Genomic DNA, 265,633 nt, shown 5'->3' with positions numbered 1-265,633 from the left:
GAACTTAAATAGGTTAAAGGTTAAATAGTAAATTACTGTTGATTAGGGATGATTCACCTTACTCACGATTCGATACGATTTACAATGCTAATCTCACGATTTAGTCACGATTGTTTACCAAAATTATTTAAAACAAATTTAAGGTGAAGAGTCCTTTCATTTTTTTCCTAAATGCTGCACATTTTTGCAAAATATAATATATTTTCTGCCATAACTAAATTGCTATTTTAACAATTTACAAAAAAAGGACAATACAAACTACAATACAGAATATCTCTGTTTTCTGGCATAGGCTGAGAACTTTGCACATTTACAATGTCCCCTGCTGAAAAAAAAAAAAAAACTCTTTCACTGAGGACTGAGATAGCTGGTGTGGAGAGGTAAGCCTTTCCTAAACCGGAGAACAATATGTACAGAGGTGGTCAATAGTCCCTCTGATCAAGGGGACTGGCCGCAGGCATAAAAAACTAATTTTAAGACTAGAGGTGACACAGTGACGCAGTAGGTAGTGCTGTCACCTCACAGCAAGAAGGTCGCTGGTTCGAGCCTCGGCTGGGTCAGTTGGTATTTCTGTGTGGAGTTTGCATGTTCTCCCTGTGTTGTCATGGGTTTTCCTTCGGGTGCTCCGGTTTCCCCCTGAGTCTAAAGACATGTGGTACAGGTGAATTGGGTAGGCTAAATTGTCTGTAGAGTATGTGTGTGAATGAGTGTGTATGGGTGTTTCCCAGAGATGGGTTGCAGCTGGAAGGGCATCCGCTGCATAAAACATATGCTGGATAAGTTGGTGGTTCAATCTGCGGTGGCGATACCTGATTAATAATGGGACTAAGCCGAAAAGAAAATGAGTAGAATAGAGACAGGAGTTGAACATGATTATGAAGGTGAATAATTAATATTACTTTTATAATTAATTATATAAATATCAGTGTGATACACTTAAGAAAAGATCATCTTGAACTTTTTTAATATAATAAGCTAATTATTAAAATATGCATAAACTAATTTGAAAAGGAGACAGTAAAAATATTCTAATACCTGCTTCTGTAACAGAACACATTTCTCTTTCAGTCTGAAAAATATCTTCACACATTCGCTATGAAAACACTGATGCACCATGTGATCTCTGTAGCACTTGTTAGAGCAAGCGAGGCTGCAAATCATCCGGTCCACATGGTTTATTGATATTTATTTGCATATAGACATCTGTGACAGTAGTTTTTCACTGCGCTGATGGTTTATGTGCATCATATTCATTGTTCAGTGTAAGTAAACGTCTTTTTGCAGTATTTGCACAAAGTTTGTCAGACGCACAATCGTTACATCCCTACTGTTGATATTGTATGTAAATAATTATACTCTATACTACCCCCCCCCTCTTTTTTTGATGATTTTTTTTCAATGTTGTTATTAATTTTAAGTTTTGATTGTTGTCCTGGAGTTGTTTTGTTTTAATGTGATGTTCAGATGTATAGATGTCTTGTTTTAATGTTGAGAAAAAAACAATAAAAAAATTCATCAAATAGTACCGTAGATTTCAATTGCCAGAGTGCTTAAATTGATAATTCACCCAAAAATGAAAAAAATAATTTACTCATCCTCCACTAGTTTCAAACCCAAACAAGTTTCTTTCTTTGTGTTCAACAGAAGAAAGAAATTCATAAAAGTTTAAATCCATTGAGTGTGAGTAAATGATAAGTAAATGGTTAATTTTGATGTTGAACTCACCCTTTAAATAAATATTTTTTTCTCAACTCATAGATATCGGAGGGCATGGCTTACATCGAGAGAAAAAACTACATTCACAGAGACCTGCGTGCCGCTAATATTCTCGTCTCAGAGACCCTGCACTGTAAAATAGCTGACTTCGGTCTTGCCAGGATCATAGAAACAGAATACACTGCACAAGAGGGTAAGTACACCAATGTATACATGCAATTTTTTACACTACCACAAATTGACAAACACAAGTCAGTTCTGGCATTTGGTTTCTAATATGATGCACAGACATACAGTATCTGATTTTTAAAGTTTGATATGAGCTGCTGATATTCAAAAACGCCACCTTCTTACTGTGTTGAACTTTCCGTGGTGACTTTTTTCCACTTTACAGCATGATCGCATGATCACTGTGGCTTTATTTATAGTAATTTCAATTTATGGTTCAAATAAAATATGAATTTGTTTTCCATGCATGCTTACAGTATCTGTTCCACACCACCATTCGTGACCTATCATTGCGTCTTGTTTTATTGATCAGGTGCAAAGTTCCCTATTAAGTGGACAGCTCCTGAAGCCATCAACTACGGTACTTTCACCATTAAGTCAGACGTGTGGTCCTTCGGAATTCTTTTAACAGAGATTGTCACATATGGCCGGGTACCGTATCCAGGTAATGAGTTTTTCTCCCTTGGGTTTTGATTTCCACTCAGAGCTGTGCTGCGTGGGAGAGATGAGAAGATCTTGAACAACCATGTTGCCATTTTTTTTTTTCACAATTTCAGGCATGACGAATCCAGAGGTGATCCGTAACCTTGACAGGAACTACAGGATGCCGTGTCCAGACGCATGTCCGGGAGAGCTCTATGACATCATGGCAAAGTGTTGGATGGAAAGGCCAGAGGACAGGCCTACTTTTGAATACCTGCAGGACACTCTCAATGACTTCTTCATTGCTACTGAAGGCCAGTATGAGATGCAGCCATAACCTCCATGTGGAATCTGCATGAACTGTAATGAGGATGTACAAAAGACACAATGGACTAAATCCACATCGAAATGGATTATGGGGAATATACTGTAGCAAGAAAACTGCCTCGTTGTATATTAGTAAATATTTTATTTGACACATTTTCACTGTTTTCCATCTATTTCTTTGATTTTCGTTTTACATATTAGGATGTTTCATTATTCTTTCAAGCTGAAGTCTGTATTGTTTTCAATAAAATATTTAACTTAGTCCAGACTGTAATTTAGTCTTGTTTGGCCAGACATTCAGATTGATGGCAGAAGGTTTGTACTCATTCAAGGCTTTCAGTAGCTACGTTTCCATCAACCTATTTCGATGCATATTTTGGAGATGCGCATAAAAAACATATGCATAACTGAGTAGGATAAACTTTTTATTCGATGAGAAAAGATGCGCTTAAACTACAATGGAAATACTTTTACTGAACAAATTCCAGTATGCGTATTAAAAAAGGTCATGTGATTTTGTAATGAGATATCATGTGATGATAAAAATGTGTGTGAATGGACAAACCAGCAGGCTCAGCACACTGTAAAACATCTGAAATGTTGTTTTGGTCATTCTAAAATGCCATAACCATTTCAGTATTAGTGTTATTATATTATTAATGACCTCGAGAATCAAGAGTATCTGTGCTCTGTGTCTCACGCCTTCAAACACAACCGCACATTCACTGCATGTCAGGATTGCCTTCTGAGGTGCAAGTCATTGATTAAATGAAGAAAAGATTAAAGCAGATTCTCCTACCACAGCAAATTCAGTTTTTACTGTTGATATTTGGCACCAGTTAATCAGGATGTGACGATTTTGTTCTCTTTGACTCATTGGATGAAAATGCTGCTTAATTCGCACAAATTTTATGCAATATTCAAGTTTTGTGGATAAAGTTAATTCACATTTTTGGATGGAAACATTGTTTTTGGCTAAGGAACATCCAAACTACACATAGTTTTGAAAATCCAGAGTTTAGTCCATTATGATAAGCATCAGTTAATCACAGTGGTAAACACAACCGATTTCTTCTCCGATGAAAAAGTTTGACATTTTGATGATTTATTAGCTGGATTGTTAGCTAATGACATAAATACATTTGGATTTTATATGGGGATTCATCCAATTGGATGATGACTTTTCAATTTTCTGAACCTTATGCATCAGATATTCAGCCAGCGGTCAGTGGGTGTGATGTTTGAGACTAACTAATAGGCCATTTGTTTAATTCCTTCAAAAAAAATGTAAACACTGTTTGCCTCTGATGATGTCAGATCTCTGGTATTGCTTTGTGTGTTTGTTTTTTTTAGTTTTTTTGAGCAGGCCAACTGTGGCTACAGACTACCTTTTTAATTTGCATTAACTGCAGCACTTGTAGCCCCTTACTGAAAACTTCAACATGGGCTCAATGGAAAAACGTGCTCAAGCCTGGAAATTTGTAAAACTACAAAAACTGAATTAATCATAAGTTTGACTGCAGTTAAGGTAAAATGAACATTTAAGATTTACAAAAGTGTAGGCAGCACCACCGCTCTCTAGTGGACTTTTTAATCTGACATGTGTAATACACTTTTTACATTTCGCAAAAAATGTAGGTTGAGGCGTGTAGGCTATTTCCAATGAGCCTTAACTGGAAAATTTCATGAACGCAAGCAGAAAAGTTGGGACACACCTTGAATCGACTTGCAATCGACCTTTTTATTGCATTTCTGGCAATTACTTTGGCAATAAACAACTTAAATGAAATTTATGTTTAAATTAAATTTAAATTGTGTCAGTTTATTCACAAGGACATGGTCCAGGGCACCCGACTAACATCTGAAAGCAGTCTGCTTATAAGTTCTACAACACAACTGGTAACAAGGTGCATGTTATATTCATAATATTACAAGTTTAGTTATAAAAAATGAAAGTACCTTGGGATTTTGTTATTGTTGCATACAGTGCTCAGCACATATGAGTACACCCCTCACAAATCTATCTTTTAAATTCATATTTTTAATAGGAAGCTATACAATATTATATATGTGCATACACATTAGATTAGTCACTATACTGAAGCCAAATCTGGAGCTTATCTAACAAAATAACTTATGATAACGGTCCAAAAACTAGTACACTCACATTTATATGTTATAGAAAAATTATAAATACAAATTTTAAAAAGAGGAAAAATCAAAAGAAGCAAAAAATTGAAGAATTTTGTAGGTTGTAATTTCTTTTGCAATATTTTACTTTAATTGAATTTAATTGAATTATCTTTTAATTTCTAAATAGGTTCTGTGACTAAAATAGTATTTTAATAAAAATATCTGTTTAATAAATCTGTTGTATGTTAATGCACCAAAATACATTGCCTATATTCACTGAGAAATGGATACAAATATTCATTTTCAAAATGGGGTGTACTCAGTTATGCTAAGCACTCTACATTAAGTTGCATTTATTAAAGGTGCTGTAAAAATGGTAGCATCCTTATCTTTAATATGGGTGTAGAGGTACAGCACCTCGCTACTTTGGTAAAATGTAGCCCAATTGTAAGATAATGGAAATTGTTAGAAACAAATTATTTTGTTCAATGTGAGCTGTATAAGAAAGTAAATCATCAGTCAATTGGCAGTAGTCCGTGCTGAGATTTCTAGTGTGATGAACCAACACAATCTCACAGCAATTCGTAACTTTTTGATTTGGTGGCTATTTCGTATGAATTCGTACGATCTAATTCGTACAATTTAGTACGATTTGCTCATCCCCCAATGACGGTTGGGTTCAGGGGTGGGGTTAGGTGCCATGCCTCCTTTTTAAAATCGTACAATTTCGTACGACTGAACTCGTACGAATTCGTACAAATTAGCCACTAAACTGACAAAATGTAAAATACTTACGTTTTCTCGTGAGATCAGGCTGGATGAACTGACATTTCTTTTTTTTTAATAATTATGTTTTCGGGGTTTTCACCTTTAATGTATAGGACAGTAGAGATTATTGACAGGAAAGCATGGGGAGCAGAGAGAGAGAGGAAGGATCGGCATAGGACCACGAGGCGGGAATTGAACTTGGGTCACCATGATCACTAGAGTGCCTGTGTCGACGCACTAACCACTACACCACTGGCGCTGACATGAACAGATATATCTGCCCTTTAATGTTAGACAAGCTGCTAATATACAGAAGTTTCTTTCTGTTTTGAATTTTCTCTGTCGTCTTGTTTAGAATAAAGCGAATAAAGAAGTATTATAAAAAAAATCTCATTATAATGAGTTTAAATACAGTTGTGTGGCATCAGTGTGTGAATATTTATCTAATGGTAAAAAAATTAAGCAATATTATATATATATTTTTTAATCACACTCGATGTGAAGAAACACTTTGTTTGACATTCTCCCTTAGGGGGAAAACCCAGCCCATTAGTGACAATCTCGCTCTCATTAGCACAAACAGTCCTGAGTGAGGAAAGAATTTAAATGTGGAGTTTTAGGATGCACAAACGAACATCATAGTCTACATTGCACCCTTCTTCTGAGACACTTCTTTTCACATTTTCAGGTTTTTTTTCCCACAGAGATAACATTACCTGTTTGAATTCCCCACCATGATAAGGCACAGCCGTTTGAAGCTCTGCTCTCTTTTAAAAAAATCTCATTTGAATTTAAAGCGACAGTCACCAAAATAGCATCATTTGGATCAAAGCCTAAAAGAGTCAGTTTCAAAGAGTTATAAAAATTTATAGCTGTGTAGTATTTTAAGCTGAAACTTCACATACACACTGTAGAACAGAGATCACCAATCTTGGTCCTGAAGGGCCGGTGTCCCTGCAGGGTTTAGTTCCAACTTGCCTCACCACACCTTCCTGGTTGTTTCAAATATACCTAGTAAGACCTTGATTAGCTTGTTCAGGTGTGTTTGTTTGCTAAAATCTGCAGTACACCGGCCCTCCAGGAACAAGTTTGGTGACCCCTGCTGTATCAGAGACTTATTTTACGTCTTGTAAAAGGGTCATAATAGGTCCCTTTTAAAGGAACTGACTACAGCATCAGAGGCAGTTTCATGCAGGAAATCTTAAAGCGAACATAGTCATTAGTTGGCTTCCTCCTGAGATAACAGACCGTGAAGCTTCCGTTCATCAGGAATTGATTGAAGAATTAGATAATGGTGCCTTGGTAATTAGTGCTTATATACACTACATCAGACGTTTGGGGTTAATGAAAGTTTTAAAATGTTTTTATGCTCAAATATCTGATCAAATATACACTGAAAAAAAAAGATTCAAAGATGATTCATTGGATTTACAAATGTTTTGGTATTTATTGTATTTTTTGCAATAAATTGTAAACAATTCATAGAAATAAATTAACTGTAGTGCTGCAATTCCAATATTTATTTATTTATTTTATAATTATAATCAATCATATTTAGAATTGTTTTTGTTATTCCTGTGATGCAAAGCTGTATTTTCAGAGTCATTACTCCAGTCTTAAGGTCATGGGATCCTTAAGAAGTCTTTCTAATATGATGATTTGCTACTCAGGAAGTATTATAAATCTTTTAAACCCACTGCCTAAAATCATAGTCCTTTTATGTAACATTATTATTATACTACCTGTGATTTGTTCTTAATTTAATACATCCAAACGAATTTTGAGTATAAATATGATTTTTTAAAATTAAAACATGACTGAAAAGTTGTAGCTGAAAGTGTATTGCATTAGTATGATTATTGTGTTAAGAAATGTATTAATTTATCTTTGACAAAATATTACAATTTCACTTTTGCACTTTTTATGAAATTATTATCCAAACGGAGCAGTAAATCTGTTAAAAAAACAAACATCTTTTTACAAGGTTCGTTTTTAAATGTTAATTATCAACTTTTTATAGCTCACTAATTAAAATACTCATTGCAAAAGCCTTGGAGTGTTATTGGGGGTTACAAAAACTTTCTATATACTATTTATTCATAAATCTTAACATTATTTTGTAATCAATGTCAGTGAACTTACCATGGTTACTTACCCGATAAAGGATTAAATCTGGATTAAAGGATGTCTGCCATCTTTAAATATTCATTCATTCATTTTCTTTTTGGCTTAGTCCCTTTATTAATCCAGGGTCGCCACAGTGGAATGAATTGCCAACTTATCCAGCACGCTTTATGCTGCAGATGCCCTTCTAGCCGCAACCCATCTCTGGGAAACATCCAAACACACTCATTCACACACATACACTAAGGACAATTTAGCTTACCCAATTCACCTGTACCGCATGTTTTTGGACTGTGGGGGAAACCGGAGCACCCGGAGGAAACCCACACAAACGCTGGGAGAACATGCAAACTCCACACAGAAACGCCAACTGACCCAGCCGAGGCTCGAACCAGTGAACTTCTTACTGTGAGGCGACAGCACTACCTATCTTATCTTACCTTATCTTTAAATATGAAACACAGATTTTAGAATAAACAAATGAAGATTTCAGATGGAAAAACCTTTAAGCACAACTGAAATTTTCTTCTAAAATGGCCATTTTCTTCCTGAGACTCATGTGTAGGTTTTGCAAATTCACTTTTAAGGCAATGAATAGGTTCCTTTCTTTACCTTTAAAGTGAAATAACTGAACATAAACATAATAGCAGACAGAGAAAAATACTAATTTTAGAAGACCTCCAATGCAAAAACCAATAATATATATATGTTTACTTAAAATGTTCGTTTTTTTATTGTATTGTAGCCTATTTAAGAAAATAGATTCATGTTTATGAAAATATTGAAACTTTGGTTCAGCATAATTCAAGATTTTGAAAATGTTAACTTAAATGAATGTGTAACTGCAAAGTTTGCTGCAGTAGCACATTCCTAAAGTCAGATCCCTTGCTGAACATCTCTCCTGTTTCCCATCGTAAAGCTCTGGATGTTGTTGCTCATGAATATAAGAATTGCCCTGCACTGCACCCTGCCTTAAACTCACCCCTGGGGACCTTAAATGTTTAGAGAATAGAGATAAGTGAGCAACAACACAACCAACACCCAGACCTCGGCTGCTGTGGTTTCCTGCTGCCGCTTTCAGCTCAAACAGGAAGGCGTGAGTCAGCAATTCCTCCTCTCGCGATAAAATTCCAAGCACACTTTTCTCAGCATTCAGGACAAATCAAAAGGGGCCAGTGCAGCGAAGTGTTTAAGGCAAGCCTTTTTATTGAGGCATGATGACTCATGAGATCCAGTAAAATATGTCTAAAACATCTTTATATTTACAGTCAAAGGGACTTATATATACATACTGACCTGAGAAGCATTTTCTCTAATAGCAGGGGTTTTCTATCATTTCTTTGACTCAGATGTAGCAACAGATTTGCAAAAAGGGAAGGGCAAAAGTCTTTAAATGAAATGTGTGAAACCACAATCACAACAGCCAATGGAATTGCTGCATTAGAGAATGTATTTGTAAATATAATAGGATGGTAAGTTATATCAGTGTTTCCCAACCCTGTTCCTGGAGGCACACCAACAGTACACATTTTGGATGTCTCCCTTTTCTGACCCATTAACTTCAGGTGTTGGAGTCTCTTCTGATGTTATGATAAGTTGATTCAGGTGTGTTTGATTAGGGAGAGGTTGAAAATGTGTACTGTTGGTGTGCCTTCAGGAACAGGGTTGGGAAACACTGAGTTATATGACACTGTAAAAAAAACAATTAGTTGACTTTACTTAAAAAAGTGAATAAACCTATTGCCTTAAAATGACTAAGTAAATGAACTATGAATTGCTTTTACATTCATCTATGTAAGTCAATGACTAGTTTCCAACATCCTGCATATTAATTTGTGTTTAACAGAAGAAAGTATCTCACAACAGTTGGGATAGTTTGATAGTTTTCATGTGTTTTCACACCATTAGGGAAACATATAGGGGGAAAAACTCTCCTGCCGACTGCCATGTCAAAGTTTAAGTGATTTTTCTTTATTAGCCAAAAAGCCAGAAAATTGTTGTGCAATAACATACAGTATTACTAAAAAACGAAGAGACATGCCTGGGCTGTGCTTCTACAGAAATTCCCCATAGAAAGAACAGTCATAAAAGAAGTTTCATGGATTTGTGCCGAATGGTAGCATCATTGACCCATAACAATCTACGGTACCTACAGTATAACTAGGTCAGTAGGTTTGTATAATTTTTGTTCAGTTTCTATTCTAATTCTATTCTGCAGGTCAACTGCAATTACAGTATAAGGGCAATTCTTCAACGACGGGCACTTTTAGCCTTGTGAAGTTGAGTAAAAAAACTTGTTCAAAATTAACGTAGCATAGCCTCATAAGTTTAAACAATTTGTCTAGTTTTAAGATCTGTTAGAGGACAAACTTAGAAATAAAGAGAAATTGTTCATATTAAACATTTTTTCCCCCCATGAACTGAACAAATGTCATTTCCACCACATCTCAATATGCAGCTTTAATTTCAAAATGAAATAAATTATGGCAGTCAAACATTGTCTAAGATCATTTTTGTATTTAGTTTAACCAATATTTCCACAATATTTACAATAATTATACATTTGTCATTAAAATAAATTAGTCCATTAGGACCAAATCCTGAATTGTACTCCTGTCACACTCTAAAATTTAATATTAATTTGGTGAAGAGCTTATTAGAAAATAAATAAATTGAATTTGTATATTGAATAGAGCATAACCTCATAAATTGTGAATACACTTTTAATGTGTGATGAGTACTTTTTAAATATTTTTTTTTTTTAAATATGTGTAATGATGGAAATGACAGGGTGTGGTGGAAATGACACTGAATTAATGCTAATGTAGAGAAACATGAGATATTTATTAGAAAAATTATTAAACACTTAAACTCAATCTACAAATTTACTAAGCATAACCGCACATTTTTTTTGCAGTTTTCACAGTGTTCACGTGGGTTTCCTCTGGGTGCTCCGGTTTCCCCCACAGTCCAAACACATGCGCATGAAATGGTGAATTGTGAAAGTTAAATTGTCCATAGAGTGTGAGTGAGAGTGTATGGGTGTTTCCCTGTGATGGGTTGCAGCTGGAAGGGCATCCGCTGCGTAAAACATATGCTGGATAAGTTGGCGCTTCATTCTGCTGAGGTGACCCGAGATAAATAAATGGACTACGATGAAAAAAAAATTAACGAATAAATAATTCATTAGTACGGTGTCAGACCTCCTTTTGTAGACAGTATACCATCAGTTCATCTCAGGAATCACAGATGCAGGTCCTTCACAGTGGCCAGAGGGATTTTGAGCCATCCTTCTCGCAGAATAGTGTTCAGGGTCACTATGTGATGCTGCTGGAGAAAAATTGTTTCCTGACTCATTTCCCCAAAATGATCAATAATATTTAGTTCTGGTGACTGTGCAGGCCATGGGAGATGTTCAACTTCCCTTTCATGTTCATCAAACCACTCTGTCACCAGTCTTGCTGTGTCTATTGGTGCATTATTATCCTGATACATGCCACTGCCCTCATGATGCAATGTTTGAACCACTGGGTACATATGGTACTTCAGAACGCTTCGGTGGTCTTTGGCAGTGATGCTCTATCTAACACCAGTATTGGGTCTAGGGAATGGTATGATATTGCAGCCCAAACCATCACTGATTCCCCCATGCTTCACTTTGGGCATTAACGGTCTCCGGGTGGGACGCTTCTTTGGGGCTTCTCCACACCGTAACTCTCCCAGATGTGGGAAAGACAGTAAAGGTGGACTCATCGGAGAACAATGCATGTATCCACAGCCCAAGATTTTTGCTGCTGGCACCATTGAAACTGGCATTTAGCATTGGCACGAGTGAGCAAAGGTTTGGCTATAGCAGTCAGCCATGTATATTGACCCTGTGGAGGTCCTGATGAACAGTTTTGGTGGAAACAGGAGATCTAAAGTGCACATTCAATTCTGCTGTGAGTTGGGCAGCTTTGGTTTTATGTTTTTTGGATACAATCGGTGTTGGCAACCTGACATCCCTTTCAAACATCTTTCTCTTGCATCCATAATTACTTCTGTTGGATGTGGTTCTTCTTCTTGGTGGTATGCTGACAGTACTCTGGATACTGTGGCTCTTGATGCATTACAAAGACTTGCTATCTTACACTGTAAATAAAAGCAGGTTTCCACATAATTCAGTCCCAACACAAATCGATTAAGTTAACTTAACACTTTTAACAAATGTTTTTGGATTGAACACAAAAAATTAAGTTGTGCCAATGAAATCTCAAGAATTGGGTTGATTCAGCTTATTTTAAATAAGTAGTTTAAACAAGCAAAAAATATATATTTTTGAGTGTAGTCACAGATGTGCCATCGAGACGCACACCAACAATTTATTCTCTTTTGAACTCTGATCTGCCACCATATGGCATAATGTTGTGTGCACAGCAATATTTTAAGCAAAACTGTGCAATTGCTCTGCTAATTAAACCTTCACACTCCGCTCTTACTGGTGGTATGTAAAATCAATGAAGACTGGCCACCAGCTGCTCAAATTTAACCATGAAACCTCCAACACTACATGTTTCAGTGTTTCAGTGTCATTGTCTAACCCCTGTTCTTTCGCAATCCATATTAATTGTGTTTTGAAACCATGTCATTTCTACCACATGCTTCCGCCACGTTGCCCACTTTGGTGGAAATGACAGTGGTGGAAATGAAAGTTCTACAGTTTATTGTTAAAAAGTTAGAGATAGCTTCACTGAGTAGCTTTAAAATGATACTAGCATTTCATGTATACAAAATACACTTATTTACCTTAACTTTGTTTGTTTTTAAAAACACATTTGAAGGTACAGCATGTTTGGAAATGACATAGAATAAATGTATTTCCTTATCAAGTAGTGCATGACACATGATGCCACTAATGTCAGTGAGTGACACCTGATGCCACTAATGTCAGTAGGCCAACATGTCAGTGATCTTGTGACATGTGCCAGTAGGTGTTAGTATAAGCACATGTTATAAGCACAATAATGTTATAAGTTTCTCTTTGCTTTATTATTTAAAAATGATTAGGCAAATGACACCTATTATCTTATATGCATATATGTAATGTATTTACAACATGCACTTTATTATAACTTTATTCTAACATAACTTTAATAAATCATATTAAATAAACTATTAAATAATAAAATGAATTAATGAATTAACAAGTCCATATTGTAGCCAACAAAGGAACTGCCACAATGCAATAATATATGGCACAACAGATCAGCTTGTCACAATAAGTTTGATATCCACTGACATGTACTGTCAAATGACTAAATATTATGTATAGTAGCAATAAATACCAGAGGTATAACTATGAATTCATAAAATAAATGCTTTTAAATTAAAACATCATGGAGTAGTCAAACATATAAACTAACTTGCGACACAATAAATCATGTTAAAAGTCGCTTAATGATTAAATATGGTTTTGCTCTTTGATTAGTGTCATTAAGCTTCGCCGGGTGTTGATGTCACTGCAGTGACATGCAGTGCGACACTCTGAGTGACACAGGTCACTACACATGCCACTACCGAGTGACACATGACAGTGAAAACCGGACGTGTCACCGGAAGTTTCACTACACTCAGTGGCATGTGCCAGTTGCATCTGTACGTCAGATGTCGTGTCACTTTATGCTAAAACTGCTGCTGCCCAGGTAGCAAAGAATTTGGCTCAGATTTGGCATAAAGCTGGCACAGCAGGCATTCTTCTGGCACTGGCATACAGCATGTGGGCTGAACATGGCCCTGGTTTGGCAGAGGTGGCAACGTCTTTAAGGCGGCACAAGATATCAAATGTAGTATTTGGCATAGATGTTAAAAATTTATATGTGGGCCACATACGTTTGGCCTGTCTTGACCCACTTTTAAAATACATTTAAATTATTTTTGAGTAAAGAAAGAATTCTACCAATCAGGTCACTTCAAGATAAAAGCGAGTCCATAAAGTGAAATCCTTCATGGGTTTATCAAATTCATTGCAGTCGTGACACACCAACATCTGGCCAAGTTCAGGCTCAGTTAAGGGTTATTAATTTGGCTGAGACTTTGCCAAGATTTGGTCCATGTTTGGCCCTTGTTTGGAAGCTAGACTTGGTCCGGTCATGAACTGTAATTTACTGCATGTGGGCCAAGCAAAAGCTGATTGTGTGGGCTAGATCTGGGCCAGAGAATTTTTGTTATGTGGGAACATTTCCATGAACAGACTTTTATATTTATCTATCTGCCTGCTTGCCTGCCAGCCAGCCATATGTACATACATGTGTGTTTTTTAATCTTTGATCAAATTCACTTCCTCTACTGCTTACAGTTTCTCTTATCTGATGACATAAAATCAACTAATAGTAAACCACAACCATCCGATCAGTTCCTGTCTCCTGATAGACAAAATCAATTCCAAATTCCAATTCTACTTTTTTCTTAAATATATGTCACAATAAGAGAAAAAAGCTGACTGAAAGTAACGTTGTGTTGATGGAATGATGATGTTAAACATTGGCTGATAATTAATCGAATAGTTAAAAGGCGTTGGCAGTGGAAATGAGAGTGTTATTTGTTGTCATACTGTATAATGAGGTTGTTTTCTAGCTTTTCACAGCACGTTATATAGATGCATCATGGAATGCATATGATTGCATGAGTGTTTTTGTTTGAATAAAACAAATAGTAGGCTTAGACAAGGAGTCAGCAAGCTCTCTCAGCAAGGTTTTTGTCCAGCTTTCTAAACAGTGTGATTTATATGTACCGAAGACCAATTATCCTAATGCATCATCACTAATTGCTTATCTGCAAAACTTGAACCCATTATAAAGATTACAGAAGGAGGTTTTCTCTGAAAAAGTATGCAATGAGCACCTCTTAATTTAACATCCGGGTTGGCCATTTCCATCAGGCTGCAAAACCTCTTTATGGCTCCATTTACTCTACATTTTCTCCTGGCAAATGCAACAACTCTGATATCTGAATCTTCAAGTCCATAGAAATGTGCATGTGAGGCCAAAGTTTTTGTCAACTGTAAAACTGTTTTTTTCCCTTTTTTTTTGTATAAAACTGTAAAACAAATTACAAAAAATATTATGTTGGCAACACTGCTCAATGCTGGATTGTTCACTCAATGCTTTCAGTATGTTTTTGATAATGTAAAGTGTTTTACATAGTAAAAAAGGGGCAAAAGAACATATATTAAGACAAGCTACAGTTTATGTGAGTTGGCTAGACACGAAAAAATCTTTAAATAAAATATATTAGGCATATTTAAATAAATAAATAAATAAATAAATAAATAAATAAATAAATAAATATGTAATATGTACACATTTTGCACAGAGTTTAGTTAGAAAGCCTTAACTCAAATTATAATAATAAAAAGTCTGCAGTGTGAAACAATATTAGAAAAAATGTAAAACCTCAGCCAGAAAAGGTCTATTTTAATTTGTTTGTTTTGTTGGCTATAGCGTGAAATTATTAATATTAGATTCTGTTAATAAACTCATATAGGCTTCTTCCCTTTTCTGTCTCTCTCAGATATTTCCACTAGGTGGTAGTCAAGCACAATTAAGATTTTAGGTTTCTTTGAGCATCTGTTGCCTCTGATAATGTGCCAGAACACATCATCTGACATAATAAATTATATCTGGTCAAACACTGCACTTTTCTTCTTAATCATACCTGAGAAATCATCTGCCTCGCAGTGAGCATGAATAGGCTATCTCCTAATTAGATGTTAAAGCACACTGTATGAATCTCTACAAACCATTCAGCTCTTCAATATGCTCTTCTCCTCTGACATTTATTAACTTTTTAAACTGTTTTACACCGATAATCTTACAAATGAACCATAAACTGTAAAAAAAAAAAAAAAAAAAAAAAAAAAAAAGAAAAAAAAGGCGTTTCTTTTGAACTTCTGATTCGCCAATGAATCACTGTTTGTGAAGCGTAACAATCTATTCGTTAATAAGATTCAAGCATCGTTATTTCTCACATGAACAGTGAAGTGATGGAAATGGAGATCAATATTTCATTGTTTACTTCTCTGCTTAGAAGACTTCTAGAAGACAATTGGACTTGCTATAATGACTCATTTCCATTATATAGATATTTTGCATAATTTAAAGCTCAAGTTTCAGGCATCATTTTTTGTTTTAATAACAACAAAAGCAGCAGAAACGACCTGTTACCCTGGTATTAATAATAAAAGAGAGGAGAGAACATGCAAACTCCACACAGCAATGCCAGCTGACCCAGCCGAGGCTCGAACCAGCGACCTTCTTGCTGTAAGGCAACAGCACTACCTACTGCGCCACTGCATCACCCAACTCTCAGACACGTTTCAGTAATCAACCGATTCATTGAAAGATTCAAATGCTAATTGCCTCGTGATCGATAGTCTGTCATTGAACCGTAGTCCAAGTTGATGAACCCTTGGTATTTTAACACTTTGATTGAGCTTTTGAAATTGTTAGTCTTAACGTTTATCTAATAAATAATAATTCAATCAACAATAACAACTTCTAAGTAAACGTTGTGCGATTTTGAACCACAAAGGTAAGTATATTTCCCTCGTAGCCTAGGTGAAGTAATGCATTATTTTCATCAAATGTGTGCAGCTCAAGGCTGGTGGTGGCTTGTCAGTGAACTTGAGTTAACATTTTACTCCACTCCTGAACCATACACCAGTGTATAGCCTACACTCTGTATTTCAAACATAATGTTGCGTCTACTGTATATTACATTGTCCATATTTTTACTAACATACAAAGTGTTTAAATTAGTGTTATTCTTTTCAATAAATTAGTGTTATTCTTTTCACACAACACAAAATGTACTTGGCAGTCAGACAAGACCAAAAAACAAAAGGGTCTCTTGTTGGATGTGTTTAATGTAACCTCTGTCCTTGGGTTGACTTTGCTGTGCTTTGTTTCATTTACGCACCCCAGATGGAAGACCGAAATATTCTCCTCACAATCACTCCATCCCTCCCTCCTATACTCACCATCAGCGGACAGAGAGTGATATGAATACAAAACAGTAAGGAAATGTAGAAGAATAAAATGTTTTGTTGTCCCAGTCTAAAGATGCATCCAAGTGGGTATTCTTTTCTTAATTAGAAACTTCATTAAAATTACCAATTCCTCCCTTTGTTTGAAGACTAAATGGTGCCTTACAGAAGTATTCATTTTAAGAGTAGTCTGCCATTTAATCAATTGCCAATCTTGCACATTCACTTGCAGCAGTAATAAGCATAAACCTGACCAGAACAGTGTTTAGAACTGATCAAATTAAATGAAACTTTGAAGTTTGAAAGATTTCAAGGTGCTGCTATTTTACTGTTTTGCTGCATTATCTTTCATGCAGTCTGTAATGTCGCTCTTTGTAAATGTAAGAGGTTTGCAAAATTTCTGAGATTAAAGTGCAGATTACATAATTATTGTCTCCCAAACGAATAATACTGAAGCCAGTCATTTCAGCTTCACTTTCTGCACAAACTAACATAGCGTTGTAACAAATCTACTAGTCTCTGGTTTTTACTGGCTGCCCATGAACAGTTAAGTGTTCAGTTCATGAAATCAGTGTTTAAATGGACATCAGTAATCGAATTATTTGCCTTAATCTGAATAAGACAATAATATGTTGAAGGTGTTTACATGAATTGCATGTTCCTTTCATGATCCTGTTTTACATGTTATAGCACATAATTCGATTAATGTCATGGTTTCACCACACTATCCACATTTCCTCTGGAGTTACATGTAATTTTGGGTGTTTCATTTTTAATTTTTCAACTTTAACTGCAGTTTGGCACTTTCACTTTCATTTAGGAACATTTCATGCATGCCCCCTGAGACAAACGAGATATTGGATGTGAGTATGAACTGCTGGAAGAATGATGTTTTAATGGAATTTGATACCGCCTGTCATATGGGGAAAAACCTCCGCATTTTATGATGCAGGTGTCTGAGGTCCTTTACTGACTCGGTAGGTGCAGAGAATAGTGTCAAACAGCCGTATGTGTATAGACTATTGTTACGCTATCTAACTTTGCACGGCTCCTCAAAGAAAGCCAGACGTGTAATAATAAATTCAATTCAATTCAAATAAATAGAACACCTCTAAACGAATCAAGAGCCCGGAGTCTCATCTCCAACAACAATAACAACAAAGACGTTTTACCAAGAAATAACGTATAGTCAATTTAATTTGACATTTAACTTTAAAGGAGACATAAAAATCTTGCGGAGGTAAAGCCTAAATAACAAACAAAAAACTCAACAACTAAGTTTTTGTAACGCCACGCCAGCAGAGGGAGCCCTCGCCCGACTACTGACTCAGCTCCGCTCCCTCTGTGGTTACTTCCTGTTTGTGCAGTATATCAATGAGTGCTCAGGCCATGCTTCCTTGCGAAGTATTGCCAGTTAATCCTGCCTTACCAAGCGTTGTTCCTTATTGACTTTCATGACTGCTATCCTGTGTTTGACCCTGCCTGCCTTGATCACGTACGTTCTCTGTCTTTGCCCTTTTGATCTGTTTTGGACTGATTGCTGTGTTACTGAACTTCTGCCTGCATATTTACTACGTCTTCTGGATTTGCCCCTTTGCTTGTCGTTTGGATTGGACTGCTTTCCTGTTACCAACTATTTGCCTGTTTATACGTTGATGTCTTTGTCTCTCCCTGTTAATAAACTTCCGCATATGGATTCTAACAAAGCCTCAGCAGCCTCGTTACAGAATACTTCGCCTACCATGAATCCAGCGGAAGTTTCAAGATTGCAATCTACAATTGCATACCAAGGTGAAGTAATAAAGGGCTATAGAGAACAGTTGATGCAACTACAGTCGATCAACGAACACCTGACACATTATATCCGGTCCCTGCCTCCTACCACGCCAAGAACGGTAAGCTTTGCGCTTCCTGATAAATTTGATGGCACTGCTGAGCAATGCAAAGGCTTCCTACGTCAAGTTAAGATTTATATGGAGCACCAGGGTGAGAAATTTGATTCAGAAGAAAAGAAATGTGCATTTGTGATGACGTTATTGACTGGAAGAGCAATTGACTGGGCCGCAGCAGTGTGGGATTCTGACGCTCAAATCAGAACTTCATTGGAGTATTTCATTACACAGATCCGTGAAGTATTTGAATATCCAGATGGAGGAAAAGGAGTGTCTACCCAACTGATTAACCTAAAGCAAGGAAACAGATCCGCTGCTGATTATGCAATTGAGTTCAGAACTATAGCTGCTCAAAGTGGATGGAATGATGTGGCTTTGAAAGCTATGTTTCAACGCAGTCTAGATGTGGATCTTCAGACGGAGCTGGCGTGCAAGGGTGAAGAGTTATCTTTTTCTGAATTTGTCAAGTTGACCATCAAGCTTGATAACCTCATGAGACAAGCACCGCGATATAGAAAAGACACTACAGCCCAAAAAATCTACAATCCAACCATGGTAAATATCGAACATTTCTCCGTGTTGAGTAATAAATCCCTCACGTTACCAGTCACCCTTCAAACGAATGAAGTTTGTGTTGAGTTAACAGCAATGATTGACTCAGGAGCTGCACTTAATATTATCAATAAGCGTATCATTGATAAATATAACATCCCCATTCAAGCCTGCATACCCCCCATTAAGATCAAGTCCATTAATGATACACTTATTGGAAATGGAATCACACACCAAACACAAACACTCACCCTGAAGACTGGAACCCTGCATTATGAATCCATTTCATTCTATGTTGTTGATTCACCCAAGTATGAAGTCGTCTTGGGATACCCATGGCTGCATATTCACGATCCAGAAATATCATGGCATTCAGGAGAATTAACTCGCTGGTCTACCTTCTGTTTAGGAAGATGTATCCAGCAAAAACCACAACCATGTCTGACAACCAGCATAGAGAGTCCAGAGACCCACAAATCAGTAGTCATTCCAGAATGCTATCAAGATTTATCTGAAGTGTTTAGCAAAACCAAAGCAACTCAACTTCCCCCACATCGCCCGTGGGATTGTGCCATTGATTTGCTTCCTAACGCTATGCCACCCAAGAACCGGGTTTACCCGCTCTCACTCAAGGAAAGCCAGGCCATGGACGAGTATATCAATGAAGCTCTAGATTCAGGTTTGATTCGTCCATCCACATCACCAGCTGCAGCGGGGTTCTTCTTTGTAGAGAAAAAAGATGGTGGTCTTCGTCCATGTATTGATTACAGAGGTTTAAATAATGTCACAGTCAAATTTTGCTATCCCCTCCCATTAGTCCCCTCTGCCCTAGAACAACTACGTGAAGCCACCATATACACCAAATTTGACCTGAGGAGTGCCTACAACCTGATTAGAATTCGTGCAGGGGACGAATGGAAAACGGCGTTTATTACCACCAGGGGGCACTATGAATACCAAGCCATGGCCTATGGACTAGCAAACGCCCCAGCTGTCTTTCAGTCATTTATAAATGAGATCTTCAAAGATCTAATAAACAAGTACGTTGTCGCCTACATCGATGATATCTTGATTTATTCCAAGAACGAAGGAGATCATGTGAATCATGTCAGAGAAGTGCTTTCAAGATTGCTGAATAATCAACTATATGTCAAAGCGGAAAAATGTGAGTTTCATGTCAAGCAAACTTCTTTTTTGGGCTATCACATCAGTCATAATGGAGTGAGAATGGATGAACTTAAAGTTAAAGCAGTCACGGAATGGCCAGTACCCACCACGATTAAGGAACTTCAGCGATTTCTGGGGTTTGCAAATTTCTACCGAAGGTTCATACGTAGCTACAGTACATTAGCTTCACCCATGACGTCACTACTTAAAGGTAAACCGAAGAAACTGAAGTGGTCAGAGGAGGCAAACCAGGCATTTAAGGAATTGAAGGAAAGATTCACCACAGCCCCTATACTCAAACATCCCAACCCTAATTCACCGTTCATCCTGGAGGTAGATGCTTCAGATCTGGGCATCGGAGCAGTACTGTCACAACGACATGGAACCCCAGGCAAACTGTATCCATGTGCATTCTTCTCGAGAAAGCTAACATCAGCAGAGCGCAATTATGATGTGGGGAACAAAGAATTACTTTCCATGAAAGAGGCAATCGCTGAATGGAGACATTGGTTAGAGGGAGCCATACACCCATTCCAGGTCATCACAGATCACAAAAACCTTGAGTATATTAAAAGTGCGAAGAGACTTAACCCCAGACAAGTCCGATGGGCCCTATTCTTCACCAGGTTTCAATTCACAGTCACGTACAGACCAGGAAGCAAGAATAGTAAGGCAGATGCTCTATCGCGACGTCATGACTCTCCCACAGACAATATAAATACTCAAGAAACCATACTACCCCCTACAGTAGTCATTGCTCCTGTATCATGGGACATTATGGAAGAAATCCACCGTGAACAACAAAACGAGGTTCCGCCACCACAATGTCCACCCAACAAAAACTACGTCCCCACAACCTTACGTCCTAGAGTCATGCAATGGGTACATACATCCATATGTGCAGGTCATTCAGGTATATCTAGAACGATCCATCTTGTCCAAAACTCTTTCTGGTGGCCAATGATGAGTAAGGATATAACCAATTATGTCAAGTCATGCCAAGTCTGCGCCAAGTCAAAAACACCCAAGGAATTGCCATCAGGACTCCTCAAGCCATTACCTATACCTCAACGACCATGGTCCCATCTATCTATAGATTTTATAACCGACTTGCCTCCATCCAACACATTCACCACCATTCTGGTGATAATAGATCGTTTCTCCAAAGCATGTCGTCTGGTTCCATTACCAAGCCTACCCACAGCCATGGAAACTGCTCAAGCCTTGTTCCAGCATGTATTTCGTACATATGGACTACCGGAGGACATTGTGAGTGATCAGGGTGCACAGTTCACCTCACAGGTCTGGAGGGCTTTCTGTCGCCAGCTAGATATCAATGTAAGCCTCACATCTGGGTATCATCCACAAGCTAATGGCCAAGTTGAACGTCTCAACCAGGAAATAGGCCGGTATCTCAGAACATACTGCAGTAGAGAACAACATCGCTGGTCTGAGTTTCTCCCTTGGGCCGAATACGCACAGAACTCATTGACTCACTCATCAACGGGACTTACCCCCTTCCAATGCGTGCTGGGATTTCAGCCTCCATTGTTCCCGTGGTCTGGTGAGCCGTCTTCAGTTCCAGCGGTCGATGAATGGATTCAACGTAGTGAGAGGGTGTGGGACAGTGCCCATGTCCGGCTCCAGCGGGCTGTGAGAACACAGGAGTTCCAGGCCAATCGCCGACGTCGTCCACATCCTCCCTACCAACCAGGACAGCGGGTCTGGCTCTCTACACGGGACATCAAGCTACGGCTACCCAGCAGGAAGCTCAGTCCAAGGTACGTGGGTCCTTTCAAAATAATTAAACAAATCAATGAAGTGACTTACCAACTAGAGCTTCCTGCTAATTACCGCATATCTCCTTCCTTCCATGTGTCCCTGCTCAAACCGGTCCACCCGGAGACTGACCCCGGCCAGGAGGCCGCAGAACCACCCCCACCATTGGACATTGATGGGAATCCGGCATACAGGGTTAATGTGTTGCTGGACTCAAGGAGAAGAGGGGGTCAGCTCCAATATTTGGTGGACTGGGAAGGATACGGACCTGAGGAGAGATCATGGGTTGCTGCCAAGGACATTCTCGACCCTTCCCTCATCGAGGAATTTCATCGAGCCAGGCCCGACCGACCAGCTCCCAGACCGCGGGGGCGCCCACGTCGAGCTCCAGGAGTCGCTCCTAGAGGGGGGGGTTCTGTAACGCCACGCCAGCAGAGGGAGCCCTCGCCCGACTACTGACTCAGCTCCGCTCCCTCTGTGGTTACTTCCTGTTTGTGCAGTATATCAATGAGTGCTCAGGCCATGCTTCCTTGCGAAGTATTGCCAGTTAATCCTGCCTTACCAAGCGTTGTTCCTTATTGACTTTCATGACTGCTATCCTGTGTTTGACCCTGCCTGCCTTGATCACGTACGTTCTCTGTCTTTGCCCTTTTGATCTGTTTTGGACTGATTGCTGTGTTACTGAACTTCTGCCTGCATATTTACTACGTCTTCTGGATTTGCCCCTTTGCTTGTCGTTTGGATTGGACTGCTTTTCTGTTACCAACTATTTGCCTGTTTATACGTTGATGTCTTTGTCTCTCCCTGTTAATAAACTTCCGCATATGGATTCTAACAAAGCCTCAGCAGCCTCGTTACAGTTTTAAAACCTCTTACCTGCACATGAAATAAAACAAATTAAACAACATTCACGTACCTTCCTACTAACCACAATACATGAGAAAACTTAATAAAATATAAAGGCACCCTTCCTTTTCACATGCGTCTTCGTATTGATCTCAATAAGTCAACACTCAGCATTAAATTTTCACAATATCGCCAAGCAAATACAACACAAGTTTGTTTTTCACAAATAAACAAAACAAGCCAGGAAAGAGGAGACTCTACGAACGATGTTCCAGCCCAGTTTAAATGGACTTCACCAACATGCCGGCAAGCTTCCAAGCTTGGTAGGCTCTTAATCAGAGTATTGTCATAACCGCATTAAAATCTAATTATTGGTGTCCATGTAAACATACTGACTGTTTTACTCCCTGTGAATGTGAAGTTGCCTGCGTTTCCAAATGCTTCAGGCTCAAATTTATACTGTAAAACCAATGCTATCCTTACTCTTCATTTCATAATAAAACATAAAGAAGTAAATGAGTTTTCATGTTCACCAATAAGAATTATTTCCTATAATTGGAGTAAGTTTATTAAGGTTGTTGCTCATTACTGGTTGTTGAGATCTGTGAAGAGAGTTTTGTAATGTTCTGATTGTATGGTTTGCTGTTTGTATATTTGTAGCTCTAATATTATAGAGATAAGAGTCCAAATTAGGTATAAATCACCATTGCACATTTATGATCTTAATTTGGATCGTTCATTTGTTCACAGTTTTTTCCCTAATGTAAATAGAAAAAAGTAGCATGAAATTTGAAAATGAACAGCAGTTTAGATATCTGCAAAATATGCAGACATACAGGAGATGCTGCTCATGTTGATGTATGGTGTCACATCCCCCTCGCTTTTGTAGTTTGAATAATTTCCTGAATTATTACTAACAAATTCATTTTAGCCAAGTTTTTACAAAAGCTTCGGATATGTATTTCAATTTGGGACTTTTGAAGCTGCCCATCGATGGATTTACTCTTCAGTGTTTGGACTTTCAGCAGTGAAAAAATGCAAAATAGCACGCACATCACTTTAAATGGGTGTCATAAATCAGCCAAACAGCTAAAAGTGCAAAATTATTTATTCAAAAATGCGGCAACACCAAAGCTCCAAAAATGCCAATTTATTAAATTAAAAAGGCTGATGCAAGGCGTATACATATATTGGTTGTGTATTGTCCAAACATTCTCAGTTCAGTGAATATTAGCTGTTACCATCAGGAAAAAGACTGAGAATGCCAATGTTTTAAACCAATAGATTGAAGCTTTCGTTTGTTCCTACCTCGATAAAGCTGCTGAACTCCACCCAGAGCAATGTATCTGTAGTACATTAGCACCTGACTGTGTTCTGTGCTTTAAATATTTCATATTTATATTTTTATACATAGTCTGATTCTGTAAACAATGTATGTTCTTAATTGTTTGTCCGTAATTGTTTTGTTTGTTTTATTTATTTTATTGTCTGCCCTAGAGCAACATTGTAGCACCTTTTGCCCAAGACAAATTTCCTCTCGGGGACAAATAAAGTTTATCCTAATCCTAATTGGTGTTGCCGCCTTTTTAAATATATAATTTTGGACTTTCAGCAGTGAAAATAAACCACACTGTACTGAACTAAGCTGAACTTCAACTCTGAAAACTGGACTGACACAGTTTCAATTTACCAGAGCTTCTATGTTAAGCTGTTTGCCACAATCTACATTGTAAAAGCACTATAGAAATAAACATGAATGGAATTAAATTGAGAGAGTTTTAAAAATCCTTAGCAACAATGCAGATCCCTTAAGCACATAACTATTACAGTGTGAGGACATTGTAGGTGGATGATTATTATCAATCTATAGAAGTTACATTGTTGGCATACATATTAATGTTTTTTTGACCTAGAGTACTGTCCTTTCTGATTATGGAATTGTCCATCGCCTTCTGTCTTCCACTCCCAGAAACGATTAGAAAGCTCTAGAGAGCCTGTTGCAGGAAAAATCAATAGCCGTACGTGCTCATTCTTTTATTTTTATTAAACAAACAGAAAAGACACTTTGCTTTGGTGGGAATGTACTTCCTCAGATATTTCATTTACTATTCCATAGATTTTTTTTTGCCATAGTTTTTCTACAGCTGTTCTTTCTTCAGTTCTACATCCTGCAAACATACAAAACAATTCTTACTTTCTGATATCTTTTCGGAAATATTTAATCGTTCATTTACTTCTACCCCCCCTCCCCCCATTCCAACTTTAAATTATTTATGTCATTTTCGATATCTAAAGGCTCATTTGTGTAAGTAATATGCATTTTGGAAAGAGAAGGGCTTATAAATTTATGTTGAAGGAACATCTTATCCAAGCCAATATTTTTGTTGAGTCCTTTTCAAATGCAGCATGTCATCCTACTCTGCATTTACTAATTAATTTATTTTGAAGCAATGCCAGATGGAATGTGCTCATCCAAGTGTTACTGTTTTCAGGCAGCCATGAAGAAAAACTGATAAAAAAAGTTACAATACTGAGTGAAAATTAGTTACCTGTACAATTTTTATGCTTCTCTGTCTCTGATTTTGCTTACCTCTGCTATTACCTTAATAACTTCCAGAGTCATAGAAATCGTTCTGTACAGTTTTCTGGAACAAGTACAGCATATTTCTGAGAACCTGCAGAATATGTGTGTTAGAAAAAAAAGAACTACATGCTGTTTGAAATTTATTCCATTCTATGCCTTTGAAAAGAGACAAATTACTTACCATGGCCTGATTACAGTCCCTTTTTCTGCTCCACAGGTGTCTAAAAGACATTACACAACTTCAGCCCATTTAAGGACCTGCAGTCTGTCTTTTAATGCAAAGCAGAACATTTTGAAACATACTTAGAATAATCTCAAAGCAAGCCTTGAAAAATAAGATTTATTATGTGGTCTGTGCATTCAACTCTGTTCAGTTGTAATTGTAGCCTATTGAATCGCACCACCTTGTGATCAATTTTACAAAAACTGACCCTGGGCCACAAAACTAGTGTCAAAATGATCTATTTTTCAATCGTTAGAATGTTAAGTAAAGGTCATGTTCCATGAATACATTTTGGAAATGTTCTACTTTAAATATATCAAAAGGTTGTTTTTGATTAGTAATATGCATTGCTAAACTTAATTTGGACAACTTTAAAGCATATTTTGTAATTATAAAAAAAGTTTAAACCCTCAGATTCCAGATTTTTATTTATTTGTGTCATGGCCAAACATTGTCCTTTTCTATCCTATCAAATAATATAGGGTCACAAAATGATACACAAAATGTACAAAATTTGTCATATGGGTGGTACAGCTTTATGTTAAGGGTCCACATAGGCAATACCTAAAAGTAAGTACAAAAGAGTAGCTTTTGAAAATGTACCACACCACATTTTTGTATCTTTATTACTGACAGTGTTGGTGAAGATGAATAAATACAGAATGGAGCTGTTTATGACACAATATAATAAAACATTATGACTAGTCAAAGATGAAGTGAAGATTCAGTGACTAATTTGTACAATCTCATTCATACCACTTAGGATGATTTGCTTATTTCCCAATGACGGTTGGGTTTAGGGGCAAGGTTGGGTGCCACGCCTCATTTTTAAAATTGTACATTATCATACAACTAAACTTGTATGAATTCTTACGAATTAGCCGCTAAACTGACAAAATGTAAAATAGTTACGTTTCCTCATGAGATGAGGCTGGAAGATCTGTTATTAACATGCCCACACACAACACAGACACACGGAGTAAACAAAACACAACCAAGTGACAACAACAAAGATCACAGAAACAGCGCACGCATCCGCAACCGTGACACACATATTAAGGTCTGGGTAGATCAGACTATTAGCAAACAATAATTTCTTGTACTAGACACTCACGACTTTTTGGTTTTCTTCATTGCATCTTTGTAATTTGTTTTCTCTGTAGAGCTGCTTTTACCTCTCATTATTTATTAACTAAACAAGCAAATGAACCCAATGTAAATCCTGAATCTAGGGGTTCTGCCTTAAACCTTTAGTCCTCATAGAGTATTATATTTATTTAGCCGAAGCTGAGGAGAATGTCAGAGTATATTTCAAATAAAGGATTTATATTCCTCAGCATTTGTGAAGAACGTGTTCAGATTGATAGTTGTTTGTGGCCACCAGACAGTCAAGTTTCTGATAAAGTTATGGAGTGATGGTGACACCTAAATTGACTCTCAAAAGTCCACTTTAACAAATAAAACATGGTTTGGAAAGCAATTAAACAAATCTTTATTTTTACATAACAGCTGACACCCCAGATTATATTGCAACAGCTGAAATCACATAAAATAGTGTGAATTCCTTAGCAAATGTTTACAGTACATTTTTGAGCTGTAAATATTTATATTAAATATCATACAATAAGCATGTTTAATGCCTGAAAAATACATTTACTCTTAAAAATAAAGATTTCAAAAGATTTTGATGGCATACACACTTAGAAAAAAAGAATGTGCTGTCTTGGGAGAAGCATTTCTATGTATATAGAACTTTTTAATGATCCAAAGAATATTTTATACTTTAAACTACCTTTTGTGTAATAGAAAACATATTTACATGTTAAAGGTTCTACCAATAAAGGACCTTAATTTTTAAGATTCAAAAATAGGATTGGTCGATACTTGGTCCTTAAGTTCATAAAACCTTGGACTAAACTTTCTGCATGGTGAACATGAATTAAGATGACTTTTACAAGTCTGTCATGAATGTGATGATAGCAGCGTTTCCTGCTTGGGTTTGGAGCTCTGATATGTGGACTCTTGTTCACTGCTGATTGGCCATTGTGTTTATGTGCTCAACAGATATGGCTGTGATTAACTCTAATGATTACTGGTTTACAAAAGCGCTTGCGCAGACATCGAAGTATATGAGAGCTGTGTTTATGAACTGATCTATCAGAAAAGTTAAACAGCATTCAAATGTTGACAGACACGTCATTTAATGCTGACAGATTCAACTTTCAAACACAGACTTCTCTGTCTCGTCAAAGGAAATAAAATTATTATTTTTTTAAATTATGTAAATAAAGTAAATTTTAAAAATGCTTACTCCCAGGGCCGTTTTAAATCGAAGTTGATATTTAGCTGCACCATGTTGGTGTTTCGTAACATCTCATTTTTACGAGGTGGGTCATTAGCTTGACGCTCAACCCCAAACTGGAGGACCAGGACGTAAACACATACACTACGGACAATTTAGCTTAGCCAATTCACCTACAGTGCATGTCTTTGGACTGTGGAGGAAACCGAAGCACCCAGTGGAAAACCCACGTGAACACAGGGAGAACATGCAAATTCCACACAGAAATGCCAACTGACCTATAGTCAAACCAGCGACTTTCTTGATGTGAGGTGACAGTACTACCCACTGTGCCACTGTGCCACCCAAATTTTAAAATCAGCACTTTAAATATACAAATCTTGCATTTCCTCATGTGTTACCTTTATGTTTAGTCAGTCAGTATGGACCACAGAAAAGATTATAGGCTCTTGTTCTCTCTCTCCAACTCTGCACCATCACGTCCACCCATTTTAAAAAAAAGATAATGTCCTTTTAAGTAGGTAAATTAAATGTTTATTAATGTCTCACTGTCTTAAATACTGTCTTCTCTAAAATATTTGACTGTCAAGTGCAGTGACAAGGGGTTTTAATGGTTAACACATTAAAGTGTATTAAGGAAATTAGACAAAATGAAAATGATATTCAACACAAGCTAGTTTTATGATTGATGCATGGTGTCACTAATATGTAGGACTGTTTTAGAACTGTAAGTAGAAATAAATTTTTGAGCCACTGTGCTAAACTGACCTTTAAAACCCTTTCCAGTAAGGTCTGTGACAGTCTGGAAAGTTGAATTATGTCAGACAGATGCTCTGTGATTAACATATTTATGTTTCAACCTTCAAACTTACTGTAAAAAAAATCTTAATAAAGGTCAAAGCAGAGGCTTAACTTTGCATTTTCAAATTCTTTTCATATTTTCAATAAGATCACTTTGTATAAAATGTTAGAAACATTAGTAAATATAGGACCACCAGGAATTTTGTATTTGTGCGTTCAAATAGGCGTTATTTTCAGTGTGAAAAATGTAATGTCTGCTGTATAAACTTAATTAATTAACAAAAAACTATAAAGCTATACGTTTCTCATTTTATTGCAACAGCTTAAACATCGTGCTACGCTTAATTAAAATGACCCTTTTTCTCCAAAACTCACCTCAAAACAAAATGTTTCTTAAAGTGATAAAAAAAGAGCCTATACCTCGATATCAGTGTTTGGCTTTATAACGAATGAACAGAACTCACTAAGTCTTGGCATTGAGGACTGTAGGAACACTTGGATCTCGGCTTGTGCGCACATTTATAAATAAATATTTCCGCTGGCGTTCGCGCGCATCAGAAGCGCTGGCACTGGCCGTGGTGCTGATCGCCGCGCGCGCGCAAGATCGACACTGAAATGCACTGAGCGTCAGGATCTGAACACCTCCGACTCTGAGATTGAACCTGATGCTCTCTCACAACCCGCACTATCGGAGGAGAACCTGAAATATTTGATCATGAATCTGAAGTGAGACGGAAGCCCTTTGGAAGTCGAAGGAAAGTCAGTGTTAAACCTGCTGCTGACATGGACGTTCCGGCACGTGTTTTAACAGGCTTTGTGAACATGATGTCCATCGTGAGATTCTTATTATACTTTTCTTAATCTGATTTCGCTGGATGAATATAATAATGTCGCTTTAAAAATCCCACTAAAGAAGCAAAAGACGACAACGACATTTCTTTGGATTGTTTGACGTTTGAAGTGAAGAAATGGCTCGCGTTCTTGTCCTTGTGAACTCTGTCGGACTGTTGCTCTTCGGCAGTGAAATGTTTATTGTGGGAGCAAGTAAGTTTATTTGTTTTGTGTACTGTAGGTGTTGTGTCTTCTGTTGAATGGCTACACGTGAGCGTCTTCAAATGAGATTGACTGAATCTTTGCTGGTTTGCATGGGAGGATGAGTTCGAAGTCTTTGTGTCATGTAGATTACATAAAGATCATGACTGTTGAATTCAGAGAGGTAAACTGTTATTCTGAATGATTTTAACATGACCAAATATGTGCTTTGATGAGCTCAAACGTGTGGTTTAAGAGGTTCAAGGAGAGTTTAAACTGATCAACGAGTTTTTAAAATTATTGCTGAATGACATTTTAAGCTGATTTTTAAAATTAAATTCGGAGGATAATCAGAATTCCTGCATATTCATGGAAAGTGGTATGCTATTTATGGAAAAGAAAATGGCTGAATATAAAAGAATATAAGATAATATCAACATTTGACTAACAAACATCTGCAGTTCTGATTCATAATAACATTGCCCTAATAAGAGAAGCTCAATTAAAAATAAATATAAACAAAGTAGTTAATTGCTTTTAACTAAAGCTTGCATGGATTTCACAGTTAATTAAGCATTTTATTGTAAGAAATCTCTGTTAATATTTAAGCAGTTTCTAAATGCTTTTATCCAAGGCATTTAACATTGCAATTCTTTTTTTCTTCTTCTTTTTTTTTCTTCTTCTTTTTATTAATATTATTATTTAAATGAAAATGTCATTGGCTCCCTATAGGAATTGAACCGCTGACTTTGGAATTGCTGTAGAGACATGCTCTACTTTTAGAGCTAAATAATACATTTTAAAGGAATAGTTTACTTAATACTTACAATATTTATGTGACTTTTTTCATTAGTGAAACATTATTGAACATTTCAGCTTAAACTGTGGTCCTTGGTGAATCATGTAATGTAAGTCATTCATTCATTCATTCATTTTCTTTTCGGCTTAGTCTACAAAAACATACAAACAAAACAAAATTATCACCTGTGTCTCCTGATGATTCATTGGGGTCATATAAAATAAGACAAAAGTTTATTTCAAGAAACTTAAACATTTACATTATTATTACCTGAGTGTTTTTGTTGACCTTCTGTTTTACTTCATAAGACCTCAGTGTGTTGTCATGAACCACAGGTAATTATTTAGTTTAACCTGTAAATATTTATTGGACTCTCAAAGTGCCAGTAGCCTCCAGTTTGAATTTTGTGAATGCCAAGGACCACAAATTCACCAAAAAATCTCCTTTAATATTCTACTAAAGGAAAAAGTCACATAAGTAAATTAGTGTTAAATATTAATTTTTGGGTGTTACATTATCCAAATGAATCTTCTAAAATCATCGCAATATTTTACTAAAACACTTTTACCTATACTGTATCTTTCTTGACTTTTTTGTGTATTAGTGAGAATGGCATGACGGTGGGAAAGTGTCTCAGGAAAATACTTTCCTGGTGTATTGTTCGGATCCTTTTTCTTTTTTTCCTGATTGAGTCATCTGGGATTTTGTGCTTGCTTTGATAGGGCAGCTGCTGCTGCTTCTGTTCTCAGAGACAGTGTCTGAATTATGAACACTTCCAGTGCTGAAAGTTGCTCCTTAGAAACCAACATCCTTTTGCAAAATAGATACACCTGTCAGAGGAAACATAGCAGAATAGTGCAATATTCATTCTCAATGACTGCATTAAATGCAAGAACTCACTAGAGATTATAACACTAAATGACCTCTGCAGCTGGATTTTACTTAAGTACACAGTCACAACATAAATATTTAAACTGTTGGAAATGATGCACATGCATTGCAAAATACGCACATTTTATTCAATTTAACTAGAGGGATATGGGAGAAATTATGATCATGCAGCCTGAAATCTGCCCTAGTTTATGATCCAGAGCAGCTTCTTTTTCAGAGATTTAGAACTGGGGAATAATTTAAATTCATCTTGCTTTCTGTACCTTGACAACAGACACCTGAAATGAGCTAGTTAGTGCCACGGAGAGCTGAAAATACTTTAGCAAAACCACAAAATGACTGAACTCGTGTTAAATCAAGAACACATCTGATGCTGATGAAACAGATGCATGTCTGTAGTATGTCAAACATTCACCTACTGTAAAACACATTGAGAATGAACTGAAACCAGATTCTGAAGATAATATGTCTAAATGGTAAACAAAGCAAAGTCGAAGCTGTTAGATTTTTAAAAATGAAATTCTCAACGAGCACATATGGATATCTGTGTGTCTGGCCATGTAGTGGACATCCATAGTATTTGAGCTGAAATTGACTTCCTGTTAAATATGTTCAGACTTCCAACACCTCATCTGGCCCATAGTGAGGTGACAAGAGAATTGCATTGCCAGACCAGACCTGGTGGACTGTGGTCACCAATTAAATTGACCTTAAACTGCCACAATGTCCAATTCCATCTCCTGTGGACCCAGCGAGGGGAAGTGTTCACGGATCACTGATCGAGATGACACAAACCAATCCAATGAGTTTACTTAGCAGGGAACATCACTGTCTGTGACAAATGAAGGTTGCGTTTGTGCACAGGTGATATGTGTCATCCATTAAGTCTATTGTCATGTTTGGACATATTGGAGATGCAGTGTTAAATTACTGACATGTAAAATGTGCATTGAGAGAACATTTTATTATTTAGTTTCACTATATTTAGATTAAATATTTTATTCACACCATATAAAATTTAAAACATATGTTACCATCACTTCATATGCACACTAATGATATGAGGTCTGTAAATACTCATATTTTGTGTAAGAATGAGAAGCAAAGATTGTACTGTTTGCAGAAATTAGGATCATTCAATATAGATGAATCACTCATGTGCATGTTTTACAGTTCAAACATTCAGTAACTGTTATATTTTTCCTTGCTTTGTTGGTTCAATTCACTTGTGAAAAATAAGAGATGTTTGGAGAAACTTGTGAACCTAGGAGAAAAAATAACAGGGAGAAAACAGATGACTATGGTTCAGTTATACAGTACCACAGGCAAGTTTTGAGTTAAGCTCGGAGTATCATGTCAGAGGATTCCCATCCTATGCATCATGAGTTTTATCTTCTCCCTTCTGGTATTCGTCACAGAACTCTTATGAGTAAAACAAATTAGTTAAAACTTTCATTCATCCCCACAACTGTAAAGTTTTTACATTTGTGCAATGTGTATTTTTTTCACCACAGCCATGTAAACTTGCAGTTCAGGACCGGTTACTCACTGAGACTAAGCAAGGCTGAACCTGGTCAGTACCTGGATGGGAGACATAGGAAAACTAGGTTTTCTGTTGGCAGTGGTGTTAGTGAGGCCAGCAGGAGCGCTCAACCTGCACTCTGTTTGAGTCCTGATGGCCCGATAAATTGAAGGGGACATATACTGTCAGTGAGTGTTGTCTTTTGGATGAGACATTAAACAGAGGTCCTGACTCAACGTCAACATTAAAAATCCCATGGCAAAAGAGTAGTGGTGTAACACTGGTGTCCTGGCCTAATTCCTTCCATCAGCCCTTACCTATCATAGCCTCCCAATCATCCCCATCCATTGAATTGGCCCTATCACTGTCCCTCCACTCCACCAATAGCTAGTTTGTGGTGAGCGCACTGGCGCCGTTGGCCTGTGTCTTCTGTCACATCATCCAAGTGGATGCTGCACACTGTTGGTGGTGTGAAGAGATGCACTGCAAGATCAAAAGTAACATTTTAATTTAATATTAAATTCGGTACTGTCAAGCAAAAATGTACCCTTAACGTTACATGAATCTGTACTGCATTTGTCCCGTGGAATTATACAATCTTGTGATATTACCACATTCAGTTAAGAAATGTCATCATTGTGGAACATGCAGTATATCATTACTATACAAAATAGCTGTGAGAGCTTTTCTAATTCTCTTATGCCTGTACTGTAGGTACACGCTAGCTCAGAAAATATTTTAACAATGCAGAATCATATGAACTTTCTGAATCCTTCATTAAACTGATTATCTGAAAACCACTGATTGATTAAGGAATTCAGTCAAAGTAAAGCTAAACACATAATTCTGCATTCAAGACAAAGTAAGAGCTGAGAGGTTTTTCATTGAAATGTCTTGACTTCTGACCTCAGCACTTTCCAGTCATTTGTACTGCAATCACATTCACATGCGCAACATACAAGAACATGATAATTTTGCTTCTTGGTCAGATTATTTGGTTTAACTGAGCTAAAGCAACTTGATTCTTGAACATTTTTACAATTTAATTGTATTGTTTTCAATCCACTTTATTAAAAATTTATTTAGCAACTTAATAACAGGGCAGCACAGTGGCTCAGTGGTTAGCACTGTCATCTCACAGCAAGAAGGTTGCTGGTTTGATTCCTGGCTGGGCCAAGAGGCATTTCAGTGTGGAGTTTTCATGTTCTACCCATGTTCCTGTGGGTTTCCTCCGGGAGCTCCGGTTTTCCCGACAGTCCAGAAACATGCGCTAGGTGAATTTGATTAACTAAATTGACTGTAGTGTATGAGCGTGTGTGTGAATGAGAGTATGGATGTTTACTAGTACTGAGTTGCGTCTGAAAGGGCATCCGCTGCGTAAAACTTATGTTGGAATAGTTGGCAGTCTATTCTGCTGTGGTGACCCCTGATAATCAGAGACTAAGCAAAAGAGTTCTGTAGTCTCTTCTCACTTGAATTCTGTAATCTCTTCTCACTTGCCCATTACAAATGTTACAAAAACAATGTTATTTGTTCAATTGTTATTTCGACATGGCATATTTTGTATTGTTCAATAAAACAATAATTTTTTAAAATTAACTTGGGAAGAATTAATTACAATTAAACTATGCACTTTTTTAAAGTTGAATTAAATGTACTTTTCTAGTAATCTCTAATTCAGTCAAACTGACCAAAAATATTGGACCCTATACATAATTTGTTTCTATTTTCAGACCAGCGCCATCCCAAATTTTCATGTTTTGCGCCAGGTTGTTTAAATAGCGAATCCATTTGCCCCACTTTGTGGACTCATGGGTGTTCTGATGTACAGCAATGCACAAACATTTGTATAATGTTATTATTATCAGCAGTATTATTTATTAAATACAAATTTATATTTGTTTTAACTAGGCTAATGGATGTTTTCAGTGGTGTGTGTACAATACCGTTCCCTTATCTACGAAAATAAAGGAGTAAAGTAAAGAGTTAAAGTAAAATAAAGAGAAAGTAAAGAGGCCAAATGGAGAAGGCTCATTCTTTATCCTCGCACTGCAGATTGTTTGTTTAACTGTTTTCTCGCTAGTGAAGCGTTCAATTTTTCCAATTACAAAGTCCGCCGTGTAAAAAGCAAATGCTCCATGGCGTGATGCAACTGACTTTTAAAGAGAATGAGAGACTCTGATTGGTTTAATGCACATTATATAGAGCCCATTATGTTAAACTGTGTATAACTTAATAAAATAGTTGAAACCTGCTTAACTTATTAAAATAAGTTAAAGTAACATAAAACATTTGCTGTCATGTCTTTTTGTCTTTTCATTTTTACAGTGTTCTTGTGATAAGTCACTAAAAACATTTTATGATCTTAAAATAACAAAACCTTTATTTTAAAAATGCTTGCTTGGTCCACTATTCTTCCATTCTTTTCCACAGTTTGATAACTGTACTGTACCTTCATCGCCTAGTGTCATCCACACTGTAAAAAATACTAATCTTTTAGTTGAGTCTACTTAACTTTTTTAGTCATCTCAACGTATATCAATCAAACATTGTTAAACTTTGTATAACTAAAAAATGTAGTTGAAACCTCATTGAAATAAGTTGAAGTTACATAACATAATCTAATTCTCTTTTTTATAGTGCTAAGATTTTCAGGCAGGTTTTTCAGTGAAATTCTCATGTCTTTGTACACACTGAGACACTGTATGCACAGTGACAGATCTTCTTTATCCGCTTCAGTGCTGAACTGCAGAGCCATTCCAGCTGCAGTGTTGAACTGATTGTTTTTTTTTTTCTACAAACGTAGGAATTGTAGGGAGCTTGAGTTCTTCATCTTGTCCTCAAAGCACCCTGTTGAAGGGTAGTGTGGGGTGTTGTGGTGTTGAGGTGACACCTCGCTCTGCTGGGAAAGTGCTGTGCTCCCCTGAGGCTGAGATTTGCTCCCTCGATGGCTTTGTGTTGATAGAACACCCCGCAGCTCCATCTGTGAGTGCATTGTCTATCCAGAGAGGATCAGACAGCACAACATTTCACCAAATCTTTCATGAAGTACCAGAATCCATGCATGCCTGGAGGTCGATATAGAGCTCCAGATAACGTAGTGACGGACTGAGATGGCGTGAGAGAGATGCCACATTTAGGTTGTGAAGACAAATGGCTTTGTGTTATGTTCTCTTTATTGCATTCAGCAAATAGACCTCTGATGCAGTAATGGGATTCATTCAAAACCTAAATTTAGCAGTTGGAGGAATCAATATGCACATTTGCAATTTAGACAGAGGTTGAGCGGACTTGCATTATTTAACTTTTAATGGGGAAAAAAGGCTTTTTTCGGAGACTAAATGTGTGTTTTTAGCTTGCAGGATCAAAGCCGCACGGAATTCTCCATTTAAATTCCGCAGACTTTAAAAACACACATTTATTCTGCTTTCACACAGATGGTGGTTGAACTTGCATGTTGAAGGTCTCTTTGAAGGAGATTCTGGAGCGGACCCGTGTCTGCAAAACAGCTGAAGTGCTGTTATGTGCCTGTTTTCTGTGAATTACTCTGACAGAATCTGTCTGTGTCTCACGTGGCCTTTTCCTTTTTAACTGTATGCTCAGTGTTTTACCCAGAGTGACCTGCGCTCTTCTTCTGTCTGTTACGTAACAGATGTGAGTGCATTTGACTTGTGCTGGAGTGCTTGAGACGTGACAGAGGGAACGACAGACATTATATGTGATGCATGATCTTACTTCACATTAGGTGTAAATGGGTTTTATGTGAGTGAAGGTTTTATGATGCAATAAACATAAATCACTCTTCGTTAAATGCTAATGAAATAAGTAACACATACTGTACTATTGATATCTATTGATATTTGCAATGCATATTCAGATACTCAAGTGTAAAAATATTTGCTTATTAACTAATCTTTAATTTTAATTTAACCTTCAAATTGTATTATGCAAACTTCTCTTTAGCATAATTTGTTTTGTTATGCAAACTACTTATTTCCTCCAAACCCCCCCCCCCCCAAAAAAAAACAGTGTTGTCATTTAGATTCTAAAATGGCAATTGGTCAAAATAAAAATAAAAAGGCCATGTTTTCAGAGGTGTTTTCCAACAGGCAACTTGATGTCAAAACTAAATCCAAAAACACATGACAAATGCTAATCAGTTTGATGTCAATTGACTACCTTGATGTGAAAGTCTTACATTGGTGTCAAAAAGTGTTTACAGGACTGTCCTGTAATCAGGTTTTTGTGTGTTTTGTATGTTTTTTCCAATGTTGAATGTCAATTTGATGTCATTTTGACATCAAGGTAGTTTCCATGCATTGTAGGAATACCAAATCCAGTGTCAATTTTGAATTTTGAATTGAACTTTCATATGAACTAAACCTTTCTTATTTTGGCAGTCTAAAGACCAAGGTTTTGACATCAAATCGATTAGCATTTTTTGATGTCGTTGATGTCAAGCTTGATGTCAATTTGGTGATATTTTGACATTAAGATTCCCGCTGAAGCTGGGTTTTATCAAAGTCCCATTAAGGCCCCGTTTACACTAATACATTTTAGTTTTTAAACGCATACGTTTTGCAGCAGTTATGCCATACTTCCACACTACGCTGGAGTTATCGAGTGCCGAAAACTACGCTTTTTCAAAACGCTCATTTCACTGAGAGACAATCTTTAAAACGCTTCTCGGGCAGTATGCATGGGAAGTCTGTTAAAATGGGGAAACATCAAATTCTCCAAAACTGCTTGTCAAGCTTACGATTGAATTTCATATTTGGAATCACCAATAAAATTAAACAACAACTGTCTCATAAGTTTCATTTCTAAACGTTCGAATTTCACAAAATCTGCAATAACTCTTGTCTGGTCCGTGCCTCTCCCCTGGAGTATTGTCAGTCGATAGCGGTTAATGATTGGCTCTTGTTCTAGAAGGCGGGCGTTATTCGCCATATAGTGATCGATAATTATCTCATGTTCAAGATAAGACAGGCTTTATTCGCCATATAGTGATCGAGGAATGGCTCCTGTACTAGAAGGGAGGCTTTATTCGGCATATTGACCATTACACTTTGCCCCATTCAGAACAATACGAGTGACAAGTCTTGTGTATTCTATAGTCTTTGGTTTTATTAATCTTATAAACAATTCAATGTTAAGAAATCATTATTTAGTGAAACAATTCCAATCACAGCCAATTGAAACAATATATAATTTCAGAGAAGAATTCAAGGTCCCAAAAGGCAATACAAAAACATAAATAATAGAAAAACATCCATGAAACACACGCTAAGTTAAAAAAAGTACTATTTTCTTATTTTTGTTAATAATATAAGCTTATTTCTATAGATATGTTCTAGATAACCCCAGCATATAATTTTAGAGAGATGAAAGCAGCAAATAAATCACTTTATCATACGACCCTGTATTATTTTTCCTTTTAGTTTAGCACTGTAAATGTCAATACATGAAAAACAAAATGTGTAATGTACTGAACAATATTAATAATAGGCTAGAATTAAATGGAGTCAGTCAAGACTTTTTTTTTCTGAAACATTATGAAAATTTATTTTAACATTTTCATTTATTCAGGCATACAGTAAGTAAGAATTCAAATGCTGACAGGGCCATCATAACTCATGTCTTCCTCTACCTAAACAATTGTTTTCCACATCACTAAAGAGCTTATGCCTGCCCATGTATCTCAATTTATTTGAAGCTATACCATCAGACACTTGCAACCCCTATTACTTCAAGGACAATGAGCTCTTGTGGGGGAAGAGGGAGGTAAATGTCATGGCTAAAATGACAAAAACCTGATGAATGGTTTCATAAGAACCTTCTATTCCTGCTCAGTGAGTGCTCATTATGTTAGGTTAATGTATTTAGAATAAATTGGCAATTCATTATGCATCATTAGTATTTTCTGTACATTCATTTGGCACCAAACTGCGCTTCAATGGGACTTTGATGTGCCGTGACGGTGAAACATTTTGTTCAGTGTACAAACATTTGCTGCTTTCTGTGACAAATCGCCGGTTGTAATCATGAGTCATAATTTAACAGACTCTGAGGTGCAAATACATTTGCTGATGTGGCAGACGTGACCCCCGCAGATGTTCCCCCTTGATAGCAGTTTATGAAAATCTTTCATATTTTGCTTCAGTGAGCATCTGCTGGACAGACGGAATGAAACTGGCTTGCCATTTAGTTCAAAGCAATAACAACAATGATATGTTTTCTTTTCATGCTAATGTACAAATCGCTTTTGGTTATCTGACAAATGTGTCAGCATTTTTTTAAATGCTAAAAATATTATGGTTAGTTCTAGTGTTGGGCTAATATATTAACAGTAATGTAAAAATGACAAACTTTTTTTTCTTCAAATAATTAGTAATGCATTATGTTTTATTAAAAAAAATATATGAGTTACTTTTTCAAAAAAATTCCATTTATTGACTGACAGCGCTCCTGTTCTCATGTTAAGAGAAATCAGAAGTGCAGATGTGTCATCTTCAATGTGTAAATATAATATCTGCCAAAGTTCTCAACCACATTCCTGAGGGACCACCAACGCTGCATGTTTTGGATGTCTCCTTGGTCTGTCATACTCATTACAGGTCTTTCAGTCTCAGCTAACGAGTTGATCTGAATGATGTGTGTTTGGTTAAGGAGATATGGAAAATTTGCTGAGCTGGTGGTCCTCCAGGAACGTGGTTGAGAAACACTGCTGTAATAGATGAACATGTTTTTGAGGCCAATATTAGATGTCAATTTGAAGTCATTTTTGACATAAAGGTAGCTTACATGCATTGTAGGGATACAAAATGCAGTGTAAATTTGGAATTGATATATAATGGTTGGGTTTGTCCATATTTTATCCAAATTTGACTATTTTTTGAGAGTATATAACTTGTAATACTGTTTTATACTGTAGTTTATGCAGAAGTGGGCACTGTGGATTCTTTAAGAGTCTCTCACACCGACAGACTGCACAAGCATTGACTGATAATATAAAATCTGTTATTATTCAATCAAACATAATACAATCACAGCTGACTTAAATTATGTATTTTATTGTATTTACTTATATCAGAAAAAAAATGTTAATGATGAGCCATGGATAATGACAAATATTTACCTTAAATAATGAACGAATAAAGACTACTGTTTATCATCAAAATGTCTCAAGTTGATCAGTACTTACAGTATATGGGTGGTTTTTCCCAGCTCTTTTTATTGTCTGATTTGTTGTGTTAATACTCATTTATTGTACAATTGCTGGTGCACTTGCAGAGCTGAATCAGTTTTTTTTTTCAACATAGCATTCCATCATTCTTTTATTGCTCAGTGTATCATGTATTCTGGTTTCAATAGTGACACATGCACTACAATATGACTTCTAAAGTCAGCCCAAAATATCAGTGGATATTCTCTGACTGATGGAATCAAAGTCTGAAGCTAAAAATCTGTGGCCATCATACACTATATGGTTTTCTGTGAAATCTGTGAACTCAAGTCTGCTTACTGGCTCCTACTTTTATTAGCTGTCATAGGTTAGGCTGTAAATCCAAAGGACTATTGAGGCAATACTTGCTATTTGTAGTATTTAGAAGTAAAAAGACACACACTGAAAAAAAAAAACAGCGTACGAATGTTTTTCAATTTCGTAAACTTCGTAAATGTTTCAATTACAAAGAAACAACAAGTAAAGCATTTATTTAAACATGTAATATTTAAAATAGAAAAACTTCAAAAGAATTTGTTGTGCAATCATAATGTTGGTGTTTATTTATCGGTTTTGTTTACTTCCTATGTTTAGTTCCAGGTTGTTTGATTTCCTTAGTTGATTGTTATTGATTTTATGATTATGTAGCTGCCCTTTGGCATCAAAGAACGAGACAGAGAGTTTCTGACGAGTGCTTTTTCTTTATTTTGCTCAAGACGAGAGCCATTAAACTTTCGTTGCGTTGCACCGTGAAACTACACAAAGAAACAACAAAAATCAATAAATACAACTCGTATACAGAAAAACATGACAAATAAAGATACAATGTACAGAGTGATATATGAAAATGAAACGATGAAATATATGAAGACAGTTTGAAACAACTAATAAGAAGGCAGAGCTCACGATTAACATTTACATACAAACAAACTCATATGGCTTAAATAATCAGTTTCACATACCTCGCTCCGCTTTACCAAAGAGTTCTACGATATAAATTGAGCAGGATTAAGCCTCCTTTTTTCATAAATTGCTACTCCTCTCCATGAACTACACAGAAATGGGTATCCTCTTCGCTCTGCTAACCTGTTTAACCTATTTGTTACCCAGACTATGGAAAACACGTGACATGCTCTGATGCTCTGAACATATTTAAAGTGGTATAATCATTTAGTGGTCACTTACAGATTATGTTCACCTGTACCATGTTTAGTCCCTTAGTACCTTAGTTTATTTAAGGTCTTTAGTTTCAATTGTTCTTTGTCCATTCTTGTTGTTGTTATACCAAGTTGTTCAGGGGTGCGTTTCCCAAACAACAACATAATTCGCAACTGAACAATCATAGTACAATGCATTTGGAAAAGAACAATGTAGTGACGAGTGTTACCCAAAACCGTAGTGGCTTTGAAGCAGATCCATCATTTGAACTACATTAGTTATAACGCAAAACATTAATGATGACGCTCTACACACGGTGGAGTAACAACATCTTTAGAGAAAATTCCCATAATTGTTTGTGTGCAAATTATATGGTTTTTCATGCACATGCATTAAAAAAAATCCAATATTAGTTTTGATAAAAACATGCACTCATTTTTCATATTAATTGAAATATATGTAAACAGCACATAAAGCGCCTGTGTTTCCTTTATAAATATTATTGAGAATATTCCATATTAAATCCCTTAGCTAACACATATTCTAATTTCATATATAAATAATTTAAATCGTTAGCCTAATGGTTGTAACTTAAAGTAGGCCATTTATTAAGAAATGGAAAAAAAAAATCATACTTGATAATAAAAATAATAATTCTTCTTCTTATTTTTTAATTATAATAATAATAATAATAATAATAATAATAATAATTATTATTATTATTATTATTATTGTTATTATTATTATTATTATTATTAAAATGGCAAACATGTTTCAAAGTGACTGCAAAGGGAACGCAATTATCAATATGAAGATGGCTAAAACTGACCTGTAAAAATACTTTGAAAGCAAATTACAACTAAGAGAGATGACTTTAATGTTTTTTAAATCATTCCAAGTATAAATGTTGAAAGGTTTGAAAGGAATAGGGCATAGGGGGATAACTGGGAATAGAACATAACCAGGAACTATGCTTCTAACTACAGAGGAGTAGTTGGAGATGTACAAGTTTGCGAATGTTCGTCGGAGCGATGGATTTGGGAAACACCAAATCAACATACTATGTTTGATACGACGGAACATGCTAACTTAGTTGGCTAACGATGGTTTTCGGAAACGCACCCCTGTTCTGTTGTTTCTGTCTGTTTTGGTTTCTGTTGCTTAATTAATTTATTTAGTACTGCTTCAGATTTCCACTTCATTGCCTGCTCTGCCAAGACATTATTTTTATTAGGGAGTACCGATTAAATTACAAAACATATAAAAAAAGATGATTTATTTAAGTACTTTTTGTGAGTGATTGAATTATTCACTCAACTTATTTGCTGATTCATTCTGAAACATTTCCACTGTGTGAAATTTACTTTCTAGAAGAATAACAAAGTAGCTGGCAAAATTGTGCCTAAAATATATGTGTCTTTGTATGACCTTATTGTTCATTCACAAAATCATTCTGTGTGTTGCCTACAACCAACAACAACAAGTTTAGTTTCCACATTCTGCCCTAATTCCTGTTCTTTTCCACAAGAAATTGTGGAAATATCTCATATAACATAAAATATTCTCATATAGTGTAGATGCAGAGCTCATAATAACCCCTTGCACACAAAATTGCACAAAAACAACAATGGCTGTAAATGCGGGCACTCATTAAAATGGAAGGTTTGATGCATGTGACCCATAGACGCTTTGATGTCGCAGTCAGTCTTCACTGAGGTGGCCCTCTCCTTCCTCAAAATGATTATCCGTAGAGCAGAGCTGGAGTCAGACCTCTCTCCATCCAATTTACAACCATTGCTGAGGGCCATGAAGACTGGCATAATCAGCCCTGACCCCCATTGTGTATGATCATAGCTACTTGGAAAGGAACGCTGCCGTACTAGTGACCTCCTGGGGCATCAACACAGGACATTGATTATCAGTCTGATACTGCGTGAGATCATTCAGCATTGTGATGCATTATGAGTTTTGTTACCCATGATTATGCTGGAGAATAGCAGACAAATGACAGATGCAAATTCTAGCTTTTCTGGTTACCTTATACTCTGTGCCTCTTTTGCCACAAATACCTTGCAGTTTTGTGCTGCATTATATTTTTAAAAGCTCTTGTGGTACAACTGCTATGTTTTTTTATTAATATTACTATATACTATAGGGGAGAGCGGGGCACAAAGTAACACTCTTTGGTTGTGGCCAAATAATGAACAAAGTAATTGGGTTAGACAAACCATATTTTTTTACCAACAACACACAAGCCTCTCCTACAAATGAGCACTGGTTGTATGACAGCCAAACCTATGGTTTCTGTGCAGTATTGCCAAAAGTGCAGGGTGTAAAAATGTTACTAGTGACCCCACCTGCGGGGCATGTTGTAACCGACAGAGGGTTAGCTGTAACACATGCTTAAAGTCAGATTTCACACAATAAATTTAAATTCAGTTTACTTTAAATAGTACATTTCCTCAGTACTTAACTCATTTTTTATTCTACATTCACAGCATGTTTGTTTATTTATCCATTGGATAACCACATTTGGATTATTGCAATTATTTATTTACATTATTAGCAATTGTTTCTATTAAAAAATATTTTCTATTAAAAAACATTTTTTTCTTCAAAAAGTTCTCAACATTACACTCAAAATTTAAAAGTTATTTTGTTAGTTTAATTGGTTTCCAACAGTGTGTGGCTTATTTGTAACAACCTGTTAGCTAGCAGTCAACATAAAACTGGCTAGCGGTCACTGTGTTTTTTTTACATCTTTTAAAATGGTTCCATCTTTTAGCCTAGAAGACGGTAATCACAATGTAACAAACAGGACTGATAACCACTCATCCAGCCAGTAGAGGGAGCCCTCACCTGAATTCTAACTGCCAGTTCTTCATTGGTTACTTCCTGTTTGGTGACCATAATAACCTGGCCACACCAAACACTCGAAGTGTTGCCAGTATCTGCTGCCTTACCGAGCGTCTTCTCATTGTTTTGTTCTGCATTTTTGTTATGACCTTTGAGCCTGTTTTGTTGACCACTGATTTTTGGATAACTGTTTTTGCCTTGATTGCCTTGGAGGACTTACTGTTTGTTACTCTGAATTTGCATCGCTTACCGACTACGATTTAGCCTGGAGATTTGGATTTGTTTGCTGAGAACTAGTAAACTTTTTGCACTTGATCTAAAATGTCTCCATGGCGTCGCCATCGTCACACACAACACTATAAGAGTTTACTTACATACTTTCACTTTTTTTTTTAAATAAAAAATGATTTTCTCCTGTTTTCGACACTGTTTTCTCCTGTGCCGACACTGTGGTGAAAACCTTGAAAGCATGCCATATTTAACCCTGAGCAAATACCTTAAAACTTACATTTTACCCCGTGTTACTTTGTGCCCCACGCTCCCCTAAGTTCAGCTCACATTAGAATTTGGATTATGATCAGCGCAACCTTAAATTTGGCGATTATAAGTGAATCAATTTTAAACATTACAAACCTTAAAGGTACATAGTTCATTTTATTCCCCAAAATGTAAATTTGCTGTTAATCTGACAACAAACTACATGGCTTTTTTCCTTCAGTTAAACATTAAAGAACATTTTTATTTTATTTCAGTGAATCATCAAAAAACAGAGTTTAAGCAAATCTTTTTAAAGTTCCACTGAAGAAAACAAAAACATCTGCAATGTCCAAGAAGTAAATAAAGAGCAAATTTTATTGTTTTTTTTTTATTCTTTTTTTAGGGCAAGTACTATACCAAATGACCAAAATATAAATAATGCTTACTTAGCAATTGCTCGTATATTTTCAAATGACAAAGAAACAGCAGGTGAAACATTGAGTCTGCCTATATATATATATATATATATATATATATATATATATATATATATATATATATATATATATATATATAGGGACAAGTTTCAGGCTTTATTTTATACTATAAAAAATCCCTCATTGAGGTCTAGAGCAGAAATTGCTGTGCAACAAGTTACATCTTATTTCATAACTGCTGTTATGTAACTTAGCTAAGAGTCTCTATTTCTCATTGTTTATGTTATTGTATGGGCTTGGGTACAGGAACAAAAAAACACCCCTTCCCATTTTTACAATCACCCACACAAACACATAAAGTCCATTAGAGCACAGCTCACAGGAGATGCTAGAAAATGCTCTCACAGTTCAGTCTAGTTCACCGCCTTTCTATTTTCTCGACAGCGACAGAGGCATGTGCTCGACTATTGGATCTGTCACTGTTCTCCTCTGCTTTTTGCGAGACTAATTAGCTTGTCTATTGCCTCTTAAATCATGATCGAGCACCCTACAGCTGAGCTGAATTAAAAAAAGGACCCATATAACAGTCCCATATAGGAGATTGTGTGACAGTTCAATCCATTCCATAGAGCAAATTCATTACAGTCATGAGGAAAACACTTCTGCTCAACAGTATGTCCTTTTATTATATCTTTTTTATTATAAAGATATAATAAATAACTATAGTTTCATTCACAACTCAGCCAAGTTGTGAATGAAAATATCCCTTTGTAAATGTTTATGATGTTTAAAAGGGATGCTGTACCATGCAGGTGAGACTAATGTAATGTGTGTGACAGATCAAAGATGAGGGAGGAATCGGTTCTGAATTTAAGCATTTTACTCAATGGTTTAAACAAAAGATATAACAATAATAATGGAAAAAAGAAATAAACATTTACAATATTCTTTTTAAATGAAAACAATAAAGAGTGTAAGCAAAATCAAAAAATAAACAAAACAAAACAATCCTAAAGTCTAATGACTAAACTAGGTATTAAACTAGGTAATAAAACCTGATATCTTCAGTGCACACGACACCAGATCTAAAATAATTAAACTACAAAACTCAAAATTACACAGATGGCAAAATCTAATCCAACAAAAACAAGCTAAACTAAAACAAACCTAATGCTATAAGGCTCAGTTTAGAATCACACAACAACCATCAAAGCAGTTTCTTAAAGCCAACGAAGATTAATAAGTAAACGCTACGGTTACTAAAGTAACCCTTCGTTCCCCGAGGGGGGGAACGGAAATGCTATGTGGAAACTTCCACTATGGGGATTTCGTCAGAATCCAATCATCTGAAAGAGTATAAAAACGGGCCAATGAAATGCCAATGAGTTGGCAGCGTCAGCGTGCACAGCTGGCGTCAATGACAATCAGTCAGGCTATAAAGACGCAGCCAGTGCCATGCTCAACATCTATTTCTAGCTGAAGAGACTTTCACGCTCAACAGCTAAGGGACAATCGTTGTGGCGAAGGAACATAGCATTTCCGTTCCCCCCCTCGGGGAACGAAGGGTTACTTCAGTAACCGTAGCGTTCCCCTTCGGATGGGGAACTCCAATGCTATGTGGAAACTTCCACTATGGGGAAATCTATGGAAAACGCCACAACGAAAGAACCTTACTGCGTCCCTGGCGAAGGGTGTGCCACGCAGTAGAGCGAGCGCACCTACAACGCCCCGAGACACAGTCGTCCAACGTTCAAATCTTCACCCCTTCCCCTTAGCCCTACGCCTTCCAGCTAAAGAGAATTGGGACATCCCTACCCCTTCACGGGAATGCGCAAAACGAGGGGTAGGGGTAAGGGGAAGGGCTAAGGGGTAGAATTGGGATTGGTGCCTAAAACATAAACAAGCTGTCGTTTAATTATTGTCATCACCTTTTGGACTTATGAACTGGGAATGACAGAATTACTCTAACAGATGTTGCATGTGCTGTTGAAGATTAAAGATACAAATGAGAGGTTTGCACTGACTGGGCTATATTTCATGTTGTTTTTGAACCCAAATAAGGACTAAATGTTTGCTGTGTGTAGTTTTTGTGTAATTGGTAACATATCGGAGACTGTAAGGGTCTGTATGTGTTCATATATGTTGCTTTTATTTATTTATTTCATATAATTGCAGATGTTACAGTAGGCTATTTTGTCATTGATCTGCAGTTATAATCAAATTACGTTCATAGAAAAGTTAGTAATGGACATTTACACAAGTATTTATGTGTTTAAAGTATCTGTTTTATGAGAAGTGCTTCTCATGTGATATGTGAATGACCCGTACAGCTTTACTTTGACATTTTACTTTGACAAGTGAAAATGGCATTGATTAAAACTTTCTGTCTTACACCACGCCCACCAAAAGGGTACCATTGGTACCATTTGGGTACCCCAAATCTCAAAAATTGCAGATGCATGAAAATATTTAGTCTGTATAGCATCTTTCCTTAAATTGATAGTGATTTTTTTAGCACTGTGAATCATAATCTGATTTCATTCAGTCATAAGGGATGAACTCATAAAACAGCATCATGGTCCAAAACAAATTTTCGAGCTCCCAGTTAAAACATTTTGTCCTTTATCTGTTCTAAGATTAAGAGAAAAGCACTGTAGCTTTGCATAAAACATCTCTTAATAGCAAGCTTTGCTTTTAGAGAGATGTAAACCCTCAGAGAGCAAGCTGGTTTGAAAAGATCCAGCCACAGAGTGGATGTTTTACTTTCTAAATCTGATTGGTCAGATTGAAAAGCTTTCTTGGCAAGAAACTCAGTCTATAAAAGAACAGCAAATAAACAGAGCACTGCAACATATTTCAAACCTGTTGTGTTTCATAGAAAGATAATGGCTTGTTTATGCTTGACATGCTGCTGAAAAAATGTCTTCTGTATTGGTTTCTGTAAGTTAATGTCATAACAATTCATCAGCTGGCAGCAAATGACTTCATTCACCACCGCCCCTATAATTAGTAGCACAGAATGGGGGCAATGAGGTTATGAACTACATTAAGCTTCAAGGTTAACACAGTGTTTATCTTGTGTGTCCAGATCGGCCGCCTGCTCCGGTTAATGTGTCCGTAATGCACCTGAGAGCAGATTCAGCCACCGTGTCGTGGGAGGTGCCTGAGGGTGACATCATCATTGGCTTTTCCATCTCACAGCAGGTAAATCACTCTTCAGAGCAAAACATAACAAAAATAGAGCCTGTCAGTTGTAATATTTCTAAGTAGGTGGACTTCGACAGCTTGTGTTCTTTTTGTAAGCTAGCTGAAGAGAGATTTGCACCTTTGTTTTTGATTGCCTGATAAGCAAACAATTTGTCTGACCTTCGCTGTCTCATATTTGATTCTGCCAGTGTTACACACTCTTTTGGCCTAAAAGATTAGATTTTTTTGTTATAATGATACTCAAAACAACATCCTGGAGCTCTGGAATTATTACAAAGCCTGTTGTGGGACAAATACAGATTTAGATAGGATTACAATTACAAAGTAAATCTTTGTACAAACACACTGCCTATTAAATCACAGTAATATTTTGTTGGCATGCATTCACCATAGCAGCATGCTTCTATAGTGTCACATTAATACTTGTATTCAAGACCATGTAATGATGATTGTAGAGTCTGAATGCTGCACAAAGTTTTCTCCAGCACATACCAATTCTCAATAGGGTTAACGTCTGGACTCTGTGGTGGAAAATCATGTCTCATCTTTTTTTGAGCCCGAGATTGTCATCTTGTAAAATGTCCGTTCCATCAGGGAAGAAAAAATCCATTTATGGAATATCCTAAGACTGCAGAACCTGGACATGACCAAGTGCATGATCCCCAGATCATAGCATGATAAATCTGGACTCATCAGACCACATGACCTACTTCCTATTACTCCAGATTTCCATCTTTATGCTCCATAGCAAATTGAAGTCTTTTTTTTAAATTAACCTCACTGATTAGTTAAGGCTTCATAGCTGTTTAGTCCCAATCTCTTGACTTCCCTTCACATTGTGTGTGGAAATGCTCTTGCTTTCACTATTAAACACAATCGTGAGTGATCACCTATTTAAAGATTTTTTAAATCACATTTTACATGATGGATCCCCACTATCTTTCTAGTTTTTAATAATGCGTTTGACAGTTTTTAACCCAATATTAATAGTTTCAGCAATCTTCTTATGTATTTTCTTTGCTTGATGCATGTCAACATCTTAACCTTTCTGAAAGAGATAAATATCTTTTCTGTGACCACAGGTTGTGTGTGTTTTTTAAGAAATGAAAAGATACTCTTTGTACCATTTAGTGTTAAATAATTGCAATCCATGCAGTAATTATCTAATGTCAATGTCAATGTCATACCCCAAAGATAAATACAGTTAGATCCATAAATATTTGCACTATACACCAAAGCAATGAATTTTGAAATAAAATAAGCATGTGCTTTACCTACATACTGTCAGCTTTAATTTGGGGGTATTTACATACAAATCAGGTGAACGCTGTAGGAATTGCAACAGTTTGCATATGTGCCTCACATAGGCATGTGCCGGTATCACATTTTCATGCTGCGATTAATTGATTGAGCTTTTATCACGGTATACGATATTATCACGATATTGTAATTTTACTAGAGAAACAGGTAAAAAAACACAAAAAACTTCAGTTTCGTCAACTTAGTAACTTTAATACCTTTTTAATTAACTAAAAGTACTTCAAACATTTAAATACAAATAAATATAAATAAAACAATACACAATATAAAAGTAAACTTGAGCAATTTTATCAAAGTGAATGTGCAAAGGGAAACCGTCTTCGATCAGCAATCGTGGAATAAACTGCCAACTATTCCAGCATGTTTTATGCAGCAGATGCCTTTCCAGCCACAACCCAATATTGGAAATCACCCATACACACTCATTCACACACACTCATACACTACAGTCAATTTAGCTTATTCAATACACTATTCACTCAGCCTATATTCAATAATAAACATAACAAAAACTGCCTGCTAATGCATGGGTAAATCTTCAAAGGGAACACTGTTACATTTTAACCTTTCACCTCATCCTGCTTGCTGTTTCACTATCTAAACAATGAAAACATAATATAAGTCAAATTTGTTTCATTTTGATATTTGATTTACACTGTCTCTTTTGCAGAATATCAGTTTTAATAACCAATAATGGCCATTATAACAGTATAACGTACATTAAATTTAAACGATAAAGGTAAGCAATCAGTCAATGTGCAGAATCAGTGTATGTGGTTACATAAATTAAAATATTAGCTTATCTTTGCACTCAGCCAAAACAGTTAACTGAGAACAAGTGATTCAAAAGACATAAGAATTGTTAGATAGAGACAACAAGATGAATTCAATATCACGTTTAACAACTATAGTGAGATGAGACCATCTAGCAGATGAACTGTCTGACATGCACTATACTCAGTCTCACCTGGGGTTTATGCCGACCCGCTGAACTAGTGGCTGCAGCTCTGGGCAGAGAGTGTGTGGTCACGTGATTTGCGTTTTTAGCCGTGTACTAGAATGAACAGAGAACTTTTCAGAATCGCTAAATGAAACGCCGGTGTATTTCGCGCGATTTCTCTGCGCCTCCCTTGCGTTTCTTCTCTCTGACTCTCGACTATTTTGACAAATGCACACAGACGAGGCACGCTCACACGGAGTCCAAAATAGGCGTTTGTGATTGGGCCAGCCCAATGTCAATACCGAAAAGAGCCAATGGGCTGCGGAGTGTCACATGGACTGGCCCGGTCTGTCTGTCCGGGAAAAAAAGCATCTACTTTCAGAGAGTCACAGATCACAGCAGCGTCAATCAATAAGGCAGAAAAAAACGATAGGCTGCTAAGCCTTTTATGGGCCGATCAAATCATAAGACGTACGACGTAAGTATGTCGGCCCACCGGGAAAGTGCCCGGTCTGCCAGATGGCAAGTCCGCCCCTGCGTGTGAGGATTATAGTGCGGTGGCAGCGGCGGCGCGCACACAGGGCTTCTACATGTGGGGATTGTTTACATCAGAATGCGCATCAGTTCTGCGCAGCATATACACAGTGTTTCTTCAAGCGGTTGATGGAAAATAAGCTAAGGCGCGTTCTAAGAATATAAATTCGGATCTATTATTTTTCACGGTATTTTGAAGTGCCCGCGATAACAATATCGTGTATATTCATTACCGTGATTTATCGCATTACCGAATACCGGCACAAGCCTAGCCTCACACTTGTTAAGGGTCCAAAAAGTAATTGGACAATTGGCTTCTCAGCTGTTCCATGGCCAGGTGTGTGTTGTTCCCTTATTATCCCAATTACAATGAGCAGATAAAAGGTCCAGAGTTCATTTCAAGTGTGCTATTTGGATTTGGAATCTGATACTGTCAACTCTCAAGATGAGATCCAAACAGCTGTCACTATTAGTCAAGCGGGCCATCGTTAGGCTGAAAAAACAAAACAAACCCATTAGAGAGATAGCAAAAACATCAGCACGGCCAAAATAACTGTTTGGAACATTCTTAAATAGAAAGAATGCACCAGTGAATTCAGCAACACCAATAGTCAATAATCTTTCCCTGGTGAAGAAAACACCCCTCACAACAGTTGGGCAATATGTTCTGCTCATATTAAGCTAAATGCTTCAGAACTCATTGGAAGGTGCTTCACAGTGCAGATGGAGATTGACCCAAAGCATGCCTCAAAAGCAACCAAAGAGTTTTTGAAGTATAAGAAGTGGAATGTTATGTAATGGCCAAGTCAGTCACCTGATGTGGATCCGATTGAGCTTGTATTTCACTTGTTGAAGAGCAAAACTGAAGGATAAATGCCCCAAGAACAAGCAAGAACTGAAGTTGCAGTAGAGGCAGAGCACCACCAGGGATGAGACCCATCGTCTGGTGATGTCTATGTGTTCCAAACTTCATGCTGAAATTGACTGCAAAGGATTTGTAACCAAGTGTTAAAAAGTGAATCTTGTTCATTTCATTTCATATCCATTGTGTTGGTGTGTAGAGCCAAAAAATGTTAGAATTGTGTCGATGTGCAAATATTTATGGACCAAACTGTATGTATATGTGTAAGTAGACATGCTTTCAAAATATGTTTGAAATATTTCTTTGAAATATATACTTAAACACTGGAATTTTTGCACCAATAACACTAAATATATTTATCATTATAATTTATTTATCAAAGACGCGAACTTTTATATACTTTCCTTACCTTTTATTTCAAAACTGAGCAGTGTGTGAGCAGTGAATGTGAATTTGGTCAAATATAGATATAGATGTGATTCCTGTCACATCTTCATTGTAAAAGACTTCCATAGCTGTTTACTGAAATCCAGAGTCTATTTATTATCTAAGTGACTGATGGATTTCACATTCACCGAAATTACAAATATATCTGTCAGTCATGTTATGCAATAGGCTGTCTGCATGTCGGTAATGTTCACACATTAATGCATTATTCATTTAGCCAAGGATTTCCATTAGACTCCCCCACACCTAGAGGCTGTTTCGGAGCCCAAGGGCAGAGGAAAGTGCTTTGGACCTATTTGCAGACTTTAAAGACCAACCGAAGCACAGCTAAATGCAACGTTAAGTTGGAGGGCAGAATTATAGCTGAAATGAAAAGCTGGCATGTTTCGCTCTCACAGCTTTGTGGAGATCCTTTAGTGCCCTGACATGTGAATTATACTTATTAGGTGACCTCATAGAAAGCACTTACTGTTACTCTACTGCTGACCTCTAAACAGCAGGAGCTAAATATCAGCAAAAACCAGCCTAAAGATGGAGGTGATGTTTTAGAGTTTATGAATTCAACAGGAACCTTAAAAAGATTTAGCTGTTTGAAGAACAAGTACTTGAGACTTCATTTTAATTCAGCTTATCAAAGCATATAATTCAACAGCATGGAATTACATATTTAATTCAATGGAGACTTGCTTTTACCAGATTATTTGAATTATTGAGTTCCTAACTGGAGATTCAGTCTGAACAGTTCATTTTAACCAGTAAGTTGTAAACTGGAGACTTCCTCTGACTGGATCATTTAAAAATTTGATTCATTGATTAATTACTTGCAGATTTGCTCTGAATGCATTGCATTCCATGTTTTATCCCCTTCACTTGCTAACTTCCCTCCATCTTGTTCCCTCTGATGTTCATCATTTATTACGTTACACAAGTGTCCACTGCTGGCAGAATATCTGAATGGGTTTAAATGGAATCCCCTAATCCCTTGAGCATTTGAGAACTTATATTTGCATTGCATTCTGGGACATATACTGTATGTACTAGAGTGAACATATGAATGTGCTCCCAGGGTCAAAACGAGAAATTGAGGTCATCCATGTAGTATTAGTAGTAGTAGTAGTAGTAGTAGTAGTAGTAGTAGTAGTAGTAGTAGTAGTAGTAAAAATTCTTTGTCCTTGACAGGAAATTTGTTATGGGCATCACCATATTGCTGCAGACATTCCATAAAAAAAAAACAATAAAAAATCACAATAATAATTATAATGCTAATTAAGATAAACTCTTGTGAAATAAACCCACTGAAACAGGTACAAAGGATTTCTTATATTGGTTCAACGTACACTTAGAGACTCTATATCTCCTACCAGAAGGAAGTGGTTCATAATGTGGAAACAAAAAATGAGTTGGATCATTCAGAATCCTTTCCAACTGATTAAGGACACAATTCTCATATAAAACTTGAGGGTTAAAATATTCATCATGCTCAACAATTTTCCATCCTGTCTTCAGATTTGCACTGTACAGGTTGTCAAACCACACTGTGATACCATATCATGCTTTTAAGAACAGCTTTATGAAACAACATCATAAGCTTCTTGTTAACTCCAAAAAGACGTATCATCCGTAAAAAATACAATCCCTGGTGTAAATGAGAACAAACCTACTCTATGTGTGTTTTCCATGTAAAAGAACTGTCAATGTAAATGCCCAAGTTCTTATACAGTTGAAGTCAGAACTATTGGCCCCCCTGTTTATTTTCCCCCTCAATTTCTGTTTAATGGAGAGAAGATTTGTTCAACACATTTCTAAACATAATAGTTTTATTAACTCGTTTCTAATAACTGATTTATTTTTATCTTTGCCATGATGACAGTAAATAATATTTGACTAGATATTTTTCAAGACACTTCTATACAGCTTAACGTGACATTTAAAGGTTTAACTAGGTTAATTAGGATAACTAGGCAGGTTAAGCTAATTAGGCAAGTTATTGTATAATGATGGTACAGCTTAAAAATACAGCTTAAAGGGGCTAATAATTTTCACCTGTTTTTTTTTTTTAAATTAAAAACTGCTTTTATTCTAGCCAAAATAAAATAAATAAGACTTTCTCAAGAAGACAAAATATTATCAGGCATACTGTGATTTAAAAAAAAAATAACTTAAAGGGTGGCTAATTAATCTGAATTCAACTGCAGATCTTTGACTGAGTAATAGGATGGTTTGTTGTACTACTGTTCTTTTCATTCGAATAGATATTTTTAACCTTTACAACCTGGGTTCTATTTGTTAAAAATGAGAAACACCAATTTACATATGCATGGGTTTATATTCAGCTGTTCCACCTTTTTAATTAGCAAATGCGGATGAATGGTATTGAAAGCAGAACTAAAATCAATAAAAAGCAGCCAAGTTTAAGCTTTAGGATTATCTAAGTGCTTCAGAATCAAGTGCAAAATACTATTAACTGCATCTTCAGGCCCCGTTTACACTAATACGTTTTCGTTTTAAAACCCATAAGCTTTGCTACGGTTATGCCATCCGTCCACACTACGCCGGAGTTTTCGAGCAGTGAAAACTGAACTTTTTGAAATTGTTAAAGAGGCCGTTTTCATTCTAAAACGCTGCTACTCCGTCTCAGTGTGGATGGGGGAAAACAGAGACATCCGAAAACAGAAGCAGGGCTGCAGACATTCGCCTATCTGATTGAGGCTTTTTTCTTATTATTAAGTAGCCTACACACAGTTCCGACTTCGCAAGTTTGATTTGGAAAACAAGCTCCCGAGGACACGTTAGGTAAATCTTCAAAAGGAAACAGTGTAGTTTATAGCCTCATTTACATCATCCTGGCTACGTCATTTTACTTTCTTAACAATAAAATGAATGCATGATATGAGGAACTGCCTATTTTTATTTTGATATAAGCAACTTAACAGACACCAAAAATATTGAGGCGTCGTATAGCTACATATTTATATGACCGTCATCTTCATGCATATTTATAACAAAACGGAGCCTATAACATTACTGACTCCTTTAATTTTCATTGAAAATACGAAACATACCCTGTCTCTTTCACTGAATATCAGTTTTAATAATCAATAATGGCCATCATAAAAGTATAACGTACAATAAGCCTACACAATATAGGAAATAAAAGCAAGCAATCAGTCAATGTGCAGAATCAGTGTCCGTGGTTACATTCATCAATATATTAACCTAACTTATCTTTGCGCTCAGCCAAAACATGTTACCTGAGAACAAGTAATAAATTCAAAAGGCCAAAGTGGAAAGGGGAATATGTTGTTACATATAGACAACAAGATGAATTAAATATCACGTTTATCAAATATGGTGAGATTAGATCCAGTAGTGGATCCTTGATGATCAATCTGACGTGCATAGCTCTCATATGGGTAGATGTGCTCAAAGCACGCTGCAGTGCATGCCAGTGTGTGTGTGTGTGTGTGTGTGTGTGTGTGTGTGTGTGTGTGTGTGTGTGTGTGTGTGTGGTCATGTGATGTGAGTTTTCAGCGGTGTAATGTAGACGCAGAGTTGTTCAGAAGTGCTAGGTGAAATGCTAGTGTGGACGTGGATCGTTTTAATCCTAAAACGCCGTTTTAAAACTAAAACAAATTAGTGTAAATGGGGTCTCAGTTCCTCTACCTAGTAATCTAAATTACTAGCAAACTCAGATTTTAACATGGACACAACACATTTCTCAAAACATTTTATAATTACAGATGTTAATGCCACAGGTCTACAATCTTAATGTAATGATTTGAAATCAATAATGTAAACTTACTTCGTTGTATTCCCCCGAGAGAACAAGGGTAGGGAAGTTTGTGAGTTCTAATGGTAGACTGGAATGCAGAAGACTTACTCTGTATAAAGTATAAAATAGTTTAGTAATGTAACTTTGCTAACACTAGTTTGAGGACCAATTCACACTATTAACTATGAATATTAATTTAAATAAACACCTAACTTGCTGCTTATTAATTAGTACAGTGCTGTTAAGTTAAGTGAAATATCGTCATATGGAATAAATCATTAATCAGTACTTAGGACTGGGTCGATAAATGATATTATATCGAATCACGATACAATTTATGTCAATGATAAGCTTAGGAATTTTTTACTCTACATTGATCTAAGAGCCAATCACGCAGCAGAAATGTGCAACGATGGGAATCTAAAAGTGTGCTGATTTTAGAGATGTACCGAATTTTCGGCCACCGAAAATTTATCAGCCGAAAATATTATGCCATTTGTTATGCCATAATGTTATGCCATTTAATGGACCCTCTAATTTTTGTGGCTTCAGTCATTTTTGGGTACTCTTTTAAATCTGGAAACATTAACAACTTGTATCGAAATAAATGTATTGTATATATACCCATGTATATGCTCAGCCCTATCAGTACTAATAAACAGCCTGTATTTTAGTAATACTCTTCTAGTCCAAGTAGTTAATATTGAGAATTGTTCCCCCAAACTACAGTGTGTCTGTAAAAGATCAAAAAAAAAAATACTTGGAGCAAAGATCAAGGTGCCATAATGCAGTTAATGTTAATATATATTATTATACATGTAATAGATGTTTAATTCAAGAATACCCCATTCAGATATAATAAAAAAACAATTTAATAAAAAAACAATCACCAGACACAACATCACAAACATAGTGCCTAGGACCAAACACAATTTGTACCTCCAAAAATGTCATGTTGTAAAAGTCGTTTAAACGTATTGCCAGCTTTTATTGTACATGAAATAGACTTATTTCCAGTCACCTTCAGGGAACAATTACAATGACCTTTCTCCAAATAATGTCTTGCCGTTGGAAACAGATTCTTAGTTTAGTCACATATTTTTGTTCAGACACACAATCTCACTTCCTTTTTAGCTCTTTTCCTTTATAAACATTTTTCATTGAATTATAGACTTCATCTATTCCTATACCAATCAAGTGGTTGCACTCTTTCAGAGAATGGATGGCAAAATGCAGAGGTTTATCAGAGAGGTGAACACGACCAGCAGATCTTGTGTGCTGTGGGACCTGGAGGAGGAGACGGATTACATCATCCAGGTTCAGTCCATCGGTCTGTATGGAGAGAGTCAGGCCAGCAAACGTGTTCATTTCAGGACCCTGAAGAAAACTGACCGGTTCCCCTCAAATAGCTCAAATCAAGGTAACACTCACACTGCACTCTGTAGACCTTATCCTGCAATGCAGAAGTGAGATTTTATCTGCTATTTTGAACTTTTGATTCATTTGTCTATAGGGGAAATTACTAGGAATAATAAATGTTCAAACTACTTGTTTTGCATGCAAGTATGTTTGTGACAATGGCTAAAAATCAATGCAAGGGAATGAGACCAGAAGTCTCAAGAAAATAAGGTTCCAATGGCCACACCTGCTCGTAAGTTAAAGAACAAAGCTAATAAAAGAAGTTGTTTTGCACTCACTGTACCCTGTACTTACTGTAACTGTCAAAAAACTCATTACTAGTTATCTGCAAAACCAATACTGTCAACCCACATTCTTACTAATCATTCAAATGAAAAATGCCGTAAATGTTACAAACCCAATTACAATTTGAAAGTTAAAAGGTGTTGACATTTTAGGAAATAAATCATTTACCTGTTGAGATGTATAGTTTGATAGCTGAGCTCCAGAAAATCCAGTACTGTGGCACAGATTTGAAAAACTAAAGGCAGATGAATGCTAATAATGAACGCTAAACTTTAGAACAAAGACAGCATACAAAAACAACAACATTTTAAAATGTTTTCATAATTAGATTAGATGGTTCTAAAAAGAACTGCTACTAAGTGTAAAGAACCTTTTTACAGGATATGGGGATATGAAAGAATAAAAAATACTATAGACATTAGAGTCACAGTGTGTCTTTTCCATTTATACAAAGAAAATTGTATTTAAAAAGGACAAAAGTAGTGAAGGTAATGGCATAGCATCCATCAATTTATTTAACCAGCCAGCCATCCATCCGTCCTTCCGTCCATTCATATATCCATCCATCCATCCATCCATCCATCCATCCATCCATCCATCCATCCATCCATCCATCCAATCATCTGTGAATCCATCCATCCATCCATCCATCCATCCATCCATCCATCCATCCATCCATCAATCAATCAATCAATCAATCAATCAATCAATCAATCAATCAATCAATCAATCAATCAATCAATCAAACCATCAATCAAACCATCCATCTTTCTGTCAATCAATCAATCTGTCCATTAGTCCATCCATTCGTCCATCAGTCAATCAATAAATCAATCAATCATTCAGTCAATCAATCAATCAATCAGTCAGTCAGTCAGTCAGTCAGTCAGTCAGTCAGTTAGTCAATCCATCCATACATCCATTTTTATTCATCCATCCATCCGTCAATCAATTAATCAATCAATCCATTAATTTTTTATCCATCCATCGATCCACCCATCTCTCAATCCAATCCATCAATCCATTAATTCATCAGTCCGTCCATCCATCCATCCATCCATCCATCCATCCATCCATCCATCCATCCATCCATCCATCCAATCATCCGTCAATCAATCAATCAATCAATAAATCAATCAATCAATCAATCAATCAATCAATCAAGCCATCCATCCATCCATCCACCCAATCAACTGTCAATCAATCAATCAAACCATCCATCTATTTGTCAATCAATCCATCCATCAGTCCATCAGTCCATCCACCTATTCATCCATTCATTTATCTGTCCATCCATTCATCTATAAATCCATAAATTTTTGAGTAGGTATGTTAATTTTATATACATAAATAATATTCAAAAACTGTATAAGGATAAATTCATTATCTCTGAGAGGAGAGAAGCTGTAAAATGCATGTAAAAGGCAGAAAAAAATGCATGAATGTGAGAAAACTAGGTATAAAAACATTTAAGAAGGAAATCATGTAGGTATTAATTACTGTAGTATGTGTATTTGATGGTTGTGTGCCAAAAAAATCCATATTGAGGTTCTTTGACAGTTACAGATTTTAAAATTAAAAAGGTGAAAAAAAACTCTAAATTAAGAACAATTTCAACATAAATGGATTCTTGAGGATCACATGGTTCTAAATAGTTAATATGTAAAAAAAAAAATAATTAAATCATCTTAATTGTGTGTATTTTGACACAATCCATCACAGCTTGACATTTTGTATGGTAAAAAAATTTAAAATGTGAAGCATTCAGTGGCTGCGTTCAATCTCAGTGGATTCTTCCATTGTGTTCAGTGGTTCTCTTTTCTACAACCCAATTAATTATTGATGAACACTTCACGCATGGATGCAGGTAGACCTTGTTACTGCCTCTCATTTTCAGCTCCAATTTCTAATCAGCTCTCTGCCTCTCTGGGGAATGAGCTGTATATTGCCGCTGTGCAGATCGAGCGGGTGGTCCATAATAGCAGGCCAATTGAGTAGCTTATTAACACCCATTTCAATGTTGTGTTCATGCGAGATGTTTTTGAGAGATTTTTTTTTTTTTTTTACCTCTGTGCGATATCCAGCACAGCTCTGAAAAGCCACTTTTAACATAAGAGTAGCTATTTTTTGCCATACATGTTGAGAACAACAAAACATCCGGCGAATGCAGAGATGGAGTGCTCAGAATTAATCATCCGAGCATTCAAATATGCTCGGTTCAGAAACACAGCTCAATATGTCATCAGAGCAATCCTGCCTATTTTGAACCGAAATAACAGGTTCAAAGCATTACGAGTATATCGTTAGGTTTAAAACATCATTAAAACATTTGATTTGTGATGAAACAGGAAGAGCTTGACTTCAATCCAACTGCATTTAAAAGTATTTCTTAATGTCCTTGATGGCTCAAAAGATAATAATTAGTTCCTTTCATATCATTGGTTTTGTTGGGCGTTTGAATTCAGCTGTATCTAGGCTGCGTTTAATGCCCTTCACATTCATATCAAGCATATAAAATATACTTATAAAAGATTTTTAAAAGATATGCTTTTTTCTGACGTGTCCAACATCAATATGTTTTTCTTACGTTCTTCAGGGACTGAAATTCAAGGACCTTTAAAAAATATTTCTCTTTTTCTTCCTTGGTCCTTTTAGTTTCAAGTGAAGTACATATAATAAAAAGAAAGTTTCGCAGCTTATTAAAGTGTTTTTCAGAAGATTACAATTTATTTATCTCAGTGTGCATTTTATCCACATCCGTTTACCATGATTTTATATGTTTTGTGAAACCTTGCTTCACCAGACTTGAACTTGAGTGCTCTGCATGAAAAATACATTGTACAAGGTTAGCTACTGAGCACACTGACCACAGCCGAAAAGTTGTCCAAATAGAGATAGATAGGTGTGGCAAATATATTACATTACAAATCATTGACTTCAAGTTGTTTTGTGGTATTTATTTGGTTGATAATATATTCCTGTAAATATTATTACAGTGGACCTTCGTTAATCGCGGGAGTTACATTCTAAAAGTAGCCCACAATAGTTGAAATCTGCAAAGTAGTCAGCTTTATTTTTTACAATTATTTTAGACATTTTAAGGCTGTAAAACCCCTCACTACACTATTTTCTCAGATAGGTATTAATATTTTAACACTTTTCTCCCTTGTTTTAAACACTCGTGTAATTTCTACCCACCTTTAGCATGTCCAGAAGCTCCAATGGTTAGCATCTACCTCTGCTTTTTGGGTGGCACTGTGGTTGCCTTTGACGATGCAGAATGTTTTGTCAACATTATGGGGTTTGTTGGGGAGAAAACTTGCAAACATTACAGTACAGCACATCCAAGTCACTGCCAGCGATCAAAGATTTATGTAAATTTGGCAAGTTGAACACATTCTGTACTATATAGGAGACATGGAACGGAGGAGATTGATTGACAATGGTCAGGATGCAGAACACAATGTGCTGTAAAAAAAGCATGTCAAATTGCACTAAAAAAATATGCAAGACTGCGAAAGGCGAACTGCTATATCGCAAGGGACCACTGTAGTGTGAAAAGAACCAAAAGTTGCCTCTAGTATTAATTTTAGCAAGAAAGTTTCATGAAAAATTGTACGCTGAAGCACAAATTTTCACTGAGCCTGTGTTGTTTTTTTGTATGTTACCCTGCATGTTGTATAGCTAATTCGCCAAATGTTTTGAACATGGTTTTTGCAGTGAATAAGAAACAGGAATGTGAACCAAAAGATGGAGCACTTATGCTCACATCTCTTGATGGAGATGATCTACATTTTTAAAGGCAGCGCTCATTTACATCTTGCTCTTTTGAGAAAAAAAGAGTGATGCTTTTTATGATGTTAAGAAGAAATGTTAAATGTTTTATTGTTGGTAAAACCTGAGTTGTTGCATAATTTATAGATTTTAAATTTATAATATGTTGAATTATATATGTGTGAAACAACTTTGCTGAATCATTGTCTGTTTCTTGTATTTTTTAAAGTCTTAAATGTCTTACATTTTACAATATTAAGGTTTATTGTCAAATTTTCAAATATTGATGGGGAATTAATTTTATGTTAGCATGTTATTTCAGTAATGCTGCTCTTGAGAAAGGGAGCACAGTATTGCAGCAACCACATTCTGTGTTAACGGTTTTCCCAACACAATCTCACGGCAATTCGTAACTTTTTGATTTAGTGGCTAATTCATATGAATTCGTACAATTTTGTATGATTTGCTTATCCCCCAATGACGGTTGGGGTTAAGGTGGGGTTAGGTGAACTGAACTCATAAGAATTTGTATGAATTAGCCACTAAACTGACAAAACGTAAAATATGTACGTTTTCTCGTGAGACCAGGCTGGTTTTCCTAATAATATGTTTTATTACCCACCATATTCTCAAATAAAATTAACATCTGGACAAATTATTAAGCACTGCCTTTTGTGCTTAACAAGGAAAATAAATAAAAAATTCTAAAATATGAAGTTAAACAAAATGAGCTGTAGTGTTTAGAGACTTTTTTGCTACAGTATAAGATTGCAAAAACCTAAATATGTCTTATTTTTCCAGGAATGTCACATTGAGATTAAAGAAAAGAAATCTCTTTTTCTAGGGAGGCCAAGATGACCATACAAAAATGTTTCATGTATAGCCTGATTTAGGGTTGTGTTAATTAATAGCAATTGTAGTATGGGAATATTTTGGTTTCAGTCACCGACCCTGAACAAAAACAGGTCATTTTTAAGAGCTGTCGCAGAATTGTTGCCACAGTTTACAAATTATTGAGCTGAAGCTTAAGTACAAATTTAATTTGCTAATCAAATCGCAATATCTGTCAAAAAATTGCAACTAGATATTTTCCCCAAATCACACAGCCCTAACTTGATTTTCAGAACAAAACAAAAAATTATATATATAAATAAAAATATATAAATAAATTATAAATGAAAAATATATGAAAAAAACCTTCACAATAAACAACAGTTTTGTGAACTTCTCTATCTGGTTCACAGCACCAAAACTGTTGTGAAATTCCAAGACAAACCTAAACAGAGCATGCAAATGAAGTGTTGTTGTCTGCAGGGTAAATTGACCTTCCAGCCCCGATCTCATCAGCATAAAAGTACCCATTCACGATACATTTTAGCATGAAAACAAAGTGTGCAAATGATGTACTGAGTCAGAATGCGTCCGGCCAGTTGACCAGCCTGAAAGTGTTACTTTGCCATTTGTTAGACAATAGACACAGTTGTGCTTTGAAACTGACCATTTGCATTACTTTGGAGACAGTCAGTGCTCAGAAAACCAAGAGATTTTAAGGTCTGTCACACCCTAGTTAGAGTTTTGACTGACTTGAGCTAATTAAAAAACAAAGAATATAAGTTTTCAGTTTTATATGGATTATTCCTAATTTGCAACTAGATTATATGAATGTATATTCCCACAACAGCATATGTGATTTTCTTTTTTAGTACAATAATTATAATATACAGCAACCAATTATGGGCAAGTATTACATATAAAATGCAAGGCTGCATGATAAGCATTTGCCAACCTTTTTGGTAAATACAAGGAAGCATGACTGCAAATAATATTTTATTTTGCACATGCATATTTGTAGGAATAGCCAAAAATACATTGTGTGGGAAAAAATTACAGATTTTTTTTGTTTATGGCTAGAAAATTAAATAGGATGTTAATATAAAATGGCATTCCATGAAAATATTTAGTAAATTACTTACTGTAATACATTTTGTTTATTATTTTGAAGACATCAATTTGCACAACTTCAAATGTATTTTTTTTAACTCTCAGATATTCAAATAGTTGTATATTAGCCAAATATTGTCATTCATTCATTTTCTTTTCGGCTTAGTCCCTTTATTAATCTGCTTTAACTTATCCAGCACATGTTTCACGCAGCGGATGCGCTTCCAGCCGCAGCCCATCTTTACATACTCATTCACTACGGACAATTTAGCCTACCCAATTCACCTGTACCGCATGTGTTTGGAACGCATGGAGAACATGCAAACTCCAAACAGAAACACCAACTGACCCAGCCGAGGCTCGAACCAGCAAGCTTCTTGCTGTGAGGCGACAGCACTACCTACTGCGCCACTGCGTCGCCTCAAATATTGTCATATTATACCAAATATATACAAATGGAAAGCTTATTTATTCTTCTTTATGTACAGATTTTATGTATAAATCTACATTTTTAAAAAGAAATTACCCTGGTCATGTGGAACAATGTCACATACTGTATCACCATAATCTAACATAGGTAAAATCATTGACTGAATTAACTTTCTAGCTTCTGATGACTTTTTTTTTGTCAAAACAAAAAGCTTTATCTTGGTTTTTCATATATATATATATATATATATATATATATATATATATATATATATATATATATATATATATATATATATATATATAATATATAATATATATAATATTTTACTATATATTTTTCAAGACACTTCTATACCGCTTAAAATGACATTTAAAGGCTTAACTAGGTTAATTAGGTTAACTAGGCAGGTTAGTGTAACTAGGCAAGTTATTGTATAATTATGTTTTGTTCTGTAGACTATTGCAAAAAATATAGCTTAAAGGGGCTAATAATTTAGTCTCTAATTTTATTATTTTTTTTATTAAAAACTGCTTTTATTTTATCCGAAATAAAACAAATAAGACTTTCTCCAGAAGAAAAAATATTATCAGACATACTGTAAAAATTTCCTTGCTCTGTTTAACATCATTTGGGAAATATATATAAAAAAATATATATAATTCAAAGGGGGGCTAATAATTCTGACTTCAACTATATATATATATATATATATATATATATATATATATATATATATATATATATATATATATATATATATATATATATATATATATATATATATATATATATATATATATATATATATATATTACTGTAGGAAAGGTTCAAGTAGAGTAGCTAATAGCTTAGGTCACTACATTTTTCAAGTAGCTTGCCCAACGCTGTCAATGTTTTCTCGGAGAAAGATTTTAACAATGCCTCATTTAAAAACAACACTGGTATGTTACAACCAAGACCACATTTAATGACTCAGTGGTTAAGCACATGTTCAGAATCATTCCAATTAGTGTAGTCTCTCTCAATGCATCAGTGTATCATTTTTGTTTCCTATAATAATGAGTCTCATCATAATGCAAATACAGCTAAATATATTTTCCAGCCTTCTCTCCTGTGGTGCGTAGATTTGAAATTAGAACCAGCAGACTTAGCAGGGAGCATTTACCATCTGCCTACAAACAGGAAACACAATCCAATCCTAAGTGTTGTTTTTCAAAGTTACCCGAGGAATCTGACCAACATCCAAACAGATCTGGAAAGGAAAAAAAAGGCATCTTCATGGAAATTACAGAGGGAAATGGGAAAAGTGTGCCAAGTCATTGAGTAATGTGTCTTGTTTTGTAACTCCAGACAGTCTCACCCGCATCTCTGAGGTATTTTTGGGGCCAATGCTTCTCATGTGCTGTCAGACTCTGCTGAAGATGATTCCCATTGGACTCAATTACCGTGGTACTTCAAAGAACTGCGTCTGTAGAAGTTGAGTCAATATCAAAAGAACGGGCCCTGCAGGTCTAACAAACAAACCTACTGTATGCATCCTGATGAGGAAAGACCCATCACTATTATGACTAGAAAGACAACAACTCATAGCTAATGCACTGCTTTCTCTCTGACAATCCATACATGCATCCATTGTCGCTCCTTAAAGGGATAGTTTATCCAAAAAAACGCATTTTAACATAACTATTAAGACTAAATGTTCCTCTGTGCATCACTTTTTGTTGATAAACCAGAATCAGAAACGGAAAATTTCCTTGCTCTGTTAAACATAATTTGGGAAATATTTAAATAAGAAAAAAATTCAAAGGGGGGCTAATAATTCTGACTTTAACTGTATAACTAAAGGCTCTTTCAGATATCCAAGTCTTCTAAAGCCAAATAAGATTGGAAAAACAGAGTCAAATTAAAAGTTTAGAATTAAGATATTATGACCTTTTTACAAGATGTAGTTCGAGTCTTTGTTGCATTATGGATCATTTATTATGCTGTATCATATTGTAAATGGCTTTTTTTCTCTGTGTGGTGTCTTTTTAAATGTGAATGTGCTGCTGCTTCCTGCTCCCTTTTGCTATTTCTGCTGAGAATTTTGTAAAAAAAAAATCAGCAGATTTATGCAAGATGATTTTGGGAGTATCTTAATAAAAAACTTAAAATATGAAATAAAAATCAATACCTTTTTAAATTTTATGTAATGTATACAATGTAAATTCAATTAGATCCATGTATTTGGTAAACAAAGCAAGTCTCTCAAATAATATATCTACTAAAAGATAGAAAATATTACTTTACAAACTGTATTGTAAATAAATCATATGAACATTTTCATCAATAATATTACTGAAATTAATATAAAAACGGAGTAAATATGAATTTACACACATTTACACAAGTAAATCAATAGACTCAATGATGGGATAAACATCTGTGGATTTCTGCATGCACAGATTTCGTGTGGGCCTACTTATGGCCCATTTACACTAAGCAATTTGGTTCAGTACCAAAATAACAAACCTTTTTTTGGCATCCTTTCATAAAGGTACCTAGCACAACATTACAGCACCAAAAGGGTGGAGCTAGACTTGCTGCTGAACATTAGTGCTGTAGTGACAAATAGCGACATTCCAAGAAGGTAGTAGATCTTCTGTATGTCCTCCATTGTTGTTTACAAGGCTATTCATATGTTGCATCTAAATGTGTGAAAAGTGGCATTTTCTCTCTTTATTTGCGCATAATTGCCATGCTTTAACATTTGATATAATAAACTTAAGAGGTCAAAAGGTGCAATATGTGAATATCCTGTAGTGTTTTTTTTTCTTTAAGCAACACAAACAATTTATATGGGTTGAATTTAAACAAACTAATTAAATTTAGGAATGTTCAACTCAATTTGTTCGTTTAAATTCAGCCCAAATAAATTGTATGTAACCACTTAACTTATCATCCTTGAATATTTTTTTTCAGTGAAGAATGATGCCAATTACAATACTGCCTACTGCCTACTATAGTACTGCCTACCAAGTATGGGTATTGTTGGCAGTGGAAATGCATGCCTGATTTAGGTGAACAGACAGTTACAGCTCATCCAGAACGCTGCGGCCAGAATTCTGACCAGAACCAGGAAATCAGAGCACATCACACCTGTCCTCAGGTCTTTACACTGGCTCCCAGTTACATTCAGAATAGATTTTAAAGTATTATTACTGGTCTATAAATCACTAAATGGCCCAGGACCTCAATACATTACAGATATGCTCACTGAATACAAACCTAAGAGATCACTCAGATCTTTAAGATCAAATAAACTAGAAATTCCAAGAGTTCAATAAAAGCAGGGTGAATCAGCTTTCAGCTACTACGCCCCTCGTTGCTGGAATCAGCTTCCAGAAATGATCAGATGTGCTCCAACATTAGGCACATTCAAATCAAGACTGAAAACACATCTGTTTAGCTGTGCCTTTACTGTATGAGCACTGTGCTACGTCCGACAGATCGCACTATTATGTTTTTCTCTTCTTTTTCATTCTTTTATAACACATTTTATCTGTTTTTATGCTTATTTATTTTATTTTTTTTTAACCATTTTTATTATTTTTTGTTTTTATTTTTCTTATACTTGTTTCTTTTATTCCTGTTTGTGTAAAGCACTTTGAATTGCCACTGTGTATGAAATGTGCTATATAAATAAACTTGCCTTGCCTTGCCTTGAACTAAACTGTACTGTACCGCTCAGTAAAAAAAGGCATAAAATGTAATTTCCGTCCAAAATTCATGATGACGTGTGTTAGTTCCATAGGTTAACCTCTCTACCAGCCATACAGTTGAAGTCAGAATTATTAGCCCCCCTGAATTATTAGCCCCCCTGTTTTTTTTTCACCAATTTCTGTTTATCGAAGAGAAGATTTTATCAACAGACTTCTGAACATAACAGCTTTAATAACTCATCTCTAATAACTGATTTATTTTATCTTTGCCTTGATGACAGTAAATAATATTTTACTAGATGTTTTTCAAGACACTTCTATACAGCTTAAAGTGACATTTACAGGCTTATTTAGGTTAATTAGATTAACTCGGCAGGTTAGGGTAATTAGACAAGTTATTGTATAACGATGGTTTGTTCTGTAGACTATTGAAAAAATATATAGCTTAAAGGGGCTAATAATTTAGATCTTAAAATGGCTTTTAAAAAATTAAAAACTGCTTTTATTTTAGCCGAAATAAAACAAATAAGACTTCCTCCAGAAGAAAAAATATTATCAGACAAACTGTAAAAAATTCCTTGCTCTGGTAAACATAATTTAGGAAATATTTAAAAAAGAAAACTAAATTGAAAGAGGGGCTAATAATTCTGACTTCAACTGAATGTGTTTCTGAAAGGTTACAGTACTGTATGTCATTTCATAGAGAATCTTTGGATTCATGATTTCCAAATAAACAGATCAACCTTTTTTGAGCTGTGTGATGAAATAGAGCCTCTCTTGGCACCTGTGGCATTTTGCCTTAGAGAGGCAGTTTCTATAAATTAACACATAGCCATATCTTTAAAGAATGGTCTTGTGACTTTTACTGTGACCTGTAAAGGTGAAAATTATTAGCATTGCAGTTTAGTGAAATACTTGTTCTAATTGCCTAAAAAACCACCACTTCATATGAGCATCAAAATGTTTTTTGTGGTTAATGTTGTTGCAAAATCGATGTGCATCATTTAGGCTTATTTAAAAAAAATCAATTTGAAGGGCAATAGGAACACAGCGCCTGTCTTTGAACTGGTTTCAGGCTTGTGGAACTAATGAGCAGATGTCTTTGGATTCTTGGGCCAAAGATGAAGCAAAGAAGCATTATGTTGTCTGGCATATCGCAGCTCTCTTTTAAAGGACTCTAAAGAGCTCCCCTGTTGGGCTTTTGGAATTTAACCAGTTAAATAAACAGCTCTGCGTCCCACACGAGCCTCTTATCTCTGTTGAGAGACGTGGCAAGGGTATGTTGAACCTTTTTAATTTTGTGGAGAAAAGACAGCATTCATTTTCCACACATGAGTGAAAAACCTCCACACTTATCGCTATAAATATTCATGTGGCTGATGAGAGGAGCATTTCGCCTGTCTCCTGTCCTGACTCTTTAGCGCTCATTTCAATTCTGTGAGAAAGCAATTGGAAATCAGGATGGTGCATGTGATCCCTCCAGTAATTGGTGGGACAGAATTTTCCATCTTTTCTTTTTCAGTTTATGACAGCAGGTGTCTCGGTGGCAGCGGTGCTTTCATCCAGACAGGAATAGCAATTGGGAGGAGTGGTGCTCTGGACCAACTCCACACAGGTTAAAAGATATTTGGAGGAGGAAATGGGCCCCAATTCAATCCCTTTAACACAGAATTAATAATGAAGACAGATGGCTGGGTGGATCGAGATATGGTTTGGATGGTCGTGGAGATGGAGATGCTGGGAAATGACCAGCTTTGTGATCGACACATTGGGGGAAACAAAAGTTAAATTGATCACAAGAAGTGGCAGGCTGTAATCTGCTTTGATTTCATTCTTAAAGTGTAAATACAGCAGTTTTGAACTATTTTAATTTTAATTCAAAGTTCTTTTAGTCGGATTCACTATGATAATGTTTATAAATGAAGTATGTGATATCTCACATTTTACTGGTATGATGTTGTTTGTCTGAAATGCAGTGTTACTTTTACGTCCCACTCACCTTCCAAAAAAGTTTAACTTTTGTCTCATCAGTTTGTTTATCAGAGTGTTTTCCCAAAAGTCTTGGAGATTCATCAAGTTGTTTTCTGGCTAAACTGGGATGAATAAGATATTCTCAACACTGAGATGTTCTTTTTGCTTAGCAGTGGTTTTCATCTTGGAACACTGCCACTCTTTTATTGACCTTATTCTACAATGCGGAAATGTGCTCGTTTTTGCCATTTATTTTAAAACTTCCAATACAGTTGCCTATGAGAAAAATGACTGGGAATAGTGAACAAACTACTTGCTCTGCAAACAAGTGTGTTCATAACTGTACATAAAAACTACTATAATACTAAAGTGTCAGTTTGCACCATCAAGCAGCATAACGAGCTGTTTTCGTCTAAAAATCAATGGAAGCGAATGAAACCGAAAGTCTCGAGCCAGTCATTGCCAGTCCATATATGAAGAATAAGATCAATGCATTTGAGTACTGTTTACACATCCTCCAATGTTGCTTTGGTTTAGGGGTGGGGTTTGGGGGTTATGGCTCCTTAAGGCTTTTCACACTTGAAATTGTTTACTCTAGGTCAAAGGTCACCAAACTTGTTCCTGGAGGGCCGGAGTCCTACAGATTTTAGCTCCAACTCTAATAAAGCACACCTGAACAAGCTAATCAAGGTCTTACTAGGTATACTTGAAACACCCAGGCAGGTGTGTTGAGGGAAGTTGGAGCTAAAACCCACAGGGACACCGGCCCTCCAGGACCGAGATTGGTGACCCCTGCTCTAGGTCATCTTGAACCCCAGATAAATGGAATCTTGGGATATCTGTAATTGCATTTCACTCTGCTCATACTGTACCTTGGGTAACAAATAATACTGGGTATTCATGAAGTGACGTTTCACACTGTACATTCCTAAACCCCGGGTTACCATTCTAATTTAATGCATATTTAAATGTTTGTTGTTTCGCCATTTTGTTAATAATAAAAAATGTAACCGCTTTAGCTGATTCAGGCCTCAAAAGATGTACCAAGATTTTCTTATTGGATGTCTGTTGCCAAGCATCCAGCAGCAACAAGGAAACACTGCACCATTTCACACTGAACAAACTTAGCACTGCAATGAAGGGTAGTACCGCATTTGCATTTCCACAAATGCTTTACTAGCCCTGCTCCAGTGCCGGGTTTTATGATAATTGTAAAAAGCACTGCTAAAACCACTTTCAAAGTACTTTTTTTTTTTTACAAATCAAATTGTATGGATTTGTATAAATGAGTCACATTAGTACGTGAAATATTTACATTTCTTTGTAAGATTGATAGATTATGTAAATTAATCTGTAGTTCTTTTAATGCAATTCATTCATATAAATTTAAAATAAATTTTATCAACGAATTACTTTAATATTTAATAGTATTGAATACTGAGGTGTCACGGTGGCGCAGTGGGTAGCATGATTACCTCACAGCAAGAGGGTCACTGGTTCAAGCCTCGCTGGGTTAGTTGGCATTTCTTTGTGGAGTTTGCATGTTCCCCTCATGTTCGCGTGGGTTTCCCCCATGTGCTCCGGTTTCCCCCACAAGTCCAAAGACATGCGCTATAGGTGAATTGGGTAGGCTAAATTGTCCATAGTGTATGTGTGTGAATGGGAGTGTATGGATGAGTGTTTCCCAGTGATGGGTTGCAGCTTTAAAAGGGAATCCGCTGCGTAAAACATATGCTGGATAAGTTGGCGGTTCATTCCACTGTGGCGACCCCAGATTAATAAAAGAAAATGAATGAATGAATGAATTGAATACTGAATACTAATGAATCATTCTTTCTCCCAAATACAGCCTGCACAAGAGGGTGCATTAACGTTTTAAAACATTGTCACAGAAGATTTCTGCTTCAAAGTAATATCATTCTTTAGAGTTTTCTATTATTCAAAGAAATATAAAATATTAACATTTACACAAAAATACTCCTAACCCCAAAGTAGTGCATTATAAATGTCTTATAGTGTCTGACTCATGACCACAGGGAATACACCTTTTTTTTTTGGTTTGTTTCAGAGTTGGCTCAGAGCTGTAAATGAGCTTGAGTTGTCAGTGTGATCACTCACAGATATCCCTGTGTTTCATCTGACAGACGACCCGACCGTCCAGGGCCTGGATAAAGCCAGACACCTGCAGACCGGAGAGATGATCATCATTGTAGTGGTGCTTCTCATGTGGGCAGGTGAGACTCTTATGTCAGCTCAAAGCAAAAGTGCCAATCTATTAATAACATCCAAGTCCTGGAGCTCTGCTTTGCAGTGGATTTCCCAAATGTTGAAGTAACTCGCTGCTGAATTACAGTATCACAGTATGAGGTATTGTTGAAGAAACTACCTTCTGCTAATTAAAAGTTTGAGATCAAAATAATATGTAAGTGATGACCATGGCATCAAAGGACTGCTTCTGTTCTTTGTTATTTTGCTTTATTGTGTTGGCTTCCTTAATGTCAATCCAGGGTTCCGTTATAAGCTCTTAACAAACTAAAAGACACCAAAGAAATGTGTTTATACAGTATATGGAATAAAAGATATACTGCAGATTATACTGCTTGCTCGCTTACACATTTGATCATATTGATTATCTATATGTGACCTTGGATCACAAAACAGTTATAAGTTTAATTTTTTCAGAAATTGAGATTTATACATTACTTGAAAGTTGACAACAAATAAGCTTTCATTTAAGTTGTGGTTTGTTAGGATAGGACAGAGTTCGTCCAAGAAAATCAGGAATCTGAGGGTTCAAAGAAAATTGAAGTATTGAGAAAATCACCTATGAATAATTTAAATGAAGTGTTTAACCATGTATATAACTAATAAAAAAGAAGTTTTGAAAATTTATAATAGGAAAAAAATCCCTTAGGTCAGGGTTAGTGACATTCAGAACATTCTCTTTACATAATATTCTAATGATTTTTGACATAAACAAATTCAATCTGTGCAATGTATATTTGGCTATTGCCAAATAAAAATATACTCATGCTGCCTAAGGTTTTATTCATTTATTAATTTTTTCTGCTTAGTCCCTTTATTAATCCGGGGTCACAACAGCGGAATGAACCGCCAACTTATCCAGCATATGTTTTACGCAGCGGATGCCCTTCCAGCTGCAACCCAACACTGGGAAACATCCATACACACTCATACAGTATGGACAATTTAGCCTACCCAATTCACCTGTACCGCATGTCTTTGAACTGTGGGGGAAACCGGAGGACCCGGAGGAAACCCACGTGAACGCGAGAGAACACGCAAACTCCGAAGGCTCGAACCAGCGACCTTCTTGCTGTGAGGTGACAGCACTACCTACTGCACCACTGCGTCACTCTAAAGGTTTTTTATTCTAAGGTCTGCAGTTATTTACTGCATTACAGTTCAATATCATTACACCAACCAATTTAGGTTATAATTAAAAATACTTCACAGTCTACAACAGCCAAAATCTACAACCAAAAGATTTTGAATTAGATGTGTAATAAACTAGTCCCACACAGACTAGCAGTTTAAGGACAAAAACCTGGCAAATGTCTTTGGGTATGGTAAGTAACCATAGTACAGAATAATTGACTCCAGTCTATTAAATTATTCAAAATTAATGGACACCTAGGATCCATTTACAAAAGATGTGTATTTCCATTCCAAAGTGCTACTTTTTTATGAGTTACAATGCAAACACTTTTTTGATGAACATGTGTTGACTTTTGAAGCGCCGCTCATGCAAGCACTGCATTTCTTAGATGCCGAGTCAAGTTAAAATAACTTTCATATGCAGCTTTCACTGTCAGTTCCAAAGCAGTGGACCAGAAGAATTAGCTGGGCCAGTTGGTATTTCTGTGTGTGGAGTTTGCATGTTCTCCCCGGGTACTCCTGGAGACATGTGCTATAGTTTAATTGGGAAAACAAAATTGGCCATAGTGTATGAGTGTGTATGTGAGAGCGTATGGGTATTTCTCAGGACTGGGTTGCCGCTGGAAGTGGATCTGCTTCCTAAAACACATACCGGAATACTTGGCAGTTAATTCCGCTGTGGCAACCCCTAATAAATAAGGGACTAGGCCAAAGGAAAATGAATGGATGAACTCCATGGCCTCTTACCAGTTACTCCTTAAATATTTCCAACATAAGCTCATTCTGACAGCGTAGTCTTAAATATGTTTCTGGAGACTGCAAATTATGTAGCCAGGGGTACGTATGGCTGCATTAAATTTTTTAAACGAATGATTCGGGGTGGTATGAAGCCATTCCTTTTTGCGCTTGCCAGCTGACTGCTTACCTTCGTATGGACAGCTTTACCACTGTAACCAGTTTGTCCCGTTAATTCGCCATGTACATCGGCAGACTTGAGACACAGAGAGGAGTTGACCAAGACGACTGGGTTCGTGTCCGGTGAAGAACGGTACCAGAAAGCAGGAAAGACAAAAACAGAATTCAAAAAATAAAATAAACAAGTAAATAACTGGGTGAGAATGTGGTAAAATCTGAAAATGTGGTAAAAATCAGAGGAGGGCTTTTCTTTTTCTGGATTGCTTTTGAAAATTGTTGGTTGGGTTTAGGAAAATGGGTGGGCGGGTCAATCGATAAAATTGGTTGGGTTTAGGGAAGGAGAAGTGTGGGTCAGTCGATTGGTCAGTCATTCAGTCAGTTAATAGGTTTATTTGAGAACAGCAGGGGTGAATGGCACTCGCGAGAGAAATTTGAGATCTCAAAAAGTATACACAGCAGCCTCTTGTGGATTCGCAAAAACAAAAACTGCAAAAATAAACGTTTTCCGAATGAACCTGAATTGGATATGTCATATTAAAAGGAAACTATTTCCCAGACCGAAATTGTATTTCCAAGCACAAAAGTGTGTTCCTCTGTTTGTGAACGTTTATTTAAAAATTAAGCACTAAATCACAGTACTATGTTGGTAACTTCTGTCCATGGGAAACACACCCCTGACTGTTTATGCCAACTGAGAGAACCTATGCTTACAAACATTACCCTATGAATTATTAATCTCTGAGAGGGATGAAAAGCAAATGAGTTTGAGAATGAGAGAGAGAGAGAGAGAGAGAGAGAGAGCATATCATAAATTGCCTTGGATCTGCTAATGGTTATTAATTTTTCACCTGAATAATTTCAACATCGCTTGAATTAAATGGTGTTTAAATCTCCACCATACAAGCCAGCCCTAAAAAGCCTGGCAAAAACCATAATATGCATTAAAGTGATAAAATATGAACTGTTGAGAAGGGCACGGTGAAGAGGAGCACTTCTCTGCTTACGTAAGACACAGAGTCAGTCTGCCTCACTGTCACAAAATAATTCATGCGCTCAATTGCAACTGCCACTCCAGCAAACAAGGGATGTGTTCGCACCGCTGGGCTTGGACTACAGAGAGGGACTTCTGTCTGCTGCTCTCAGAGCAAGAGAGATGCTGGACGTGTCCCACATGAAGAGCAGGGCCAGACCGGCACTCCATCACCCCGCATTTTTAAAACATGATCTAACTCTCGTAATGCTTTCAAACTCTACATACAAGTTTCACAGTCTGGATTATTTTGGACCTGAGGAATCTATATTTTACAGCAGTCTTCAGTGTCATATGATCCTTTAGAAATCATTTTGATTTGTTGCTCAAGAAATATTTCAGTATTATTATGTATTTTTTTTTCAGATTTTTTTTTATTTCAAAACAGCAGCGTTAATTGAAGAAAAAAAAATAAACCTTTGTTACATGAATGTAGTTACTACAAAAATTGCTCAATTTTGTTTTGAAAAAGAAAAAAAAAATCGGACTGACCCCAAACTTGTTATTGTTAATCTGTTTTATTTTTAATCTCAAATGCTTTTTTAATTTATTATTTAGGAGGATGTTTTAAATACTTGAAGTTAGCAGTCCATGTTTTCTTCTGTAGGGTAACCAACCATTTTAACCCAAAAATGACCAGTCAGCAGTGGTGTAAAGCAAAAACTTACAAATTCTCAAATTACTGTAATTGAGTAGTCTTTCTCAGAAATTGTAATTTACTAAGTAGTTTTAAAAATGTGTACTTTTACTTTCCATTGAGTACATTTTTAGAGCAATATTGATTCTTTTACTCCACTACTTTCCTTCAAACTGCACTACTTCATTTTTTCTTGTCTGGGATAAGAAAAATTAGTCCTGTGATTCCTGTCCAGTTAAATCACACAAAGAAGATAAATTGCATCATATTGAACTACCTCAAGACATGGGTGATTTATAATTGCAGCAAACTGTTTGGAAGCAGGGTGTCACTGTGGCACAGTGGGTAGCAGGATCACCTCACAGCAAGACATTCGCTTGTTCGAGCCCAGGCTGGGTCATTTTCTGTGTGGAGTTTGTATGTTCTCCCCATGTTCGCGTGGGTTTCTCCTGGGAGCTCCGGTTTCCCCCACAGTCCAAAGACATGCACTATAAGTGAATTGAATAAGCTAAATTGTCCGTAGTGTATGTGTGTAAATGAGAGTGTATGGGTGTTCCCCAGTGATGGGTTGCAGCAGAAAGGGCATCCGCTGTGTAAAACATATGCTGGATAAGTTGGTTCATTCTGGTTCATTGCTGTGGCGACCCCAGATTAATAAATGGACTAAGCTGAAAAGAAAATGAATGAATTAATGTTTGGAAGCATTAAAAGTGTCCAAGACAATGTCCAAAATCTTTACATGTAATAACCCAGAGACTGTTTAGAGGCATGTCACTGATGAGAAGATGTTTACTATATGATGACCCAAATAGCCTCAAACACCCAGCAGGCACAAGACGTCAACATGACGTCAGATCAACGTTGTACCCCAATGCCGTGAAGATGTTGCATTTTGTTTGGAAATAAAAATTGGGATGACATCAGAACCCAATGTCAGGCCTACGTCAGTGTCCAACGTCCAACCTAAAATCAACCAAATATCAATGTCTAATCATGTTACAGCTTGACGTTGTGTGCACTATGATGTCTATCAGATGTTGGATTTTAATTGTCATACCTGACGAATAAATGTCACTATTTTGACATCAACATGATGTTGGTTTAAGATAAAGGGGGGCGTTGGATTTTGTTCACTTTCTAACACAACCTAAAATCAACCAAATATCAACATCATTTGACGTCGTTATTGGACATCAAAATAATATTGTCCTTAGATGCTTGCTAGACTTGAATTTTGGTTACCTGACATCACAACCTAAATCTAACCTAATATTAACGTCTTATGACGTTTTGTGTCTGCTGGACAATAACTAAATGCACTGGAGAATGTTACGTTAACACACATCCACAAATTACATATAAACGCATCAGCTTACTCTTGAGTACTTTTGAAAGGGCTACTTTTTACTCACACTTTGAGTAATATTTACAACAGATACTTTTACTCTACTTGCACTACATTTTTAGGTGTACTTTTACTTGAGTTTACTTGATTTTTCAGTACTCTTTCCACCACTGCCAGTCAGTCAAATGAAGAAGAGGCAGAGTCAGAGATTCAAGTAAAAAGAAAGTTTACGGAAGATTTAACACATAAAATGGCAAATAACTCAAGAAACAATTGTTTCCAATCTTTCAAGAGTCCAGTTCCACATAAGAGGTCTCCATGACCTCTAATCTGGTTGGTAGATCCTGTCATACAGAAAAAGCAATCACACACCTATTATTCCAGTTTTACTTTGAAGAGGGATGACACTGAGGTCATATAATCAACCCAGGCTCATTCTGAAAATGTACCTCCATATACATTTCTGGAGAGCACCAAATACGTCCCAGTTTGTTTGTTTTTTTGTAGTTTTTGTTTTCCACCAGAGGCCGCTGTGTACGCTTTTTGAGATCTCAAATTTCTCTCGTGAGTGCCTTTTGCGCCTGCTCTTCTCGTGTAAATCCACCAGAGGCTGCTGTTGACTGACTGACTGACTGACTGACTGACTGACTGACTGACCGATTGATTGATCCACCCTCCTCCTCCCCTAAACTCAACCAATAGTGTTTTCAAAAGCATCGATTGACACACCCACCCACTTCCCTAAACTCAGCTGACAGTTTTGAAAAGCAATCCAAAAAAAGAAAAGCCCTCACCTGATTTTTACCAAGTTTTATGATTTTACCACATTCTCACCCTGTTTTTTACTTGTTTATTTTATTGTTTGGATTCTGTTTTTGTCTTAGCCGCTTTCTGGAACCTTTCTTCACCAGACTCAAAAACCAAACAACAAACCCCGTCGTCATGGTCAACTCCTTTCTGCGTCTCAAGTCCATCGACATACATGTCGAGCTAACTGGACAAACTGGTAACACCTCTGGCTACATAATTTCTGATCTTCCGAAATGTATATAGGGCTACATTTTCAAAATGAACCTATGTCGCATATCATTTAGCTCTTAAACATTCAACTTTATTAATAATCATAATCATTCTGGAGCGGACATCTATCAGAAAATCCACCCCATTACTATAATCATTTTTTCATTGATACCTTTAATGATCATGTAACCTTGGTTTTGTTGCAGTTCAAGCTGGTCTAATGATTATCTACAGTAACACTAGTTTTTGTTTCAGTCCTAGCTGGTGTGTATACATGACTCTAAACCACATGCTTTGTGCTGAACTACTTCAGAAAATGAGCGTGCATACTTACAGTTAGAGACAGAGGAGAAATGGAGGAACAGTTGAAGACAAAATAGTTAGCCATCCTGTAAAATTGTTATAAATTTCCCAAGTGTTCCTACTAAACTTATAAATATTAATATATGTAATATATGTAATATATATATATATATATATATATATATATATATATATATATGTGTGTGTATAAAAATCGATTGACTACTGAACAAACCAATGACTTGCCTAATTAATAGGGGTGTAACGAAACCCCTAAAGTGCATGTTATGAGCCATGGTTAATGTTTGTGGCTGCAGTTGTAGCAGCCTCTGCTTTTGGACAAGGTATCCTTTGAACTTCGGTGAAGAAAAAAGTGGTTACGTCACACTCACCCGCCCAAGCAAACAAGTGCTGCGCAACTCTGAGGCCAGCTTGGTGTGTGCAAAGCACTTGGTGTGTAGTTCAAATCCAATCCTGCCTCCAATCTTTAGTGCTAAATTCACCCTCATGCTCCATCAGATCTCACGAGTCAACTTTTCACCTCGATGAGAAATCTCATTGAAATTTAGTCTTGCGGGAACTCGTAGCCCGAGATCTTGTCACATCCCTACTAATTAACCTACATTTACATCCCCTAGTTAACCTGATTAACCCTGTTAAGCCTTTAAATTGCACTTTAAGCCAAACCAGATAACTAGCAAAATATCATGGCAAAAGCAAAAGAAATCAGTTATTATAAATTTGTTAAAACTTGTATGTTTAAAAACATGTTGTAAAAACTTTGTCCATTAAACAGCACTTGGGAAATATTTAAAATAGAAGAAAACTTTCCCAGGAGGTCTAATAATTTTGTCTTCAGCGGTAAATAAAGCAGGTTCTGTTGTGTGTTTGTGATCAAAAATTAGCACATCGACTCTGTGTCGCAATGTCTTCTTTTTTTCTGCAGCTGTAATTGCCCTGTTTTGCCGGCAGTATGACATTATAAAGGACAATGATTCCAGCAACAGCAAAGAGAAAGTAAAACCGTCCTCAGAGAGAAGCACACCAGAGCACCACAGCGGAGGCCTTCTGCGGAGCAAGGTGAGAGACACATACTATACAGATCAAACTTCTCAATGTCCAATCTAAAACACTCTTTTGATCAATTATGCCACAACATTCTAAATCATTTTAAAGGTAGTGTTTTTATAGTGTTTTTAGTCTTCATTTGAAAAAAAAAATTAATTGCCACTTTTTTTAAAGTAGCATTATTATGTCACAATGAGCTATGCAGTCTGGGCTCTTGAGGGCCCTTTGCCCTATACCTCAAGGCTCTTTTGCCCTGTGACTTTTAATTTTAGTCAGCCAGCCCCAGAGCTTCCGGATAATTGTCATCCCATACAAAATCACCACCTTTAAGATCTGATTTCTTCAAAAAAAACAGCGATCTTCACTGCCTGGCTGAGGTACGATATAAAGTGGGTATCAGACCAAACAAGAAGCACTGCATTAAATTATATTTTTCCGTGCCATGTCTTTATAACATGGAAATTAATTTTACCCCAGTATTTTCAATGTAATTTCTGTGCTAGTTTGCTGCTAATGATGGCGCCTGCGTTTAAATGACCTTTCGTCTCTTATTACGGTTTAACAACCAAATGGATACTTCAGTCTATTTAACTGATTATTTTTTAATTACATTACAACATTGATGCTGTAAAAGAAGCCTTATGAAATTGAAAATAGTCACATAAAGCTGGAAGTTTATCACTGGCTTAAAAACACCAGCTGTGCATATAGCCCATTCACACTATTAACTACTGACTTATTACATACATATTATTAAGATAGTGGTTTATTACATCCTTGTTCCTACCCAAAACCTAAACCCAACTTTTATCTTACTAACTATTAATAAGCAGCTAATAGTTTGAGCTTTAATCTTAGTTAATGGTTTGTTTATTGTGTTAATTGTTACTAAAATATAGTGTTACTCTTTTTACCTTTGTTCTATGACTCAGTTTCCTTTCTCCAAAAACCAAAAATGGTTGTCTGTTGACTTCCTGATTATGTGAAGCTCTTTCCTCAGAAACACACAACGGCCCTGATTTGGCCCTGATACACTTACCACCTAGTGTACATTTTAAAGAAACGTCACACTTTGGGGTTTATATTAGGGCTGCTCAATATATCGTTTGAGGTTCGATATCGCAATGTGATTCTTCGCAATAGTCACATCGCAGGATATGCAATGTTACGTTTGTATTATAAATCATCGTTGCATGTGTTTTTGATGCCGTGATTGTTTAATTCCTTAAAAGCATTCAGGCATAAGAAATTGTACCATTTGTAACTTTAACAGCGATTAGGGCTGCCAAAATCACTCTGGACCCCTCACACCCAGCACACTGCCTCTTTGAACTTTTACCTTCTGGTCGACGCTACAGAGCACTGCGCACCAGAACAGCCCGACACAGAAACAGTTTCTTCCCTCAGGCAATCCATCTCATGAACACTTGATAATAATTGCGAAACCAACATCACTACTTGCTGTACATTTTTATGCACATATACACTTATTTAACCACACACTTTACATGCCAATTTGCACATAACAGCTGCACATATAACATTGTATATAGTAATAAACATGTACATACACTTGTCAATCTGTATATTTGCACTTACTACTTACTTCTATTTTTTTAAAAATATATTTATTATCTGTTTTTTTGTCCTGTCTCTGTTATCCTGTTGCACTGTAGAAGCTCTGTCACGAAAACAAATTCCTCGTATGTGTGAACACACCTGGCAATAAAGCTCTTTCTTTCTTTCTTTCTTTCTGATTAATTTTATTGAATTATTTGTATTTTTATCATTCAGTTACTGTACTTGAAAACTGTTCGACTCAGGAAATGATAAAACTCTTTTTCAATTGTATCTTTTTCTTGATTGTATTTATAGATTGTTATGCATGAATATACTCACAACACATGCAAATACTGAAATGCTCTGCAAATAGCACAGACCACAATGAAAATGTGTCGGAGGACTCCAAAAACTGTGTAGATTGTTTATTACATTTTATGGAGATGCACTCCCACTGCAAAATCATCCTAATCAATTCAACATTATAAATTATTTCCAAATAGAGATATTATTATTATTATTATTATTAATATTTTAACCTTTATTTTACCAGGAAAGACACATCAAGATTAAAAATCTCTTTTACAAGAGCGTCCTGGCAAAGATTAGGCAGTACACGTCACATGGGTCTAACAAACAAACAAAAAAAAAATTAACAGTTAGGGTTAACAGTTAACATAAATCACACTGACAAACTATTCAAAACATCTACCAGCCTGTGTTTCAACTTCTAAATCATTTATAGTCTTTTTAAAAGCATTTAGTCAAATCAATTCTTTAAACTTCAACTTTGTTTGTAGATTATTCCATGCAATAAGTGCTGCGTATTTAAAAGCCTTTTTTCCCATCCCAGTCTGCACTTTAGGAACAGACGGTAAATAAATATCCTGTGACCGAAGGCCATAGTTAGGAGCAGGCTTTTTACAGTAATTCTGTAGATATTATGGGAGTAAACCCAATATAAATTTGTAAACAAGGATATGCCAATGCTTGAGCCTACGAATGGACAAAGCAAACCAACCTACCCTAGTATACACCACACAATGATGAGTAAGGGATTTAAAATTAGTTATAAATCTTAGTGCACCATGATAAATAGCATCCGATGCATGCAGACTTTGAGACGAAGCATGCATATAGATAACATCATTGTAGTCTAATATCGACATAAATGTTGCATCAACCAGCTTCTTTTTAGCATAAAAAAAAGGCAGTTCTTAATTCTAAAATAAAAGCCTAAAACCACTTTTAACTTTTTAACCAACTGCTGAATGTGAGAACTAATAGAAAGTGTATAATCAATTAAAATTTAATTAAAATTTAATAAAAACAAGATATTTGCACTGGGGCACCAATTCAATCTCTGTACCATGAGCAGTAGTAATAGAACCTAGTTTTGCTTAGTTTGTTTTGAATTTGAAAATAGCATAAGTTTTGTTTTATCAGCATTTAAAACTAGTTTTAACTTAAAGTATATTAAAAGGAATCTGTAGATGAGAAAGGGCCAGATAGGGTGTAGATGCAGCTGTGTATATGATTGTATCATCAGCGTAATAATAAAAGTTTACATTTTTGATATTTCGATCAATATTATATATAGTAAAAAGAAGAGGCCCCAGTACTGAACCCTGTGGAACTCCTTTAGTTACATTCAAAGTACTAAAAACAAGGCCTTCCACTTGCACACATTGATTTGTAAGATCATTATTAAACCAACCAATATCATGATCAGATAAACCAATACTTTTGAGGAATTGTAACAGCAAGGTATGATCCACTGTATCAAAAGCTTTGGAGAGGTCGATGAACAGGGCTGCACAATGTTTTTGAGTGTCAATAAATCAATAAAATCATTTAATACCTTTAAAACCACTGTAATAGTGCTGTGTTGCTTTCTTGAAATTTAGACCTAATACTACTTACTTTAATTGATTCTTTACTATCCTTTAATTGATTGTTTACTAATGATTAAAGGACTTTAGCCAGGACAGACAGCTTAGAAATGGGACGGTAATTATTTGTTTGTGGGGTGTCTCCCCCTTTTAATAGGTAGAGAAGAAACGTTGATTTCCATATCTCTGGTACTTCATTTGTTAAAAGTGAAAGATTAAAAATTTGAGTCAAAGATGGAGTAATAAAATCAGCTATTAAGATATTAAGTTGTCTGGTGCAATTGTATTCATATCACACTGTACAGTGCTCAGCATAATTGAGTACACCGCATTTTAAAAATGAATATTTGTACACATTTCTCAGTGAATATAGGCAATGTATTTTGGTGCATTTAAACAAAACAGATGTATTAAACAGATATATTTATTAAAATAATATTTTAGTCACCAAACATATTTAGAAATTGAAAGATAATACAATTAAATTCAAGAAAAATATTTTTAAAAAATGCAACTTACAAAATTTCAACTAATTTCAACTAATTTTCTATAACATATACATTTGTATGTATAGTTTTTAGACTGTTATCGTGAGTTATTTGGTTAGATAAGCTCCAGATTTGGCTACATACAGTAGTGACTAATCTAATGTATATGCACACATATAATATTGTATAGCTTCCAATTAAAAATAGGAATTTAAAAGATTTGTGAGGCTTGCACTTATATATGCTGAACACTGTATGTATATATATATATATATATATATATATATAGATAGATAGATAGATAGATAGATAGATAGATAGATAGATAGATAGATAGATAGATAGATAGATAGATAGATAGATAGATAGATAGATAGATAGATAGATAGATAGATAGATAGATAGATAGATAGATAAAAAAAATAACGCAATGCTAGATTTTTCCAATATTGTGCAGTTCTAGATTATAAAAAAATTGCTGTTTGTAATATTATAAAAAGTGTGAGTTAAAAAATTGTATATGAAACAATTTGACCTCTTTTATATTAATTACACTATTGCCGGAGGACATAATATGGTTTGTCAGTGATGATTATCAAAACCACAAAGATTACTATATGTTGTAATTCTGTAAATCTGATAAACATGTTAATTATTTTGTGCAAGCAACACATGATAACAGACTTTCATAATCTCAACCCGAGGCTAATCAATTAGCAGTAAATGCATCTTCACACCAAGCTGTTTAAAATATAACATGTGCCAAATGTCTTCTCATGAAAGCAGTGACAATGATTTATTAATCTGTTGTCAGCAACAACAGATCGTTGTTGTTGTTTTGCCAAGTAAAAGCTCCACGCTTTAAAGGTTTCAAGCTTTTAAAAAAACAGAAAAGTCTCAGAAAAAAAATCAGTAGGCATGTGGCAAACAAATGACAAAGTTTTAATATCTTTAAAGTCTTCAGCTGGATTCATAAACCTTTTCATTTGAACACTTACAAAAAAATATATACATTGTGAAGGAAATCACTCTTGAAAACTACAATACTGAGTAAACGAATCTGCTGAAACACAATGCTTAAATTAAATGAAGTCATCACATTTAATCAGATGCCCAGTTTGCTAAATTGAAATATTATAATATTATATATTTATAATTTCAGTTATACGTGTTCTGGAATTCCCCCTCTTTTTCCCCTCAAAACCTCAGATTGAGCTAAAATAGAGAAATCTATTTCCCTGTAAATTCAGATACGATGCTTTCCATTAACTCTTAATGAAAAGCGTAGCATCAGCATCTCCAGCGTCGAGGACAGGAAAAACACCCCCATCACTTTTAACACCTGCGGAAAGACTAAGACAGAAAGCAGAAGAGCATTTCTATTGCTATCCATCTCACTTTAAGCCCGTCTGCCGATTGATAAAACCTCTGACTGATAAAAACCTTTTTGTTATTTGTCGGATGAACCTGCCAACAATGAAGGATGAGGCCGAACACTATAAAGGCCAGAGTGTCAGTCTGTCAAACACTCAACCGGTCCTGCATTCCTGACACAGCCTCTATACAAAGCTTTTCACAGAATGGCTTGTTTAGTTTTGTTTGGCTCTGATCAAGAATGCTAAATAGAGAAAGTATGTCAGTGTCCCAGAATCATTATTTGTGTTAATAAATAATGGAATACATTTGGCCTGGACTTACAGAATTCAAAACCTCCTGAATTGATTCAGTTCTTCATTTGGGTGTATTTCATTCATTAGGTATCATTAAATGTTGTTTTTTAGTAGTGTTCTGGAAGTTTCACCAAATACATTTTCACATATACAGCCGTCAAGACAATTTACACAAGAATCAGATGACACTTTTTTAAATTGCAAGACTTCCATAATAAAACTTAATAATAATAATAATAATAATAATAATAATCATTCTATTAGTGCTGTCATAAAATTTGGCCAATCATTTGTGGTGTAAATGATTGGCCGAATTTTATAACAACATTATTAGAATTAGAATTATTAAGCATTATTATTATTAATATATACAGTTGAGATTAGCCCTCCTGTAAAATTGTAATTCTTTTACATTTTCCCCCAAGTTCTGTTCAACAAAGAGATTTATTTCAACACATTTGTAAACATAATAGTTTGTTCTGTAGCCGATAAAAGAAAAAAAAAAAAGCTTAAGTTGGACTAATAATATTGTCTATAAAATAGTTTTAGAAAATTAAAAAACTGCTTTTATTGCAGCCTTAATAACACAAACAAGACTTACTCCATAAGCAAAAATATTATCGGAATTATTATGGTTTAAATATTTTAATTAAACAGAAGTTTATCAGACATTCACTTGTAAATACACTAAAAAAAATAGAAACATAATATTTACATTTTAACTATTAGACATTTAAAATAATTGTTGAGAAAATGAAAAAACAACCAGCAGTCATAAAAATTATAATTAAACAAAAATTAAACATACTTTCCCCCAACCAACCTAGAGCTGCACGATTAATCGATAAAAGATCTCGATTTGACTATGCGATCTTAATTCAGCTTTTCTACAATTCAGCTAATCACATTTTCCAGCTCAGGAGAGAAGCGTAAAGGCGGTCGCACAAGTCTTTACAGCAACATGGACAACTCCAAATCACGTTAAAAGTGTCACATACTGTATTTATAAGGTACAATTCACCCAAAAATGTAATTTCTGTCTTGTAGAATGTTACGATGTAGGCTAGTCCCGGCCGCAAAATCACTCGTGAGCTGACCGCGAGCTGTTTGTTTACTACCGAGAGGACGAGCGTGTGCACACCAATGATGTCTACTTTGGTGAACAGAACCTGCATAGGGTGTCAATAACAGGTAATAAAGTTGTAAATAACGTTCATTTTATTACACAGAGTGATCGTCTGAGAGCAGCGCGGCAAGTATGATTTCCATGGATGCTTTTCTCTCAAAGTGACAGCAGCCATGAGCCGCTCTCAGCAGTGAACGTGAACACAAAAAAGCAAAACACAAAAAGTGTTGTGTATAAAAAGAAATGTTTAACAGTGTCAGTATAACTACTCTAGCTTATATAATGTTGAATAAAATGCAAGAGGGAATCTCATAATGACAAATGTCTCCTTTTACCAGTGAAAAAAAGGCTAATAATGTTGTCAATGACAAATGTCTCAAACACATTAATTCAACTTCAGAATTATGAATAGTTGTATTCTGATGTCGTCATTTTACTGTGAATTAACAAACTGGACAGATTTAAAGTCTGTTCCAAGTCCACCGTTCCAAGTCTATACAAACCTTAGCATTTTAACCAACAGTAGAGATAGGCCTAATAATATTTATTCTGTTTTACCATATGTTTGAGAATTAACAATAATAAAAACCTCCTCATTTCAACCTTTATTTTACATCTACTAAATCATGAAAAAATTGTGATCTTGATTTTAAGCAAAAAAATTGTGATTCTCATTTTAGCTAGTATCGTGCAGCTCTAAACAAACCAACCACCAGTGCTATCCAATGGTAAATGTAGGTATAAAGGTATAGTAAACATATTAATCACAAGTTTGTAGAAAAAAGATAAAAGGGGACCAACATTTTTTTAAAATAACAAAATCTTGTCTATTAGCCCTTTAACCGCCTGCTCCACCAAACGGTTGACCATATTTTGCCTGTTTAAATAATGACTGCTAAAGTCATTTAAAGAATGACCAAAAAAAATTCAACATAATTCTGTTGCACTACGACACTTTATTTTGGCTTTATTTAAAAAAAAACAAGAAAACATGTTAAATCTGAAATATTTTATGGTATACTTCAAAAAATAGATGATTAAAATGTGTTATTTTGAATATGTCTTTAAATAAATTGGTCTTACACTTCATATTATCAGATTATCAGATATTATCATATTATTATTTTTCCTAGTATATGTATTAATTCCAGTATATCTACCATTTGGTAGAGGTTGATATTTTAGAAATTAGGGGATGTGTTGAAAGAAAATGCATTGACTGTGTTAACCAGTGACTTTAATAGGAGTTAAGAAATGCAATCCAATTATTTTTTTCTTGGTGGGAGAGTTAAAGGGTTAAGGTATACCTGATTTTTTTCCAGATGTAATGTACCCGTTAACTCTGTCAGCCATAATTTAAGAGTTGGAACTTCTTTTTTCTTCCAATACAAAAGGATACATTTTTTTAGCAGAGATCAACCCATATAAAAAACAAACTGTTGTTGAACCTGTGTAAGTCTCAAAAATTCTTCAGAAACTCCAAATATAATTAATATAGGATCCGGTTCAATTGGAATGTCTAATGCATCTAAAAAAAACGTGGAATATTTTGTTCTAGAAACTGCGTCTCAAACAGAAATTTGAGATGCATAGCTTACAGTAGGAGTGAGACAGGTTGAAATAAAAAAAGATAGACATTTTTCACACAATATTTAATTTAAATTACACTTGGAATAGTGAAGCCTATGAAGCACTCATCGGAAATATTCCTTGCTCCATTATGTTTTACTTGAAAAATATTTGAAAAAAAAAAATTTACAGGAGGCCTAAAAATTTTGCCCTCAACTGTAAATACCTATAAATGTGTGTGTAATAGACCTATAATACAGTTCAAAAGTAATTTAATAAAAAAATCTAATCAATATTTAAAAAAAAAACTTTTAAAACAGCACCTAAAACAATGCTAAACTAATACCAATTAGCCACTGGTAAAATTACAATGATCGTCAGAATATCCACTTATTTTTATTGTTTTATTTGTACAAACTAAAGAGAAAAGTGGAGAAAAAAATGCATGACTCTTAATTTTAGAATCAGAGGCATACATCAGCATAATAAATGCAGTGGATCAAACACCAAAGCTACTGACCTACTTCTAAAATAAACTGTCTCAGGAAAACCAGCATACTGTATGCCTTTGATCCTTCCCATATTCCTCAAGCCAGCTCTTCCCCTGCCATTTTCTCAGGACAGATGCTTCACTTTCCACCCGCTCCGCTGTGTGCCAGCATTAGTCCTTATAACACATCAAAAAACCAGGCCTTTTAGACGCATGATAAAATCAATATCAGAGCCTGTGATGATGTCATCTCTTGTACCAATGATCTTAATGGCCTTCAGTTCGACATATTACTCTGCTACAGAGCAAAATGATGAGCATTCATCTCTCTATGTGTATTACATCTTATTGCTCACAGCCAAATATACAATATTCTAAAGCTGCAGAAACATCCAGCGGCATTCAGGCATTGATGAAACTGGATTTGTCGTCCTGTCTGTTGCAGTTCCACCAGTCTGTGCCATCTATCAACATTATTGAGGTCTGATGGGATGTCATTCGAGCCCACCCGCAGTATCTGGATCACAGTATATCAACCTTTCCATCACCACAGTTCAGAGCTACACAGCTACACTACAATATCGGCCCATATACAGTATATATGATCATATATTTAAATTAAGGTTCCTCTGTTAATGGTTCCTAGTTCCGTTTTAAAGGTCTCATATGTACAGTGGTCAAAAACTTTTCTCAAATTTTCTAATACATTGCAGGATGAGTTCTTTTCTCTGTGTCTGAAATGGTTCAGTTAAAGATCTGCTCTCCAAACTCAGTCTTTCTGGGAGTCTACTCTGCTCTTATTGGTCAGATGGTCCAACCTGTTGTGATTAGTCTACTGCTTAGAGTGTGTATCAATTACCAAATGCTCATTACTATATTCAATGTTCAGCTTCTGTTGTTGTTCAAATTCCTTTACAATTGACGACAGACAGAATATTATATATGTTCCACACAACTGGAAAATCAGCACTCATTTAGCAGGGTCTTATTGCTTATTTATATAATATCCAGAAAAAAATACAAAATTGGGTGCAGGAAGACTGGAATTACTGAAATCAAGCAGTTCAGAATCATTTCTTTCTTTCGCTGTGATCTTTGCAGACCTTTCACTTTTAACATACAACATTACCTGTAGTATACTACATGAAGGGTAATAACTGAATAAGCATAGAGGCACTTTAAAGCAATCTACTGTAAAACGCATTGAAATGTGACTGGGTGGCTGTATTTTATGAAGGATGGAGGACACCCCCAAACATTTCCGCAGTTCATCAGACTAAATCAGAGATTTTTTTTCTTTCGTTCTTTTATATAGAAAAGTAAGGAAAGTGTATTTTTGATATGGTGCTGGTGAAATATGACTTTTACTCTTTATTAGCTGGTGTTTTGTTTGTGCATGCATCTCTCGCAGTGTAAGATGTGTACAGGAGCAGCTCATTGGATTAAGCTTGTGCTCTTATTTGCAACTGCCAGTAAAAGTAGAGGAAAACTTGCAGATAGTTTCATCTCTCGACCTTTCTAAGCATTTTGTGTATCCTAAATATAAGGCTTGTGTTTGTTTTTGCACTAAATGTTAATTTTAAAACCTGCCAGACTGAATAATGTACATGCTAAAATCACTGTGTAGTAAACAATGAAAAATAATTATATTCTGACTGAAATATTGATATTAAGAATATTAAGGTGCCATAAAACTCATGATGAAAGTGCATGCATAGTTTGCATTTTATGCTCTCATTTCATATGTATTATTTTACATTAGGTGTGTATGTTTCTCCTCATTATCAGTTTTAATAAAGATGAGGAATGACTTGATGCAAGTTTTCTTTTCTTGGTGCCTTCTTTATAATTAGCATATTTGGGGTATGACAGAATTTGCTACAAAGAAACCAAATCAAATTTGCTGATCATTTACCGTCCAAAAATTATGTCTTTGATGAGGTTGTGGATTAATGCTAATAATGTTTCATTTACAGGTTTTTGTACATACTGATCAGTTTTTATGTTTGATAAAACCTAAATGAATATCATTAGGAGCCTCAGATATTCATTTTTAAACCAATATACATATACACTACCTGACAAAAGTCTTGTCGCATATCTAAGTCTTAGAAACAACAAATAATAACTTGACTTCTAGTTGATCATTTGGTATCAGAAGTGGCTTATATGAAAAGCAAATCCCTCTACATTCTAGACAAAAGTCTTTTCACCTAACAGAAATAATGTACAGCATAGAATATAAAGTCATGGTGCAGTGGAAAAAGAATTAATATTGTGTATGACTCCCTTGAGCTTGGAGGACTGCATCCATACATCTCTACAATGACTCAAATAACTTCTGGAATAGTAAGTCTTCTGGAATGGCAAAGAATGCCTTCATCTTTAATGCCTCCTCCTTCATCCTACCCCTGACATGCTCAATAATGTTCATATCTGGTGACTGGGCTGGCCAATCCTGGAGCACTTTGACCTTCTTTGCTTTCAGGAACTTTGATGTGGAGGCTGAAGTATGAGGAGCGCTATCCTGCTGAAGAATTTGCCCTCTCCTGTGGTTCGTAATGGGCAGCACAAATGTCTTGATTCAGGCTGTTGATGTTGCCATCCACTCTGCAGCTCTCTCGCACACCCCCATACTAAATGTAACCCCAAACCATGATTTTCCTTCACCAAACTTGACTGATTTCTGTTAGAATCTTGGGTTCATGCGGGTTCCAATAGGTCTTCTGCAGTATTTGTGATGATTGGGATGCAGTTCAACAGATAATTCATCAGAAAAATCTACCTTCTGCCACATTTCCAAATGATCAACTAGAAGTCTTGTTATTTGTTACTCTTACAGCTTGGATCGACGACAAGACTTTTGTCAGGTAGTGTATAAAAGTGCTGATAATATTGACTGGCATTTTACGACTGCATTTTATAGGGTGACTAAATGAACAGCATATTGTCATTTTTGGGAGCACCATCCCTTCAGAGTTTGCTTTAACTAATGGAGTGGGAAGTAATTTATTGGTGCATTCAACCACAAAGCACAGTACATTAACACTGACAAAACATTAGGGAATTAATTAAATGAATAATATAATCAAAATGGACCCATTCATCACAAGATGACACTACTGTTGTTTTCGAACAGTTATTTTAATGTACATTATTAAATATCAACCAACGCTTTGTGTATATCAGCAAACAACCTCTTGAACTCTATTATGGTTTCAGGATGAGTAAATAATAAAAATGAGTATGTTTATAAAGCCAAACATAGATTGCATAGATTTTCTTAAAGCACCAACTTCAATTTCAAACAATAAACAAATCATCAAATGAAACCAATTATAAAAGCACACACACTAATAAGTAATAATGCTAACAATTTCAAATATGATGACAATTTATTTACTACAGTAAAGCAAAAAAAAATACTGCAAAATACATAGAAAGTATCCCAAATTCTTCCATGGAAATTGTGTAAATGCATAAGCAGTCAAATCAGAACAAACATTAATTATTAAACCACCGACAGATTCAAAATGATAAATCAAAATAAGCAGAACACCACTATCTGAACTAAGATTTTTGCTACTGCAATTATTGTATATATTAAATTATATGAATCTTATTCCACATTTAGGAGAATAGAAATTTGTCAAATATGAAATCATTACTGTTGAGAGGAAATGCACGTAAGAAAAAAAATGCAGAAAATAGCTGACAGAGCCACAGGCGTTTAATGATTTCAGAGCATGATGAAGAGATGTGTGAATTTTAATGTGTTAAAAAGGGCAGAATGGCAGTATATTTCACATACATTATAATTCTAGCTGCTAGAGACTGATTGGGACTCGTGGGAAAAGGATTATGTTTCATTTCTGAGAGGTGAAATGTAATACTCTTGAGTTCATATAGCCAAGAAATGACTGAACCCATAGAAGTAATGGAGATAGTTTAGTTTATTCTCTGTTTAGCAAAGTGAATGTGTGATGACTGTTTGCCCAAAGTTTACTAAAATTAATGGTTTTAACCTTGGTAAAATTTGATTTGCTCTGTGATGTGACATGGCCTGAATGGATCAATTCAATTCAATATATATATATATATATATATATATATATATATATATATATATATATATATATATATATATATATATATATATATATATATATATATATATATATAATAACTAAGTTTACATTAGACATATAGCCAAATGGTGAAATAGTTGTGCTCTAAATGTGTTCTAAACATAAATGATATGGTAATAATACTACAAAAAATCTAAAAATATGGTTTGAAGCAGATGTGCAGGAACAGACTATACTAGGTCATGAAGAAAGAACATGAGTGTTTTGAGGCCTTATTCAAATGTTTAAAAATTACGTGATTCACAGTAAATAGTTTCTGATTGCTAAAGCAAGTGTCCCATGACCCACAGTATAGTGCTTTTCTCACTAGTTAACCCTGGGTCATTTAACTCCCATTAAACTGAATCCTGAAATATTTGTTTCACAATGCTGGTTATTTACCCTGATTAATAATTTTTACTGGGTATTCATACACTGAGGTTTTACACTGTACAATCTTAAAACCGGGGTAATGTTCTTATTTGCACATTTGTTATGTGAGTCTTTGAAATGACTGATAACATATTGCTGATTGAATTTACTTTTCGGCCTATAAACATAAAAATCCCCCCTGCAGCTAAGGTGACATCAATTGAATTCATTTCATGGTTATTTATATAGCGCAAATCACAATGTAGAGTGTGTCAAAGCAGCTTAACATAGTTCTAGTAAAGTCTAGATTTCTGAGTTGAAGTTTAGTTCAGTGTGATTTAAGTTTCACGGCTGAAAGTTCAAACACTGAAGAGCAAATCCACCGTAGCACAGCTATCCCACATCAGACACTATCCCTCCATCTTAAACACTGTTTACTCAATGTTTCACTCCCTTTTTCTCTATATATATGGGATAATCAATGGATTGCTGTACATTAAGTAAAGGATAAATTATGCCCAGGTAGTTTTTAATCACAGAATAAAGCCTGACAGGCTTATCGACAGCCCAGTATGAAGCAAAGGACTGTTGTATAAGACTAAGGGCTTTGTTTTACAATAACAACCGCCTGGATGTACTTTATCCTGGTTTTTGCATGGCTACTTGCCAGACTTTGTTCTTAGCCATGATAGTTTATCAATACTTTAATTAAAGGTAAAGCTGAGAAGAAAAAAATGGCTGAATGGAGCATACACTAACCTAAATATTATTCAGTCACAAGATGGCGCCAAACAGTCAAAAGCAGTTGCAGAGTCAGACAATATTGATGTGAACGTATTTACTCACTGTCAAGATGACTCACAGTACCTAGATAAGCTAGCGTTATTAGTTTCAGTGGTTGCTATATATGGGAATAACATGCCTTGGAATGACTGACCAATCAGAATCAAGTTTTCCAGACAGACGTTTAAGATAGGATTTTTAAATACACAACATGGAGGCAAAGAGCCACTCAACGCAAAGTGAATTGCAAGCCATTGATTGTCCCCCTATTCTGTGATTATGTGCCAGGTTATAGACAAGTTTAAACTAATTTTGCTCTATACCGTGCAATATTTGACAGAGTTTTCATCAGTTATGATTTTAGATCTCCTAATACCCACTTTTAAATCCGATAAGGGTCCCATAATGCAATTAAAATTGCACAAATAATCAACAGCATATGCAGAGAATGCATTTTTTTTAGATTTGCTCTTTAAATCAAAGAGTCAGTGTGTATTTGTCGATTTCTAACTAAACTAACTTTTATATTAGTGTCATGTACAGTATAAAAACATGAATTTGATCTTAGTTTAAGGCTATAGGGGTGATTTTGGACACAGCTACTGTACAGTCCTACTATTTTGTACTCAAACAGGCTAATCAAGGTTCATTTAGAAGATTTGGTGAATATTAATTTGTGAAAATGTTCGTAAACAGATTTCACATACAAATGTGAATTCTTAGTGAATGTGCCAAGTTTAAAAGCAGTGTTTGAAGTGATGATAACCCAGGGTTAAGTGTGGTGTACAAATCCTAACATGTTTCTAAAAAATAATGTTAAAAATTGATGTCCTGAACAACAGTAGAGTCTGTAACTGCACATATTAAGTTCTTTAACACTTACAGTTCATCCTCTGATGTTTAAACACTCACCAGAGAGCTTTGCTGTGGCTTTTGTTCAGTGTAAAGCGCTCGACTGAGATGACCAAAGTGATCTGACATTAAAATGAATGTTGTGGGAGTCTTGAAGAATGCTGTGCTAAATGTTCTGTGTGCATTTCTGTGTACATTTGGTCTTCTTTTCAAGTATGTATTTCAATAACCCAAGTATCTACAATATAGCACCAATGTGTTGAAAAGATTTGCACTCTTTACATTATATTCAATTACACAAATGCTTGAGTATAATATATAACAACATGCAGTTTCTTACATGTTGTTTCATCATCTACCTACCCTGAATTTACAGTATTATATTGTAAAATCCATACAGTGTATCTGAATCATTCTCATCTGTGCTGCTGTTTTGTGGTGCTGTTTGCTGTTTTCAGTGGCAGTGCTGTGAATGATTCCATCACTGAGGCATTAGCTGCACGTAACAGTATGTGTTGTGTGTTCAGGACTCTTTCTGACAGGCTGGTGAAAGAGTGTGTGTGCGTGCGTGCGTGTGTGTGTGTATGTTCAGTCTGAGTCATCACTGCTGAAGGAGAGGAGATCTTCTTCTGCTGGACTCACAGCTGCATCTTCAGACAGGGTTCTGCTGCGGGATGTGGCCAGTCTGATGAAGAGAATATTGAGAGTAAATGAGAAATATTTCTTGATTTGTTTTTTTTTGTTTGTTTTTTGTCATTCTCTTCAGGAATTAATATCATACATTTCCTGTATTTTATTACATTATTTATTTATGTTTAAAGCCTAGTTTAAATGTGAAAGATGTACATGCAAATCTTTAAATAAACATGATTTTGTCAGGGTTCCCACTGTCAAAGAAATCCTAGAAATATCAAGGAATTGTTTTTTTTCCAGACATGGAAGGTCATACAAATACTTATTAATTTTAGTGAATGTGCAGTTTTATAGTTTTTAAAGTAAAATAACTTGTGGCTGTTTTTCAATTTCCGTTCTTCAGCATTCTCCTGTTCTCGTGTAATGTCATCATCAACCGTCGAAGTTCAGATCCAAAACTCAAGACCGGAGGATGCATGAAAGTTCCCGGATGTGTTCTTGATATCGTTATTGCAGACTTGAGTGCAAAACTAACTCTAGAAGTCAAGTAATTGTGGCTGAATAAAGTAGGTGGGACACGCAGTATTCTCTACCTGTTTTTTATTAAAGTTCAGAGATATACCTTGTTTATCTCAGGAGTTTCCCTAAATGAGACAGTGAAAGTAAACATTACCCTGAAAATCTTAATAAAAGCATAAACACATTCATTTATTTGCATTGTGCAAAGTATATTTGTAAGGTTTTGCTGTGTTGTGTAGAAAAGGGGAAAACAATAAATCGTTTTCTGTTAAAAATACACAAAGGCCATTATGTGACCATCAGAAAGAACTCAGAACGCATCTCACTTCACAGAGGACGCATTCTGTGTTCTCGCGGTCTCCCGAGTTCGTTCTTCTGAGGTAACTTGGCAAGACCGCTCTGCACAAGAATGCAAGTCCTTTCTCTACATTCCTGGAATTGATAAACAGCCATTGACTACACTGATTTGAAATAAGATTCTCAACTATGCTCATAAAGCTTAGTATAGTAAAACAATATTGTAAAATGTTATTACAGTTTAAAACAACTGTCTATATATTTTTAAAAAAAGTTATTTATTGCTATGAAAGCAAAGCCTAACTTTCACAAATCTTCACTCCAATGGTCAGTGTCACATGATCCTTGAGAGATCATTCTAATATTATGATTATGAAACATTTATTATTATCTTATTACCAATGTTAAAAACTCTTTTGCTTAACAGATTTGTGAAAACGAAAAATAACAAAAAAATAAATAATCAATTTAAGATGGAAATCTAAAAATCCATATACTTCTTTCCTGACACTATTGATCAAATTAATGCTTCTTCAGGATTGAACCAATTTTTTTTAATCAGTTCCACATCTAAGCCTTAAATTATTATTTTGTACAGTATTAAAGTATTTTTAGATAAATGTATTTCAAATCATTATAACTTCTAAAGTTAATGCACTGATTCAAATGATCCCATCAGAGTGAATCTTCAGTTTTTCAGAATGAGTCTCCAATAAATGACTCAATGATTCAGTCAAAGCAAGGCTGTGTCCGAAATGGCCTACTGCTCAGGTACTGCATTTAAATTAGAATTTACTACTCAACCATTAGAAAATGTTAGTATGAATGGAATTTGGACATACTACATCCGCCATTTTGTCATCATCCTGTGACCTACCCATGTCAGTTGTATCGCTTAACTACCATTCATGAATTATCTTACAGTGCATCATGGGATAGCATAGCATGCATCGGATGCACATCAGATGCATGCATGATCAGAATCTCGCAGGAAGTAGTAAGTCATCCGGATACTTCTCGAGTACATACTACTCAGCTCGCATACTGTTTTTAGCATACTACTTAGTATGGAAGCATGCTATTTCGGACGCAGCCCAAGTCTCCAGTTAATATCTCCAGTGATTCAACCGATGCACTGTTAGTCTCCAGGTAAATCTGTGTAAAGTTGCTGCAAACTTATGTATACAGTATTACAACTGAAACAAAATATTGAGTAGAGGCGAGGTTTTATTTTTGACACTCCTCTCATATTTCACTTGCAGCAAACTAATGATTTGAGGGGGCGTGGCTAAGCATACACTGAAAAAAATGATTCATTGGATTTACTTTTTTTAAGTTAACTGGTTGTAAACTATTTATTTGGTCTGAATTTAAACAAATTTAGTAACTTTCTAATTTTAACTTCTTAAAATTAACTTATTAACTTAATTTGTTTGTTTAAATTCAGCCCATATAAATTGTTTGTAAACAGTTAACTTAAAAAAAAAAAAAAAGGAAATCCAATGAATCATTTTTTTCAGTGTACTTTGCCCAAACTATTAACATGATGTCATCAGTGAAGGATTGCCATTCCAGAGTGGACGCCAATGGTTAGATCTTGATCAAAGGTTACCAAAACAAACAGTGGATTAATTTTCACAGATTAGTTGTTCATTTTAAGACTAACAAAAGTTACACTAGCAGAATAAAGATTGTGCATTTTCATTCCATGCAGTCTTTAACAACTGATTACAGTATTGTACGACAATACTGTATTGTACTGTATTGTTTTTTGTGAAAAAATTAAAACAATTTTTCTAAATAACATTAATCAAACAGCACTTTTAGTTTTAACACTTAAATACACCACATTGTACTTTTGATACTTAAGAACTGCTTAATACTTTTACCAGAGTTATATTTTATTATGCCATCTGAGTACTTGTAAACTTTATCCACCATGCGCTGTTCATTAATTATGAAAAAGTCATGGAAATTGACTGGGAACCCTGTTGTGCTGTATGCTATTATGCTAAAGTGAAACATTAAAATTGTCATGAAGGAAGCTTGGTGTGATGTACTGTAGGTAGCGTAATGACAGACGAGTGTTTCTGGCTGAGGTTTAGTGATGGCTGATGATCATCATTTGAAGCGAGCGGTGTGTTTGGTTTCTCTCACCTCACTTACCTGCGTCCATCTCCTCCACCTCCATACTGCTGCGTGAGAGGCAGGTGAGAGAGAGCAAGCTGAAAACAAGCTATGATTAAATCCTTCCCAGCATCAAACTATACCAGCCTTTGTCGGCGAGTGCAGATCTACATCCATTATTAGGGGTTTTATTGTGTTTTTTATCTACATGCTCAGTGAAAGGAAAGAGCTGACTATTTGGATCTGCCTCATCTGATTCACTTAGGAGAATCATAGTTCTTTTTGGCCCATTACGTTACTTATAATAATGGATTTCATTGGCAAGCTCTTTCTGGCCTGCTGTGTATGTGCCAGTGATGAAGAATCACAGTAAAATGCTGGCATCACATCCTGTTACAACTTTATGGTGGCAGAGCAAGCAATCATTCTAAAGGCTTGTAGTATGCATCAAGTTAAAAACATTGAAAGTTAAACAGTCTTATTAGAAAACACAGTCAGAATTCTTGCAACTGAATTATAAATCAGCTAATTAACATTGAGTAACTAAAATTATTAACCAGTTTTGAGTTTAAGTTGATTCTAAAGTTAGCCAGCCTGGTGAAAGTGGCAGTTATTTTTTCTTCAAAAATGGATGTTTTTGCAGTTATTAGCCTCGTTTTCTATTTTATTATTATGTTTAAATACTTTTCAAGCACTGTTTTCTGCTGGATTAGCTTGTCAGATGGTCATCAACAACACTTTTTGATGTACAAAAAACATTTCCTAAAGATTTAGAAGAAAAAAAAAAATTTTCAAATACAAATTTATTACATCATATATCATTAGAAAAAAGGATGCTGTTCAAGTTTTAAATTAAAAACTAGCCTGTTGTCATTTACCAGCACATTCAACTTTCCTGTTTGGTCTTAAAGCCTTCTTCGACAATTTATTATGGCATAGCAGTCAAAATAGGACTTATGAGCTTGTGTATGGGACAAATTCTAGACCTTTGTCATAGAGGGGTGTGTCTCTCTAACCCTAATAAACTAAATAAAATTACAATAGTAATAATATGAACAATAATAACAACAATGAAGCACTAATATAATATAATATAATATAATATAATATAATATAATATAATATAATATAATATAATATAATATAATATAATATAATATAATATAATAATAGCCAAGTGCCACTAACTGTTATCCTGCTAATCAGGATCAAAGGAACATATTTAATATTTTGCTACTTACTTTTTTTTTAATACATCCTTTCAACCATTCTCAGAAAAGCTTGAATGAAGATGCTATGAACTCTTTATGTGCCATCTGCTGCCTTTCAAGGATACTAGTGAATAACTCCAAACTATCACTGCACTCATTTTCAGAGCGCTGCTTGAATTGATATTAATAACTATGTATGGAGAGACACTCTGAATAAAATGATTCTCCATGTCCATTAATCTGAAGCAGAGCTGAGGCTGTTAATGCGTCTCGGCTCTCCTACTGTGTGCCCAATCTCCACTTTATGAGACCAAATGTCACACCTGAGGGAGCGCCAGCACATCAGCTCATTAAATGAGGCAAAATATTTGACAAATAATTCCACATCAGCATACAGATGGACTCCTTGGTAAACACACACACTAAAAATACTTCAGAATTAACATTTAGATTTTATGGGGTCTTTAAAAAAAGAAAAGTAGGCATAGACTCTTGCTATAAACAAAGAAAGCTTGACTGAATTTTTTTCCGTTTTTTTTTACATTTTTTACTAGATTTTTTAAGATATGCGTTATTATAGATATTAAAGATAGCTTTTTGTGTAAATACTTATTTTTGTGAACCCTGTTTTGCTTTTCAGGATTCTGTGGTTCAACTTTGTGTTTCACATCCTTCAAAGTTCACTAAACTGTCACTATCCCAATTATCTTTAGGAAAAAATACCAGATTACATAATGTAAATTTTTGTAATTTTTAAACTTTTCTATGGGCTGCCCAAGACTTCAAGAGTGAAAGAAAATGTAGTAAATTGATTAAACTTTAACACATATTCAAATAGAAAATAGTTATTTTAAATTCTAATAATATTTAAAATAATAATATTTAATTAAAGTTAAAGGTGCAGTAGGTAATCTGCCTAAATGCTAACCGGTTAGCATAATATATTTCAAATACAATCCCAATCCCCAATCACGTAGGAGAATTTTGCTTTCACAATCCAAAATAAATAGAGTAATTCAACAAAAGCGCCCGAAAGCTCTGCCCCTTCCACCATGTGAGCAAAGCAGCGACCGTTGAGTGTGTAAAGTGTCCAACATTCCACACTTCATGTTAACGGTTGAATGAGTGCATCATTTGGGTAATTAAAGTGCACTTATTGTTTTTAAAGTTTTCAGTGTGAATGCACTACTTACACTATTTATACTTCAAAATGGCGTAGAATAGTGCATAAGTATGCGATTTGGGACGTACCTTCACTATCTCACACGCTCTGTCCTAAAGCAACTACAGTATGCTTAGTGGTTGGCAGGCAGGCTGCAGGAGTTACACTTATTACTAAGCCACACCTACATGCTATTTCAGACCGAATATTAAAAGTAGCATGGCAAACAATATAGGGAGTGCGTCACAGGTTGTCATGTTCAGAACTGAACCACTGTGCAGGCTAGGCGGAATAGCACTATTTACTTATGTTTTGTTGTTAAACAAAATAAAAATCTACATTATCGATGCTGTAAAAGGTCCCTTATGAAACTGAAAATAGTCACATCAATCGTTCGCCGGGAGATTTCAGTGGCTGAAAAACACTTCTGTGCATATAGCCCATTCATAACAACAAAATCTACATAAGCTTTGCATGACTAAAATAGTTTTAAAACATACCATTACATGTCTAAAAGAAATACTTCAGCCATGGTGTCATCCTTCCTCCAGCGTGCAAAAGTCTGCAGTATTCATTCAGGATTTTAAAAAGTTTTGATTTGATTTGAGCATTTGTTTTTTTTTTGTGTCCACGTGACCGCAGCATGTGTGAGCGCGCATCGACGCATCTGCCGGAACGAGTGCGCAGTTGTTCAAATCTACATTTGCTGACAGACAGTTGGGCTACTTATCAGAATTATGTGAATTATCCATATACAATATTTAATTAGATGAACATTTTTTAGTCTTATGCCTTACCCAAAATATAAAAATACATATAAATACATTTAGATCATTTACTTTAATCATTACTATTGGAATGTGAAGAGACTTTCACAACCAGCACAACAAAAATGTTTCTGAAGACAATCACCTACTGCACCTTTAATCAAATAAATGCAGCACCGGTTAGCAGAAGAATCTTCATTCAAAAAACTTTAAAATCACCAACTCCAAACCTTTTCCCCACATTGAGATTTTTCTTTTCCCTTATATTTATGTGAGTGCATTTTAAAGTGTAAACGATCGATAAACACTGAAAACTATCCTAGAGGAGCAGTCTCTGATCTCATAGACAATCCTCTGCGAGGAAAACACATACCTTGAGAAGGCATCATCGAGGCCATCTTCTGCATCCTGAATAAAAGAGAACACAAGGATTAGCATATTAACAAAAACACAGTCACCTTCAGAATGAGAGAGTAACCTGATGTTACTAAACAACATGATGACCAGGTTTAATCTCTCTTGTGATAGTCATTATCTGACACCAGCAGCCTGGAGATCCTAATTGGGTTTCAGAACCTGCCTGAACGGTGAATGAAATTCAATCACAAAGGAAAAGTAATTAACAAAAGCACAGATGAGCAGGGTGTGCACACAGAGAGCCTGACGGATCCAATATTTCATAGCAGAGACCTTGACAACTCTTATAGAAACATGGGCAGCACTCCACCTAGTGGTTGTAAGTTTAACCAATGAATATGATTTTAAAGCAGAGAATGCCACTTAGCGGTGGCTATTTGCTATATCAACAATACAACCATGTCAACACCCTACTGACTGACAATACAATGTCAATACAATCAAAACAATGGACCTTTATTGGGGCACTACTAACAGCAGATTAATGTACAGCTGAAATCAGAATTATTAGCCCTCCTAAATTATTAGCCCCCTGTTTACCCCCCCCCCCCCATTTTTGTTAAACAAAAAAAAAAATTTAACACATTGAACATGTTAATAACTCATTTCTAATAACTGATTTATTTTATCTTTGCCATGGTGACAGTAAATCATATTTTACTAGATATTTTTCAAGACACTTCTATACAGCTTAAAGTGCCATTTAAAGGCTTAACTTTAATAAGGTTAACTAGGCAGGTTAGGGTAATTAGGCAAGTTATTCTATAATAATAGTTTGTTCTCTAGACCAGTGTTTCCCAACCCTTTTCCTGGAGGCACACCAACAGTACATATTTTGGATGTCTCCCTTTCCTGACTAATTAACTTCAGGTTTTGGAGTCTCTTCTTATGTTCTAATTAGGTGATTCAGGTGTGTTTGATTAGGGAGACATTGAAAATGTGTACTGTTGGTGTGCCTTCAGGAACAGGGTTGGGAAACACTGCTCTAGACAATCAAAAAAAAATGCTTAAAGGGGCTAATAATATTGACCTTTTATGGACAATAAAAACATTTAAACTGTTTTTATTTCAGCCGAAATAAAACAAATAAGACTTTCTCCTGAAGACAAAATATTATCAGACATACTGTGAAAATTTGAAATAAAATTGAAAAGGGGGCTAATAATTCTGACTTCAACCGTATGTCAGACAAGCTAGATGCAGTGAATGATTGGCGTTAATCGGATTTATGGAAATATATGCAAATTACATATATGACATAGAAGTTCATATTTGGATTTCACATACATAAAATATGTCATAGACTATATGCAACATATATTTTCAAAATATTGCAAAAAATGTCTGTTTACATTTTTTCAACGATTCAAATTACAAATATGTAAATAAATAAATATGTGTGTGTGCATGTGTGTGTTCATGCATAGCCATATAAAATGATATCTAATATATTTTTTAACATTTGAAAGTGAAAATCAAAGGTTGCTGCATGTAAGTGTCATTCTGAGAAATCAAGACAAATAAAATCATAACATGAGGCTTGTGAATCTCAATAGTACATGTGTATTTTCTGCTCGGAGGTAGGCCTGGTATATTTGTTGTGAGAGTGATTTTATGGGCTTTACCAAACAGCATATAGTATATTATAAAATAAAGTGTAAAACAAAGTGTGCTTCCCTTACAATCACTAAACATCTTCCATTCATTAATAGATGGCAGCCCCACAAAGTCTTCTATTAATAGTTTTGATGCTTGGAACTGGACAAAACTGCTTCAAGCAATCAGCAGATATTTTTGTTATCGGCTATAGTTAAAAATAAATTTTATTGGTCAAAACTGGTTTTTTTGGGCTTATACAAAACATAATTAGAATATAAAGATCGTGTTCTATTAAGATATTTTGTAAGTGTCCCACTGTAAATTTTTGTTAAAAACTTGTTTTTTCAATTATTTGGACAACTTGAAAGGCATCCAGATTGGGAAAAATATTCCAGATATTAGACCAAATACTGTCCTATCTTAACCAACTATATATATTCATTCAATTTTTTTTTCGCATGAACCACCAACTTATCCAGCACATGTTTTACACAGCGGATGCCCTTCCAGCCGCTACCCATCTCTGGGAAACATCCACACACACTCATTCCCACTCATACACTATGGACAATTTAGCCTACCCAATTCAGCTGTACCGCATGTCTTTGGACTGTGGGGGAAACTGGAGCACCCGTAGGAAACCCACACGAACGCAAGGAGAACATGCAAACTCCACAGAAACGCCAACTGACCCAGCCGACGCTTGAACCAGCAACCTTCTTGCTGTGAGGCGACAGCACTACCTACTTCGCCACTGCATCGCCCATATATATATGTATATTTGTGTGTGTGTGTGTGTGTGTGTGTGTGTGTGTGTGTGTGTGTGTGTGTGTGTGTGTGTGTGTGTGTGCGTGTGTGTGTGTGTGTGTGTGTGTGTGGGCTGTGTGCGTGCGTGTGTGTGTGTGGACCCTGGACCACAAAAGCACCACAATATATAAAGCAGCACAACTGTTTAAAATAGAAATTCATAATGTTTTTTGATTATCTGATCTACATAATACAATAACTTCTGAATGATTATGACACTATAAAGGCTCACATAATGATGCTGAAAATGCAATTTTGGCATTAAAGAAATAGGTTACATTTTAAATATATTAAACTGCAAAAAGGTTATTGTAAACTGCAATTACATTTTGCAACTTGTTTACTTTATATTAATAATATAAACACAATCTTATAAATTAGCATAAAAATTGGAATATATGTACAGTGTATTTTTTATACTACCAACTCCAAAACTTTTGCATGGCAGTGCATGATAAGAAGTGTAATGATATAATGACATACCCAGGAGTCATGTTTGATTGGCCGTCTCCTGTTGCTGCTGCGTGGAGATGGAGAAAGAAAGGAGGGGAAGAAGGGCTTCCTCGGTTTGTGCTCCATCAGAGCCTGAGTCTTCTCCTCTGACACAAGACCAAAAATAAAGAGGATTCATAGTCATTTCACAAAATTACAGAAATCAGGCTAATTGTTGCATTAAAATCAAATAAATGTACCTGAAACACTCTTTGGCTCTGATTCAGGTTGAGATTTGGGGTCTGAAAAGGAGAAGCATGTGCGGGCTTTCTTGCCTTTGTCTGCAATGGGACCAAAAGGATATAATTGTATTGTGCTTCTTAAAACATAAACTAATATTTAAACAAATATGGCTAAAAGCCTCACCTTCCTGTGCAATTTCCCAGAGATCCAGAGCTATTTTAAAAGCTTGAGCAACTGTCAGAGTCACAGCCTGAGCCTGAGGAGGACACAAAAAAACTCACCTAATCAAAAGACTTGGGTAATATTTTTAAAGAATTACTTCCTGTCCACAAGATGGCGCTAGTTAACAGCTACACAGTACCATCCGTTGATATTGACACCGTAGGTGAATATGAGACAAGAATGCTGTGAAGAAAGTGTCTTTATTGTTTAACTTTCGATCTTTTGCGTAAAATGTTAATAAAAAATTAAATACAAATAAACATAACTGAAGATGCCTGAGTTAGAAATTTTTGGATGAGATTAAAGACTTTCTTCTTGCAACCTATAAGCTACAATTTTTGAGATTTTCTGACTACACTTTCCCAGTGATTCTTGGAAATTTGTAGCCACTCAAACACCATCGCAACATTGTGTTTGGCACAAAATAGCACACGTCCTCTGTCAGGCTGATTCATTAGGCCACAGTACACGTAAACTGACAGCAATGTCTTCATTATTGCCCTAAACTGGTTGAACAGCGGTAGAAAATTTAGCCACTTCTATTATTAGCATATAAAGTTCAAAAACCCTTTTACAGCTCTATTTTCCCCATTGTGATGAAAGCCTGAACAAGTTTGACCTGTGTTTTCTCATATTTATAGGCTTTTGAAACAGAAATATGGTTGAACAATTTTCCATAGTCAACCTATTGTACTAAAAAATGTGAAGTATCAGTGTTTAAAACTTGTAAAGGCTTTAAAATATTTTTGGTGCGAATGAATGTAGGGGTTGCTAATGATTGTGTCAAGACAGACATTTGCTGTTTGTCCTCAAGGACCAAGGAAGAGCATTTGTCTTCATTTTTTACTATATTTTTCACAATATTTTTTACCAAGGGTGAGCCAGTATTAATGTGGGGCACTTTAGACTTACACAAAACACTGTTCGCTAATTATAAGCTAATCATTAAAGACAACATATTACAGTGATGACAGTGATAAAAGAATACGTCTTTGCAGACACTTACTATTTTCTTTTTTTGGCACAGGAAGGCATGACACTCCAGAGTTTCATTGAACTGGCTTTGAGAGACATAGGCGAAGACCTTATCCTGAGTTTTGTCAGTTGTGCAGTAAGATATTCTGCAGAGATGAGAAATATAAGCTTTTCACTGTGGGTGGACTGTTCAGCTCATATGATCAAATAACACTTACTGTACTGAACAATGTACTGGCAGGGAATTGGTTATGATGACTAAGCCTTTCAATATCGTCAGATTTACAGAGAAATCACATTTTGAACAAGCTGCTTGAAGTTCAGTTATAGAAAAAATTGCACTCTTCTGTAACATGTTGAGCTATTTCTAATTTTAACAGTGGTAATAACTGCAGTTAAGTCTGCAGACCAACCCAGAAAATTCCTGACAAGAACAAATTGTCACAGCATGGGTTTTAAAACTTTCTTCAGTGAAAACTTCTGATAAACCAGACGATGATGATGTCAGTTTATTCATTGGCATTTAAAACCATTATAATACACCAAGTGCAATATTCATCAATTTTATTTTTAAAATAATATTGCAGGGCAGGCCCACCATTTAAAAAAAAATCATTAAAATTTGTAATATAAATATTAAAGAGAGAGTTCGCCCTTCATTTCACTTGATCACAAAATTAGATATTTTGAAGAAAACTGGAAAACCATGGATGTCAATGATGGTTTTCAGCTTTCTTCAATGTATCTTCTTTTGTGTTCAAGCAAATAAAGGAACTTCTAAAGGGTTGAACCAACCTGAGGATGAGTAAATAGTGCCAAAATTTTAATTTTGAGTGAAATATTACATTTTGTATTAAAATTTGGGGTATTTTGGTTTATTGTAATTGGTAACATGGGTAATTTAGGTTACCATTTAGATATTTTTTAAAGATTCAGTAGGAGCTCTGCCACTTTACTGGCGTTTTGGTGGAATAAACAACAGTAACATTAACATCGAGATGTACAGCAGCAGTGAATGTTTGTTGATGATAAGTTCATGGACAGAACAAAATTGTAAGATTATTTACTACAATCTACTATGTGAAGTTGCTTTGACACAATCAAAGTTTTTTTTTGCAGATTTGTCAGCAAGAGCTTGATTATGATTTCACTTTTTAAGCTTTAGTTCGTGTGCAATACTATAATCTTTTATGTGAAGCTTCTTTGACACAATCTACATTATAAAAATGCTATAGAAATAAAGATGAATTGAATTGAACAAAAAAGAAATGCAACCCTTGCGACAAAACTAGACTTTTTATTATTGTGGAACACTTTTCCCCCTTACAAAAATAAATAAATGATAATGTAGACTATGCGTCCATGTTTTTGTATGCTTTTATCTGTTATTTCGTGATGTCTGGAAGATATCCGCATGGGGGGAAACTATAGTAATTTATAATAAACAAGTTTTTGAGTTTTTGTAAGGTCCATAATGTGTACAACTCTTTGTTAATGAATGTTACCGAATACTGTGGCATAGTAAACCGCTAAACTGTGATAAATACTGAAACGTTAACTGAGGTGCATTGATGAGTAAATAGAGACTAAATTTTCATTTTGGGTGAAATAGCATATTACGTATTAAACAGCTTAAAGTTTTTTGGTATTCAGATTTATTGCCATTACATACATGGGTATTTCTAGTTTAAAGTATTTGACATAAAATAACACAGATACAATTATTAAGATAAAAGCTTCCCTGGAAATAAATTCTAATAGCTAAAGTCTCTTAAATGCTATTTGTTGATCCTTTTTCGAAAGACATTTACAAAAATGACTGAGATTCTAAGATATGAAATCATAAAAACAAAAAATATACAATAAAATAAATATAAATCATTAGAGCCATCGTGCTGTAGGCCTAGAGTATGGATTTTGATTATCATTTTAGGAACAGAAATGTAGAGCAGCAAAACCGAAAGAGTTTGTGTGTGTGTAAAATAATGAGATCCATTAAACAAAGACTGGGAGGAGACGGATCAGATCTCACTTCGTCTACAATTGTTAGTGCTCTGCTTCTGATGCACGACCTAAATAGAAATGCCCAAGACTCTCTATTCCCTTTCTCCCTCCTCTTTCTCTCTGTGAACGCGGGGGGTGTGTGGAGAATTATCATTTATTGCAGTCTGTTCTGCACTGCACAGCTTCATTATTGAAGAGTGAGAAGCTGAGAGGGAAGGGAACTATAAATGCCTTAGTGTAGCTTGTTTGTTGCTCCTGAATGAATGGAGGATGTTTTAAACAATGTCATTTGTAACTCAGAGGATCTCCATGAAATTGAATGCACTGCAACTCATTTACATTCTATATGACTTGATTCACTGAGCAGCATTATATGAATAATAATATACAATATATACAGGCCTGGCCTGGTGAAAGGGGTGGTTCTTTTTTCTCAAAAAGTGTTTTTTTTTTTTTTTTTTGCAGTTATTCACCTCATTTTATATTTAATTATGCGGTTTAACCATACTCCATTTAGTGACATTTTAAGCAATATTTTTACCTGTATTAACTTGTCGGATGGTCAATTTTAATGTACCAAAAATATTTTCTAATGATTTAAAATAAAGAAATATGAAAAAACTATATATATATATATATTTAAAATACAAAGTTATTACATCATAAACCATTAGAAAAAAATGTAGCCTGTTGTCATTTATTAGAAAAATTACCAACTGGCCAACGCATTCAGCTTTCCTCAGTCAGAATTTTGCCATTTGAATAAAAACAATTAAAACATAATAATAATAATGCAGAGCTTTATGATTTTTGTCTAGCCTCTCTTGAAAATTTTGAAAATGTATGGATAACAACAACAGCCTAATTACCACAAAAAATAATTAAATAACTTTAATATGGACCGCTTTTGGTGCTTCGGACCATTTCATTGGTCATTTTTTTCTTTCATGAAAAAGATCTAAGAATTAATACATAAGTTAGGCTACTTGTAAAATGTTTTTGCTATTTAACAATAGGTCAATAGCGAAAGTTGACTTAATTTGTGATGGCATAGCACTAAAAAATAGGATAAATGAGAAAATAGTGCAAAAATTCTGGACCAAAAGCAAGTTTTGGACCTTTGTCATTGAGGGGTAGGTCTTTTGAACCAACCCAACCCCCCGGTTAACATCATGCCCAGGGATAGGTTAATGTAAATGTTAGGTTTGCATATGACGAAGCTCATTGCAGTCCCTACCAGCCAATTGTTAGGCTTTAATAAAAAAAATATCTCCATTTGCATTTGAGCATTATAACAGCACACGAACTGAAGTTTAAAAAGTGAAATCATAATCAAACTCTTGCTGACAAATCTGGTGGTGTGAATAAAGCACGCCAGCTGGCCCCAGGGGTTCCTTGGGCATCAGTTCTTGGACCTCATCTTTTCCCAAATTACAGCACATCACCCATCACCCATTCACACGGTTTTCTTATCACTGCTATGCCGACAACACAGAGATTTATTTTTCATTACAACCATATGATCCAAGAGTAGCTGCACAGATCTCATAATGCCTGGAGGACATCTCGGCATGGATGAAAGATCATCACCTACAACTTAATCAGGCAAAAACAGATCTTCTGGTCTTCCCTGCAGCTCCAGGTGTACATTATAATTTCCTCATATAGCTGGGTTAATCGACAAGTATCACTAATTCAGTCTTGGTGTGATCTTTGATGACCAGTTATTTGCACTATACAACATTAGAAAGATCAGATGTTTCCTGACTGACCACACTGGACAACTTTATGTCCAAGCACTTGTGGTTTGTAGACTGTGTCAACAATGTTCTAATGCTGACTTTCATCATGCACCATTAAACAAAATGAAAACATAACTTTTCTGTGAGCACTTGACTACATCTTAAAAAAAAAATAAGATGATCCCTCCCTAACCAAGTTTTTTTTCTAACGTCAGGACCACTTTATTGGTAGCATTTCTTTCTTTCTTTCTTTCTTTCTTTCTTTCTTTCTTTCTTTCTTTCTTTCTTTTTTTCTATTTATTTTACCAGGAAAACCTCTTGAGATTTATCATTTCAAGGCTGTCCTGGATGAACAAAAACAAACAAACAATAAACATCATAGACAACATATCAAAATAAATCAATACAAAATAAAATTAAAGGTAACTCTTTATTTTGATGGTCAATTTGAGTATTAGTAGACTGTCTGCTTAATAGCTGTTGATACTGCTCCTTCAACAGACATTTAACTGACTGTAAGAAAATTTGCAAGTACATGTCAACTTACACTAACCCTAACCCTAATCCCAACCCTAACCTCAACCTAACAGTCTACTTATAATCTAATGAGAATTAGTTGGCATGTAGATGTAATGTAACATAATTCATGAAAACGGACCTTCAAAATAAAGTGTGACCCAATTAAATGAATCCACCATATAATTGTAAAACTTATCAGCTCAAAATAAAATGTGTAGTAATATTGTCAATTGTTTTAAGATATAATAAATGTGTATCCAATAAAAATCATAAAGATAAACATAAAATATACTAAAATTCATAGAGCAAGTACCTTAGCATTGGCAGCTAAAATATGGTACATTGTAAATGTAAATTATGCAACTAAGATCATGTGACTTTAACTGAGTATTGCCTTTTTATGATAAGTTGCTTGATACCCCCATTAGTAAGTTGATTTTGTAAGTCGCTATAAAATAAAAAAGTCTGCTAAATGACTTAATGTATGTGTAAAAGATAGATGGTGGAAAAGTTTAAAGATTTGAAATGACAGATACTGTTTTGCTGCTGCATTGTGATCCCTTTAACATGGTCATTTTCTTTTAATATGATTCTTGTTCTAAATTTACCTTACAAGATTTCAGAAAATAAAATAAAAAGACACATTTTAATGCATAAAAACTAGGGATGTCCATATCCGATAACGTAATCAGAAATCGGTCCAATCACGTGGTTTTAGACTGGATTGGCAATCGGAAGTTACCTGCCGATCAGGACTCGAATATATATTCTCATTATGTTTTTAACACATCTATAATTATGCGGTGCCCAGAGTTACACTCCAAAAAAAATTTTTTTTTACCTGTCCAAACTACTTATTTAAAATGAGCTAAAACAACACAATTCTTGAGATTTCATTGGGCCAACTTAATTTTTTAATATTCAATCCACATAAATTTGTTAAAAGTGTTAATTTAATCGATTTGTGGTGGAACAACATGAATGAATTGTGTGGAACCCTGCATTATTACGGTGTAGAACTCTTTCTTGACTTCACACAGAAACAGCAACACGTGCGGCATGACATCAGTTTGTTGCAGAAACGCTGTTGGTTAAATGCTGGCAAAGTAGAACATGGAAGCAGCTTAAAGCAGAAAGCATGAGTATGTCTGCAGTCTGGAGGTATTATAAAGTTGATGATGATAACATTGCCGTAGCAAACTGTGAGATATGTAATCTTGGGATTGCCTGCAGGGTATCTTAATTTAAGGTGCTATTTGTTTTTATATTAGATTTTGTATATTTACTGTTGCACTAAAGTCCAAAAGTGAAGAATTTATGTTATTTAATACTTGATTGTTCAAGCTACCCCACAGAAGTGCTCTGTTTGTTACCAGAGTAGTTGAATGTTAAAATAAGGTGAATTAAATAAAAAATAAGGAAGATCCTAGATCCGTTTCTTCACACTTGTTTATTCTTTTTTTATGTATTAAGTATTGAACTGGGTTTCGATATCGGTAGATACTCACAATCAAATGACTGAGTATTTGTCATTTTATTTATTTTTATTTTATTTTTTGTTGTATGTATTAAACATTTATAAACACATACACATAAGTATAATCATATTTATTTTATTAAATGTAAAAAAATTAATTTATTAGAAATATTCACATTAATGAAAGCAGTCTGTTACAACTAACAATGAAAGGAAGGCTTTGCTTATTTTAGCCTTGGCAGTGTTTTCATGGCCAATGCCCTGCTGATTCTCCACTCTTGCTGAACACATTACAGTGAATATGACATTCCCCGAATGGGAAAAAAGCCAAAGTGGGGTTTAATCTTTTCATGAACCCCCATCCTGTTATTGCAGGAGCGTAGTGAATCTAATTACACAAATCACTGTGCAGGATTTGAGGCTCAGGAAAATAAAGTCATGCACACAAATACAGATGTTTGCTTTTCAAGAGACAAAAAGTGAAACTGACAAAAATGAAACAAAAATGCCTTTCAAAACACACAACTTATGATTTAATAAAGCTGACAGCTCCTATTGAGCCAAGACAAACAACATCATCTCCTATTATTCACTAAAAATAGAACGGCTGTGGTTTTTTCTTCATTATTTGTATAGTCAGTTATGGAAAGAGGGATGGGACTCAAAGCAGTAAATAAAGATGAGCAAAAGTATTCATATAATCTGAGCTCATATGCTTTCTTCTGCTGAAGGTGACGTATACTGGCAAAAACAGAAAAAAAATGTTCAGTCTAATGTAAAAACAACAAAAATTGAACTTAAAGTGTTTTTATCACACTATCAATTTGCTTCTGTAGATTAATACTACAATACATATTTTAATGGTCTTTTTCCACATAATGAGCCACAAATCTTCAGTTCATGAGCACAACACACACACATTAATGTTGTATTTTATTCATTTATAAAGCTTTTTACAAAGGGATTTGTTCATGCATAATAATCATAATATGCCTGATTATATACAACATATTCTACAAAAAAATCTGACAATTGTGTTTTTGTTTGTTTTGTCTGTTGGCATTTTTTTATGATCTATGGTGTGAAAAAAAGAGATCCCCAGCATCCCCTCTATAAAAACCTTTAGCTGTAATGTGTCAAAAAAATCCATTTATTGCGCTAGAAATAGTCAAATTAGTTCATATTTAATTAAATAATGCCTGATTTGTATATATAAATATTCAAATTTAGTAAAGGGTGTAATTCTAAAAAATGTTTGATATTCTTAAAGGTGTTTTTTTTTAAGCTAATTTTACAATTTCCATAGAGCTACCATTTTTTAATCAATTCAGACGATCTAATGGCCCGTTTCCACTGAGTGGTACGGTATGGTACAGTTCGATTCGTTATGCTTTTATGGTCGTTTCCACTGTCAAAAGGTACCTAAAAGCGAGCCGTACTGTAGCACTTTTTGAGAACCCTTTGCAAAGGGTACCTAGCACAACAAAGTGGTACCAAAAGGTGGAGCTATAGACACAGCTGAACGACATTGGTTTACAGACATATGTCACTTGCCTGTGCAACAAGAATGAAAACAAAGGAACTGCCATGTTTTAAATGCACAGCCAAGACATTACACTGTAATAATATATACATATAATAACGAGCTATGGACAACCCGAGCTTAAACAAACCTTGTTGTCGTCTTGATGAACACCCACAAAGCCAAGAAGAAAAGCAGAATCTGCCCTGTGCCCATAGTTTTTTACAAGGCTGTCTAAAGCGCGAGCAGTTTAGCTTTCTCGCTTGTGTTTGCAGTGTGTCTATATTTGAAATAATAAACTTTTTGAGCTCATGATAATTACTTGCGTATGATTACTGAAGTGCTTCTGACATCTGATCTAAGAAGCCGGAAAAAAACAAAGGAGAAGACGCAAAAAAACAAAGGGGCAGCCTAAAACATGAACAAACTACCATGTTTAACTATTATCATCATCATCTTTTGGACTATTTTGAACTGGGAATGACAGAATTACTCTCTAACAGAGGTTACATATGCTGCTGAAGATTAAAGATTCAGATGAGAGGTTTGCACTGACTGTGGGTTATATGTTGCGTGTAGTTTTTGAACCCAAATAAGGACTAAATGTATGTTGTGTGTAGTTTTTCTGTAATTGGTAACATATCGGAGACTGTAAGGGGCTGTATGTGGTCATATATGTTACATTTATTTATTTATTGTATGTATGTAATTGCAGACATTACAGTAGGCTATTTCGCACATCACCTCGAACCAGCGACCTTCTTGCTGTGAAGTGACAGCACTACCTACTGCACGCCTGCGTCGCCCTTTCACCCATCATTTAAAAAATAGTTATAATAATTGTTTTAAATTAAACACTGAAGCCTAAAGTGAATAACAAACTGGAAAGCTCATTTCCTCAGTCCGAAATTGTCCATTTGATTAATTTAATATTAAATTTGTCTTAAAGCCTTCTTCTAATGGTTTATTCATCCATTTTCTTTTCCTTTATTAATCTGGGGTCGCCACAGTGGAATGAACCGCCAATTTATCCAGCAAATGTTTTTACACAGCAGATGCCCTTCCAGCCACAACCCATCACTGGGAAACATCCATACACACTCTTTCACACGCACACAATCATACACTATGGTCAATTTTAGCATACCCAATTCACCTGTACCATGTCTTTGGACTTGTGGGGGAAACCGGAGCACCCGGAGGAAACCCCCGCGAACACGGGGAGAACATGCAAGCTCCACACAGAAACACCAACTGACCCAGCCGAGGCTCGAACCAGCGACCTTCTTGCTGTGAGGCAAATGTGCTATCCACTACGCCACCGTGTCACCCCCTTCTATTGGTTATTTTCACAATTTATGAAGGCATACTGTCAAAAATAGGACAAATGAGTTCTTATGGGTGTCTTATAGGTGTATTTCGAATTACCTGAACCCCCCAGGCTATGGGCCTGTAAGTGTACAGGACTGTTAAAATTTACAGTAAAAAAACTATTTCATTAATTGCTACAATGTTCATTTACAAACATTTAGGTTAACTCAAAAACTGACTGCACTTATTTTGGCCATTTGTTCATAAACCAATATCTATATCGTCTAAGTAACGTGATCATATCGGTATCAAGAACTATTTTACTTGTGTCCACAAAGAAAATTTGAGTGCGTTATGCTAAAACATTATTTAAAGTCCAGTTTCTTGCCAATTACCAAAGTGACATCAGCAGCTATTATCTTTAAATTAAGCACAATCCAGCATATGGTGATGACTATCAGTTAATAATTTACCCTATTCACCTGCAGTGGCTTTTCATTCAAGGCTCTCTCTTTCTCCTCACTGTCAGGCTCTGAATACCCATGATTCAGTTCTTCATCCTCCAAACTCTTGTTCGAACTCCCCTGCGGCATCGGGTTAAAAAAGCATTTCTTACAGCGCTATGATCTGAAGCTCTCCTGACACCCGTGTTTATTCTCCAGCCGCCTTTGAAAGTCAAACTGAGGCTGTTTGATCAAAGTCTGCACTGCTGATTATATTCTCCCCATTAGAGCTTCAGGGTGTTTTCTTTTATCTGGAGGTGTAACTGTTCCTGGATCAGGCTCATGATGGGGATGTACTGTAATAATTGCAGAGCGGTTTGTCCTGCATCGTGAGTCTAACACAGGAATCCATATGCCCTCACAGTGAAGAGCCAGAGCCCCACTGAGCCTCAGGACGTCCTGCCCATGGATGAGCTCCAAGTGAAGGACGGAGCGTTTGGTGCTAGACCTGATGCTCTGTTGTCATGTGTTGCTAAAAATCATTTTAAAATAAATTATTTTGACTTTCAATGCTATTAAAATATCTAAATATACATTAAACCATTAATTTATATTAGGACTACAGTATGTTGGTTTCTAATACAGGGTCATGAATCAATGTATATTTATTTCACCTTTGGAAAATATATATTTAAGTTGTAAGCATAAACCTTAATAAATACTGCTTAGCAAACTAATAAAGAAGAAAATGTCAAAGATTTAATTTGCTTTAAAGGTGGTGTATGTAAGCTTTTGACTCTTCTATAGCATAAAATACCATAATATGTTAACAGATATTTAAGAAACATGTCAAGAACATTCTTGTTTATCTGAAAAACAATGCTGAAGTAAGATATTCTTCTTTGAGAATGTCTGTATGGAATGCTGTCTTTGTTTTGGTCCATTTAACCTGCCCAATGCCAGTTTAGCTAATTATATTTCAGTACCTGGGTTGCCCTGTTGGAAAACAGTGTATTTCATTCATTAATTCATTCATTCATTCATTCAGAATGGTTCTCAAAACATGCACCTGTGACTGAAATGCGACCTCTGGTGGTCAGCAAAAGCCTCCAAAATGAGATGTAGATTCAGAGTTCCACATGAGGTTATTAATTAGCAAATAATATAAATATTACTTATGTAGACATTAGGCATGGGCCGGTATAAGAATCTGACCGTATGATAACCTTGGATAAAAATATTACAGTATCACAGTATTGTGCTCACTGCTCTAAAATATTTTTTTTGTAAATGTCTGAGAAAAAAACAAAAACATTTTTCCTCTTTGAACACAATATATTTAATTTTTTGAATGATTTATAATAGTTTTGAACAGTAAACATGTCAGGCTAAATAATTCAATAGATTAATTGACTTCTGCTGTCTTCATTTGTTTAAAAAAAAAAATACAGATTTCTTTACAATTTAAAACAGCATCTTTGGATATCTTTTCTGCTGGAGATACTGTTGACCTAAAAAAATATAAATCTTACACATAACTTAGAAACGGTATTACAGAAAATTTTGGCGGTTTTAAACCTTGACTTTTGCAAACCGCAGTATACCTTGAAAGCGGTTATCGTCCCATGCCTAGTAGACATTAGGTGAGCAGGTTACATTGTAACCTGTCCTAACAACACGCTACATGATGAGATTTGCAGTGATTAGCAATTTGGCTGTTTGCACCAGACAGAAATTTAAATATAGCCATTCAGAAGCAGAGAATATGCACTCACTCACGAAATGGTAGGGTTTATAATCTAATTAATGCATATTAACATACTTTAACATACTTTAACATTACTAAAAGTAGATGCTGAATCACTGATATGGGATGGTTTGCATTATTTTACAGTTCTAAACTTCAATTTCAAGTAGTTTCTGAAGGTCATCTGGCAACCTGCGTTTGCATTTGTTTTAATTCAGGAATGCAATTCCTAGTTCAACCACTGGGTGTCAAACTTACATACTCCACCTTTAAGTAGCATTTTAGTTTGAATATCAAATTATATAAAAACTACAGTATATTGTGCATTTTGTGCACAGCAAAACACAAGATTTGATAATGCCATACATTTTAAGAGAGCTTTAAAAAAAAATTATAAGTAATCACAAAATCAGTAATTGTAGGCTGATTTCAGGTTTAAATGTCCCTGAAATATAATGTAGGGACTAATTAAATATCTTGATTTTATTTTTGTATCCAGGGCGGCGATGTGGCTCGGTGGTTAGCACTGTCGCCTCACAGCAAGAAAGTCGCTGGTTTGAGCCCCAGCTAAGTCAGTTGCCGTTTCTGTGTAGAGTTTGCATGTTCTCGCTGTATTCGCATGAGTTTCCTCCTTGTGCTTCGGTTTCCCCCACAATCCAAAGACATGCAGTACAGGTGAATTGAATAAGCTAGATTGGCTGTAGTGTATGTGTGTGAATATAAGAGAGTGTGGGTGTTTCCCTTTACTGGGTTGCAGCTGGAAGGGCATCTGCTGCGAAAAAAATAAAACAAATTCTGGATAAGTTGGCGGTTCATTCCGCTGTGTTGACCCCTGATAAATAAAGAGACTAAGCCGAAAGAAATGAATGTCCTCTTTGGAATCTTTTTCCTCCCTGCTGTAAGTGTAAACCACAAAAATAGTGCTTAGAACAAGATTAATAATAAAAAGAACAACAAATAAACCAATTAAGAATCAAGAAATGTATTTAATTATATATCGTCTATATATTTGTTTCTCAAATAAATATATTTAATTTTAATCTTATTTAATTAATCACTTTGTATTAAAGAGTAAAGAATATACAGTACACAAACCTGCTATTTGTTTAAATGCAAACCTCAATAAGCAGTGTTTAACAACGCATCTACAAAGCCTGTTTTCCAGAACATTTCAATTTTACTGGAAAACAAGGAAAAACACTGATTATAAAAAAAAGACTGTCAGGGTGTGTGTGTGTGTGTGTGTGTGTGTGTGTGTGTGTGTGTGTGTGTGTGTGTGTGTGTGTGTGTGTGTGTGTGTGTGTGTGTGTGTGTGTGTGCGTGTGTTTAAGTTTAAATATGAGAGTAAATGAGACAGACCAGAAAGAGAGAGTCATAGGGATGCGGGACAGGTTTTTACGGTGGCGGATTAAAGAGACAGTGATTCCTGTTTCTCTGTCTGGTGTCTCTGATAAGGAGGATCAGCAGGGGCTTCTCTATGCACCCCTCATCAGGACCACCGAATAATGCACTCCCCCCTCTGTGCCACCATATCACATTTATAAACAGCCCTCAACATCAGCATTTGTTTGACACACTCAGACGTCAATGATCGAGCGGTTTGTGATCTCACTGTACAGTTCATGTGCTTCTACAGCCCTTGACCCACTAAAATAATCTTTAAACTATTGATCTGAAAGCAGGGACAAAAATCCTCAAAACACACAAAGAAGAAAAGTGCTGTTTGTTCAAGATAAAGGTATTATTTAATATATCAGGATATAAATTTTAAATTATATACATAAATATAAAAATAAAACAATTATTGGTCAAAGACTATAGTATACAGTTCAAGTCAGAATTATTAGCCCCACTTTGAATTTAGTTTTCTTTTTTTAAATATTTCCCAAATTATGTTTAACAGAGCAAGGAAATTTTCACAGTATATCTGATAATATTTTTTCTTCCGGAGAAAGTCTTAATTGTTTTATTTCGGCTAGAATAAAAGCAGTTTTTAATTTTTTAAAAACCATTTTTAGATCAAAATTATTAGCCTCTTTAAGCTATATATTTTTTCGATAGTCTACAGAGCAAACCATCGTTATGCAATAACTTGACTAATTAACCTAACCTGCCTAGTTAACCTAATTAACGTAGTTAAGCCTTTAAATGTCACTTTAATATTAGAAATGAGTTATTCAAAGTATTATGTTTAGAAATGTTGAAAAAACCTTCTCTCTGTTAAACAGAAATTGGGGAAAAATAAACAGGGGGGCTAATAATTCTGACTTCAACTGTATGAGTCATATTGATGTCCATGTAAAATCGATTTTACATATGTGATTTTATATAGAATGCATATCATATCCAACCTAAAGTTTTAACTTCAGTGGTTCAGATAACTTTTTGTGAAAATAAAATGTAAACTATTGAGTGCAATAATGTTTAACTGTCATTCAGATGTATTTATGCAAAATTAAAACACTTATTTTTACCTATACTTAATAAAATATAATGATGTTACAGCTTGACGTTGTGTGGACGTTACCACTATTGACATTTATCAGACATTGGATTTTGGTTGCCATACCTGATGAATAAATGTCAGTATTTGACGTTAATATGACGTTGGTTTTAGATGTTGGGTCGACGTTGGATTTTGGTTACTTTCTAACAACCTAAAATTGACCAAATATCAGCATCATTTGATGTCATTATTGGACATCAAAATAACGTTGTCCTTAGAAACTGGCTAGACGTTAAATTTTGGTCACCTGACATCATGACCAAAATTTAACCTAATATTAGCGTCTAATGACGTTGTGTGCTTGCTGGACAATAACTTGATGCACTACAGAATGTTATATTTACACATATCCACAAATTACATATAAACGCATGTTTTCAACAGCATAATACTCACTACTCTTGAGTACTTTGGTAAGGTCTACTTTTTACTCATACTTTGAATAATATTTACAACAGATACTTTTACTCTACTTGCACTACATTTTTTAGGCAAGTAATGGTACTTTAACTTGAGCATGATTTTTCTGTACTCTTTCCACCACTGGCTGTGACAAACAAACAAATGTATAAAACCCAATGGTTTAATGGTTAATGGCAAAGTAAAACGTAAACTTTCTTTTCTTTTTGTACTATAATGTTTCACTGAGTGACATTTTACTGGGTGTCTTGTTTATTTCAAAGTAAAAATGTATGTTAATGTTTTTTGGTTTTGTTTGCTAAACTGAATTTAGTACATTTAAAATTATGTCACATTTTATTTTGGGTCAGCAAGACATTTGCTTTTACTTTTCACTTTTAATTAATATTTTTATACACCAAGAATGCATTGAATGTTAAAGTAAGGATTCTAAAAAACTAATATTAAATTAAGAAAATTACATAACTGATTAAAAAAAAAGTATTAAAAAATTATTTTAAAAAAGTAGAAATCATTGTTTTGCTAACATATTTGCTGTTATAAACACTGATAATAAGAAATATTTATTGACCAGAAAAATCATCACATTAAGATAAATTCTGATGGATCATGTGATGCTTAAGACTGAAGTAATGCTCTGAAAAATCAGCTTTGGATCACAGAAATAAATTACATTTTAAAATATATTCAAATACATATTAGTTATTTCAAATAAGAATAATATATCACCATTTACAGATTGTTCTATATTTTTAATTTTGTATTTTAAAAAAGCATTAAAAACATCTTACCAACCCCCAAACATTTCAACAAAGCATAATTACTTAGATCACATTTAAGTTTACTTATCATTTTTCAATATAACTTCTCTTGTGTTTAACAGAAGAAAGAAACTCAAACAGCTTTGAAACAACTGTTTGGGAAAATGTTTTTTTCTTCTATCGAAACCAATTAATTTACAGCACACATTATTTTTAAATAATGCTAATAATCTTTGTACCTGTAAATGGACACATCCTCAACGAGGTCATTAGTCTCTGTGTCTGCGATGATGATTCCTTTGGGGGAAACAGTGAGGGTCACTTTCCGAAACTTCTTTGCGCTGGCCCGAGCCTGCGTGAGGTTCACAAGAACAAACCTTTTGTGTGAATTTTAAACAAACATATTTGTCACAGTCAACTCGAAAATGTCACTCATAACTCACTGACCATGAACAATAACCTGTAAAGGTCAGTGAAATCTGTGTGGGCTATTAACTTGAGGCCCATGAGTACTGTGCAAGAGACAAACAAAGACAAAAGTCCATATTGGTGATTCAATAGCTGGTAGATTATTTCTTTATATTATTTTTATTACAGCTGGTAGATTTTTTTTCTACATGAATTTTTAAAATGATTTTAATAATTTGTCTCTCATTGTCAAGATAAAATGATACAGACCGTAACAATATATTTTCTGCAAAATTGTGTCATAAAGCTGAAATTAATGAATTCTTGTTGTCCACCTCAGAACACTTTTTTTGATTATTTATAATTGTGTAAATCAAAATATTTTATCTTATGTTTTTTTTTGGCGTTATTTCCCTTATTTTATATATAAAATTCCTAAATAGTCATTTTCCTAACTCTACAATGTTTTGTTGAGCTTATAAACCTAGAAAAAAATTCTATTATCATTATTTGGGACCGTGCCATAGATTATACATGACTGAATTAAGCAAAAAATTTCTTCTAAACTACTTTTCCTACTAAACCTATTGAAACCTATTAATTATGTAAGATATAGGAGATGATGTCACTTTCTCTCACTGATAAGATCTAAACATTAAAAGTATGTTTCATCAAAAACGTGGTATCAAATCATGCAAGAGTTATTTTGTAACACATCAAAACCATTAGCAGATTACCAAAAGAAACGCTCTGGTTACTAAAGTAACCCTCATTCCCCGAGGGGGGGAACGGAAATGCTATAATGGATTTAATCCACTTATAGGTATTTCGTTCAGAAAGCCAATTGTCTGAAAGTGTATGTAAACGGGCCTATGAAATGCCAATGAGTTGGCAGCATCAGCTTGCACAGCTGATGCTTGTTGTAATCAATTAAACCAATATAAGCACAGCGAGAGCAAGGTGAGGCATCTTTTTTAGCTGAAGAGACTAAACTCACAGCTAGGGGACAATCATTATCGCGATGCAATATAGCATTTCCGTTCCCTGCCTTGGGGAACGAGGGTTACTTTAGTAACCAGAGCGTTCCCCTTCGGATGTGGAAATTCAATGCTATAGTGGATTTAATCCACTTATGGGGAAATGTCTGGTAGACGCCATAATCACTGCATCTTATCTTTGCCTCAGATGAGAGGTTAGCCAGGCAAGCGTGAGCACACCTGCATCATAGAGAGGCGCGGTCTTCCAACGTGTTCCCTGGCCCTTACTTATCCCACTTCAATAGACATATTTTTCGGGAGCCGCAAAGCATCTAGATTATTTCCAGGAATTTAAATACGACAGTACGTTGGGAAAGCGTACAGTCCCGATAGGGAGGACGCTGCGGAGGCCACCTGCTACCCAAGTGGGGAGATGTGATGGCAGGATATATGGACTAGCCCTGAGAAGGGGGAGTAGGCTTATAATAAGATGGTTAGCGGAGAGGGAAGACATGGGTCCGCCTGTGAGGGGGGACTGCACCGTGGCTGAACAGGCATATGGGATCGCCTAGTGGGGATCACGCATAGCAGGCACCTATACTCAAAACGCGGGCTGACCAGAGGGCAGACCTACAACATAATGGGCCAGCAAGTGACTTCTCCACTGAGTCAGTGCTGGGGGCCTCGGAGGAATCTCTGCAGGGCTCACCTAAGTTGGGAACTTTACTGACAGAGTAAATAAGCGCACGTATCTCCGCGTTAGGGAGATGGCGCAGCAAGAGTGTTCCAACACCTTAACCGAGTTGTTTCCTCAATCACCAAGGGTTACCCTTAAGGAAACCGGCTCCACTCGTAGATTGTAAAACCTTGCAAATGTATTAGGTGTCGCCCAGCCCGCAGCTCTACAGATGGCGGCGCATGCACTCGCCCAAGAGGATGTGATGCTCCGAGTGGAGTGCGCAGGCACTCCTGTGGGACACGGCTAGCCCTGGCTCTGGTAAGCAAGGGAGATGGCATCCACTACCCACTGGGCCAACCTCGATACGGCACTTCCCTGCTGTCGACCACCATAACAGACGAAGAGCTGCTCAGATGATCTAAAGCTCTGAGTTCGGTCCAGATAAATTCGCAAAGCGAACTGGACAAGTAATGAAAGGGCTGGGTCTGCCTCCTCTGGGGGCAGCGCTTGCAGGCTCACTAAATGGTCTTTAAACGGTGTGGTAGGAACCTTGGGCACATATCCCGGGCAGGGTTTCAGGACAACGTGAGAGTCACTGACGGAAATGCCTCCAGGTCCCCAACCCTCTTAATCGATGCCAGCACGACCAGCAGAGCTGTCTTCAGGGACAGAAATCTTAAAGTTACTGAGTCGAGTGGTTCGAAGGGATCTGTACACAGGCTCGTGAGAACGAGGGCGAGATCCCAAGAGGGCATGAGTGAGAGTGAGAGGGCCGAGCAATCCGAGGATGGAGCGCTTCTCTCACTTGGAGCTTGGATGCGTGGAGGAGCGAGAGGTCCGCAAGCCCGAGGGCGGCAGATTTACTTCCACTGTAACCCTCAGATGTGCCCGAGTGCCCAGCCGTGGAGCGGGAGACATCTGGGCTGGGTGGCTCTTTTGCAAGAGCGACCCACAATCTTAACTGCGCAACAGACATGCCGCCGTAGTGACGGCATGCACTGCCCGCGAGCACTGCATTACATGCTGGACCCCAGACATGCAACGCAGTGCTCGTGCCCATCATTCGAGAATAGGAAACCACTGCATCCAAAAACGCACGGTCGGAGAGATGTCCTGAAAAGGATGCGCTGCACGACTGTGTGGCTCTTTTAGGTGAAAGTGCAATATACAAACCGCTCTGGAGGACTGGACCCAAAGAACGCCAGGCAAGGGAGAACCCCAGCTCGACTGTCTGCTGCTGCATGTACACACTCTGGACCGGGAGACTGCTTTCGTTTGCTCGAAATCGCTGGATATCAGCAGGAGGAACCCTCATCGACTCTCTCAGAAGGCTGTAGAAGTCTCTGAAGCGAAAAGGATGCCTCTCCTTGCTTTCCCTGTGCTTTTATTGCTAAATTTATTGCAACAAGCATCAGGTGCGCAAGCTGATGTTGCCAACTCATTGGCATTTCATTGGCCCATTTACATACTCTTTCAGACAATTGGCTTTCTGAACAAAATCCCCATAAGTGGATTAAATCCATTATAGCATTTCTGTTCCCCATCTGAAGGGGAACACAGTATTTGTCACTGATCTCCAGTGAGTTGTTTAATAGTCTTTAAATTATGATTTATTTAGTTGCATCATGTGCTCTTAGCATTTATGCTTGCAAGAAGGATTTTTGGTTATAAAGTTTACAATTGTCAACTCTGTTACTAAAGCCCAATCCCAACTCTATTTTCATACCCCTTCCTTCCCCTTGGCCCTTGAAACAGAGTGTGAAGGAGAAGAGCTTCAAAATTTACCCTTAAGAAATGCGACAGCACTACAATACCTGCACACGGCATCAAATGTCATCGTGATCTCTTGCCTCATATGAGAGATAGTTATTCCAGTTGCGTTATTTTTTGGTATTTATCTTCAGGAAATCACTGAAAGCATATATCATGTTATCATAATGATATAATGTGGCAACAAGATCGTAACTATACTGTGCATTTACGCAGTGGCCATATTCATCTAAGTAAACACACAAAAACAACCTTAACATTATAGCAGACACTGTAAAAAGCTCATTCTCAGCCACTAGATTTTTCTGACAGGGGATTCCAGTGTTATCGAGTGTCAGAATGTTGTGGATGTGATCTCCTTAATTCCGTGTTCAGCCATGTTGTCGTTGTAGATGGTGTATTCTGGGAAATTTTCATACCCCTTGGTTTCGAGTGTGGTCCTGAAAAATCTCTGTTTCAAGGGGTATCTAGCCCTTCCCCTTAGCCCTACGCCTTCACCCAAAAACAATTGGGTAGGGGAAGGGCTAAGCGGTAGAATTGGGATTGGGCCTAATATAACATGGTTGAAAAAAAAACTTAATTTAAAATTAAACAAAAAAAAAAATGAAGTAAAATAAATAAAAAATACCTGTTGTTTATTTGATTAAAAGAAAAATTAAGATGTCACTTAATTATTCAAATTTAAGCCTAGAAAAATGTATTCTAAAATGTATTCTTTTTTCCTCTTAACCTAATGAAATGTAAAATATATCTCCAATTATAGAATCACCCACACATTAAAGTCATCTTCTGGCTGGTTCAGTGTGATCTGGTACATGAACACTCTGGTTCATCAGTGCAGGGCGAAAGGAGGCCAACATGTACGCGGATGAGGGGAAATTATGGTTGAAACGCAGAAGAGGAGAGAGAAAGGGCTTGTCAAGGACAAAGGAAATCAGGCAAAGCGTATCTGGGGGGCCTTTTTGCTTCCCCAAGAGACAGTAAACACTGATTTGAACACAAATGAAGCTCAGCTCAAGGATTCACAGTCTGACGGTTAGTTCGGAGAGAGCAGCTGAGCTCTGATTTTATTGTGCTGGAAGCAAATCTGTTTGTCTTTTGCTTTCTGAGGAACAAGGAAACATTGGGTATTTAAACAGGACACAGAATGTACTGAAAGTCTGTTATTCTTTTGTGTTCTCATCAAAAAGTAATGAATAAACAGTTGCTTCACTTCAAAAAATGCTGCATTCCACACAATCCCTTCCTGTTGTCCCAACACAAATCGAATAGAATAAGTAGTTTGAACAACCAGTCAAAATAATTTTTTGAGTGTAGGTGAACAATTATTTACGTGATTTTACCATTTTGACTTTATTTCTCACAGTCTGATTTTAAACATCTCAAATCTCGCTTGAACCACTGCATGAAATAGAATAATAAAAGCACAGTTGTGTTTAAATCTTGACATTCCGGGTTTATGTTTCACAATTTTGAGTTTATGAGTTATGCGTCTTGCAATTATATCCCACAATTATGAGTCAATAACCAGAAGTTTTGAGTTTACGTCCCGCAATTATGAGCCATCATTTAAGCGCAATTATAATTTTACATCTTGCAATTATGAGTTTACATTCCCAGTTATGAGTTTACGTGTTGCAATTATGAGTTTACTTCCCGAAATGATGACTTTACGTTTTGTAATTATAAGTTTGTGTTGCAATTATAAGTTTTCATCTCGCAATTATGAGTTCACACCTACAGTAACAATTAAGAGATTATATCCCACAATTATGAGTTCATCTCATAATTATTTGTTTACATTTTGCAATTATGAGTTTATGCCTCGCTATCATAAGTTTACATCCTGCAGTTGAGTTTACATCCCGCAAATATGAGTTTACATGCAGCAAATATGAGTTTACATGCTGCAAATATGAGTTTACATCATGCAATTATGAGTTACATGCTGCAATTATGAGTTAACATCCCACAAATATGTGTTTACATGCTGCAAATATGAGTTTACATCACGCAATTATGAGTTTACTTAACGCAATTATGAGTTTACATTGCATAATTATGAGTTAAATTGCGCAATTATGGGTTTACATCGTGCAATTATGACTTTACATCGTGCAATTATGAGTTTATATCCCACAAATATGAGTTCACATGCTGCAATTATGATTTTACATCTCGCAATTATGAGTTTACATTCCCTGTTATGAGTTTACATCTCGCAATTATGTGTTTAAGTTTTGTAATTATTTGTTTACGTTTTGCAATTATGAGTTTAATTCATGCAATTGAGTTTACATCCCGCAAAAGTTTATATGGCACAAATATGAATTTACATGCTGAAAAAATACATTTACATCCCGGAACTATGAGTTTACATGCCGAAATTCTGAGTTTACATCGTGCAATTATGAGTTTACATGCCGCAATTATGAGTTTACATCACGCAATTAAGAGTTTATGTTTCACAATTATGATTTACGAATAAAAAAATAATGAGTTTATGTTTTGAAATTAAGAGTTTGTGTTGAAATTATGAGTTTATATACCGCAATTATGAGTTTACACCTACAGTAACATTTATGAGTTTACATCCCTCAATTATGAGTTTATATCTCACAATTATGATTTTCCATCTCACAATTATGAGTTTACGTCCCGCAATTTACAAGTTTAGAAGTTACAAGTCTCATAAATCTTGAGTTAATGCTTTCAATCTTGATAACTGACCGTAGTTACAATCCTCCTGATGGCAGCTGCTGCCATGTCTTCTCCTTTAGGTTGACCAACCAGAGTCATGCCCAGATACTTCACATTGAACACCATGCCTTCCAGGAGTGTCTCTTTGGTGTCTGTCCAGTTCTCTGGCAGCTCTAAAACACAAACAACAAAGAGATGCAATAAAAGTGACTGACAGAGTCTATTAATCCCTAATAGTCTGTCAAGCATCTCCCTTTGTGTTCTACGAAAGAAAGAAAGTGGTTGGAAAGAAAGTAATAATAAATGTTCAAGCCTTCAAAAACCAAAGGCTCAAAACTGCCTGAAATATGAGTGTGGATGTATTGATTAATACTGCAGGATATCAAAAAAAAAAAAAAAAGATGGCTGGCAGCCATTATGAAGTAATTACTTTTTTGATGCAATAAATAATGGTCACCTGCAAGCAAACAGTCCATTTGAAAATGTGTGCTTTATGTGCATAGATGGCAGGTTTCACACCTTTTCATCAGAAGAAGTGGGGCTCATTCCCTTGTAAGGAGAAATTTTTAAATCTGTGCCACACAGTGAGCTTTAAATAGCTTTCCGGTCCCTTTTGGGTCCAATACAAAGCCCTGTTGGAGAGTAGAGCTGGATTGAGAAAGATATGCAGAAAGAGCATGGCTACACGAGTAGCATGACTACACTCGTGCGGTTCTCAAAAATCTAAATAAAGCAAACATTGAAGTGCTGGATGTCCATCTGTTATTGTATCAGTGTGAATTATTGATTATTTTGCTTTCAAGATGACAAGGACCCTTTATCATTATTTTATTTTATATGCTAAATTACTTATGAAAGATAAAACCATCAGAACTCTAGCATTTAAAGTTATTTTTAGTCATCGTCACAGGTAAACCAAAATGTGCTTTCAAACCTCACTAAACTGTTTTGCTCTTGTGACTTCCAGTAGCTCAACTGAAAACGAATTAAGTAGCATTAATCATGATAACAATTACACCAATAATAATAATAATAATAATAATAATAATAATAATAATAATAATAATAAAGTTTTATTATTATTATTTACAATATTACTTTTATAAACAAAATCAACTAAATGAAATAAGACAGAAATATGTTACATAATTTTACATTTAATTATACATATTTGTGACCTGATTTGACCTGATAACATAATTATTTTCTTTTTATTTTCAGTTATTTTCTTTTTATATATATATATATATATATATATATATATATATATATATATATATATATATATATATATATATATATATATATATATATATATATATATATATATATATATTATTATTATTATTATTATTTTTTTTTTTTTTTTTTTTTTCTATATTAGCTAATTTCACAGAACAGACATTCAAAAATAATCTCACAAAGCTTTGTAGTCCAGATCATTGAGTAAAGGTATTTAAATAACTAATAAAGTTGATCTAAAGTTTTACTAAATCAATAAACATTGCTTTTCTCAACTCCTCTAGTCACTTTTTCTACAATCTGGGTATTCTGTAAAACGTCAATATTTCTGCTCTCCAAAATATGGTGTTAAACGTATAAAACCAATCAAAAAGCTTAGAAATGTTCACAAACAGAGACATAAATGCTGATCATCGCGAATGGTCCAGCCTTCCTGGTGTCAGAAATAGCCGTGCTCTACATCAGTTAACAGGCTAGCAGATCGCGTCAGAAAGATTTACAGTTTTTTACAATGGCTTTGACAGTTTTTTCAATACATTTAACAAGTTTGCTAAACTCTTAAAACACTAACACACCTAAAACACACAATTGTCAAAACAGTAATTTCATGCTCAAAATCACACATTGTAAACAAAACCCTAAAACTAATGTTCAAAATACAATAATAAACTAACACAATACACCATGTCTAACAAAACACTGCAAACATGTTTCAAAAGCAAATAATTATTCAAAACACTAACACATGTTCTCTTCCAACAGGAACATTTAGTGAATCATAACACTTTGACAAAAAAAAACACTATCATTAGCTGACATTACAGAAACTGCATTATTTTATGTGTCAGCTCTGCCCTTATATTTTGTTTTGTTGGGTTTAGTAAATGCATGAATTTTGTTTCAATATTTATATTGAATATAATTATATAATTTATACTTTGTTTCAATTTCAATACAAAAAATTAACGACCATCTCAGAGTAGCTTTAAAAAATGTATATGTTTTTGTTTATGTAAAAAAAAAACACACACAGAATTGCTGCAGTACAGACTTTATTTGCAAAAGAACATTACAGCAAGATATACAAACAGAAAAAGCACCGCAATTATAATAAAAAACAAAGTAATTTTCTATTCTGCCCGGTCTTCTGCATTTGCCCAGCTTCTTCTTCTCTGGCACGGCACGGTAACTGTGGCCCTTTGGCCTAATATGTTTCTCCCACAGCGACGCCTTTTCACCAAGTTGAAGCCAACATCATCAACATAGATAATTTCATGTGGGACTTGATTGACCTCCAACTCCATGACTCTCTGAAAGTAATTAGACACAGTGTATGTAAATGCTGTACTGTACTATATATCTACTGTATGTACTAATGAGCTCCAGGTTTATAGAGTAGTTTACTGCAAAACACACTGTGTATAGTACAGTAATGACTGTATTGAATAACCTTACCTGGACGTATTGGTAACGGAGTTCTTTGATGCACTCACAGTTCCTTTCAAAAACCTCAAAAGTCCTCTTTTAGAACATACAGTATAATCATGTGATTGGAAAAACCTCAACACATGAGTGTGTTTTCTAGCTGGGAATCAGCTGTGATATATATATATATATATATATATATATATATATATATATATATATATATACATATATATATATATATATATATATATATATATATACATATATATATATATATATATATATATATATATATATATATATATATATATATATATATATATATATATATATATATATATATATATATATATATATATATACACACATACATACATACTGAACTGCAATAAACTGTTTCTTATTGGCAATGGAATAAAATACAGGGAGCATATTTGTGTTTCAATTCACAATGTGAACAGCTGCTTACTTTGACTTTCGCGTATGTAAGTTCTGTTTAGAACAGGATGTTATCTGTTCTGACTTACCGTGTGAAAGCATTTGTAAATCTGACAGTAAAATTACATTGTTTTGTTCTTGGTTGAGCTTGTGTGTAAAAGAAGTTCAAGCATTTTAAATTAGTGTTAACTGAATGCATTTTGTGTCAATGCAACAAGAAATTTGTTAATTGTATAGCCCACGAAGACAGATGTTGTGTTAATCATTTTAGGAGTTTAGGAAACTTGTTAAATGTATTGAAAAAAACGTCATAGCGATTGTAAAAAACTGTAATACTGTGTAAAGTAGTATAATGTTGTGTGGAAGAGAATCACATAGATGATGAAACTATACTATAATCAAAATGCAAATACACTATAATCAAAATGGGCATTTCTTCAAAACAGGGTAATCGGATATCCTTTTAAAGTGTGTCCTCTTTTTATTGATTCCAAAATCTCAATTTTGAAACCTGAGTCACTGTGACTCATTTTGCTGGATTAGGTCACATTTATTTTTTTATTATGTTTATTTAATTATTTATTGCTAATATACTCAATTTCTTGTGAAAAAAGGACCATGCAGGTAGAGAGCAATGTATGTACTTCCTTTATTGTTTACATTCTGTAGCACAGCAAGCCAACGTTTGTCTATATCAAATATGCACTTGGCTTGTTCCACTGTAACACATACAGTACAGCATCCTGAAAGGGCATCAGTAGAGGACAGAAGCTCATCTAATGTGACAGAGTTTCCTGCTCTGACAGCTCTGCTCTGCTCTCTGCCATCTGTCCACCAGCAGCAACAGCTGTTTGAGGACACGAACACCATCAGCGCCATCACTGCTAATTCAATCCACAGTCAGTTATTAACGCACAAAATTCATCTCAGCTCAGGAAAAGCAACACTCAGCACTTTACTAAATGACCACTACTAAATGACACGTGATTGGCTTTTTAAAGTGGACATATTATGAGATGAAATATAACTAGAGATGCACTGATTCTTTTTTAACAAAATGTTACACTGATTCCGATACTGATATTCTAATTCTGAATTAAATATATTTTACTAAACATGAATTGGAGCCATTTAACATTCGACTTTCCAACATTTTAAAAGAGGTTCAAGTCGAGAGTTTAGAAAAATATAATATTTAAATCTTCAAAAGAAATTTATTTTAACAACATTAACTTTTATTTGACATAGAACATAATAACTTAAAAAATAAATAAATAAATAAATAAAAAAACAGTCCTACATCTGGTATATGTAAATTATCTGATGTGCTACTCTTTTTTTTTTTTTTTCATTTTAGACCAAACTAACAAATGGTTTTGTACCAGTGCTTGGTCATGGTGCACACCAGTTGCTTTCCCTACGCTGATTGATATTTTGTAGACGCAATTAAACTCAAGTCTTATATCATTTCATTATTCTGTTTTGTAACCAATATTTAATGGTTTTTCTCAAGTAAGAACATTGGATCATTAAAAAGATGTGCAGCTAATTTCTTCCACACAGTTAATAGACTATGGGTATCTGCCTTTTCATATTACTGTGGACATCACTGCAGATATGCTGATAGCTATAATCCATCCAGTAACACATTATAACATTTACACTGGTATTACAGTAGTTACTTTAAAAAGTTAATAAACCTTTTGCCTTGAAAGCAACAAGTTGACTTTACTTTAAAATTGAGTAAACATGTTATGACTTGCAACTGTTAGGTTGACTTAATTTTTATACATATGTCATTTACTTAAGTTTAAGGCAACAGGTTTACTCATCTTTTTTTAAGTAAAGCCAACTAAATACTTTAAAAACTAATGGGTTTACCAGCCTGATCTCACGAGGAAACGTAACTATTGTACGTCTTGTCAGTTCAGTAGCTAATTTGTATGAATTTGTAAGAGTTCAGTTGTACAAAAATGTAAACATTTTTAAAAGAGGCATGGCACCCAACCCCACCCCTAAAACCCAACCATCATTGGGGATAAGCAAATTATACTAAATTGTACAAATGAGATTGTATGAATTAAAACAAATTAGCCACTAAATCAAAAAGTTACAAATTGCCGTAAGATTGTGTTTACTCACTTTTTAAAAGTAATATATGAATATTTTTTAAAGTAACACTTTAGTTTAGGTCACAATTCATGATTTTAACAAACCATTAACTAACACTACTAGCTTAATAACTACTAGTTAGCTGTTTATTAATGGTTAGTAAGGTAGAACTTGGGTTTAGGTTTTGGGAGGGATTAGGGATGTAAAAAAAACTCATACTTTATAACCACTAACGAACAGTTAATATCTTATTAATAGGCAGGTGATAAGCCAGTAGTTAATAGCGTGAATTGTGACCTAAACTAAAGTTTTACCTTAAAGTGTAATAATAAATATAAAAAAATGTTGTTGGGTTGTTCTTTTTCATGTTTTCAACCTGATTATAGCTATTACATTTCATGATATGTCCCGTTTAAGATGAGCAGGCCATGGAAACACAGCAATAGTATCCAAAACGCTCTGAGGGTGACATAACTGGCATGTATAATCTCATGTTGCAGAACGCTTGTCGCCCTGAAATCCTATTGCAAATGCTGACATGTGCAAAACTTGGGCCACAATAATGCGGCAACTAGTGCAGCTCTGTAACTTGAGGGAAGCAACATACTGTACGTTCCCCAGAATGCTATATGAATAATTGATCAGACTCATGTTGATGCTCCAGGCCCTCACTCAGATTAGATTGAAGTAGATTGAACTTGTTGATGTTGATATGAAAAACTTTGCAAAGGTAAGGACAATATAACAAAGCAATTTTTTACTGTTTTAGCCAGCAGCGGGATGCAATTGAAGAAGGAAAACAAAACAAAAAGCAGGCAGTATTGTGTGTGATGCCAGTGTCATTTTTAACAGCACATAATTTGACGTCTGGGTTGCTGCATGTGTGTCTGCATGATATAGAGTGATCCGATTTGTGCAAACATGAAATGCGATTACCAAAGACGGTGAAACGTAGCATAACCGCATTTGTGTCTGCGCTAGACAAAAGCTGCATGGCATTTCTCCAGACTGAGGTTTCTTCAATGAGGTTTTGAGGGTTTATATCAAAATAAATCTACTTAAATATGTTGTTTAGCAATTTTTTTTGTCTCAGAAGCATTTTGACAGGTTAAGATTACATCAAGAACCTCTCATAACATTTCGTTAATGTTAGTGTATGGTTCCTGTTTGGCTATTCTTTTGGCAGTAAATTTATAATGTGTTTATAATGTTTTTTTTTACTTTCTTAATAGGTTGCTGGGAGTTTTTGTTGTTGTTGTTGTTATTGTTGCTGTTGTTGTTGTTAATTTTTCTTTAACAGTCCCTTCTACACAGTAATTGCAGTAATTAACTAGAATATTACCCAAATAACACAAATCTGCTATGACATTCAGCCTAGGAGTCTGAGAAAATGCTCATTTTCGATGAAAATTTCAGATGGCACATAGAGGTTTTTGCATCTCTTCACATATAGATTTGGTACTATATACGATAAATAGATCACGCAAATTGCATTGCAACTAGAGGTCATTTACCAATTTAGCAGACATTACAAACAATGTCAATATCAGATATTTATGGTGTAAACGTGCTTATACAAATGTTTGATAATTGAATAATTGAATAAACTGTTTTCAGTGTGATGGCCTACTACATGATGAAAAATGATTGAGAAGTTGTGAAGAGTTTGACTCATCAGTTTTGATCAACAAGCCATATTCAATAAGTTTTTGTACAAACTACAGACAATTGTACTTACTGTTTGAAGACTCATGCCAAAACATTTGCAATTTAAATCAATAAGACATGCCACTCTGCAGTGAACAATAAGCTAATTGTTCAGAGATCTACACTTATTGTTTTGAAAAATAAAAATATCAATCGAGAATTGAGCTAAAGCAATTAAGAAAAATTGTAAATCTTTCAAGGAGTTGTTGTGTTCTAATCCAATATTAATTTATTTACAACGCTCTTTAATGGTCACTTTTAGGTAAAAAATGTTATACGTTTTCTCAAAAAGTTGTAGGATTTTTTTTATACACATATGCATATCATACTTTGATGTTAGTTTTGAAGAAGGTTTTTTGTGAGAATTTTTGTTTGTTTTATGGCTTTTATGGCAATGGCAAATAACATCTGCTAACATCAATTTAAGAGCTGAAATACTGTCTTAAGATAAAAAAAAATACATGCCAATTAGGCAGAATCAAAATCAATGATCTTCATAAGGCTGATAATTTCCTTTCCCTTAAGAGCCTAATTGTGTTTTCACTGACACATTTCATCCAGAAATCTACTTCTACAGTATATGAATAATACATGCTTAATGGCTTCATTTACACTCAAAAGTCACATGGATCCTCAAGCATGCTGAATACCAATAAACATAACGACTGCATTTGAATGATGAGATGATGATTAATTAAAACATGAGCTCACACATGGACACACGAGCAGGGCAGTTGCCCATAGCAACGGGTAAATCAAATGTTTCCTGGAATCATCCTGCACTGGCATTTTCATGCATCACATACATATTTTTGAATATGAAATGTTTTAGTCTTTGATGTATTTTTTTTTCTTCAACCATCTCAGAAAAATAAAATGTTATACAATGTGTTGACAGTCACTGAATAAAAGGCCTCTGATCTGTGATCTGTCATTTAGTGCCTAAATAATGAGTGTGAAACTAGGACATTACCTTGACAGTATATAGGACATGATGCAGAGAGAGAGAGAGAGAGAGAGAGAGAGAGAGAGAGAGAGAGAGAGAGGCCAGTGAATTGGGGAATAGAACTGATTTTAGCAGGCTGTAAGTAGAATACACTCCTGAAAATAAATTTGCTAGAAAACACACATTTTTTTTTAACATAACAGATTTAATAACAAATTTCTAATAAATAATTGTGTCTTTGCCATGATGATAAATATATAATATTTTAGCTATTTTGCAAAATACTAATATTCATTGTAAATTAGAAATTAAAAAACTTAATTAAAGGTTAATTAGGTTTACTTGGGAAGTTAGGCTAATTAGGAACAGAACAACAGTGGTTTGTTCTGTAGACAACCTTATTTTACAATAAGGACGTATTTGTTAACATTAAATATTGAATTAGTTAACAATGAACAGTTATGACAACTAGAAAAATTAAGTTGCTGTAACTACAAAAATTAAGTTATGAGAACTAGGAAAAATAGGTTGCAGTAACTAGAAAAATAAGCTACTAAAAAACTAGAGAACTTGAAAAATTTGGTTATGAGAGCTTGAAAATATAAAAAAATATTAAAAAACTAGAAAAATCTGTAATATTATAGACATTTTAATAGGCAATGGCTCCTAGTTTGCCCCTTTTGCAAGATGTAGGATAAGTCTTTGGTGTTTGTATACAGTATGTCTCTAAAGTTTCAGCTGAAAATACCCATTAGATTATTTGTTATACCCTGCTAAAAAATGTCAATTTTGGCGTCAGGGCCAATTGTAGCTGCATTGGTAGCCTGTGCCTTTAAATGTAAATGAGCTGATTTCTTTGCAAATCCTGTTCTGTGGACATGTTTATACGCATTACTTCAAAGACATGTTAATACTGTTTGTGGCTTTCAATCAATTTGATGCGAGGGGAAAACTGCACTGCTACATCACGTTGTGGTGGACCTCAAAATCACTGGGATTTGGGTCCTATTTTAACATCAGGAATTTTTCAAAGAAACTTTTAAAGCATGACAGTGGACACACTATACCTACACACAGTTCTGTCCAAACAGCTTCCAAAAGTTGATTTTGCATTATAGGTCCCCTTTGATAAATACATTAGTGTGTGTGTAAGTAAATGTTAACATTAATTAATTAAGCTGTTATTGTAAAGAGATACATTAGAATATGAGTGTTAACATTAACAAATATTGTGTAATGCTTAAGGAAGTCCTTGTTCACTATTAGTTCGTTTAACTAACAGTAACAAAGATTAAGTAATGCTTAACAGATGTGTTGTTCATCGTCAATTCATGTTGCATTAGATACAGGCTTATTGTAAAGTATTACCAAATTTTTTAAAGATGGCTAATAATATTTTTTAAAAATTTAAAAACTGCATTTATTTCAGTCAAACTAAAAGAAATAACACTTTCTTTTGAAATGGATTGTTTGTAAAGCACAACCTGGAAGTGCAACCCATAATTTGAAACACAGTAGCGATATGCAGAAAAAGGTGTACACATGCCATTTACTGTAAAGTTATTGGTTCTATTATTGTGTCTGCATCTTGCCATAAAACAATTGTTGATTCTATCAAGAACTTGTATTTCAGACTGAAAGTGACTGTTCATTGTTAAGCAGAAATAACAGGAAGGTCTCAAGATGTCAGTGCTGAATTTTGCGCTCTCAGACAGAGCAGTTTGAGCCGTGTCGAACATGCCAAATCTTCATCAAATTTCTCTGCTCAGGACAACCACAGAGGTGTCAGACCAAGCACCGTTGCCTAGCAACAAAAGTCACTGGGCAAAAGACACTCCTACAATGGGGGATGCTGGAAAGTAAACACAATTGCACATGCATGCTAAATTCTGAAAAACATCATTATAATAAAAAATGATGTACAAATTATGTATATAAACAATATTTAAAAATATATTTTTAATAGGCACAATTTTTTGTGTGAAATTGCAGATACACATAAATACACATACATTTACAGTATACTGTATGTATGGCATGGGAAATAATTGTACATTTTGTTTTGAGACTCTTAAATTCCAGTGTTTGATTTATTTATTTTCTCATTTAATTACATATTTAAAATTATATATTTCTTTCCAGACAAGATGGTGTGCGTAATAATGCTCAATAATGTCTTCTTGTGCTTACTATGCAATATATCCAATGCAATATAACATCAAGGCCCTTATTTAACTAGCAAAACCATAGAAACAGTGATTTTTATTACAACTCAATCTTAAACCAAAGAACTACATGAAAAGTTTCCTTTCCTCTAAAGTGTTCTCAGTCAGCACTGTACACTCATAGTCACGACTGTACAAATGATATTAATGAACAGAAAGCAAAATCTGTATACTGTATGACTGAAAGAAGAAAGACATCATCTCCCACCACGAGGCATTAAGGCCAATTTACTTCCAAACTGAATGAATTAATGATTGCTTGACTTGACAACCACTAGGAACTAATACACACTATGGGTGCGTTATCAGTATGGCACGCACATTATAGACACTGTATATGTTTCTGCAGCTAAAGGCTGTGAGCCCTGACTTTAGGCTCTGTGAAAATGAATCAGAAAATGAACTCTCTGAAAAAACACACACACATTGTCGTTTACACCACATCTCAAGTGATATGAATTTTAAGTGGTTAAGAGTTCCTTTGACATTTTTTGGTTGAAATATATAATTTATTTTGAACATTTCTGGAATACAAAGACATACAGTATTGCTAAGGCTAATTTCATAGCTAATATTTTATATTCATTCATTCATTTTCTTTTTGGCTTAGTCCCTTTATTAATCAGGGATCGTCACAGCGGAATGAAACACCAACTTATTCAGCATATGTTTTTACGCAGTGGATGCCCTTCTAGCTGCAACCCATCAGTGGGAAACATCCATACACTTTCATTCACACACAAACACTATGAACCATTTAGCCTACCCAATTCACCTATACCACATGTTTTTAGACTTGTTGGGGAAACCAGCGCACCTGGAGGAAACCAACGCGAACATGGGGAGAACATGCAAACTCCACACAGAAATGCCAACTGACCCAGCCGAGGTTCGAACAAGTGACCTTCTTGCTTCGAGGCGATTGTGCTACCCACTGTGCCACCCTAATATTTTATATTTTGTACAATATTTAACTCCTTTGGCATTACATATTTAAAACAAACCTTGTTTTGCTTGCAAAAAAAAATCGTAAGTACACTAAGATTGGTATCCTTTAAAGTGGAAACACACAATCATGCAAGCTTTGATTTTTTTAGGGTAAATATTCATAACTATATTGTATCATTACAATTTCAGCAAAGAAAGCATTAAAATAGAACAAAAAATGCTTTAAAACTGTTAGAATTTTACATCATATATTTTGTTTTGCATCAGTATTTCATGTCAGGTCAGATACAGATTGCTATCGTCTCCTAAATACAGTAGATATTTTACCAATGTTTTTTATTGTTTTGTAGGTAAAGAAAAAGATTAAAAAACATCCTAACTGGCTATTACTTCACTTGAGCAATGCTCCCAAAGCTCTTTTAATTGTATGGCAAAAGAATAGGACATTTACTTCTTAAATACTGTTAAAAAGTATGAAAAACTATAGCTTAAATAATAAAAAAAAATGAATAAGGGAAATAGCCCTTTTATGGTCACAAAAGAAGTCTTAAAGTCATCTGGTGGTAAATTTTGGTATATGACTAAATAAAGTCTTATTAAAACCTCACTCTTTGAGATTTCAACTTCAAATTTCGAATATAATAGTTTCATATATTTGCCTTTGATTTTCTCTCAGTTTTGAGTAAAATATGTTTATCAAAGTACATATTTAATATGATATACAAAATATAAATTCTGTGTTTTATTATTTTATTATAAGTTAAACTTGCATCACTTTTTAACACTTTTTTCAGTTTGCCAACAATCTGACAAATATATTCTTTAAAATGAGACCAAGCTTATTCTGCGCACCAAAGCGTTGAAGATCTACAAATGTATTAATTTGGACATCTTTTTTTTGTCTATGTCTAAAAGTGGGACTGACAGTTTATATTGTAGTTTATTTTGGTTAATGTTTATTGTACAATATTTGATTTTATTTACGGCACATACACATTAAAAACTAAATTTGTTATGTAATTTCACAAAACGGAGTAGTGATGAAACTAAATAAAATATTTTCTACATATAGAGCTTTTGTAAGCTTTTGTTGAACCCATTTGTTTACATGAATTCATTCTTTAAATCTCTTTCTATGCAGAAAATAGGAAGCAGCATTGATGAAAATGTGGACAGGCACTAATAGACCTTTTTTTCATATTACACAACATGTAAACTAACTTCCAAAAAGTGTCAGAAGTTGAAGCGGAAAAGTTGAGCTGAATAAATAACATTTGATTGCTTATTTTTCTCAACTCTCACTAAACGTTCACAACAAAGCTTAAAAATGTCTTACAGACATCCTCACTTCGAATCCTCATACATAATAAATGTGGATTATTTGCTGTTTGATGTCGGAGTAATTCAAATGCAAAGCAAAATGTTTCATTCTCAGAAATCCCAGAAACTTTGGGTCTTTATCAGCAGCAGAACAGCAGCTCAGACTTTGTGCTCTCAGGTTCTGTTTATACTGAACAGCACGAACAGCAACATTTCGTTTTAGGAAAATGTAAACATGTATTTCACAACGCCACTACTTCTCTTCAGTTGTACGTGAAGCATCCAACAGTTCAGAAGTATTTTATTGTGGACTATTTATTGAGAAATAGGTCCTGAAAAAGCACAATTCTAATCCAGGTCCTGGCAAAAATAAAAAGGTTTGTACTGTATGGCTGATTACATACTGTATGAGTTTGACTTTTCTGAGTTCTTCCTCAGCACAATGGTTTGTGCTGATAAAATAGTGACCGACTGTAGGTCACATTTATGGAAAGGTCATATTTAAAACCATTTATCAATGTCTGCTTTTTAAAGGAATATTTTGCAAGATAAGAAAGGGAAGCACAAGTCAACATGAGTTTTAAGTGGAAACACATGGTCTACAAGGTTCTTCATCCAACTTTAACAATTTTCCAAAAGTTTCCTGTCAACATTAAAAAAACTTCTGAAGGTTTTACAGTGCATGTTTTAAACTTAAAACAAGCTCACTAAGATTTGACCATGTTGACACCTATTAGGTTGCGGTTTTGTTCAATTTGATCACAAGAGGATGACACCAAATATGTAAAGGTGTAATAAACATGATCTTAACAGTTTGTCCATGTCCACTGTTGATCACTTTTAGAATCTACTATAAAATCTAACCAATGGCCCAACTAACACTTTTACTTTACTTAATGTGAGACAATTTGTTGATTTGAAACAGTAAGAATGTATCTGTATGCATACTAAATAGTTCTAACAGTTAAGATTGACTTATCAGAGTAGCATTTTGTCAAGCAAGTTTTTAGTTCCCATGCTTTGCTTTAGAATATAGTAGTAAATGTTGAAATGAAAGGGATAGTTCACCCAAAACTGAACGTTCTATAATTATTTACTCACTCTTCACTTGTTTCAAACCAGTTTGGCTTTCTTTCTTCTGATGAACACAATATTTGGTAGATATTTGAAAAAAAATGTTGGAAACCAATAACCACTGTCTTCCATAGTATTTTAAACATTGTATTTTGTGTTCAACACACACACACACACACACACACACACACACACACACACAAACAAAAACTAAAAAAGGTTTGGAACCCCTTGAGGCAGAGTAAATTGTGAGTAAGTTTTCATTTTTGGGTAAACTGTCTCTTTCATTCTTGTTGCATATGCATTTTTTAACAAGATTATTATAAGGAGAGTTGTTAGTGTTTATTGTTCCATTCATGATTGTTTTGAACAGGTTTCTGCCTGCTTTTTCATAGCCTGTAGTTACACTGAGAATGAGTCTTCAAATTTTAAGATGTAGAGTCAAAAGTTTGGCTACCCTTGATCATTTTCATAATTTTCAAATCAGCAATTTCATTTGGATATATTTTATAGCCTAGGGAAAAAGCAACATTTAAATTGCATTGCATCAACAGACGTGATGCAATTTAAGTCATAACAAAAAAGACAGGTACAAAGATTTGGGCACCCCAACAGAAAAATGACATCAATCCTTTTTACAGCCACCTTTTGGTCAAATAACAGCCTGTAGATGCTTCTTATAGCCAAGGATAAGGCCCTGAATTCTTGCTGAAAGCATTTGGGACCATTCTTCATGGGAAAATTTTTCCAGTTCAGTCAGGTTTGATGGGTGCCGAGCCTGAACAGCCCTTTTCAAATCAATCCATAGAATTTCAATGACGTTCAAGTCTGGGAACTGGGATGGTCATTCTAGATCATTGTATCATGTCTGAGCATGAATTCCTTGGTAGATCTGGAACTGTTGTGTGGGTCATTGTCCTGCTGAAACATCCAAACCTGCTGTAACTTCAGCCTCTGGACTGATTCCTGAACATTGTTTTTCACAATCTGCTGAAACTGGGCGGAATCCATGCGACTTTTAACTCTGACAAGGTTTCCAGTACCTCTGCTTGCCACAGATCCGCACAGCATGATGGACCCTTCACTTAATTTTACAGTAGGGAGCAGGTTCTTCTCCTAGAACGTTGTGTTCTTATTTTGCCATGCAAAGCACCTATGGTTGTGGCATCTGTCCACAGTATATTTTTACAAAATGATTCAGGCTTGTCCAGATGAGCTTTGGCATACCTCAAACAACTCTTCTTGATGGCAGAATGCAGAAAAGGCTTCTTCTTAGTCTGTTTGTCTGTGACCACTCTAACCATTCTTCACCTTTGTCTTTCAGATATTTTTCTTTGTCTAGCACATCTTTCCTTTTCAAGAACTGTTTCTGTGACCTTCCATTTTCTTACTATATTTCTGACTGTGGAGATAGAGACTTTAAACCTTTGTGATAGCTTTTTGCATCCTTCTCCTAATTTATATAGGTGAATTATCCTAGTCTTTAGGTCATTAGGAAGTTCTTTTGAGGTTCCCATGTTGCTACTTTCAGGTTCACAATAAGAAGCACATCTAGCAATCAGCTATCCTTTTTCATGACTGGTGGCACCAGGTTCACTGAGTCACTCAAATCAATTTTGTGTTGTAATCAATCAGCATTAAGTGACTACAGGTTTTGAAAGCCACACTAAAGAGAGGGTGCCCAAACTTTTGCATAGCCTATTTTTCAGTTTCAATTTAATTTCACACATCTCAATACTGCTACACTACGTATTTTTGTCTGAAAAACATGACATTTTCTAGCTTTCTCAGGAAACTGAATGGCATTTCGCTGCGATCTTCACTTTTAAAGAAAGAGCACATAATTATGCAGCCACATAGGGGTGCCCAAATTTTTACATAAGACTGTATACTGCTTTAATTACAGTATGTTAAAACTGCATTTGTACTACTGCTAATTTAAAAAGCACAGCATTTTAATAAAAGCATTACTTGCTGAGTTGCTTTGACAGCATACAGCTCTATGTGCATATTCACATATCTTAATTCACAAAGCCACGCTGCTACATGAAAACAGGGTTTTAAATGTATTGACTTGAGACAGTATCTTCAAACATGCTGTTCCAGTGTGGACTGAAAGCAAAAATGTGTATCCAGATTAATGTAGAAGTAACCACAGTTTCAAGAAAAGTGATCTCGGAAATGCACGAGAAAATCGATATATTGACAAACCCATTTGTGATGGGAAAATTATTTTAGATCGCAAACATTTTGTAGTTATATGCAACAAACAGAAGCCCTGATCACTAAATTCTTACAACACTATGGTGTTAGATGAGTTAATCTATTGGTTTAGATAGATGTTCAATTTTAATGTCCAGTAATTATTTAGAGAACGCAGTAATAGAATCACACTCTGTGTGTCTCTGTGTGTGTGTGTGTGTGTGTGTGTGTGTGTGTGTGTGTGTGTGTGTGTGTGTGTGTGTGTGTGTGTGTGTGTGTGTGTGTGTGTGTGTGTGTGTGTGTGTGTGATAATGAGACACAGGGCCTCAGCTGGTGTGTGTGGTATAAGTGGTGTCTCATGGGGTTTGGGACTAATGCAGCTCCGCCGTGTGCCGCTGATTGGTGGGTTTGGGTTGAGTCTGAACTCCCGGCCTGCACTCTTTAATGGTGGAGGTTAAAGGTCAAAGCACTGAAGACACTGCCGAAGGAGAGATGAAGCACAGCAGAAACATTGACATGCTGGAATGAACACTGCTGCCCGCCTCCTGATCCACTGACTTTAAACAACTTTATCATGAAAATATGAGGAATTTGCTCAGTGTTATAGCTTAAATATGCTACTTGTCAATGTTGATACTTTATCTCTTTCAAATCTTCTGAGAACTGATTTTAAAAATAACATTTTGGCAGGCATCAAAATTCTTACCAAAAAAACATTATGTTCATGTATCAGAGATTATAAAATACATTTTTAATGTACTTTTCTTGCAATTCCATTTTAATTGTACACTACCTGGAAAAAAGTCTTGTCACCTATACAGGTTTTAGGAACAACAAATAATAACTTAACTTCTAGTTGATCATTTGATATCAGAAGTGGCTTATATGAAATACAAAGGGCTCTAGATTACGCTTATTTTACCAAAATAAAATATGATCATGTCTTGATTTTTAATTATTTAATTAGGACAATAAGGTCTGACTTTTCTTAGACAAAAGTCTTGTCACTGAACAGAAATAATGTACAGTATATAGAATATAAAGTCATGGTGCAGTGGAAAAAGAATGAATGTTGTGTACAACTCCTATGATCTTGGAGGACTGCATCCATACATCTCTGCAATGACTCAAATAACTTAATAAAGTCATCTGGAATGGCAAAGAAAGCGTTCTTGCAGGACTCCCAGAGTTCATCAAGATTCTTTGGATTCATCTTCAATGCCTCCTCCCTGAACTTACCACAGACATGCTCAATAAAGTTCAGCAAGTACAACAAGTTTTCATGTCAATGAAAGATGAACTCTTTGAATTACTCTTGTTTATGAACAAGATAGTCAAATGGCTTTGTCATGTTTTCATTATGACAGTTTACTCTGTAATTTTTTTCCAATGCAAAAAAAGTCAGATTTTGTTGACGTCCTGAAAATGCTCAAGACAGCACTATATACTATTTGCACAGCCATTTGAAAACCACAGTAAAGTTAGACATCGCTGCATTTAGTGAGATGTCTGAGTACAAGATGTTTTACATTTTTACTGCATTTGCTCTTTGCAATTCTATTTATTCACAGCATTGTGCAAAAGAATAAACACACCCTTATTTACAACAAACAAAACTCCCTTTGGGTCGAGCTGTGCACAACTATAAACAATATTGCAGTACATATTGGAACTGAACCTACAACATACACAAGTCAGTAAATCATTCATGAAATTGTTCAATTTAGAAGATATTTTCAGGAAAATAAAAGATTAAATTTTTTATAAGACTTGCTTGACAGATTTTGACAACTTGTTCAACATTTCTATATGTAATGACTTAAGTAATGAAATGAGCACTATTAGTTTTATATGGAATGACTATTTAGCATTCACAAGTTTAGTTAATTTTGACTAACATGACATGAGCAAATGATAATGTTATAAAACAGCAGAGAGCTGAATAAAAGCAATTGATGCATGACCAAAACCATTTACAATTTGTTGGAAGGAATGAGAAACTGCTACTATGATGTGCACAAATGACTAATTGTTTTGAGAAATGCATTAACTGTTGTGCAAATGTAAATAGTGTTGTGAGAAATGCACCAAAGCGACAAACCAAAGAGAGAAAAACCAAATGTAGCCTGAAATTGTATGTGATTGTACTCAAATGAACATAAAAAAAGAAAAGAAATATGTTATGAAAATTAAAAAATAAAAAGTATAAACGTGGTTGTTAATGTTATGTTTTAAATACGATTGGGGACAGTCTCAACAGAAAATCTATTGGGAATATAAGTATAATTGGCCCATACGAGAAATATTGATGCACAGAAAGAAAAAAGCAGAAATCACGTCATGGTGATATGAAGATTACAATTTTTCTTCACTAAACTATGCTATATATTGTCCACGTGTCACTCAAAAAAAGCTCTTATCACTTAGTAATGGAATGTGCTTTTTATGCGTGTATAAAACTCAAAAGTTTATAGGTTTTAACTCCTAAAAGCCTCATCAATCTGACCTTTTTTGTTTTCAGTCAGTCTGCGTTTGAATCCCACTGAAAGCAACAGCACAGAAAGAGCACGGAGAGCACACGGAGAGCACAGGCGACAGCAATGACAGACCGACAGACGAACAGAGACCATCACTGACAGGGTTCAACACAGGCAATGCTAGGCCTAAAATAGAATAAAAGTCTGTTTTATCAACAAGGGAATATTATAGGAAACCGCAGCTACCTAAAAATCAACAGAGAAAAGAGAGCTGTCAGAGAAAGAGAGCGGGAAGAGAAAGAGAGATGAGAGGAGAGACAGAACGGGTGTCAAATTTCCCTGATGCACGTCCAGGTTGTCAGACAGGAAGGAAGGTTTGGATGTCACGGATCACTCTGTGGCTGATTCTCATGCAGACAGTAACTCTTTCTCTACATCTCATTTCTTTGCCTGCTTTCCATGCTGCTCAAACGGACTGTGCTAGGTTGTGATGCTCTTGTCATTTTATTTTGTTGTAGAAGTCTCCTAAAACAGATATACATCCATTCAACGCAAATATAATGCACATACATTGTTGATAATATGCATTGAAGCATCATCTCTTTTCTATTAGTATCTGAAATGGTTTGTTTAAGGATCTGGTTTTTCTACAGTTGAAGTCTGAATTATTAGACCTCCTCAATTATTAGCCCCTCTTGTATGTTTTTTCCCCAATTTCTGTTTCACGGAAATATTTTTTTCCAACACATTTCTAAACATAATGGATTTAATGACTAGATATTTTTCTTTCAAGATATTGGTATTCAGTTTAAAGTGCAATTTAAAGACTTAACATAATTAGGTTAATTTGGCAAGTTAGAGTAATTAGATAAATCGTTGTATAACAATGGTTTGTTCTGCAGACAATTGAAAAATATATATTGCTGAAGGGAGCTAATAATACTGACCATAAAACGGTTTAAAAAGAATTAAAAACTGCTTTTATTTCAGCCGAAATGGAACAATAAAAGACTTTCTCCAGAAGAAAAAATATTATCTGAAACACTATGAAAAATTCCTTGCAGATTTATTGCAAACCAGTAAAGGCACATTTACACAACCTTTACTACACAACAACTAAAAACAAACAAAAAAGTATGCAAACGTCATTTTATTCACATGACGCAGTGTTTCTATTCAAATTGGCATTGTCAACTACTGGCCTGGGGTGTGTTTTCGAAAACCATCGTTAGCCAACTAAGATCACAAATTCCGTTGTTACAAACCTAGTTCGTTGATTTTGAGTTTCCAAAATCCATCGTTCCAACGAACATTCGCAAACTGTAGTTAGAAACATAGTTCCTGGCTGTGTTCTATTCCCAGTTATCCCCCCAATTTCCTATTCATTTAGAACATTCTAACATTTAAACTTGGAATAATTAAAAAAAAAATTATCATTAAAGTCATTAATTTCTGTTATGTATTTATAATAATAATTGGATAACAACAATAGTACTGCTATATATATATATATATATATATATATATATATATATATATATTTATTTATTTATTTATTTATTTATTTTGGAGGGGGTGCTGTGCCCCAGTGGAGCTTTATGTCTAGCAACACCCCTGGGTATACCACAGTTTTTCAGCAGGTATCTTTCTTTTTGTGACGTGTTTATCTTATCAAGCGCTGTTATCAATAGGCTATCTTACTGTTTTAAATGTACAAGTCATTTAAATTTTAATAGATTTTGATTGGCTGTTACAGTAGTTTATCAGCTGGAAAAAAAGATTTTATTCATTCATTCATTTTCTTTTCAGCTTAGCCTCTTTATTAATCAGGGGTCCCCACAGCGGAATGAACCGCCAACTTATCTAGCATATGTTTTACGCAGCGGATGCCCTTCCAGCCGCAACCCAACAGCAGGAAACACCTATACACTCTTACATTGACATACATACACTACGGCTAATTTAGCTTATTCAATTCACCTATAACGCATGTTTTGTGGGGGAACCAGCGACCTTATTGCTGTGAGGCGATCGTGCTACCCACTGCACCACCATGCTGCCAAAAAGATTTAATTTTTATTTATTTATTTTAACTTTAGATTTTACTGTATTGTTATTTTTGTAGCTGAATAATTGGTGGGGATGATTTTTAGTGTTATTTTTAATGTATTTATCATTTTAGCGATTTTTCTAGTTACAGTTACAGTTGAAGTTGCTTGAGACCGAGGTGGGGTTTACATTGCTTTTCTTTTTAAAATGCATAAGTTTTGTTGTGACAATTTCTGTGAAAACAAAGCCTTTTGAAAATACCATATTTTAGGTGCTGTCCATAATCACTCATTGATTGGTCTTCTGGGCTATTGCGTATCATTCCTTGATTCATCAATCTCCTCACATATGACCATTACACAAGCAGTAGTCCAAAAGTACAGATGCAGTCAAAATATGCACATTCCCAGTGTGCATAAATGGGCATTTATCATACATTTTAGGCTGGATAATATGGACAGACCATAGACTGTAAAATATATGGACGTAGTATCCGTGACTTCACCCATAGGTTTCTGAACACTGCAAAAGAAGCTACAAGTAGGCGCGGCCAATCGTCGCCATTTTGTTCGCGCGTCATCGCACCCATGGCGGGATACCAAACAATGGCAAAGAGGCAGAGAGTGAGCGGAGCTACAGACACCTGCTGGCACTTTGCTTAGACCTGGCAGACAGACTTTACTTTGGGAGAAACACTTAATAGTCTATTACCTGCGACTCGTTTGTGTTCTGACCACATGTGCTTGGCTGTACACTATATCAGTAAAGTGTTTAGACTTTTAAAAACACTGTAGTAACGCATTGAGCCACTAAACATTTTTCCTATAAAGTTTTTCTACCGGAAGAAAACGCAAAATACGTCAAAACACTTTAAATATAGTGTGTATTAGTAAATGCAAAACTATTGATGAACTCCAGCATAACACTGCATGATAACGCTTCAGATGACTGATCTAGAGCCTACAGCTAAGCAATCTGTCACATTCTGGAGTGCTTTACGGGTCTAAAGAAAAATATTAATGATAAATGGTATACAATGGTATACAAGTATATAACTTTACTCACATGGGAAACGAGGCCACATGAGTGGTTTGTGAGCACAATTAAATGCACACAGCATCCCATATCATCTGATAATTGTAAGAAATAAGTCCAAAAGGCAGCTGAATGTGTAAAGCCACATAAAACAAAACAAAAATATGATGAATATGCCGAGATCAGTGGCTAATCTGCCGGATTCAGCTGAGGGGAAGTGACGGCGACCAGCGAGACCTAGCTGTCACTCAACAGGCCACGCCCTTAATTATGCAAACTTAATATAACCTAATATAAAGGAAATGGATGAGTTATAAAAAAATTCACCCCCCTCACAGTTGTCATGGAGGGTAATAATAGCTATATGAACCAAAATCGTTCTATGTACCAGGCTGTAAACACCTTTTTTTCTGCTGTAAAGTTGGCCATTCTAACAGTGGGCTCAATTGCAATTTGCTCTATTATGGAGCCAGGACTAGCGGAATTTTGATGAATTGCAGTTTTAGTTACTTCCGTATTGGCTTCCCGAGGGAGAGCGGGAGGTTGCCGCTTGGGACAGACATTAACAATTTAGAAATTAACAATTTAGAATCAGTTAATTCTTTTTGGGAAACAATAACTTTGTTTCCTATGCATTTTAATTAGCAAAGAATAATAATAAGCTTAACAGTTTTTTTTTAAGTAAATGATAAAGTAATACTTAAAAGAAAATGTTTAGCAGAACATTATTTAGAAATAAAAAAATTATGTTATCACAATATAGGAAATATTTTAGATACTAATCTCAGTGCTGCTATATTTGTCTTTCAGACCCGCTGGATCAATTAAATCTAAAAAGCGGAGGTGAGAATGGTGTATATTGTCATTTAGTTTTGGTGAATGTGAGGAGAACAAAGAAGATCAATATTTGGGAGGACTGTATCATTGACTGCTCTCACAGCCTAACTGAGATTAAGCAGGTTTAGCTAATGAAAAAAAAAGACTAGATAGACTGACTAGATGGCTGATAGAGCAAAGGTATGTACATGTGAGCTTTTTAATGGCTTGAGAAGAAACTTTGAATAAAGCTATGCAAATTTATGCATTAAATAACTGTACACTGTAAAACAAGCTCACCCTGCAGTGCAGTATCAGAACTTCCCTAGTAATGTTTTTCACCTGAGAATAAAAACACCAATTATTATACAAGACTTGATTCTGTCTGCCCAAAAGCAGCACTGATTTCTTTGAAATATACAAAATGTACTGTTCAAATTGTGACATGTTATACATTGTTAAAATATGGAAGTGTCTGAACGCCAAATGACTGACCAATAAGGTCAGTTAAATAAAACATGTAAATGTTCATATACATCAGGGGAAATAAGTATTAAACATGTCACCATTTTTGCAAGGTGCCTCTGACTTGAAATGTTCCCTGGATGTTGGTAACAACCAAAGAAATCCACATATGCAAAGAAAACAAATCTAATTAGTTTACTAAATAAGTTGTGCATAATAAAATGAAATGACGCAGAGAAAAAGTATTGAACACATAAAAAAGGGAGGTGTAGAATGGCAGTGAAAGCCCAGACAGCAAGTCAGCAACCCTCTGCCCTTCGTCAGTGTAAATAAATATTGGCTGCTTTCATTCCAACATCTACATTAGCAGTATGATGAAGATGAAACCAAAGTGGACATTTCAGCAAGACAATGATCAAAATACAGCCCAGCATATCACCTGACTTGAATTCAATAGACAATAGAAAATAAAGATCAGATTCAATAGACAAAATCCACAAAACCATGAAGATTTTTACACTCTGTTGAAGTCTGTGAAAAAAAACTTATACCTGAGTGAGACATTTTCCACATAAAAGTCCTCTTCAAGCTATTAAATTAAATATGTTTCAGTAGTTCAGTACTTTCACCTTGTGTCATTACATTGTTATTACACATAATTAATTTTTAAGCTTTTTAAATTAATTAATAATTACTTTTTAACCTTTAGAAATATTATTCCCAGGAAAAACATGACATATTCAATACTTATTTTCCCCACTGTACTTCTATGCTTAAAGCCAAGCTCATGATATAATACTATAATTATAAAGATATAATATACGCTAGTTTTATTTCAAAGTTACTGTTAGATTTATAAAGTGACAATTAGTTATTCCAATATATTTTTTGTTTTATTGATTTAATATTAATCTTTTTCACTTTCTACACTTCACATTACCTACACTCATTTTTTACTCTGTCCATTTTTCCTTTAAATCAAAAAACACTAACACTCATTTTCTTAAAAAAGAAACAAAAAAGAAAAAACATACCATATGTATAATTATAATTTCGTAATTTTAATTAATTTGTCCTACAGTCCTCAAAAGCATAAATATATATGCATTATATGCTCCACTGGTCAAAATCAGAAAAAAAGTATATATATAAAAGTATAGTATAGATTAGTTTTCATTTTAGTTTTGCTGTATACTGCATATATACTGTGTACTGTAAATATACTATCCTATATATAAATATATATATATGAAGAGTTCAGATGCAAAAACCTCTAAGTGCCATCTAAAATTTCAGTCAAACATTTAGATTTTACTCAGCCTCCTTTGTTTATGTTGATTTATTTTACTTTAAAGATTTTGGAAATAACTTATTTTTTGACATATAAGTAAAATTACTGAATCTACACATAGGAGCCTGATAAAAATGCTCATTTAGGGGTTTTTGCATCTAAACTCTTCAAAAATTCATTCATTCATTTTCTTTTCAGCTTAGTCCCTTTATTAATCTGGGGTCGCCAGAGCGGAATGAACCGCCAACTTATCCAGCACATATTTTACGCAGCAGATGCCCCTCCAGCTGCAACCCATCTCTGGGATCCATACACACTCATACGCTACGGACATTTTAGCCAACCCAATTCACCTGTATTGCATGTCTGTGGACTATGGGGGAAACCGGAAACCATGCGAATGCAGGGAGAACATGCAAACTCCACACAGAAACGCCAACCGACCCAACCAAGGCTCGAACCAGCGACCTTCTTGTTGTGAGGCGACAGCACTACCTACCGCGCCACTGCGTCGCCCACTCTTCATATATATACACTACCAAACGAAAATGGAAAAGTCAAAAATAGATTTAACTTGGCATTACATCTAATTGTACACATGTGGAGATTTATTGTAGGTAGAATTTAATTCTTGTTTGGTTTTGTGCATGGAGTCTTAATTGTGGCCAAACATATATTGTGCTTCAGTTATTCTCTCTAAAATCCCTTTCTCCTCTTTTATTCATAACCTGCAGAGAACAAACCACAGGGAGCCTCCATCCATGCAGACACTAAGGAAAAATAATGACAAAGACTGAAGGATCAAGATAGAGAGAAACCTATTCTGAGGTCTGAAGGGATTTTACTCTTATTTGTTAGTGATTTGCAAGATACATAACAAGCAAACAAATCAAAAGAAGAGGGGAAAACAGAAACAGGGGACAGGGGTGGTTGTTTGGTTTAAAAATAAGACATGGCTAAATTTCTCTTTGCCGACATGTGTGAGAGCTGGCAGTTCAAACTGAATGCATTTATATTTGATCCAGGAAAAAAAAAAATTCAAAAGAAACTGTCAAAATGTAATATTCACTTTAAAGCACTTGAAAACAACACAGACAGCGCACAGCTTTTCAAACTGACATCCATATTCACATCCAGAGACATTGGTTGAATTCAACTCAGAAGTGGAAATAAGAGGTTCCAAATACTGAAGATGGGGTTTCTTGACCTTATATTTAAATAGTCAAGTAGTTGTAGTAAATCAAAAATAAAAATAAAAACTATGAAATTTGACTGCCATTTAGCAATAGTGTAAGACTCTGCTTTGACTGTGCATGTAAACAAAGGTGCATGTTCTCCAAAAGCGGGTTACAGTATCTCTGTAAACCGCTCAACCAGGGTCTACTATCTATCTATCTATCTATCTATATATATATATATATATATATATATATATATATATATATATATATATATATATGATTTATGCAGCTGAATTGGCATCCACCGAATAAAATCTTACAGTGCATCCCGAAAGTATAAATAGTGCTTCACTTTTTCCAATTTTTTTTGTTACAGCCTAATTCCAAAATGGATTAAATTTATTTATTTACTCAAAATTCCACAATACCCCATAATGACAATGTGAAAAAAAGATTTTTTTTTTATTGTTGCAAATTCATTAAAATAAAAAAACCTGAAAAATTACATGTACAGAAGTATTCACAGCCTTTGCCGTGAAGCTCTAAATTGAGCTCAGGTACATTCTGTTTCCACTGATCATTCTTGAGATGTTTCAGCAGCTGAATTGGAGTTCACCTGTGGTAAATTCAGTTGATTGGACATGATTTATAAAGGAATACACCTGTCTATATAAGGTCCCAGGGTTGATAGTGCATGTCAAAGCATAAACCAAGACAAAGGAATTGTTTGTAGACCTCCAAGATAGGATTGTCTCAAGGCACAAGGCTGGGAAAGGTTATAGAAACATTTCTGCTGCTCTGAAAGTTCCAATGAGCACAGTGGCCTCCATCATCCGTAAGTAGAAGATGTTTGGAACAACCAGGACTCTTCCTAGAGCTGGCCGGCCATCTAAGCTGAGTGATCGGGGTAGAAGGGCCTTAGTCAGGGAGGTGATCAATAACCCGATGTTCACTCTGTCTGAGCTCCAGCGTTTTTCTGTGGAGAGAGGAGAACCTTGAAGGACAACCATCTGTGCAGCAATCCACCAATCAGGTCTGTACGGTAAAGTGGCCAGATGGAAGCCGCTCCCTGCCTGGAATTTGCTAAAAGGCATCTGAAGCACTCTCCGACCATAAGAAACACAATTCTCTGGTCTGATCAGACTAAAATTGAACTCTTCGAAGTGAATGCCAGGTGCTACGTTTGAAGAAAACCAGGCACCGCTCATCACCACGCTAATACCATCGCTACAGTAAAGCATGGTGGTGGCAGCATCATGCTGTGGGGATGTTTTTCAGCAGCAGGAACTGGAAGACTAGTCAGGATAGAGGGAAAGATGAATGCAGCAATGTACAGAGACATCCTGAATGAAAACCTGCTTCAGGGTGCTCTTGACCTCAGACTGGGGGTGACGGTTCATCTTCCAGCAGGACAATGACCCAAAGCACACTGCCAAAATATCAATTGAGTGGCTACACAACAACTCGTTGAATGTCCTTGAGTGACCCAGCCAGAGCCCAGACCTAAATGCTATTGAACATCTCTGGAGAGATCTGAAAATGACTGTACACTGTCACTTCCAATCCAACCTGAGAGGTTAGCTTGAGAGGTACTGCAAAGAGGTAAGGGCAAAAATTCCAAGACAGGTGTGCCAAGCATGTGGCATCATATTCAAACAGACTTGAGGCTGTAATTGCTGCCAAAGGTGCATCAACAAATTCTTAAGCAAAGGCTGTGAATACTTATGTACATGTGATGTTTCAGGTTTTTTATTTTAATTAAATTTGCAACAGTTTCAAAAAATCTTTTTTTCACATTGTCATTATGGGGGATTGCGGGTAGAATTTTGAGGAAATAAATGAATTTAATCCATTTTGGAATAAGGCTGTAACATTAAAAAATGTGGAATAAGTGAAGTGCTATGAGTACTTTCCGGATGCACTGTACAATAATACTGTAATGTAGCACAGAATCTGCTTAAGATACCCATGTGCATCAATGACTGGTTCAGAATGATGTCAGGGTCAGTAAGCATTTGACCCATTTAGCATTCTGCTGGACAGAAACTATTCTTCAGTCTTTAACACCCATAAATTCAACACTATATCAACTCCACATAAACTCCTAATGCAAATGGATTAGTGAAAAGTGCACACAATTAAATTAGATTCAAAAACTTGCATTATTTGAATTTTAATTAAGTAAATTGAGCAGGCGGCTAATTTATGCTAATTAAAAAGATACATTATGAACATCTGTTTCTTTATTCAGGCCCTTATTCACAGGCTATGGCTTGATTTTGCCACCCAGGGCACAAGGTCTAGTGTATTTTTTAAGAAACCTGAGCGGCCTGTGCATAAACATGACTAAAGGCAGACAGGCTGTTGCACACGGATGTCACATTGTTTGAAAGTGATCACAATAACAATGTCTAGGAGTCACTGAAGCCAGAAGTAATAAAGGAGTCTCTCTCTCTTTCTCTCTCTCTCTCTTTGCTTATTGTGCCTTCTGGGTCAGAACTGAGTCCCAATTAAAGGAGAGAAATGATGGTCTCAGTCTTCATAAAACTGGACACACTCAGAAATGAGCAGCAGGACATCCTCATAAAACCTAATAGGGTCTTTTTACACAGTATTGTGTGTGCTTGATTTAGAAAAATGGTTGTGTGTGAGTATATTTCACCCCATTTGCATGAACGCTGGTGCTTATTGTTGCGGAAAAAGACTACAAAGCTTTCTTTATAACATAAGCTCCCGTCTGAAAACACCAACAACCACCTCGAGTGCAGAGTGAGAGCTCACAAAATACTCTCTTTATACCACAAGAAACAAGAATTCACAGAGGAAACAACTGCTTATCAGCTAACCTTGAAGATAATAGATGCTCTTGAAACTGGCTTGAAACTACCATCATAAATAAATCAAACAAATTCATACTTATTCCAGCCAACAGCCACGCATTCAGCAAGAAGAAAATCAATATCTGTGTGAAATGTCAGCAATACATGTCAGCTAAATAGAGGTATGAAAAGCAAGTTATTTGAAACAACCTTATATCAGTTTGTATTATTGAATTGAATTGCTTTATAATGTAAATAATACATTGTAAAATAATTCTTTGCATCAACAATCCTCCGATTTCTAGCAACAGGATTTAATCAGAAGAGTACTCCAGTGGCTATTTTTGCAGCCATTATTAAATATTGACCTTTGCAAACCTTTCTTGATACCACGACTCCTCTCTCTCAAACGTCACATCCTGTCAATGTTTATTGTCCTATCATAATAGGCCAAAACTAACTTTTAAAAACAATATCAATTTACTGGCTGTGCAGTGGCGCAGTGGGTAGCACAGCAAGAAGGTTGCTGGTTCGAGCCCTGGCTTGGTCAGTTGGCATTTTTGTGTGGAGTTTGCATGTTCTCCCTGTGTTCGTGTGGGTTTCCTCCGGGTGCTCCAGTTTCCCCCACAAGTCAAAAGACATGCGGTACAGGTAAATTGGGTTAGCTAAATTGTCCGTAGTGTATGAGTGTGTATGGATGTTTCCTAGTGATGGGTTGCAGCTGGAAGGGCATCCGCTGCATGAAATATGGGTGGTTCATTCCGCTGAGGCGAACCCAGATTAATAAAGGGACTAAGCTGAAAAGAAAATGAATATTAATTTAACATTTTAATAGACCGCATACTGTAACATGGGTAACACAAAACACTGTATACAGATGTTTAGAACATGTCAGATTGAACATAAAGGTAACCCATAAGGTGAACTTAAAGATTCTGTTAAATTAAAATAAAGTTTTTTAGATGTTAGTTTCAGTATGTTAGTCTTAAGTTTAACTTTGCCGGCAGTTAGCTCTCTGCAACTCTCACATGGTCGCCCACTGAAGCTAAACAGTGTTGTGCCCTGTCAGTACCTGGATGGGAGACCACATGGGAAAGCTAGGTTACTGCTCAACCTGCAGTCTCTGTGTGTCCTAATGCCCCAGTATATTGATGGGGACTCTACTGCTCAGTGAGAGCCATTTTTCGGATGAAACGTTAAACTGAGGTCATGACTCTCTGTGGTCGTTAAAAATCTCAGAATGTTCTTCGAAAAAGAGTAGGGGTTTAACCCTGGCCAAATTTGCCCCCTGGTCTCTGTCTATCATGGCCTCCTAACCATCCCCATATCATAACTGTCTTCATTACTCTGTCTTCTCTTCACCAATCGGCTGGTGCGTGGTGTGTGGTCTGGCGCCCTCATTGTGTAAAACGCTTTGAGTGTCCAGAAAGTACTGTATAAATGTAAGGAATTATTATTATTACTATTATTATTCCTTATGAACTAGTGTGCTCCAATACACTGACAAATGTAGCATTTAGAAAATATAAACATCCAAAGCTTGCAGTGTGTCACTTCCGCTTAAATTTTCTCATCAAATCTTCTGACTAGTCAAATGCTCTCTCAAATGTATCTGACATGCCCCGCTCCTTCAAAATGCTTCTCATTTACTTTTCTTTTGTTGTACTTGAGCTCATCAACTTTCACTGGAAGAACTGTGGTAAAAATGAAATGCTTATGGCTGTTTTTTAATAAGGGGAGGAGATACTCTGTCCCACCCTGTCTTCATGTTTCTGTTGAAATTATGTCACATACTGAACAAAACTGTACATTTTAAAGTACTTCCTAGGACTTTCAATCACTTTTTAAAGTACTTTTTAGGACTGTTGGTGACAACTAAAAATAAACAGAAACACAATTCTTTTTTTACAGTATGGTTTTTGTTTTTGGAGAAACAACACATCAGTTGCTATTTCATGATCTTACACTGTCAACGATTTTTGTAAATTACCCAGTATTTAACTGTAATCTGAATTGTATTTTACTGTAGGACAGTTACACAGTATGTTACCATATTTTAAATTTGCATTGTGAAAATTACTGTTTATTTTACAGTAAAGACATCTCTACAGGAAGTTGTTAACAGCGTAGTCTAACCCAAGTTCTGCAAAAACACTCCCTTAACTCAATTCATTGAGCCAAACGTTGAGCCAATTGTGCTTAGATGTGGATCAAAACAATTGTTCCATGATTCCATGAGCATGAATAAGATGTGGTGCATATGACATAGCGTCCTGCCCTATTATATAGTATGCAAAAAAATAGACCTAAAATTAGTCTGAGAAGAAGAAATAAAACAGATTATTCTCATTACCTATTATTCTACTGAGATTCTGAAGCAAGCATCCAAAGGACACTTTACTATCCCATGACAAGCACAAAAAATATTTATGAATGGAGCTAAAGCAACACAACAGACTCAGGTGCATCAAGAGAAAATGACAAACATGTAAGATATACTGCAGAAGATAAAATTAGCCCTTCTATGAAATTTGAATTCTTGAAATTGTTGAAATTCTTGTGCAAGTCTGCAGCCAGATACTATTGTTTATTTTCTGTAGCCAATCAGAGGGGGGAATCTTTTAGAGGCTAATACTGTAATATCGACCTTAACAGTTTTTTTAGCCAAACTAAAAGAAATAAAACTTTTTCATGAATAAAAATATAATCGGCTGGCGACACGGTGGCGCAGTAGGTAGTGCTGTCGCCCCGCAGTAAGAAGGTCGCTGGTTCGAGCCATTTCTTTGTGGAGTTTGCATGTTCTCCCCACGTTCGCGTGGGCTTCTTCTGAGTGCTCCGGTTTCCACCACAAGTCCAAAGACATGCGGTACAGGTGAACTGGGTGCACTAAAATTGTCCATTGTTTAAGAGTGTGACTGAGTGTGTATGGGTTTCCCAGTGATGAGTTGCAGCTGGAAGGGCATCCGCTGCGTAAAACATATGCTGGATAAGTTGGCGGTTCACTCCGCTGTGGTGACCCCAGATTAATAAAGGAACTAAGCCGAAAAGAAAATGAATGAATCAATGAATGAATGAAAACATAATAGGACATACAGTGAAAAATTTGCATTATTTAAACATCACTTTTTCAATATTTGAAAAAAAAAAAAACATTTCATGAGGGGGGGCTAATAATTCATATTGACACCAATTAACATGCTTTTCTGACAGCCATGAAGACAGTACACAATTTTGGATACATGGTGGTCTCTCCACCCACCTGAGAACAACCTCTAGAACAAAATTGAAGCATTTTTAATTCTGATCAAAGCAAATGATCTACAGGAGATGCTCTTAGTTTGTGTGAAGGGTCACATTACCCACTTCTGATAATTGGAAATGACCCACAGAGGCCAGTTCTCTGCTGTCACATTGTCAGTGTTCACTTCCCTGTCCTTCACACAGCTTGTGGACACAGCATGATAAACTTGCTGACATCCTTCCTGTAATCGATTCATGAAAAATCCAGAATGCTTGCTTCACTTCATCACGCATTGACACAACTTTACCTTTCAACTCATAGGGTCTGACATATTGATTTACGATCAAATAAGTAAAGTATTAACAGCCATTGTATTGTTTTCACTAAATAGTTTTCTTTATGTGGTCAGTAGAGATTTTGTTGCTTATCATCCAACATGTTATTTAGCAACCAGGGAATGTTACATTGCATGAGAAGGGTGTCTAACACTTGCAGCAACCAATGTGACCTTTAGAACTGTCAATGTTATTTTACTGACACAGTGAGAATTGATAGTGACTTCTCTCCATGTGCACGAATTCACACACACCAGCTCTGTAAGGAAATGGCAGAAGCTCAATTGTGATATTTGAGAGTGAACTTTCTCTATATGGCAACATTAAATATGAAGTTTTGTTTTTAATGAGCTCCAGTGAAAACCCCAGTGACCTTCATTGAGTCAAATGCACACTTGAGAAACATCACCACCGCACTCCCATGAATATTCATCAGACCAGCACAAAAACACTTCATTATTCACTTGTTTGTGTGCTGTACTGTATTCTGCTCCCCTTTGAGTTGAAAGTACTCCATTAATTTCACTGTTGTTTTGTAAGGAAACTTCAAAGTTAATAACTTTTCAAAACTGCATGCTATGAGTGTGGCAAGTCTAAAAATTTGTGCGTCTGAATTTGAATAATTATACACTATTTTATGCAGTTCCTTGGTATAAGAATTGTGTTCACACTGAAAATTCCAAAGCGTAAAAGTGCACTTTAAATTCTTAAAGATAAACTGAAAAAAATGAAGTGTGGTGTTACAACAGGCAAAGCTGTCGTTAAACAGTAGCTACATAGTGTAAAGTGCATCATTTGGGATGGAATGTGGTTTTGTGATTCATGTATTTTTTAAATAGAATATATTTTGTATGTACATACTACTATTTAAAGTTTGGGGTCAGTAAAAGTTTGATTGTTTTTGGAAAATGTTTTTTTAGTCACCCAGGCTGCAATTATTTGAGCATTTTTTTTTTCTTTTCCAAATGATGTTTAACAGATCAAGGAAATTTTCACAGTATATCTGATAATATTTTTTCTTCTGGAGAAAGTCTTATTTGTTTTATTTCGGCTAGCATAAAAGCAGTTTTTATTTTTTTTAAAACCATTTTAAGGTCAAAATTATTAGCCCCTTAAAGCTATATATTTTTTATAAAATATAGAACAAATCATTGTTATACAATAACTTGCCTAATTACACTAACCTGCCTGGTTAACCTAATTAACCTAGTTAAGCCTTTAAATGTTACTTTAAGCTGTAAAGAATTTACTGTCATCATGACAAAGATAAAATAAATCAATTATTAGAAATGAGTTATTAAAACCATTTTGTTTAGAAATGTGTTAAAAAAAATCTTCTCTTCGTTAAACAGAAATTGCCGAAAAAATAAACAAGGGGGCTAATAATTCTGACTTTAACTGTAAATGCTTTGGCCTACATTTGTGTGAAATAGCAAAACACTTCAACATACAGTATATTTGACTGTAATGATCAGTTTTCTCAGTTTGCTCATTACATTGACATGTATGTGAAACGTACAAGACAACGGCTGCGTCCGAAATCGCCTACAACTCAGTAGGTTCTGCATTTGAATTTAAATGTCTTACTCAACTGTTAGAAAAGTACGTTCCACATAGTTTGAATGTGAGTTGTATGAATCAAACTTGGACATACTACATCCACCGTTTTGTCATCATCAAGTGACCTTCCTGCGTCAGTTGTGTCGCTTCACTCCCATTCATGAGATATCATCGGATTGTGTAGCGTCCATCAGATGCATACTTCAGAATCTCAGCGGAAGTAGTAGGTCATCCAGGTACTTCGCGCATACGGTTTTCCGAATTCTATAAATTTGGACATAGTATTGGTCTCGCATACCATTTTTAGTGTACTATATAGTATGGAAGTATGCTATTTAAGATGCAGCCTATGTTTCCTAAGCAACCTGTTTCAGATTTGCAGAAATGTAGAAATTGCCTTCTAGTGGCTATATCATCTAACACGTGCTACAAAATGTAGCTTGGGTAACGTATTTTGCATTTCAAAATAATGTAGATTGAGGCATGTTTGCAAATGAGCTGAGGCTTAAAAAAACTTTATTATTGTGAAACAATATTGTAATGTAAAGTTTTTCTAATTTTCATGTTTTCAAATGTAATTTATGTGTGTGATGACAAAGCTAAATATTCAGCATCAATACTTCAGTATTCAATGTCACATGACCCTTCAAAAATTAAAAACAGTGGCATACAGTTCACTCTTAGTAATTAAAAAGTAATTTTTTGTCAATTTTTTTTACAGGTAAAAACAGCAACACGTTTCTCTTGTCAACTTAAGAATAGAGCTGTGCGATTAATCGAAATTGAATTGCAATCGAGATTTGAAATGTTATGATTAGCTAATCGCAAAAGGTTACGATTTTAAATAAATTTGTATTATTTAATTTCCCCCGCCCAGAGCAAATGCATGGCTGCCGTCTGTGTGTGACAGTTTACTAGCCAATTGAGTGAGCACACTTTCATTCTGCCCAATCAGAATTGCACAACTGAACTATGCGGAACACCCACAATAAAAAAACAAACAAACAGGAAAGCTCAGATGAGTGGGATGATGACGTCCGTCACTTCAGAAGCATTAATAGACTAATTAATATCAAAGAAAAACATTTTGGTTTCAAAGTCACAGACATTGAAAGAGCTGAAATTTGAGAGCTGTCGCAGAAAATACAACAACCAGCACCTAAAAAAGCACCCCAGGCAGATATATGAGGAGCTTCTTGTTAAAAGTCAACTGAAAGTATTGCCAGTGACACTCAATTTAGTAGCAAGCAACAGCAAAGGTTTAGCCATGTTAGTTTGCAGAATGTTCTGTATTTTTAGAATTATTATTTTTTTGTTTTTGTAGTAAGCTACACTATCTCCCTAATTTGAGAAAAATGAGTGTTCATTTCAAAATATTGAAAAATAAATTTGAATAAATGCTTAAATAAGTTAATATCTTCTCAGTTCCTTTTTTAATTAGCACTCACTGCATTTTAGCAGTGAAGACGCTACGATACAGATTATTGAGCTGAAGCTTGACCACAAAAGTATATCGCAAGTCAAATCTAAATCGCAATACTGTCAAATAAACACAATTAGATATTTTCCTCAAATTGCACAGCCCTACTTAAGAAACAACCAAAATGCATCTTAAGCCCTTTTTACAGTCGGTATTAAAAACACAACGCATTTCTAGAAAGACTGACAGCCGTAACAAATCAGATCATTAAAAATTAATCCACAGAGAGCATATGTAAAATCCCAAGACACAACTGTTGATTTTAATAATTCATTATGCTAATTTTCTTGGCTTTCAGTAAATATACATTCTCTCAGCATCAAGAGAGAGCCGGGTATTCCTCTAGCTGTACGCCTGGCTCCCAGTTCAAGTGGGAATGGGGATGTTTTGTCCCCAGAGAGCCTCATGAACTTCATATCCGACACGTCAGAATGACAGCAGCGTGTCCAGCCTCGGGCCCCTGCTGTCACCGCTAATGTTTCATAAAACCACTGGCCTCTTTTCCACAAAGACACACTGCATTTCCCGTCCAGACAAAACAAAAGCTGACATGAGTGGCCAGCTCATTCAATCATTAAAGCATAAACGGTTGAAGTGTGATGCGGAGTCAGTGAAAGTGTGAAAGTTGGCACTGTGATGTTATTTGTACAGAGAGACCAGCTGTCTGTCTGAGCCTGACCAGGATTCAATGGATTTCAGAAAGTCAGTCAACCTCGAACCCTTCAGTGGATACATCTATTCCATCTAATTGGAGTACCTTATACACACACTGTTAAAAATTGTCCCGTTAAAAAATAATGTTACTGGCAGCATGGTTGCCAGCAAGTTATTGTTAAATCAACAGCATCTTGCTGTTGCTCTGTAAATTAACAGTAAAATACTGGCAGCTGCAGTTGCACTGTTATTTTACAGTATGTTACTGTAAAAATACATGGACTACATGATGCACAATACTCAAGTAAACTCAGGAGATAAATAAGTTTACTACAGCCTGTGATATAAGCAAATAAACACTTAGTTTATGTTGTCATATTTTCATTGTCATTTTTTTTTGTTTCTAGCTAAATCAAGAACAGAATAAACTCATAAGAATCCTTTAAAATGATTATTTATATATTTATTACCGAATGAGAGGGTATATTTTACATATTAGGCACCTAAAGCACAACAACAACCTGTTTACCTTCATTAGATATAATTTAAATTAAGTTTTTAATCAGTGAAAGTCAAGAAATTACATAGTTCTAGCTTGAAGTCTGCGCATCTCTTTCTCCGTTCGTTATGCTGGAGAGGAACAGTCTGCGCAAAAGGAGCGCAGAGTGAGTGACATCAAGAACAGCTCTTATCTGATTGGCGGAAAGTTACGAGTTTGTCTGCTTCTGCCAGGACAGTCTCAAAAATACACACACACGTAACCAGGGGGAGTCGTACGTGAAAGAAGATTTGCACATTCTCATTCAGGATGAACTTTTTGTGCACTCCTATACATTTGCTAATGGTGTTTGCATTTGTGAAATGTATTTTATGAATGTGTATTTTTATGTTGTGCACGTGAATTGTTTTTGTGAATATGTATAAATATTTTATGCACGTGAATTTGGTTTTACACACGTGAATTTGGTTACGCATGTGTACATCGTGTCTTTTGCGTAAATTACTTTAGATACTAAACTAGCTCCATACCATTAGGCTATATTACATAATTTATTCATGCCCCAGTGCATGCTGGGATATTTGTACTGTGCCACACCCAGCATGCATTGCGGCATGAAACATTTTAATTGTTACCACTGTTAAGGTCTGACTTATGAGCTCTGAGCGTGACTATATTAACTGAACTGTTTTTGTATGTTGCTTCTTAACGCTGTAAGAGAATTAGCTATCTGTTTCCACTTAACATTAATAAAATAAAAAAAGACTATGCCATGAAGCCAGTCATTCAGGCCTTTATCATAACATTTATCAGAACAGAATTAGGCATATCTATTGACTTTCCAGCTTTATTGCTGTTTCTTGTTTCTTCAGTGATTGTGAGTATTAAAAGCAGTTCTTCATTAGTGTCTGAATTCACTCATTTGTGTTAACTCTGTCAGGTGAACGATATTAGTGAACTAGTGTACATAATAGTCAAACACAGACTTGAAACGTCGGATCTGAACTCTGTTAACTCAGTTTTCTGCTGTTGGTTACTTTCTCGAAAACAAAAATGTAGAATGCACAGTTTTTAACAGAATATTACTATTTTAATGAAAAAACATTTTTTACTGTAGAATCTGACCGTTTTTATAACAGCAATGTTTTACAGTGCATGGCAGGAAGTGGAAAACAGTCTTTACAATAATCAGACTGTTGCCTATACAAAAAAAAGAGTTCAATATTTGTTAGATAAATTCATTTTTTTAATTTCTATATACTGTATTTATATTATTTCTATATATGTATACTTTTAAGAGTTTGCATGTTCTCCCTGCGTTCGCGTGGGTTTCCTCCGGGTGCTCCAGTTTCTCCCACAGTCCAAAGACATGCGGTACAGGTGAATTGGGTAGGTTAAATTGTCCGTAGTGTATGAGGGTGAATGCGTGTGTGTGGATGTTTCCCAGAGATGGGTTACGGCTGGAAGGGCATCCGCTGCGTAAAAATGTGCTGGATAAGTTGGTGGTTCATTCTGCTGTGGCTACCCCGGATTAATAACGGGACTAAGCCAAAAAGAAAATGAATAAATGAATATATATATATTCCTATATAATGACTAATGATATTATGATATTGAACATTCTTATTTGAAATAGTTTTATTTTTTACATTTTATTATATTTAAAATTATACTTTTTTTGCAGTGTATTATAAAAAAATATTTTATTTTAAATAATTAATATTTTAGTGATCCACTCCTTACATAGTCTATTAATGTCGCATCTAATGATTACTGTTCTTAAACTGCTTTACAATATTTTTGCTACAAAAATATTGATAGACTGAATAAAATGTTAAAGAACATTTTCTGTAAATCATGTAAAATATATAATTTATTTTTTTATTTGCTAAGTATATATTAATAATAATGAATAGGACACAGCATAATTTTGGTAAACGATTTAAGCACAAGTCCTAATATTAAGATTTTGTTTCTCACATGTATCTTGCATTGAAAATGTTTAAATCTAAGTAAGATTATGTTTTTATATATTTATTTATTTGCGTTGTTAGGCAAAAAATAAACACCCATTGCATGACTATTTCCAATCTCTGTAAAGACAATTCAATATTTTATAGAGCCAAATGAAATCACCATCAGCAAATTAAGCAAGCAGCACTGCCATGATCAAACATTAATTTTTAACGCCAAAAGACAAATTCATATAGTTTCTTGAGTAAAAGAAAGCAGTACTGGTATCGTGTGGACAGCGGTGAGGATGGAGACCTGTGAATGTAAACAGAAATAAACGCAACTCACTTTCATGCTTGGACGTTCCCCATGTGTGCCGCGGAACTCCTGGACTTTTTATTATTGCTCTCCCAGCGGATTTCAGCGCATCCATGCTGGAAGGAGACCGCAGAGCAGGTGCCGAGCTCTTCTCTGGTGCCCGCTGAGGGAATGAGGAAAGTAGAGTAGCATGCGGCGAGTAACCGAGCGAGTGGACACGAGCAGCCTATAGACAGTTCTGGATCTGTACAGTAACATTAACCCTTCACTGACTGAGAGAGAAGAGCAGCCTATAGCCACAGTCCCGGATACGTACAGTAATCCTAATATTAACCCGTCGCTGACTGAGAGACACAAGGATTGACACACTGTCCTGGATCTGTATAAATAACATTAACCCTTCAATGACTGAGATTCTCCTCATGACTGAAGAAATGAGATGAACAGTCTCATTATTTATTCGGGTCATTTAGTGAATGGTGATTTGTTACCAATGTAAACAAAAAAGTTAACAACTTTTAGTTTATTAGCAGTCAGTATTGTTTAGACTATAATTTTTCCCCCACTGACAGGAAGTGTCACACCACTGATTAATTATGTGTCTTTGTTTTTGTTTACCATGTTCACTTGTTTAGCCCTTGTTATCATCATTGTTACCTATTTTTGACTCATTTGATTTATTCTCTCTCTCTCTATCTATCTCTCAGTTATTGTTCTGTTCGCTTGATTCAAATGTTATCACTAGATTGAATGGGCGTTATCAGGGGTTATCAGCTGATAGATATGGGCCACTAGGGGCCTTCTGCACCTACTAATAGCTATAGATTACATACAGCTGCGAAAGTTAACAAGAATTATTCATACTACTCATTAAATTTCCTATTAATTGTATTTTATTAATGTCTACCCCTACCCCAACCCTCAACCTAACCATCACAGTAATATAAAAAGAGATCTGGATCTGAAGTCTTCTCTAATAGTATAGCTGATTAACCATGTGGATGGATGATAACAGCCTTCTGATCCTACTAGTAGGTGCAAAAGGCCCCTACCGGCCCATATCTATAAGCTGACATCCACTGATAACGCCCATTCAATTGAGTGATAACATTCAAATTGGGTGCTTTGAATGTTTCTCTTCTCTCTTTTTTAGACCTGTGCAATGTGACCAGTTAACCTACCTACCTGCAGCTTCCCAAGCTCATTTGCTTCTTTTTTGTGTCCCATACACGTTTCCCATAAGTCTGCTTATGCACATTCTACAACGTGGGACTCAATATTGCTGCCAGGTGTAAGTTGTCTACAGAAGGTCCTTCTGGGAATCACTTCTGTATTCGTAGAGTGGGTCCTGGTGAATAATGGTTAAATTTTCTCCATCTGCCCTAGTAGGAGGACTTCATGAGCCCCATTCTAGCCCCGGAACCAAGTTGAGCCAACCATCACCCCATTGCATGGACTGCCCAGTCATAACCCACCTCAGACAGAGAGCCAGAGCTGAAAATTGCCTCAAAGACTCACAGCCAGAGACTCAAGTGATGTCTGAGCAGGTGTCTGAGCCTATAACATCACCTGTAAATTAGGGAGTGCTAGTGGAGTACAAAGGCAGGAATAGGAGCCCTACCCCAACTCCCACCACTGAGGGTGAGCTACAACTGGACACTGGGAACTTTTCTGTAATAATAGGTTATTCTGAGAGAGATTATTGCCTTCTCCAGTCCCTACTGGTCCTGTCCAGCTGTACTGAGATCCACCCAACCTCTCTCTTACCTCCTCTTTCATCAGCCAATCATCTATCCCTGACTTTGCTGGTCCTTTCATCAGAGCCGTCAGCTCAGCCTTGGCCTTTGGGACCCTGACAATGTTGCCCTGACTCTTTGGTTCTGCCTTTAGCCTAGGTTAGTCTTACACCTGCTCCACCATGATCCTGGCTGTGATTTGGGTTTTGCCTGGTTCCTCCTGTCTTCTCACATATTCCTTTCCTACTAAGGCAGTTCAAGTGCTGGTTCGGAGCCAGAGACAAGTTCCAAATTGATTCTTTGTCTATTGACACCCATAGCACCGGCTCTGAACCAGGAAAAAGTGGTTCTTAATGAGCACCAAAACATTACTGGTCTAGAAGAACCACTTGCATCAGGGGCTGAGGGCAGGGTTGCTATGACAGCAAAAACAGAAACAGTTTTGGGACATTGGATCTGGCTTTACAGGCTCTGTAGTCCATCGAAAAGCAGAGTGGTTCTTTTCAAAATAAACCAGCTCTGAACCAGCAATAGCACTAGCTCAGAACTACAGTTGCACACAGTTCATGCTAGTGAAAAGGGGTAACAGTCTCTGCCTATGGTCTACTTCATCTGGCCAATCCTGTTCCTGGTTCATCTAGTCTCCTCCCAGTATCCACCAACAATCTGCTGCAGCTCGACTCCTTCCTTCATCTTCACCTGATCCTCTCCAGTTTGCTCGCTCTTCTCCTGCTCCTCATACTCTTTCAGAACCACCTCTCTGTCCTCATTTAGACCTCTTGTATTTCAGCGCTATATTGTGCCTTTCCAGAGTGGGGCTGGGGGGAGGGGGGTGGACTGTCACTCCAGTAACTTATTTTGTGTCTTTGTTTCTTTTTCATTTTCTAGGTACCCCATTCATCTTTTTGTATACCATGTCCCCTTGTTTAGACCTTGTTTGATCCCCATTTGTGTAAATCCTTGAGTCCATATTTGACTCCTTATCTTCCATATTTAATCTCCCCTCCATACTCTGTGTATGGGAAATTTCTCTTCTCTCTATTAAAGATTTGGATTATTCTATTAAGGATTGTCAACTTCTTCATGCTTGTTTAAATTTAAAGCTGTGCAGCATGATACCAAGCTTGCACTGACAATTCACTAACTGCAGGAACACTGAAACTACTTTTTTCTGCTTCTGTTGTTTTTACAGGCTAACAAGAGAAAGCCAAAATAAAAAAGCCATTTGTGTCAAACTTAAGACACCCTATAATATAACAATTAACAGAGTAATTAGCTGCCAGGCACTGATACGTTTTAAAACCTGAGTTTGTTAGTTTGGAGCATTCAGGTGTGTGTTAACACAATGATAGAAGGAAAGGCATTGCCCATAATCTTAGAGAATCAATTCCTGCTGCCAATCGGGGAGGCCTAATACGGCAAGTATTTGAAACCAACATCAAATTTCCAGGAGTGGACTCCCAGCAAATTTACCACAAGGTCAAACTGAAATGCCAGACAACCTTAGAAATGATACAAATAAGTTTCTGACAAGTTTGGAAGGGTTGCCAGAAGAAAGAATTCTAGAACAGTAGTACCCATTGAACAAACAAGGTCAAACATGTTTGTTCATAATGCACAGCTCCACATTGGCTGGAAGCCAAAAGAGTTTGAAAACAAACATCTCATATCGCAAGACTGTTGGTAGAGGGTTGAAGATTTTAGGCTTCCTTTATTGGCACGGCATATGGGCAGTTGGGCATTCCACAGTCATTGAGTTGACCATAAGGTCTTTTTTGTACTAAAGTTATTTTAGATTTTGATGTGAGGCCATCCATCTGACTACTAAAGCGTGCAACAGAAAAATGATGCCAAGCACACCAGTAAATCTAATTGGAGGTTAAGTAGGCTAGCTACAAGTCAAACTCCAGACCTTAACTTAACTGAAATGTTGAGCAGAAACAAATGCCCACAAACCTCATTAAACTGGAGCAGTGTTTTGAAGAAGAGTGGGGCAAAATTCAATATCACTTTATTTTGATGTTCCCTTTAACGCATTTTGTTGAATTTAAGTTACATTGCATCTACATGCCAACTATTTCTCATTAGTTTATAAGTAGACTGTTAAAATGGGGTTAGGGTAAGTTGACGTACTTGCAAAGTTTCTTATAGTCAGTTAAATGTTAATGTTGGTTAAATGAAGGAGCAGTATCAGCAGATATTAAGCAGACAGTCTACTAATATTCAAATGAGAAGTAATGGCATATTGTTGCAATGCAACTTTTAGTCAACAAAATGTGCAATAGGGACCATCAAAATAAAGTTTTACCCAAAATTCCTCCAGAATGACATGAAAGACCAATAAAGTGAGTAACTTCTGAGAAAAGTGGATCCACCTGTTCAAGCAATGAATAGGGTTACTTAGATTGTCAACCATGCTGTTTTTTTATCCTTCACTTTTGCCAATTGGTGAAGTTTTGTTCCTCACCGCTGTCGCCACTGGCTTGGATGGCTTGGGACTTGTAGAGGTGTGCATCGATGGATTTGCTCTTCAGTGCTTGGACTCTCAGCAGTGAATATTAAACCACATTGAACTGAACTGAACTGAAACTGTTTCAATTCACTATTATCTTCTATGTGAAGCTGCTTTGACACAATCTACATTGTAAAAAACGCTATAGAAATAAAGATGAATTGAATTGCATTTTATATCTTGCTTCATGTTTGTTCAATAAATAATGACACATTATGATTTGTCATGTGATGTTGCACATCTGAGATTTTGTTTTCCAAATTTTAAGACCTGCCTTTCACTGTGTCTTAGGGAACACCATGGAATTAAAGTATTAAAGTATTATAATACCTTCACAGTAACATTTATTCAGTTATAGTTATGGACACTGTTTCAGTGTAATGTGCTACTATAATACTGTTAGAAGTAATTCACTAATAATCCTTCTACACAATTTTGTCTGGTCTTCAACAAATGAAGTCAGAATATTATCAGTCTATCTGACAAAAATGGTGAAATAGATATTATGGATTTTTATTAAAACTATTAGCCTGTAACAATAGAAGCAGGTTCAGGCTGCTTTAATGGTGTTTTCTACAGTTAATGAACTGTAAGTGCAAGCCTGGCCATGAAAGTTAAAATAAAAAGGTTATAGAAACAAGTCCATAATGAGTTGTCAAAAACAAATACTGCATTGTCATGTCCCTAAACCAAAATTAATGTCGACTTTAGTTTGTAAGTATACCTAATAAAACCGGGAATAATATCAAATAATAGCCTTTTTAGAGTTACAACATTGCTTGGATTTCTGTTTGGATTCTAGTCTGTTTTTTTTAGAGTTGTAGCACCCTCTGTCTGCAGCGCGTGTTCTACAGAAATGCTGACAAAAAAGCGAAAATTGGGTTTCAAAAATCTAAAGTGCATTAAATCTTTTTTGAGCAAAGAAATAATGATTCTCATACATTTAAACAATTATAAATAGAAAATGTACTATGTACATACACTAAATGTACATTCAATATGTAATTCACTCAATCGTATTTTATATACTGAAAAAAATGATTCAAAGATGATTCCTTGATTTACTAAAATGTACAGCATTTTTATAAGTGGTTGTAAACTATTTATTTTGCCTGAATTCAAACAAACAAATTAATTTGAACATTACTAAATTTTAATTTGTTTGTTTAAATTCAACACATCCAGTTGAAATCAGAATTATTATTAGAATTATTATTATATATATAAATATATATTTATATATATATTTCCGAAATGATGTTTAACAGAGCAAATAAAATTTCTTTATAATATTGTTTCTTTTGGAGAAAGTCTTATTTGCTTTATTTCGGCTAGAATAAAGCACTTTTTATTTTTTGAAAGAACATTTTTAAAGAGATTTTTTTTAGAACAAACTATGGTTATACAATAACTTGCCTAATTACCCTAACTCGCCTAGTTAACCCAATTAACCTAGTTACGCCTTTAAATGTCACTTTAAGCTGTATAGTAGTGTCTTGAAAAATATCTAGTCAAATATTATTTACTGTCATCATGGCAAAGATAAAATGAATCAGTTATTAGAAATGAGTTATTAAAACTCTTATGTTTAGAAATGTGTTGAAGAAATCTTCTCTCCGTTAAACAGAAATTGGGGGGAAAAAATAAACAGGGGGGCTAATAATTCAGACTTCAACTGTATAAATTGTTTGCAACAATTTTGCAGAAATCATTTTTTCAGTGTATTGATATACACTGTAAAATGCTGGGTTCGACCCAATAGATTTGTGTCAGGGTAAAATGAGGGAATTAAGTTATTTTATAAGTTTTAGCAAATTTAAGTGGATCGAACATAAAATTATACATAAAAGTTGAACATAAAATTGAACATAAAAGTTGTCACAAAAAAGCCTCAATAATTGTTTTGTTTCAGCTCGTTTTATATAACTAGTTAAAACAAACAGCAAACGTCATTTTTAGAGTGCAAATTTTAGCATATAATAACATTTATATCATGCTTTTTTTTTTTTTTTTTACCTGTGACAAGTAATACTGTGAAATACTTTATAATTGTGGTTAACTCTCATGCCCGTAGCGAACAAACCTCCCCCCACGGCAAAAAGGTCCAAAATTTGTCCTTTTAATTATTTTATGTAATTTAATATTATATACTATATTTATTATGTAATTAATATAATTATATTTATATTTAATATATATTGTAATAAAGTGTAATTTTAAATAACTATGGCCCATAGAGCCTCAGCCGCGAGTCACGTGACATAACCCACTGAGTGGTCATGTTTGAATCTTTGATGCCACATCCATACCAAAGAGCTTGGAACAATGCTCTTTGTCCATATAGAGTTACGATATGGGTCGAAAAGAGCAAGAGAGACAGAAAAGGCAGGCAGCGGTGTCATTATCAAAAAAAAAAAAAAAAAAAAAAATGAACATATGTTCAAAAAGACTGCCAAACAGGGTAAGGCTAAAGTTACGTACTTCATAACAGATGAAAATCTGTCCCTATCCATGAGGTTCTAGGCTAACTGGCCGCATTAGCCGGGACCTCCTGTATGTTTATTGACTTGTCCAGTACATGACCTCCCTTTCCCTATTTTGACACTATTTTTTAAAAAATAACTGTCCGGCGAAGGCTTTAATGGCAAGCGGAGTACTCAGCCATCAGATGTCACTTCACTGCAAAAGGCGATAATCTCGTCACGTGTTGCCACGTCTGTGTTTATGAGGCTGTTTGCTCACTTTAGTCGTTTTATTCTGATCAGATATCCGATCGCTCAAATCACTTCAGAAGGTGATCTGTGATGCATTCCAGATGAAACAGGACAGGTATGATCATTTTTTAGACAAAATTAATATAAATAAATTAAATTATGACCTGGAACGTCTGACCTGCACCTGAAACACCTGTAGGTGCACCTTTAAAGCCACAATTCTATTAAAAACATGTTTACTATAAACATAAAACATGTTCTAACTTTTCAGACCTTTAGCCAGGGGGGTTCACAAGACCCACCCTCACTGACAAAGGTCCAGAATTTGTCCCATACATGAGCTCATTTGTCCTATTTCGACTGCTATGCCATCATAAATAATGAAAATAATCCATCGAAAAAGGCTTTAAGACCAAACGGAATCCTCTGTCGGCTGTTGCTTAGGTAGGACTATATTCTGATGTAGGAGAAGTCTTCTTTCACTACTGTTTTGTTTTTAAACAGAGAAAACATTTTACAGGTAATTTTATCCTGAATCTTGGACCTTATTTCTGAAATAAAAATGAGCAATAAAAAGGTGTGAAGCACCAGAAGCTGACCATATTAAATTAATTTGATTATATTTTGGCTGTTGTTGATATCCAGGAATTTTCAAATGTACTTTTTTTACCAAAGAGACTAGAAAAATTCATTATTATTATTAGTATTATGTTTTAATTATTATTTTTTATTGAAATGGCCAAATTGTGACTGAGTACAGTTAAATGTGCTGGCCAGTTTGTTTGTTTTTTGTCTAATAAATGACAGTAGGCTACAGTTTTTTTACTTTAAAACTTTAACAGATTGCTATTTTTCCTAATGATAAATGATGTAATAAATTTGTGTTTTAAAAATTAGTCTTGTTTAAATTTTCTTTTTTATTGCAATTTTTTAGGAAATATTTTAGTACATCATTAAAGTGTGATTATGATGATATCTGACTAGTTAATCCAGCAAAAAAATGCACTAAAATGCAGTATTTAAATCTCATAGTTAACTAGAAACTGTGGCGTATAACTGCAAAAAGGTCCACTTTTTGAGAAAAAAAGAACCACCCCTTTCACCAGGCTGCTACAGCCCTGACTCTTATAGCTAAATGTTATAATTATAAATTTAAGTCACTTTAATTTAAAGTAACTACATTTGTTACTTTTTAAGTAAAGTAATCTGAAAAGTATATCATTATTATTTGCCTATTAAAAAAAGAGTTCTTAAGAGTGCTTAAAATTGTAATACATTACATTTTACCCAACACTTAGGTCTTTTACACACTATAAAATGATTGTTGGAAGAGCAAAACTATTTTAAAGTAATAGAAAGTAATATTTAGACATGGTTGTAAAGACATTAAGTTTGCACAAACATATTTTTAAAAAGTTATGTAGACAACTCTACACTTTGTTGGGTCAAATATGAAGAGTTCAGAAGCAAAAACCTCTAAATGCCATCTAAACTTTTCTTCTAAAATGAGCATGCATTTTTCACAGGCTCTTGCGGGTTCAGTAAATTCACTTTTATGTCGATAAATAGGGTATTTCATCATCGTACATCATCATCTGTAAAGTGAAATAATTAAACATAAACATAAAAGGTTGAGAAAAATGCTCCTTTTCAAAAGGCATTTAGAGATATTTGCATCCGAACTCTTCATATATATGTCAAACCCACAGTTGAGTGTTGTTTTTTCCTTTACATTAATGTTAAATAAAATTTTTAAACCCAACTGGGTTTGTTCGTATTTGACAGCATCGATTCGAGTTAAAACCCAGCATTTTTTTGTGTAGCCAATATGGTTAATTTTTAAAAATGTTGGGCCTATAAAGTAACAATTAAGGTATATTGAAACAACACACACATGCACAAACAAATAAACAAATTAATAAATCTGTGGACACTTTTATGAAATAATTAGATGAAATAAAGGAAGGATAAATATATTGATTCACTGTTAGATAATATGTTAAGCAGAAAGATGCTTATTGAAGAAAAAAAAACATGAAGAAAAACATTACCATTCCTCATTGAATACAAATGGTTTTATTGACACACTGTTCCAATCATTGTTCCCAATCTGCAGTGCAGCATTGAAGATTCAGTTCTGGAAACTCCTGGAAATCTTTTAAACAGGATTTGTTTTTGAACAGGACAAGGTTAAATGTTTGTATTAGAGGCTTGATCTAGCCTTCTGAGTTCCTCCTTTGAAGCTAAGTGTCAAAAAAGCCAGTAAAGAAAGTCTGGACGTGAAGCAACTGTTGGCTCTGAGGTATCAGTTCAATGTATTACTCAGCAAGCTGAACCGCTTTGAGAAAAGGTGCTCACTTTAGCTAATGGGCTATTAAAACTCTCGACTCGACTGAGGAAAAACGAATGCTTTAACTGCAGAAATAAAGATCTAAAAGTGAATCAAGATCATTATTTTTAAGGGCGAAACACTGCAGGCAAAAATCACAGCTTTTGGAGTGACAAATCTGCATTTCAGATGCAGAAGCTGAGGAATGTGTTCATATCTGATTGATTATATACAATATTTGATTCAACTTTTAGTCTTGGTGGTAAGCAGAATGTGTATGGAGAGACAAAAAAAGCGATACTCAAAATCCCTTTTGTAAAAACCCTTTGACTAATCTCCTTATTCTTCGCATAAGAGCAGGCGCAGCCATTTGAATCTTTTTGCCTCGAGACTTCCGGTCTCATTCACTTCCATTCATTTTTAGAGGTTAAAAACAGCTCACTATGCTGCTTGATGTTGCAAACTGATCTTTTCTTATTATATCATTGTACTTTTTTTATATAGTCATGCAAACACTTGTTTGTAGAGTGAGTAGTTTGATCGTTTTCTGCCGTTTATTATTTCTAGTCATTCCAGAATCGCAACTGAATCGGAAGTACTAAAACAATCGCAAAAACGAGTGCACTTCCGCATTGGAGAATAAGGTCAATAATATGTCAAAAGAAAGAAAGGACACTTTTAACCTGAATTCATCCAGTGTTCGGATTTTTTTTTTTGTGCAAGGAATGTATGCAAATTAAACAAAATAATGTCTCCATTTTCGTTTTAAACACATTTTAGAAAACGTGTAAAACAAAAAAATGTGATTTTGAAAGTAATCATTCAACTGTGTAAACACTGTGAGTTCATTTGTACCTATTCACCTGCAGTGTTTAGCCTAAATCACAGCCCTCATGGCATTTACACCAGCCCTGACCTAAGATTAGCATATTCAGGACATACAGAAACAGCATGACGCTGGAGGCTAATCCGGGACCTAAATCCCACAGAATTTACTGCTCCTTCATGAAAACGCAACGGTTATGTAAAAAAAATTGCATAATTCGAAAGAATGAATACTATGAGGGAAAAGCCCATTACCAAAGTTAGCATTAGCCTGCAGCACGCTTCTCTTCAGCTTGCATGTCGTTGCTAGTCACATGGCACACCAGTCTAACAAGAAGCCATGCTATTAATCCATAGCTTATTACTTCATCTTTTTTTCCTGTCAAGGGCCATAAACCATACGGTCATTAGATAAAAGGGTACAGCTAAGAAAAAGCTAATTGAATAAATTAACCAGAGCATCATCCAAATAGGCGATAGAGTTTTCTCTAAGGAACACAGTATAAAATTGGTTAGCACTCCTCAAACTGCTTGACAAACATGCGCTTGGTCATTTGAGTTTCTCTGATCTCCTGCATGGCGTTTTGGCATCTGCCCTCAGGCTCTGCTGAGTCTCTGCGGCTGGAAGCTCCAGGTGGGTCATGGAAGCAGTGGTTCTCCAGTGGGTTTTTTTTTGCTCAGACGCTGTCAATCTCAGGAACTGGGACGGGTTCGGTGCTGCCGGTCCGTTTGGAGGCACACAGAGGTTCATGAGATTGGCTGAGAGACTCTGCAGACAGGCTCTTACTGGACAAAATACTGCTGAGGCTCGGCTTCCGGACGCCCCGCGGCTGAGCTTCAATCTCCACTCGCACCTCAATGTTGGTGCCTTCTCTGTTGGAAACAAGGTAGAAAGAAAAAGAATGTGGTTGCATTTTATTTTACAGTACATACACAGGTATATCATGATTTTGCCAAGTACGATGATGACCCTGGAACATAATTTTTGTTGGAAAATGTAATCCATTCCTATTCCCCACCCCAACATAACTGTAAATTAATCTCAAACCAGATGGAGAATAGTAGTTAGATAACAATTATGTAAAAGAGCATAAACCTAACCGTACGCCTAAACTTAACACAAACTGTAAACATGTCCCTTAATTCTGATTGGTTGATTGGAATGTTATTCCAGGATCAACACAGATGTTAATCCAGGAACATGTCCTACTTGGTGAAATCAGGTTGGCGACATGCACAGTGTACGTACATATCTAAGAATGTAAATACACACACTTGCAATCAAAACTCTAGAGGGTGTTTTCATGTTAAAGACTACATTTATTTAATCAAAATCAACATTTAAAATGAGTGTTTTGTAATTTTTTTAAAACTTTAAATATAATTTATTCCTGTGACGACAAAGCTGTGTTTTCAGCATCATTACTCAAGTCTACAGTTTAAAATGATCTTTCAGAAACATGATACTTTGCAGCTCAAGAATGTTTCTTAATATCAGTGTTGGAAACGTCTGTTACCTTCTGTTAACTTCTGTTCTGATTACCTACCAAAGTAGAGGGTTATATACAGTTGAAGTCAGAATTATTAGCACCCCCTACCCCCCTCCCCCACCATGAATTTTTTTTCTTTTTTAAATATTTCCCAAATGATGTTTAACAGAGCAAGGAAATTTTCACAGTATGTCTGATAATATATTTCTTCTGAGAAAGTCTTATTTGTTTTATTTCAGCTAGAATAAAAGCAGTTTTAATTTTTTTTAAAACCATTTTAAGATCTAAATGATTAGCCCCTTTAAGCTATAGTTTTTTTTCAATAGTCTACAGAACAAACCATCGTTATACAATAACTAGCTTAATTACCCTACCCTGCCTAGTTAACCTAATTACCCTAGGTAAGCTTTTAAATGTCACTTTAAACTGTATAGAAGTGTCTTGAAAAATATCTAGTAAAATATTATTTACTGTCATCATGGCAAAGATAAAAGAAATCAGTTATTAGAGATGAGTTATTAAAGCTATTATGTTTAAAAATGTGTTGAAAAAATCTTCTCAATTTCTTATACAGAAATTGGGGAAAATAATAAACAGGGCAGCTAATAATTCAGGGGGTTTAATAATTCTGACTTCAACTGTATTAAAAAAAAAGTATAAAAATCTTCATAATAAACACTTACATCCAAAAAATACATTACCAATACAATATACCAATGGTTCATAAAAAGGAATTCAGTTTTAGATTCTGATTCAGTTTGAACTACTTTTTCAAACTTTTTAAAAATATGTTTAAATCTATTTGCCTTTTTAGTTCAATCGTCAGGCTGTTCTAAAGCATTCAAAAGTACAGTTCAATGTACCTTGAACTGAAAATGTTTATTGTGGAAATTAAATTTTTGTATTTGGTACTATGTAGTTCTGATTGTTTACGCTTCTTGGAATAATTTTTTTAATGCTTGATCCCATGGAAGAAATGCGATATGGGATGGCAAACAAACTAAACATATTTTTTTAAATCTGGAACCCAATTATGTTTTATATCAGTAATGCTGACTTGTAACTCATTATAGGTGGGATTGGTTTAGCAAATGTCGAGTTGTGGAGCCTACACATTTCTCTGTAAATTATTTATTTTTTATTCAATTTTTTTCTCCTATGCTTTCTTGATAATATTCTATTATGTTGTGTCCGACTGTGTCTTGTGTTATGGCCTTTGTACCCTTTTTTTTTTTGTTTGTTTGTTCTGTTTATGTTATTTTTATTTTGTTATGCTAAAAACAATAAAAAAAAAAAGAAAAAAAAAACAATCTGGGTAATAATAACCAAAAATGTTTACTAGCTCTAATCCTTATTTTAACCTTAATCAATTTAGTTAACTTATTTGTACACATACTGTAAAGTAATACGCAACCAAATATTCCATTCATCAAATGATCCTGCAAAAAAAAAAAAAAAACGTTTCCATACAAAGATTAAGCTGCAAATTGTCGTATTAGAATAGAATTATGAAGGATCTTATAACACCAATGACTGAAGTAATAATAATGCACATTCATTTTCGTCATAACATAAATAAATTACATTTTAAAATCTAGTGAATTAGAAAAAAAGTTACATTAAATTATGATACATTACTGATTTTTAAGTTTTTTTGATCAAGCAAATGCTGCCAGGGTGTCAAATCATTTTAAAAACCATATCAGATGGTAATGTGTGTATTATACAAACTTCTTCATTGCTTATAAATATTTGAAAAAAAAAAAGTATAGTGTCGAAATGTGCTGACCTCAGAGCAAATGTCTGTGAGCTGCTGAAGGCACACTCCTCAACAACATCCACTTCATCTGACTGAACGACCGGCTCTGTGCTGTCAACATGTCCATCATCAGAGGCTTCAGCTGAACCTACTGCTCTAGACTGGAGAACACTTAAGCTGGGAAGCGCCATCACTTCCTCCACATTCACACTCACTTCCTGTACGCTTGCGTCGGTCAGAGCTGGGTTGTTCTGTCCGGTCCAGTGATCACTGACTACATGAGAAAATAGAAGATCTTCAAGAGAAGTTTAAATTTCATCAGATCAGGCCAAACTGAGAGCTTAATATTTCAAAACTGCTCTACACCTACAGTGTTTGCATAATCAAGTACAAGCTCATACAAAGAGATTAGCATTTTATTATAAACCAGGATCGTGTTCATGCACACAGTGTCAAGGGTAAAGTGTTGGGTAAGCAACTTTGAAACTAGCTTCTGAAGCTTAAATAAACATATGTATAATCTAAACCAAGTAACTTCAAAAATTACCAACAAGTAGAAAACAGATATTTCTGTTAGTTAAAACTACTAGCTTTTGGTAGTTAGCTAGACAAATTACTAACATGTTTTACAGTGACACTACCATTAGCTACAGTAACAGCTCTTAGCTTATAGTTAGCTAAAAATAAATACTAAAAAGCTGTGGGTACATTTATTAGCAACAGAAAAGTTTCTAATTTACAGTCATTGGCTTGATGAAAGTGAATGATATTATTAGTTACAGCAAAAGCTCCCATAGTTTAGAGTAGCTACTGTACACAAATTACTAACAAGCTAAGAGTTAGCTACTAACAAGCCACTTTACTGTGGGAATTGTTAGCTACATAAAAAGTTTGATTTAGAGTAGTTAGCTTATGTATACAAATTACCATCAAGCAGATAACAGTGAATACTTTCATTAGCTACAGTAAAATCTCCTAGCTTAAAGTAGCTACACGAATGATTAACAAGCTAACCACAGTGAATGGATACATTTATTAGCCACAGTAAACACTCCTAGATTAGTAACACAAATTAAAGTAGCCAATTACTGTGAATAATAATGTTTATAGCTTAAATTTGTGTAAACTATACTAACTAGAAGCTTATTACAGTGAATAGTTAGCTTTATTAAAAGATCTTGCCTTATTCTGTAAGTTACTGTAGTTGTGGATTTTACTAACATGCTTTACGTTGACACTTCCATTAGCTACAGTAACAGCTCTGAGCTTATAGTTAGCTTAAAATAAATACGTACTAACACGTACATTTGTTAGCTAATTTACAGTCATTGGCTAAGGAACAGAAGTTACCTTGAAGACAGTGAATAATATTATTAGCTACAGCAAAAGCTCCCAAGTAGCTACTCTACACAAATTACTAATAAGCTAAGAGTTAGCTTAGCTCTTAGCTAAGAGTTAGCTAATACTAACAAGCCATTTTACAGTGGCAATTGTTAGCTACTTAAAAAGTTTCTGATTTAAAGTAGGTATACTGTATGCAGCTTCTTAAGTACACAAATTACCATCAAGCACATAACACTGGATACTTTTATTAGCCACAGTAAACACTTCTAGATTAGTAACACAAATTAAAGAGGCCAATTATTGTGAATAATAATGTTTATTGCTTAAACTAGCATAAACTATACTAACTAGAAGCTTATTACTGTAAATACTTAGCTATATTAAAGCTCTTATCGTATACTGTAAGGTAGTTATAGATTTTTTGTTAGCTATACTGATAACTCATAGATACACAAATTACTAAGAAGCTAAGTTCTATAAACAGACACTTTTGTTTGCTGCACTAATCATTTCTAGAAAAGCTACAGTGAATCTATTTGTGGTGGATGCACAAAATACAAACAATTAAATGCTTCCACTGAAAAAGTATATTGCTCACATTCATTCTGTATGTTACCCCTATATTTTCAGTATTTATTGCATGATTGCATTATTCTCTCAGCCAAATTTCCTAAGAAAAATAACAACAAGAACCTCAATATTAACGCAAGCAAATCTTTTTTCACTATTTCTAATGGACCTGTGCAACTAATAAAGCTACTAAAAATATAGTTAATATAAAAGCAGCACATCTTTTAATCTGCAAACTGGTTGGGTATAATTTTATAGCTGAATTTCAGGAGTTTGGACTTACAGTTGGCCAAGTCTTCTAGTTGTATGTTTCGAACTTCAGGAGGCTCAGACTGTGGCCTACACCAGCCATTACGACACAATGACATGGGCACCACTCCATAGACATACGTCAGCATAAGAGGCACCCCCACACCTGGAAACATAAAAGATTTACTGGATTATAATCAATTATTATACTTGATTATAATTAATTAGAGTTTATTCCTAAAGGAAATTAAATTAAATTAAATTGACCATAATGAAAGTGTTCATACAAGTTGAATGGTTTAATCAAAGTCTTCTGATAAGACATTGCTTTCTTTTAAAGATTGAAATAATTAAGGCTTTTATTAAGTATGAATCAGTGAACAGTGTTTTCAGCATTTAGATTTAGTCAGAGAAATTTGAGCAGGATTGTGCCTTAAAGCAGGAAGCAGCAGTGCTTGAGCTAGTTTCTGGTCAAGTTAAAAGCAGTCGAAAGTTCATTAGAGACAAGACAGACTGCATTTCACAGCAATATTTTTGTTTTTACACTCAATGAAATCAAAGTATTGTCTGTATTTCCACTTGATAAAGCAATCACTCTCGACAGCAGCCATTTCAGCTCGCGTTCTCCAGCAATTTAAAAGCACATACTTATTAACTGACATTGCAGCAGCATTTTTTTCTTCTAAAAACTATATTTGTAACGCAAGTAACGCAATTACATTGAATTTATATAATTGTACTGTAATCAAATTACACTAATTCTGCATTCCCCAAAAATGTAATTAGATTAAAGTAACACATTACTAAGGAACGCGTTACACCCAACTCTGCATAAATACATACAGAAGTTTACAGCCCAGGTTCATTGAAAATACGCACATGAGCCTACATTTTTTTCAAAACGTAAGATATGTTGCTCTTGGTAAGTTTTGTTGCACATTTTAGATGACAACTCCACTAGAGGCCGCTGCCTACATTTTTATTACATAGAATGTTTTATTGTATGTTTCAGACATCCTGTTTCCTGATTATAATTCAATATAATCAAAATCAATTATTAAACTTAATCATAATAAATTAGAGTTTATTCCTAAAGGAAAATAAAGTAAATGAAATGAAAATGACCATAATAAAGTGATCATACAAATTCAATCGTTTAACCAAACTCTTCTGATAAGACATCGCTTTTTAAAAGATTAAAATAAGTAAGGTTTTTATTAAGCATTAATCAGTGATGTACAGCATTTAGATTTAGTCAGAGAAACTTGAGCAGGGGTGACGCAGTGGCGTAGTGGGTAGTGTGTGTGGAGTGTCCACTGTGTGGAGTTTGCATGTTCTGTCCGCGTTCATGTGGACTTCCTACGGGTGCTTTGGTTTCCCCCACAGTCCAAAGATATGTGGTACAAGTGAATTGGGAAGGCTAAATTGTCCGTAGTGTATGAGTGTGAATGAGTGTGGATGGATGTTTGCCAGAGATGGGTTGCAGCTGGAAGGGCATCCATTGCGTAAAACATGTGCTGGATAAGTTGGCGGTTCATTCCGTTGTGGTGACCCCGGATTAATAAAGGGACTAAGCAGAAAAGAAAATGAATGGATGAACTTGAGCAGGCTTGCTTGATGCTCCAGCACCACGAGGTTCGTTCTCACGTCTACAGCAGGTGTGGTTGAGCTTCTGTCAAAGTTTACGTGTAAATAAAGTCCTAAATTAATTTTTTTTAACTCTTTATGGACTCATTTTAAAGCCCCAGAGTTGTTTATGAACAGCTTTTTAGTAGAGGGACAGAAATCTCAGATTTGAATTAAAAATCTATATTTGCTTTACAAAGATGAATGAATTTCGAAGCTTGAAATGACATGAGTAAATGATAACCGAACTGACATTTAAGGGTGAATTTACCATTCAAATATCTATATGCAAAGGACCATGTGAAAAAAACTGAAATCACAGACATGTTTAGAAATTGCTTAACTAAGATTAATCATCTTAAAGCAGGAGAAAGGGCAGTAATTCACCTCATGTCATAGAGACATAATACTAGTAGCAAAGACAAGGACAACGTGCAATAAAGGAGACAAAAGGCCGTGATCCTCCTGGTTCTGGATAAGAACAGAGTGGCATTGTTGATGGGGACATTGGAGGGGATGAGGCCCCTCTGTGGCTCTGCTGAGGAGAGGTCAGAGCTGCAGAACAGACGGGGCTATTCAGACGGGAGAATAAGCAGGAACACAAGCTCTGGGTTTGTGGGGAGAGCAAGCAGGAGCGAATGTGCTGCGCTCAGGACTTCACTCTATGCCATGGAGATCGCTCTGACATTTTAGTTGCAGCCGGCTGCTATAATCTTCCCCCTGTCCGCTCCAGCTCTCACAGGAGTGCCAGAGCACAAGATAGATGAGTCATCAGAGACCAACATGGCAATTCAGCTCTCTATGCGTGCGTATGTGTGTGTGTGAATGAAACAGCTGCATATATGTAGGGTAAATGTGTGTAGTATGGATGCTGAGGATTAGTTCACTCTCCTTGTAAAGCAGAAAAATTTGCTCTGAAGTTTAATTTAGTATTTTGATCGGGACTAATAACTGTTTATATCTGAACTATAAACTATTATCCCTCTTTATTTTTAATTGAGCTCTTCTAAATCAATGTTTGAAACACAGAAATTGTAATAATAGTTGAAAAGACTAAAGAATAAAGCAGATTCATATACACGACCATACTGTACATGATGACTCTCCAGGTCTAACATATTAAACAGCAAAGTAATGCAATGAATAATGCAAACATTAAAAATTAGGCAAATGCAAAGCAATACAACACTGCCATCGTTATTCAAGTCAGAAAATATAGCTGCAAGCAGCAATTATCGGGACCAAGCAGCCTAGCGGCCACATCATAAACAAGCACGACAACAAGCTACAGAGCAACGGGAAAATTCTATAACTTTTTGGCAGCATGGTCTGGGCCAAATTTGATGGAAATTGGGCTAATCATCTATAGAGAGTTCAAAACAATAGATTTTCAAACTACTTTAAGATGGTGGACAGGACGTCATGTCAATTTTGTATTGTTTTACACAGAAGGTGGTGCAAACTGAAGTAGTTTGGTCAATGTCAGGTCTAGATCACACACTTTAAGTTTGGTTTCAATGCTTCAAACCATTGCAGTGATTCAGACTGTAATTTGCCAGGACTGAGCACCTCCGCAAACTGATAGAAAATAATCATAACAATCCTAGACTTTTATTTAACACCATTGCTAAATTAACAAATAATCAGTCATCTTTGGAACAAAATGTCCCACCGCAAACTAGTAGTGATGACTTCATGAATTTTTTCTGTGATAAAATAGAAGGCTTAAGACAGAAAATAGAAGATGTTAAACTTTCTGCACCTGCTAAACTTCTGATCCTTTAAACATTCCACTGAATCAAAATAATTTACAGTGCTTCAAAATCTTGTAGAGCTGCACATTGATGGATTACTCTTCAGTGTTTGGACTCTCAGCAGTGAATATTAAAACACATTAAACTGAACTGAACTTAAACTCTGAAAACTGAACTACACTCTTTCAATTCACTAAAATCTTCTATGTGAAGCTGCTGTGACACAATCTACATTGTAAAAATGCTAAATTGAATTGAATTGAATGTCTTCTGGCAGTTTTGTCTATTGACATGAATTCCATACTTTTGGTCTATATGGTCTCAAGATGATCTGAGTCTAATTTGATGAAGATTGGACCAACTGTTTAGTAGGAGTTAAAAAAAAGAGGGTAATTCGGATACAATAGGTGCCTACGCACATTCAGTGCTTGGCCCCTAATTAAGTTAAATTGCTATTCAATAAGTTCTTTGCAGAATATTAAGTATTAACTTAATTAATGTAAACAATATGACATTGATCGCAATTATCATATGAACTATCTTTATGATACATTTCTGGTTCCTTTGAAGTTTGACAGCTTCACTCCTCTGTCTCAGAACTTTTCAGAGAGTGGCCAGGATTAACTTTTTGGGCTCCTTACAAAACCCACTATAAAACCTTTCCTTTAATTAACAGTTGCTAGCTTGAGATTCATGGGTGTTGATCTCTGCTCTGACTACCTTTGATGTAGAAAAGTTTAAAGTGGTCATGAACCGAGAAATCTAAATTCCCTTGATCTTTTAACACTGTAACAGGTCATAGTACTACAAAAACATCCTATAAGCTTCAGAACTCAAAACTTTCCTGTTAGTGTGAAAGCAGCTAATACTGAAGCCGATCCTCCAAAACTGCAGGCTGTGGAATGAGCCTCTTTATTTTGTAACATTGTGTTTGAACTCCACCTCCATAAACTCACTTCCTGTTTAGCTCCACCCACTGTAAGTCAGCTTATGAAAGGAAATGTCTGTTTATTGTTTACAATTACACTTAAAAAGATAGGCTAGTTAGAGTGGCCGTTACCTAAAAATCAAAACGCACCCACGATTTACTTCCTTACTTGTTTCAAACTGGTTTTCGTATATGAAGAGAGCAAACACAGGATGTGTATTGAGTATTTATGTGTTTTCAGCCTAAATCATAGCAGTGTCCACCTGTGATGCATGCAAGTTTACCGCCCAGGCTCATTGGAAATTCTTGTCTCATCCAACATTTTTGCAAAACGTAAAACATGTTGCTCTAGGTACATTTTGTAGCACGTTTCAGGTGACAAATTCAATAGAGGGTGCAGTCTACATTTTTGTTAATCTGAAATGCTGTCCATAGGATATGTTTTGTCATACATTTAGAAACACGTCCTTCTTTTACACATCCACGAGAAGGCGGATGTGTAAGAACACCTAGACCATTGAGCTACTGATCGAAACTCTTCCCTAACCCAAATCAACAGTGTTTTCAAAAGCAAGCACAAAAGAAAAGTGAAAAATTAAAAAAAAAAAAAAAAGTGAATAAAGTGAAAAATGATACCAGATAGTTTAATTCAATTCCACATTACTTTTATCTCTTGTAGTACTGTGCTTCACCAAACTTAAACCTGAACACTCAGGATCACAAATACAACACTATCCAAACTCAGCTACCGAGCAAACTTACCATGCCAGAAAAGTAGTCTATATAGAGATACACGCGTGAGGCAAGTGTATTTCATTACAAATCATAAACACACCATGTTATGTTATTTAGATAAAAAGTTATCCTCCTGCACCTATAGTCTTGCTGCTTTCAAGAGCTCCAGATTTGTCTTTTTGTAAGCAGCACAGGTTGCTTTCACTTTAACCATTCTTTGAACAGATTATTTTTTGCCTAACGTTAACCGTGTGTGTGTGTATGATCATCCTTTCATTATCGCACATGGTATGTTTTTCACCTGTTTTCTTTTGCTTACAGTTATTTTTTGTAAATATGGTTTAATTAGGCTATAATTTTTTTACAATAACATTGCTTTAATGGGAGATTAACTTCCCATTTATGTCTAGTTACATGGTGATATGGGACCTTTAGCCAGGCCAGATTACTGTCCATATTTTAGCTACAGGACAACAATAATTTTTTAAATGTCAATTGTTTTTTTTTTTTTGTTCTTTAAAGAAATGTTTTGTTAAATAAAAAATATAGCATACAGCTATATTTTGCTTGTTTTGACACATTTAAAATTTGTGGCTAAGAAATAATCATTTATTTATGTTTGGTGTGGTCAGAGATAAATTTGGTAAATCCTTCATTTTGAGCTCTGGAAAGTCAAGTGAAACTGTAATACGACACTGAAACCATGACTCATTTGCTCATGCACATTGAGCAAGCTCATGTACACGACACACAAAAAGCGAAATGAATGAGACGGCATGTGGACATAACGCAAAATTGAAATCAAGTAATTTTAGCATGTGAAAGTTAAATTTATGCATAGAAAATATATTTTCACAACGACAAAATTGTGGCAAGAGAAAATGCAGAGAGGCTATTAAAGTTGGAAAACGAAAATGAAAAAGTTAATGTCAAGCCCTGTTTATGTGGTATGCAAAGTATTGCATAAAAATTCTTCAATTGTCAAAAATATGTCTCTGTAAATCTCAATAGTGTGAAAAGGAACAAATAGTTGTCATACGCATTGAAGTGCGTTTTTGGGGTTTCACGATCATGTAGGCTGAAGCCCTTATTTCCACTGAGCCTGTTTTAGAAGCTTACATCAGCAGGTGCACAGCTGTCTTTTCAATTTTTGCAATGTAATCTTAGAAGCAAAGCATTTAATATGTACATTTTTAAATATGCAGATCTGTTAGTCAATCATACAATTGGGGTTTACTTCAGATTCTACAATCAACCACAACAATTCAAATGGTGTGTTGAGAGAGGTTTAAAACCGGACAGAAAATAGTCTACTAATTTCAAATTATGATGAGTTTTGAATTAGAACTTTTGATAATAATAACATTTTCACAGAACAGTACAACACTTTTAAACAAGCAGTTCATGACCCCTTAAAAAGTGACATTTGAGATTTGCAGCAGTTTGAGACTACATATTGCCTTGTTTTATCATGTAAATGATGAATTCAAACTACAGAAATTGTCAATCAAAATTCCTGTGTTAAATTTTCAACATTAAAAGGTGTCGAAGCACAAAACAAGTACCATAATGCAACTGACCAGCATAAATGAACAAAAAACATTAGTAAATCAGTGTTCAGAGTAAATAAAGTGACAGACAACTGTTAATTAAAATATATTTTTACAGTGATTGAGGAATAACATTAGAAATAATTCTAGTTGAACTATCCCTTAAACATATTTGTTTGCCTTTCTGCTTTCCTCATTTAACAGACTCTCATCTTAAGTATCTTCATTTGTCTGAACACAAGCCAAAACAATCAATACAAAGGGATAACACTCAAGTCAGCACTTTTACACTGATGTTTCCCGACAATGGAACGGCTGAAGTGGTCAACAACACACACAATACTAACACTAATGTTCAGAAGTGTGGGGGTGATGAGATTATTTGGTGGTTTTGAAGTCTTATGCTCACCATGGCTGCATTTATTTAATCAAAAATACAATAAAACCATAATAAAATAACAGTAATACATTTTATTTTAAAATGCAATTTATTGTTAAATGACTTCAGTGTCACATGATCCTTTAAAAATCATTCTTTGCTGCTCAAGAAACATTTTCCTATTATCAGTATTGCAAACAGTTGCATTGTTTATGATATTAATGGAAGCTGTGATGGAATTCTTCACAATTCTTTGATGAATAGAAAGTTCATTATTTATTTGAAAAAACATTTGAAATTATAAATGGCTTTATTCTTTTTTTTGCAATTAAATGCAATCATTTAATTTAAAAAGGGATCTTAATGACCCCAAAATTGTCTGTAGTATTGTATAAAATCACATAAAATCCATCTCAAATACATTTTACACAATGCACAGTTTGTGAAGGGAATACATTAGCATTGCAGTGTACATGCTAACATTTTAAACCCACAATCATTTTAGATGCAACCATAGAAATGGATAGATGAGTTTCTTACCCACAGTAATGGCTGCTATGACTGGAGACACAAAAACAGACATCATGACCCCGCTGGCCACTGTCAGATAATGCTTACTTCCTGAGGTATTGTTTTTCTTACAGCGACCATGGACCTGAAAGCAACCAAATAGATACATGTATAAAGTCAGCATTAAATTGAAATTGTAATTCTTTTTTCTTTTTTATTGTGACATATTCAGCTAGAAAAAAATTTAAACACCATTCTGGATGTATGGAATCATGTAGGTATACGTTTGAGTACAACGTTGAAATTAGTTTTTTTCTATAGGTATGACAACATTTAAAGAGCCCCTATTACGGGTTTTTCAAAATGACATTCCATGCAGCGTGTACCACAGCTCTAAGTAAATAAAAAAACATCTAGCGGAGGTTTAAATCCGAAAATGCACCATGTTTAAAACTATTGATAGTTTAACGAAATAGTTGACTCAGAGTCAAATAAATTAATCGAGTTGGGTTCGGATCTTTTGCTTGAATGCATCGACGTCAACACGGTACATCACCAAATATGTAGTTCCAGATCCGGTAAAATGTGAACGCACCTTTCCCTTCAGACACTAGTGGAGTGCGGGCGATCACGGGACTGATCATGACGCGAAGATGACAATCACTGACAGATGGAGATTCGGATATGGGGAATAAAAGATTAAAATAAATTTTCACAACAATACCACAGTATAGCCAACGCGTGCTGTTTGTTCCTGTTATTTTTCACATTTTTCATACAGTAACACACGCTGCAACGCGGAATTCGCTGCTCGTTTGCTATTGAAGGAAGGAGCAGCAGAGACTATTATATATGGGATTTTGTCAGGGACTTTGTCAGTAACTGTTAAAGTTCAAATGGACCCGTTTCTTCTTCATCCGGATCATATAATGTAAGTGTAAATAAAATTGTTTCCTCGTTTTGTGTAGTTTGCAAAATATGTGTTTAATTGTGTGCTATAACTTTTAATGGCCCCGCGCGGCTTGTAATCACCTAACTTTTATCTATACTAGTATATCATATACTAGTAGCGCAGAGAAACACTCTGTACTTTCTTTGCAGACATTTCCAACATCACATTTACCTTGTGTGTGAAGGGTACAGGTCTGATGGATTTACATAAATTTACATATATGCATTCGTAAGCACTTTTCTTATGATGAGCATACAGTAAAGTTCGTGACCCTGCCTTATTATCATCCTGAAGCTATTAAACCGTCAACATCTCCACAGAGAGGACAAACATATAGAAGCTGCTGCTTTGACTTAAATAATGCACCATGCTATGGGTTTTTTACCTTGCGGCCCATATAAATTGGGATGCCCACAATGATGACTGGTATGGCGATGCCCGCTATGAGTGAGATCACCACCGGTGCCCCGAGAAGCATGCCGACCTGCCATAAAACTTTGCGAGTCTGAGACCACGGCTTCTTTCCCCAGAAAGTGCAGCCTGAGGGACTGTATGGAGGACAAGTGAACATTTTGGTTTCATTTAATACAGTTACATAACTGGCACATATATAACATGAGCTGAAAGCTATAGACAAGGAGTAGTGAATAAAAGCCAGATACACACGCGTACAGTCTCAGTCGATCAATATTTTATGATCTCATCCTCGATTAGCCTTATGCACTGCCTGGGTGAACTGTAAATCTCTTTGTTCAAAGTCACTTCCTGTTCTGTTTTGTGCATTGCAGGGTACTGTAGCTAAAAACTGATGAAAAGTATAAGCATAATACTTAAATACATTTTGTACACTGTACAATGACATTCTAATAGGGCTATTAATCAAAATGAAATCAGAAACACATTTGAGAAAATCTGCGACTGTCACGCAGTCAGGGAAACAGTTGTGTGATCATTAGCAGTAATCTACTCCAAAGGCCAGAGGGCACTCTAATGAAGAAACTTAAAACATACATGAAGAAGAAACCTTGGAAATCCCCATAATGTTGCATTATAAGCAAAACTGCTTTCATTGATTTACCGTGACTAATAAACACACAACTATGGAATCACCTCACAGAAGGATTTATTTCAATCACTCGACTGAAGTTATGAAGTGATTTTGGAGTAAAAACAACTAAATATGGTATTTTCACATGCAGCATTTACTACACAGAGTTGTAGTTCAATGCAAACACAGCTGTCATTATAACAGAACAAATATCTCGATATTTTGAGTTTGAACATGATTTTGCATAGCTTATCAGTGAACTTTGACTCTCTGTAGTAAATGCTGCTCCATCTGAATGGATGTAGGTTTACTATAACTGACTTTACTGACAAAACACGCCTAAACATTGCCTTTGATTAACTGTCCAACCTTATGTTCTAATTCAAATTATTGATGAACGCTGATCATAACAAAAGCCAGTAGCTATGTTTCCATCCAAAAATGCGAATTAACTTTATGCGCAAAACTGGAATAAATCAGCTTTTCCATCCAACGAGTCAAACTGAACAAAATCATCACTTCCTGATTATCTGGCGGCAAATATCAACAGTAAAAACGGAATTTGAGAAGCTGCGTGAATCTTTTCTTTATTTAATAAATGACTTGCGCCTCAGAAGGCAATCTTGACACGCTGTGAATGCACGGTAACGTTTGAAGACGTGAGACGTGGAGCACAGACGCTCTTGACTACGGAGGTCATTGATAATATACTGTAATAACACTAATACTGAAATGGTTAAGGCATTTAGAATGACGTAAACATAATTTCAAATGTTTTACAATGTGCTCAGCCTGCTGGTTTATCCATTCACACATTTTTATCATCAGAGTGTGCGATACGCAGCGGCAGACGGTTGAGCTGGTTTTCTCTCTTGCCTGGCGTTCTTTGGGTCTGGTCCTCTAGAGCGGTATGTATTGTTGCGAATTTTCTAAAACAGCAACATGGTTGTATAGCGTGTCTTTTTTAATCTGGGGGTCCAGTATGTTGATGGGGTGCTCACGGGCAGTGCATGCCATCACTGCGGTGGCATGTCTGTTGCGCAGTTAAGATCGCGGCTCGCTCTTGCAAAAGGGCCACCCACCCTAGTAGCCCCCTCCTCCACAGTTGGCAGTCGGGCAGATCTGAGGGTTACAGTGGCAGTACATATGCCGCCCTCAGGACCTCTCGCTCCTGAACGTGCTCCATCCAAGCTTTGAGTGAGAGAAGCACTCCGTCCTCGGATGGTCGCCCTCTCACTTGATGACACCAAGGCTCAGATGTCCATTGTTGCATCGGAGGACGGGCTGTCAGTGATGAGGATTCGAACACGTTCCCTCCCTCTGGTGAAGCGAGCACAGTGTTGGATCTAGAAGCAGACATGATGACCGTGCCTTCCCGGGCTGCTTCGGCCGTGGGTCTGGAGATGGTTTATCCCCCAGCTCCACGGCCGGACCGACTAGATGGGTGTTATGTGGAGGATGTAAAGAAGGCAAGATCTTCTAAGCCTGCCGTCCCTTTCTTTCCGGAAGTGAGCAGTAGGCTCACGCAGTCTTGGAGGGCACCTTTCTCTGCCCGATCTGCGTGCGCCTTCGCCCTCACCACCCTTGATGGTGGAGCAGCCACGGAGTACGAGTCGCTTCCCTAGATTGAGAGTACCATTGCGGGTTCGCGTGGTGCCTCTTCCTTGTGGAGTCAGCCTCGTCTCCCGTCCAAGGCATGTAGGTTATCTGCCTCCCTCGGAGCCAAAGCCCACATAGCTGCGGGCCAGGCTGCTTCTGCCCTGCACGCTATGGCCACCTACCAGTGCGACCAAGCGCAGGCGCTGGCCCAGCTGCAGGAGGGTGGTTTCAACCCAAGCTTGTTACACAAGGCTGGCCTATTCTGCGACACCGTCTGTGAATTCACCCAGGAATTCACAACGATGCAGTCGGATGCAATGGGCTGAGTCATCTATCGCGCCCGAGACGGGCCATCTGGAGAAGAGGAAACTTGCTCTTTCCTCGGTGGGAGGCTGGGCTTTTCATCCAACGGCATTTAACAACGCCATCAAACCCTCAAAGAAAGAGCATTTTTCGCTTTATCCGGATGTGACAGCCAGTACACTGCCAGTCTAGGACCCAATGCCTTCCAGCTCACAGGATCGGTGGACTTTGTCTGTGGCTCGTGAGGTGTGGGAGGTCTTCCTTCTCTCACACTTCCAGCTCCTCCTCCGGAGTCTGGGTGCGAGGCAAGAGTGAGTCTCTCGCCTCCTGCTCTTCCGTTGAACCCCAGAGCTCCCCGGATCAGCCCTCTCACTCCGCACTGCTCCACTGCTGTTGCGTCAGCGATCGTGCCGATAAAGCCATTAGCGAGGGCTCTGCCTGCCTGGTTAGCACAGGCTAGCCCATCGTGGTGGCTCATTTGCACAATCAGATCAGACTCGGCTATGCGATTCAATTTGTGCAACGGCCCCCCAAGTTCACGTGAGTGTATTTCACAAGATTCAGCCCTGAGTCCGCCCCTGTCTTGCAAGAGGAGATTGCTGTCCTCCTGGCAAAGGATGCAATCAAGCCAGTCCCTCCAGCCGAGATGGAGAGCGGGTTTTACCCAAAAAGAGCGGTGAGTTACAGCCAATCCTAGATTCGCGTGTTTTGAACCGCTGTCTTCACAAGCTGTTTTTCAGAATGCTTACGCAGGAGCGCATCCTCCGATGCGTTCGCACTCAGGATTGGTCTGCAGCAATAGACCCAAAGGATGCGTACTTCATGTCTCCATACTTCCATGTTCCCCCTTACAAACATTAAAAAATATATATATAATGTAGAATTTGCGTCCACGCTTTAGTATGCTTATAATAATTATACGTCATAGTAATTAATAACAATCATGTTTTAGAACCACATAGTAAAGTGTACAACATTTCCAACTCATTGTTTATTAATACTACAGGATACTGTAGTATCGTAAACTGATAAACTGTAATATATAACGTTAGTGTAAACTGTGGTGCATTGTGATGGTGTATAATTATAGTGAAGAAAAATAAAGCCTATTGAATAATTATATTATTAAAGTTGTGCTGTAACATATCATGTTAACATATCATGTTACTTGTTATTCAAGTAATTATCTATTGTACGCTTCCAAACATTAGTATTTACTATAGTATACATGATAGCTTACACAGTATATACTGCCTCGATGACAGGCAAATACACTTTGGTTCAGATGAAAACTCGGCCCTCTTCATGATATAAGGATCATGCCCAACATATGTGGTTATTTTATATTTATATCTCCTTTGAAATATGGTATAAATTGCAAAAATACTGACTTTCATATATGTCTCCCATTCAGTCTTTTATTTCCTGCCCTCCATCTGAATTTCATGCGTCACCAGAACCCCATGATTGAAAACAACCTATATTTACCATGGTAATGGTAAATATAGGCAATTGTAATTTTATTATATCATGAAGAGGGTCGAGTTTTCAACTAAAGTATTTTTGCCTGTTATCGAGGTAGTATATACTGTGTATGCTATTAATTATACTATAGTAAAAAATAGTGTTTGGAAGCATACTATAGATAAGTACTTGAATGAAACTTTCGTAGTAATTATATTGTTGCGGTGGTACAACACAACTGTAGTAATAAAATTATTCAATAGGCTTCAGTTTTCTCCGCTATAATTATATTGCTATATAGCCGTTTACAAATATAGCTTTACACAATGTTTTATTGTTTAACTTTAAAACATAAATTCTGTCCAAAAACACTTTATTTGAATGAAAAGGGTTTATTGTAAATAAATACCAGAATAAAGGACAATTCATACCAAGAATGATAACATGTTGTGATACAGTGATACATAAACGATAGAGTTCTAGAAATGATTCTAAAGTAGAAAAGAATAATCCACACAACTTTGAAAGGTTTTTAAAGTTCATGGTCAATAAAAACCACTTGGTATTATAATGAAAGCGAATGCTCTGAATATGTTGTACATTATTGTGGATGCAAAAAAAGTATTGTTACAGTTACATTTATAGCAGGGGTGTAATAGTATATTCATCCAAATCATTTTTGGGATGGGTAAACAAATACAGTGTTTGAATCTCTGCAAGGTATGTGCCAAACATGGTACCGGTCTTAGTGTAAACAGGCACTATTTCTTAAAGTTTTCAAATGTGTATTAAACTAGACTTCTTTGGACTTCACAAACAATAACAAAACCTCAATACGTTTTAGGTTTTCATTGTATTCTGAATCAGGATATTGTCTTGAAGAGGTAGTTCACCCTCAAAAAGCATATAAACTTCTGTCATGACATGACTTTCCTTTTCTTTGTTGACCCTTTTCACATTTCTGGTTTGCTCAGTAGCAGAACTCGTCATAGTTGGGTAAACTTAGCGCAGTGAATGGGAGAGTACAACAAATAATTTTTTTACAATCTTGTTTGCTGAAATAATAATAAAAAAAAAACTCCATGATAGTGCTACCAATACTTTCAAAAAAAAGGAAAAAAAATTGTGTGAGACTGATGACAGCAGACAGAAGAGAGAATAACGTCAAATTTACAGTCTCCCCCATAGAGGCTGCATTAGAAACACCTTGCATAACAGTTCATTCTTTTTTATGTAATTTGACGCAAAGATGATACAATGCATACATAAATGCATATAAATGTTTATACGCTTTTTAAAAAAAATCTAAATATTATTAAAAACTCAGGGATTTTAAATTATGATGACCGTTAAATGCGTCATAACAGTGAAAAGGGTCGCTTTCCGTCTGTCCATGCAATTGAACTTAATGGCGTTCAAAGCATATGAAAGCGAGAGATTTAATTTGACCAAAAAGATCAAATCATACAGGTCTGGAATATATGGTGACAGAATTATGTATGTGTGCTGTCATTTTATAAAAATCTTTCTCCGCACGGCTGAAGCCCAGCAGAATGGGCTGTTCATTAAATGAACAAACCTGCTTCTGGCAAATCATGGGGGTTGGGAAATATGAGCGGAGATTTGTACTGATTAATTGACAAAAGTCTGTGTTGGCTGGCATCCAAGAACAAAGAAATCTATCTGAAATCAGCTTTGCTGCAGCAATAGCTCACTGAAACTGCAAAAAAAGTCACTATTTGACAGATCAGACCTCTGAAACCACTCCGCTTCTGCAAGACTTCTGTTTATTAAGAGTAATTAAGCAAATCAGATAATCTGCAACGTTCATGAAGGCAGAAACACAAGCATCTTGGCACAAACTAACTATTGGAGAGCCAGAAAAACATATTTGACATTCTTGTGCTGCAGAATAACCACTGTTTTGCTTGGACCGAATGCGTCGGAGAGTAGCTTAATAACAGATCACAAACTCTGGCGACTGCTGGTGATGAATGTGGGCTATGTGCTTGCAGGCAAATGTCCTATATTTGGCTGAGAAAGCTCTACATACTGAATAAATATTCTGCGAATGTTAATTAGAGAGCGTACTGTAGCCTACAGTAACTTAATGAATTAATAAATGCTGGTAGATTTAACAACAGTATGAGTTTCTTTTGCGCACACCATCAGACCCCATTTAGTGAACAAAAGCAGTCCTTCAAATTTATATTTACGGATAATGTGACTTCTAAGGGCATCACAGTTTTTAAGTACGTAAAAAGTGAGAGTTGATGCACAGTTAGCATATTTTGAGGAAGAACTATAATGATTTTCACTGTTATAAGCATCAAACCTCTGAAACGATTAAGTCACAAAGTGATTAAAGTAACAATTTTCTGTAACAGCAAAAACTTTATATGCATCTTGACCATTAATGTAGACAGTGAGAGGGCATTGAAAATAAAAACTTTTAAAATTGTTTGAATGTGTCAATTTTGAAAAACAATACCACTATTTTCTTTGTGTAAACAACAGCAACAACAATGTGTGTAAAAGCGGTGACATTATGTTTTTTTATTTAATAACAAAATTTAATAACTATTTAATAACAAAAGCAACAATGATGGACTGAAGGGCCTTGTGCAGACACATACTGTAGTATTTCTTTACACATTGACATTGTCCTGACATGCAGGATATAAAAAAAATGTTGTCTTTACGTGACAATTTCCCCAAAATGCAAGAGAAAACTTTTCTGTATGTACCTAGTTTTTGTTTAAAGTAAACTAGATCAGCAAGTAAACTAGACATTAACAGACATTAAAACTCTCTATTCTCCCTTATTTTCACTCATGCCTATAAAGCAATTTGCACTTTAAAAAAAACAACTTGAAATTACGTGAAGTTTATTTATAAATTAATTTCGAGAGGATCACGTGTTTATGATTGCTTGCAGCCGGTCCCGCATTATTCAATTTATGATTGACCAATCAGACGATACCTAAGCCACTAGAAATACCCTAAGTTCCATATCACAGCCATCTTCACTTTGAAGAATCCCCCCATCCACTCCTCCTTTCCTAGATGGGTGGCACCGTGGCCCAGTGGTTAGCACTGTTGCCTCACAGCACGAACGTCACTGGTTCTAGTCCTTACCAAGCCAGCCGACGTTTACACATTCTCCCCGTGCTCACGTGGGTTTCCCCCGGGTTCCCCGGTTTCCTCCCACCGTCCAAAAACATGGAACTTAAGTTAATTGACTAATCCAAATTGGCACCATAGACATGCTCCTAGTAAGTAATCTCTTAAGAGCAATCACCATCTATTCATTAGCTACTACAGCAGGGGAGTTCTTGAGATCTACCTGAAACTCCCCTAAAAGTCAAGTACACAAGAAAAATGTTCAGTTGGCACAACTTAAAAAGTTTTGTTACAGAGTAGTTCAGCTCTCCAGAAAACGAATAATCTTATGTTAACCCAACTAAATGTTTTTGTATTACTGACAAATAATTTTAGGCCAGTGCAGCTGAAGTTCTCAAAAGCTGAGTGAACAGGAAAAAGTAGAATGAAATGAGGATTATGTTTTCTGTTGTTGTATTGGCCTAAATCTTTTAACAGTGTGACCTTGTTATTGGAGATGCAAAAATAATAATCATGAATATTCACATTTATACAAACGTGTAATATATTTATTTTCAGTGTTTTCTGCACCATAGTTTAAATTATTATATGTATGATTATTTATAGGTACTAATGCACCAGTATATTTATATAAATTACAAAATACATTTTAAAATAATCCACACTTTACATCACATCATACATTACATAGTTTGGATTGGTCAACTGACGTCATATCATTTTGGTTTTTCCTTTTACCTTCACCAAGGCTGCATTTCCTATAAAATAATGTAAAATTTTTATATTATTACAATAAAAAAAAACTATTAAAATATTTTAAAATACTTTGAATAGTAATTTTCCCCTGTGATTCAATGCTTAATTTTCAGCATCAATACTGTCAATTGAACAGTGTTGCCAGACTGGGCGGTTTCCCGCATAATTGGGCGGTTTTGAATTTGATTGTCTGGGAAAAAATGCCATTGCCAGGTTGACACAATTTGGGCGGTTTTGAAACAAAAGTTTTATATGCAACTTATTAAACAAAACATAACTGTGTGCTCCTACTCCATTCAGTTAGTAGTGACTAGTGCATTTTGCAAACTGCGTGGGTCCACCCGCAAGAGGATGTGAAGGAAAGTTGTATCAAAATCTGACTGCATCACACAGCGCCTGCAGTTAAACTCACAGCAGCTGATCATGACACTTTTATCTACCATTTTTCCACAATTGACAGCAAGAACAAACATAAAAGGATTGTTTGATTGACAAGCAGCACCTAATTATGTTCACTACGCCATATGGGATGAATTTATACTCCATTTCAAAAGTAAAACATACTCTAATAGGTAGTATAATCTACAATAAGTGTAGTGTGTAGGTGAGAGGGGGGCAGTGTTTCGATGTGATCCGGGTATGTTGTGGTTCTGTGTGGGGATGCACAGATCCCAATACTTAGATCGGATATCGGTTAGATACCACATATTTTTGCTAGATTGGGTATCGGAAAGCTGGTACCGATCCAAATCCGATCTTGCGCTTGTGCTACATTCTGTGTTCTGTTTTTAAGCCAACTAAGCCATGAAGGTAGACTATTATAAGACACTAGAAACTTGTCATGTAGGCCTACTATATGCCAAATGTTCTGAAGACATTCCATAGTTTAATGTGAAGCACAGATGAATATTCACGTGGTTAAATTCATGTTCATTTCAGCGCTTCCCGCTGCTGCGCCTGTCAATCATTATTCGTTCATTGACAATACAAGTTGCATGTCGCGTTCATTTATAACAACCCAGAAAACTTTCTCCAAGACTATTTGTTCCTGTTGGTTTAAATATTCAGTGGAGAAAATGATTTAGTTTTAGTTTTAGTAGAGCACAAAGTAGGCCTACCTGAAATTTTAAATTAGAAAGGCTCAATAAAACATTGGACAGATCCCTTTGTGCTGCTAAGTTTTGAAAGTGTCCACATATACCTGAGGGCTGTACGTTGTGTCTCAGTGATGCATCAAGTGCTTCATTCACCCACCGGCTGCGCTGACGCGATGTGTGCCACTCCCTAAGATTATTCTGAGTTTCCATCTCACTCACGGCGAGATTTGGTGAGGGATTATTAAGTAAAACTGTCCTCAGACAGTTAAGTGTAGCCTGCGTCAAACCTACAGGCAAATATCAGGCTTTGCTAAAAGGCTGGTTATTTTACCAATGTTTAGTGTCAAGAGTGGAAAAAGAAAGAAAAATCTTGATAATAAAAACGGAAAAAAGCTGGACCACAACAGATCAATGTCATAACGAATGCTCAAATAATGTAGCCTAGCTTACAGCAAGCATCATGTTTTAGTTAGATTGTGCCTTCTGTCATAAACAGCAGGCCTAAAGGTCTGTTATTTTTTTTTTACTAAAGAAGATATATTATTTGAGTTTATCACCAGAACTATAGAAACTGTATTATGCTTAGAAAAAATACAAAACGGCACAGTATCGGGATCAGATCTGTATCGGTCGAGTTTTGTATTGAGATCGGATCAGTTCCTAAAAAATGGTATCGGTGCATCCCTAGTTCTGTGACTGCTGGTATTGGTTGCTGTATGGTTCAAAATTATGACAGTTAAAGTAACTAGGTTAATTTCGATTTAAATATATTAAAATTAAACAAAATATTAATATAATATTTTTTGTGTGTTTGAGCACAGGTTTTGGACAGGTTTCGGACTGGAAAACGTTGGCTACATCTGGAAACACTGCAAATGAACGTGAAATCATTCAGAAATAGTTCTAATGAGCTGATTTGCAGCTCAAGAAATGTTATTATTAACGTTGAAACCCATTTTTTATTTGCAACATTTGTAACATTGCAAAAGTCTTCAATGTCCTCTCAATTTACGCAACGCACCCATTCTGACTAAAAGAACTCTTAAATTCTTAACACAAACTCTGAATGCTATTATACTTCGGATAAACTTATCCTTAATCTCTCCTAGTCTAAACAGTCAATACAAAATAATCTACAATGCAAACCAGATCCTACTCATGTACAGTATCTATACCAGACTACTTTTTCTGTAACCTGATGACTGGTGTATTGTGTATGTGTACCTGAGATAATGCACATCAGTGATCTCTTGCATGCACAGCCAACAGAACTGACAAGCGCACACTGTGCAGTTCATCCTATTGCAGCTGCCGTCATTGGTCTTCATGATGTAGGCTCCACATCGCGGACAGGGCTTGATCTCCTCTGCATCTTCAGGAGAAACAGCAGAACAAACATCTTAGCCACTGGGATAGCTAACAGATGTAATGCCAGTCCGTTAGTAAAGGTGCCATACCCCCAGGTTCCTCATTGAAGACGTAGAGCGTGGAAACATCGTTGGCTCCTGACGTGTGGCGAGCACGTTGGCGTCTGGCTTGGTCACAGGTCTGGTCTGGATGCCACAGTTGGCGGCAGTGGTAGCAAAACTCTGTTTCACAGCCTTCCCGACCACAGCTTAGCTTGGGACACTCTGCACAGCCATAGGCGATCACTGCATAGCTAATTCATGAAAAATATACAAGTATATTTACATTACATTTCAGTCAGTTAGATTGAAATATTTGGCAGATCCTTTTTTAACCAAAGTGACTAACAAAGACTACAGAAGTGATCAAAACAACAACAAAAAAAAACAAACATGCAAATAAAATGACAATTCTATACTATCATCACTGTAGTAAGAGAGAGAATGTTTTCAGGCTCACTGTGTGGAGTGACTGCAGGTGAAACATAACACTGTCCTGTTGACAAGAAACGACAAGCAGTCCCGGATTCCCATCACTACCCTGATCTGGTTACATTACCAAAAACGCAAGCCTTCAGAGCTATACATAATGCACCACAGAGGAGAACATGCTTCACCAGGTAGTGTGCGAGACACGGTGATATGCCTTTTACACTTTACTCATTACTCGCTCAATGAAAATCCAGCTAACATTCATGGTTGGAGCTGTGTGTAGCTGGAATGAGGATAAGCTTCAGATCATCCTGGTCAAGTTGTTTAGAGTTTGACTATATATAATCAAGCAACAATGCAAAGGAAAAAAGAAAAAGAGTCTGACCTCATCAAAACTTTTTCTTTTAACAAGCGATTTAGTTTCTTGCAAACAATTTCACTGAGTGACATTATGAGGTGCATATCAGCTTTTGTTAAAAGTGCAATCTGTTTTGCCACTAGCAACATACTGTAAAAAATGGGAAAGCACAATATACAGCATCAGTAGCTTACACCGTTAATGCAGCACTATATTTTTTTGTATTAGTTGTTATTATATATACTGTAAATAGCTTTCCAAGTAAATTTTCTGTGTTTTTATTTTTAGACTACCTTTGCTATTGTCTAAAGCCTGGTTTATACTTCTGCGTCGAGTGATCGGCGTGACCGACGGGGCATTCCTTGCATGTTGTCGTGCATTTAAGCCTGGTTTATACTTCTGCGTGCTGTTTATGTTGCAACAACACTCTGCAACAACACTTCTGAAACACTAAATGGCAGTAGGTTTTTATGTTCCTCTGTGTCGAGTTTCTTCACTGGTGTTTAGTTTTTTCTGAATGCTACCTTAATGTAGAAACAGCTCAAACACGTTCACTTTGAGGCGGAAATCAGGGCACGTGGAACAACTTTAATCATAAGGTAAACAAAATTTTCCATCTGGAGCTCCTTCATAGGACTCGACACATGTAAACACTTGCTCCAACGGGTTTGCACGGCTCTCGGTCCCACCAACACTCGTCAGCGCTAACAAGCTGACCAATCACAGAGCTTGTGCTACGCATTGTTGTGCTGTGTAGATACATTTTTTTGAGAGGTGTGCATCGGCAACAGCCACAGCGAGGGCTATGCGTCCACGCACAGGCTGCGCCAGAGCATACGCGTACGCTTGACGCAGTACTATAAATCAGCCTTAACAGTCATTTTTTTATATTAATACACAAATTTAAAGACACATCTATTTGGTCAAGCGTTTAATTAACTGTATGGTGAGCTGGTTTTACATGAGCTGGTGTTTCTGTTCTTGGATTTTTAACTTGGTTTAATATGTTTTCTTTTATTGATATGTTTTATTTTACCAGTTTTTTCTTGTTTTCTTTTATTGTAAAGCACTTTGTGACTTATAAATGTGCCGTATAAATAAACCTTTACTTACTTACAAATATTGACACCTTAATTTTTGAAAATCTATCAATCTAAAATAAATATATATATTTTTATACAGTACTATTCAATTCACTAGAAGCATTTAGAATAACCTAAGATTTTGTTTTTATTATTAAATAGTACACTAATTCAAGTATTCAATTAATTAAATAATTAAAACGATATATTTTATATACCACATATTTTGACACATGGATCATATTTAAGATGCTCTTGGAAAGTAATATATTATATTAAGAGCAGGGGTAAATCACATGTTGAAAAAATATTCCTCTGTTAAAGACCATGGTAAGTGTTATTTAATTGACAGGAATTAAAATGAAAAGAACAGTTCAATGAACGGTACTGTTAACAAACATACACCTAATGAAGATTTCTTTCCGAAAAATGTCACAAAACAATTTTGAAAGTTGTGAAAACTTACCTTATTTACAGTACCTTTACACAATGTGTGGTATTTTAAAGACCTTGAAGGCTTTGATGTACTTCAAGCGAAATTGGGATTATGAACAATATCAAGCCAAAATAAAGTTAATTTTGAATTTTTTCAGGAGTTTGAAACTGCTTGCCAAAGTAAACTTTACAAGAAATATTCAATAAATATTCATTAAAGCACTACTCTCAGATAAGTGGATAATGCCTTACAGCACTTCTCTTGTTGCCCTCCACCTGAAAATTACATCCAAAAGCCGCACAATGTAGCAGTTTTGTATCAGAGTAATCAGGGTTGTTTTGCCAAAAAAAGCAATAAGCAGTGGTAGGATCAGGAGAGTTCAACCATCTGACATAATGCACTACGCCTCTAAAATAATGGCTTGCCCATAGTCTAAAATGATTGTGGATTTTCTAAATAATGTAAATATTTTATGGGTTTTCTATTTCCATTTCAGTAATGTAAGACATAATTTGAATTACATTAAATTAATAATTCACCCAAAACCTTTTTAATTCTGCTATCATTTACTTGTTTTAAATTTGTTTGAGATTCTTTATAGTGTTGAACACAAAAAATATATTTTCAAAAGAAGATATTTTGAAGAAACTTGAAAATAAGTAGCATTTACCTTCCATAGGGAGTTTGTTTTCAATGTGTAGGCTACCAGTTTTCAACATTCTTCAAAATCTCCTAAAAAATAAAACTCATGAAGGTTTGGAACCAGGGTGGGGGAGTACATTTTCTTTTTTGGGTGAACTATCCTTTTTTGCAACACAAGTCTTAAATCCTCAGGTTCATCTTAAAGGGATAGTTCACTCAAAAATGAAAATTTACTCACTATTTTCTCTCCCTCAAGCGGTTCCAAACTTCTATGAGTTTCTTTCTTCTGTTGAACACAAAAGAAGGTACTTTGAAGAAAGCTAAAAACCTAAAGTCATTGACATCCATAGGGAAAAACAAACACTATGGAGGTCAATACAGATTTCCAACTTTCTTCAAAACATCTTCTGTTTACAACAGAAGAAAGAAACTCATAGAAGTTTAAACCAGGGTGAGAAAATTGACAACAGAATTTCATCTTTGAGTGAACTATCCTATTAAGTCTGCCCCTTATCTTTAATAAATTCAACATGACATCTAACCTCACTGCTTTATCAGTCATGTTTCTGGTCTAACCTGCAGTCTGGTGCGGGACACCAACGAGTGTCTGGATCAGCAGCCAGAAAGCGGCGCAGCTGGAACTCTTCGAATCGCTCCAGCAGAGCTCCGTCATCCAGGATGGCACGGACGTCGGGCAGAGCTAGAGCTTCAGGGCACTGAGGACAGGCGATGCCCACGCGGCTCTCAGAGATCTCAATGCGTAGGTACTGGCGCAAACAGTCTGTGCAGGCACGATGCTGGCAAGAGGACAGGCGGGGGAAGTGGGCACGCGGTTGACTGAGGAGGCAGAGCGGGCACTCCACCAGGTGCTCCAGCAGCTGCTCCTGACTGGAGGAGGACAAGGACAGGACAGCCATCGAGCCACTGCTCCCGCACTCCACTGGTCCCTCTTCATCACCCACCACACTGCCTTCACCCGTCCCGCCATCTCCTCCAACCCGACAGACCTCCAGTCCTGCATCACCCTGAGCCTGAGAGGAATAACAAAATCACTGATTACAGCACTGAAAGATACAACTTTTCTCAGATAAGCTAGATGAGTTCATCAAGGTATACTGCTTCTTGGCATCCTCAAAAAAAAAAAATTAAATACAGAAGTTTTAACTTTTTAAGTGGCTTAAAAAACATCATGAAAATTGTCAAGACAAGACAAGAACGGGTATTGTTTATCACTATAATGAAAGATTTTGATTCACTGTAAATGTGGACTACTGTGGACCAAATGGTTTGCAAAAAGGGAAACTGAAGTCAACTGCATCTAATTTTCTAAAAATATTCATGATTATTTATTCTTATGAATTAATGTTATTGAACTTTGATCTCTACTCTGACAGCTTTTGATGCTGGCAAATTAGCTCTGCAGTTTAACAGTAATTTATACTGCCATTTATAGTAGTTCAAAAATACTTACTAAAAATATGTATTTATAATATATTAATAAGTCCGTAAAACAGAAAAAATTGGCAAACTGGCAGCTCTTTACATGATTTTACATGATCTTTACATGATTATTGTAATTTAAATGATCAACTTTGACAATATTTTGTTTAAAATGATTAAAAATTTCAATAAAATTAATTTTGTTAATCTTCTTAACATCGAAATTTGACAAAACCAGTCCCTCACGGTTCCATAATGCAGTTCAAAAGCATGTTTTAACAACAACAACAACAAAACCTGAAAGACAAAATACAGAAAATGACTAGATATCATATATTTTTACAACGTTGTTGATTTGAATGTGGTGTTGCCTCAACACAGGTGGTTAATTTGGCAGTGGGTTAATTTTCACTGCATAAAAAAAGAAAAAAGAAAATCATTAGTTGATAATGTTTCCTTTTGTGTTGAAGAAAAGGCTGTTCAAATCAGTCAAAATCAGTAATTATCACCGTTAAATGTTAAGTCCTTCTCTTTTTCCCCCTCTGAACCGAAAGCTGTAGAAATCAGGCAGTTACGTAAGACTGTTATGTATTAAAGCTTGTACAGTGTTCAAGATAATTCTGAATTCAGTACTGTAATGTCAATGTGATATGGGATTAATTCAGACTGAGTCTTTATTTACACAGCCATTCTTACATAGTCTGTAGTTCCAACACAGCAAGCAGTTGTGTGTTTAAAAGACATGTAATAGTCCACAAATAGCCATCAAATAGACAGGATTGAATGACTACACATGTGAAGTCTGTCTAATCTCTTTATCTGTCTATAAACTAGCCTATTTTTGGACTATTGATAAAACTCTATTAGATTTTCACTGACAGCTCAAATTTAGCCTTGTTTTAGTCAAGCAGTCTATGTTTAGATGTCTATTACATGTCTATTAAACACAAAACTGCAGTGATGTGCACACTACAGAAAACAAACAAACAAACAAATAAAACACATAAAATAATGTAGTTCAGGCAAGAAAATGAAATAAAAGTCTATTCTATGTTAGCACTCAATTAAAGTATGTAGTAAACCTTGAACTTATTTTTACATGAGATTATTTGTTATATATTTATAGATTCTTTGAGAAAATCAAAGCAATAAAATAAAGTAAAGCCTACTAAATTTCTCAAACTCACCACAGCTGAACGAACCGTCAACTATTCAGGTATATGTTTTACACAGCGGATGCACTTCCAGCTGCAACCCATTACTGGGAAACATCCATACACATTCTCGCATTCACACATGCACTTAAACACAACGGACAATTTAGCTTATTCAATTTATGCACATTGACTGTTCCCAAATTAATATATGATTGATTAATCATTACGTATTACATTATTTAAAAAAATATTTGAATCATTATTTTGGTCCTATTTTTGCATGAAAAATAATTTTGGCTCAAAATTCAGAGTAGTGAGTGAGATGACCACTTTTGAAATGATCAATTTTGTCCCAGGTGAAATGAGGCAGCGCAGCAACAGCCTACAGAGCTTTAAACCGAAACATATGTTCAGTTTACAGATGCACAGAGAATAAATGCCATCTTACTTGCTCCACATGCTCATGTTCATTGGGCGTGAGAGTAATGGCCACTTCCTCCTTGTTCAGAGTCCCGGTGGGCTTCTCGATCCTGGGGTCAGATTTAGGCTTTCGGCTGAAGAAGCTGAGGAAACTGAGGGCCTGCGACTGCTGCTTGGGTCTCTTCATTGTACAGAGCCGGACAGTCCAGCCAAAACCAGCATGAGCGGATCGAGCCCCTTTTGTCTGCGTGTCTCTGTTTGTTGCTTATGGTCTGAACACTGGCAAAGAGACCATTGTGAGGAGAAAGAAAAATCATCCACAGCAGTGTTGCCTGATCGAGGTCATCATTGTTTTCTTCTCACATGAAATGCTTTGTGTTCCTGCAGTTTTCCAAACACACCACAAATGTTCATCCCTGGAAAAAAGCAAAGCCATGCACAAACAATATCAGAATTGTGAAGTTGATGCATATTCAAAAATGTTTTGGGTGTTTTTGGGTAAATATACAGTTTAAATATATTTATCAATTAAATTGACCACAGTTATATCGTTGCAGTCCTGTGGTAAATATTACAAACATGAATAAACCCTTAGCTGTCACCGTCCTGTCACCAAGATGCTTAAGTTTAGATATTTTTTTTTGTTTGCAATTAAATCCTAATCCAATCATGACAAACTATATATCATCAGAAAGGTCTAAGACTTCTGAATACAAATTTTTCACTGTTCACTTTATTTTTTGTTACATTGAAATAGCAATAGATTAAACACATTTACTGTCACCCTACAACATGTGAGACCATTTATGTTGACATTTTTAAGCCTTAATATTGTAGTCAAAATATACAGAAGGCATGATAAACTAAATGTCACTTAAAAGCTTAAAATGTGTATTTTTAGAACTTGTGATACTAAGCAACAGTTATTTAGTAATTTAAACAAGGAAACTCATCAGAGTCATAAAGTATTACTTTGCTACAGCAATCCACGTGTACACTTTTAAAAATGTTTTAGATGTTTTTTAGGGGCTAAATTCTAATCAAATACCACCAAACTGCCAATACTATTTTAGAATTATATGTCTACTTCACAAATATTGTCGAAAATATAAACAAATTCATATTCCTTAAAACATAGGGCCTCTGTATAGTCATCAATGAAAACTGAATGTTCTGGTGGTCATGTTTGGTACTGCGGCCATTCAAAATCTTACTGAAAGCTCATTTTTTATATCCACTTCAAATTTGGAATATATAATTAATCAGATATTAAAATGTGCTTTTCTGTCACTTTTAGGCCAATACATGATTTGTAAAATACATGTGTTTTATGTATTATTATAAAATATAAATTTATTTATTATGTTTTTATTTATGTATTTAATTTTTTTACTTCAGCTACACTGACTGTCTTTTTTAAAATGAGACCCAGCTTAAATCTGTGCACCAAAGTATTGAAGATTGGTAATAATAAACATGAACGTCATTTTCATGCCTTGTTCAAAAAATGGGGCGACAGTTAAGGGGTTTAAAATGATTTGTTTTTTCATGTTTGAAAAAAAGAAATTCGATCTAAAATGGCGATTTACTATTCAAGAAACATTCATTACTACCATTAATGTTGAAAACAGGCTCATGTTTCACAAGCAGAAATTAAAAACAGGTTAATGTTTTAACATTAAGGTATAACATTACCGATGTTAGAAATTCTGCATTTTAAGATTGTTAGATGAAAAAACTTTGCATTTGTCTGTCACTTTTTATCAAATTTGTATCATTCTGAATAAATATATATTCATTTCTTTTCAATTTTTTAAAATACATTTGCATAATTATTTATATATTACATAATTTGTAAATATATTTTTACACAAAATAATAAAAAAAAACATTTATTCCCTCATGTAGCTTCGTAACACTTGACATTGTACAACCTCAATCAGAAATTAAAAACAAGTGGATCATAAAAGAGGTGAATGCAAGAATTGCAATTTAAATAAATTATTAAATTAAAGCCTAATATCACAGAGTCAGTGTAAGACCTTAAAGACTATTTTCATCTGTCCACTTTCATCACTGACCACTTTATTACGTACACCTTACTAGTACCGGGTTCGACACCCTTTCTTCTTTAGAACTGCCTTAATCCTTCGTGGCATAGAATTTTGTTCCATATTGACACGATAACGTCACGCAGTTGCTGCAGGTCTGTCAGCTGTACGTCCATGATGCGAATCCCCCGTTCCACGACGAAAGGTACTCTACCAAAGGTGCTCTTTAGACCAATTATCAACTTATGTCACACATGACGTCACACGGGTCCCCGGTTGCAAAAAAACACAGGCTGCAATAGTAAAGATGTCGTGTTGTGCGGTAGGATGCCAAATTCGAAAATAGAAAAAATAGAAAACTTAACTTTTACCTTACACCACACTGCTTTAATGCCAACTGCAGACGTCTTTGGCTAAAAGGGAGCTGAATGAAGTGACGACCTAATTATAAATGCTGGACTCTGCAGTTCTCATGTCATATCAGGTAAGCTCACACTATGCTGAATCATACACATTACTCGTTTTTAATTGCAGAAATGATTTCAGCAAAAACAGCTACATATGGTTTATTAAACTGCAGAAACTGAATGCTAAGAATGAAACGTGAAAGTGTAAGTTATTAAGGTAAACTTGTTTTTTTATTCACACATTCATTCAGTGACAACTTGTGACACACTCTATATATTGTTTACCATGGCACTTTGAATATTCGGTCTGATATAACCTGCAAGTGTGACTTGAAAACAACATTAACACTGTTTATTTGACTGTAAACAATGTTGTACTTTGATAGTCATTTGCTGCTATTATGATTTCGCTATTTAGAGTTTGCAAATAATACTTTTATGAAATTATATTATTAAGGAGAAAGTCAGAATGTGCGAATATAAAACCAACTTTACCTCTATGTGTAAGTTCACATACCCTGCCGGACAGGTGCAGTTCTCTGTCAGAATGCTGTCGTTTTGCGTGTTAATGATTAATTACCTAGGCCTTGTATAACGTTAACTCCGTCTTTTTTCCTTGTTTTTGGCTAAGCAGAACCTCGGTTTTTAGCACTACATAGTGTTGAATCTGGTCATCCTGGAACATTATTTCTTGGACATGACCACACAGAACAACATTGTTGGGATCCAAAGACTTGAAGATCTTTAACTTCTCTCTTGTAAAATCACTTGGAGCTTCAATGAGATTGTATATTTGGGGCTGAATACTTGGTCATTTTGTCTTATCCAATATTCATTGGGACCGTGCTATAGCAAATGGACCTGTTAGAAGAACGCCACTCACTTTAACGTTAATTTTGCCGAATCACTGTGCTTATCACTAGGTGACGAGCTGTTATAATATGCTGAAAGCATTATGTAAATAATATAAATAATATGTAATCAATATATCTTATTTCGAAGACAACAACTAACTCTGTACTGCATCGGATGTCATTTCCTCGCTGTAAATGCTAGCGCTCCCGGTTTCATTCTGCCACCTCCCTGCACGTGCATCCTCAATGTTTACAAACATGGTAATTGGACTATTGGATTGAGATCTGGTGGTCTTCTGCTGCTGTAGCCCATCCGCCTCAAAGGTTGGATGTGTTGTGCGCTTAGAGATGCTCTTCTGCATACCTCGGTTGTTACAAGTAGTTATTTGAGTTACTGCTGTCTTTCTATCAGGTCGAATCAGTCTGGCCATTCACCTCTGATCTCTGTCATCAACAAGGTATTTGTGCCTACAGAACTGCCGCTCACTGAATATTTTCTTTTTTCGGACCATTCTCTGTAAACCCTAGAAATGGTTGTGCGGGAGTCTGGAAAACTGAAGATCAGCAGTTTCTAAAATACTCAGACCAGCTCGTCTGGTAACTAGCAGTTGAACAGGTGTGCCTAATAAAGAGGCCGGTGAGTATATATTGACCACATGGAAAGGATAATTTTTAAAATTATTTTTAAGTATATACTCATAAACCTGCTTTCATATATGATCATATTTCTGAGTTTATTTAGAACATCAGGACAAATGTTTGATTGAGAATGTAGAAATATAAAATAAATATTAATGAAATATAAAACATTTTTTAAACTAATGATTTCATGTCCAACAGAAAATATCACTAAGTAAAATGCACAATGTAAACATTATATTTCAAGACAGCAACTTTCTCACAATGCTGTTATTCATAATTCTGTCTGGAACCACACAATGCTGTGTAATATTGCACTTGTATAAACTATGCAAAAGCCTTACTGTGTAAACAATGCATTTTGTGACTCCATGAAATAAACTATAGAGCATAATATAAAAATGATAGACTTATTATTTTGTCCATATGGTATATATCATCATAACACACAGTATCCACCCACATGCTGTGATACCTGCACACTTTCACTGTCAGACGCTTATTAAAGGCTATGAGTGAAGCAGCTCGTGGAATGAGAGATCTTGATATATGATCATGTGAAATGAATCTCCTAACTCGACCACATGCTGTTACACTCGTATAAACAGTCAGTTCAGTAGGAGATGCCAGATACACGTCTTTAGCCTTATGGAGGGGTTCAGAGGATGTGATGTTGGGAATGGGAGATGGGGTGTTATCTTCAATTTTTAATGCTAAATTTCTTTTGTGGAGAGGCAGATATGAAGATGGACATTGATGCACACTGAAGACAGCACATTAGTTAACACTCAAGAAAAGCATTTAATACTGAACAGACATTTCTAGTTTCACTGATTCAGTATTATTAAGTAATTAATCATGGATCATGGTGAGTCATTTGAGAAATTTCATCAAATTTCTTACAGTTTCTTGTCAACGCATGCGCATGGTTTATAACTATAACGTAGTAAATGAAATGAGCTTAAACACTAAAATAAAACCAAAATATTGAAACTAAATTGAAATAAAAATAAACTACTAAAAATGATAAAAGGACATAACAAATTTAGTAAAACGTATACATAAATAAAATCTACTAAAATGTATATGCAAACTGAAAATATAAAAAAATCTTAATAATATTAATATTTATAATATTTATAATAATAATAATAATAATAATAATAATAATAATAATATTTAAATATAACACACACATATGCATATATCGGTCAAAAGTTTGGGGTCAGTAGGATTTTTAAATGTTTTAAAATGGGCTTACCCTGCTCACCAAGGCTGCATTTATTTAAGGCAAGCCAAGTTTATTTATATAGCACATTTCATACACAGTGGCAATTCAAAGTGCTTTACACAAACAGGAATAAAAGAAACAAGCATAAGAAAAATAAAAACAAATAATAAAAATGGTTAAAAAAATAAAATAAATAAGCATAAAAACAGATAAAATGTGTTATAAAAGAATGAAAAAGAAGAGAAAAACATAATAGTGCGATCTGTCGGACGTAGCACAGTGCTCATTCAGTAAAGGCACAGCTAAACAGATGTGTTTTCAGTCTTGATTTGAATGTGCCTAATGTTGGAGCACATCTGATCATTTCTGGAAGCTGATTCCAGCAGTGAGGGGCGTAGTAGCTGAAAGCTGATTCACCCTGCTTTGACTGAACTCTTGGAATTTCTAGTTTATTTGATCTTAAAGATCTGAGTGATCTGTTAGGTTTGTATTCAGTGAGCATATCTGTAATGTATTGAGGTCCTGGGCCATTTAGTGATTTATAGACCAGTAATAATATTTTAAAATCTATTCTGAATGTAACTGGGAGCCAGTGTAATGACCTGAGGACAGGTGTGATGTGCTCTGATTTCCTGGTTCTGGTCAGAATTCTGGCCGCAGCGTTCTGGATGAGCTGTAACTGTCTGACTGTATTTTTGGGAAGGCCAGCAAGGAGGCCGTTACAGTAATCCACCCTGCTACTGATAAAAGCATGAACAAAGTCTCTAGTCTTCACTGGAAACAAAGCATCTAATTCTTGCAATGTTTTTGAGATGATAGTATGCTGATTTACTAACTGCTTTGACATGACTATTGAAACTTAGATCTGACTCCAGAGCCACACCAAGATTCTTGACCTTATTTTTGTTGTTTGACCCTTAGAGCCAAGGTACGCATTCACCTTGTGAACCTCATCTCTGTTCCCAAACGCAATCACTTCAGTTTTCTCTTTGTTTAACTGAAGAAAGTTTTGGCACATCCAATTGTTGGGTAAGCTAAATTGGGTAAGCTAAATTGTCCGTAGTGTATGTGGGCGAATGAATGTGTATGGATGTAATAATGTGGATCACTTTTCACAAACAAGGCTTTGCAGATAAATATGTAGTCTCACAATAAATCTGATTAAATCTCACAATAAAACTGATAGTATTGTATTCCGTAATATTGTCTAAGATACATAGAAAAAGAACTTTTGTTTATATTAGGGCTGGGCGATTAGGTCTAAAATCAAAATCTCGTTTCATTAAACATTTTAACTCAATTAATGAATGATTCTTTTATTTATTTATTTAATTATATTTTTGCCTTCTACGCACCACCCACACTCATCTATGCTACCAAGCCAACCAATCACAGAGCTTGTTCTATGCGTCGTAACAATTTTTGAGAGGTCAGCCTCGGCGTCAGTCATGGCGCGGGGTATGCGTTTACGTAAAGGCTGCGCCAAACCATGCTCTGTGTGTTAAGAAGTGTTAACAGAGCGGGGGACACGTGACTCCACACCTGGAAAAAATAGATTGATTATAGGTTCTGAATGTCGATTTCAATTAGTTTTCAATTAATCGCCCAGCTCTAGTTTATATTTTATATTAGTTTATATATTATTTTAGTTTATAAAGCCATTACATATACGGCCCAATGATCATTAGAGGAAATCAATTCTCCTTCTGGTATAGGGTCTTAAAAATAAAAACATTTTTTTTACACTTAACCTTTTTCAAAGCAATCTCAGGTATAGTGTGAGAAAATCATAACAAAACCAATAGTCAAAAAAGAAAATCAAGAACTACTAGATCAATATTCTGATCTGAAAAAAAGCAAGATCAGCCCCTCTGGCAGCATTACGTAATTATCTTGAGGGTCTTGCCTTTGACTGATCCATCATTCAAGAGAGCAAAACCAATGAACAGGACAGACTTATAATATCAAGGTCATTTAACACACTGACAGGCCGGGTTTTAAAACGCAATGGACTGAGCATGAAGCGTGAAGAAAGAATTATATCTGGCATCCAAACCTTTTTTATACATATCATGATGCATTAAAAATCATTATAGCATGCATTATTGCCAATGTGGCTGATTATACTATAATAATACCCATAATGCTTCACTATTATATGCATGTAAAATAACCCTTTTTTCATGCATATTTGCAGTGCCAGTGGGCCTTGATGAGGAGACAAAGCTCAAATGTGTTTTGTAGCTTCTCTGGTCATAAAGCAAAATCCTGTGGCTGAAATATTTGGATTGGCTTTGGACTGTTTTCTTTCTCTCAGTTCCCTGGACTATTCCTGGACATGCACTCAACAGCTTTCTTGTTTAACCACATTAAAGGGATAGTTCACCCCAAAAAATTAAAATTGATGTTGTTTATTCGCCTTCAAGCCATCTAAGATGTAGGTGACTGTTGAACATTAAACATTTTTTAGCTGAAATTGTGGTCATTTGTGATTTATATTGCAAATGTGACATACCAAACAAATACAGGCTAAACAAAATTAATGGCTACTGATGAGACTTTGAGGTCTTATGATGAGAAATAAACTGCATGTGCAAGAACTGAACATTATTTACAATATTGTTACCTTTAATCCTTATCGTTGACAAACAATCCTGAGTCTGTTCATGACAGTCTGGTGACCAAGCATTTAGTTACAAAATGACATGTGCAGTGCGCAAATGAAAAACTATTTTTATTATTATTAAAACAAACAGGGAGGATGAGTGTGTTTTATTGTTCATTTGAACATCTTTTTTCATAAGAGCTCAATGTATAGCCAGGAGCAGGGTGCGAATTACAGGGGGGTTTGGGGGGATTGACCCCCCAATTATGGGGGGTCAGCCTTTTAATAGTGAGAAATAGTTTTATTCATTCATTCATTCATTTTATTTTCGACTTAGTCTTTTATTAATCTGGAGTCGCCACAGCGGTATGAACCACCAACTTATCCAACATATGTTTGCGGATGCCCTTCCAGCTGCAACCCATCACTTGGAAACATCCATACACACTAATTCATACACATACACTACGGACAATTTGGCCTGCCCAATTCACCTGTGCCGCATGTTTTTGGACTTGTGGGGGAAACCAGAGCACCCGGAGGAAAGCCACATGAACATACAAACTCCACACAGAAATGCAAACTGACCTAGCCGGGGCTCGAACCAGAAACCTTCTTGCTGTGAGGTGATTGTGCTACCCACTGCGCCACCGTGCTGCCAGAAATAGCTTTAGATTTTAAATAATAATTCATTCATTAATTTTCTTTTCGGCTTAGTTCCTTTATTAATCTGAGGTCGCCACAGGAGAATGAACTGCCAACTTATCCAGCATATGTTTTACGCAGCGGATGCCCTTCCAGCTGCAACGCATCACTGGGAAACATCCCAGTGATGCGTCCATACATCCATACACACTCATACACACTCATTTACACACAAACTTATACATTCATTTTCTTTTCAGCTTAGTCCCTTTATTAATCTGGGGTCGCCACAGTGGAATGAACCGCCAACTTATCCAGCACATTTTTATGCAGCGGATGCCCTTCCAGCTGCAATCCATCTCTGGGAAACATCCACACACACACACTACGGTCAATTTTAGCCTACCCAATTCCCAGGGGCACCCAGGGGAAACCCACGCAAACATGAGGAGAACATGCAAACTCCACACAGAAACGCCAACTCACCCAGCTGAGGCTCGAACCAGCAACCTTCTTGCTGTGAGGCGAACGTGCTACCCACTGCGCCACTACATCGCCTTAAATAATAATGTTAATGATTAAAATAACAGATCATATAAATATACATTTAACCACTGTAAATCCATAATCACGCCAATCCGTCTATGCAAGAAAAAATAAATCATTCAACAGTCTGAAACTGGCAGATCTAGAGCACCGATAGACATTGTAAGTGTTCACAAGACACTTTTAGATAGGTGGTATCAACATATAATCTAAAATACAGTAAAATTAGTTGCCTAGTTTGTATAGTTTGACCCACAGTAACCTCTGAAAAAAGTAATCAGACGATACTGTAGGTCAGACACTAAATGTCCCTCAAAACACTGAACACCTAAATACGTTTTATTAATAGATTAGATGTAATTTAAATAAATACGTAAATGACTGAAGCTTGTATTACACAAACTACAGTAACATTACTAAAAAAGCTGACCCCTCAATTGTCAATGTATAATTCACACACTGGCCAGGAGTCAGGTATTAAAGGGATAGTTTACCCAAAAATTTACATTTACTCACCATTTACCCACCCTCATGTGGTTTTAAACCATTATGAGTTTCTCTTTTTTTCTGTTGAACATAAAAGAAGAGGTTTTGAAAAAAGCTGAAAGCCTGTAACAACTGACTTCCATAAACAAATACGTTGGGAGTCGGTGGTTACAGGTTTTCAGCTTTCTTCAAAATATCTTCTTTTGTGTTTAGCAGAACAAAGAAACTTAAACAGATCTGGAATAAGTTAAGGGTGAGTAATCGATTACAAAATGTACATTTTGGGTGAACTATCCCTTTAATTTTAAGTTTTACATGTATTTATTTCATTTGTTTGGCTCTCAAAGTGCTGTTAGCCATTGACTGGCCTTTTAAGACTCCAAAATGGCCACAGTTTCAGTCACAATAAATCTTCTTTATTGTTCTACTGAATAAGAAAAAAAGTCATCTAAATCTCGGATGTCCTGGACCTGATGGTGAGTAAAACAAGAGCAATTCTCATTTCTTGGGTGAACTAACCCTTTAAGCAAAGTTAGGCAACAACTTACCAAACCAAAAATATCAAAACAACAACGCAATGTTTGTGTTTACAGTTAAATAAGGCTCTTTTGAAGAGAGAAGGACCTCATTAAAACCCTGAATAATTACTCTCACCAGGAAAGCTTCGTGGCAATGCCGTTCAGGACGTTATTTGAGGACACACCTCCATATCTGGGCCAAGAGCGCATCGGTGTTACGACATTTACACCAACTGTTACTTTAATATTACAGTATAATATTTATATTACATGCACTCACGTACAGAAACAAATGCACTACGGAAAGCCTCTCGAATATTCTATAACACGTCTATTAGGCAGCTTTAAATGTAATACTCTAAAATTAGTGGTCTCCGAACAGAATTGGTCATAATAATTAATCAGAAGGTCTGACCAGGGCATCACAGCACTGCAGGGAGTGGCAAGGTTATTTTGTGTTGCCGTTCACCCCTGCCAGATAATACACTTTCGTGCTTCATTGCAGCGCGTGGTGCTGAGAAACAGGCATAAAAATCATCTTGTGGCCAAAACATTTAGCAGAATAATTAAATGAAATCAGGCTCTTACCTCCGCTCAGTGCGTTATCAGCTCAGCACCATCATTTGGCTCCGCCCACCGAGCGGCTGAGTACGCGCAGTCTCTCACGGCTCCGCCCACTGCTGTAAAACGTCGTCTGTCTGCGTGACTTTGAGCGGTTTGCTGGAGCCGGTGGTCCGAGAATCGCCGCATGACGTTGGCGAGGATCCCCCCTGAACCCCGAGGTTTCCTCCTTTGCGCACCGCTGTTTGAGAAATTGTGCCGGTAGAGCCGAGCCCCTGCTACTGCGGTGAACTAAATCGATGGATGACGTGCAGTCACACTAGTTCATTCAGTAACATCAGGCCATCTGCTAATGAAACAGGAGCTGACAGCGGTCTCTGCCACTGAAAACGACTACAGCAATATCTGTAAAATGCAACTTTGTTTCATTGGTTACATTTTGGAGCTTTATTATACATATACATACACATATATACATATAAATGTATATATATATATATATATATATATATATATATATATATATATATATATATATATATATATATATATATATATATATATATTTATTTTTATATATATATATTTATTTTTATATATATATATTTATTTTTATATATATATATTTATTTTTTATATATATATATTTATTTTTTTATATATATATATATATATATATATATATATATATATATATATATATATATATATATATATATATATATATATATATATATACATTTATATGTATATATGTGTATGTATATGTATAATAAAGCTCCAAAATGTAACCAATGTAACAAAGTTGCATTTTACAGATATTGCTGTAGTCGTTTTCAGTGGCAGAGACCGCTGTCAGCTCCTGTTTCATTAGCAGATGGCCTGATGTTACTGAATGAACTAGTGTGACTGTGTAACTAGTGAACTAGTGTAAATATATATATATTTATTTATATATATATATATATATATATATATATTTTTTTTATTTTTATATATATATATACATATATTTATTTTTATATATATATATATATATATATATATATATATATATATATATATATATATATATATATATATATATATATGCTATGTTATATTATATTATTTTATATTATATTATGTTATGAAGGTATATATTATACACACACACACACACACACACACATATATATATATATATATATATATATATATATATATATATATATATATATATATATATATATATATATATATTTATATATATATATATATATATATTTATATATATATATATATATATATATATATATATGTGTGTGTGTGTGTGTGTGTGTGTGTGTGTGTATAATATATACCTTCATAACATAATATAATATAAAATAATATAATATAACATAGCATAATATAATATAATATAATATAATATAATATAATATAATATAATATAATATAATATAATATAATATAATATAATATAATATAATATAAATCTCAAAAATCTAACATGAGGCTTTACTTTATTTTTAGGTACATTTTTGCAAAAACCCTCCATAAAAACAGAACTATAATACTACTACTAATAATAATAATATTTAATAATAAAACAAATATATGCAAAAACCCAAAGAAAACGCACGTAAACACAATTAACTCAAATACGCATTACTTAGCAGTAATTAACGACGGACAAAATTATAAACTGATGTCTACATATGATATATTAGAATAATTGTTTTACCACGACTGGAGTATTTTAGAAAGAAAACAGGCTATAATATAATATAATATAATATAATATAATATAATATAATATAATATAATATAATATAATATAATATAATATAATATAATATAATAATTATATAAATATATAATAATATAATATACATCTCACAAATCTAACACTAGGCTTGCCTTTATTTTTAGGTACATTATCGCAAAACCTTCCATAAAAAGAGAACTTTAAAAATAGGACAACGACGGCAACGTACCCGGAAACGCGTAGTCGAGGAAACGGATATACGTAACTTTGCGGAAGAAAATGTATACAATGGCAATTTGGAAATCAATTAAGTTGTGAAAAAAGAGCATTAATTGCCTTTCTTTGTGGTCGTTGTGTTATGGAATGGCGGACCGTGAGCAGTAGTGCTCCGTCAGACGCCGCGGTTTCTCCTCGACGGCTGGTGTTATTTGACGCGTTGGGCAGAAAGAGCAGGTATATTTCTGACATCTGCTGAGCTTAACAATATATAGCAGGAGTTCAGTGTTTACATTTGTGCGTTAAATGTCGACAAAATAAACGCGCAAGCAGGGCGTAAAGAGTTCTGCAGTTCAGTACGTGTGCAACATATAAACTGGAATTATTTTGTATCGCACTGAGTTTAAAATCCCTTGTATTTGCTGTAAATGACGCCAGTTTTATTTATTTTAAACGACAGTCTAAGATTAGCATGTTAGCCTTTACGTTCGCCGTGTGTTTGTTAAGGTTAACTTATATGGGCTGCGTTTATGTTCGTGTGTCAGTAATATGTTATTTTTACGCTTTAAAGGCTACTTTGGAGAATGAGTTGATTGTTTTGCGAGGGAATCCAGAGGAGGTCGCACATAAAAAAGGCTGTCTAGAAGATGCCAAGAAGAAAACAGCAGAATCCACAACCTGTCAAATGTAAGCTGCTTTTTGACTAATACTGACAGCTAAACGATTCATTCGGTTTACGTGTGTTTTGGTTTGGTTGTTGTTTATATTTAGAGGAAAAATCATAGAAAAAATTGTTTTGTTTTATTATTAAATTGAGTTTTATTATATTATTAAATAGAAACAAAACAAATTTTAAGCATAATAAATTATAATTCAATATACACTAACGATCAAAAGTTTGGGGTCAGTAGAATTTTTAAAGGTTTAAAATAAGCTTATCCTGCTCACCAAGGCTGCATTTATTTAATCAAAAATACAGAACACATTGTAAAATTGTGAAATGTTATTGCAATATAAAATAACTGTTAAAAAGTTGTTTAGAATTTAATAATTTATTCCAGTTATTTTAAAAATGAATTTTCAGCTTCATTACTCCAGTCTTCAGTCACATGGTCCTTCAGAAATCACTCTAATATAAATTATTATTATTATTAACATTATTACAAGTAATAAATAAATATTAATTAAATAATTATTTTACAATTTTTTTAACATTTAATAAATGCCACCTTGATGAACAGAATAATTTTCTATAAAAAAAAAAAAACTTTTCACCGGTAGTATAGATCTTTAAGTTTATATAATTTTCCCCTTCTGTTTTGACTTTGCTTTCAATTGTTAAACAAGCTCAGTGGTACATTATTTATTGTTACGGCACATATGCTGTGATGTGCACAATGCATTATTCTGGTAATGATGTGCATACACTGTCTTAAATTATATTGTAGCTAACAAAACTGGAAATTAGTGTGTGTGTCAAATTATGAACATCCGAATTTAGCTGTTTGCATTTTGTAATTCTTTTAATAGGAATTCAGGAGATTTATTTTTTTTTTTTTAATATTGACTTTCTTAACTAGTAAGTCATATTTTAATGATTAAATTTATTACTTGATTTGCTTTACTTACTGGCTGAATATAACCTGCTTCTGAAACATTGGTTGCTTCACTATTTTCCCTTTTTGTATAAAAAGAAAAACAAATTTCACTATTTTCAATCTCACCCAGTAGATGGCAGTACAATTACAGAAAAGCTAGACTATTATGATAGTACTGCATAATGGGCTTTAAAATATGACAAACCACTATAAAATATAACATATTGTGGTGTCTTTTCATCAAGATCAGCAAATAAAGAAAGAACTGGGAGTACCTGATAAAGACAGTAACTTGAGACAACAAAATTAAGATAAATCAAGCAAATTATGTTATTATATTTCAAGTTAAGCTGTAATTTTGTCAAATTATGCGAAAAGTGGAAAAAAATATGTCATCAAAGATAAACTTATTCAGAAAATGTACCAACAACAGATATGCTGTTGAAATCTATTAACAGGCCAGAAACTGCGACTTGATAGACATTACAGACTATAAGATTCTGACGGTATGATGTTGGATAAAAACATCACTGTTTCATGGTATTGTGATTACTGCTCTAAAATATAGTCTTCTCTATGTCTGGGTAAAAAAAGGTTTCCACTTTAAACACAGTATATTTTATTTTTAGAACCATTCAAAGTATTTTGTAACAGGAAGTGTCAGGCTAAATCATTCAAATGAATCATAGACTTCTACTGTCTTCATTAGTTTTAAAAACACTGATTTATTTATAAATTAAAACTGCATCTTTGGATATTTTTCTACTGTTGTCCTAAAAAAAATTATATATATATATATATATATATATATATATATATATATATATATATATATATATATATATATATATATATATACATATATATACATATATATATATATACATACATACATACATACATACATACATACATACATACATACATACATACATATATATACACCACCATGTACGTATATCAGAAAATTTTGGCAGTTTTAAAAACTCGACTTTTCCCGAACCGCTGTATACCTTGAAAACAGTTATGGTCCCATGCCTAGACTAGGTATGTTATATTTATAACATTTTTAAATGCATACATTTGCAGATACATTCAGTTCTATGATTGTTATATTTATTTTAATGACTTGTTATTAGCTCATTTGATAAGTGTTATAAGTGCACATTATGCCATGAAGGGGTGTGCCAGTTATACTTGTTCATTTTGTTTCAATAATATATGAGGACTCAGTTTGTCATTTAGGAAACTTCTCAGTGCTATGAACTGCACATGACTTAAAAAAAGAATTTGTTAACTTTATTATTTTAAATTTACATCAACCAGATTTTTTTTTTCGTATTGTGGAATATTAAATAAGAAAACAGTGGGCGTGGCTTGTTTTTTCTACTGCGAGCTGAATGGATGTAGCATTCAGAATGATGGGGAAATGGAGTTTAGATGAGTTATTACAATCTAACAGACTCCTCCTCCTCACCATTTCTGTTTGTTGTCAATACTGACAGTTAAATGTTAGCCACGCCCAATTCCTAAAACAGGTAATCTGACAATTTAACTGAATATAAAACAGGAAGTGCATTTTCAGACTTCAATTAAAGATTAGGAGGGCAAACTATTTTTTTTTCTTAAACTACATGCACAGATAAATTGTTCACCACAAAACTAGCATCATACGGTTTTATTTGTACTTTTACTAAATAAAAGCTTTTAAAAAGCACAGGATAGGAATAATATAACAAACTTAAATTATGATAATATTACTAATGAAATCATAAAATTAAAATATCAACTATTAAAGAGCACTTTTAGTTTAGTTTATTCATTCGTTAATTTTCTTTTTTGTCTTAGTCCCTTTATTAATCTGGGGTCGCCACAGCGGAATGAACCGCCAAGTTATCCAGCATTAGCTTAGTTTAGCTTTGCATAAATTATTGAATCAGATTAGATCATCAGTATTGAATGTAATGCTTGAAAATAGTCCACAGCTAGCTAACTGTGCTGCATAATATCATTATGCCTGCTGCAGCCATGGTACGGCAGCAAAATTCTTTGATTATTACGCCGGAATGAGAGTATAGTTCCCACCATACCAGCCTAGAATCAACTCAATTTTTCACATCTTTCTACAGAGGAATGAAGCGTTAAATAGGATAAATATCTAAACTTTTTGGTCATTATTGAGCAAGATGCTAATGCTCTAATCTGATTCAATGACTTATGCTAAAATAAGATAAAAGTGCTCCCACCATGCCCAGTAGATTGACTGAATGGATTAAAAAAGTGGTAAACTCAACTGTTTAACTCTAGGAGAGAATTAAAATTAGATAATAAAGTGTGTGATAAAGTGAAATGTTCCTTTAACATGTATTATCATTCAGATAAACACAGAAATGGCAAACATCAGACTGTGCTTAAGCCCAGGTTATCACTGTCATTTATTGCTTTTACCTGAGATGATGAAACCCTGCTTTGGAGTAACACCACTTTGTTTGTGTTAACCATTGACTGGTAATAAAATGAAATGCAGTATTAAATTAATAAAAGTTATGGCTCGATGCCTAACAACTGACAGCAACTTGTTTGCATCATATTCACATGCTGTGGACAGTCACATTGTAGAACAGTAGTTCCCAACCTTTTTTGCTTGAGACCCCCTTTTCCCCTGGAATACAGTATGTTATAAGGCCCCCTCCACATTTAATTATATTTTCGCTCGTTTAAGTTTGCATTAAGATTTTCGAACAAATGGTATGTTTATTACTATATATAGATATGTTTATGCACAAATAATAGCCTAATGTAAAATACAAAAGCAAAACATCAGTAGCCCATTTGTAACTAAAACTATAAGCCTTTGCTCCTTGCGTTCATAAAATGCTCTGGGTTTGTAACGGTATTGGGGATGAGTCATCTGCAAATGTCTTATTAAATTGGATGGCCTCATGCATTCGTTAGCATGAACTTTGGCGCAGATAATGCACTGTGGCTGGGTCAGGGACTTTTTGTTTTGTGAAAATGAAATAAAACCATAGTTTAGGTAACTATCTTGGTATTTCCTGCATTTCGTGTTTCCAGTATTGCTAGCACTGCAATTCGAAATGTTTGGAGCTTCCTCACCTGGGTCCAGTATGCTTGGGTTATTACTATTAGCTGCTGAAGGCGAATCGGTGAAACTCGATCTTTTTGTGGAGGACGAATTACAAATTTGACAATTTTTTTGGTCAGCCAGGGGAAGGCAACATAATTATTCTCTTAATTGTCCTATGGTAAAAAAAAAATTATATATGAAAATAGATTTTTTTTTTTAAATCTAAGAATTATGTTTAGATTGACCCAGGCATAGACGTAGGTGAATATTGGGTAATGCAAAATATCATGAAAATGCATCAATGATATTGTGGGCACTTCAAAATACCATGAATAACAATTTATTATTTAAACTTTTGGATTTTAATATTATTCAAACTGCTGTGTTGGCAGTGGCTGCTTGGACGTAAGTGATTTCATTTCAAACATTAACATTTTCACATTATAATGTGGCCTATGACTGTTTATAGGCCTCTTGTTCATTAACTCTCCACAAGTCTCCATTTGTTAACATCTTATGTGATGCAAATTTCTTATTTAATGCCAGAAAATGCAGTAATAACTACATTGTTTTTATTAAATTGAGTTAATAACTAATAAAATGTAGTATTTTTATTAACTTTAACATAACTATAATATGGCTATTTCTCACTGTTGATTTTAATGCAAAACTGATGTTTAATAATGAGACATTAAAGTGTTTACTACTGTATTTTATCATCATTTTGCAATTAAATTTGTTGAAACATTTGTTTATTCTGAACATTTATATACAATAAAGAAATATACGATGAGTGTTTTTTTAGTTATTATACCTGTTAAAGTACCCTTTTTTTGCTGCTTAGATCAATATCCTGATCATGGCGAATATCATGTAAATCTTAACAAGAATACTTGATACCGACAGATGCCTACTCATGGTTAATGTAAAACCAGGGTTAAATGTCAAAAGCCTTATAGACATATTAATAGGTCAGGTTGCACAGTCTTCTTTCAGTGTTTGTTTTTTACTCCAGACAACATTGCTGCAGTATTTAACTATAACCCTTTGCTTTCAGTGGATTCTGAAGATGGTGTAGGCACTGTACGTCCAACAAACCTTACTTTTGAGAGCGATTTTCTCCTGGGACAAGAACTCGAGTTCTCAGATCCTGACAATGACCAAAAGATCATAGGCCTTGAAAAGTTCTCAGGTGAGATATGCCAGTTTACAGTCTAAGCTTTTTATTGAAATGTTCCTGTCATCCATTAATTTATCTGTGTTTCTTGCCATGAAACTTGTAAGTTCTGATTTTAAGAACTGACACAGGTCTTCACAGTATTTGAAAATAATAAAAAATGTATCATTATGTATAAAAAGTTAGTGACTATTTTATGATGGCCATTGTCAAATCCCAAGGATTAAAACTTAGTTTGCTGAATTGCTGGAATTCATGAGCAGTCATATTTACTCAGTAGGACATTACTTTAAGGACATTACATTAAGGACACTAACTGCAGAAACTCACTTCTAATGTTTGCACAATTATGCAAACGTGCTGCATTTCTTTCTGTTAGCAAGCAGTGTGATCTTTCATGTACAGATGGAAGAAGCCTGCTGCCTTGGAACATTTCTTTGGTTTTGGCAATCTGACAACATAACATTTCAAAATGGCAAATCAGGAAAAAATACAGTGTGCCACTACTATTATATAAGGGTCATCAAGACAGTCATCACCATCAAGGACAGATTATAATAAGGCATATAGTTGTCATCATCATCATCATCATCATCATCTCCTCTCAGGGTCTTTATCATAGTTGTCATCATCATCATCATCATCATCTCCCCTCATCATCATCATCATCATCATCATCATCATCAGCAGCAGGACCATTATAGTCATCATCATTATCATTAGGCTGGGTAATCATCCACCTGGGGTTTCTGAAACGGGCGATATAAAGGCCCGTTCAGACTTCAGCCTCATTTCTACACTGCATGTGCACGAGGACGGAGCTTGCAGAGGGAAAACATAATTTCACAGAAACACTGTAGCTCTGTGTTTGGTTGGAGCACCACTATTTTGTTTTCAGAATTGTATCCACTGGCTTAGTGTAAGTATAAATTGCACATTTTTCATAGAAGTTCAGCTGTTAATATTTTGTTTAGAAATGTCAATTTTGAGGAAAACTAAATTTGAATGATTTTTGTCTATGCGATTGTCAGTAACTACAGTATTAATACAAAGATAATAGTGTTAACAGCAACTTCATATATTGTTACCTTTATTCATCTATTACAGACATTAAAAGTCTTTTTTCAGCACTAAATTGCTGAAATTCTGTTGTATTTGAAAGTAATTTCAGTTTGCAGAAAACATATCAATACATCTGCATAATGTAATGCAGTGTCCTGCTGTGGTCTGTACAGCTGACATCAGTCTGCCTGGCTTCCCCCTGGGAGACGAGGAGAACTCCCCCTTCAGCCGACTCAGTATGGAGAGTGACGCTGACGACCTCCGCGCAACCGAAAGCGAACGTGAAGAGAGGGTTTCTGAGTCTGCCTTTCCCTCTTACCTTTCTTGCAGGGGCTGTGGTCAGCTCCTGGAAGACCCCCTGGGACCCGGCATGGACTTAGTGGGGCCCTACTGCATGCGCTGCTGCAAGGGGAATGCGGAAGGCATTGTGGACAGGAAGCTTTGCTCGGGCTTAGGCTTGCAAGCAGAATCTAGAGGGGGAGGGAACGAGGGGACTGGTGAGGATGGCTCCCTGAAGCTCCACTCATGCACGCTCTGCGGGTTCACATCACGCTACACTAATCATGTTAAAAGGCACATGAAGACACACAACGGCGAAAAGCCGTACGGCTGTCCGCTGTGCTCCTACGCATCTGCACAACTAGTGAACCTGCAAAGGCACTTGCGCATACACACTGGGGAAAAGCCCTATAAGTGCAACAATTGCACATTTGCTTGTAGTTCCTTAGGCAACCTGAAGAGGCACCAGCGCATGCATACAGCCATAAGCCCGGGCCAAAGTGCCACTCAACCAGTCAGTGGCAATGGTTTAAACCACTCTACTGTGGGACAGAAAGAAAAGGAGGCAGTTCCTGCTCCCACTGAAGGTAAGGAACATTAAGCTTTGTCTCCTTCATAGAAAATTTAACAGAGAATTTCAGAGTTGTAATTCAACATTCTTCAGTTGCAGGTGCTGTTAGGTCTGTCACACGTCCCCACATGGGAAGGGATGGAAACTACTTGCAGACTTTTGATGGCCTCAGACTTGCGCAGCAAACATCAACAGGAGTGTTGCAGTCAGGACAAGCTGCTTCTCAACCTGCTGCACTACCCCCCATGTTCTTCCCCTTCACTTGTCGCTTGTGTGGCATGGCTCTAGATGACGAGGACGGATCTTCAGCTCAGATCTGTGCCAAGTGCACCCTGGAGATGCTGACCAAGGACACACACGGATGCCCTGCTGAGCGAGGAGACAAGGTCTACACCTGTGCTGCCTGCCCCTTCCTCACACACTACCCGAACCACCTGGCCCGCCACATGAAAACCCACAGTGGAGAGAAGCCATACAAGTGCCCGCAGTGCGACTATGCCTCCGCTCACTTTGACAACCTCAAGCGGCACCATCGAGTGCACACTGGCGAGAAGCCCTACAAATGCCACCTGTGTGACTATGCCTGTGGCAACCTGGCTAATCTCAAGAGGCACCAGCGGGTGCATTCAGGGGCCAAACCTTTTCAGTGTGCAATCTGTAACTACAGCTGCAACCAGAGTATGAACCTGAAGCGGCACATGTTGCGCCACACAGGCGAGAAGCCTCATAAGTGCCAAGAGTGTGGCTACACCACTGGACACTGGGACAACTACAAACGGCATCAGAAAAAGCACAGCCTGGCTGGAGATGGCTGGGTTAAAGTGCCATTGCCTGGAAATGAGGAAGAGGTGGAGGATGAGGAAGAGGTCTAACCTCTATTTGCAAGACTGCCGTCCATATGAGATTTTACTGTAACAAGCATAAGCTTTGTTGGTTGTTGTTCTTTTTTTTTGTGCCCAGAATGATTTTAGACATTTCTTGGAATTGTCCATAAGCTGCTACATAATGTCATGCACAAATTTAAAGAACATTACCTGAATGTCCTAATGCAGGGTTGTCCAGTTCTACTTCTGGAGAGCCAACCTTCCTGCAGACTCTAAATAAGACACCTGAAGCAGCTAATCAAGGTCTTTAGGATTACTCGAAACTTCCTGCAGGTTTTTGAGGGATGTGTGGAGTTACACTCTGAGGAAGGTGGTCCTCCAGGAACAGGTTTGGACACTTCTGATTAATGCCTTTGAACAAGGCAGTCTGTGTTACCCAAAGCTCTCTAAGAGCACCCTTAGCCTGACTGTGGTTCATTTATCAGTGCCATACACACTACAGCACCACTGCCATAGGAAAATCTTCAAGCCTGGCGCAACATAGCATGCACTTGAGTTTACCTTAGTTGACTGTTTTGAGGTTTTATGTGATTGATCATTTGTCTGTCAAAGATCTAGCCTACTGGCAAAAATGCCTTCGGAGTTGAGCATTATGATGTGATTTTTGATCACCTTTGTTTTTGCTCGCTATAATTCGGGGGGATTGTGTTGCCTTTTATTGTTGTATGTGTCTTATTGACTGTGAAAAATGCCATTTGTCTGAGTTTACTTGAAGAAAAATGGTGCGTAGTGGATATTTGTGTCATGCTGAACATAGAGCATTTATTTTTTAAGTTGCTTTTGAGGAATGTTAGGCATGCATATGCCACCCATGGCATTGATAGTTATACTGAAGGATGATAGTAACAGTAAACTCCATTATGCAGTTAACCTTCAGGTTGCCAAGAAATGACTGGAAATTGATGAAATCTTGTAGGGTGTGTGGTGCTTGAGTGTTTTCTTGTTATGCAGTGGTTTCATTAATGCCTTAAATATCCTCAAATAAAACTGTTTGTGTTGAAAATTTGCTCTGTATCAACATACTTCTTGTCTTTCAGTCACAGAAGAACTACATGGAAGAAAGTTACTACTAGGCCAGCAGGATGTGATTAAGATGATGAGACAGGCAATGTGTAATCCTCACACTTCCATAATGAAAGCTGTAATCCACCCTGCAGTCTGCTGCGAACAGCACCGGTAAACATGCTAATGAAGACAGAGCCCCGGGCTGTACCAGAGCACTAACAACTATTGCAGTCATCTTCATGCTGTTAGACTGTGAGAATTAGTTTCTGAAGTGGCAGAGCTTGAGTTGAGCACAAAGCTTACGTTTAAAGGAAATTTGACAATCAGATCACTCGAAAATGATTCCGCATGTAATTACAATTTTGAGCTTGCTACTGATACTTTTTTTTTTTTGCCAGGACCTTCTGACATTCAGGTTTACTGGGGAGCATGCACAAGCACCTTAACAGTGGGGAATGTCAGAGTAAATGCAACGCACTTGAATCAGAGAGATAGTCAAATGTCTAAAGGGACCCGAGTCCATATACTGTCCAGGGGTCCCAGAAACCACGCACAATGCTGACTGGTAAACATGCTAATGAGGATAGAACCCTGGACAGCACCCAATCACAAACGATTCCTGTAGTGACACTCATGCTGACAGGTTGTGAGAATGAAGTGCCTGAGCTTGTTTTGAGCCCAAACCTAACATTCAAATTATCAACTAAATTTCAAATTCTGGTTGTGTTTTGTAGGCGTTCATAGTGATTTTTAAAACATATTTTAGACAGAACATTTTGCATTAGGTGTACAGAGCAGGAGAGACCACCTAACAGTAGGTAAGCTTTGTACAATTCCAAGGGTCCTGATAAGAGAGGGAGCCCAATATGATCCCCTCCCCCTAAAAAGGCTCAACAGGACCGTTCGTGCACCATGAAATGTTGAAGGAATGCTGGGGCATTTCAGAGAGAAGCCCTGATCAGAGAGAAGCTCAGTGTGATCCTCAATATAATTGGCCCAGTATGCAAATAGTATTCCTACAATTCCATGTAGTGTGTCCAGGGGACCAAGAAATTATAGCAGTGCCCCTTTTGATTGTGATAATGAAGACAACATCCAAAGTAGATTGAGAGAAAGAGATTTGACAGTCTGAACAATGATTTGGAATCTGATGGTGCTTTTTAGTTTTAGTGAGTGGCATAGATATAGCGGAGGCCAGCTAGTGAAGTGCAGGTAAACCTCACTCCTAGTGACAAACGCTAGAGGCCATGGTCTTTAGACTCCTTGTTAGAGCAACCGACTCTCATGAGGAGAATCGCTGGTTCGATCCTAGCTCAGAGCGGGTTGGGTGGTCTAAGACCGGAGGGGTTACATTGGTGCCGTGACCCAGATAGCAGTGAGGTTTAGGTGGGTGAGTGTAGCAGAGGCCAGCTAGTGAAGTGCTGTGCAGATAAATTTCACTCCTCTGACCTCTAAAGTTGCTCTAGGGACAAACGCTAGAGGCTATGGTCTTTAGACTCCTTGTTAGAGCAACCGACTCCCATGCAGAGAATCGCCGGTTCGATCCCAGCTCGGAGCGGGTTGGGTGGTGTAGGACCGGCGGGGTTACATAGGCACAGTAACTTCAGGGGGAATGTTGAAATGATACCAAGAGTCATAATCAGAGATGGGATTTGACATAACCCTGCACACCCAGAATGTGATCTCATTTAAGCAGGCTCATTGCTATATACTACTCAGAGGTCCTGGAAACTACAGCGTGTCCACTTGCAGAGCGTGATTCATAGGAGTCAACAGACAAGCCACATTATATGACATGACTCTGAAATACCCATCATGTTTGTTTTATAACACAAAGAAAAACAAAACAATTCGCATACACAGAAGGATCATTGTTTGGCACCTAAATTTATTGAAACCCAGAAGGCTCTATCTTCCATTTGAAGTGATGATTTAAAAAATAAATCATATTGATAAGCATTATGACAGATGTACAAGCTTTAGGAGTAAAGACAGTTTGCCCTTTTCATCCTAAATGATGATGCTGGTGAAAATAATGAACATGGCAATCACGGATTATAGTCGTCAGTTGAAAAACAATCATTCAACCATTAAACATTATGCACATGGGAGGAACCGAACAGCTACGGAAAAATGTAAGAGGCCACCTGAGATTATTCAGTGGATTTACTGATTTAATAAGTATGGGTTTGAGTAAAAGGTTAATATTTGTTTTAGTCTATAAATGTCTGATAAAGGACAGAAATTGTCACTTGGAGCATATTGTTCCTTATCAGATAATGACAATTGGTCAAAATAAATGTTTTAATTTCTTTCATTAATGTTTTACTGAAACTCGGGAGTTCTCTCACCAAATATTGATTTCGTAATTCTTCCGAGGTTGGTTTTGATTTGTCTAATCATGAATTAATACACGTCAGGCAACATGGCACATTTTTTGTCACTTAAAAAAATTCTCTAAATGACTACACTTTAATCGGAAGAAAGGTCATGCGTAGTTTACAGAGAAAACAACATATATATTTACTCAAACACATGCAGTAACTATAACTCATAAATCCAGTGGTCTCAATTTGTTTTTCCATAGCTGTAGATTTATTATGAAGGGTATGCATTTCATTCACTGTGACTATCAATGCAGTCAAAACCCCAGAATAAATGTAAAATACAGCCATTTCCCAAGCACAATGTGATCACAGTCCTCTGAGATGATTGCCACAATGTATTTAGTAAAATACAAAATGGATTATACAAAAAAAGAGAGACAGGAATGATGATTCTTCAAAATAAAATATATAAAGTGTATTACACAATCATTCAAATTTAGATGTGAAATTTGTAAACACTTTAAATTTTCTACAATTCTGTAAACACTGATAAATGTTAGTTTCTAATCTTTTTTTTTAAATATACATTTATATATATATATATACACAGCCTGGAATATATTTGATCAGCGGTAATTGTTTGTAATATACTAAAGATAATACACATATTAGTAAATATTCAGAATACTTTTTTTTTAAACATTGCATGTACATTTATATATATAAAAAAGTGACATTACCATGATTTTACTTTGTGCAAAATGCTTTAGTGAACTATAATTTGGCATTTATGAGAAACCTTTTTGATATATTGGTATGAATAACAGAACAGACATAATTTGCACACAACTGGCAGATCTACAAACCTCTTGCCAATGTTCCAGGATGTTTTCCCACCTCAATGCACACCCTATTCACCTCTTTTCTTAATACTGTGCTTAAAAAAAAAAAAGAGCTGAGCTAGTGCAAGCGGGCCTGCCGAACACACCAAAACAAGATTCAAAACACAGCCAAGGCTTGAACGAGAGAAGCTTTTTAGCCAACTTGTGTCTAGCGCTACATTTCTTTTCATTTGGAGAAGCTGAACTGATGAATCAGTTTAAGGTAGACAGAAAGTAGGCCACAATAAAGAGGGTGGTTTTTCATTCTGAACTTGTGTATTCATCAAGGATGTGCAATGAATATGGTTGAATAAGCCACAATATTACCTCTCCTGAAGAAAACAGGAAGCTGATTTATCACGGCAGAAGTCATGAAACGAAGCAGATCCTTTTCTCTGTGAAATAAAGGATTTTCATAGAAGCATATCAACACAGTTTGCTGGTATGGAGCTTAGTCTAGTAGGCAAGAACAGGACTTGATGTTGACAAAATGAGAGGAAAAGCACAGTTTTGTGTCTCTAGTAAGGAAGTACGATTCACTGAAGCCCGTCTGAAGATTAAACTTTCATCACAGTCTAAATGAATGCAGTAACTCGCCCTGAGGTGAAACAGTAACCCTGGATTAATTTAATAGTCTCCAAGTTAAGGTTTATATCTAACTGCTGTGACTAATTGAACGTGCGCTGAATCTCATTCACTTACGAATTAAAGACTCGAGTCAAAATGATGTACTTTGTCAGCAATATTTCGAGCAGTTAATGCTATTTCATTTTTTTTCTGGAAGGATTTACGATATTGCAGAACTGGGCATCTTTTGAACTACGCTCAGAGAAAGCACTAAATGAATCTGCCTCCTTCAGTCCGGTCTTTAAGGACGGCTGCATCACAGGTCATCGTCCCCTATTCCTTCAAAAGCGTAGTTTCCATGAAAGTCATTGCCACTGATGTCACCCGCTGAGTTAGAAGAGCTAAGTCCTCTCAGGGAGACAGAAGACAGCTTGGTCTGTGGAAATAAAAACATAGAAAATGGGAAATTAAATTTACTACAATTTAGTAAATTTACAATTAAACTACATTTATCACAAATAGTTTTCCTTAAATGTAATACAATCCGAAATAAAATATGAATATACTGTTACTGTAAACTTTATTGTCCCTTTTTTGGGGCGATTTGTTCTGCAGCATGATAGATTTACAACACATACAGTTGAAGTACGAATTATTAGCCCCCCATTGAATTATTTTTTATTTGTTTTTGTAAATCTTTCCTAAATTATGTTTAACAGAGCATGGACATTTTCACAGTATGTCTGATAATATTTGTTCTTCTGGGGAAAGTCTTAGCTGTTTTATTTCAGCTAGAATAAAAGCAGTTTACATTTTTTTTTTAAACCATAAAAAAATTATTAGCCCCTTTAAGCTATATTTTTTTCAATAGTCGACAAAACAAACCATCGTTATACAATAACTTGCCTAATTACCCTAACCTGCCTAGTTAACCCTAACCTTAACCTAATTAACCTAGTTAAGCCTTTAAATATCACTTTAAGCTGTATAGAAGTGTCTTGAAAAATATCTAGTCAAATATTATTTACTGTCATCATGGCAAAGCTAAAATAAATCAGTTATTAGAAGCGAGTTCTTAAAACTATTATGTTTAAAAATGTGAAAACATCTCTCCGTTAAACAGAAATTGGGGGAAAAAAAATAAACAAGGGGGCTAATAATTCTGACTTCAACTGCATATCACACCTTAAGACAAACATTAAACAACATTAATAGTACTAAAAAACAGCAACTACCTCTTCCCATTAAAATTCAGCAAATCAATCACACATGAAACAAATGAAAATTTTTATCTGTTGGTCCTTGCCGGTACCCTATACTGAGATCCTGAGGGAAGTATTTGAAATGAATCAAAAAGAGGAGGGGCTACATCAGATGTATTCTGATGGGCTTTCTTAAACACCTGGCTTTCATACAAATAGGATAACCCCAAAACCTTACTCCTTATACATTGCTTATACTTTTAAAGAAGCAAACCAACAAATCAATGAAAAGGTTCAAATGGATTCTATATACCTAGGCCTTTTAAAATGCCCCCATCAGAGATCAGATTAGATCATAAATAGATGTTAGATTGTAAGTGTTGCTTGCCAATTAACAGAATGTAACGCATAATATTCTTAAAAATTGAGACAAACAGATTGATCAAAACAGACTTTTTATTTGGTGTACAAAAGGGATTTTATATACATACAAATCCTACTAAATGAAAGTAAAGTGAAATAAGTTATGTACTAACACTTATTAAAGAATATGTGACTATTTCTTGCTGACTAAGTGTTTTGAATGATGCTGGCAAAGTATTTAGATTTTAAAAAGCCAATCGACTGTGGTCCTTAAAAACAATCAAGTAATTCCAGTTGTGAATTTGCCTGATAAGATTAAGGTATATACACTATTGTAACATTTGAATGAATGACATTTTAGCGAATGTTATCTGTAAATCAGAGTCACGAATAGGATTAGATCATCTGAAAATAAAAACTCAGTGAATAATTTTGCATCCTCATGTTGTTCTAATCCCCCAAGACTTTGATTTTCTCCAGTACACAGATTAGGATAGTTTAGATGAAATCCAGGAGGTCTCTCATCCTCCATAGACAACAATGGTCACGAGATGTATAAAGTCCAGAAAGATAAAACATTCCACGTAACTTCAGTGGTTCATCTGTAATCATATTTATCCTATGGAACTTACGACTGGAAAGACAAAAATTTTGGATTTTGGTTTTCTTCAAGCCAAAAGGGCTATTGCATCACGCTGGAAACATATGGATGTGTATGTATGCATGCATGCATGTTTGTATATACATATATAAGATAGGGTGTGGATGTGTGCCGTTTTGTAGGCTGCATTGTGATTGTATGCCTAGTTGATGGAGAGGGGGGGGGGGGGTCAATAAACATGAAATAAAACTGTAAAAAACTACATTCTTCACTAATGTCTTGCGTGTCAGATCAGGGTGTGTGTTTAGTATGAGCAATATGATGCTTGTGTGCTGCACTGCTAACTCCACTGGCATTGCCTGTAGTAAATGTGCACCCTGACAACCTGACGAGAAGATATAGGTGAACATAGTCATTTACATATTTACAAAATTCTGGAGCTGCATACGATTACAGCTGAACCACTGAAGTCACATGGAATATTTGACACATGGAATATTTGTTTTTGGTTCCTTTTCTGGACTTTGAATGTCTCAGGTCCATTGTTGCCTATGGAAAATCGAGAGCTATCGGGTTTCATCTAAAATATTCTGATTTGTGTTAAGAAGATGAATGAAAGCCTCACGGGATTGGGACGACATGAGGCTGAGTGAATAATAACAGAATTTTCATTTTTGGATAAACTAACTCTTCAATTAAAATTGTAATAATAAACAGTACTAACGTCTGTTTAAAATATGTCTTTTATTGTTTTAATGTTATAAACACCCTTTTATCTTTGACCCAAAAATAAATGTATACAAACAACCATGATAAAAAAATAACAATGACTAATAAATGCAATAAAAATATGTTGAGAACACTAACAGAGGATTATTTATTTACTTATTGAAAACTCACCGAAAGTTTGACTACTTGTTCACGGCTGGGATCAGGAGAATCCTGAAGAACAATGAAAATCACATACTATCAATGTACGTCATCCAAATCATAAGTAAAGCTGCATTAGTAGGATCATTAGTGCGCACCAGTATTGGAGGAGACTTCACAGCTTGCTGACTGTCAGAGCGCTGTAACGAGCCATTCAGTCGCTTCTTCTGCATCTGGTGGAAACACCACAAGATAAACAACTGAACATAAATCTGACCCTATTTACTGACATTTAAAACATTCCTCATCTGACTAACAACTTTCTATTCAAGTTCTCTTGTTTTTTTCTTTACAGACTCCAATTTGTACTTAATAATTTTGTAGCTGTATAGTTTTTGTTGATATTGGGAATTGCATTTCTAAAAATGTTTTGATTTATTAAAATGATTCATCCATGCATGCATTTATTTTTGTTAATTCAATTTATAGATTTAATTGTGAATGAATCACCCTTTTTTCTTATTAGCCCTTTAATGTCATAACTTTTTTCTCCCAGGCAATGTTTATAACACTTCTCCAATATTTGAATCTACTTCAAGTGAGTTGCTTCCATTGATAATCATCCACAAGCTCACATTCAGAACTGCCTCGGTCTCCAAAGTACATTTTATTTTCAATGTCATTATTGTTTGTTACGATACAGGACAAAAGTGATCTTCTGTTCCTTCACAACAGGTTTGTGTTGACGTTTTTAAAAAAGTGAGGGAAGTATTGCACAACTACATTTTCTCAAATCTCTCCAGTAAACAAAGAAGATTTAAACAACATTTCAGAGCAAATTAAGCTTTTGATCCTGAAAGGGTTGATTAAGCCCCACATGGCAAAAACTAATTTCCTACATAACATAAAACAGATAGAGTATTATACAAGGAACTGAAAGATATTTGAGAGACTCCTCAGATATTTGATAGGTCTTTACGAGAACACAAACACAGACCAACTGACCTTTTTAATGCTTCCGCCAGATTTTTTCACCATCAGCTCATCTACCATAGACTGCAGACAGATGCTCATCATGATAGCCTGAGAGGGAAAAAAGCCTTTGGTCAAACTCAAATCCAGTTTGAAGTGCTTTAAATGAATTCATGCTGGACATTCAACTGTCCATCTCATTTTTCTCTAATTTTAAACCACTCATAATTTAAAAATATCCCATTATTCTGTGTGAAAGTTTCAAATTTTGTGCTGAAGGTGTCATAAAACAAGACCACAAGCTGGCATTATGGAAATGTGTGACAGGTTTATGCAGGAAGCAAGACTGGATAACTACATGAAAGGTAATTCTCAATAAAAGCCTTAGAAAACTTTAATAACACAAATATAGTTTTCAGTAAATCTCAAAACTAACATTGACTTTTATTATGTATATTACAATAATAAATTACATTTGTAACATTTTAATACAACAGCAAAAAATAATAGTGATTAATAAACAAACTAAATCAAATCAACAAAAGTTTGTTTTGACAATTTACGTGTGTGTACAGTGTACATTTATTATTCGGGTGTAACCGATCACGGTTAATCCGTGTTTCGCATGGATCACAACCCACAGTTCGAACACACGTGACCCACGGATTAATATTTTTTTTTTACTTTACTAAATTTGTAACAATCGCCTTTCACATCATTCAAATCACATGTATGAAAGCATTTAGGCTTTCCTGTAAAATATAATGATGACGGAAGAAGTTATTTGGTTATTTGGGATGTGGTGGGTTTCTTAGGTTATCAAAGGTGTTTTCTGTCACTATTGTTTAGCCTGCGTCAATGCATTCAATGTAAGCTGCACGATTAATCATTAAAAGATCGGGATCTCAACACCAACGCAACATAAATGAAAAATAATGGTGATTTGCATTTGTTTATTAATCCTTCGAATTTAAATCCGTGTTTGAAAACTGCAAAAAAAATCAAGAAAGTTAGTTTACAAACAGTCAAATAACACAGAAGTACTGGGATAACAGTTTATAGTTTAGATAAAACCACTGATGTTTATAGTAAAGATTAAAAATCACCATCATATGCATTTAACTTAAAGGGCACCTATGGTAAAAAATCTACTTTTCAAGCTGTTTGGACAGACATATGTGCATGTATGGTGTATAGACTGTCATATTGGGGTGGTATAAGCACACCCAGAGCTTTTTTTTCAATTTAACAACATAAAAAACGGTGGATCAATTGGAGCTGTTTTTAAATCGACCGCTACCTGATGTAGGAGAGCGGTCCCCCCGCCCACCAATATTGATTGACAGGCGCGTCATCATATCCTCAGTTTGTTGATTCACGTCCGCCATTTTCAGCGTGAGTCTAAGCGATATCACTAAAGGAACACGCTAGCTCTATTTTTAGATGCAAGGCTCATTTGGCTCAACACAAGAGCAATATTCTCCACATTATCGCTCTAATCGGAATTATTGGTTGTATCTTTAGGTAGGTTTGCAAACATGTGTACTTCTCATTGAGTCTACCTTATACTTCAGCCGTTTGCATTTCTTGCGATCCCAGAAGCTCCCTGTGATCTTAACTAGCATGCGCCGCGGACCGCTGCAGAAACCGATGTTTAGAATTCAAAAATGCGTGGCGCGACGATTCGGGACACATGTTTCTGCCGCGCTACAGAGAGTGTCTGGTGTGCCGTGTTGCGGCTTCGAGCGGCGCATCCGGTGCCTCAGTCAAAGTTAATTCAGTGTGCGTGGTTATTAGTTTCTGTGTACAAGCTCGGCACTTGAAACTAGCACACAGTTGGCTGTAAAATTGTACAAAGACACAAATGATTTTGTACTCTCTGTTTGGTCTGTGTCAGAGTCGTATATGTACGATCTTCTCTCTCCTTCTCCGTCTGCCTGTCAGACTCTGTAGCAAACGCAGAGCGGGTGAGCTCATGGCCCCACCCCCTTGTTACGTTGGCGGGAAGCCAAAACTGATTTACATGTGAAGCAACACACCCATAAATCAGCGAACTGTGGACACGCCCCCAACATGACACTTTTTAACACATTATAATAAAAAAATCTGAATTGTGTTTTGAACTGAACCTAAACTGGCACACTTAGAAGAACCAGAATATTAATATTAAATCATAAAAAAAGAGGTAAACTATGTGCCCTTTAACGCTCAAAAATGAAAGTTGTAAGCAGCAATTACATGATGTAACCAATAGGTGGCGATAACTAGCCATCAAAAATATGCCATTGAATATTTCTTCAAAAATGATACGTCTAGCAATGAAAATAAGTTTTATAAGTGAATAACTGAATAATTTATTGAAAATGAGACTAAAAATAATTATTGATATACAAATTATAATGTTAGATTTATACATTCAGCGTTATGAGCAACAGTAGTTGTAACAGTGAATTTTTCACAGTACTGAATATTTTACAATTTATATTTATTCAGCTGATTTTTAATAAAATTACAGGTTCTAAACTCTGTAATAAATGGAAAGCACATAACATTAGTCTTCTCCCTTTTTTGGCTGATGCGAAAGATAGTCAGATTTTTGATTGAAAAACTATAATGTAATGCGACCCATGAGATCTGTGATCCGTTACACCACTATTTATTATGTATATATAAATATTTATTTATTTATTAATATTTTTATATATTTGAGAAAATGTTCATTTATATTTAGATATAAAATATATATGTATTTGATACAATTTATTTATAATTTTAAATACCCATGTAACAAAATTGTTTTGTTTCGATGTAAGTTTGTGTATCACATATACATAATAAATATACATAACACACACACATATATTATGTTTAAAAAATAACTTTTTTTTTTGGATGTGATTAATCTTTTTATTTGTAGTTTTTACTTTTTGATTGATTTAACTCATGATGGATACATAATCTGGATGATGCAAAATCTTTTCACGTTTGACGCAAAGAATTATAATAACTTAAAATTTTTCAACTAAATATTGCATTTTATCAAGAACGTCTCAATAATTAAGTGGAAAATCTGAGATTTTGGTCCATATTGACATGATAGCATCACGCAGTTGCTGCAGATTTGTCAGCTGCACATCCATGGTGCTCTATTGGAATGAGTTCTGGTGATCGTGGAGGACATTTGAGAACAGTGAACTCATTATCATATTCGAGAAACCAGTCTGAGATGACTGAACTCATACGAATTCGTACGAATTAGCCACTAAACTGACAAAACGTAAAATACTTACGTTTTCTCGTGAGATCAGGCTGGCTGCTCACTGAATATCACTGAATACTTTTTCGGAGCACTCTCTGTAAACCCTAGAGATGGTTGTGCGTGAAAATCCCAGTAGATCAGCAGTTTCTGAAATACTCAGACCTGCTCGCCTGGCACCAACAACCATGCCACGTTCAAAGTCACTTTAATCATCTTTCTTCCCCATTCGGAAGCTCGGTTTGAACTGCAGCAGATCGTCTTGACCATGTCTACATGCACTGAGTTGCTGCCATGTGATTGACTGATTAGAAATTTGTGTTAACGAGCAGTTGGACAGATGTATCTATTAAAGTGGCCGGTGAGTGTATATATGTATGTGTGTGTGTATGTTTAAGTGTGAAGGTACTCTAATACATACCTGTTTCCAAAATACCCCAAAGATGAATCGTATGATTATTAAATTATTATTTTTTTTAATCTTTAAAAAACTTGGCAAAATATAAATTTTTAAAATTTAAATTATGGGTTATTTTCATACCCTTCAGCCTACATTAAAAATAAAGTATCTGATCTAAGTTGAAATGGACCCGGATACATTATGAATGTCAAACAAAATAATAGCGAATTTGAATATGATCCATAAGTCATGCGCTGACCTGTTGACTGGTGATGGTGACCCACTGCAGACGGTCTTTGCTCATCAAGTACTCGAAGGCCAGCTCTAGCTTCACATCACATTTACTGGAGCTGCTGGGGTTTGCGGTACCGTTGGCCACCGGCACCTGCTGTAGAGTCAGAGCACGGCCATCACAAATACCATCATCATAATCACTGTTATTTGTGCCGAGGCAATTACAGAGGCCATTTCTAAACTCCTCGACATGCCAATTATCTTCAAAGCTCAATTAGTCATCATTAGCTCTGCTCTAAATGTCATCGTCCTTGTAATTACACAGCATCACGCAAAAAACAACACAGAGAAGCGTCTCGTTATGGACTCGTATGAAACTAAACAGACGACTACTTTACGATGCACATTGGAAACTCTGTCAATCCCAGAATGCTCAGCGTCAGATCCTGGTCTCAGAGGATGGCCATTCGGAGCTCATTAGTAACACAACTCTGCTATTCTAGGCCAAAGACCAAGCCGAGCAGAGATAACTTCCTCTCACCAGTGAAACCGGAATGCAAATGTAACTTTAAATTGGACTCAACTGGAGAATGTTATCATAAAATGTTGCTTGGACATTGTTGGTTTTTATATCCGCTGTGAAAAAACATGGACTAATGGAGAAATTATGCTTCTATAGTGATTTATCACAGTTAAATTGAGTCATTTTCAAACCTACATACATTTATTTATAACAAATTGAGATTGAAACAACATAATATCACTCTGAAAAAGGTTTTAAATTATGTAAATTCATTGCATTTGCTTAAACCTTCCCTTACCTGTGAAAAAAAAGAGATCAAATTTTATGCTGTTATGGTTTATCAATAGAAAAGTATGTTTGATATGTCTATACACAGTTGAAGTCAGAATTATTAGCCCCCCTTTGAATTTTATTCTTTTTTAAATATTTCCACAATGATGTTTAACAGAGCAAAGAAATTTTCACAGCATGTCTGATAATATTTTTTCTTTTGGAGAAAGTCTTTCTTTTAAAAATAAAACTTAAAAAGTTATTTCAGCTAGAATAAAAGCAGTTTTTAATTTTTTCAAAACCATTTTAAGGTCAAAATTATTTTTTTTTCGATAGACTACAGAACAAACCATCTTGATGTAATAACTTGCCTAATTACCCTAACCTGCCTAGTAAACTTAATTAACGTAGTTAAGCCTTTAAATGGCATGTTAAGCTGTATAGAAGTGTCTTGAAAAATATCTAGTAAAATATGATTTACTGTTATCATGGCAAAGATAAGTAAGTAAATGGTTTAAATGAAATCATTTTTCATAGGTCCCTCCAGGATTTTGCAGGGGCATTATATGTATAGCCTTTTTTGTAAGTGGTGTTTTGGTCATCCTCATTTTAACTTCCCATTTTCAGAAATAGAGCAACCAGACATGCCTGAAGGGACAGTCGTAGAAAGAATTCAGAGAGCTGTCTGGAAGTTTTCCTACATCCTCGCTATCTGAAATGGTTTTTATTTTATTTTTTTTATGTCTTTGGAAGAAGTTTCTAATGCTCACTCATCAAAAAGATACAGTTAGAAACAGCACAATTCTAAATTATTGTACAGTACAGTAGAAAAGAAATTATTAGTATTTTAATAGATTTTGAAACTTATTTATTTATTCCTGTTTTGATTTTTTTTTTTTGCATCAATACTTCGGACACCATTCCAACATGATGTTAAGAATGATAATTTGGTGCACTGTTATCAGTGTTGATTATTAATCATGTTTCTTATAATTATCAAAGTTGAAAATGTTGTTGTTTTGCTGTCAATATCTTTTTGTGGAAACAGTGCTATTTTAAGCAGGATTCTTTGGTGAATAGAAAAATAAAGACGGCATTGGATATAATGAAACCGAGCTGCTGTGTCTGTGTTTTTTAAATTCACATACTGTGATTATATCACTTACAGTACTTTACACTCCGTCTGCATTTTATAGGTTTGTGGTCTCATCCTAATTTGTCCTGTTTAAAAAAATCTAGCCTGAGTTCAGCCGCATTTACCGTTGGTCAGCAAAATCAAGCCATTTTGATAGGAATCCAAGAGAACGCAAGCTCTCCATGCAGATTTTTGTCCCTCTGTCCTGAAAGTCTAATCACCCCAACCTGATTCAAAATATTTACAAAGAAATAAAAAAAAATAAACCTATACAAACTAAGAGCTGTTATAGTTTATACAGTAACAGTTTAGTATAGTAACGCCAACACAGGTCTATTTATAGGCAACTACAAAATCTTATTGGTCTAAAGCCGCATTTGATTTTTTTTGGAATTTTTTTTCTTTTATTCTTGCAAAAACCCGCAAAACAATCCCCAAATATAATAATCAGCATCTGAAAAAAATAATAATAAAACAAAAATAATATTAATAATTGTAAATAAAATGAATACAAAGACAGAAAAAATAATAACAAACCATATACATATATATATACCTTCACTCAATCCACATCTAAGGTTTCATAGTGATTAAAACATGCAATAAATTGTTACCATTTTTCAAAAAACTGTTCTCTCCTACCTCTGATATTGTATTTAATTTTCTCAAGTAAAAAAAAAAAAAATCTTTGAGCCACAATGAAATAGAGGCGGGTTGTGGAGAGGTCCAAGACAACAGTATTCTGAGCCTAGCGAGAAAAGATGCAAAAGCCACAATGTCAGCCTGTCTCCGGTTTAAAGGTTGACACTGAGAGGGAACACCAAAAATAGCGATTAAAGGTCAAACTGCTAACTTGACCCCCTGAAAATAAGAAACAATTTTAAAGAAAGTAATCCAATAGTTTTGCAACTTGGGACAAAATACAAACATATGACTAAGGTTACATTGTGAAAGTATACAATATCACACATATCTGAAACATTGAGATATATTTTAGAAAGTTTGACCTATGAGAGATGAGCTCTGTGACTGAGTCTAGCGCACGAAATGGAGCATGCGAAATTCTGACGTATGGTGCTACGAAAATGGGTGAAGTAAAACAGAATGATGCAACAAAGATAAAACGAGCAATTGCTGCACATTTTACATTTCTTTACAGAGAGGTCACATTTTGATCTATTTGTCTCATCCAATCATGTGAGGCAAATTCACAGCTCAGATTTCACCAGACTTAAACTTTAGAATGCCGCAACAGGTGAAAGTTATCATTCAAGACTGCATTTCCGGTCTGGCACAAATGGCAGTCTATGGAAGTGTTTTTTTCTGATACTTATTTTTCAGCTGTTTTCAATGAGAGTGCAGTGTTTTTTAGAACACCAGCAGCAAGGCAAAGCACTAAGTATCTGTTTCACGTGGCTCACCGTTTTTTTAAATGCTTTGACAGTTGGAGAAGTGCTCACAGCTGAGTTTTTTAGCAGAATGCTGGGATTTTCAATTGCACAAAAACCCTTTGGTGGACACCCACCGTAATCAAAGATTATAGCATGAGTGCTCTAAAATCTGTGATTTGTAAACTTTCATATTAGCAAAAAACAAAAGAAAATGAACATGCAGAGCCACCACAACTTTCATCTCCATCACTGCAGTCTCCAGTGGGTCCAAGAAGCTGTGAAATTCACAGCGTAAAACAAGCCTCTCTATTCAGTATCATCGGGCCCTAAGCAAATCAAGACTCGGATTAAACCACTCAATTCATTAAAATGTATTCTTTAATCTCTTTATGTATATTTAGAGTTTTGGGTCAAAAGCCTTTTCATTAAGGGGGTACTCACACAAGACTTTCTGAACCGTGCCCAGGCATGTTTGACCCACATTTCCCAGCTCATTTGACAAGCGTAAGTGCTCCAAATCGGGCATTGGCGTGGTTCAGTTGGTCGGCCCTGGCCTGGTGAACTGGCCCAGGATTTGGCATGCTACGCTTGTAGTCTGAGTGCAAAGTGTGCTTAAGTGTGAAACTGAAGACCCAATGTCACTTTTAAGGGACTGTTTCATATGGATTTAATAATTATTCTTACTTTTCAATGAACACAATCTATCATAGTTTATTAAAGATGAAAACCCCCGCTGTCTAACAGCTGCACCTTTAGCAAACTTCCTAATACAGGCAGCACGATAACTTTCACGAACATTTATGAGTGTCAAAAGTGGTGGATCTGTTCAGCAAAAGATTTGACTGTGTCACTTCATATTAAAGACTTAAAATAATACAAAAAAATACAATTAAAGCAATCTCCATTGTTTGGAGCGAGAGCGCTTCTCTTCTGTTAAACTGAACACATCACATCATCGATGACGTAAGCGTTCTCGGGCTGGTGTGAGTACACCCTAAATTAACAATCTCTCTGATTGGATTAAAAATATTTTCATTTGTGTTCCAAAGGCTAGCTAATTTCTGGTTGTTTATGGAACAACATGAGTGAGCAAATGATGACAGGATTTTCATTCTGAGATGAACAAACCGAATTCTCTGTATTGTAAAAGACTGAACTTACAGATGACGTGACCCGCCAGCATCTCATGCGCGTGACTTTGAAGCTGCCCTCTTTCATCTGCTCACTGGGCAGCTTGACGTGGAAGTTGAGCTCATTGTTTCCAGCTCCGACTATAACATGACAGCCCTTCTCTGGAAAATCTGTGATGCAGGGATCAAACTTGATATAACCGTAGTACTTCAGTGTCTGAGCCAATCTGATGAACTGTGGGACAAAACACAGATGTTTGTCAAACAGACACAAATTATTGCTTCTTTACCAAGTGTGTTTACATGAATATTTTTTTTACCTGTTTTTAGTCCCAATTTTCACTCTACAGGTTTTGTGAAATTGCTGACAAATCGGAGGCAAATCTGAGTTGCTAAAGCCAGTGAAATATTTAGCATGCTAAATATCTGGACCTGTCATTAGCTATGTTTCCATCCAAAAATGCTAATTGACTTTATGCGCAAAACTGGAATATCACATAAAAGACATGCGAATAAAGCAGCGTTTCCATCCAATGAGTCAAAGCGAACAAAATCGTCACTTTCTGATTATCTGGCGCCAAATATCAACAGTAAAAATAGAATTTACTGCGATAAGAGCAGCTGTGTGAATCTTTTCTTAATTTAATAAATGACTTGCGCCTCAGAACGCAATCCTGACCTGCAGTGAATAAGCGGGGGCGTTTGAATGCGTGAGACGTGGAGCACAGACACTCTTGATTCTAGAGGTCATAGATAATATAATAAAACTAATACTGAAACAGTATATTATTATTTATATTTATTTTATAATGACCAAAACAACATTTCAGATGTTTGCAATGTGCTCAGCCACTGGTTTGTCCATTCGCACACATTTTATCATCACAAGATCTCTTATAACAACATCACATGACCTCTTTTTTTTTTTTTTTGATGATGATTTATTTTTGGCCTTTTTGCCTTTATTAGATAGGACAGTATTGAGCCAGGAAGCGAAGTTGGGGAGAGAGAGGGGTAGGGGTAGGGAAATATCCTTGAGCCAGGATTCAAACTCAGGACGCCCTGATGTGCTACTGCTCCACATGTCGGCACACTAGAGATGCGTGGATTAGCTGAAATGACACCCAAATCTGCGGCTTCATACTTATAATGAACCCGCCACCCGCCTGCGCATATAGTTTTATCTGATATATAGATATATAGATCATACCCGATCGTCGCTTTAGTAATTTAATTCTTTGTTTTAGGCATGATAGGTCACCATCAGGGCCGGAGCAAACTGGGTTGGAGCAAACTGAACTGGAGCTCTAGGCAAAAGATGATCATGCCGCCCTCATACTGAAAGCAAAAATGAGAGACGGGGTGTCATTGCGCATACGACAGCGAGGACCAGGGCGGTGGGGGGATTGTCTCTCTCTATTCTGCCGCCCTAGGCGGCCGCCTGGGTCGCCTCTATGAACATTCTGGCTCTGTGTGGATATTAACAGCAAATTCAGTGAGTTTTAATCTGCGCATCTCTGATAGTAAAATAATACGTTAATCTTAAATGTTTTTAAATTAATTTTTTTCAAAAGTTTGTTTTTAGAAAACATTTTCTTTATTTTCAAATAGATACAGAAAGTAAAAATAAGACATTTTAGCTTTTACAGATACAGGAACATGATAACAAAAAGGTTGCCACTTCAGCCTAAACGGCAGCTATGTTATGTTTACTTGGCCTTTTTCTTCTCACTGTTTAAAATCTATTGTGCCTGGATTTGGGCAATTCCACCTCGCCTCCAAAACGCGCCCAGCTGCACTGAATGAGCATTCGCTTTCACCGCTTGTAGGAATGAACAAGATTCTCCTCGCAAGGTGCTGCAGATAGCAGATTTTCCTCTGAAGACTGAAAATTTTGATCAGTAGGCTACTCTTCATCCATTATTTTGGGCATCTCATCTTCCCATTCTGCAAAGCCCACTCTCTGCTTTTTTTGCTGGTCCACTGCCATGTCCCGCTACATCCACCCATAACCGACCCGCAATTAATCTTAATGTATTTTTTTATTTCCTGACCCGCAGATTATCCGCAGCGCCCGCGAATATAACCGCCATCCACGCATCACTATGGCGCGCTAACCACTCGGCTATTGTGCCGACAACACATGACCTTTCTTAATGCGCATACTGGAATTTTTTTGGTAAAAGTGCTTCCATTGCAGTTTATGCACATCTTTTCTTCTCAAATAAAAAGTTTATCCTACTCAATTATGTGCCTATGTTTTTTATGAAAATTTTTAACTTTTCAAAATTTATACGATATGCAGAAACGTCCCCCCTCCCCCTGAGAATCGTCTATTTATAAAGATCGATGATTGGCATCTGTGATAGAAGGCTTGGCTACCTTCGCTAGAGCGGCTACATTGACATTACACCTTTTTATGCACTTAAAACTATACGAGTGACATTTCTTGTGTATTCTATGGTCTTTGTTTATTTTATTTAACAGGGACAATGCTCATTAATCAACAATAAAACTGTAAATAAGCAAGAGTTAGCTACAAAGGCTAATTTTCATCTGTTGCCCCCTGCCAGATTTTAAAGGCAACCTAAAAATCAAAAAACATATTATCACACATACAATAACAGTAAAGTTGTATTTAAATTATATATTTGTATTTAAAATATAAAAATTAAAAACTTGTATTTAAATGTTGCATAATTTGTGATACCCCTTAAATCAATAGGAAGTGTGTCCAAGAAATGACTGGCTCTAACTGAGAAGACTGACCGTGTAAAAGTTGTACGTATAAACTGCACAGAACAGTCTACTTTAGTAATAGATCGTGTTGCTTGACCAATATTATTCTTAAGTGTCACAAACTCACATAATGGAGGTGGAGCATATTTTTTTTCATTTACAATTTTTAAAATCATACAAGCATACATTGTTATAGATCATACATTGTTACTGACCATGATATAAGAAAACACAGCTTCAGTTTCAAGAAAGGCTCATTCTCTATCGTTTTGGACTCGAGAATTGGAGGAAAGTTTGGGACCACTTTTAGAGAAGCACCTTTTTTTCTAATGTTTTGTCTGAAATGAACCACAAAGCGGTTCTTTTGTGTGTTTGATTGTGAAACGTTGTTTGTGAGTCATGTAGAATCCTGTATTGTGTAACATTTTGTCGCTAATCCATTGCGCAATGTGAACACAACAGCAACTGAACGCTACCCCAAAAAAGTCATGCAGTGTGAATTCGGCATAACCTGTTTTCCTTTATTGAAGTGCGATCACACTCTAGCTGCGTCCCAAATGGCACACTATACACTATGCACTTACACACTCAACAGCATAGTATATGAATGCAGTGTAGTCCCAAATGGAACTCTAATGTTTTTTTACTTAGCGGAAATTCAAACCGTTATCCTGATGACGTTTGACGGTTGCCAAATTAGTGAAATAAATGAACAAACTACCAAATAATATCTGCAGTGAGTATAACCGCATTCACCATCTGGAGGTACTATAATCACTCTCGTAGGAGAATATTTATTTCACAATCCAAAATAAATAAAGTAATCCAACATCAATTCCCAAAAGCTCCACCCCTTCCGCTATGTGGGCAAAGCAGCGACCATTGAGTGTGTGAAGTGTCCAACATTCTACACTTCATTTTAACGGTTGAATGAGTGCATCATTCGGGTAATTAAAGTGCACTTATTGTTTTTTAGAGTTTTCAGTGTGAATGCACTACTTACACTATTTATACTTCAAAATGGCATAGAATAGTGCATAAGTACACGATTTTGGACGCACCTAGAGAGATTTTATGTCCAGTACACAGATTTCGCCAAATACATAAACACATTAACCTGCTTTCTGTCAGTTTGAAGTGTGTGTGTATGCTACTGCGAATATAAGCACATTCAAACTTTTTCCTAAAGGAGGAGGAAATATCCAACAAACTCAGATGCTTTCTTGACCCAAAGAACTACAAAAATGTGTTCTTATTAGGAAGAAACTGTTTTGCTACATTCAAACCGCTGCATCTTGAGAATTTAAAATACAAACCAATACAGTGGTCCCTCATTAATCGCGGGAGTTACGTTCTAAAAATAACCCGAAACAGGAGAAATCCGCTAAGTAGTCAGCTTTATTATTATTTCAATTATTATAGATTAAAAACTGAATTTAATGAACTGAAGTGTAATTCTGTAATGGTGCCCTACAGCGATGTAACTTCTACCTTCTTTAGCATGTTCAGAAGTCCAAATTTTGGTGTGATGGTTAGTATCTTCCTCTGTCTTTTAGGATTAAAGATTTATGTAAATATGGCAAGCTGAATGCATTCTGTGTTGTAGGAGACATGGCATGGAGGAGACAGATTGACAGTAGCATACAGCCAATCAGGAGGCAGAACAACAATGCGCTATTAAAACAAAACATGTTAAATTGCACAAAAAAAATCCTTGAAACTGCGAGGCCATGAAAGGTAAACTGCATTACAGCGAGGGACCACTGTAATGATTCACAATCTTTGATATTTCTTTTTTACTAGTGAGTGCAGGACACTTTTGTTCATTTATGTAAGTGATGATAGCTAAATAAACTAAATTGTGAAATGTTACAACTAAAAATTGGGTGTGCTAATGTCAGGTACCAAAGACTATTTTGCATTAAATCACTCATTTATTGCAAACCATTGTGATATGAATTGTTGCTATATACACATTGTGCGATATTTCAATAATTTTGATGTATTACCAAGCCCTAATTACAATACACTGATTTTGTTGGAGTTATTATCGGCTTAACGGTGTTCATGTGAACATTCTCAATGATAAATCCAGATCTGAGAATGGATTTGAACTTTTATAGAAGCAGTCATTCTCTCATAGACACAAGGGAGATAAAAAAAATCGTGTGTGGCGGAGCTCAGTCATACCTCCTTCTTTGAGCCCTTCTCCTGCAGGGATTTCAGCTGTCTGTGCTGCTCTTTGTTTACCAGGATCCATCCCCGGTCAATGTCTGACACCGTCTGAGAGGAAGAAGACAGGGTTTCACTCTGTGCTTGACTTCTGAATAACTTGTGTGTTTTTAAAGGAGATTTGTGAATTTGAGATGAAAGGAAACAACTATTCTGCCAGTTCAATGTTAAAGGGAATTTTTTCTCAAAAATGAAAGTGCTTTCATGTGGTTTCAAACCTTTATGAGTTACTTTCTTCTGTTAAAGACAAAAGTAGATATTTTTAGAAATGTTGTGAACTACTGACTTCCATAGTTATACATAAATAATAAAGATAGTTCTAGAGAGATAATAAAAACACTATGGATGTCAATGGCTACTGATTTCCAACATTCCTCACAATATCTTCTGGGCTCATGCCAAGAAAGAAATTCAAACAAGATTGCTACAAGTAAAGGGTTAGTAAATGATGACAGAATTCAGTTTTTGGGGGTGAAATATTGCTTTAATTTATAAATGTAGCGTTCATTGTTAAGTCAAGTCAATTTATAATGCAATATTCATCATTTAATTCCTAAAAAGTAATAAAAAATGTATATAAAATTAATATACCCAAAATGAAAACAGTGCCATCTTATTCTCACCTTTCACTTGCTTAAAACCTTCTTAAAAAAGTTTCTTTCTTCTGTTAACCGCAAAAGAAGCTGTTTTGAAAAATGCTGGTAGCTATTTATATATATATATATATATATAGAAGTTGATGGGTGGAAGAAACCAGCATTCTTCAAAATATGCTGATAGAACTCATAAAGGTTTAAAACTAGTGAGAATAAATTATATACTTTTCATTTTTGGGCGAACTACTTTTACCAGTGTTAACTAAGAGAACAGGGGTTCCCAAACTTTCCGCCCGCGATCCCCGAATTAACAATGCCAGTGACTCGAGACCCCACACATTCTTCGGAGGTGGTTATAAATATACAAATGGTGCACACACAATAAGCCTATATAAACACGAGCATATTGACGACAGATAAAAAGTGCTACAGTCTAACAATTGCAGGCTATAATATATAGTAATTTGTTAATTTGTTTAATTTAATATTAACCTCATCTAATGAGACTGCTGGGCACAGTGTTTTCAGCACAAGTATATTCTTGGTTAATTTTCAGAGATCATCCTCATTGTCCTGTTGTGGCCTGTATTTATTTTTAATGTATTTGATTTGCATAAAGGTGTCAGAAATTTTAACCTGGTGTTATAAAATTAATCTGCTGCCGCTGACACTATTGTGGTGTTGTTATTCTAACGTAAACACACCGATCCTATGAAAAAAAAAAAAAAAGATGGATGGCTTTTTATTTGCATGTTGTTGCTTTTTTGTGCAATTATTAACTACTATTTTTTGGTAGGTTATGGATAAAATATGGAAATTCTAATAGTTTAATAAAATTTTTTTGACTTTTGGAAATTACCAAGCGACCCCCTGTCATTGTGCCGTGAACCACTGTAATAGAACACCTATGCACTTTTTTGTTGAGATATAGAAGATGCTATTTTAATAGAAAAGCCTGAGCAGACTTTGTAGTGTTGTTGTTCAGTAAAATAATTAGTTTTCCCTTTTATAATATATAGATACAAAATGATTAAATAAATTGTATAATGTATGTAACAAATGTTTTTTGTGACATTTTAATTGAATAAAACTTTTTTTAAATTTTACGTTCGACTAACAAAAAAAATGTAGTTTTCAATCAAATTTTTAAATAAAAGAATAACATAAAACAATAAAATATTTGTTAGTTGATACCCTAAGAAATAAAAAACCTGCATTATACATTTACCCACACACATATAAAAACATCATTCTGACAATCAGAACAGGAGCTACATTATTTTCCAAAATGCATTATGCACACCATGACAGCTTTATGTGCGATGGCCCACACAGATGGTAAATTTGAGCTTGTTACCTGAGCATATAATAAGTTGAGTCCCACACGATCATCCATGACATCACTGTCGTACGCTGTGTCCCAGTAACTGAGAAAAGGGCAGCAGACAATAATAAGTTATTTTAGAAATAAACTATTATCTACCTTCTACCTCTTTGAACACATCTGTATTCTAATGTGTCATCAAGAACCTTTAAATCATCATTTTACTGCATAAACACACCATTCATATAAACATGCCTGAGGAACTAACAAGACGACAGATGCTCTACAAAACATTAAATTAAAACTTCCAACTTGGAGAAAAGACCTGTTTCTGTTCTGTAATAAAGCATTTTTATAGCTACACTGCAATACTAGCTTGCATGCTGCTGCCCGGAAGCAAACAACAGTCTGCCAAACACACAGTGACTGTCCATATGTCAGAAACTATTCTCATCACGCCGTGGGCAGAACGAAGACTGTTAAATAAGTTTTAGCAGACTTTATAAGAGCACAAAGATGCAATCTTGCATGATAATAGATATTGTTCACCACAGCCAAGACTGGGTATCCCTTAAATCCCATTTGAAAGCATTTAGCGGTCAATGCTTGAACTCCTTTAAGATATTTAAGACAAGAGGGTTTAAAAAAAGGTATTCAAGCATTTTTTGTGACATTTTAGTTTTTATGTGCTTCTTAATATTGTGCCCTAGTTTTAAGGGGTTTAAGATGGTGTTAAGATGAATAAAGGTTTATAACGATCAAAACATAAGTTAAATATTGCTTTTTTTTTCTCCTATGTATTATAATGTGTCCTGTTATTAATTTACTTTTTTTTCTGAACAAAAACGAATGAATAATATATATTTTTCCCTGATTTACAGAGCACAAACATCTAAAACTTAATTTGATATTTATTATTAAAAGTATTATTTATTCATATTTTATTTACAGTACCAAATTTTCTCGTCCGACATGCACCATTTATGTTTATTATTATCATCATCATAAATGTGCAAATGTCATAAAAATGATAGAATAACATGCAAATGTTTACATGATTTATGTACAATAGAGTTTTTAAAATAATATTTTCTGTTTTTTAAGTAGATATGTTATATGAGACTAGCTGTAGCTGTTTACCAAACAAGTGATTCTAAGATTTAATAAAATGATAAACCTTAAATAAAAGTTATTAGATTCTATATTCTCAAACTCATTCTGCATAATCTGTGACAATTCTGTGCACACCAGTCAAAAGTTTGGGGTCAGTATGATTTTTTACAAAAGCTGCATTTATTTAATCAAAAATACAATAAAAATGGTAAAATTGTGAAATGTTATTGCACTATTAGGGTGCTTTCACACTTTGTTCAATTGCCTGGACCGTTCCCAAGTTCGATTGTACCCCCTTGCCACCTTCTTGGCTGGTTTGTGTTCACACTGTCTTTTTTCCTTCTGATCCCCGGTGCGCTTGCGTCATCAAGCTGCTGTTGTGTGTACGGTTGTTGCTAGGTGACGGACACAAAAGCAAAGCACCATAATCGTTCTACTTTTACTGAATATTTTGGTTTTGGACATGCAGAATCGACTCGCATCTATCTGCCGCAAAAATATTATCAAAGTTCAGAACATAACACGATGTCTGCAGAATCTGTTTTTGGAAGAGGCAAGCAGACATTATTACTGTGTTTGCCCTGGCTCAGTCCTGCTTGTCACCAAGGTACAGTACATGCACCACAGCCACACACACACGAAAGAACGTTATGAAAACGCCGTTTTTTTGTACAGTTGGCGGTTCACTTCCGCTATTTGATAAGATTGAGTTCAGAACACATGTTCACACTAGCTAAATGTACCGTACTCTTATTTCAAACGAACTCGGGTGCGGACCAAAAATGGTAGTGTGAAAGCACCCTTAAATAACTGTTCAAAAGTAGTTAATTTAATTTAATAATTTATTCCAGTGATTTTAAAGATAAATTTTCAGTTTCATTACTCCAGTCTTCGGAGTCACATGATCCGTCATTAATCACTCTAATCTTAACTATTATTATTATTATTATCATTATTATTATTATTGGCAATACATTTATTACATATGGTAATACATATTATTAATGTTGATATGACTAGTAATAGAAGCAATAATGACTGGAGAAATAATTTCATTTGAAACTACATACAATAAGAAAGCAGTTATTTAAAGTTGTTATAAATATTTAACAATTTTTTTTACATTTAATAAAACGGTTGTAAATATATAATAATTTAGCTCTAAACCTTAAATTATTCATACCCCTGGCAAATTTTGACTTTTTTGTGATTAAAGATTTATGCTATGATGCGTCTTTTATATATACACAGTTGAAGGCAGATTTATTAGCCCCTGAAATATTAGCCCCCCTGTTTATTTCCCCCCCAATTTCTGTTTAATGGAGAAATTTCTTTCAACACATTTCTAAATATAATATTTTTAATAACTCATTTCTAATAACTGATTTATTTTATCTTTGTCATGATGACAGTAAATAATATTTTACTAGATATTTTTTCAAGACACTTCTATACAGCTTAAAGTGACATTTAAAGGCTTAACTAGGTTAATAAGGTTAACTAGGTTAGGATAATTAGGCAAGTTATTGTATAACAATGGTTTTGTATGTAGACAGTCTAAAAAAAAATTATATATATATAGGTTTTACCTGTTTGTCAGGAAGAAGTTTTTAATTATTGAAACACATTTCTATTCGTTAGCTGCCAGTCAGATCGGTCGGCTCTATATCTTGTGTCTGAAAGCATGAACAGGTTGGGTTCTGGCTGAAGTCTGTCTGTAATTTTGTATGAAGTCAAGAAGCCTTCAATTTTTATGAGGGGACTAAAAACAAACAAACATTCCAGCAACTTGTGCTCCTTTTTCAACACTATATAATGCAATTCAACAGGAACAGTGGATAAAAGGTGAAAATGAAAACACTTTGGCAAAATAATCTCTCTTAAACTCTGCTTATATGCTAAAATGGGAAATTTATGTTCACATAACACCTTGACACCTGCTTCCACTGACTGCACATGGTGAAACACATGGTGTTTCTATGCCCATGCTGGTGGCTTTACCAAAATAATCTCCCTTGATTCTCTTCAGTTATTCCATTACATAAACAGTGCGCTCCAAAGGGCATTAGATGAATGTACTGGTGTTAATAAACCACTAGGAACATCCACATTTATATGGTGTATGCGGTTGTGCACTTTCCTGTGAATAAATAATGAAGAGTGTTCTGCTTTAAAGCACATCAGAGACTCTGTAATATATAGCACTTCAGAGACCATTTGATTTAGAGAGAGATGTCTAAATCCAGCTGCCTTTAAGTCCAAGTGGTACATAAAGATGGAGATTTGTGGGAAACCACTTTCTGAATCAAAAGTCTGTGTTGAATATAGCTTTGTTAAAATATTTGACTATTAAAATTTTAATTTAGGAACATGCTCATGAAAGAACGATTTAAACTGTCATTTCTGAAAGTTTAAACTCTATACTTGGGCAAATATAAGTTTGGTCATCGTTCACTGTTCGTCATGTTGTTGTAAATTTATAACATAACTTCGCACCATCAGTGTTTGGGGTCGACAGCTGTATTTACGTTAGATGTGTTTTGAAAAGTCCTGTTTACACAGAAGAGCAAAAAAGAAAAAAAAAAAGAGGCTGAAATACTGTCTGAATGAATGTGCAACTGAGTGCATTAGTGCTCCACTTTTTCAGCAGCGCTGGTTCTGGAAGCATAGGAGCACTGGTTCATTTTCCCATAGGAGTTTTTAAGTCTTTGATTTGAAGAAAAAAAAGAGAAGATGAAAATTGATAAAACTGAAAATTTATAGAAAAACAAATACATTTGTTAACTAAATGTATACAAAAATATGATACATATATTATATTACATTAATCATTTTTTACATTTTTTTCGGCTAAAGCTCTGCTCACATTGTGAGATTTCAGTCACGATTTTGCCATCTGAGACAAATTTGGGAAATCCTAAAAGATTCCTGAAATCCTAGGCTAAAATCTGTGGTTTTTGATCGTTGGTTTGACATGTTCACAGACAGCCGCTTAAAGCCCATTGCGATTAGATTTTCTCTCCGATGAAGTTCTGGCAGTGTCAGAAGACTTCAGACACTTTCCTGCAGTGTGACAACAGCTGTGATGAGCGTCAATCCAAGAACCAATAGAAGCGCCGAATTTGATGATGTAATCCATGCGACTATTCAAATGACCAGGGGGAAATGTCAAAACAGATTTTTTTCTTTCTGGTTTTATTATTGAGACCGCTGTGTGCAAAATTGCCGCTACAGATTATTTAGGTTGCTGTGAGGAATCATTTCAGAACGTGAAAGTGTCAGGGGTGCATGACGTCAAACTCCGGGGGCGTTTTCTTTCATGTTTGGCGCATCTTCATTGTCGTTCAGTCTGACTTTATGACAGCTGAGATCTTACAGTGTGACATGGGAGCCATGTTCGTGCCATGTTCTGACATGCTACATTCATTCAGGATTATAAAACAATTTAGTCTCTGATTTATCAGAGGTCGCCACAGCGGAATGAATGACCAACTATTCCAGCATATGTTTTATACATCGGATGTCCTTCCAGCAGCAACCCAGTACTGGGAAACACCCATACACTCCCTCATTCACACACACATACACACACACTCTCATACACTACGGCCAATTTGGTTTATTCAATTTACCTGCACAGCATGTCTTTGAACTGTGGGTAAAACTGGAGCACCCAGAGGAAACACACAAACACGGGGAGAACATGCAAACTCCACACAGAAACACGGGACTCAAACCAGCAACCTTCTTGCTGCGACAGTGCTAACGACCGAGTAACAATATATTATATTATATTATATTATATTATATTATATTATACTACATTATATTATATTATGTTATATTATATTATATTATATTATATTATAGTACATTATATTATATTTTATTATACTACATTATATTATATTATACTACATTATATTATATTATATTACATTATATTATACTAAATTATATTATATTACGTTATATTATATTATGTTATATTATATTATATTATATTATACTACATTATATTATATTATATTATACTACATTATATTATATTACATTATATTATACTAAATTATATTATATTACGTTATATTATATTATGTTATATTATATTATATTATATTATATTATACTACATTATATTATATTATGTTATATTATATTATATTATATTATATTATATTATATTATATTATATTATATTATATTATAATGTCATTCACAGTGCTTCATGTCAGTGGGGGAAGCAAAAAAAAATCTCTGTTAGATCGGTTTCTGTAATTCTCTGATTGGTGATCTAATTTTCTCATATCTAATGAATGGAGTTCACAACACAGTATTTTCATGTTAATTACGCATTGTAACAACACGCTGGCAATGTGCAAAGAATATGTGATCTCAGACATCAATTTTGCATATTTTTGATCAATTTGCCTTTTGAACGCAAGAAGGTTGAAATATAGCTATCTGTAAAAAGACATGTCAACTGCGCATAAATAAAACCAATGCATAACTAATGCTCAAACTACAGATGCTGATAATTTAAACACTAAATCAGCAATCAAGCAACAAACAAGAAAACAAGCATGTTGCCAAATTGGAACTGCCTTGCATTCCATACATCTAAGAAAGTTAGTGAAAATCTGGAATATACTACTTGTGTAGAGTATATACTAGGACTGGGCGATTAATCCAAAGGTAATCAAAATAGACATTCAGAACCTATAATTGATCTAATCTTTCCAGGATGATTTTTTTCAATTACTTTCTTTACTCGTCACGTGAGCCTGCTCTGTTAAAGCCTGTGGCTGATTTATACTTCTATGGCCACTTTGATCTCTGGTCAAGTAGGACGATGGACTCATTCTTGATTCTTACTTTGCACTTCACTGATAATGATAAGACGGCATATTACCCATTAAATGAAATTAATATTATTATTTACATTAAAATATTTGTTTACAGAAGATGTAAGAAATGCACTGTTTAATATATTATTTAAAGGATATACAGTTATTTTATTTAGAAGAGATGCTGCTTATTTTCTACCTTTAATATGAAAAATATTGAAAATAATTAATTTGGTTTTCAAAAGTGCAAGTTACTCCTTTTCACTTTTTTATAAGAAAAAAGTAACTGTTGGTTTTATGCATTGAGTGTTTTAATTTCAGTTGGTCAACATTGATGTTCAGTTACTAATCATAGATAGTAGATAGTGTGTGTTTCCTTCAATTACTTTAAAGTCAAGAAATGCACCCTTCATTCAGAAATCTCTCACTTGTAATATGTGAGCATATTTACTGTCCAAAACTTGTCAATTGACTATAAAAAAAATAAAATAAATAAATAAATAAATTCGTTCAATAATAGTAATCAAGTTAAAATGTTGATTTTAGGCCAAATCGCCGAGCCCTAGTATACACAATTGGTGATTGTATTAAAAGGACAGTTCACCCAAAAACATTCAGAACAATGTTGGAATCCAAAAACTATTGACTTTCAAAGTATTTGTTTTTTTCTACTACTGATGCCAATTAATAACGGTTTCCAACATTCTTCAAAATATCTTTAGACAGTCATGACAATACTTCGTGATAAAATAAGTAGTAATAAAAATGTTTCATGAATAATTTTTTTTAGTTGTGGTACTTTGTTCTTTACAATAATGCTATCAAATGGCTTAGGTAGTCTTAATGATATCTATAAGCTCCAAAACAGTCGGTTTCTCATCAAACCTCTTGACCCGGCCTTTACCCTTCAAAATGCTACTGCATTTGGGCACAACCACTCTCACTGGCAGAGCTATGATAACAAAATGCTAATGGATGTTTTTTTTTTTTTTATGGGAGGGGCTACTCTAGTCCCACCCTGTCTTCATGTTTTAGTTTAAATTTAGTCACATGTCGAACAAAACTGGACAGTTCAAAACATTTCACTGGACCTTTAAATGTAATGTAAATAAGTCATTCAGTATTACAATAACATGAGTAATAACAGAATGATCAACATTTTTTGGCAATTTATTCATGTTTTTTGTTTTATTTAAGTGAAAGCTACAAAAATGAAAGACAAACCATTTTTTAAGAAACACTACTTTTTTTGAAAATAGGCTCATTTTAGAATTCACCTAGAGTTAAACAGTATGGTTTTACCATTTTTAATGCATTTAGCCAATCCACGGGTCTGGTGGGAGAACATTTAACTTACAGTAGCAATAATTTTCCAATTCAAAGATTGATTCTTCTGCAGATATATTGTGTACCAAGACTGAAAGAAAATAAAAACTTGCTATTTTCACGGTCGATATGGCTGCTTATTCCTGCAAGGAATTTTGCTGCCGTACCATAGCTTCAACAGGAGCAATGATATTACACAGCACTGTTCCCTAGTAACTGAGGACTATTGCGTGATATCATTATGCCTGATGCATAATTTGTATGGCATTGTATGGTAGCAATGTTCACTGATTTCGCCAGAATGAGTGTAATCCGGTTCAAATATTTATGCTACGCTAAAAGTGCTCCTGCCAGACCCAGAGTTTGGATTCATTAATGGTAAAATTCAACTGTTTAACCTGTTACATAGCACTCTATTTTGGGGATTTACACCTACCTAACTTTATATAGTAACAGTTCCTGACTCCAGTAAGCTGCAAACATAAATTAGGTATCATTGGAAAGAAGACACTTTGAGCTTTACTGTGGTGAAGTTAATTGTTCAAAAATATAAAAAGTTATACATTATGAAGTGATGAAAAAATTGTATTGTGTTGTGTTCAATATATGTTTTTCTATTTACAAACACAGGAAAACATTAATGTAATGTCCTAGAAAAAATATGACTTGAAAGCCAAGTGTCTAATGAGCTTATATTTTAAATCTGATGAAGATAGCATTTCTATCTTCTAGATTTCTAAAATAGATTTCTGTAAAAAGTTTTCCGAGGCTATGTCGATGTCTTTCTCTTCCTCACCGTCAAATGCACTTTCTCAAAAATGACCTTCCCAAACGAAAACATTAAAGGGCACCTATGGTGAAAAATCTACTTTTCAAGCTGTTTGGACAAAAATGTGTGTAAGTATAGTGTATAAACTGTCATATTGGGGTGAAATAAAAAAAAACACCCAGTCCTTTTTTTTCAAATTTAACAACATAAAAACGGTGGACCAATTGGAGCGGTTTTCAGATCGACTGCAACTTTACGTAGGAGTGCGGTTCCCCCGCCCACCAATTTTGATTGACAGCTGCGCGCATTAACATGTCCGGTAGTCACATGTATAATCATATCATCAAGAGAGGACGAGCGCAAAGCAGCCGGGAATAAAAGGTGTGTTCAGTTTGCTAAGATCATCATCAAACGTGATCAAGCGTGAGATTTACAAGTTTAAAATGTTTTAAAACAGAGCATGTGTGTAATGAATTACAGCGATTCACTTCAGATGCACTTAATCAGCACAGCCGCGTGTCAGAACAATTAAAGGAAGATGCTTCAATTGCGGTTTGTGGACGTTAAATCAGGTTTATTTTGTACATTAATATAAGAGATATCCATACAGCAGTGGATATTACCAGTATCATGTCACATATGTGTGCAAAACGAGTCTCTCTCTCTCTCTCTCTCTCTCTCTCTCTCTGTGTGTGTGTGTGTGTCTGCGTGTCTGAGCTATGTGTGTGTGTGTTCATGTCTGCGCTACGTTTGTTTGTGTTTGTGTGTGTGTGTATGTGTCTGCGCTATGTGTTTGTGTCCTTGCTGTGTGTGTGAACTTTGTAATGACATTGTGTGTGACTCATTGTTGCAAATCCACAAAAAAATTTATCAAATAGTGATTGTTAAAGTTCTTACTGTAGTATTTCTCACACACGTTACGTGAGATCTGCTTCCTGAGGCAGCCGAGGGCAGCGATTGCTAACAGGTACATGGGAACGGTGGGCGGGGAGGACTAGCCTTAAAGGGCCAGTACAAAAAACAGCAAAACCTTTTTTCCAGCTATAATATAGACACTTCAAACAGCTATAATAAATAATCTGATGGGTGTTTTGAGTTGAAAGTTTACAGACAAATTCTGGGGATACAAAAGACTTATATTAAATATGAAAAAAGGGGTAACCTATGTGCCCTTTAACAGTTGCTGAATGATTTGGTCTACATTCACAGTTTATGCATCTTTGAAAAGAAGACACTCTGGGCTTTATTATCCATCATCTAAAGTTTATGAATTTGATGCCAATATTATGCAAAATGAAATTTCTGGAATTATTTTTCTGAGACAATGTTTTGTGATTTTCTCCCTCTCCTTGTTTGTGGAAAAGCAGTCTGATGACCACACGTACTGAAGGTTTCTAACAACTATTTTAATCTGTTCACATACCACTTATTTTTTAACTCTAGGGTACTTGTAAAATGAGCCTTTTTCCAAAAAAAGCAAAGTGTTTTTTAAGCCCTTCTTCCCTGAGCTACGCAAAAAACACTTTTTTTATATCACTGTTTTTATATACATACACTAGTCCACTGGGCATAGTATTCAACAACCACTTCCAAAATAAGTACTGTACCTCTTTCGTAGGACGATACGGTAGTCTGAACTGTGCAGGCTGGTGATGGACACGTAGGGCAGCTCAAACTCCTGCAATTTTCTCACGTCTGGACACACAGCGGGAGGTCGGAGAGGTTTGGACGAAGCAACAAGAGACCAGATGAAATGTATGAGTGCCTTCAGACTCAAGGACATTTGGAGAGTAATAGCATTGACAACAAACAAAGTGAGATGGGGGAGAATCCATCTGGCTAAAGCCATAGAGGGCACAATAACATGTTTATCACTTTGTGCAAGAGAGAGGAGGAGAAATAACAGAAGGAGGGAACGAGGGAATAAATAAATGCTGCAGCTGTTAGAAAAAGACATTTTTCTCTAGAGTTGGGAAACAGGGAGAAGGGGGTTGAACTGAAATGGGCACTGAGCTTTTAGAAACATTAAAAACAGGAGTGTGAAAAGAAGAAGAGGAGGAGACGACAGTTAGATCTATAGCATAATGCATGCCGTCACAACTTTTCATTCTACTCTTTGGCTTACCCTTTCAGTGCTCTGACATTAGACAGCATGTTAAGACAAGAATGGTATTATGTGATAGGAATGTATTATTAAAGACACATGTACATATGTACATCATTAAAAAAACATGTTTCTGTTTCGTTTGTATAGTTGTAACAATGTTTTACATGTTAAATAATAATAACATGAACAAAAATAACATAATATTACACTACACAGGAATACTATTTTAATACTAATCACATATTTGAGATTTTCATTATTTAGTTAAAATTAATACAAGTATACTCTAACAAGGAGGCTAAAGACCGTGGCCTCTAGCATCTGTCGTTAGAGCACCTTAAAGTCTGGTTGATACTTCTGCGTCGAACAATATCCGTGACTCACGGTGCATGCCTTGCACGTGCATTTATACTTCTGTGTGCTGTTTGTGTTGCTCTGCAATAACACTTCCGAAACACTAGCTCACAGTGAGGTTTTTATGTTCCTCTGTGTCGAGTTTCTTCACTAGTGTTTTGTTTTTTCTGAACGTTACCTTAATGTACAAGTAGCTAAAACTTGCTCATTCTGAAGCAGGAGCTGGCGGATGTGCAACAACAATAATCATAAGGTAAACACAAAACAAAAGTCTCCATCTGGAGCTCCTTCATGGGACTCGACACTTGTAAACACTCGCTCCAACGGGTTTGAGCGGTTCTCAGCCCCATCCACACTCATCAGTGCCACCAAGCAGACCAATAACAGAGCTTGCGCTACACGTCATTGCAACATGTTTTTACATTTTTTGAGAGGTGTACGTCAGTGTCGGCTACGGTGAGGGCTATTCGACCACGCGAAGCTGCGCCGGACCATACTTGATGCAAAAGTATAAATCTGTCTTTAGAGGTCAGAGGAGTGAGGTTTACCTGCATAGCACTTGGCTAGCGTGTTGTTTGCTCTAACAAGGGAGCTAAAGATGATGGCATCTAGCGTCTGTTGCTAGAGCACCTTTAGAGATCAGAGGAGTGAGGTTTACCTGCATAGCACTTGGCTAGCTAGCCTCTGTTCTACATACATGTCATGATTGGATGTGCATTAATATATCACAAATATAAATAACAATTTGTATTTATTTCTGTTTTAAGTCCAGACATGTTTTTGGCACAGAATTGTTTATCTTAACTCCACCATCAGTTAGTCGACAATCAGGTTCTGTTTGCAGACATTTATTTTCCACAATTTATTATTATTATTTCTTTTACCAGTGCATATTTCTGCCAAGATCAGGCAGTATGCCAAAATCATATTTGGAAAGGATTCTTATGGGGTCTGTATTTCATCATTCCATCTGACAAGATTAAGCCTTTTTTTAAGTGAGGATCTGGCAACAGAGTGGGAGTTGCGCACAGCTTGTCATTCCTCAAGGATGCGTGATGATTCTCCGCTAAAAGCAGTCAAACAACGACAGCTCGTATAAAAAAGGAGACACGAAAAGTTCTATAAACAAAACGACTGAATTTTATCCAGACAAGACGAGCGGTTGCCAGACATCTGCATAAAATCACAAATGCCCTCCAGTTTTGAGAACAAGAAAGAAAAAATAACAAGTCCACTTCCAATAAGTCTACGGTTCTCCTAGGGGTTCATCCTTTGAAAGACTTTCAGCTCTGTAATGTAATGAAGGCAGAACTGGAAACGGGACAATTGTGAAAAAAGGTATTCTTTACAAATCCACTTGCTGAATGCACTAAACTAAAATGACATGCATTGCAAAAGAAATGAAAGAATCTGGACTCAGGAAACTCATTTATTTTGTCTCTAGGGGGTGTTCATAGAAAAATGATTCACACACTCCTGGTCATTCGGAAAAGATGCTTGAAGCCAGAATATTGTTAAATATGATGTGGAGCAAGCGCAACTCCTCGCAGTGAGTGTTAAATCGCTTTCATTTCAGATGGAACAAGTAATATTTTTCTGTGCAGGGCATTTCAGGCCATTCGCAATCAATCAATACAGCGACAAGCAATTTGAATACAGCTGCTGCTGCATTTACTCCTGCCAGCAAAATCCCAACAAACATTGTTTATAATAGACTAAGAAGGAAAACCACATCTATTTCTAGTGAAGCATTGTTCAGATTATGTGTTGTTTTTAAGACTCTAAGGAATTATATTGCAGTGCTTTTCTCCTCTCTTCTCTCTCAGAGTATGTCATGTATTATTTTATGGCAAAAGCTGATAGACGCATCATGTTTCAATGCTTAGAGACAAAATTTATTACTTATTTGCTGGTAGCATCTTTAGTTTTCTTTACATTCTATGAGGTGAGTATGAATGGTTTTCCTGTGCAAACATCACTGTCATGATTTTTCTGAGATAACTTGTTCTCTAAAGAGATAGCACACCTAAAAATATATATTTTTAAATGTTTTATTACGCTCAGGTCATCCAAGATAAACAGTTGAGGTCAGAATTATTAGCCCCCCTTTGAATTTTTTTCTTTTTTAAATATTTCCCAAATAATGTTTAACAAAGCAAGGAAATTTTCACAGCATGTCTGATAATAATTTTTCTTCTGGAGAAAGTCTTATTTGTTTTATTTCGGCTAGAATAAAAGCAGTTTTTAATTAAAAAAAAAACATTAAGGTCAAAATTATTAGCCCCTTTAAGCTATATATTTTTTTGATAATCTACAAAACAAACCATCATTATACAATAATCCCAATCACCCTAAACTGCCTAGTTAACCTAATTACTTAGTGACCTCGTTAAGTCTTTAAATGTCACTTTAAGCTGTAAAGTGTCTTGAAAAATATCTAGTCAAGTATTATTTACTGTAATCATGGCAAAGATAAAATAAATGAGTTATTAAAACTATTATGTTTAGAAATGTGTTGAAATAATCTTCTCCCAGTTAAACAGAAATTGGGAGAAAAAAATAAACAGGGGGCTAATAATTCAGGGGGGCTAATAATTCTGACTTCAACTGTACAGTGGTTGACATTTTTTCTTTAGTAAAACATTAAAGCTAACACAGAAAGAAAATATGGAAATACATAGACATAGACATAGATGCAACAACTATAGATTTTGGTTGTACGATTACAGGGTTAGGAAGAATCATAGTTTCACAGTTCTCACGATTAATATGGATTTATTAATTTCAAAACACTACTAGTTTAGAAAAATCACATGAAAATTCCTTATATTTTAAAGCATTATTTATAGCTGCTCAGTAACCAATTAATCCAGCAAATAATAATAAATAATAAAAAAACAATAGCCAAAAAAGAAACAGAAAAAAAAAAGTTTTTAGCTTTTAAACACAAGTAATAATTTTAAACTGAAAATAAATGACAGAACAATAAATAAACAAATGAATAAGTAAATAAATAAAAATAAGATTAAACAAAAAATAGTATTTGTCTAATGTAAATCTAAGTCACACACATTAGCTAAGCATTTCAATTTTAAAGAGAACAAACGAGTCAGACTGCTGAACCTCAAGCACTTTTGAAGTCAGAATTATTGGCCCCTCTTTGAAGGTTTTTTTTTTATATATATTTCTCAAATTATGTAGAACAAGGAAATTTTCACTGTATGTCTGATAATATTTTTTTTTCTGGAGAAAGCCCTATTTGCTTTATTTCGGCTAGAATAAAAGCAGTTTTTAATTTTTCTAAAACCATTTTAGAGACAAAATTATTAGAGAAGTTTGCATGTTCTCCCCTTGCTGGCGTGGGTTTCCTCCAGGTGCTCCAGTTTCCCCCAAAAGTCCAAAGACATACAGTACAGATGAACTGGGTAGGCTAAATTGTCCATAGTGTATGTGTGTGAATAAGTATGTATGGATGTTTCCCATTGATGGGTTGCAGCTTGAAGGGCATCCACTGTGTAAAACATATGCTGGATAAGTTGCCGCTTCATTCCGCTGTGTAGGGCTGGGTATCAAGTTCCATACTTTTTAAGCATCGACCGAATCGTCTCGATACTATAGAGTATCTAAAGAAACATTTTCGTTCGGTACCAAATTTCGACACCCAAGGGAATAATATTGTCAACGTCAGTAAGCTAGAAAACCTGCATCCTTAACGTGCCCGGACCAAATGCTGGCGGTTACACCCACTCGCCCAGAGCTTATCAAATTGTCAAACAGACATGCAAAATCAGTTAACTTTTAGCACTTCTTGCTTGTGTACCGTTAAAGTTAAGTTTAAGGCCCCGTTTACACTATCAACACAGATCGGATCTGTTCTATGACCGTGTAAACAGAAAAAAACGCATGCATTCGGATATTCAGCGATCGGTTTCAGGCCTCCTTCATATAAATCAGATATAAATCGGATATGTGACAATGCGACTGTCATGTAAACAGGCAGATCGGATTTATTGAGGCGTTCTGTTCTGATCATCATTAAACTTGTGACAATGTGGTGCCTCTCCGCAATTTAATGATGTAGGAGGAAGAGCGTGTGTGGAGATTCCGACGCGGTAAACAACAACAGAGGAAACATGGAGGAAAGTGGTCAGTCACCACAATTTGCTCCCACCAGACCTGAGATCTCTCTCGTAACCACACATTCCTCTGAATGGTGGAGGACATCATACCGCATATAACCATAAGCGCAAGCTGCGATGACGGCTCTTTCCCACCTCCTCCGCCTCAAAATCATTTTAAAGTTGGGCGAACTTCGTGTTGTAACTTTTGTTTTTTTTTTCGCTATTAATACACTCACTGCAGGCTACACAGAACAACTTTATTCTCTCCAACAACACCAGTGCGCACACAGGCAAAGGCTACATCAACTACACACACACATCAGGGCCATACCATTAC

The 265,633-nt window shown here is 35.5% G+C and overlaps 6 protein-coding genes across 10 annotated transcripts in view; 3 read left to right on the top strand and 3 right to left on the bottom strand.

Moving 5' to 3' along the window:
• The window catches only part of blk (BLK proto-oncogene, Src family tyrosine kinase), a 21,389-nt gene extending 18,434 nt beyond the window's left edge, over positions 1-2,955 (top strand). Inside the window, exons 13-15 of the mRNA XM_056481714.1 lie at positions 1,759-1,909; positions 2,258-2,389; positions 2,502-2,955. Of these exons, the coding sequence (XP_056337689.1) occupies positions 1,759-1,909; positions 2,258-2,389; positions 2,502-2,704 (486 nt within the window). The 3' untranslated portion in view covers positions 2,705-2,955. The remainder of the gene's footprint in view (positions 1-1,758; positions 1,910-2,257; positions 2,390-2,501) is intronic.
• A 26,507-nt stretch (positions 2,956-29,462) lies between these two features.
• On the top strand, positions 29,463-90,190 carry fndc4a (fibronectin type III domain containing 4a). Its single transcript, XM_056481517.1, has 6 exons — positions 29,463-29,931; positions 48,373-48,488; positions 57,582-57,786; positions 72,035-72,124; positions 79,486-79,619; positions 88,848-90,190. The coding sequence occupies exons 1-6, from the start codon at positions 29,856-29,858 to the stop codon at positions 88,887-88,889; spliced, it is 663 nt and encodes a 220-aa protein (XP_056337492.1). The 5' UTR covers positions 29,463-29,855; the 3' UTR covers positions 88,890-90,190.
• A 2,389-nt stretch (positions 90,191-92,579) lies between these two features.
• On the bottom strand, positions 92,580-165,007 carry si:dkey-71h2.2 (low density lipoprotein receptor adapter protein 1-B). Of its 2 annotated transcripts, XM_056445276.1 has the most exons (10): positions 164,779-165,007; positions 126,964-127,106; positions 120,639-120,751; positions 105,979-106,093; positions 104,934-105,006; positions 104,768-104,848; positions 104,559-104,674; positions 101,626-101,660; positions 98,143-98,180; positions 95,146-95,221 (listed from the first exon to the last, which is right to left on the bottom strand). In XM_056445276.1, the coding sequence occupies exons 1-9, from the start codon at positions 164,861-164,863 to the stop codon at positions 98,144-98,146; spliced, it is 798 nt and encodes a 265-aa protein (XP_056301251.1). In that variant the 5' UTR covers positions 164,864-165,007; the 3' UTR covers positions 95,146-95,221; position 98,143. The 2 variants fall into 2 exon arrangements, with proteins under 2 accessions (XP_056301250.1, XP_056301251.1); XM_056445275.1 differs by lacking the exon at positions 98,143-98,180 and having other exon boundaries at positions 92,580-95,221; positions 164,779-165,006.
• Positions 165,008-174,985: 9,978 nt separating this feature from the next.
• Positions 174,986-216,347, bottom strand: si:ch211-278j3.3 (E3 ubiquitin-protein ligase RNF19B). Of its 2 annotated transcripts, none has more exons than XM_056445648.1 (10): positions 216,044-216,347; positions 205,502-205,889; positions 203,033-203,487; positions 199,558-199,760; positions 199,325-199,472; positions 189,096-189,258; positions 187,789-187,903; positions 180,311-180,442; positions 178,144-178,408; positions 174,986-175,737 (listed from the first exon to the last, which is right to left on the bottom strand). In XM_056445648.1, exons 2-10 carry the CDS (start codon positions 205,658-205,660, stop codon positions 175,542-175,544), a joined length of 1,836 nt encoding a protein of 611 aa, XP_056301623.1. In that variant the 5' UTR covers positions 205,661-205,889; positions 216,044-216,347; the 3' UTR covers positions 174,986-175,541. The 2 variants fall into 2 exon arrangements, with proteins under 2 accessions (XP_056301623.1, XP_056301624.1); XM_056445649.1 differs by having other exon boundaries at positions 178,144-178,387.
• Positions 216,348-218,024: 1,677 nt separating this feature from the next.
• Positions 218,025-227,644, top strand: znf513a (zinc finger protein 513a). Of its 3 annotated transcripts, none has more exons than XM_056481689.1 (5): positions 218,025-218,219; positions 218,554-218,669; positions 223,726-223,860; positions 225,081-225,773; positions 225,857-227,644. In XM_056481689.1, the coding sequence occupies exons 2-5, from the start codon at positions 218,630-218,632 to the stop codon at positions 226,627-226,629; spliced, it is 1,641 nt and encodes a 546-aa protein (XP_056337664.1). In that variant the 5' UTR covers positions 218,025-218,219; positions 218,554-218,629; the 3' UTR covers positions 226,630-227,644. The 3 variants fall into 3 exon arrangements, with proteins under 3 accessions (XP_056337664.1, XP_056337663.1, XP_056337665.1); XM_056481688.1 differs by having other exon boundaries at positions 225,851-227,644; XM_056481690.1 differs by lacking the exons at positions 218,025-218,219; positions 218,554-218,669; positions 223,726-223,860 and adding an exon at positions 224,469-224,764 and having other exon boundaries at positions 225,851-227,644.
• Positions 227,645-229,514: 1,870 nt separating this feature from the next.
• The window catches only part of snx17 (sorting nexin 17), a 103,923-nt gene continuing 67,804 nt past the window's right edge, over positions 229,515-265,633 (bottom strand). The window contains exons 11-19 of the mRNA XM_056481491.1: positions 260,322-260,409; positions 250,693-250,762; positions 248,698-248,790; positions 243,800-244,003; positions 239,345-239,473; positions 235,463-235,540; positions 234,616-234,690; positions 234,488-234,529; positions 229,515-231,857 (exon numbers count right to left, since the gene is read on the bottom strand). Coding sequence (XP_056337466.1) covers positions 231,738-231,857; positions 234,488-234,529; positions 234,616-234,690; positions 235,463-235,540; positions 239,345-239,473; positions 243,800-244,003; positions 248,698-248,790; positions 250,693-250,762; positions 260,322-260,409 — 899 coding nt within the window. The 3' untranslated portion in view covers positions 229,515-231,737. The remainder of the gene's footprint in view (positions 231,858-234,487; positions 234,530-234,615; positions 234,691-235,462; positions 235,541-239,344; positions 239,474-243,799; positions 244,004-248,697; positions 248,791-250,692; positions 250,763-260,321; positions 260,410-265,633) is intronic.

This window comes from Danio aesculapii, chromosome 20, assembly GCF_903798145.1.
Source record: "Danio aesculapii chromosome 20, fDanAes4.1, whole genome shotgun sequence".
Lineage (NCBI taxonomy): Eukaryota > Metazoa > Chordata > Actinopteri > Cypriniformes > Danionidae > Danio > Danio aesculapii.
Note: the sequence above shows the minus strand (reverse complement) of the source record. Positions and strands in the feature narration are given on the sequence as shown.

What these genes read in the sequence shown, in the direction of transcription:
- si:ch211-278j3.3 (XM_056445648.1), bottom strand. Translation starts at nt 205,660, where the DNA reads ATGAAGAGACCCAAGCAGCAGTCGCAGGCCCTCAGTTTCCTCAGCTTC. An exon ending in AACATGAGCATGTGGAGCAA is followed by an intron (nt 203,488 to 205,501) that starts GTAAGATGGCAT and finishes TATTCCTCTCAG; the next exon opens with GCTCAGGGTGATGCAGGACT. An exon ending in CATAGCAGCCATTACTGTGG is followed by an intron (nt 180,443 to 187,788) that starts GTAAGAAACTCA and finishes TTATGTTTCCAG; the next exon opens with GTGTGGGGGTGCCTCTTATG.
- fndc4a (XM_056481517.1), top strand. Translation starts at nt 29,856, where the DNA reads ATGGCTCGCGTTCTTGTCCTTGTGAACTCTGTCGGACTGTTGCTCTTC. An exon ending in AATGTTTATTGTGGGAGCAA is followed by an intron (nt 29,932 to 48,372) that starts GTAAGTTTATTT and finishes TTGTGTGTCCAG; the next exon opens with ATCGGCCGCCTGCTCCGGTT. An exon ending in GCTTTTCCATCTCACAGCAG is followed by an intron (nt 48,489 to 57,581) that starts GTAAATCACTCT and finishes GCACTCTTTCAG; the next exon opens with AGAATGGATGGCAAAATGCA.
- si:dkey-71h2.2 (XM_056445275.1), bottom strand. Translation starts at nt 164,863, where the DNA reads ATGGATGCGCTGAAATCCGCTGGGAGAGCAATAATAAAAAGTCCAGGA. An exon ending in CTGGGAAATTGCACAGGAAG is followed by an intron (nt 104,849 to 104,933) that starts GTGAGGCTTTTA and finishes GTCCCATTGCAG; the next exon opens with ACAAAGGCAAGAAAGCCCGC. An exon ending in CAATCAAACATGACTCCTGG is followed by an intron (nt 101,661 to 104,558) that starts GTATGTCATTAT and finishes TCTTTTATTCAG; the next exon opens with GATGCAGAAGATGGCCTCGA.
- znf513a (XM_056481688.1), top strand. Translation starts at nt 218,630, where the DNA reads ATGCCAAGAAGAAAACAGCAGAATCCACAACCTGTCAAAT. An exon ending in GAATCCACAACCTGTCAAAT is followed by an intron (nt 218,670 to 223,725) that starts GTAAGCTGCTTT and finishes CTTTGCTTTCAG; the next exon opens with TGGATTCTGAAGATGGTGTA. An exon ending in AGTTCCTGCTCCCACTGAAG is followed by an intron (nt 225,774 to 225,850) that starts GTAAGGAACATT and finishes AACATTCTTCAG; the next exon opens with TTGCAGGTGCTGTTAGGTCT.